The sequence below is a fragment of the Lepisma saccharinum genome, chromosome 17, assembly GCF_977018435.1.
Source record: "Lepisma saccharinum chromosome 17, izLepSacc3.1, whole genome shotgun sequence".
Lineage (NCBI taxonomy): Eukaryota > Metazoa > Arthropoda > Insecta > Zygentoma > Lepismatidae > Lepisma > Lepisma saccharinum.
Window position 1 is genome coordinate 24,090,560 of NC_139245.1, and position 247,092 is coordinate 24,337,651.

The window sequence follows — 247,092 nt, forward strand, 5'->3', positions numbered from 1 at the left end:
GACGTGACATTGCAGGCTTGGCGTGCTTTACTAGTTTTCGTCTGCAGTCGTGACCCGCTTACAGTGAATGACCCACGCCTGGACGAAGAACGTTTAACCTACAGATTGTTTTAGTCCAGAGTGTCTCAAGCGTAGGCGAGTGTAGTGGCGTGCCAAGTTCTTTTAAATAGGCGATATACTACTACTTTTTGTGACATTTTTCGAGAAAGAAATTACGTACAACTAGCAATGGTCTTCATTGAAGATTTAATGTTGGTTTCGATGTGGCTGCCTGGTACGATCGCGTTATTTTAAACAGAGGGCGATCACTATGTAAGCTTATGTGAATTAACTATTTTCTGTTAGTTTTACACGTTGTGGGTGGGGACAATATTAATAGAGATTTCACACCGCAGCGACAAACGACACGCGATTTCACGTATCGAACGCAGGCTTGTGTCATGCTGCTACGATGTGAAATGTTGCTGCTGATTGGTTCGTTCTCAAGCGACATGGGTCGCTTATCGCTTCTGTCTCACGTTTAGTGGAAAGCGCTTTACTTGAGATTTCAAGGAAATCCGATCGACCTTTTTTGCTTTTCTTGTTAATTATACATTTATTTTTATTTTTACATATCTCCGGGAGGGACGATCACCTTAATCCTCCCATGGTCACAATACATCATTGATAAAGAAATGGTGGTCAAAATCTTGTGTTTGGGTCGGTAAAGTACAGCACTGTTTTGAATCGTACGCGCTCGCGCTCGAACGTATGTAAGGATTGATTCTCCACTGCATCTATATTACATTCCAGAAGTCTGTGAAGCAACACCGTGCATAACGGTAAAGAAGGGGAGAAAGCGAGTGAGCGGAGCAAAGCATCACGCGCTGCTGCAAACGGCTGGTAGCTGCAGTCGTGTTGCCCCTCAACGTAATTCATTTCTCTCACGCCTTCATTGGCCGAGCCATCTCAAGTCACTGCTTGTGCAGAGGTCATGTTCGCTTGCTCCACAGATTCCTGGAACAGAATATATCCATGTTTCCTTCAAGGCTCGAGTAAAAACACAAGTGGCCACCTCTTTAAGCAATCCACCTTCACGATATCTCTGTGCACTCCAGACAAACCAATAAAAAAGAGTCGTCATGAAAGTAGAACAAACTATAAACTGTTAGGAAACGCAGATACCTACTTGCTGAATGCTATTTTTATTCTAAACGTGCATCACCAACAAAGTAAGTGACAACACTAAGGAACGACACGGCCTCTAGAGGATTGGATGCCCACCAGTTTTTTTTAGTACATATTTTATCAATAAAATCATCATTATGAGAAAAAAAAACTGTTCAATATTTTTTTCGTGTTTTGTCTTTGCTTGTAAACATAATACAAGTACGCCAGGGGTCCTGGATTCGAATCAAGGCCTGGGCATGCATGTTTGTGAGTGTTTATTTATCAATTTCAGCGTGTCATCAACAGGGCCCGGATTTTGATGACCTTTAAAATGACAACAAAAATCCTGTAAAATGACCTAAAATCTTTGAAAAATGACCCAAAAATTCGTACAAAACTCAATCTGCTTATTGAAAATAGTATATTCCAAGACAAGCAATTTAACAATTGCTTCTTCACCTTGGTGTGTTGTATGGACTGTGAATAAGAAACTCGACAATGTTTCATTTCGCGATTTTCAGACAGGCTTTGTTACGCTGGTAGTTAAATACAGAGTAAGTACCGCAAGATAACATTCAGACAAAACAGAAATTGTTGAACTTTTTATGTTTCAGCATGCAATGACCCAAATTTTTTTTTTAAAAAAAAATGACCTAAAAATGACGCAAAATTTTAAAAAATGACCTAAAAATGACGCAAAATTTTAAAAAATGACCTAAAATGACGCAAAATTTAAAAAAAAATGACCGAAAAATAAAAAAATGGTAAAAAAATGACCAAAAAATTACATTTCTTCAACCTGAGGAGGGTGTTCAGGATTTCTGTACTAGAGTGCGCGTCAAATCTCCTGCATATGGCGATAGCCAATAGCAGCGCACTGCAGCGGTGCCATGTCGAAATCTCACATGGAAAAGAGACAGCGTGGTTGAGAGAAACGCCTTGTCAAGGAGAGCACGGCAACGCCGCACGTCTGTGATTGGCTGGTGCTGTTCAGCCATTCAAGGCCATATGCAGGAGATTTGACGCGCACTCTAGTTAGCAATGTCTACGTTGCACCAGTTAAAAGATGAAATGTCATTAAAATCCGGTCCCTGGTCATCACTCATCCCCATCTTCGCAAAATTAGCCAAAAGTGACACAAAAAGGGAAGGTAAATAAAGCAAATCAATCGATCAATCTTAATGCAAGTATATTCTCTTCCCACCAACGACGATTGCAGATCTGCTCCCCTATCACAGAAAGCAAGTAAGCTTAGTAAAGTAATACCCCACCCCCATCCTGCCTTCCCACTATTTTATTTCCTAACATCAGGACTGCAGTCCGCAATTTATAATGAAAATCTATGTTATTAATTCTATCCTGGATACTCCTACTCCTACAAAAGGATTACCTATACATTAGCCTTGCTCGTACCACTCTTTACGATGTTAAAATTTTCCCAACGATATGAACGCCATCAGACGGCCAATTTTACACTTACATGATCTTTGACTTACATCAGAGAAGCTAGTCCAAGAATTTCCGGAATAGCATAATCCACGCCGGATATTTTACAAGTTTTGTTTTTATGTATATAATTAGAAACTCAATACAATGTAAGAAAAGCATTGGAACTTGCTTGCGTGTGATTTACCAGCGACGCGCTCAAAACGGAACTACTTTCATTGCGTTAGCTTATTAAGTAGCATGGGTCTGCCCGTTCGCACTTCATTTCTGCAACCTTGTGTTCTGATGTCAGACGAGGAATGCCTACGAGGTTAGGTTAGGTTCCATTAGCATAAATGCAATTAAACATTATTATTTAGGATAAGAGAACTAAACCTAGCTAGCTAGCGGACAACTTCCCCCACAATTCATTACGCTGAAAACATGCCGGGTAAGCATTGTGCGTATGGTCTTTGGCGAAGTGATTCAAGATACGATTATCGTGATCATGCTTTTTATCTTCCGAGACCCTACAGCAACCGTGAAAAGTGTGAAAGTGGTTAAATGTGTGTAGATAAACTTAACATACATCATGTGTGCAGAAAGCATTTTTTTCACCTAAAACTCCAGATCCTATACAAGTTTGGTATTCAAGTGAACAGGTAAGTGATTTTTATTCCTTTTATGTAATGTTATTTCATTTTACTGTCATAATATTTTAACATTCGGAATGTTGTTTTTAGGTTTCGGTACCTATTCGTTTCGCGGATGCAGGAAAAAGATAAGCAGCTAATGTTGAAATTATATTAAGCGATTTCTGCTTATTCTAATGATTACACATGCCTGTTGACGTCAAGTTGAATATCATCCATTGAAGTATGAACTATTGAAAGTTGGGAAGTTATTTATGCTAACGAATATCTTCCATTCTACAGATTGTCGGCTGAAAAAGTGTTCGCGATTTTTTGTGCAAGGGGAAGAAATGTTCTGAGAAACATTCAGTATGCACAGTAAGTGGTGAAATACTTCCAGAGCTAGCGTGTCCAGGTAGGGGTTGGTTTGAAACCTCCCTTCCCCTTTTGACCTAGTTTTCTTACAATGCACACAATGTCGGGTGCATGAAGAGATGCACATCGACATCTCCTCGGGGAGCCCTGAATTCAAGATTTAACTTTCTCAGTCTTAAACAATGGTGTCTCATATAATAAAATATTAATATTAAACAGAGAATGATATTTAATAAACAATTCATTTCCATATTAGCCTATCGACTTCTCTCCTGATTTGCCACCAATAATTAAATAAAACTGAAGGAATTAGCTACACATAATCCAATGAAAAAATGAAAGAAATTAGTTATTCGTTTCAATCAATATAATAAAGAAAACCAGTATCCCTGAAATTTTATTTGTGCAGCAGTGAAACGCATAATCGTTCGGACAAATTGACCTGGTAGTGTAGTGGCTAATATCGTCCAGTGTGCTTACAAAGGGTTAAGCGCCAAAATTGCAATAACTTGAACTGTTGTGTAAACTTTTCGGGTGTGTTGGGAGTGTGTAGTTAAAGCACTATTTCAATTAACAAAAATAAAGTAGAACATACCTCCTTAAGAAATTTTGCCTCAACCACTGAACCATTAAATCATACACTCTTGCTCAGTGTCTCGCGATATTTGCTCAGAAAAGAATAAAAAACGAGTCGAGAAGCAATCTATCAAAGCAATGTCCTTGTTATTTGTTATTTTTTGTGTAAGGTTTTTAGCCTACTAGCGTTGAGTTTGTTCCGGAGCTTGTGTCAATCTACGTGCAACTGCATATTCAATTACTTATAAAACAGGTTCCGTGGCACGGAAATAGCATCAATTGCAAAGAAGAAATGCTGATTCACTTCGCTTTTGAGGATCAGTTAAAGTAGCTGAAAGGAATCTTGTTAACACAAGATATAAAAAGATTTGGAACACTATCTTCCTTTCATGGCTGTTTTTCTTAGTTGTTGAGAAAATGAATTTGTCACATTATTAAGCTACCAACAAAGGGAACATATAGCAGATTCCGTCAGTAATCCCTAAACATGTACACCCCCACACGCGCGCGCGATAATATTTATATTGTAGAGTATGCGCCTTCAAGGCTGTTCGAAGAATACTTTCAAAGGATGCCCAAGCAAGCCATTTTTCAAAGATGTTCCAACGCCCGTTCAAAAACTACTTGAATGTAAATTTCCAGTATTCTTGTTATGAACCTTACTGGTAATTATGAGCCCCTTATAATTACTTACACAGTTTATTGTCAATGAAATATGTGTATAGTATGTAGCTGATCCCCTTGGCGGAGTGATAAGCACATCGCGCTGCGACGCCAGGGGTCCCGGGTTCGAATCATGGCTTGGGCATGGACGTTTGTGATGTCCATTCATCAATTTCATCATATCATCACTCATCCCCATCTTCGCAAATTAGCCAAAAGTGGCACAAGTAGGGAAGTAAAATAAATCAAAATATTCCTTCTTGTACCAATGACTTTTATGCTTCACCATTGTGAAAGGTTGGTAATTTTCTTCGGTACCTGAAGGAAACTTTGAGGAGTTGGTTTAAAGGCGGCCAGGGGCGTGGTGCTGACCACATCACCCCCACCTTCGGCTGTGATCAAGAAAATATGGGGCCCTAACTCCACACCCCCTACACGCCTTCATGGCGTGGTGCAAAGCACAGGGAAGCACTTTACTTTACTCGTACTTTTACTCTTTTTATCAACATAGAAAAAAATGACAATATTCAAGCAAAATATAACTTTCTTAAACTCTTCAGATTGTAGATGAATTTTCAGTCTTGTTTAGTTTTAATGGTAAGGACAGCCTTAAAGCCCGTTTTGCATGACAAACTCAGTAGCAGTAATCATGATAACGTTCGTTCTGGCTATACATAACAAAAGAATTACTTATACGTTTTTGCCTGTACCGTACAGTACTTGATCGTGTCATTTGTTTTTCTCCCTTTAAATTGCCGCTGTTGACCTGAGGAATTTCGAAGTCTATTCCGCCGAGCCAATTTGATTATTAGAGGACGCTCAACAATATGAATTCTTACGTAGTCTTTAAAATGAACTGCCTACCACCTGTCCCTAGTTAATGAAGTGTCCCGTTGTTGGGACAATGAAATAATCAGAAACACGGAACTCCTTACGGGAACAATCAACAACCACCACATTTTCATAACGTGAAATCGGGAAATTTGGGAGAGGGGCTAATTATCAACAAATACGATACATTGTACAGTCAACGTCAAAGATAATGGTAGGCAAATTGTCCACCGCTATATTAATTACTTTTTATTCTACATCCTGTGTTGTTTTAAGGAATGAAACTATGTTGGTTCGAAGCAGGCATTGTTCTCTGGTTATTGACGTTATTATTTCAATTCAATGTGTAATACAGACCCAATTAAACTGGTGGTGGACAATTTGTCTACTGTTTCTTTCGCCGTTGGGTGTACAATCTGTTTCATTCCTTAATCGCTATTTTACACCTCTTTTACAAGCATTCCTTCATCGTGGCAGTGGCGGATGCAGGAACGACACTTCCCGCGGAAGTCTATTCTAATCAATATTTACATAGTTTTATTTTTTAAATTAGTAGAGTAGTGCTACAAATAAACAATACATTTATAGCAGTACTCCGTGGACTATATGAATAAACGTGCACAGGGTGAAAAATATGGATACTGGGTACCAGCCAGTGATGTGCCGTAGACTATAAGTTTACGTCTACATGCGTGGTCTACGCGTAGATTACATTGGGTTGTAATTTACATAAACTACGTAGACAATCTAAAGTGCATTTTCAAGGGTTTCATGAAAGGAAAGTGACATTTGCAACTATATATAGGTTCCTAACAAAATGAAAAGAATCCTATTTACAACAAAATTTATCTTCTCTTCTATTATCAACTATAGAAGATAAACAGTATGCAAAAAGCAACAACAGATGGCAGCCGTGAGGCAAGAGTGGTCTTTTCCCCATAAAACACTAGAATATTTCCTATATTAGGTATCTTCCTAGGTGAGATATTTTTCGAATTTGGAGGAAAGAGTACGTAAAGTTCTCCTCACACATGAGCAACTGATACGCAGTATAATTTTGTTTTACTTTCACGGTGCCCTTTGATAAGTTAACACCTTTCACCATGTTGTTTACATAGATTACGTAATCTACGTGTATAAATAAGTCTACGTGTAGAATGTAGACTATGGTTGTAGACGCACATCACTGGTACCAGCGGCGCCGATTGGATTCCAAAACTAGGAGGGGAGCAAGGTTAAAAAAGTGGGGTGCAAGGACAGTTTGTTTAATCTCCCTTGGTACATAAGGTTAGCATGGTGCGTGGTGTGTGTGGCGGGGGGCAACTGCCTCGCCCTTCCTAATCGCCGCCACTGTAGAGTCCAAATCCTGGATAAGTAAAGTGTGCTTATTATCTTATTTCAGTATTTATATCTGTTCGTTGTCGTGATAAACCTCACCGTATAAAGATACGACAAGAAGTGAGGAAACATTACGAAGAGAGAAGGACCTTTTCTCTAGAATCATACCACCCGTGTTGAGCCAGGAAAATTTAAAAATATACATGAAGCATGAGGGTCGTCATTAATTAATTAATTCTTTATTTGAAATGTATAATATTACCAGACGACATCAATACAAAATTATCAACAAGTAATAATAATATTGACATTCGGTATTACAATATTTACAAAATAAGATACGGAGATATAATAAATTAAATATAATGCAAGCGAAAACTTAGTGCAGGCATTTTGAGGGGAGATCGAAGTCGACCACTTAACGCGAACAGGGCTGCCAGGTAAAACCAAGTCATTTAATGGAAGAATTGGAAAGAGTCCGAAGAATGAAAGAAAAGCAACGAAAGCGGGGAGAGTGCCGAGGAAAGCATAAAAAGGGAGATAAACGAGAGATTAAACGTATAGAAAGAGTGAAAGATAAACAGAAAAATGGCAAGAAACAGTGAAAAAGAGACAAGGATGAAGGAGGGAAGAATAAAAAAAAATAAAAAATACATTAAAATTTGCATCACCTCAAGCCAACGCAATTCTATAAGTTAATTTAAGTAGAAACAATCCGATTATTATGTATATAATGTTTTACGTACGTCTAATTACGGTCGAAACAAAACAATCACGCTGCACAAATAATAGCCTATCATGCTCCAGAAACGACGCCATTGCAGAAATCAGTCCATCGGAGCAAAACTGAAGAAGAAGAATTAATGGCCTGGAGGAGTTCCAACACGTCGTTTTTCCAGCACCTCAGGAGTCGTGACTGAGACGTTAATCCCTCTGGTGTACAAGACGTCGCACTACCTGGATTAATCTCTTCATAAACGCTTGCCTCGCGATGGTGGGATGGCACGTGTTCCCTCCTAATCGCTTTTCTTCCAACCTTTGCGCACAGCCACTTGTTGCCGTGCTATCTGGGCCGTAACAGTTCGGCCTATCAAATATTCTGAGATATAAATGTTTATTTCCACATTTGCAGATTCCCATGTGTGCTAATTTCTGGCTATTGAGATGACTTCAAGATGGCAAGTGTTTGCGTAAAGTGGAGATCAGAGTATCAGGTATAAGTCTTGTTTCAAGAGATGGTTTGATTGTTTGATATTTTCTTCGCTTTTCTGCCACGTTTGACACTTATCTAGAGAAAGAGAGAGAGAATTTAGAAAATGTATACGTTCCGTGCCACCGAACTCTGTAGTGGAGTGGTTAGTATGTCACGTCACGACGAGAGGGGTCCCGGGTTAGTATCCCGGCCTGGGCATGGATGTTCTTTGCGAGTGTCTTGGTGCCTTTATCAATTTCATCATATCATCTTCATCGTCGCAGCGAAAAGTGGCAGAAGAGCGACGCTAAATAACAGAAATCAAATCAAAATTAAAGGGTCTGGATCAGGAATGGCCACAAAATCCGAATAACGGATTTCAAATTATCCGATATCCTTTTCGGATGCAACTGATAATGCGAATATCCTCAAATATCCGAATAGCACAGATTTGGTGAAGGATTTGCAGAAAATCCGTACAAGAAATACGAACATGACAAATAAAAGAGCATGTGAATACCAGTAAAACGGATAAAACTGCACTCGGAGAACAAAATGCATCATATCGATTGATGCACCAGAATGCATCGATCGATGCACTAAAGTGTGTTTTATGGTTTCTTCAAAGGATCAGATTCACATTTGATGCATTTGGGTGCATTTTTGTATGTCGTGAAAGAAACATCAAAGTGCATTATTTGATTCAAGTGAGGATTTCTTTCAGTCGAGATGCGCTACAATGCACCAGTTGATGCGTTTTGATGCATCAGAATGCATCTTTTTGATTATGCACTTAAACGTCTCGTCTGAGCTACACAAACTCTGTAGCTCACACCAAACGTTTAAGGGCATCATCAAAAAAGATGCAGGAAGCTGCATCAAGGAACATCAACTGATGCATTGAAGTGAATCTCGACTGAAAGAAATCCTCACTTGAATCAAATGATGCACTTTAATCGATGCATTCCGGTGCATCAATCGATATAATGCATTTAGTTTTGTGTGCGTGGCCGAATAATGCACACATTCGGATATCCAGACATTTTGGATAGGCCTAATCCTAATATCGGACGCCAGAATAATCGTATATCCTATATAGAAAATTATCTGATATCCGGATAAAATTTTATCCGTATTTGGCCATCCCTAGTCTGGATATATGTCAGAGCCGGCCCAAGTAATTAGATTTAGCACGAGCATTTGTTTATGTCGGATGCATTAAATGGGGTAGCTCCTGCCGCCGTCTGCAAGAACGGAAAGCCGGATGTTACCGATCACGCACCGGCACGCTCCGACGACGTGCAGAAAGATGTGGAGGTCAAACACAGGTCTGCCATACATAATGACGGGTGCAGCGGAGAAATGGGCATTGCTCTGCCAAATGACATTGACCCAATAGGACGGCGTTTGTTATTCATTCACGTCTCTTCAGCACCTTACGCTCCTAAAGTTTCTTAAACGTATCCTGCTGATGGACCGCTTTCACTTTGATAGGTCCGTCTTTCAAAACACGTTTATGAATGGATCATTGTCGGAATGAACGGGCCAAGGTTCTACTGCCACAAACTGATATCCTAAGTTCCAGGATATTTCCTGGAGGGGAGGAGGGTTAGTTAAATTATATGCATTTGAGAACTTCTATGTAGAGAGATTTTTAATTGATTGATTGATTTGCTTTATCTTACATAGCTTTCCTGTCGCTCTTGGCTAATCGCGATGAGATGAAAAGTGATAAGATTAAATGGATGAAGAGACATATATGGACGACACAATACGAGCCCCACAGAGGATTATACTGGCTGTAAGTCCAGACGACAGAGCCTCGTTAGTCTACAAAATACAGTCCAGGGTACGTGGAAGAGGCTGACATTTGGATATGTATGCACAGGGAGATGCAAATAGAAATAAATAAATAGAGAACGGGATAAGAAATAGAGAGAAGACGAGATAGAAATAATAAGAGAGAGAGGAGACAGAGAATTAGAAAGATAAAAACTCGTGATTTCACCACCGAAAGTTCTGAGTTTGAGCCCCGGCCTGCAGATGGGTGTTCCTTTGAGTTTCCTTTGATGAATTTCATCTCATCACTCAACCTCATCGTCTTAACTAGCTGGAGTTGAAGAAAGGCGACTTTATGTAATAAATAAGTACAAATACGAAAGATAGACAGAAACAGAAGAAGAGCTGAAGAGACAATGAGAAAGAGACAGAAAAATGAAAGTTACAGAAAGAAAGAGAGAAAGAAAAATAAAAAAAAGAGGCAAAGAGAGAAACAGAGAAAAGAATAGAGAGAGAGAAAGAATCAAAGATAAGGAGATAGAAGCAAAGAAGAGAAAGAGAAAGAAAGACACATAAAAAATGAAATAAAGAAACAGAGAAAGAAGTAAAGAGAGAGAGAGCAGGAAAGAGAAATGAAGATAGAAGAGATATAAAAAGTAAGATGTAAAAGAGAGAGAGAGAGAAGGAAAGAAATGAAGATAGAAGAGATATAAAAAGGTAAGATGTAAAAGAGAGAGCGAGAAGGAAAGAGAAATGAAGATAGAAGAGATATAAAAAGGTAAGATGTAAAAGAGAGAGAGAGAAGGAAAGAGAAATGAAGATAGAAGATATATAAAATGGTAAGATGTAAAAGAGAGAGAGAGAGAGAGAAGGAAAGAGAAATGAAGATAGAAGAGATATAAAAAGGTAAGATGTAAAAGAGAGAGAGAGAAGGAAAGAGAAATGAAGATAGAAGAGATATAAAAAGTAAGATGTAAAAGAGAGAGAGAGAAGGAAAGAGAAATGAAGATAGAAGAGATATAAAAAAGTAAGATGTAAAAGAGAGAGAGAGAAGGAAAGAGAAATGAAGATAGAAGAGATATAAAAAGGTAAGATGTAAAAGAGAGAGAGAGAAGGAAAGAGAAATGAAGATAGAAGAGATATAAAAAAGTAAGATGTAAAAGAGAGAGAGAGAGAAGGAAAGAGAAATGAAGATAGAAGAGATATAAAAAGGTAAGATGTAAAAGAGAGAGAGAGAAGGAAAGAGAAATGAAGATAGAAGAGATATATAAAAGTAAGCTGTAAAAGAGAGAGAGAAAAGGAAAGAGAAATGAAGATAGAAGAGATATAAAAAGTAAGATGTAAAAGAGAGAGAGAGAGAAGGAAAGAGAAATGAAGATAGAAGAGATATAAAAAGTAAGATGTAAAAGAGAGAGAGAGAAGGAAAGAGAAATGAAGATAGAAGAGATATAAAAAGTAAGATGTAAAAGAGAGAGAGAGAGAAGGAAAGATAAATGAAGATAGAAGAGATATAAAAAGTAAGATGTAAAAGAGAGAGAGAGAAGGAAAGAGAAATGAAGATAGAAGAGATATAAAAAGTAAGATGTAAAAGAGAGAGAGAGAGAAGGAAAGAGAAATGAAGATAGAAGAGATATAAAAAGTAAGATGTAAAAGAGAGAGAGAGAAGGAAAGAGAAATGAAGATAGAAGGGATATAAAAAAGTAAGATGTAAAAGAGAGAGAGAGAAGGAAAGAGAAATGAAGATAGAAGAGATATAAAAAAGTAAGATGTGAGAGAGAGAGAAGGAAAGAGAAATGAAGATAGCAGAGATATAAAAAAGTAAGATGTAAAAGAGAGAGAGAGAACGAAAGAGAAATGAAGATAGAAGAGATATAAAAAGGTAAGATGTAAAAGAGAGAGAAGGAAAGAGAAATGAAGATAGAAGAGATATAAAAAAGTAAGATGTAAGAGAGAGAGAGAGAAGGAAAGAGAAATGAAGATAGCAGAGATATAAAAAAGTAAGATGTAAAAGAGAGAGAGAGAAGGAAAGAGAAATGAAGATAGCAGAGATATAAAAAAGTAAGATGTAAAAGAGAGAGAGAGAAGGAAAGAGAAATGAAGATAGCAGAGATATAAAAAGGTAAGATGTAAAAGAGAGAGAGAGAAGGAAAGAGAAATGAAGATAGAAGAGATATAAAAAGGTAAGATGTAAAAGAGAGAGAGAGAAGGAAAGAGAAATGAAGATAGAAGAGATATAAAAAAGTAAGATGTAAAAGAGAGAGAGAGAAGGAAAGAGAAATGAAGATAGAAGAGATATAAAAAGGTAAGATGTAAAAGAGAGAGAAGGAAAGAGAAATGAAGATAGAAGAGATATAAAAAAGTAAGATGTAAGAGAGAGAGAGAGAAGGAAAGAGAAATGAAGATAGCAGAGATATAAAAAAGTAAGATGTAAAAGAGAGAGAGAGAAGGAAAGAGAAATGAAGATAGAAGAGATATATAAAAGTAAGCTGTAAAAGAGAGAGAGAGAAGGAAAGAGAAATGAAGATAGCAGAGATATAAAAAAGTAAGATGTAAAAGAGAGAGAGAGAAGGAAAGAGAAATGAAGATAGAAGAGATATATAAAAGTAAGCTGTAAAAGAGAGAGAGAGAAGGAAAGTGAAATGAAGATAGAAGAGATAAAAAAGGTAAGATGTAAAAGATAGAGAGAAGGAAAGAGAAATAAAGATAGAAGAGATATAAAAAGTAAGATGTAAAAGAGAGAGAGAGAAAGAAAGAGAAATGAAAATAGAAAACATCGAAAGAAAGTAAGATGTAAAAAAAAGAGAGAGAGAGAGAAAGAGATTGAACATAATACAGGACTTGAAGTAATATATAACAGCTGGAACGTGTTCTGGTGTTCAAAGTAATGCAATACAATTAAATATTTTCTCATAAGAAATAAATAAGAAGCATCCAGTGCATACCTTTGCTTTCTACACACTACAACAGTACTATTACGGCCAGTAATGTCTCTTCTTGATGGTTTAGTTTAATTAGAACATGCTAATGAAAGGCTCTGATGAACTAATGCGTTACGTAAAGAATATCTACAGCGGTGATTTATCTTGCCAAAATAACCTCACGCACACGAGGAATATCTTTATCTGCGAAAGTTTGTTCGTCACACTGTTTTCCTTTGTGCTTTTAACCCAGAAAAGAACATACGCATGTGTTGTTTATTGTCTGCATGTGTGACGAGAAGGAGATCCATCCATATGTAAATCTCGCGCGCGGGGGGGGGGGCACAGAAAATAGCACGCGAGCGAGTTCATGGATTCTAAAACTTATGAGATGTGACGTAATAAAGACACATGTAGAAGAAATTCGAGCATATGTGGCAGAAGTTTTAATATCTTGTTTGAGGACGCTCTCGTCTGTTGACCGACATCTTCAAGGAAAGAATCATCTTCTGAGTTTTGTCTTTCTTTCTTGCGACACACCTCTTTTTAATAAAAAGACAACTGGAAAATGGCCTCGTCTTACTTTTTTGTATTTCTTTTTCTCGAAGGAGCAATTCATTCTTATTCAGGGGTAACCAGAGAGGGTGGGGGTCATAGTAAATTGTGTGTGTAATAATTGAACCTTGATAATATTACAAATCATAAAGAAGTTTATCTATTTTTCTTGCCTTGTAATCAATGGGTCCCGGGTTCGATACCCGGTGGAGGCACATAGTGGTTCGGATCCCACTTTAAACTGTAGGTCCAGTCCCGATTAGCCTTACTGTGGACTTAAAACACCAAATCAATTAATCAATTTATTTTTCTTCACACAAAAATGGGGAAATTGATTAATTTTTTAAAATTGATTTTTGGATGTTTAACGTCGTTTTCTACCTCTGTGTTAATCACAGTGACGTGAATGATTGGATGATTAACAAAACGACGGTGGAATTAAATAATCATGCATTTCCCGGGATTCGAAACTCGGCACCCCAGGCTTTGAAAGGGGCGCCAAATTCTTTTCCAGTCCCGGGCGTAGAAATCTCTTAACTATGGTTGTTCTTGTGTGATAACTTTTCTAATTCTCTCACACAGTGTGTCTGCTTAATTTTATTATAGCTACCATTCTTTAAAACTGACATTTTTCTCGCACAAAGCAAATGCAAGTATGGCGGGATTGCCTTAGCGAGAAAGAGAAAAAATCCTAGACATTTTACGAAAATAAGCAATGAAATTATGCTGTAAAGAGTTGGTGAATATGAGCGGTACTGAAAGTGTGCAATAAGAGAAATGTAATTTGTTGGCGTGGCACTGGCTAAGAAAAACTGCCTGATGCATGATGCCCTGACGGCGCTACAGGGGGACTAGGAGGGGATGAAGCCCCCCAAAACCGGCCTCAGCCCCCCTCTGTAGCCCCCCAAGATTTTTGTTAAAAAAATTAAGTTTCCATTTTCCATTATTAAAATTCCATTTAGGCAAGTACAATGTTCAAGTACATTTTCTAGTTCGCTTAGATCGCAAAGTTACTTTTTTATACGATGTGTTCTAAAATGAAGGTAGATGCAGATATGCCTGGATAGCAGTGGCTACCATATGACACTACGTAATGGGCCAATCATGAGTGCCAAACTTGCTACCAAATCTGTTATAGTCCATGCGTTTACTTCGTTAACGTCGAAGAACAGAGCCCGACCCTGTGGCCGAGTGGTTAGCACATCGCGCTGCGACGCCAAGAGTCCCGGGTTCGAATCCCGGTCGGGCTTGGTTGTTTGTGAATGTCCATTCATCAATTTCATCATTTCATCACTCATCCCCATCTTCGCAAATTAGCCAAGAGGCACAAAACGCGAAGTAAAATAAACTAACTCAATCAATCAATCAATCGAAGAACAGAGGAAACGGCCGCCACAAACGTGGATGGGGATAAATAGCGGGCGAATTGTTTTCGTGCAATGACACTCAACCTTCAGTCAATGGGCGCAGCTGTCATTGTGCTCGTCTACTCCACGTGGAGTCTCAGCCACATTGTTGGAGCTGGTGGGCGCGCTCCGTCGACTTCAAAGCCAGCCGGTCGTTAACGTAGCTAGCGCGTCGACTATACTTGCCTCGTAGGTGGACGAGGTATTCAGTGGCTGTGAAATTGTTCTTAATTGTTGGCATTTGCAGCTAAACGTGTACATTATTAGACTCCATAAATCGTATTGCTATATTTCTGAATAAATCTAACAGATGTGTAAAAATTATTTATTTTTAGTAGGACAACGTTCAACATCTAAAGAGCCGTCAATGTTCTTTTCTGTTTGTTAGTTCCTCATTCGAGTACCGACAATCGTATAAGTGTTATGGATGTTCTCTCATTGTTTTCATCGTTATATCTATCCTTATCGTTGCAAATATTCAAGAGGGAGAAATAGGACGTTAAGAAATCAAAGAGTACACAAAGTAACTAACTTAATTCTTAAATGTTAAGAATTGGAAATATTAAAATTGGACCTCTCCGTCCTGCTTATCTACATTTTTAAAGTACAAAATGAAATCAGATATGATTTTTATTGCCACAAATAGTTTTATTGGTTCATTGTTAATATTTAAGAAATGTGAACTGAAAAGACATGCCTAATATTCGGAATATTATATATATTGTAATTTTATAAAAAAAATACCTTTTGCCCTGTCTTGTCCCAATGCGGCAAACCTTAACTGTTTGCTCTACATACTACTAAATTGTAACATTATTAAGTTAGAATAATCATAGTGGACGTTTTAAACTTACTCAAACAATTAAGTTTCATACAAACTACAAACATGAACAGCGTTTACGTCTTCGCTTGACACACCTGCACAAGAATTATGCTCCCATCGTGCAGAAACACGACACCTGATCCAATCGTTATCAGAAAAATCCTGACAGTAGAGCCTTGTTTGTGTTTCCTGGCTTTGGAAAGACTAACTTGAGCTTGGATGCTGCTTTCATCATTTGATGAGTTTGTTCTGCTCTGTACGGTGATTTTGTTAAGAGAGATGCCTTTCCACGTCGTTTTGAAGATCTTTTGTTCTCTTGATCTACATTTGGAATAGACACAACTAATTGAGGATTTGTAACTTTAAAGGAGGATGACGCTGGTTCCTCAGCAGCAATGTCGAAGGCTGAACATAAAAGCGTTGAAGCTGTTTCTGCTGTGGCAGCATCGGGGGGAGCAGAAGGCAAGAAGTCTGCTTCACTAAACACATTACTGTCAATTGGGGCGTAGTACCCCGTTATGTCCCACCCCATCATGCCCCAAAAAAGTCACATTATCAGGTTACACGATCTTATCACAAAACGCGTGAATTGAAAATAACTACATAACCTGTTTTATGATATCCGACAAGCATAATATAATCATGCGTTCACAATACTGTAATAATCCCAGTGTGTAACTTACAGCAGGAAATAGTTTGCCGAATTATTGCAACAGAGGGTGAGAAATGTACGTACATTCCGTTCTTTCTGGAACACCGTCTCGAACTGAGACAGCGGCTGTCCAGACAAAGAGTACGATGTGCTGATGAAGTTCCAAAAACATCAGATGAATGGCACCATTTATTTGGCAAAAACACCCTGTACCCCGTCTTACCCCGCTTCCCTGCCTTGCCCCACCTTCCCCTAACATTCTTTTAAAATTCCTTCCTACTTGAGAACTTTTGCTCCACCGCATGCGAACTTTTACCCCACGCACCGGTGGGATAAAGGTACGTTTTCGCTATTTGTTACAAAAATATATATTGCAACAAATATATTCAAAATATTAACCTGAGACCTAGATGACTAAAAGAAGAATGTTTGAGGTTTGTTAGGTATAGATTATAAGATTCTGACTGCTTTGATAGCTTAGATATATGAAATCAAAAATTACGAGCTCACTCTTATCTAAGATCATAAAAACTAGATGCTCCAGTGAAAAACTTACAGATTGGACATATAACAATGAATGAATGAATGAAATAATGCAATGAAAGATTACACAGATTAAATTTTGAACTTCGTAGAAAATAAGTCACGAAAGAGATAAATAGAGAGAGAAGTGGGACAGAATTAAAGAGAAAGAAATCGAGACATATTACGGGGGGAGGGGCAGAAGTGAGTGAAAGAAAGTCTGCCCCCTGGCGAATGTGGCGTGCGAGTGGTCAGCGCAACGTAATAAGAAGCCAGATATCTCAGGTTCAAACCCTGGGAGTTTCATTGTGTTTTCCCCGTCATGTATTACATCAAATCACCATTCATCCTCAGTGTTGCGATTTACCCAAGATGGAAAAAAAGGAAAAAGAATCGAAATTGAAGGAAAGAGAGAAAAAAGAAAGAATAACAGGAAAACACAGCAATTGGGGAAGCAAGGGAGAGAGAAAGAGAAAAATGAATGGGGAGAGAGAGGGGGGTAAGGAAGAGAAGAGAAATAAAGATATAGAAAAAGGCATAATCGAGAGAGTGAGCAAAAGGGAGAGAAATAAAAGATAAATCTAAGAAATAGTAGAGAGATGAAGAGAACTAAAAAGATAGGAGAGGCAATTCGTTTATAATCGAATAACTTCTTACAATCGTGCATCAATTCCTTACTCCACAAAATCTGGGTCCGTTTGTTTTCGAAAATGTATCTTCACTTTTAAAATTGATTTGCTGAAGCTTCGCGATGGCGCAAAGGTAACGTCGTCGCCTGGTAATCAAGGGGTTCCGGGTTCATTATCCGGTGGAGCTACATATTAGTTCCCACTTTAAACCTTAGGTCCAGTCACAATTAGCCTTTCAGTGCACAAAGTGCACTTAAAAACTCAAATTGATTTCCACTTTAGACATTTAAAATTGTTCACTCCTCATTTTTAAAAATTAAATTAACCATGCTCTCTTGATATTTCAAGTCTTTTTTTTACAAATCCATCCCGATTTCAGGACCCGAAAGTCCTGTGGTGTGGTGACTACCTGGAAATTCGGGATAAGCAGAAACTCTATTTTGTTTTGGAGAAGTCCTAAGTTGCCAAGCTGATAACGCACTTCCATTATACCTGGAATATCAATTCACTATTCCATCAGATTGGTGACGTGAACTTGAAGAACCTCCGCTGTGCGTCGCTAGTGTCGGTGACCCCGAAAGCAGCGGCAAGGAAGAAGTGTCTGTAGCAGTCAGGTGTTGGTCACCAGCATGTGCGGTAGGAGAGCGTAGTGCGTGAAATTTTGTGAATGTTGTATGCCAGTGCGTTTCGTTGAACTCTGCGGAGGGAAAACATCAACAATCCAACGACGTGTAGTAAACACGAATGTGACTGTCTTAGATATTGTGAATCGGTACTCTGTTCGTTAATTAAACACCACCTGGCTACATTGAAAGGTAAGTTTATATAATGATTCCTTACGTGTGTTATGGACATATAAGTAGAGTTGCTGATCCTTAAATATCAGATGTTGGATAATGTAGTTCCAAAGAACTATAATATCTATGCTTCTTGTTTGCGAATCAATATTATGTGGTTCTATTCTAGTATGAACTCATAGTATTGTTACATTTAGAATATTTTTGCCGCCCTTTTCAACTTCTGTAGTTCAGTCGCGATAATGAGGATGGATGACAATGTTTTTCTTAATCTAGGGAACAAATACGAATCAATCTAACTTTCCAGACTTTAAACCTGGGATCACAAACTGAGTACCCTGCCTACTTTGATGATAACCACAATCATTTTCTTTATAAATGGGTGAAACTTGAGCATACATGTATACTTACTTTTGAATTACCGGGGTGATATACTGTGTAATACACATATATCATAATGTACAGTAGGGGTACATTTCTGTTATTAGAGACATATTGAAAAATGCACCGAATATTTTACAACTTGTACCTTATCCAGAAAAAAACAACTTTGAATCCTGTATTGCTTTTTCAGTTATATCATACCTGTCTTTTATACCCAAAGGGAGTACGTACAAGTATAGAAAGTTTGGGGTATATGCTGACCAAGACAGTTTATTAAGATATAAAAACACTTAACATGTAACGTTTCAACCCTGTATCAGGGTCTTCCTCAGACGAAGAACTAAACTAAAAAACAGTTCTTCGTCTGAGGAAGACCCTGATACAGGATTGAAATTTTACCTGTTAAGTGTTTTTATATCGTAATATACTGCCTTGGTCAGCATCTTAGTGTTTTTAATATGGAAACAAGGCTTAATTATATTACAAATGTAATCAAGACTGGATCTACAATCGAAAGTGGGTTCTGAACCAAACCATTATGTGGATATAACCCGGTATCTTGATTGCAAGGCGATAGCGTTACCACTACCCTATCGGGTGGGCCCAGGCACCAATTGCCAGTTCAACAGATAAGGCGTACCTGTGGTTATCGTATGAAACACAAATTGGACATCGGCGACGGCGTAGTGGTAGTGCTAACGGCTTTTAATCAAAGGGTCCCGGGTTCGATCATCTGTGGAGGCACATTGCATCAGTGGTTGGGATTACACTTTAAGCTGGAGGTTCAGACCTGAGCATAAAACAAACTTCCCATTTTTGATGAAATGCAGATAGACAATACAATTAAAAACTTGGCAATTTTACATTTATTTCCTGTCTCTCTAGATTGGTCGCGACGGTGAGGATAAACGATAATTAGATTAAAAATTTTCTTCCGGTCACACATCTCATGAATCGAACCCGGTCTCCCGCGGGGCAGTCATTACCAACTGGTCCAACGCGGCTTGCAGATAGAGTAGTTACTTTTGTTAAGTGGTAACAATTTGAAAGCCAATTAATTTCCTTTACCCACAGTGCACCGCGTTAATAGCAATAATTACGCGCTAATTAGAGACTTGCAAGTGGCCTAACAACCAGGATAATGAATCTGCACTGCTGTTTATCTGTCTATCTTGAGGTTCATCTAAAACCTCTACGAACTGCAGCCTCTGTTTGTAGAACTTGCCTGCTGCTTGCCCCTGCTTTATACCTTACCTATTTTTTTTGTTATTGTAATGTGTGAACTGTAAGAAGGTGACACGAGCCGCCTCGCCCATAGCCCATGGCACCTACAGCTCATTATCAAGGTCGTTCGGAAAACGGTCCTAACGGTTTGTACAGTGCAATTTGGCATAAATATGTCGAGATATTTTTTGTAGTTGCCCATCGTAATTGCTGATTCTAGAACAGAAATTAAGAAAATCATACAACTGTGTCAAATGTGAGTTTTCGCTCACCTCTGCACGGTCATTGCCTTCGAGTTCCTAAAATCGTGCTCGAGGAGAGTGGAAGGAGGGGAAGCACGAACAAGGAAGAATGTCACTACCTGCAGCTTCTGATGTTATTTAACGATGCTTTACTACATCTCTAGATAATGAAATAACGACGAGGGAGATGGTTAGATATAGCTGATGAAGTAACACCACAAATGAACACCCATGCTCAGTGGCTGCGATTGGGTTCCAAAGGTGGAGGGGGGGGGGAACCAGGGTGTCAAAAGTTAAAACTGGGTCGACCTTTGGCCGACGCCAGAGAAGCATTTTTCGAAACTTCCTGTTTGGAAAAATCGCTATGATATTCCAAAATCTGCTTAGAATTCCTTCTGGAACTTTCAATTCGCGTGAATCTTCATGTGGCTTGCTTATTTTGAAGTTGCATAAGCCGGCCTCCATGGCGGAGTGGTTATCACAGCGCTCTACAAAGCTAGGGGTCCTGGGTTCGAACGTCGGTTAAGGCATGGATGTTTGTGTTTGGCTGTCCTGAAGTCCTGAATGAAAAAGTAAAAAAAAATGAGTTAAATTGATATGATGTCATTTGTGAGTGTCCATCAGTTTCATGATATCACTCATGCTCTTCGTCGCATTAGCCGAAAGTGGAAGAAAAGCGATGCAAAATAACCGAATTCATCATCAATTCACCCTCATCGTCGCGATCGGCCTTGAAGAAAAGCAGCTTGTAGTAAGAAAAATTACACATACTGAATATTGACTTCGAAACTTTGAGGGACCCTGAATAGGCTCGCCAAATCTTCGGGAACTTTCCCATAATTCCACTCCGCGTGAAATCATCTCACCCTTGTTATCCGTTCTGCCATCGAAAGAATTTCGTGATCGTCGGTAAACAGTTTGCGTCTTCATTGTTTTCTCTTCTGCGCAATTAAGTCGGAGGGATACGTCACGCTCGAGGCAGATGCTTCCCCAAATGATGGTGTTTCCCACCCGAAACTCTCAACGGGGCTTCGATTGTTTCTGTTGGAAGTTCCCAATTTCAAACATAGAGGGCGTGAGGAACGACATCACGTCTTACTAATTGGGAGATTCAGAAACCATGGCCTTCCGCAGGAAACTTATGTAGTGGGACCATCAGTGGGGTATCGAGACGTTACAGTTATGAGGGGCGAATTTCAGTGCGGTACCTCACCTCACTGACAATAAATTCTAACGTACACTTGTATTGTTTTGCATAAACAATATAGTACCTGTAAACAGGAACAAAGCTGATGTACCAAAGATTAGCGTATTGTAAAAACAGGGTTGGAACAGATAGTAAAACACCGTGGTTCGGATACAAAGTTTGACTGTAGGGCCAATTCCGATCAGCCTATCTTGGCCATAAAATGAACTTCATCAAACTTTTGAACTTCTACGTAAGCCTATTTTGAAGTTGCATAAGCCGGCGACGAAGAGCATGAGTAATATAATGAAACTGATGGACACTCGCAAAGGACATCATATCAATTTAACTCATTTTTTTACTTTTTTATTCAGGACTTCAGGACAGAAAAACACACAAACTTCTCGAGCCTGTGAAACTTGGTAATAAAATACGGAACATTTGAATCTTGAACAATATAGGGTGATTCTTATAGAATAGGCCCTACAAAATGAATTGTAATGTGAAATATACCATACAGATATTAACATAATTTATACATGACGTACCTTGGATAGTGTACCGTTGATTGTGATCAGAGTATGTGTTGAAAGTGTCCGCCGTTTTCAAGAATGTACGCCTCCACCCACGTTTGTATATTCCCTGACTCTCCGCAGTGTTCCTCCAGGGATGTTCCTGATTTCAGCCGAAATGTTGTCCTTTAAAACGTACGCAATTTGTTTGCATACACCCTGTTTTTCAGTAAACCCCCACAAGCATAGGCGCCGACTCCATGGAGCTTGGGGGGGGGGCTCGAGCCCCCCTAATGTTAACGATGTGGGGGCAGAGCCCCCCCAATAATTTGCTTAAGAGGATCTAATGTATTACTTTGCTTCTCTTGTAAAGTTTACTCTGAATTGTGCCACATGAACTTAACTTTAAATACACATTTGAAATGTTCTAGACCATCAACGCTGGGGGGGCTGAGACCGCTGAACCATCAACTTTGGTGACGGGCTATGACCAGAGACAGCAAAACACATGAGGGAGGTTATCTAAGTGTCCCCCTCCGATTTCAATGAAACGTGGCAGGTGTATAGAGAGGTCCAAAGGAAGAAATACGTGTTTTTTTTTTGTTTCGACAAAAAAAACTGCTTTAGGGGGCAAAACCCCCCTTCAAATGTCAAGATGATGACAAATTGAAGTGGGGATCTGACCCCTGTGTCCCCCTCCGATTCCCATGAGACTTGGCAGGTGTATAGAGGGGCCCAAAGGAAGAAATACGGATTTTTTTTCGACTAAAAAACTGCTTTAGGGGGCAAATATCAAGATGAGGACAAATCAAAGTGGGGATCTGACCCCTGTGTCACCCCCCGATTTCCATGAAACTTGGCAGGTGTATAGAGGGGCCTAAAAGGAAAAAAATACGTGTTTTTAGTTTCTGCTAAAAAAAACTGGTTTAGGGGGCAAACCCCTCTCAAATACCAAGAAGAGGACAAATTGAAGTGGGGATCTGACCCCTGTGTCCCCCTCCGATTTCCATGAAACTTGGCAGCTATATAGAGGGGCCCAAAGGAAGAGATATGTGTTGTTTTTTTTTTGTTTTGGCTAACCACGCTCAGTTACCCTGCTCTGGTCAGTCTATTGTTATGCCCATGCCTATCCGGGAACAACGGAATTCAGCATCTCTCTACAGTTCTGTGCTGTGTGTGTTCCAATTATATGTGCGTGTTCTTCCTATGCCAGATTTACGTGTTTCGAGGTCAGATCCCCACTTCAATTTCTCCTCATCTTCACATTTGAGGGGGGGTTGCCCCTAAAAAAGTTTTTGAGCTAAAACAAAAAAACAACATATTTCTTCCTTTGGGGCTCCTCTATACACCTGCCAAGTTTCATGGAAATCGGAGGGGGACACTTAGATAACCTCCCTTGTATATAATTATGAGTATTGTTAACAATTAGCATTTTTACTAAAGAGTTTCAAAAGACGATGTGCATGAACTAGGGGAGTGGATGGGAGTTCGGGCTACAAATGGCTCTCACATGACATTCAGAACGAGATCGTTGATATGTTAGGGAGATCTGTTTTGCGCTCCGTGGTAGCAGATATAAAAAGTCGGGAATGTGAACAATTGACATTCTGCATTCGAACTGTGAATGAAAATTTGGATATTTTTGAGGAATTCATGGGCTTTTACTAGATTCCGAACACTGAGGCCAAAACTAAAAAAAAAAAAGGGAGGGAGTGAGTCATTCATTAATTTATTTCAGTGATCAGAGCCCCCCCAATAATTCTAAAAAGTCGGCGCCCCTGCCCACAAGATAAAATCCGGGTTGGTAAGGTTCTTGTGGGTCTGACGCCTGGACACTGCAACCACATTCGTGTGTACACAACTATGTGTCCTTTAACCTTGCAGCATAAGTGCTGCCACCTGTCAGATCATCTGCACACCATTCGATTCAGCACAACCCACAGATTATTTTGTCGTAATTGTGAGCAACATCACCTGCAGCATTATTAGCAAATTCATCAGGCCGGTTCTATAAGAATCACCCTGTGTTAGGCATAATGATATATTCAAATCGTGACAGTTGTCGCTCCTATATCGTCCTCCCCGTGGATCCGCCCCTCGTTGGAGTCAAGAACATCAAAACTTTAGAAACATAACTGCTAGAACTTCCTAACTTTGTTTATTGTTCATAAACGTGGCCTCTTACATGTTTGAATATCTCCACTTATACTTTGGGCTGTTTCTTGCAACTCATCCTGTGGCATTTCTGTCCGAGCTTTCTTCCGCATCTAAACAAGGACTTCTAACATTTGTGTTCTATAACAAGTGAATTTAATGTCTTCTTTCACACCGTGAACAGCGACGAACTCCAAAGTATCGAGAAAATGACAACGTTACGAAACCAACAATGGGACGTGTTATCATAGTCATATAATGGATCAATAGTTTCATGACTTGACCATTTATTGCAGACCAAGTCGTGTTTTCACTTGGAAGTCTTGTAATGCATTACGTCACATCCTGTGAAGGTCAACCGTGACCTACTCTGTTATATTGCTTACCAGGAATTTATAATATTGTATAACTATATATTTTCTTCACCACTTCCAGGTAGAATTTCTTTTGTCGTTACATATTTTGATTACAATAAACCCATTCATTTTGATTGTCTCGTACCGGAAATAGCATAAACGTTTTAGAATATAAAATACCAAGATACCTCTTATATGTGCAGTTACGCTTCTTCTTCCATGATCCTGCAGTCCGATATCGAGTCCTGACATTTTGTAGAAATTATTTGTACTCTTACATCATATTTTTTTGTTATTATTGGTGTATTGCTGGAGGAATTAGTTCTTCATTCAGAGTAAATTAAATTGTAGTCTTGTAGCTAGTCCGGGAGTCTGCTATGTTATCTTGCTGCTTATATAGATGTGCAGTAATTGTGATTTACTTTCTGCGCATCTGCTGAACCACGAATACGATTGCGCATCGGATATGAGGAAGGATATTCTGAAAATTGGCTCCATCTTCATATATCCAGTAATATCGAGATTTTCCAGCTGAAGTTAATTGTACCAACGGAAATATCCTGACCAGGAAGAAGGCCAGTAGGTGGGTGAGACGGCAACCAACTAAACTAAAGGAGATGGGATAATGTCACACACGTTTCCCATCCGTGCCCGAAGACGCTAATTGTTCTTTTCTGCAGAGCTAACAAGGTTTGATGACTGATGTTCACAAACGCAACCTCCTTTCATCATCTTGACAATACTTCTGTACAAAGTCAAATAAAATTGACGCAATTTGTGTCCTTTCCAGTATATCATTGTAGAGCTCTTTTGATTAAAATCGCAAAGTAGAATAATTTAGGTTCATTTCTTTCCGTATCTTTTCGGTATGTTCGGTCTTGCTGTTGCTTTTATTAGCAGACCATCTTGGTAATGACGTACTTACATTTTCATTTCATCGGGGATTCGATGCCTTGTCGTATTCACCTTGCAGTCAATCAAGGGGTTCTAGGTTCGATACCCGGTGGAGGTACATAATGGTTCGGATCCCACTTTAAACTGTAGGTCAAGTGGGCTTTACACCAAAATAAAAATAAAAAATCATTTCAGGCCGGGAGCAAATTTTCATTGCCTTCTCTTCGTCACAATTAACACAAACAGATAGAAAGGTGACGTTAAATAACCAACACAAACGTAGACTTGCTGGACTAAATGTACTTTAGTGAGTTACATTGCGAATTGGCACCTTTACTGGCTCCTTCCTTCAACAGCGCTGCTAGGTCCCACTTTAAACTGTAGGTCCAGTCCCGATTAGCCTTATTGTGCATAAAGTGAACTTAAAACACCAACTCAATCAATCAACAGCGCTGATAGATGTCTGGGCTTACTCGGTGTGGAACAACTTACTGACTGGAGGATCGAAGTCAGGAGAACGTAGCTAATCACCAACCACCGCTTGCCTAAGGAATGATTTTATGATGCCTTTAAGACACATTTGTCGCGAAACTAATCTCCCTGGAGCTCGCCTTTGATGTGGCGCGTCTAATTCACCCTCAATCAATGTAGACGCACAGAAAAGGTGCGGTCAAAGCGGCATCGCTTCGCCGGTTCGTATAGCAAACAGCGTGGAACCGACGCGCCCTTCCCACTTCGGAAATTCTTAAACGACTGTTTGATTCTTCTTGGGCTTAATGAGGCGTAAAGAAGCTGCCGTCTCTCTGTCTAGCAAGGGGAAAGTCAAGGAATTGTCGCAAGATGTAAAGCCGAGAGCAAAAGTTTCCGATGCTCTAAGATATGAATGAAATCTAGATGTTATCTTGGAGTGAGCTGTTGCTTCCAATGTTTTCAGTAAGGGGCTTGCTCCCATATTATGTGACGGACTCGATTAGAAATTACGCTACATGCCAAGATATAATTTGAAAATAAATTTTTGCAGTATCCGTGTTCGAAACGAGGCGGCGAGCATATTTTGTTAACATTTGTTCGTTCCTCAAAATCATCAACATCTGCGATTATTGACATCGCATGAGAGTCAAAACACGGTGGAGACTCATTTATTGGAAATCCTTTGCCTTGGTAAGTTCGTAAGTACTATAAATACTTTTTACAGCATCGCAAGTATTTATTATTATTTTGTATATTGCTCAGGTAAGACTGCCAAATGACGCTAGTGGCAACCCTGCAGCGCGTACCTGGAAGTTATGTCAGAGCGGTCGTTTGCTGTGTTTGGTTGCATACATACAGGATAGATTTTAAGCGCTTATAGCGCAGAAACTAAGCTCTTTCGAGGTAAAGTTTATAAGAAAAAGTTGCTTGTTTTTATGATATCTACCAGCACCCTGTATATATATATATATATATATATATAAAGGTGTATTATGTTCTGGTGGGAGGCAGTTTGCTCAAATTAAATCCCTCAGAGATAGATCAAAGGTGCAGTGGAATCTTGGAATCTTAACGCTTTCATAGATTTGAGTTGTGAAGCCAAATCTTTAAAATTAAGCCTGATACATACACTTTACAAATACAATTTTTCAACTTGACATGTTCCACCCAGTTTTGTTGGTTCTGAGATAACAAGCACTGACCTTCCATTCTCATGGCTTTCCAGTTCGATCCCCATCTGTTCCAAGTGAGCGTGGACCAAGTTAACTTTCTCTGGACGTCACAACTTTTCCCTCCACTCAATTTTTTTACATACATGATTTATGTGTAACGGTATTAGTCTGACGTTAACATCAAAGGGCACGGCCAACAATGTCCAGGCGACGAATCAGGGGAATTTCCTAACAAGAGGGCGAAGAAAAGATAAGGAACTTTCTCATTTTCAGAGCTTTCGGTTGCTTTTTCGTTCTTGTTTAGTGTTTCACATTCCGAGCACGCAGAACCCAGACAAATGGTTCGAACTTGCCCTGAAAGATGGGTGTGCATGCGTGTGAATAAAAAAAAAAAAAGAAAGTGGACGTCTGTTTCTTTTTATGTTTGGATGTGCGTTAACGTGCACCTCCCAATACACAGAAAATTTTCACCGTTGGTCAATCCTGCAGGCTGTATTTGTACATCGGCATCTGCTGTATTATTCATCATCGTGTTTTATAGTGTGGGCAGAACTTTTCATGGGCGTGTAAAGGTGGGGATCCTCTATGATTTCGACCTTTCTTGCTATTACCTCTCATTGCTTTCACCTCTTTCTTTTGTTTTTACCTGCCAGAACTCACTATAATGGCTATTTGATTGAGGACCGTGTTTTTGATTGCTCTGTATAAGCAGAAGCGGGAAGCACGTAGCAGACACGTTTGTGTACTCCATTTTTTATTAGGAAGAAAGTTGACGGTCAAATTGTACCAGGCTTCAACAGTAAGAAGTTAACTTGCAGGACGAGCTTATTTCTTTCTTAATACACTTACTATCTCCCTATGGCGTGCCCAAAGGGGGGGCCGGTGGTTCATCTCCCCCCGAAATAATAATTCTAATAACCTAAACACCGTGGTGCAACACCCCTTTGGCCAACCTCCGTGGTCAAGTTACTTTTACACCGTGCTACGACATCAGATACTAGCCGTGGTAGCTCAGTCGTAAGGGAGTCTGACTACCATGCGAGAGACCCGGGTTCGCATCCCGGCAAGGGAGAACCGGGATTTTTTCCACCTGTTCAAGCGGCTCCGACGCCTACCCAGCGTCATATAAAGTGGGTACCTAAAGGAAACTCTGCGGGGCCAGGGGCGTGGTGCTGATCACATCATCTCTAACTTCGGCCGTGATCAAGAAATTGTGGGGCCCTAACTCCACACCCCCTACACGCCTTCATGGATTCCGGATTCGAATACCTGTCTGGTCATGGATGTCCCTTCATCATCATCATTCATCCTCATCTTTGCGACTAGCAAAAAGTGGCAGAAGAGCTAAGGAAAAATAAACCGAATCAGAGTAGCAGCTCATTGAGGGTAAAAGCCTGCCAAGTTGCTTTCTACAGGGTGCGTGGGGGCAACATATCGAGTCCCACCCTATCAGTCTTTGCAGACCGGGATGCGCTAATTCTTTTCAAGTAGTTTACCAATTGTCTCCTTTGCAGCTCACACCAAAAGATAAGGGAGTTAACAATCCGTTACGAGTGATCTTAATAATAAAGCCTCTAAAATTAGCTTTCTGTGCCCACTTCCTTTACATTACAATATTTAAATCAAAATTCCCGGGTTCGATGCCCGGTGAAGGCACATAGAGGTACGGATCCCACTTTAAACTGTAGGCCCAGTTCCGATTAGCCGTACTGTGCATGAAGTGGACTTAAAACACCAACTCGATTCTCCAACTCGATTAAATCGAAATTTTAAGGAGGCTGAGAAGCTACAAAAACTTCCAGGATTGTGTGTATACACTATAGTGGCGTTACCATTGGTTTTCATAAAGGAAAGAGGATATGATACTAAGTGGTTGGGCTTTATTGTACAATCTCTTAAACACATATGACTTTTTTCAGCAAACTAGCTACCTACTTGTTGCATGTCTCCTCCAAACTATCTTTTTTTTTGTAAATCTCAAATTACAAGATCAGACAGTGAAAAACACAAGGAGGTACATTGCAAATATTGTTATATACTTCATCAATCGAAGTAAAGGTTGGATTTCTTTCTATACACACCTGCTACTTTACCAACATTGGACCATCACATTCAGTACGTAATCTTTTTTACCTTCCTGTATACCTATCGTTTTATCTACCTATATATTTAGAGCAAAATAGATCTAGAAAAGCTGTCTTTACAAGAACCCTTAAGTGTTAAGTATAATTAAGGGCATCGTATGCTCCAATGCCTCTATTTACAATCATGCATCCACTAGGCGTTAAAAACAGAGAAGGAAAGAATCCAGCACTTTTAAGTGCACTTTGGCACATCTGCAAATGCTTGTTCAACATCGGAAACTAATGCGGGTTGCGTTAAACAAGTAGGTTGTTCCTTCTTTATCGATCTTCTACTAAGTATCGAAAGTCTCCAACATACTAAGGGGTCAATGGAATTGAGAATTCGTTGAAAAGTCAGTTTCCAAAAAAGTAAAACTGTGTCAACGCACAAGAAGACTGTTGATAAACAGAAGTAGCTCAGATAACCAGCGTTGCCAAGTTATATTTGCAGAAAGTAACCAAGTCGCGTCTTAGCTGGAATCGCTTTCAAGGATTGTGATATACAGGGCATGTTTCAACTAGACTTTTCACAGCTTTGAAGGTGTTAACGCTTTTCTTATTGATTTCCTTTCATCGTCCATACACCTTGGTGTGGATAACCTAGGCTCTAATAGGAGTGTAAGGGAGGGCTGACACCTTCCGAAGATACCCAAATATCAACCTCCCTTGCACGTATAGTCCACATTGGACTGCATTTTGAAAACTAGCGACGCTCTGGCGTCTGGTCTCATAGACAGTGTAATCCTCTGTGGGGCTCTTGTTGTGACGTCCCTATATGCTTCTTCCTTCATCCATATCACCTTACCAAGATTCATCCTCATCTTCGCGATTAGCCAAAAGTGATACAAAAGCAAAGTAAAACATAACTGAATCAATCAATGTAGACCGAGATACTAACCACTACCTGCGTAGAGAATCAGTGTCTGAAACTAGCAATATATCGCCAATAAGCATAATATTAAATAGTTTGTTTTCGAGTTGCTGTTTTAAGTCCACTTGATGCTCATATAGGCTAATAGGGACTGGACCTACAGTTTGAATCGAATATGTGGAGATCCAACCCCGGAACCCCCCTTGATAGGGGGTTACTCCTATGCCATCGAAAAAAACCATTACAAGCGTTAGGGAGTTGCCACTTAGGCCCTTGACCATTCCAAGCAACAGTGCCTTGACTAATAATGCATCTTGAACAATTTCCGTGACTTGGGATGAGAAGTACCAGATTTGGATCTAGAAGATCAAAGTTGGCTACCTTGCTGTGCTGTCACTGTTGACAGAAAGTCCGATGTTATTGGGAACGTGAACGGTTCTCAGACTAGGAACGCGTTAATCGGAGAAGCACGCTACTTGTGAAATCGCACCAGGACCGTTATTTTTCTTCCTTTTCCTCTTCGCACAAACGATAAATGAGGTAAGGTATTTATGGAATTTTATTTCTCGATGATGCAAGCTAAATAGCCGAGGAATCAATAAAAATGTGGCTGATAAGGTGGAAAAAACAGGCTTTAATTTACGATGGAGTACATTGTGGTATTTGAAAAATTCCTGTGGTGCGAAATTCCAGTTACTTCTCTTCAAGTATTGTGATATATAGGGTTGTCCACGAAAAACCGGCCCGCCTCATATCACTTGGTCTGAAACAAAACTTTCCCCTAAATTAACGTGCTTCAAAATCAAGAACAGGCGCAAATACTGCGGGATGGGCGAATGTAGATGAAATAAGAGTTTGAGAATGTCTGACAAGATGTGGAGGGCCGGTTTTCTCGTGCCCAGCCCTGTATAATTGTATATGCAGTTCCTCGCTCCGTCCAGGTTCCAGAAATTATCAACCAGAGAGGGAGAATTACCCCTCATACACCTTTCAAATGCCACTCTGTGGAAACATCTAAAAAACTTGCTTTAAAAAGTTTGTGTTTGGGATTCGAACCAAGGACTTCCACATTCCGACCTTAGGTGTTAACCTTGCACCAGACATGCTGGCTTTCATAAGAATCATTAAATGCTCTCCAACTACACCTGTTGTCTTCCACTTTTTGCTAACAAAACCTCAAGGGCAAACTGAGAACATGGCATCCTTATCCCAACTGTATGTTTCAATATATGCTTGTGTATAGAGTGTTATTATTTTCATAACAGTTCTGGTTGTTCTGAATTAACGTTCTAAGTGCAAGCCACACCGCTCCAACGCGCCAATTACAAAGCATGTTCCCGGTGAAGCGCCGTCAATTTCGGAAGCCAGTCTCACGAAGTGGACAGATCTACCATGAATTCCCTGCCTAAGATTATAAACTTTATTATGGAGAGCATGGGCGTAACTTGTGGGGGATCGAACTTGAAGCCTAACTTTGGGGGACAGAATCAAAAAGTTTACACTTCATGAAAGATTACAAGATTATTTAGCTAAATAACTGTTACATTGCGAAATCATAAAAAATACTCTTTATTACATTGTTATTCAGGTCTCAGAAGATTAACAAAAAAAAACCTTCACTTGAAAATTCTAATAGACCTGAAAATTTGAGGGAGGGACAGAGCCCCCCCCCCCCTTTTTGCACCCTCAAGTATGCCTGTGACGGAAAGCAAGCTGTTGTTGAAGTAAGAATTTAACGGATTTGGACAGGTAATTTACACGATACGTATTTCATGTAAATTACTTTGGCGTAAAAACAGTTTTTTTTATGTCTGCATAAAACCCTTTTCTTCAATATTCAAAAGTATTTGACTTAAAACATTCAAATGAAAACAAATCCATAATTCAATGGCATTCCCATGCTGTATAAACGTACATTCTATTGTATGTTAAGTGCATTCGTTCATTGCATTACTTCCTGTTTTAAGTATCGAAGATATCCTTCTTGTTTATTTTTTTTTCAATTTGGAAAAATCAAGTGCTACATTCTGTTTTTCTGTTTTCTTTTTCGAAGTGAACTCACTATCCATCGACGAGGGGCAGTGGCGTGCCCAGGATTTTCGAAAGGGGGGGGGGGGGTTACGTGTACTTTTTCTGGTTGTCAGCTCTCATTTTGCAACCTTTTCCTACCTTGACGTTCTTTTTTTTAGGCGCGCCACTGACGAGGGGAAATATTAGATATGAGAGAGGGTCTGGTGCGAGGCACACCCAGCTTCTACCAAACGCGAAAGCTAAATGATACGAACTGTAAACCTGGCCCCCTTAACCTAACAATTCTTGACCTGCAATTCCGCTTAGGTCACCAGACCCATATGAGAAAATTTCTGACCGATAGAGTAGTGGTAACGTTGTCGCCTTATAATCAAGAGCTCCCGAGTTCGATACCCGGTGGAGGCACATAGTGGTTCGGGTCGTACTTCCTTAAAGTGTAGGTCCAGTCCTTATTAGCCGGCGTCCGTGGTGGAATGGTTAGTACAGCGCGCTACGACGCCAGGAGTTCCAGGATCGAATCCCGGCCTGGGCATGGGTGTTCTCTGTGAGTGCCCATTTATTAATTTCATCATATCATCACTCATCCTCATCTTCGCGATTAGCCAAAAGTGGCAGAAAAGAAACCAAATCAATCAATCAATAAAAACCAATCTCGATTAGCCTCTATGTGAATCAAAACTCAAAGTATGAAAACATTTCTACATATATGTTCAATTTAACCGCAGAAGTCTTCATACGCCATGAGTCATGCGTATATATTAACTCTTTATTGGAACTCCAGTTCGAGAGGAAGCCGATCGAAGGCGTATGTGGTTTCGAGCCAGTACCTGCTTTATCTGAAAAGCGTTGTTGTCATTTTTTCCTGAAGTGTTTTAGACATCCATTCATTGACTGCGACGTTATACTCCCAAGGTCTCCACATTGCATAAAAAATAGCACAACACAACCTAGCAAAGATAACGCAACCGCAACCTCAGAAATCTCTAAGGAAACTGAATTGGCAACATCTAAGTTACTCCACGTGGACTTGACAAATACTGTCAGTCCCTAAAACAGACGCTATTGGTGGGATGGGTTTGAGGGGAAGATATACTGGGTTCCACGTGAACTTGACATATGGTTGTCAGAGGGAAACTCATCTTTCGGAACTTTTTTGAAGTAAAGTGGCGTTCCGATGAGGACTGAAACTATAATTTAGCCCTGTATCAACGTACACGCGGGGCGCTATCAGGGTTGAGCACTTCCTAAAGCTGAACACAACAGAAGCAAGAGAATTTAGAAAATGAATCTGAGCTCTTCAACCGACCATTCTTAACTTATCACCTCAGTCAATCTCCCAACTGAAACCCGTTTCACTGTTCAATGGACATCGTATTTGTTTACAATAGTCTTAGACACAACTTTCTACTTGCCATGGGAATTGGACCAAAGGAAAAAGGGTAAGGCTAATATTGACCGTGATATACATGATACTACACGGAAGAAGCTAGCTATCAGATGCGCTGATACTTAGTCATGCTTTCTTCCAGTTGCCGTATGACATGCACGACACACTTACACCCTCAGACAGAACAATGCACATTCAAGCAAAATATTAAGAACACAAAATGTCAATGTCGTGAAAATATTATGTCACACGGAAATAATAATAAAAGAATGGTAATATTACATAACTGTTCCTTAAACGACTTTATGTATGAGCACACTTAATTGTCCAACTGTTCATTTATTGGATATTTCATTTGAATTGTTTGCACCTAAAGGCTAATCGGGACTGGACCTACAGTTTATAGTGAAATCCGAACCGCTGTGTCATGTGCCTCCACCGGACATCTTATTAGTGGCTGTCTGATGCAAAGAAGGGTATCCTCAAGAGACTCATACCGGCCTTCGTGGCGAAGTCGTTAGCGTAGATGCCACGAAGCCGTGGTCGAATTCTCGACTGGCATGGATATATCATTGTTTGTCCCCATTATCATTATTAGAAGTTCAACATTCATCTCATCAGTCACCACCATGATTAACTCAAGAGGCAGGAAAGCGACGAAAATATGAATATAATGTAAATAGAAATAGGCCATTGATGAGGGTGATCAGCACCACGATCCGGCCGTCTTTACCTCCTAGGGTTTCTCCTCGGACGACCAATCAATGGAGGTTGGGTGAACACCAGTGCCTCCTGGCAGGAACAATGCTGGAAAATTCTCACGAAATAATCGAAATTGGGTCTCTCCTAACTGATCAACCAAATTTTTCATTGATCCGATCAGCATTCCAAATTTGCACAATAAATAATAGCCTAATTACTTATTTAGCGACTGTTTTAGGAGCAAAACATCAGTTGCACAAAACATACATTAGCGAAAATATCTACAATTAAGAATTTTATTTAAGTTTTAAATACCTAAATATTACTAAATTTAGAAAGAGTAAGTAGAAATAAATTAAAAACGAATCACACATTGCTCACCTTAAGCATTAAAGCAAATGTATAATTTACAATATGTTCTTGTTTCTCTTCTGGTATTTTATGTTTTCTTGTACAAAAACAACGAAGACAATTTTACCTTTCAATGTAACTTATACATCGTATTGCCATCTAGTGTACATAGTAGAAACAATCCATCATCTTGATTTTCACTAAGGTTCTGGATCGAGTGCCGATCTAGATATTCATGTGTCATGGTCAGTGGCGGCGATTAGGAGAACGTGGGGGGCATTGCCTCTCACTTTTTGCCCCCGCACTATGGCCTCTTAATGCTAAGCCATGGAGAAGTAAACTGTCCTTATCCTACAAGTTTTGGCACCCAATACCCAATCCGATACTAACCATGGTTCTTGTTACTCCATTACTTTCATCTGTCATAACTGCAATTAACCTAAGAGACAGATAAGAGATGCAGAATACACCAAGTCAACAATGCCATTCGCATGCAGTGAAAATGTATTGAAGTGTTTTCTGGTGACCCACAAGGCAGACATGATTTCCTCAGGTCAACCAAGGTGCAAACATTTTAACTTGGGGAGGATTGTTACACCGCAACATGCAACAACGCGTGTTAGGTTGCTTTTTATACGTCACGACTTACAGATCCAAAGCTATGTTTCATCTACTCATCGGTAGCGACAAGATGGTCACTCGGTCAGCACGAAATCCCTGACCACACCGAGTGAGAAGAAGGAAACACGTGAAGTGTAAAAACTAGAACTTGTCAGAGCAGTTCATTTGCGTGAAGCCGGCACAAATATCTTGGAACTATTACAAACAGCCCATTAACAACGTTAGTGCGTGTTGACAGCACACACTCAACAGCTAACCACCATGTTCATTGAAAACATATTATAGGTCTATATATCGTATGTCTCGGGATGGAAAATCGACAAGAGAGGGGCAATCATCATGATTTCATTATTATTATTATTATGTTCATTTACGACCTCTTGGGGAGAAGGGGGCAATAAGCCTTTCTTACTTCACCCATGAACAAAACTATAACTTGCATTGGAGTAGCAATCAGGTCTTAAAAGTTTGATATTCAAGTCAGTTTTATGCCCAAAAAGCTAATTGGTACTGATACTACAGTTTTTACCAGGAGCTTACTGAACTATAGGATAAGTGGGTACTTAAGCCTCTTGAACCCTACGTATTTTGAGGTATATTGAAGTCGATACAGTACAACAAAAGAATACAAAATATATTACTGCATATTTTATTATCATTGTGAAATTTAGTAGAAAATGCAACATATGAGAACTATTAGCCAGAAATTCGTAACGAAACTTTACTATTAGTGAAACATGTTTTAAGATAACATTTTGAAAAGAGTAGAAAAGTATCGTACTACAGGGCGTCCCACGAACGGCGCAACTGGGAATTAAGAGTGGCGTTACTTTGTAACCGAAATCTGTACATACATAAGTCATACACCAAATGTTAGCCCTGTCCAAGTAGATATTTTTAAACATAGAAACAACAAACGGGGTGCAGTGTTGTTCATGCAGTGTTGCCAAATGTAAGTGAAAGTGTAAATTTATTTTTCCACAAAGCATGGAAAATTGCATATCAAACATTCGTACGGAAATTTGGACGTCAATTTCCACCTTGGGTAGGTGGACTATTTCGCCATCTATAGTTCAGAGAAGAAAACCGATCGTTTTCGCGTATAGCCAATCCTGAAATGCCTCGTAAAGGCGTACCGGTCCAAATGGGTGTTTTAAAAAAATTATGAGGTACAGTGGCAACACTGTTGATGTTTGAAGGCAACAAAAGGTGTGTTTAGTGATGGTCTATGACATGGAAATACTGGAAACAGGAAAAAAAGAAAATGAAAATTATGGTGAAAAAAGTGTTACTTACCTACTCCTGGCAACCATGCAATGCGCGTAACAGGCAGTGTAGCTTTACAAAAGATGTTGAAAATGACAACCATTTTCCCTGAGGCATTCATCAACACGTTTTATCATGTTGGAAGCAACTTTATGCAAGGTTGATTGGTTTATATTGTTAATGGCTGTGCAAATGTTTATTTTTAGATCATCAAGTGTTCTTGGGTTATTAATGTAAACTGTTTGTTTCAAATAACCCCACATAAAAAATCTGGAGACGTCAGATCCGGGGAGCGACTGGGCCATAAGTTTTTGCTTATAATGTGATCGCCAAAAAACTCTGCCAACATGTCTAAAGTTTCATTATATGTGTGACATGTTGCGTAGTCTTGTTGAAACCAACAATCACGTTCATCACGTTCCAACAGAGAAATAAACTGTGTGATAAGTTCACGATAAACTATTCCATCAACTGTTGTGTTGAAAAAGAATGGACCGATTATTTTTCTCCGCGAAATCGCGCACCACACACCGATCTTTTGTGGATGAATTGATTGTTCATGTAACAAATGGGGATTGTTACTTGACCAGTGTCGAGAATTTTGACTGTTGACATATCCATTTAAGTGGAACCATGCTTCATCCGTGAAAAAAAAACCTTATCCAAAATATTCACACCATTGTCTCTAATAAAATTTCTAAACCACTGGCAGTATCTTACACGTGCACCTTTATCTGCTTCCTTCAGTTCTTGCACAGCCTGTACCTTATATGCACGTAGGTGCAATTGTTTTAACGCTCGGTGAGTTGTTGTTTTTGATACACCTGACTGTGCAGCAAGTTTATGAACAGATTTCCTGGAAGATTGTGATATTCTCTGCTCCACATCCTGCAACACACCTTGTGTCAAAACTGGTGGTTGTCTGTGGTAGGGTTTGTCATTAACTGATCCTGTTTCACGAAATCTGGAAACAAGTCGATATATCTTCGAATTTTCTGGAACACTGTTATTCGGATATTTCTCACGAAACACAGTTTTTACACTAGCGTACGATTTTGAACAAAAATAATGTTCCACAATGAACACCCTCTCTTCCAAAGAGTACTTCATTTCACAGAACAATTCTAATCTTCCCCTACGAACAATGCGAAATGTACGGCTCAAACAGTTCTGAGTACACAACTAACTGATTCTTTTGTTCTCGTTCGGTGGGCGCTCTTATCGCATTGCATGGTTGCCAGGAGTAGGTAAGTAACACTTTTTTCACCATAATTTTCATTTTCTTTTTTTCCTGTTTCCAGTATTTCCATGTCATAGACCATCACTAAACACACCTTTTGTTGCCTTCAAACATCAACAGTGTTGCCACTGTACCTCATAATTTTTTTAGAACACCCATTTGGACCGGTACGCCTTTACGAGGCATTTCAGGATTGGCTATACGCGAAAACGATCGGTTTTCTTCTCTGAACTATAGATGGCGAAATAGTCCACCTACCCAAGGTGGAAATTGACGTCCAAATTTCCGTACGAATGTTTGACATGCAATTTTCCATGCTTTGTGGAAAAATAAATTTACACTTTCACTTACATTTGGCAACACTGCATGAACAACACTGCACCCCGTTTGTTGTTTCTATGTTTAAAAATATCTACTTGGACAGGGCTAACATTTGGTGTATGACTTATATATGTACAGGTTTCGGTTACAAAGTAACGCAACTCTTAATTCCCAGTTGCGCCGTTCGTGGGACACCCTGTACTACAGCAGATTAAATATGTAACAACATGAAATTAAAATTTCCAAAATTATATATTTTTTACAAATAAACACTAAGAAACATCGGCCCAATGAAGACACTAAACTGTGCATGAAAATGTATTTATGGTTGCTAATTCTTAATGTATAATTAATATAATTATAAATACATCATTAATTATTATGTTAATTAGCTCTCGAGCACCAATGCCTCTTCTGTGCCCTGGCTAAATCAGTACACCCCTGGACACGAATCAAAACTCGACTGCCTTAACAATGAGGCTATTGTTAAAGTTGTATGCCAGTACTTGTACATTATTAATGGATCCTGTACAAACTGATCAAGTAGATACCATCATCCACAGATTTAGTAAAATGCAATTGCTAAGACCACTGTTGACACATTGGTTCAGATACTCCCAACCACAAAATCTACGAACCAGACTGGAAAAAATTGATACGCTCGTAGAGAGAGGGGGGGGGGGATGTCCCCAAAACTCCAGCAGTGCAAATGCTGAAAGTATTCGCGAAGACCACAGACGACTGCTGGAAACCACAGTTCTCTAGATTGATATTTAGATTAGTGCGCTCTTCTGCCATGTTTGGGTTACCCAGTTTGAAATTTTCTAGTTTCAAGTTGACCGATGGCGTATCTGTGTTCTCAACCATAAGGTCCTTTGGTTGACAACATTTCCAACACCAATCCTGACCCATGACCTTGGAGGACGTGGTGTAAGGAAATTCTCTACCCTTTGTGGTCTACAGCGCGCGTTCATCTGAAAATGTGACACAAGGGCAGAGGAAGCCAGATGAGCAACTGAAGATTAACAAACACGGAAGAAGTACCAACTAAAGTGACATTTCCTTCAGCAACAAGCGTGTCGTCACAAGAAGCTTTTCTGTTCCAGAAGAAAGAAACATATCTGTCGTCTTGGCAGAGTAATATATCTACGATACAGGAAGCAGACGACTAAAGAACAACAATAATAATTTGAAACATAATCTTTCATTGTTGGCAACGTCCACTGAAAACAAGTTTATGCTTACCAGGATGAACAGTTTCAACTATAAATATGTTTTCACTGTCTGGTACTGAGTGCTTATGGATGTATGGACGCTCCAGACTACAGAACTTGATTCTGTATGGAAGGATGTAGCTGTACTACAACACTGACAAACGTTCACACCATATAGTAGGCACAAAGACGAACAACTTTTATTCACAAGATTTTTTTGTTTTTGTTTGTTTGTTTGAGGTCTTATATGGACGGTAAGTGTCGTCTATTACTCGCACTGACGCACGGTCATGTTTATTTGTAACACAATCGAAAACTTGGAATCCATATAACTCAGAGATCAGTGCATTTATCAACCTGTTTCATTAGGCCCTTTCTGTGCAGTTTGTATCCGTATTATTTGCAACCCTGGGTTCATTGTTGACATTACTTCACACTTGCTGCACTGTGAAAACGACTAAAAATATATTAACTTTTAAATAATTCCAGAATTCAAGATAGGCACATCGCGCTACGACGCTAGTGGTCCCGGGTTCGAATCCTGGCCCGGGCATGGATGTTTCTGACTGTCCATTCATCAATTTCATCATATCATCCCTCATTCCCACCTTCGCAAATTAGCCAAAAGTGGCACAAAAAGCGAAGTAAAATTAAGCAAATCAAATCAAATCAAAATAGCTCCGGCGCAATTTTCGTCAAATTAAGTCACATAGTCCTTAGTAATTGTATTTGACTGTGTTATTTAGACACTTTTTCGTGTAACGTTTAGTCAAAAGTGAACAAAATTTCTTGAATAGAATTTATGTAGCATTTTGTCCAAATTGAAGAACTATTTCTGTTATTTTTACGTATTATTTTCTTTCATCATTTCTACTTCAATCACACTGTGAAACGTAAAACATAAAAAAGTATTCAAAGATATGTCCCAATTGGCGCAATCAATCTTAACAATACAGTCAATGACTTTCTAACAACGTATCTAATCTGTGACGTATCTTCATTCTTGAAGAAAATCTGTAAGAATGTATAAATTTATTATTGACTAAACCGTTTTTAGTAATGCGATATTAAATTTAAGATCTTTCGTTAGAAAAATTATATTTATTTGTTACATTTTTAAAGATTTTATAGAAGAAGTCTATTGAGTTCTATCCATTCGTGGTTTTTCGAATGGTGGCACCATCTATTTTTAATTAGCCCAGCCTTGATTTGTTGGCAATCTGATAGACGGATCAAGTTCATTGCGAGTGTGTCGAACAAAGGAAACGGTACGTTTATTGAGTCATGGATCCGAAGAAAAAATTCGGATGTTGCATGCTTTCCCCAGTTCAAAATGCGAGAAGGAAATATCCATCCTGAACTTAAAATTCGTATTGGGCGGGGTCCACTTCCGGGAAGCTTAGCTGTGAAGCACCAAGGTTCTTGCGGAGGGAAAAGTGCATGTGTGGGCTCTTCCTTCCTTCCGACGGAAGCTGCGACGGAGGACCGGAAGCGCCTTCATTGCGACGAACTTAGCACCATCCTTGTTCGCAAGGAATTAAAACTGCCGGCAATTCAAAATTAAGTTTCTGAAAGTAAGTGTAAATTGTTACGAAAGACAACAGGAACCTCGCAAATTTCCTGAAAGGGCTGCAGTACCCCCTAAAAAAGGTACTGATAACTAATAACTGATAACTGTTTAAAATGAATTCCGGAGGAGCACGTTTTCAATAGCTGCAAAAATTGCCTTAAAAATAGCCATAACATTTTTTAAAAAATAATTATTTTGTGCATACTGATTTTTTTTATTATCAGTTCAAGGTGTTATTAAGATAAATACATTTATAATTAGCCACAATCCAATCAGTGGCGTACCCGGGTTCTTATTTTAAAAGGAGCCTAACATGTACCTCGTAGAAAAGGTTGGTAAAATTATCATGTACAAATTAATTCTCAATACACTGATTTCGTAAATAAGAATCAAAGATTTTATTAATTTTGTTGTTAATTTTTGTATTTTCCCACAAGATATTTATTTTACTACAAATTCCCTGTAAATGGCTTCCTTGTATTTTTTACACTTACGCATTCAGGGGAAGCAGCGGCCCATCCAGGATTAATTATGAAGGGTTGCTGAGGGGGTGCGGAATGAAATTTAAGGGGTGCGGTGTTGAAAATACAGAAAACTGAATCTTGTTACATAACTACATTAAATACCAATCAACTTTTAGAGGCTTCTTTGAAAATATGCCAAGGAAACTAAAAACTACTTACGACTTGCTTTATTCTTGCTTTGACGCCAACAACCAAATGTACAGGAAAGTAAATGCCACTAATCTTTCAGATTAGAATCAATGGCTTGGCTGTTGTGTACAATAATAGCGGTCTCACTTCAGTACTTAACATTCTACGCTCAATTTGACCTTTTTTAATGTCACAACGTAAGATGACACTACAAGAGATAATAGTGTTTTCGGATAAAAATAGTTTTTGAAAAGGGGGTGCGGAAGACAATCAATGGGTGCGCAATCACCCTTTCGCACCCGCCCTTGAGGGGAAGGCTGTAACCCCATCGGTCCTCTCCTTCGGTACACCCTTGGAAAAACACAACTTTTCAAATGTCCAGTTTTGACGTTTATTAGTCGGCGAATCGCACACCACTTACATGTTCTCAGGATGACCCAAAGCATTGTAATCTTGGAACCGTTGCTTTGAATTGCATGAGAAAATTCCAAGTTCTTTCTCCACGTCCGTTGATAAACGTTTGGCGAGTGGACAGAAAAGAAAGGAGATACATCATCATTATAATTGCAACGGGTCCGAACCCTGAATCCCTCCGGCGGCATCGAGAAAGTAATCAGGTGAAAAGGAAGCCTCAAATCGGCCAATTAATTGTCTGGTTCCTAATGCCAGTGAAAGGTGGTCCTGGAGGACCCTTTTCTACAAAAAAATATAAAAGTTCCCCATCCTGTCCAGTTTTTTCTTTCTCTTTCTGTAATCACCAAAGTTTTGTTAGTATGCATGAACTTTTACCTAAAGTGAAATATAATGAAAACTCGTTCATGAGAAAGCGCTCAAAAATAGTTCAACCAGCAAGTAAGAAGTTGATTTTTTAAAGATGTTAAATTGTATATATTTCTACGCGAAACCAAATTTCCATTATACAGTAATTATTTCTAACGCACGCAGGATTTTTCAGGGGGGACTGGAATTGTAAGGTTGAAATTATATTCCCCCATTCTATGGGACGGAGCCAGGATGCACAGAATTATTTATTTATCCTTTCCAACCTTCGTTTTAAGAGTTTCTCAAAGACAAAAATGGTAGTTGGAGTCCTTTTAAGGGAGTTTTTCAATCACCCCTCATTCCCCCCCCCTCCGAGTTCTTTACTGCTTTCATTTAAAAATTTTGATTTTCTCAAAAATCAGCCCCCATGCGTATGCTAGTCTGACTAGTAAAATAGCTATATTTGTATTTTTATTTTGTATCGCTTTTGGATAATCCCGACTATACAGATGAATGTTGGTTAGATGAAATTAAAAAGAAAGGTACCTAGGTATTCACAAATTATCTATATTTACATGTATCTGACGATATCAATACCCATGGAAAAATCGGTCAACGGATAAATAAAAATTATGATTATGATATTATGATAATATCTATACCTAGTAGGCCAAGACTTGAACCCGAAGTGTTCACTGACAAGCTCGAAAGTCGATCACTTAACGTGCTCAGTGTCAGAGCCAGAAAAAGAACTGATACTAAAGAATAATCCTAAAGTTAAATTAACAAATTTTAAAATTATATAATATACAACCTTTGTTTTATTTCGTTGCCTATACAAATTTCAGTTACAGTTGTCGTAGCGCTGGTTAAAATTTTAACCGTTATCACTGCACGTTTTTCAACAATTGAGTGAACACATATACACAAGCTACATCAGTCTGTCACACTTGAATATTAAGTTTATTGTTCCCCTGACCATGACTTAGCTTAATGTTCACAAAGGAGCTTCCCTGCATGTTCCACGACGTTGAGCTTTGTTCGTTCAACACCCCAGACCATCACGCCATTTTCATGTAGACAGTTTTTTGTCAGCGTAGAAGAAAGAAGAGCTCTTTGTGACAATACATGAAAATTAAGCACTTCCCTATTTTGATGTTCACAAGAAAATATGAGGAGCTTGTTATCATCTTCGTATCGAAAGAAAACGCTCATTTTCAGTTTTATAGAAATCGAAGAACAAAAATGTATCAATCACTGATTATTCCACCGAAGAAAACGTTCGTATGTGAGCTTAATTCTTTATTTATATGTGGAGCAGTTTTGTATAAATGCATACTTTCAACACATTAATTTGTTTCAAACAGTGTATGTGCTGAGGCACACACCGACATTTAAATATAAATCAGTCAGTTTATCTAACGCTACTATCCAAAAAAAAAGTTTTTAAGGACTCTTTTAACTGTGTATGCTTATGGATGCACAACAGTACTCTCGAATTTCTCCCATACCCGATAGAGTAGAGTAGTTGTGTAATGTACCTAACGTTATTTTTACTTTTGATTGATTTTTGTGAAAAGCGAAAAAGGCAAAGAAATTAGAACGAAACTTCTTTACTTCCCGTGCAACAATGAGAGTGAACATTTTGCCTCAATAATGTTTGCATGGCTATCAATTGTCGGCGGGATAAAAAAGTGGGCACCTTTCTTCCTTCGTAATTTCCATATCCTGCCATCGACAATATGAACTTTCCGTTGTGCTAAAGCTACGAAGAAAAAAAAATCATGAAATAACCGATTATGTGCGAGAGAATTACGAAATTATACAGAAATATGTCTTATTACAACAAAATTGAAGAAATATGTTGTAAAAACGCGAAATTGGTGAAATATGTCAAAATATGCTGTCAAGTTTATCAATTTCGGCTGATTTTCATCAGATATGGAAAGATCTCACCACAATAATAGATCGGAAGCCAATTGAAAAATATGTTATAACATAAAGTCCCGGACCCTAGTTCATAAGGTACGATTTGGCAGATAATTCCTACAACCTGGGATCGTGCTAGGTTTTGAGATACGTAAATTCAATGTAGCCTATCAACAATCACTAACAAGATTACTAATTAAAGTTAAAGTAAAATGTTCCTCAAGCTGGAACTTGCAAGAAACGGTACAGGTTCTATTCGCACTTCCTTCTTTCTCATAAACAAATAAAAGAGCATGTCACCTGTGCCTCGTGCCGTACCTTATCAGGAAACAGCATTCCCACACAACAGTTTTCAACTCAGGTCAAGACAATTGGAGGACACACCTTGCGCTCTACACAAGGGAAAGTAATAGTCAAATGAAACCCAAAATGGAGTGTGCCTCCTTCCAGCGTCGATGCCAATCGGCAATAACCCTTCGCAAGTGGTCTTTTGCATTATGAGGAAACGAATGTAAGTGGAGGAACGAAAGGTTGGATTGTCTGCGTGGGAGGGAGTGGTCTTCAAGAGACAAGCATTCCATTCACCGCCCTCTTCTGGGCATAGTTTACGATGTCTCGCCCATCTCCATCAAGTGTCCTTGTAGACTCTCCCCTACCTCAGTACTTAACTCCATATTATACCTAACATTTTCTTAACTAATTGAAAGCGTTATAAACTTTTTACGAAACACACACGTTGCCATTATAAATACAGCACAATAATTCAGTTCGGTGTCTTGATAGCGATACTATACCGGGACCAGACTTGGGACTCTCGTTTCGTGCCAGTCCCTGTCTCGTCTTGGCTTCGAAATGATACACAAAAATGAAAACTTATGAAAACAGACAAACATTGTTTTTTGCGCATTGCGTAGCTCATCAAACCTATCTCTAATAAATAATCAGTCACTCGTCTTATGTAGTATGACTAAATCACTACAACATTTTGTCTACTTGTAGTTGCACACTACACGAATTCTGCTTTACTTGAGAAATGTTAATATCATTTTTAAGTCTGTTTGGCAAGGTGGAAATTCGGGGAGGGGGAGTCTTTAAATGAGTTGAAAAGGATTTGTAGTCTGTAGGGAAGTGATCATTGTTCTAAGGATAGCCTTGGAGATTTAGTGTCAAGTAAGTTGTTACATTTGTTGTTGGTACGTGAGTTCCGGATATGATGAAGTGGCAAGAGCTCACTAGTGAAAAGTTGTCCATTGATGATTCTGAAAACAAATACCAAATCTGAAACTTGGTGGTGAAGAGTGGGTAGAATTCCATTTTCGGAAAAGTTTACAAGGGCTGGACACCTTACGCTGAAGAATGCCGCAACATTTTGGCAACACAGGGGCAGGATTATATGGCAAGCAGCTGATTGCATCACCCACACTGCCTTCTCTCGCTTACGGTTGAAGGGAGAAAGAGAAAACTACTGACAGATACTAGATATGCGTGTTCTATAAAACACAGTAGGTCTTTTACAGCCACTGACACTTCTGGGTTGTAATAACCCCCATTGATTTTCTGTAGAATTATTACAACCCAGAACTGTCCGTGACTGGACTCTAGTCTAAGAAATGAGACGTGGGTATTTATGTTCATTTGCCCCACCATCACCATCCATCTGTTTCAGCTACAGAAATAAGCTACGTGGAATAAACCAATAAATAAACAGCAAAGGGTTCACTGTCCAGCAACAGTTACCTAGAAGAATGTTGTGTATCGTTACGGTTAACTTGGAAAGTAGTTATTCGTGTTCCAAGAAAACTACATGCACATTCCTGCACGAGTACTCCTTCCCACGCACTTCTAGCACGCATCTCGCGCTGCTACCGTGTGCCAATGTCCAGTACGTATCCCTGCTGAAAACCACATGTGATTCATACCACCACACCTCACACTGATTCATCCAACAGGCAGGGCAGGTGACGAGCCTTTTTTTTTTTTACCTAAGTCAAGAAACAAAGTGGAAAGGAACGTTATGTTCGTGTATGCAACTCCACTAATTTCTGGGCCTCCCCCATGGCGCAGTGGTAGCGTCATTGCCTTGCAATCAAGGGGTCTCGGGTTCGATACCCGGTGGAGGCACATAGTGGTTCGGATCCCACTTTAAACTGTAGGTCCAGTCCCGATTAGCCTTACTGTGCACAAAGTGCACTTAAAACAGCAACTCAAACCAATCCACTAATTTCTTTGAAGATAATGTTGAAAAAGAGTAATTTGATCATTTAAACGAGTAAGTGGAGAGGCCGAGGGAATAGTCGTCTATACACGTATCCAGAACTATATTTCTGGCATGGTCCGAAACAAGTGTCCCACATGTAATAATAATAATAATAGTTGTTATTATATGAACAGGTAAAAATTATATAAGAACAGAGATATAACAGTATGCATGCTTACCAGTAGTGGCGATTAGAGGGGCGAGGGCGGCAGTTGCCCCCCTCCACTTTTTGCCACTTTCCCCCCGCACTATGCTAAACCTTGTCTACAAAGGGAAATACAGTGTCTTTGCCCCCCCCCCCAGCACATTGCCCCCCGGTTTTGTATCCCAATCGCCGCCACTGAACATTATCTAGCTTATGGCTAGTTAAGATCACTGATTTTTTTATACAAATAACTGTCCTATCAGAGATATTAATTGTTTTTTTTAATGGATTACTTATTGAATACCGAAAGTTGTTAGGCCGACAGTATGAAAAGCGTGTATTAGTTGCGTATTTTATGTGTATTATTATCACGATTATTATAATTTTTTGCGGGCATTGTATAATCACAATGTAACCTGTTACTTTCTGCTATGTAAGTTCTGCGGAAATGAATCAACTTAATATTGTACAGTCAACGGCAAAGATAATGGTAGGCAAATTGTCCACCACTATTTTCACCAGTCTTCTATTCTACATCCTGTGTTGTTTTAAGGAATGAAATTATGTTGGTTCGAAGCAGGCATTGTTCTCTGTTTATTGAAGTCATTATTTCAATTCATTATCATCACATTGTGTAATTCAGACCGAATGACAATGGTGATGGACAACTCGTCTACTGTTTCTTTCGCCCTTGGGTGTACTACAACAGTAAAAAAGTATTTTGCTTATATTTTGAATTTATTAAATCTTTCGGGAAGGTCCGGAGAACTCCTGGACCACCTGTAAGCACGTCCTTTTTGTATAACTGTATATTTGTAAATTGTAAAAGTTATGAATATAGTTGATAAATTTGTTGAATCATGTAAATTACATTCGTTGAGTTTTAAAGTTCAGTTTAGTTATATATAACTCAATTGGAACTTGACCTACAGTTTAAAGTGGGATCCGAACCACTGTGGATCCACTGGGTATTTAACCCGTGCCCCTCTGATTACAAGGCGACGACTTTACCGTAGGGGACACCCAAGAGACTACCACATTTTCAGAGCATGAAAAAATGGTTTGATTGATTGGTTTAGTTTATTTTACTTCGCGTTTTATGCCTCTTGGCTAATTTGCGAAGATGGAGATGAGTGATGATGAAATGATGAAATTGATGAATGGACATTTACAAACAACCAAGCCCAAGCGGGATTCGAACCCGAGACCCTTGGCGTCGCAGCGCGATGGGCTAACCAATCGGACACAGGGTCCGGCACCAAAAAAAATGGGAAAGAATATGAGGATACCTTGATATCTATTTTACTCCTCACTTGGAATCTCACCCGTTCTTCTTTTGTCCTTCACTGATGTAAATAACACGAACTATGGAACTAAGAAGCTTTGAACTAATAAACTGCATCGGCTATAATCTCAGACTCAAACTTTCAAATGTCATAAAAAACCTTTTTAATTTTAATAGAAGAGGAAGTTTTCACCATTTCTGTTAGTTCTAGAAACAAAAACAAATATGGAACGCGTGGAATTATTTTCACAATGTTGGAAAACAGTTTGTTCCTCTGTAATTTAGTGGTTGCTAACCAATTCGTCTCTGGTTCGACATTTCTCCTCACACGTTTGAACTAACTAAAATTAGAATCAATGATACGAATCAATATAATAATAATAATAATAATAATAACAATAATAATAACAATAATAATAATAAACATACTCAAGTGTGTGCTGAGAAAAAATAGTACATTTTCAAGTCCCGACTGCAGTCAAAAAAAGTCGAGACAAGAAATAAAAAGAAAGGACTATCCCGACTAAATTGGAAGGCATGGTATAGTGCAGGAGGTAGAAAGAGCGTTTCGCGGGCTAACAGCAGACGTCGCTCGCACACTATTGCCGATACTCTCGTGTCGTCTGCTCCTCAACCGAACAAACAGGCCGAGGTAGCAAGAGGCAGAGGTCACTCGCCCTTCCAGAAGGGTGCAGCGAGCTAGCTGTGGCAACCGGGCTCGCTCATTCGCGAGCTGATTGGTTCTCGCACACACACCCCCATATTGTCGTCTGCTGCAAGCCCGCGAAACGATCTTTCTAAGGCCTCCTGCACTATAGCCTCAACCTTCACAGAAAATGGGTTTGTAAGGGCGGCAATTTCACTCTAGCCTAGAAGCTCAACACTTTTAAATCCGGCCCCGAACACGGTTGTGAAGGAAGATAGAGTATGGCACAAGGACTTACTTCAATGGAAAACATTATGACAACGACAATGATGATAAATTACTGTTAAATCAGCCGCCATCTCACTCGCAGTGTAGGAGCAGGAGTGCAATGCTGCATAAAAAAAAAGGTCACGGACGAATTTCCGAAAACGCCCCAAATCACCCTTTTACTTTCTGCCACAGTAGATGACGCAAGCCTGGAAAGAATATGGCATTACTATCATTACGGTAAAGTAATACAAAAAAATTTTGCCCTGTCGTTCAGGTACCTCACAGAAAACAAGCTCGAGAAAAAATCTAATTTGTCAGCTTGGGAGAAGTGAAAGGAATTTGCTCTTGTGCATTGTCGTGTTGACCTTGCGGGCATTGTTGAAAGATTCAAACAATCCGTTATTTCAACAATCACCTGCTCATTCGTTCATGGCGTTAAGAACTATCATATCTATGAAAGGATTGATCTTGTCCACAGCTAGTTATGAAACCTTAACAAATACACATGGCTTATAAGATTTCTTATTGGCTATTCCAATGGGAACTGTGAGGAATATTGCGCGTACAAGTATAGTACATGTGGTAAAGCCAGTGGCGGTGTTTGGGAGGGGGGCGAAGGGACCAGTTGCCCCCACTTTTTTGCCACTTTTGTCCCTGCACTATGCTAAACCTTATGGACCAAGCGAAAGTAAACTGTCCTCCCCACTTTTTTTTTTGCAATTTGCCTCCTTAGTTTTGGAACCCAATCGCCGCCACTGGATTAAAGCCATATCACTCAACATAGCTACTACATTGAAGCTCTGGAACTTTTTGTTGAGCTGTATTTATGGACAACATAAGACCCGAACTATCAAATGAATGAATGAATTAAAATGTTAGGGTGGCTGGACACATGTGACCATTTTGCACCCTTGAATGAACTATCAAATAGGAAAGGAACTATTTCTCAGAAACTACGTCATTTGGTTCACATTATTTTTGTTTTTACAGTGGATGGAGAAGAGGGTTGATTGTTTAAGTCCACTTTATGCACAGTAAGGCTAATCGGGACTGGACCTACAGTTTAAAGTGGGATCCGAACCACTATGTGCCTCCACCGGTAATCGAATCCGAGACCCCTTGATTACAAGGCGACGACGCTACCACTGCGCCATCGGGGAGGCCCAATATGGAGAATAGGGGAACAATGTGCAATTCTATCGATGAAACATTTATGTATTTATTTAGTGATACAAGTCAGCTTTTTACTATACTGTGTGACGGTTTTTACATCTGGAAAATAATCTTATTAAATTACATTATTTAGCAGTTAAATAGTTGTGTTACGTAAAGGCTAATTGGGAATGAACCTACAGTTTGGACAAAAATCAGGTTCTCGGTTGTATCCCCGATGGAGACACATTACACGGTGTTTGGAATCCCAATTTAAACTGTCCAGTCCCGATTGACTTATAGAGCATAAAGTGACAGAAAAAGAACAAGAATAACGCGAAAACACAAAGTTACAAACCACTAGCTTATTTTGAAAAAAATAATTGGAATTACGAAAAACAGGTTCAAGACATGAAAAATATATGCGGCAAGGAATTGGTGCTTCACATGGCGATCATCGGTGTGTGTACTTACAGAACTCAAAGCAATAAGCCAAATATTCACTTTCGGTGTTTGTTGCTTTCTCGTCTGCCAAATGCGACAATTATGTCGATTAACCTTTCCACACGTATGCTTGGAAGGTCGCTTCATCACTGAACAGAATTTTGTTGATTAAATCGACACTTCTTCCACGTTCGTCAGTGATATGGTCTGAAATGGAAACTTTAACAATTACACAAAATTCGACACAAATCAATTAACGTTTTGTAAATCCATAAATTAGCATAAGAAAATCTAATGCCTCAGAAATAGATAGCCTGTATTGAGCAATGGAAAGCAGCACCCCATATAGGTTAAACCTGGTTCATTAAATCTGGACTCTTAGAGCCATTCACAGTTACTGCCATCGTTTACCATCACCAAATCGGCTAGCAACCTGCTTTCGTCACAGGTACTCAACTGGAACTTGGTGCAGACATTCAATCAGATGATTTCCACCTTGAAGATGAAAGGCACTCTCCATAATTCCTGGCACTCGGTGAGGAGTATAGAGGCTTGCCTTGGTAGATTATGAGAAAGGAACATCATTTATATAAATAAACATAAAAGCTGTTAGCAATGCCGCGTTGTATAATGCTTGTTGGAAACCACTTGGAGGATGAAACGTGTTTTTCCTGTTCGTTTGTATGCTCCTTTGATCCAAGGCTAACCGTGACGATGTAAAAGTGTGCGAAGGGTCAGAAAGAACCGTCCGTGAAGCTTTTACTTTTTTTGTCTTTTCTGCAACATAGGCTAGAGGATTTTAAGCATTAAGGCTTTGAGATCATGTTATTATATCTCTCAGTATACCTATATGAATATAATGGTAGAAGTGATTGATACGTGCATACATCTGTATGTGTCATACAGTGTATCGTAGTTGGGAGGTTGCAAGTTCAAATCTGTGTCGCCATCACGACTAGCCTCGCTGAGCATAAACTGACCAGATTTTTAAAACAACAAAACGGGACATTTTCATATTTGGACCGCAAAATGTACAGATGTTAATACTAAAACTGTTTTGCCATAAGTACTTATGTTTGAAAACTAATTAAATAAATAATAAAAAAATAAAATAATAATCAAATAACATTTTTTTAAAAGTTTAAACAAGTTCATTGTAATAGTAGAGAAGATGTATTATTGATTCTTAAAAAGAGTCATTTTGACATCCCGCTTTACGTTCAACAAAAAATTCGAGACAGAGACTCAAAAAACGGGACTGTCCCGGTTAATACAGGACGTCTGGCCACCGTTAAATAAACATTGCGTTTGATACAGTGCCAAATTTCCTATTGGTGCAAATGAGCGATAGTAAGTAAACAAACCAATTCTTTCCAGTATTACACATTAACAAAAGTTTTTTCGATAATCCTACTGGAAAAATGAATTTTTTAAGTAACTGCAAGTAGCCACTTGATGTTACTTTCATGTTGAATTCTGAAAATTGAACGAAATTTGCAGTTGGAATGTTTCGTTAGAATTTTGAAACGAACAAACGGGAACAAAAATTTTGGAAGTTTAGTTGTAACTTCTAACAGTGTCCCCTACACAGCGAATTAGCTACTTGATCTTTTTTTTTAATGAACAGAACTATGCTATTTATCCCCATGCCATTTCACCGCATTTCAAAGTTTCAGTTATTCAAGTTATGATGAATTAGCGAGTAAAACCCACATCTATCCAATCATTGTAATTCTTAAGTACGCTCATGACACTTGGTACTTTCTACCAGTGGGGCGTATCTAATGGACAACAATCAAAGCAAGCATCAATTTGGGAGCGGCTTCAAGGCCCTTGATGCGAAGCAACAATCCGCCCTCCGGAAAGAAGGAAGAAAGGCGGCCTCCTTCTAGCTTTCATGTGTCACTTGACGGACATGGCCAGTTGGAAGCCAGGAATGGAAAAATTCCTATCACTATATGAATCAGACAACTTTCCCCGTTTCATGTAAATTGGCAGTCGCAGTGAGGTAAATTGTCTTTAGGGCCAACATTGTCTTCCTTGGAGACGAAATTTAGGTCAGCAAGTTTTGAATGAGGCAGTTTATGTGGGGGAGAAGAAGGCACGGTTAAAGAATTATACCAACCAGACTTCTATGTCTATGTATTATTAAGTAGCCCTCATTGATGACTTAGAGATTATATTAAGACGTCGAAAATGGCCGCCTTACTCTCCGTCCACAGCGCGAACGAAATTGGTGTAAGCCAGGAGTTCCCAAACGTTTTCGTTTCACGACGCCCTTAGTGTGTCAAGATTTTCTCGCGGCGCCCAAGTCAGAATGTAGGCCCATCTAACACTTGCGACACTCGGTTAGTGTGGTTAGGTTGCTTGCCTTAAGTTAAAAAATAAACACATGTTTCAAATTCAGAAACTTTGTATAGGCCTATGTAAATTGTACGAAATAGGCTTCTTCTTCTTTATTTTATGGCTCACACCGCGTTTGCAGTTTCTAGCCAAAGTTGCTGAGTTCAGGTGCTATTGTTAATATCTATGTTCCAAACTGTTGTTGAATATCATTCACTTTCTTCGAAACACTAATCTCTTCCTGTTCTTATGGTATAACAGTTTTGCGAGGTTATTAAATTGTAGGTGGAATCATCGTGGTTGTTTAAATAGTAAACCTATGTTTTCTAGCGAAACTATAAAGTATCCAAATAACTGCAGTGCGAGGTTCAGATACTAGTGTAGATAAGGATATCGGAAATGTGCATGTTGTAAGTTTTTATATAGAAAGTCTCGGTATTGTTATCTTAAGGGACATTCAAAAAATAAATGATTAAGTGTTTGATTAGCTTCTCCGCATTGGCAGGAAGTTGATGGCACAATATTTAAACGAGCCAAATGTTGATTTACTAATACATGACCTGTTCGCATTCTTAATATAAAAACAATCACTGCCCGAGGTAGATTCATGTTTTGGTACCAAGGTCTAGGATTTCTGACTTAAGCATGCCACTTATAGGATGTGGTATTTTGTAGCTCTATTTTGCACCACTTCTCCTACTGTTTTTCTAACTTATATTTTACTCTGAGTAAGAGATCTGTATAAGGTAGTCGAAAAGGTGTTACACAATCCTGGGTTCTCGCTTTTTTTGCATTTGTATTTACTATGTCATGATATTTATTTTGATTATTATGAGCACGAAATAGGCACATATTTGAAATAAGAGTCATTTCAGTGAAAACATTGGAACATTTCGCGGAGCCCCTGTAAGCCAGTCACGGCACCCCAGGGCGTCGCGACGCACACTTCTGGTGTAAGCAAAGTCACATGACTTACTAGAAATCCTATTGGTTTATACGAAGGCAGCTGTTCAGAAGCATTGCGCGTAAGAATAGTATAATTCGTATGTTAAAGTCTGTATAGCTAAATTGTAGGGCCTTATTTTGTGAATTATATGTACGGTCAGTATATCTATGAACGACCTTGGTTGAGAATTAAATAGTAAGAAAGCTAAAAGTCGCGTGCATGTGAAAAATTGCTCAAATCGATCGCTTTGAGGGAGCAAGACCAAAGTTGCACTGCCTGAATGCAGTTCTGCTAACGATGAGACATATATGAACCATGTCTTAGATAATTGCCGGAATAATTTCCTTACGGGACTGTTATAGCATCCGCTTCAGTTAACGATCTCTTTGTTTTTATCAACCATCGCCACAAGCCAAGCTTGTGACCCAGTGCAGATACGTATCTCCGAGTCTAGCTAGAGCATGAAATCACTGCGGGACAAATTACAAAGTGCGAGTTTCCACTCCGCGTTGAATACCGGTTGAAGAGAAGTTGCAGAAGCTTCCCCCCCTCCATTCCTTCTACTGTTATCAAGAGATATTTCTTGTGGCACTTCGAATGTTATCCACACGTGGATGACTTTCGAAGTCCTGTAATAGGCCGTTGGAGTGCGCCTCATTTCTCTGGCCGAAGAGAAAGAGAGAAATTTCCAGAGGGGAGGGGGAGAAACAAACAAAAAAGAATAAACATCGGGAAAGACATGCAGACACGCATATGATGAGAGAGGGAGAGAAACCAAATATTTGATTTTTTTTTATTTAGCGTCACTTTCCTACCACTTTTGGCTAATCGTGAAGATGAGGATGAGTGGTGATTGAACTGTTGAAGGGACGCATACAAAGAACATCCATGCCCAGGTCTGGATTCGAACCCGGGACCGCTGTCCTCGTAGCGCGCTGTGGTACCACTTCGCCACAAGGAGAGAAGGCTAAGAGACAAACATTGGTAATTGAGTGAGAGAAAAGGAGATGGATTTGAGATTAACAAACGAAACCTATTCTTACATCGAGTCCCTTTGTTCAGCAATGTCACAGGCTTTTACAAGCGTTTTGGAAGGAAAGCAAAGATTTACAGTGGAATACAGAATATTTTATTTAGCCTTCTCGGTGGGCAAACCTATGAAGTGAGTCCCGAACTAACCATGTGTGTTCCTTTGTTGTCCTTTCATCAATTTTTGTACATTCGTTATTCATCTTTATCTTTATCATTGCAACTAGCCTACAGAGGTATAAAAGGGACATAAAAATAAGAAATACACATGAATGCATGCTTCACATTTTTCCTGTCATCTAGTGCTTCAGTCGTTGGATATGTCGTTTTGAACATATGTGAACACACTTGAAGAAGGTGCATGTTGAACTCTATTCATCATTCATCGCCAGGTCATTCATCGCATTCCGAAACGAGTGAACCTTGAAAAACTAACTATATTCAAGGTGCACTATAGTGATGAAAATAGAGAACATGTTGCTTATATTAGCTTTCCAATTGTTAAATACGTCTTGAATTTTTCCTGGATGAATAATTAAATTTTATTGAGCTGAGAGTGACGTTAGCTCTTGGAAAGCTAGTCGGAACTCATCTGTTCGATATACCCAGAAAGTACCTGGACAATTCCATAGTTACGGATGTAACATTTTCAAAGTTATGCTAAAACGAATCATAGGGAGTTTTTGATTTTACTTTACAAAGTTAAGTATTGACATGTATTTTACACGGTTATTTTGGGGACTTGGACTGCAATTATTCTTTATACATTCATAAGAAATTGTACTGTTACGGACGTAACTCACAAAACATAAGAAAACACACTTTCACCCAATAACTACCATATTTCTAGAAGATGAAGAGGTAAAGAAGCCAACTGATATGCAAACAATGAAATCAATTGGACGGTAAAAATTATAAGTTGTTCTCATTTCCTAATTACAGTTATGAACGTAACTCTTCTGATAACTTCACAGCAGTACGAAAAATGGATACAAGTGTACATATCACAAAGTATCATAGTCAACCGGAAGTCATTAAGTCTTTCATAACTATACCTCGGATTTTAGGATTTTAACCTATTTTTTCCTTTGAAGGTAAATAAGAAATAACAAGTTATGTCAGGGTCATTCCACGTCAATTCATCCAGGCAATGTCACCCACCATCCCCGATTTTGATGAAATTCGGTATGCTTATAGAACTTTTGATGCTGATTACAAAAATGACAACTTTTTTAAAATTGGTCAAGGGGTTCAGAAGTTACGAGCTTTTTAAGAACTCCCTGTACGCCACATGCAGCTCCACTTTGAATGACACGCATTAGGTTATAAACGATCGTATCTTCCCTCGGGTTTGCCGTAGAAACTTCAAGTTTGTTTTCTTTTGTTCACAATAGTATAAGCCTTCATTTAAATAATGTTTCAGATGAATGCATCAATAAACATGTATTTTTATATATAGTTTTATGTATTTTTTTAGAAGAAAAATTACTAACTTCAAGAGAAAATTTCGTGCAATGCCCCCCTTCAATTTCCCCACTATTTTATATGTAGCTAGCTCAGAGTGTGTACTAATGCCTGATGGAAAAATTGGGATGGGCGGTTCAGAGACAGGGTGATAAAAAAATAATTTGCATAAAATGACATTAAAAGTAAATCTTATTAAAAAATGCTTATGTATTTAGAACAAAGCCTGAAGTACATTATATTTCAAGCTACAATATTCAAAATTTATGTTCACTATGTGTGAATGTAAGCATAGGCGTAACTCTTCTGATAACTTCACAGCAGCATAAATACTATTTATGCACAGATGGACTAATCGGGACCTATAATGGCGGGACAAAACAATTGGCCTCATTTAACTACCTAGAAAATCGAACCCCGCAACCTCTTCATTACCAGGCGACAACAATAACCACTAACCCAAGGCCGCCATATTGATTTTATTCAAACACTATTTATGCACAGATGGACTAATCGGGGACCTATAATGGCGGGACTAAACAATTGGCCTAATTTAACTACCTAGAGAATCGAACCCGCGACCTCTTCATTGCCAGGTGACAACATTAACCACTAACCCAACTCGATTTTCGAACTCAACCATTTTGTTGCCTTTATTTACACACAGGCTAATCGAGACCATTCAATATTGACATCGTCGCCTTGTAATCAAAGGGTCCCAGGTTCGATACTCGGTGGAGGCACATAGTGGTCCGAATCACCACTTTTCAACTGTAGCTCCAATCCTGATTAGTTTTGCCGTGCATAAAACGGACTTAAAAAAACTAACTCAATCTATCAATCAATCAATATTGACTCTACCAGGAATCGAACCCTCGACGCCTCTTGTTTTACAGAGCAATAACCCTAGCCGCTAAGCTTTCGGGGGTACAGCACCTTCGGCGCCATCTTTAAATCATTTCTTCATGTCTTTCCATCATACACAATGGTTGCGCGCGCATTTCCTACACACACACACACACACACACACACACACACACACACACAAACAAACATATGCACGTGTTAGGTTAGCATACATCAAGAAACAACGTGACAAATCCATTGACCCCCTTCCCCCACCGCTTCCGATGTCTTCAACGTGATCAGACACGTTCTGCTGACTCAACAATAAAACCGCTCGTGGCCCGCTACGACCGGATGTAACATAACACCAGTCGCATCAAATTTTTGCTGACGCGTAGGAACGAAGTGCTGCCTCTCTACTCTCATGTTGTACCAAAATTCATGAGTAATTTCCAGAGCCAATAATTCACGCATATTTCCCGGAATTCAAGGAATTCCCAGTGAGTAGCCACCCTGATATTGTGCAGCAAATTATACAAACGTGATGCATTTTTTATATCAATAAGTAACTTTTGCTAACAGCACAAGTGTAGTATTATAATAATTTGTAGATAATTTTGAAAATGATATAATGAAATGAACATTTGTTTTGGATATTACGGTTCTTGTGAAATTTTGTTTTTAACGATTGTATCTAATCAGTGTTTTTCAGGAATTTTGTACAAATTTTCTCATGAAGAAAATATTAGTTATTTCATCAACCGACTTATTTCTTCGGTCATCCAAAAATAAGTTCCACTTCAATACTTTGCTCGACCATGAACACACGCACACACCTCATCAAGTATGTAAAGTTTGATGTAAGTTTTTTTGCAACCTAGTTCAGGATTTTTCGAGCCTAATTTAAGATTTCTAGAGCCTATTTTAGGATTTGTAGAACCTATTTGAGGATTTTTAGAGCCTATTTTAGGATTTGTAGAACCTATTTTAGGATTTTTAGAGCCTATTTTAGGATTTGTAGAACCTATTTTAGGATTTTTAGAGCCTATTTTAGGATTTGTAGAACCTATTTTAGGATTTTTAGAGCCTATTTTAGGATTTTTAGAACCTATTTTAGGATTTTAGAGCCTATTTTAGGATTTGTAGAACCTATTTTAGGATTTTTAGAGCCTATTTTAGGATTTGTAGAACCTATTTTAGGATTTTTAGAGCCTATGTTAGGATTTTTAGAGCCTATTTTAGGATTTTTAGAGCCTATATTAGGAACCTAAAAGCACACTTTTTAGAACCTAAATATCCGAGGGCTAGTCATAACATAATAGACTTAAATACATCCCAGAATTCGACACTTAAGTTTCACTTTTCATGGCATTGCCCATCTTCATTGCCAATTGTAATTTTCTCACATACCATCCAACATTTTTCCATTCAAAAGAATAGATGGAACTAGAAGTAAACATAATCCTCATACCCACTCTCGGGCACAACGTTGCTGCATAATAAATAACGATGGAGGTGGGGGATTCGAACACTTCGTACCTAAAAAGTGGGAGGAAAGGGAGCGGAATCCCCCAAGAGGGGACATAAAAAAATACGGCAGTGTGTTGCGAAAGAAAATACACGTATTTCCAGCAACACACTAAAACAACCAGTGTCTCGAAGCATGACAGCAAAACAACTCACAGTCCACTGACCCACTTCTTTATTTTCGGACACGCCTCGCCACAGTTGCGACGAGGAATCCGTGAAAATAGGAGCAAGCCATTAGGACACGCACGTGACCCTGTGTGCGTGTGCGTACATTTGGCAGTCAGAAGCTTTCATATTGACTGTTCTATGGGTGCTAAGAGGAAACATTTTTCTTTCTATTATGTTCATATTTAATAACAATTTAGTAACTTTTTTACATATTTAGGTTAATAGAGACCATTAGATTACCCAGACTAAACCATAACATGTAATTTTTAGGAATCGAACAGGGAACCTTTGACATTAAGCTTGCCAGTCCAAGACTCAATGTGCTTGGTAAATGAGGTATCTTGAAGACCCAATACTTATTCGAGCATTCAAATAAAAATAAATAAGTAAATAAAATAAACAAATGTGGTCATGTGGCGTGACTGTATAATATATATATATATATATGATTGATTTGCCTTATTTTACTTAGCTTTTTGTGCCACTTTTGGCTAATTTTCGAAGATGCGAATGGTTGGTGATACTATGAAATTGATGAATGGACACTCACAAACATCCATGCCCAGGCCGGGATTCGAACCCAGGCCCCTGGCCTCGTAGCGCGATGTGCTAACCACTCCGCTACAGAGGCCGGCGTATATATATAAACAAAAAAAAAAAAGGTTTATTGAAAAATACTATGGACTCGAAAAATATACATTTTAAAATAAATTCTCTGCAAGAATACCAACTTTGATTACTTACTTCTTGAGAAGAAATGATCTGTCTGTCTTCCGCAGACAGACAGATGCTGAGATTGAGGTTGATGCTAATTCCAAATAAGTTCTTATAACCTTTGAGATGAAATCCCGTTTAGACTGCTTTTAACGAATGTAAGCTTCTGAGAAAGAAAGCTTATAAACATTTTAAATATATATACGTCCACTTACAATTAAAATTGTTAACTGGGACTCGATTTGAGGGGGTTAAAAATGTACTTTGCGTCCCTACCGCCCCTCCATTACGTTTGTAGAGGCCAGAAAGCACCGGCGTACGCAGGATTTTTTTCCTGGAGGGGCTGGAATTGAACAGTACATAGTACATTGAATAGTACATAACTGCTTTCGTATTTTTAGAGTTTTAGAGTTGGATCTTCTCAAAATTTCGGAAGGTTTTTTTGCCCCATCAGCACCCCAATGCGTACGCCAGTGGACAGAGGGTTCTTGCATATGCGTTCTTGTGTACGATCTGAAGGCTCTGCCATCTCATCAAACCAAGCAGCTTTCCAAGAAAAAAAAATAGCTTCTAATTGCCTTGCTAATTAAAGAATTCCCTTATTTAACATTCTGCGAAGTAACGACCTTGTCCACCTGGTGAGAAACTTGAGAAACTGGAGCAGCCAGCACTTGCAGTTCAACATCGATGAATCTTACGTCAGATTAGTATTGCAACCTGCACGTCCAGTTCTCCAGTCGCTATGTTTGACATCACATACTACCACTGTTACATAAAATGGGCTTTAACAGAAACTAGTTTGGCAATAAATACAGCACGTTGATTCAGTACTACAATATGGTCTTTCCCCATAGCTGTACTCCATTTAATAAAGTGGCGGTAACTATATTGAGATCTTTGGACTCTGGTTCCAACCAATCTAGTGGCAATTCAATGCTCTTGTCTTTATATGCCTGCATACACGAAGTTGAGTATTGTCGCATAGCTCTATATTGGTTGTGGCCCACAGCTTAAAATTTCAATCTTTCGCTGCCTTTCACCATGTTGTAATATAACAATTTTATTGTAATCTCACGACGGGTGTATTGTATAGGTGTACTGTTCATTCTGACGTCATAAAATGTAAAATTACACATTCTTAGCTAAAGGAAATTGAAATCATTCAGCTTTGTTTGTGTGTGTGTGTGTGTGGGAAGAAATGTCCCCATACTCTTCAAGTTGGTGAGTAAGGGATCTTTCAGACAGAAGCAACATGGGCCCCATGTAGTCTGTAGGAAAGCATTCACTACGCATGCGCTAACATCTCGAGGCGACGCGATGGCCCAGTCCGAGTGACACGTGCATATTGTCATGTCGCTTCGGTACGGAAGGTTGCATTTATTTCTGAGGGTTCGGTTCCATTTGACACGTGTCGCTTGCAGCTTGTCGCCTGTTACTTTGGTCTAAAATATCCCTTATTGGGTTCATCGTAAGAACACAAAGTATGTTCATAAATAATCGTGCATATGTAATTACACACATTTCTTCCGTTAAATATATATAGTACCACAATTCTTAATGATGTCTGGCCTCCTCCACGCTCAGCCTGGAAACTTCTCTATCATCCTTATCTAGCTCGTAATCTTTATCATTAAATCTTCATTATCCATGCACCCATTTAAATCTCTTGGGAGAGTCAAGTGGGAACACTTACCTTTCCTCTAACAATATTGAGGCCTCCCTGATGGCGCAGTGCTAGCGCCTTGTATTAAAGGGGTCCCGGGTTCGATACTCGCTGGAGGCACAGACTGGTTCGGATTCCACTTTAAACTGTAGGTCCAGTCCACATTAGCCTCACTGTGCATAAAGTGGACTTAAAATATTCTTTTATTTCCCATTTCGTTTTTTCTGTATTTTTTCTAGATTTTCGCATTCATTCCTATTCTCTGGCAACCACTTTCTTCTTTCCTTACCCCTTCTCTCTTGTTGAATATTTATTTCACCAACTTTCTCTTTTCTCTGTCTTGTTTTCAGTTTATTCCTTCCTTGTCAAGCTGCTTCTCTCTTTTTTCAAGTCAGTGGTGTATTTCATTCTCCCTCCCTCTCTCTCTCTCTGTACTTAAAAAAAACAAAACATTTCTCTGACCGGTAAACACTTATCACGTTTTGTAATATGTACACATTAAATAAAATTGACCATGAATCACCCTTTTAAAATTGTAAATATGCATCCTTTATCTGGCATCGTGTGGAATATGCAAATAGAAAGCAAAGACCCTTCGTGAACAAATGACTACCTTCAGAAATTGATCTTGTTGTCATTGCCATGATAGTGTGCTGCTGTTATTAGGGTAAGGACGGTTCATGATTTAGTTAGTTAGTTAGCATGTGGTGTACTTTTCAGTTCGTTTATCGTTTGAAATAACTATGGGCGTTATATTCTAACTTTTGAAAACATTTCAGTCACAATTTCGATTATTTGGATCAACTCTGAGAAAACACATCAATTCGATCTACTTTATATTAGACCTAACAAACATGCCATTGAAATAAGGATTAGTATGTGAAATTCCTACGTGATACACTACATTTAAGAGGCAGGTTAACTTTTCTCAATGTTTTTTTTTTAATGGATTCATCCCTCTACCGTTCTCTGTGTATTATCATTACTTTTGTTTATCTGATTATGTTCTTCCCTTTATTTAATAAGTGCATCTAATTCCAGATAACCTGTCATTCTCTAAATACTGCCATCTGTATTTCTCCAATTAATATTATCTTTAATGAAGAGATTGTCTTGGGATATTGACTTGGTCAGTTCTGGATAGGTTTTCGAGACTTAACTTCGCTCTGATTTTCAGTGATGAGAAGATTGTGAAGAAATATTCACCGCCAGAAATACTTCCAGAAGTATTGAAATTAGAGCTGATGTCAGTGGCAGAGTGGTTATCACAGCACGCTACGACGACAGGGGTCCCCGGTTTCGATCCTGGCCTGGGCATGGCTATTATTTATAAGTGTGCCTTCATCAATTTCATCATATCAATCATTCATCTTCACGATTAGTCAAAAGTGGCAGAAAAGCGAAGTATACCAAATCGATCAATAATCCTATTATATCCTATTCTCTTTTGTTCTGAAGTAAACATCTTGAGTTTTTAAGTTCACTTTGTGTAGGATAGGTTACTCGGGACCGAACCACTAAGTGCCTCCACAGGGTATTGAACCCGGCACCTTAAACACACACAATCTTAGGCTCTCGCGCTTATAAATCTTAACCTCTTAAGAAAATAAGCATAAGATGTATTGTTTGGGACATTCTAGGTGAAGAAAAGTAGGCGTACATTGTTCTCACTGCGTTTCATAAGGCACCTCCCCCACTTGTTATCACTGCGAGAAAATGTCTCCGTGACTTCCTGCGACTCTCACGACCTCTGTCGCCGCTTCCACGAGTTACACGCGTCGCAGACAAACGCAGGAAGCGCGCCATCGGGGTTTCTGGAGCTCTTGCGTAACCGACTGGTGCAGTGTCACGATTGGAGCCCCGGGGGTTGCAGGATATCATTCTTGTGCGTAGGAGTCGTCTGCAGAAATTGATCGCCAACGGGGGAGTTACGGGGCAGGAAGTAACCCGTGGCACAAGACGATTTGCCCAGCAGAAGGAAGTGTTGAATTTTATGCTTCTTATGATACCAAGGAGGGAAAAATGAGGTATTGGAGATATTCCTTTAATTATACAATAGCAAACTGGATAATTCTCAGCGTCGTATCAATTCATTCCTACGAAATATGATGGGCTATGGTATGTGTAATATATGTATGTAATTTTTTGTATTTATGTAACTTTTGTATTTGTATAACTTTTTGAATTCGTATTTATCTAAGGTTTTGTGTAATACCTAGTCTTACCATAAATACTGTCCCAAAATTGTAAGTAAATAGACACAAAATGGTGAGAGATATTGTAATATCAGAATAACATGAGATGCATGGATGCATTATGAAACAAAATCACAAATAATTATTCGAAATGGCCACCTTTAGGACTGACACACTTCTGAAGTCTTCGTGGCCACTCATCAATGGAATTACGCAACACATCAAGTGGAAACTCCGCAGCTGCCTTCTGAAGAGACCGCTTTAAACTGTCAATATTGGGATGTCTCTTCTTGCAAGCCATCTCCTGAAGCTTGGACCACAATTTGTAGTCCAAAGGGTTTAAGTCTGGACTGGCAGAGGGCCAATCTGACGTGGAAATGAAGTCAGGAACATTTGCCTCCAACCACTGCTGGGTGGTGCGTTCTTTGTGTGCTGGGGCTGAGTCCTGCTGGAAGCTCCAGTTCTCTCCATGGAAGATGGTGTCGGTAAGATTCTTGCATAGTGTCTCAAGCACTGTCTGCTGGTACACTTTGGCTGATGTTTTTACCCCTTTTTCACAGAAATGGAGCGTGCCCTCATAGCAAATGTTCCAGACTTCATTTCCACTTCAGATTGGCCTTCTGCAAGTCCGAACCTATACCCTTTGGACTACAAATTGTGGTCCAAGCTTCAGGAGATGGCTTGCAAGAAGAGACATCCCAATATTCAAAGTTTAAAGCGGTCTCTTTTGAAGGCAGTTGCTCATTTTCCAGTCGATATGTTGCGTAATTCAATTGATGCGTGGCCACAAAGACTTCAGAAGTGTGTCAGTGCTAAAGGTGGCCATTTCGAATAATTATTTGTGATTTTGGTTCATAATGCATCCATGCATCTCATGTTATTCTAATATTACAATATCTCTCACCATTTTGTGTCTATTTACTTACAACTTTGGGACAGTATTTATGGTAAGACTAGGTAATTACTATGTGTTTGTATCACGTATTATATATTTATTTAAATTATATTGTATATAGCAAATTGTAATGCCTATTGTAATTGGAGCATTCGCTCTGTTATAGGCGACTGGTTAATAAATAAATAAATAAATAAATAACCGGCCTCCAATAGGAGCGGGGCGCGGGAAAGTTACAAGAACGTGTTGGTCCGATTGGCTGTTTCGAGCGCCTACTGTGACTCATTGGAAAGGCAACCCCGCAAGTGGCCAATCGCGTGGCCTGTTTTCCCCAGTGACGCAACGGCCTAGGTGAAAGAGCACGTCGGAAACTGCAACGGCTCTGGTGTAATTATAAAGCATTTCCCCTCTCTCCAAGGGGAATAGACAGGGCCGGATTAAGACTAAATTGGGCCTGATGCTGCATACCGTCGATTTTTTTGTATGTACAACTAACTTTCAAGGTGAAAATTTTACTACCTGTGTTTAGGCGTCTGAAATTGGGGCTCCAAATTTCATTCTAAGATTTATTTTCAGGTTAATATAGCAAAAGAAAACTGTTCAGCTTTCGGAAAATTCTCGTCTGTTTTCATCTGGACCAATTTCAGGAATGGGCCTATTTCAGGAATGGGCCTAATGCTGCAGCATCAATAGCACCCACCTTAATCCGGCCCTGGGAATAGACTTTTGTCTTTACTGGAGTTTCCAATAAACATTGTTGTCACTTTTTGTTTCATGCACATACAAAGACGACTTGTAAAATTAGAACAAACCTTACCAAAAACCACCGCAAATTCAATCATGAGTCACCGAAGTGCCTACAGTGCAACTTTGGTCAACCACTGTATTTCGTGTCAGTACCAGTGGCGGCGACTAAAGGGGGCGAGGGGGGTATTTGCCCCCGCAAATTTTCTCCACTTTGCCCCCGCACTATGCTAAAACTTACAGTACCTACAAAAGGAAATGTACTTTATTTGCCCCCCCACCCAGTTTTGCACTTTGCCCCCTGGTTTTGGAACCCAATCGCCGCCACTGGTCAGTACATTGATATGGCATATATTTTCCTGTTATAAATACATGCCAGGACGGTTTAGAACTCTCTCTCTCTCTCTGTGACTGAACACACCCCCTCCGTTTCCCTGGTCTTTCCACATGACCATTAAGGGGGAGGGGTGTAAGGGGTGTTCTTTCCATGTAGTGCACCCAATAGTCAACCTCACTTCCACGTAGTACACCCTGGACTGCAGACTAACGAGGCTCTGGCGACTGGCCCCATGGCTAGTATAATTTTGTTTGTGTTGTCCTGTGTTTTGTCCTTATTTCTGCTGAGTGCTCCTTTACAGCCTCAGCTTTTAACGAAAGTCAGAAGATTTTAATATTTTATGATTTTAGTTATACAACGTATAATGTGACGGGTGCAAAAAAGCCTTAGTGCTGACGCACCCAAAATTTTAAATTCAAATTCAAATCCATTAAGCGGGGAGATCGAAGAATCAGTTTGAAATTAGGAGTAACAATGCTAAATTTAACATTAATGTAAACCATTTAACTATGCATTTTATGTGTCTGCGTTCAAAAATATATTTTGAATACTTATTGTTCGTTAAATTGTGTGTATGTAACATTATATGTGTGTGAAACACAAAAAATCTAAATACTTCTATGTATATTCACATACACACAACCTTGTCTCATTTCTGTGCCTAGTCGAACTCCTAGATGGAGTGGTTAGCAGTGGTTACGACGCGTGGTTTCGGGTTCCAATCCTGGCCTGGGCGAGGGTTTTCTTTATGAGTGCACCCATGGACGTCCGCAGGATTTTTTCCAGAGAGGGGGAAGGAAGGTATTTTTTCCAGAGGGGCTAACAAGGCACATTTTCTCCAAAAATAGTGCTGTTCCCTAAAAACACATTGCTTAAATTTGAATTTATGGTGATCATGCAATAATTAACACATATTATTGTGTCTAAAATGAAATTATATGTGTGAAATACATAATGTTTCGTTGACATTCATTTTCAGGGGGGCCACGGCCCCCCTTGCCCCCCCCCCCCTTTCGGACGCCCATGAGTGCACCCTTACCTGTTTCTTCGTGTCATCTGTGCCAGTCTCCTCAATGGTGTATTGGTAACTTCATATCCTTGTAATCAAGGGATTCTGGGTTCAAAACCGGTGCAGGTTAGGATTCAATTTTAAACTGTAGGTCCAGTCCTGATTAGCCTTACTGTGCATAATGTGGACTTAAAAAAACTCAAACAACTGCGTTTCAGTGCCATCTATGCCATTACTACCAACACACCGAAAAGGCCTGTCACGTATATCAAAGAACGAATTCGTAAGGCAAAGACCACTTGGAGCCCAACCCTGAAGAAAGCATTCTTGCTCTGTTTACGATATGGGGAAATCGTAAACATTGAGCGTGCTACTCGGAAGGGGCAATTAAAATTAAATACATTGCCCCCTTGATGAAGTAACAATTAGCCAAGTGCCTGAAGCGTGACTGCTGCCACGGATAACCCAAGTCCGTGGAAACTCCAGCGAGTAGTCAGTCAGCCAATTGCTTACGTAACTGACTTCTAAGGCTTCAGTGTAACAATTGTGTGTACCTGAAAGGAAGCATTTTAAAGTTATTGTTATTGTTGAGACAATAACAATGCTTTCATCAGTCTAACAAACGGCGACATCTGATTCCAGCTTTCATTTTTTTTGTATCGGGGCCGTGGTTGTTAGGCTTGGTAGCGATACAAGCAGTAATTACGATACGGGAAAGGCCGTTTTATTTATCATTATGTCAATTAAGATTTTCTCACGTAAACTTGGGGATTATACTATTTCATAATGAAAGTACAAAATCGCTCTTAGCCGGTACAAAAACGTCGTCAATCTAAATTTTAATAACTTTTCACATCTGGCATTCTTTTTAATAGGAGATTCCGGCCAAAATGGGGGAATAAGCCCCATCAAACAATCGGGATACGCCTTTGATATTTGACAGTGATGGATTAAAGATTCAGCTTCTCCCACAATTTTGTTGATTCGATTATTGTCAAAGTTCAAAGTTTATTTGAAGTACACTTCATGTTCAGACAGGCTAAGCTGGACTGGATTATAATTTTCTAATATTTTTATTATTTTTATTTTATATTTATAATTAATAAATTATTATTAAATACATATATAGGAATTCATTTGTTACTTTTATATATCATATCTTTATAAACCAGCAAATTAATAAATTTATTATGTACATATTTTTGTTCATTGTTTGCTTTCTATTAATGACATGATCTAGATTTCATAGTTATATTTCTCTTGCATTCTGATTTCTTTTATTGTGCGCATATTGTTATTAGTGTAGATGTATTAATGATCTCTTGAGAGAGAGAGAGAGAGAGAGAGAGAGAGAGAGAGAGAGAGAGAGAGAGAGAGAGAGAGAGAGAGAGAGAGCGCACACATGCAACACTCACAACCACACTGCTTTTTGTGTGTTTTCGATATTATCCTTAGTAAAGAATATTTGAAGTGAAAACTATTTGCTCATCTTTCGTTGTTATGACAAAAACTCTCCCCCGCTCGGAAACATTTGGTCCGGGGAGTTTTGAGACCAACATTGTTGCTGGGGGAAATCCTCCCTGTCCCCCCTGCTCCAGAGAACATCCGCCCTTGTTCCTTTAGTGACATCGTCACTGCGTGCTGATTGATTGAGCACAGTAAGGCTAATAGGGACTGGACCTACAGTTTAAAGTGGGATCCGAACCACTATGTGTCTTCACAGGGTATCGTACAAGGTGACGACGCTACCACTGCGCCATCGGGGAGGCCTATCACTGCGTGTTCCTATGCGATGATAAGTGCACCAACATCGTAGGAACAACCAATGGAAATGTAGTGTACGGAAAGAGGGTTAATCTTATCCTTCATTTTCAATTCGCATAAAATAATTTCCACGACCACGTGACTGCTCTTGCCGACGAACAGTCGAGGGCGCGTGTAATCGTTAAGCGAGTCATCAACTCTTCGCAACTGGGGTAAAGCGAATATTACAATTCCTTCCGCTGCAGCATATATGTAGGTCGTTCGATAACTGGGACAAACAAAATCCAGCCATCAGTATTCATCAGGTTAGGTAATCCACACCTTTATTTTTTAAAAATTGGATGAACGTTCAAAACATACGTTCAAGTTTTAATTTGTGCGGACATTTTTTTACATGATGTATGTTTGTTGAGTCAGTCCAGAGGATGGCCTCCAAGGACAAACCTTACTTTTATCCTCCAGAAGTCACATGAGTGTGTCTTAGGGTGTAGGTCATCTATGTCGTCAGTGAATTCATTCCGGTGTGCATATGGGTGGACGAATGTTTTCATGCAGGCTGTGTGCCTCCCCGATGGCTCAGTGGTAGCGTCGTTGCTTGTAATAAAGGGGTCCCCGGTTCGATACCCGGTGGAGGCACATAGTGGTTCGGATCCCACTTTAAACTGTAGACCAGTCCCGATTAGTCTTACTGTGCATAAAGTGGACTTAAACACATAATCAGTCAATCATATAGGCTGTGTTTCTTTCGGTGGTCCTGGCTCTTAGGATTCTCTTGTTCTATTTTCTTTTCTGCCTTCCTATTTCTTTCTTTTCCCTCTTTTCTTTTATAGTTTTCTCTCTTTTTCTATTTTCCTTGCTTTATCGATTCTTTCTCCTTCATTTCTTTTTTCTTATTCTCTCTTTCTATCTTCCTTTTCTTTATATCTTTTTCTATTTTCCTTGCTTCCTATTTTCTTCTATTATCTTATTCTCTCGTTTTCTTCCTCTGTTCCTTTCTCTTTTTCTATTAGCTTTCTTTCTTGCTCTGTACTTTTATCTTATTCTCTTTCTTTCTGTCTCCTATGTTTTTGTCTCTGTTTCCCTTGCTTTCTATTTCTTTCTATCTCCCTCTTTCCTGCTATCTTTTCTCTCTTCCTTCTTCTGTTTCTTTCTCTCGTTTCAGTTTTCTGTTTTATTTTATCTTTCTATATTGCATTCCTCCTGTTTCTTTATCCTTTTTCCCCTCTCTCCTTTCTTGTAAGCAAAGACGTATTTAGAGGGCGTTCAGGTGGTCCAGATCCTTCAAAGCATTAATACGAACTAAAATTAAATAAGCTTTATTTACCTTATAAAATATGTGTTACAGCACTAAAATCAAAAGAAAAAATATTTGTATGTTGCTTATTGTATAACTTATGCGAAGATCGGATTCCATTGGGATAATCATTTTTGTATTGACAGTCTGTACAAAAATTAATGCACAATAATAATAATCAGCAGACTTCAGTTTTCACCAGCTGAAAATAATATGTTATAACATCCTTAATTTCTTTTCTAGAATAGAATTTCTTTTACAAATTGTAGTGGTCTCACTACAAAGAGGTTAGATTATGTATTTATGCCGTTATAATTATATTTTGACGCCGTGTTTTTTTATTTTTCATGAAATAATAATCATTACTCTTATTATAAAAACCGGCCCCGTGGCAGTGTGGTTAGCACATCGCGCTACGACGACAGGGGTCCTGGGTTCGAATCCTGGCCTGGGCATGAATGTTTGTGAGTGTCGATTCATCATATCATCACTCATCCTCATCTTCGCAAATTAGCCAAAAGTGGCACAAGAAGCGAAGTAAAATAGAGCAATTGAATCAATCGATCTTATTATAAAAGTTACAGGAACAATAATATGCCCATTTATTGATAGAGTTTATTATTGTTATTATCATGTACGAGACACTTGGTTAGAGTGTCGAAATATATTTCTAGATACATGCCTGTGTGAAGGTAAAATTTTCATCGAGATTATTATAAATGAAGGCTGCACAGAAGAATTTCGGGGATTTGAAGGAAATTACTAGGTGTTAAGGGGAGGTGTAGAAAAATCACTGAGCAGAAGAGTTGGCATGCTCTGAATGGCTTTTCAATGCTATACACTTTCCATCTTTCCCAGGAGGAAGGCATCCAAGCAGGAACCCGGATCGCTGGGCTCCACCATCGAGGCTCTGCGTGACCTCTGCCTGCAATGGGTACCGTTATCAACATGCCGAGAGCACCTGCGCAAGAACCAACTTACACTCAACGTTTATCTGAAAGCTTTTATGTGTGAGCATTGACACGTATGGTTGCCAAGGTAAAACGTGAGGGAGGTGACTCGTATCGTTGGCGACAGAAGTTTCTCTAGATTGTTTCGATTGCGACGTAGGGTGGAGACACTTTTAGAGGGTGTAATTTTACATTCTCATATTAACTTTTGTCAGCTTGCCGATACATCCCCAAGCGTGCTGATTTTGGTTCAAGTTGGCCATACACACACGCACGCACGCACGCACCAATTAATTTTGATTGATTAATTTTTATTTAGCGTTGCTTTTCTGCCACTTTTGACTAATTGCGACGATGAGGATGAGTGATGATATAAAAAATTCATGAAGGGACACTCACAAATAACACCCATGCACAGACAGAGATTCGAACCCGGGACCCCTGGCACTCTGCCACGGATGTAGCGTACAATAAAGACTAACAGCCTTTCCTATTGACGTTTTGCTGGTTTTGGTCTTGTTTCGACACTACGCTACTTCGAGGAAAGATAGAGTAGTGGTAACGTCGTCGCCTTGTACTGAAGAGGTCCCGGGGTCGATACCCAGTGAAGGCACATGCACATTTGGATCCTGCTTTAAACTGTACATCCAGTCACGCTTAACCTATCTGTGCTTAAAGAGAACTTAAAAAAGAACTCAAGGAAAGGTTAAATTTTATCCCGTATATATGCAGCCATGCATCACAGATTTGTGTGCCGTCGAATTGGACCATTCCAATGTTTGACGCCTACAAGGATCTTCCCGCCTTGAGGTCTAAAATTAAACGATCACCTCGCACAAAAGCGAGACAGTAAACTTAATTGAAAGTAATGAGCTAAAAAAAGGTCAGCTCCCACGTCAGTGACGTTAGTCCGCCACAAACATCTTCATTGTTAGTGTTTCTCATTGGCTGCAGTTTTAATTGCATTAGCAGGTTACTATACTGAACGACAAGAGACTAACTTTAGTTAGGACAGCTAACATCCGTTTCCTTAATGGTTTCAAATAAACAATTTGCTCGCCAAGTCGTATATGAACACTTGTTTGCAGGCAAGGACTTCGCAAGAAATGAACGGTCTGCTGGGTTTACGATTTCTTGTTTAATCCCTTGCGCTTTGAGCGAGCAACAAGAAATCAGCGATCTATGAGAACTCGTTAAAAAAAACCCAACTAAACGCCGACGGTACGAAAGATATTATGAGAAACTGCTCTGCCAATTTTCAGGAAATAGGAGGAACGTGCAAGCAAAAACGTATCTAGAGCGTTCCATTTTATATCTTTTTTGTCAAGATAAAATATATCTTTTTATGTTCTCGGCACAAACTCCATTTCGGGATTTTATGATATTTATCTGGTTCAGTCTTCTAATTAATTAGTTTTTATTGTTATTATTTCCTTTACACATGAAGTTAATGAAAGCCAACCATTTCCTGGTTTTTCTATTGAAGCTTGTACAATGCTTTTGTTTTTCTGACGATTTTTCCATTCATATTTAAACACATGGTTTCAGTGTTTTGATTTTTTTTAAATGCTCACCCAATTAAATTATATAGTGCAGTGTGTAAATATTACCTGCCGGTCTCCGTAGCGGAGTGATTACAGTAAACCCTCGTTAACACGAATCCCAAGGAACCGAAAAATCAAGAGTTCGTGTTAAAACAATTTGTGCTAACCGGGGACTCAAATTTTATTGTTGCCCAGTTCTTTCTACACATAACCATTTACAATACGTATTATGTATTTAAGTATTGTAGATAATGTAGATTTGGCAATTCCATACTGTTCAGCATTTGTCGTTTTGTTCAATGCACCAGGGTCTACTTCCTCTAGGATTCTGTCTTGTTTGCAGATCTATGCCTGTCAGCTTCCTCTTGGCCATGCCTTCCATCTTAATTCTTGCAACTTGATGTTTCTCGTACTGGCTACGTTTTTTAAAGAATAGAAAAACACATTTGAACACATTGTTGATCTGAATCTGTTGGTTGCAATACTGTATAAGTTGATTGTTGACAAGATGATAGAGATTATTGAGCAATATCTTACATACCTAGCAGAGGAACGGCAGAGGAACAACAGGAAAAAAAAAATGAAAAACTTTGAAAGTTCGTGTTAAATGAGATCTAATTACGCAACGGACTACAAAAACAGTTCGTAATTCGTAGTAACCGAAATTCGCGTTAACCGATAAAACTTTCTATAAAACGTAATACACCCCTGCCGGGACGCGTATTTCACATGTGCACATTGAAATAGAGATTGGGGGCGTGGTTTGTGTATGAATGCTTCCTATTGGCTAGCAGACTGCCTCATTAATATAGGATAGGACACTGGCATTTATTTCCTTGACTTGTGCGAACACTTTCTGTAAACCACAGACTACAAGCAGAACCATGTAGTGGAAAAAATACAAAGCAATCGGATAGTAATAATACTCGAAAAGCGAATAGACTTTCTTATTGGAAATAAAAGAGGCAATAATTTTTAAAATGTTGCTTTGGATGAAAATTCTTATACAATTATTTAATATATTGGGTCATTTTCCGCTTTTCGTCAGATGCAAACAAGGAGCATTTTTAATTCTTACTTTAAAAATCTGTCAAAACCTTGAGTACCGCCAATACCTTAATTTCGACTATATAAGCGCGCGGTTATTTGTTTTGTAAAAAGTTGTTACAAACCAGATATTACATACTGGAAACAATAACACAAGATGAAAAGAGAGGAGTTTCAAAAAATAAAAGTAGATGGCAGCACAAGGTGAAAGAATATAAATAAATCGCTGGAGGATAACTATGGATTTAGTGAAAGTGAACTACAATAGAAAGATGAAGAAAAGATCAAAGCAATGTATATAAAGTAGAAAATAGATGGAAAAGGAAAATAGAAGTGGTTTACATCATTCAACAAGTTCAAACCTGTAGTCAATTGTTAGGCAAGCCATAGAAGTACTCAATAAAGAAAAATTAGACCAGCCAACCAGAAAATTCTCCATTACAAGCCACGCCCCCAATCTGTATTTCAATGTGCATATGTGAAATACACTGCCGGTGTAACGGGGAATTTGGACTCCGTAGAAAAGTGACTGTACAGTCAATTTTCTACGCAGTCCAAATTCCCCGTTTTCGTGACGGGGAATTCGGACTCCGTAGAAAAATGACTGTACAGTCAATTTTCTACAGAGAAAAATGACTGCCCTTTTCAGTTCCCGTCAATTAAGCAGGGGGTAAAATATCCCCGTAGAAAAATGACTGCCTGTCAATTCCCACTTAAGAGAGGGGGTACAAATTCCCCGTAGAAAAGTGACTGCCCAATTAAATCCTGCTTATATTAGGAGGGGGTACAATTTCCCCGTAGAAAAGTGACTGCCCGTTAAAATCCTGCTTATATTAGGAGGGGGTATAATTTCCCCGTAGAAAAGTGACTGCCCTATTAAATCCTGCTAATATGAGAAGGGGGTACAATTTCCCCGTAGAAAAGTGACTGCCCCCTTATATCCAGCTTATATTAGGAGGGGGTACAAATTCCCCGTAGAAAAGTGACTGCCCCCTTAAACCCTGCTTATATTAGGAGGGGGTACAATTTCCCCGTAGAAAAGTGACTGCCCCTTTAAATCCTGCTTATATTAGAAGGGGGTATAATTTCCCCGTAGAAAAGTGACTGCCCTTTTAAATCCTGCTAATATGAGAAGGGGGTACAATTTCCCCGTAGAAAAGTGACTGCCCCTTTAAATCCTGCTAATATGAGAAGGGGGTACAATTTCCCCGTAGAAAAGTGACTGCCCTATTAAATCCTGCTAATATGAGAAGGGGGTACAATTTCCCCGTAGAAAAGTGACTGCCCCTTATATCCTGCTTATATTAGGAGGGGGTACAAATTCCCCGTAGAAAAGTGACTGCCCCTTTAAATCCTGCTTATATTAGGAGGGGGTATAATTTCCCCGTAGAAAAGTGACTGCCCGTTAAAATCCTGCTTATATTAGGAGGGGGTATAATTTCCCCGTAGAAAAGTGACTGCCCTATTAAATCCTGCTAATATGAGAAGGGGGTACAATTTCCCCGTAGAAAAGTGACTGCCCCCTTATATCCTGCTTATATTAAGAGGGGGTAAAAATTCCCCGTAGAAAAGTGACTGCCCCCTTAAATCCTGCTTATATTAGGAGGGGGTATAATTTCCCCGTATAAAAGTGACTGCCCTTTTAAATCCTGCTTATATTAGGAGGGGGTATAATTTCCCCGTAGAAAAGTGACTGCCCCTTTAAATCCTGCTTATATTAGGAGGGGGTATAATTTCCCCGTAGAAAAGTGACTGCCCCCTTAAATCATGCATATATTAGGAGGGGGTATAATTTCCCCATAGAAAATTGACTGCCCCTTTAAATCCTGCATATATTAGGAGGGGGTATAATTTCCCCGTAGAAAAGTGACTGCCCTATTAAATGCTGCTAATATGAGAAGAGGGTACAATTTCCCCGTAGAAAAGTGACTGCACCCTTATATCCAGCTTATATTAGGAGGGGGTACAAATTCCCCGTAGAAAAGTGACTGCCCCCTTAAACCCTGCTTATATTAGGAGGAGGTACAATTTCCCCGTAGAAAAGTGACTGCCCTTTTAAATCCTGCTTATATTAGGAGGGGGTATAATTTCCCCGTAGAAAAGTGACTGCCCTTTTAAATCCTGCTAATATGAGAAGGGGGTACAATTTCCCCGTAGAAAAGTGACTGCCCTATTAAATCCTGCTAATATGAGAAGGGGGTACAATTTCCCCGTAGAAAAGTGACTGCCCCCTTATATCCTGCTTATATTAGGAGGGGGTACAAATTCCCCGTAGAAAAGTGACTGTCCCCTTAAATCCTGCTTATATTAGGAGGGGGTATAATTTCCCCGTAGAAAAGTGACTACCCCTTTAAATCCTGCTTATATTAGGAGGGGGTATAATTTCCCCGTAGAAAAGTGACTGCCCTATTAAATCCTGCTAATATGAGAAGGGGGTACAATTTCCCCGTAGAAAAGTGACTGCCCCCTTATATCCTGCTTACATTAGGAGGGGGTACAAATTCCCCGTAGAAAAGTGACTGCCCCTTTAAATCCTGCTTATATTAGGAGGGGGTATAATTTCCCCGTAGAAAAGTGACTGCCCGTTAAAATCCTGCTTATATTAGGAGGGGGTATAATTTCCCCGTAGAAAAGTGACTGCCCTATTAAATCCTGCTAATATGAGAAGGGGGTACAATTTCCCCGTAGAAAAGTGACTGCGGTATTAAATCCTGCTAATATGAGAAGGGGGTACAATTTCCCCTTGAAAAGTGACTGCCCCCTTAAATCCTGCTTATATTAGGAGGGGGTATAATTTCCCCGTAGAAAAGTGACTGCCCCCTTAAATCCTGCGTATATTATCAAGGGGTACAATTTCCCCGTAGAAAAGTGACTGCCCCCTTAAATCCTGCTTATATTAGGAGGGGGTATAATTTCCCCGTAGAAAAGTGACTGCCTTATTAAATCCTGCTAATAAGAGAAGGGGGTATAATTTCCCCGTAGAAAAGTGACTGCCCTATTAAATCCTGATAATATGAGAAGGGGGTACAATTTCCCCGTAGAAAAGTGACTGCCCCCTTATATCCTGCTTATATTAGGAGGGGGTACAAATTCCCCGTAGAAAAGTGACTGCCCCCTTAAATCCTGCTTATATTAGGAGGGGGTATAATTTCCCCGTAGAAAAGTGACTGCCCCCTGAAATCCTGCTTATATTAGGAGGGGTATAATTTCCCCGTAGAAAAGTGACTGCCCCATTAAATCCTGCTAATATTAGAAGGGGGTAAAATTTCCCCGTAGAAATGTGACTGCCCCTTTTATCTTTAATATATATGGAGGGGGTACAAATTTCCCCCTAGAAAAGTTACTGTACTAATAATTAGTTCTTACATGAGAAATTGCATACAAAATGCTACGGAGTAAAGTTGCTGCTTACTTAATTTACTTCACAAAACAGTAGGGAAATTAGATGTACTATATTGTCGTATAAAGCCTTTATAACTCTGGTATCTGGCTCATCATTGACTTAATTATTACGTACAACTTTCTCATTTGAATGTTCATCAAAACATTTGAATGAGTCTACCATTTGAGAAGGGTGATAAAGGTGTCCTGGGTTCAATACCCGGTGGAGGCACATAGTAATTCGGATCCAACTTTAAACTGTGGGTCCATTCTTGATTAGACTTACTGTGCATAAATTAAAACGCTAACTCAATCAATCCATCAATCAAGACATTTGAATTGCATTTTCTTGAAACATTTTGGACAACAAATTTGTACACAATGTGTGTGTGTACTGTCACAAATAAATAGGTTTCTCATCATAAAAATACTTCTGATATAATCTATGCATAACTAACAAAAAGTAAAACACTTTGTCCCTTGTGGTAATTATATTTATTTGAAAGGCACGAGGAGAGCCCGTAGAAGCGAATGCAGATATTACATACTCTCTCAGCATTTTGTCGTACATTTCTTGGAACAAGCGAAGGAATGTCTTAAACTAACAGCATGTCCCGTACTCTTTGTTTTATCGGGTACTTATTGGCATCCGCTATTACGTCTCCATTTTGCTTTCTCTCTGTTCTATCGTGGGCGATTCATCTGCCTTTTCCTTGAAAGTGTGGATTTTTGTGTCAATGCTTCAGCTGGTCGGCTCAAGTTAATGGGACGTCTGCCTTAATTAATCACGTTTGACATAGATATTTACTAGCTTGAAAGGAAATATACTTGATATTTAGTTAATGTGATCAGAGGATTGTAGTAATCAATGTTTTATGCAGCATATAATCTTTCAACGGATAGTCACAAGCCACAGCGAACATAACCACAACTCTATTTCATAATTACACGTACAGAAGGATGAGTTCCACACTGAACTGCTAGCTGACGGGTGCCAGAAATTTCCACTATTACTATCAAAAAGATGTGACTCGTCACTTCCTTCATTATTGTCTCCAAAATCCATGTTTTCTAACGGTGCATGTACAGCCTACGTAGCGGGAAAGTGTGGCTTATGACTATATCACTACACAGATGACCACCTGGTTGGAGAGCCAAAAACTTCAGTGATGTATATATTATACTGCCATTCGAAAAGAAAAATGACAATGTCTCGCACTTTTTGGACAGTGGGTTGCTTATTGTGCATGATGGTATGTTCAACAACAACAACATAAAAATCAAACATGTGGCTTAAGAATATCATCCACTGACTCCTTCATGTGTTAAACATGGTGAATAATATGTAATAGGTTAGTTGCAAACCACAACGAAATTATAAATGTCTGTATTTGATAAAGTTTTTGTATAAATTGAAATACATCACATATTATATTAAAATGCACTACAGCATTATTGAAATACATATTTAGTGAAAAGTGATAAATCATAATTCTCATGCTATATGCATTGTATATTATTTTTTTGTTCAATTTTTTTGAAGTTAAAATAATTGTTTTATTTCACTTGTGTACTCCAGGTGTTTCTGAATCGTATTGATTCTGATCAAAATGTTACAATTAAAACTATAGTCTGTGTGTAGATGTATATTGTTATTTGTTCCTATGAAAATATGATTAGTGTGTACATAAATATGTTGGTGTGTGTAAGTATGTTTATATGTAATATATGTTTCTGTGTAACAAAATTATGATTTATCAACCTCATAACACGAATAACGTGTGTATTCGATTATTTTAAAAATTGATCAAAGGTTCTATCATAAAATGCATCAATGTAATTTTTAAATTCGAGAGTTACTACGGATATGTGGAAGCAACCACTTTCAATTATATTTTACAAGTTATAAAATATTTCCATGTTAAAATATCGCTTCTACGGGCTCTCCTCGTGCCTTTCAAATAAATATAATTACCACAAGGGACAAAGTGTTTTACTTTTTGTTAGTTATGCATAGATTATATCAGAAGTATTTTTATGATGAGAAACCTATTTATTTGTGACAGTACACACACACATTGTGTACAAATTTGTTGTCCAAAATGTTTCAAGAAAATGCAATTCAAATGTCTTGATTGATGGATTGATTGAGTTAGCGTTTTAATTTATGCACACTAAGTCTAATCAAGAATGGACCAACAGTTTAAAGTTGGATCCGAATTACTATGTGCCTCCACCGGGTATTGAACCCAGGACACCTTTATCACCCTACTCAAATGGTAGACTCATTCAAATGTTTTGATGAACATTCAAATGAGAAAGTTGTACGTAATAATTAAGTCAATGATGAGCCAGATACCAGAGTTATAAAGGCTTTATACGACAATATAGTACATCTAATTTCCCTACTGTTTTGTGAAGTAAATTAAGTAAGCAGCAACTTTTCTCCGTAGCATTTTGTATGCAATTTCTCATGTAAGAACTAATTATTAGTACAGTAACTTTTCTAGGGGGAAATTTGTACCCCCTCCATAAATATTAAAGATAAAAGGGGCAGTCACTTTTCTACGGGGAAATTGTACCCCTTCTAATATTAGCAGGATTTAATGGGGCAGTCAATTTTCTACGGTGAAATTATACCCCCTCCTAATATAAGCAGGATTTAAGGGGGCAGTCACTTTTCTACGGGAAATATGTACCCCCTAATAATATAAGCAGGGTTTAAGGGGGCAGTCACTTCTCTACGGGGAAATTGTACCCCCTTCTCATATTAGCAGGATTTAATAGGGCAGTCACTTTTCTACGGGGAAATTATACCCCCTCCTAATATAAGCAGGATTTAAAGGGGCAGTCACTTTTCTACGGGGAAATTGTACCCCCTCCTAATATAAGCTGGATTTAAGGGGGCAGTCACTTTTCTACGGGGAAATTTTACCCCCTCCTAATATAAGCAGGATTTAATAGGGCAGTCACTTTTCTACGGGGAAATTGTACCCCCTCCTAATATTAGCAGGATTTAAAGGGGCAGTCACTTTTCTACGGGGAAATTATACCCCCTCCTAATATAAGCAGGATTTAAGGGGGCAGTCACTTTTCTACGGGGAATTCGTACCCCCTCCTAATATAAGCAGGATTTAAGGGGGCAGTCACTTTTCTACGGGGAAATTGTACCCACTCCTAATATAAGCAGGATTTAAAGGGGCAGTCACTTTTCTACGGGGAAATTATACCCCCTCCTAATATAAGCAGGATTTAATAGGGCAGTCACTTTTCTACGGGGAAATTGTACCCCTTTCTCATATTATCAGGATTTAATAGGGCAGTCACTTTTCTACGGGGAAATTGTACCCCCTCCTAATATAAGCAGGATTTAAAGGAGCAGTCACTTTTCTACGGGGAAATTATACCCCCTCCTAATATAAGCAGGATTTAATAGGGCAGTCACTTTTCTACAGGGAATTCGTACCCCCTCCTAATATAAGCTGGATATAAGGGGGCAGTCACTTTTCTACGGGGAAATTGTACGCCCTTCTCATATTAGCAGGATTCAATAGGGCAGTCACTTTTCTACGGGGAAATTGTACCCCCTTATCATATTAGCAGGATTTAATAGGGCAGTCACTTTTCTACGGGGAAATTATACCCCCTCCTAATATAAGCAGGATTTAAGGGGGCAGTCACTTTTCTACGGGGAATATGTACCCCCTCCTAATATAAGCAGGATTTAAGGGGGCAGTCACTTTTCTACGGGGAAATTATACCCCCTCCTAATATAAGAAGGATTTAATAGGGCAGTCACTTTTCTACGGGAAATTGTACCCCCTTCTCATATTAGCAGGATTTAATAGGGCAGTCACTTTTCTACGGGGAAATTATACCCCCTCCTAATATAAGCAGGATTTAAAGGGGCAGTCACTTTTCTACGGGGAAATTATACCCCCTCCTAATATAAGCAGGATTTAAGGGGGCAGTCACTTTTCTACGGGGAAATTGTACCCCTTTCTCATATTATCAGGATTTAATAGGGCAGTCACTTTTCTACGGGGAAATTGTACCCCCTTCTCATATTAGCAGGATTTAATAGGGCAGTCACTTTTCTACGGGGAAATTATACCCCCTCCTAATATAAGCAGGATTTAAGGGGGCAGTCACTTTTCTACGGGGAATATGTACCCCCTCCTAATATAAGCAGGATATAAGGGGGCAGTCACTTTTCTACGGGGAAATTATACCCCCTCCTATTATAAGCAGGATTTAATGGGGCAGTCACTTTTCTACGGGGAAATTGTACCCCCTTCTCATATTAGCAGGATTTAATAGGGCAGTCACTTTTCTACGGGGAAATTATACCCCCTCCTAATATAAGCAGGATTTAAAGGGGCAGTCACTTTTCTACGGGGAAATTATACCCCCTCCTAATATAAGCAGGATTTAAGGGGGCAGTCACTTTTCTACGGGGAATTCGTACCCCCTCCTAATATAAGCAAGATATAAGGGGGCAGTCACTTTTCTACGGGGAAATTGTACCCCCTTCTCATATTAGCAGGATTTAATAGGGCAGTCACTTTTCTACGGGGAAATTATACCCCCTCCTAATATAAGCAGGATTTAAAGGGGCAGTCACTTTTCTACGGGGAAATTGTACCCCCTCCTAATATAAGCAGGGTTTAAGGGGGCAGTCACTTTTCTACGGGGATTTTGTACCCCCTCTTTTAAGTGGGAATTGACAGGCAGTCATTTTTCTACGGGGATATTTTACCCCCTGCTTAAGTGACGGGAACTGAAAAGGGCAGTCATTTTTCTCTGTAGAAAATTGACTGTACAGTCATTTTTCTACGGAGTCCGAATTCCCCGTCACGAAAACGGGGAATTTGGACTGCGTAGAAAATTGACTGTACAGTCACTTTTCTACGGAGTCCAAATTCCCCGTTACACCGGGACCAACATTTTGTTCATGTTAACCGAGTGTTCGTCTTAAGCGAGTTTGTTTGGTTTGGTTTGATTTGGTGTTTTAAGTCCACTTTATGCACAGTAAGGCTAATCGGGACTGGACCTACAGTTTAAAGTGGGATCCGAACCACTTGAGCCTCCACCGGGTAACGAACCCGGGACTCCTTGATTACAAGGCAATGACGCTACCACTACGCCATGGGGGAGGCCCTGTAAGCGACTTTGTGTTAACGAAGGTTTACTATAGTACATACAGCGCCAGGATTCGAATCCTGGTCTGGGCAAAGACGTTCTTTACGAGTGCCCCTTCATCAATCTGATCACATCATCACTCGTTCTCATCGTCACGATTAGCCAAAAGTGGCAGAAGAACGACGCTAAATAAAAAATCAAACGAAACCTTAGTAGCGGGTTCATCGTTTCAGAGACTGAGAGCATTACACCTTCAGTTTCTGTTTTTAAAGATTTGTGGAAGTTGAGGAAAAATCCTTTTTTTTCCTAGTGTCCGAAGACGAGGCCCAACATAATATATGTTCATTTTGGGTCATTGTAGGCCAGAAAAAGGTGGGTTTTATTTGTCCTTTTTCGCCTTTTTCGGCGTTTTTTGGCTTATTGGTCCTCTTTTAGCCTTTTTAAGGTCTTGACGGCTTTTTTTGGAACTTCACCTTCTTTCGACTACTTTTTTACTGCCCATTCTCAATTCCAATCATCATCAGTTCATCACCTCTTAAACATCCTTTCTGTAGTAAAGATATATATATATATATATATATATATATATATATATATATATATTTGAACCATCCCTGAAATGAGTGAAAAACTTTTTTGGACTGTGTTCCATACCACCAGAATTTCGTATTTTTTATTCATTAAATATGTAATTAAAACTGAAGTTATTAATTAATTTGGATCACATTTATACGTCCTTTTTTCCGTTTTTAGGTCCTTTTTTTGATATTTTTAGGTCTTTTTATAGGTCTTTTTTTGGCAATTTATAGGTCTTCAATTTCTGTGCCCAAGTTCTGACTATTCCATCTCAAGGGGATGAAGGGAGGGGGGCCACCAAAGAGCAGAGCATAGGACATCGGAGCTTCATTCAGACATGAAAAATTTCGGTTAGCGCCCTGGATGGTTCTACATCAAGAAATGATATGAATGAACTCAATTCACAATGCTGTTTGCAAGAAAACTAGCTGGCAGCAGCTTTAGTCTGAAATTCAATGCAAAACGTACGGAAGCATTTTGCACTAGCTCGATTCCATTCAGCTATTGCTCTAAACAGCAGTGGAACACATCTTCGCCTGGGAAGTTCTCCAGATGTGGACAAATTGTACCGGAAGTCTCATCCTGCATTGCGATTTAATTGGACGAGAAATGACCCAAGGGCATCGAACATGATCACGTGTTGGATGTACCGTTCCACTTTTCCTCCTCACACATGCGTCCACCTACGAACACACATTCCTCAGTGAAATGAGCCGACCGGCACAGGAAGGCATTCGTTAGTTCCTCAGGTTGGATGCTTTCGTTTGGTTCTCCATTAAGTCGAACAACTTTTGTCGATACCTACGGGCGCTCCACCCTCCGTGATTGATACCTTCAATTTTTTTTTGTCTCCTCAGCGGGCGACCCAGTTAGGTCCACCGGTTATTCCCGCCAAATGGAGCAGAAGATGATGATTATCATCATCATCTTGGACACGCGAACAGCACTTTCTTCCTTTTCTCCATGTCTTCAGCCGTTTTGCGTCTCCTGAAGCACTGGACATGACAGAAATGATAATGTTAGTGAAAGGTTGCCGGACATGCCATTCCCCAAACGATTATCACGCGTCCAAGACGTATCTGAGAGTCATTTTAATATCTTCGAGCGGATTGATAAGTAAAGAGCTCGTGATCGCATAGTTGGGAGCGGGTAAATTTTAGTCGAATATCTCATTTAGCTGTGAGCAAATTAAAGGCTACCCAGGGAAGCCTAAAGGTAACAGCAAAATGCTAATTAAGATAAGAGTGCCAGAATTAATTACTGAACCCTACATGTCTTAAATCTAGCAATGAATCTCTTCAGTGGATCTAGCAGGTGACTGCTTGAAAAGAAAATGCCATCCTTTCCCAACCCTGAATCGTCTTTCAAGATGAATGTCTTGCTTGCTCCTCTCTGTACAAAAATCCTGCGGATGCCTACGGTACTCATACCAACCTCCATGACGGTTAGCACAGCACGATACGACTCTAAGGGTCCCAGGTTCGAACCCTGGCCTGACCATGAGCGTTCTTTGGTACTGTCCCTTCATCAATTTCATCATATCATTCTTCCCCATTTTCGCGATTAGCCAAAAGTGTTAACATAAACCAAATCGATGAATCAACCTACGGTACTCAACTTTAAACAGAGACCTCTGTGATCTAGAGGTTGCCTTATAGGATTGCAAAGAAAGTGATCTGGATACAAATACTGGGTGATGTGTCGACATAATATACGACGTAAAGTTTAATTAAAAACGAAAAAGAAAACCTATTCTCTGGAATCATGTTGCATCCTTACCCACGCAAATCCTGGTTTAGCCAATTAGAAGGCGTGTATCATTCTCATCGCTGACCCTTTGAATTCGCACCTGGATGTGTGACTCATAGCCATGAATATTGTTAAAGGCGCGGAATGTTTGTTTACCTTACTGGTTTTCAAGGATGCTGCCGTAGATTCTTTGCTGTAAACACTAAAAGACAATTTATTCGTAAGGCGAGTATAAATAAGCAAATCAAAAGTCAAACAATGAGTACTTTGATTGGGTGATTTAGAATTATGCCGCCATTATATCACGTTTCGCAGAAGCACCATTGTCCACATGGTAATTATTCCTCCTAATTTACTTGTTTATGTGATCTAAATCTTACTGTTATTCCTTCAGCTATTCATATGTAAATGCGAGTGATTTAAGACTATCGAGATTTCCCGCCACAGCTTCCAAATGTTGTCCGAACTAGTTTCCTGTCCGCTCTGTAGCCTTGAATGCAAAGTTTGTATTTATTTGTTTTTTTCCTTGTGTGAGCTGCACGCAGTACGTAAATTTTACATTACACACAATTTCTCTTCCCTTAAGTTATGGATTAATATTGATTGATTGATTTAGATTATTATACTTCGCTTTTTGTGCTAATTTGCAAAGATGGGGATGAGTGATGATATGATGACATTGATGAATGGACACTCACAAACACCCATGCCCAGGACGGGATTCGAACCCGGGACCCCTGGCGTCATAGCGCGATGTGCTAACCACTCCGCCACAGAAGCCGGCTGCATTAATATTGTACCCTCTTTAAGTTAATATACAAATAACTCTTAGTAGTTGATCAGGTACAAGAAAATTAGACATAATAAGTATAGTTTAACATTCCAAATATTGCACATGCGAATAAAGTTGTGTGTCCGGTTCATTTGTCCTCCAGTCTCTATATACAGGGTGAACATAAAGTCCCAGCCCATTTTGCAGAAATAATGTATTCATGAATGTGATATTACAACATTAGTATACAGCATATCAGTGCTGTTCAACGTGATGTCCATCAATTTCAAAACACGTTTCCCAACGGGTCAGTGTTGCTCGAAACACTGTGTCCAACATCGCCCCGGTGATGAGTTCGCATGCGTGCCTTATGCGTTGTTTGAGAACTGCCACATTTGCAACCTTACTCTTGTAGACCTGTTCCTTGATAAAACCCCATGCAAAAAAATCCAATGGTGTAAGGTCGGGGGACCGCGATGGCTAAACACGTGTGGATCCTCTTCCTATCCATCTGTCTGGAAACATGTTGTTGAGGTATTCCCGCACAGTCAAGGCGAAGTGCGGTGGTGCGCCGTCTTGTTGGAAGATCACGGAATCAAGAATCCTATCATCCTGTAGCTGTGGCTGGAGGAACAGTTGCAACATTTCGAGATAGGTGTCTGCTGTGATGGTGTTTTCTGCAAATATGAATGGCCCATAGAGTTTTTGTTTCGTGAAACCAAGCCATTCGTTCACCTTGGGTGTATTCCGTTTCCATTCGATAGTAGCATTCGGGTGTTCAGAAGCCCAGATACGACAGTTATGACGGTTCACAGTTCCACAGGTGTGGAATGTCGCCTCATCACTGAAAAGGATGTTCTCCATTAATCCATCCTGTGCTGCAGCCGCGCAGAGTTCGTAGCACACGTCTTTCCGTACAGCGTAATCCTCCGGTTCCAGTTTGTGGACAACCTGGACGTGGTACACTTTCTTTTTTAGGTGTAGTGCAACACTTTCCACACCGATGATTGAGGTATCACCAGTTCTCGACTGAGGCGACGAGTTGATGCAGTGGGACTACGCTCAATGGCTTCACGGATACGTACTACTGTATCACCCGACATCGATGGTCGACCTGTACGTTGCTCATCGAGTACAGATCCGGTGCGCATAAATTTGTTCACCAGTTTTCTGATATTACCTCGTGTTGGAGCCTCTCGTCCACATTTTCTACGAAACGTCTCCCTGACCTCCTCGAATGTCTGACCACGCAAACGTGCCGTTACAATCACAATTCGTTCTTCAGTTGTTAGCATCTCCTCGGAGTATCATTCACGTGAAATATAAAAACCATGCATTAATTATTTTTGCAAAATGGGCTGGGACTTTATGTTCACCCTGTATATATACCTGTACTCTATTTCAATTTTTCACTTCCCACACAACCCCCTCCCCCCCCCTTTGCACTATTTCTATTTTATTTCTCGACCTGTCTTTCACACTTCCATTCTCCGCTCTTCGTTATGTGATAAGGGATGTTTACACTTTACACTATAAAGTTGGCTCGGTTGGAGCATGATCACTCATTTCGCTGCCTTCTCTAATACAATTTTCCCGCCGTTCTCTTACTTCCCACAGGCATTTCCCCACTTGTTGTCCCGCTTCTTTTGTCTTTATTCCATCGTCTACTACTCCTATCATCTCCCTCCCTGTTAAGTTTTTCAGCCACTTGTCCATTAGGTCACGTGTAGAAGGGCAGTTCAGGAGGATATGCTCGTCCCGTCTCCTCTCCATCGCACTAAGAACATATCGTTTCTCCTTCTTCGTTTTTCTTCCTTAATTGTTTCCATCCACCTACTCTGAACCATGCCAGCTCGCCTCTTTCCTTTTTTCCCACAACATTGATATATTTCGCTTTCCCCCATTCTCTTACTTTTAGCTGTTCTTTGATTGAGGTCTTCGTTTGGCAGTCTGCTGTTATTTCTTGTCTGTCTATGTCCAGTAATCTGTCTCTAATTTGGTTTCCTGTTGAAATGCCCCTCCCCCTTCCTCTCCCTTCCCATACCCAACCCATTCAACTTTGTATAAGAGATTTTTCACTTCCCAACCCCAGCTGTGAACGTTTTAAGAAAATTCTCAATAGATCAATTTTATGTTCTGGTGCTTTCTGGTATATCTCTGCTCTCTTTCGCTGACGCATTCGAAACCCGGTGAAGGCACAAGTGGTTCGGATCCCACTTTAAACTGTAGGTCCAGTCCCGATTAGCCTTACTGTGCGTAAAGTGGACTTAAAACACCAACTCAGTCAATCACTCAATCAATCTTTCCCTGGCGCCCGTTGGGTGTCCAGTGTAGCTCTTGCCTACCATAAGGTTGTTGGTTATCGTGCTAATGCAGGGTAATGTGATTATTCTTGCTTAGATACTTGGTAAATCCTTCCTGCTCCTGTCGCGAAAGGATGAATTGGTATTGAAACTTCAAGAATTAAAAGAGGGAGACGAATATATATACTGCTTCTTCTTTTCTTAAATACTAATTCAGATACAATAAGGAAATTACCTAAAGTAAAGAGTTGCAACTGTAAGGTCTTGACGCTCGTACATGGAGGTAAAGAGTGATGTTAATCATTGTGAATAATTTTTTGAGAATTAGCGTCATCTTGTATCAATTTTTCCGCAGGTACTTGAGTGCACAGTTCTAATGCAGAGCCGTTATTTCTAGTTCCGTTCAGTTGAAGTTTGGAAACTCTCAATTCCAGTTCAGTGTTGCGTAAATGTATACCACGGGAACGAACTGACCAGCTCCAAGGAATTTTACTTTCCAACGGCTTCTTCTATAGATCAGGCTGTTCAATGTTATTGTGTTATTGAGTGCTCATGTCTGTTTTTTATATAAAACAGCTGAAGTTCTAATATGAAATACACATACAATTATTACCAAAAAATATTCTATGGAGATATAAAGATGGCTATTGGAGCCTGTTCAATCTCTTCTTAGGTGATGCCATGTCCTCAAGATATCTGGTTTCCGTGGACTTCTCATGTCAAATGCTGCGGAACCAAAGTGGGTCTTGAAGGATGTCAGAATCGCCTTCCGGCTATCCCTGGCAAGGTAAATTTTCATCCTTGGCAGGAATACGGAAATATATCGTTTTCTTGGAATAACAAGAAAGGAGTGTATGAAACATCTTCATTTTGAGTTACATCTGTAGTTTATAGGATTACACCAATCGTTATAAAAATAACATGAACGACGGGGGCTTCAATGCACACACTAACGCGCGCGCACACATCACTGTTTGATTTACAGTGACACACACACATATATCGTCTTTGGAATAACCTTAATGCGCATCTTAAAAATTCGCAAATGAACTAGAGAATCATTGGATGATGAAAGTGACTAAAGAAACCGAGACAACAATGCTTAACCACCATAAGGGTAGCTGCTTCCTCCTGGAGTTGTAAAGCCCTTGTGCTTGCTACAGAAATGACGTATTGTCGTCTTTGGACCGAGAGCTGACCAGAATTGTTCCACGTTGCTGGAAAACAGTCGACGTTAGTATTCCGAGAAGGAGAAACGTGACTCGTGTTCCATCGCCATTTCTCTACAAATTCATCTTTTGTTGCGACTAACGCCGTAGGCCTCGTTACACAAACGTTCACGGAAGAAGTTCTCCTAAATGCAAAAAGAACAAAAGACTATTTTGCGAAGGATCATCAATCTGTTGCAGATGACCGCCGAGAGAAATAGGTCCTTGTGCGGAGGAAAGCAGCGTTTATTGGTGATTACGTGGGTGGGACCTTCTTTCGAATGCGTCATTAAGTTCCGCAAGACGTTCGCCAAAGCTTGCTCTTGTGATGAACAACAGAAACAATTCTTAAGTTTATCATCACATCAAGTCGAACTCAGGCCGTAGCACATAAATACGAATCTTAAGAAACAAATGCAGGCTTTCAAATCTAAGTGGCTAAAGTGTATGCCACACGACATTCCACATAGAACACTTATTTTTATGTGAAGCCTTCCCACATCCATGCTGATACTCTAACCTTGGAATTCTTCTAGAGAAATTAGCGATACGAAAGTATTAGAAATAACTAGACAATAGTGAGTGTGGTGTGAAAGGGAGCGACCTTCGTAGAAGGCACCAAATATTCAACTCACCTAAACAAAGTACACCCCTGCAACTGCAAGTTGCAGGCTAACGAAGCTCTGGCGTCTGAAACTACAGTCAGTATAATTCTGTACAGGGCTGTTTGTTGACCTGTTCTTATATGTGATGGCGGCCCTTTACAGCCTCAGCTTTTAACCCGTACAGAATATCAACAAGTACATGAAACTCAAACATTGATTTTACAATCATTCCAATTTAGCAGTACTGATTTAAATGCACCGGCGGTATTGTAATCTGTGTTCCTTGTTCTGTCTTGTTGCAGCCGCACGCAAGCATGGATGTAAATTCCAGGCCGCAATAAAGTTTATCGAAGCATCCACAGTTATGTTGTTGCTAATTAGCGTATAATTAGAACAAGGCCTGCAGTTTCGGGTGAATGCTCAGCCTATCAGCAGCGGCCCTTCGAGAACGGAACTAGGTGTCCGTTGATTGACATGCAGAAATTGCAACAGATCATCCGATAGTCTTTCACTGATAATTCTTCCAGTTCACTTACCGGAATTTTCTTACGAAGAAGTTGCTTTCGGTAGCCTTACAAATTATATTCTATTGTATATTAAGTATTATTGTTCTTCTGTGTCTTCTGTACGAGTGAAGTCAATATAAACATATACACGTGGCTTGTGATAAATCCTATTGGTTAGTCCAATGGCAGCTTGCGCATAGGAATATAGTGCGTGTGATAAACTTTAATTCAAGGTAGCTGCTATATTCAAGTTACAACCAGGATCAGTATATTCATGGGCAAAATAACACCAGAACCAACACATAGGGAAGGAACTGTTTCTCCGAATTCACGTGCTTTCGTGCACAATAACTTCATTTTCTCAATGGATGAAGAGTAGGCTATTTATTCCCTTCACACAATATGGAGACCAGCCTCATATGTCTGCCCGTTAAAATAAAATGTTCTCTTTTTCAAATTGTAGCTCCAGTCCCGATTAGCCTTCCTGTGCATAAAGTAGTATTTAAAACAACGACGCACAACCTCCCAGATCTTTGCCGTGGATTTTATTGATTGATTTCATTGACCCTTTCTAAAGATACACAAATGTCAACCTCTCTTCCACGTAATAAACCTTCGACTGCATTTTGCAGACTACCGAGGCTCTGGCATCTGGACTCAGTCAAATCCTTTGTGGGATTTGTGTTGTGAGTTGTCCATATTGTATTTTCATCTATTTCACCTTTTTACCATTCATTCTCATCTTTACTATCATCCAAAAGTAGCAGAAACCTAAAGTAAAGTAAATTAAAACAAAACAATAGATTCTATAATGATTTATAAAGTAATAACGTGCATTTTAAAGCTATGGGTTGGATATCTTGTGAGACTAATTATTCTCTTCTTTACCTTCTGGAAATAAATATTTGCCGGGAGCCAGTGCGAGTTAACTAAGAGGCGACTTCACTGACCAAATGCCCTCTTCAGACTCCAAGGTCAGCACGGCTTGCCTGTCTGACCCGAAGGCGTTGAAGGGTCACGGGTCTTCCCTCCCTTCAAGTTCTGATGTAATGCAAAGCCGAGGAACCTTTCTTTGTGGGTCACCTGTGACTCCATCAGGGTATCTTAATCAGCACCGGCGTAACCTCTGGAGGAATTTCCTCTGTCGTGTTGTTGATCCTCGGTCAGAATTCGTTTCGAAATGGAAGCTTCCTTCTTGTCTGAGATCATAGTCCGTACACGGCGTCATATAACTCAAGCAGGAAGTTAGTGGTTATTAGCTGAGGAATGCAGGGACCGGTTTCTTCTTCTCTGTGCAGCTTTTAGAAGGACCGAAACTGAGCAATTGTTGTACATTGTACCGGTCCAGGAATTTTAAATAATTCAATTCCGGTCCAGGAGACAAAATCAGCAAGCGTAAATAGTTTTGGACCGTAAAAAACATTTTTATCTGTAAAATATTTAAATACGGTCCAGGAACTTCTTTTCCAATGAAACAATACGCAACTTGTACCGAATTTAAATTGTGCGAGAAGAAAGGTTCCGGTCCTTCAGCGGGACCCTTAAGAATTTATGTGTTCCTGGACCTTAACAACCCTGCTTTGTACAGTCACGGACACTGCCGGCTTGTAACGATTCCATTGAAAGTCAATGTATTCATTACAAGCCGGCAGTGTCCAAGACTGTACCCTTGAAAGCACTGATCCTTAGGTGATATATTTTGTTTACACGGTTATTTACTGGTGCAACCTGAAAGTGGTGTCATCGAACAAGTTCAATTGTGCATTTAACTGTGTTCTGAGTGATGCATACCTTATGTCGTCAGAAACTGTGGCACTTTTGCATTAGAAACTACATCTGGGTCATTCCATGTCAAATCATCCAGAATTTTGTGAAAATGTCACCCACCATCTCCGATTTTGATGAAATTCAGTATACTTATAGAACTTTTCATGCTGATTACAAAAATGACAACTTTTTTGAGATTGGTCAAGGGGTTCAGAAATTACGCGATTTTAAAAATCTCCCTGTACGCCACATGCGGCTCCACTTTGAATGACACGCATTAGGCTATAAATTATAGTATCTTCTCTCAGGTTTGCCGTAGAAACTTTAAGTTTGATTTCTTTTGCTCAGGATAGTGTAAGCTTTCATTTAAATAAGGTTTCTGATCAGTGTATCAATAATCATGTATTTTATGTATAGTTTCATGTATTTTTTTAGAAAAATAAATGACTAACTTCAAGAGCGAATTTCGTGCAATGCCCCCCCTTCAATTTCACCCAAATTTTATATACAGGTAGCTGAGAGTGGGTACTAATGCTTGATGGAAAAATTGGGATGGGCGGTTCAGAGACAGGGTGATAAAAAAATCATTTGCATTAAAAGTTAATCTTATTAAAAATGCTTATGTATTTAGCACAAAGTCTGAAGTGCAATATGTTTTGAGGTATAATATTCACAATTTCTGTTCACTATGTGTGAAGGTAAGCATAGGCGTAACCTGGTGGGGGCAAAGGGAATCATTTTCCCTATCCACAATTTATAGATTAATTAAAACCTACAAGTTACATGTATTTTGTGACCCTCCTGGCACTTGGGGAACAAACAAAAAAAGAGTAATTATTGTGATTTTTCAAATGTATTTAGCAAATAATCTTTGACACTATTTTTATGGGACTGAAAACTTTGATTCTCTCAACCAAAGATAGTTCCCAAGTTCCCAAGTTACGCCCATGAAGATAGTACCTAAAAATACTTACTCGATTGTATTCAATGCATTGCCAAAATTTCATGTATGTACTATAAATTGTGCCGTTCACATTTTCTGTTCCCAACTGTAAAAAAAATATATCTGTACCTTCTCTGGATGCTACGTAAAAGGATTTTCTTGAAATTGCTGGCCTGTCAATTAAGCTATGCTTTGTTGCATGCTAACTTCATCCACGCTTTACTTCAATTCATATCTACTTGTATGTGGACTGTCGAGCTAGGAAACAGTCATCGTTGAAGGAGTGGATCTTTGGATTTTGTTGAACTTGGAATGGAGGAGAAAGAAATAGGTGCAAGTGGAATCAATGACACCATATTCAAAATACCGTGGTCAGCATTCAAATGATTTCTTAATTAAAATCGTTCAAGCAAAGTTGATTCTGTGTTTCATCATTTATTTGCAGTAGTAATGTAGGTTTATGAAGACATACGGATTATGTACTAGAAACACAATTTGTAATTTTTACACAAATCAATGATCATTAACTGTAAGTTTCTTTCACAGTAACTGTAAAGTAACTTCGTTACTTTCAAAGTACCAGTAACTGTAACAGAGTTACTTTTTAAATGAGTAACTGAAACTCGGTTACTTGTAAAAAGTAACTTACCGAACACTGTAAATAACCTGTAGCCTAAGTTCAAAACAGTGCATACTTAATCTTCCTGGTCCTGTTGATTGATTGATTGATTTAGTTTATTTTACATCGCATTTTGTGCCTCTTGGCTAATTTGCGAAGATGGGGATGAGTGATGAAATGATGAAATGGATAAAAATGGACATTCACAAACAACCATACCCGACCGGGATTCGAACCCGGGACCCTTGGCGTCGCAGCGCGATGTGCTAACCACTCGGCCACAGGGTCGGGCTCCTGGTCCTGTTGTATAGTAATTTGCAATCGCTGACACATTGTACTGAGGGTTGTTATCATTTCACCTTACGTGATTAATAAGAAATTTATGCCTCTAATACTATTTCTATGGAATTGGTACTTCATTGCTGAACTTGTTACTTCATACTGTTGATGTCTACACAAGTCTTCTAAGTGTTCATCACAAAGAGATTTTCTCTGGCATGTGGCAAGAAAAGCTCCATTTGGAAAACCTTCAATCAGCACAAATGTGTATTATTAATTCTTACTTCATATTACGTATCTCCGTGAAGAGTATAAAAAAAAATTCCATATTGAGATAAAATGCACAAAAAGAAGAATGTTCTCGAAGAAAATTTTCTAAGCTTGGGAATGCTAATGACTATGATAGATAATTTTTTAAAAAAATGAAGACAGTTGAAACTAACTTAGATAGAGTAGAACTTCGATTTTACGTTGTTCAGGGGACCAAGCTGAAGAAACTTAGAATGCGAGAAAATGTAAAACCGAGGAAAATTTGCTATGTTGGGACCACCAATATTGAATGTAAAATGCAGGAAAATGTAAAATCGAGGAACTTGAAATCGGGGTTCCACTGCAATTATTATTTGTAGGTTTTAATTAATCTATAAATTTTGGATAGGGAAAATGATTCCCTTTGTCCCCACCAGGTTACGCCTATGCTTACCTTCGCACATAGTGAACAGAAATTGTGAATATTATACCTCAAAACATATTGCACTTCAGACTTTGTGCTAAATACATAAGCATTTTTAATAAGATTAACTTTTAATGCAAATGATTTTTTTATCACCCTGTCTCTGAACCGCCCATCCCAATTTTTCCATCAAGCATTAGTACCCACTCTCAGCTACCTGTATATAAAATTTGGGTGAAATTGAAGGGGGGGCATTGCACGAAATTCGCTCTTGAAGTTAGTCATTTATTTTTCTAAAAAAATACATGAAACTATACATAAAATACATGATTATTGATACACTGATCAGAAACCTTATTTAAATGAAAGCTTACACTATCCTGAGCAAAAGAAATCAAACTTAAAGTTTCTACGGCAAACCTGAGAGAAGATACTATAATTTATAGCCTAATGCGTGTCATTCAAAGTGGAGCCGCATGTGGCGTACAGGGAGATTTTTAAAATCGCGTAATTTCTGAACCCCTTGACCAATCTCAAAAAAGTTGTCATTTTTGTAATCAGCATGAAAAGTTCTATAAGTATACTGAATTTCATCAAAATCGGAGATGGTGGGTGACATGGCCTGGATGATTTGACGTGGAATGACCCATCTTCCAAACATCAACAACACTAATTGAATATTTATTTAAACTTATTCTTTTATTTCTGCAATTTAGTTTTGAAGGAAATCACCTTTGTTCACAACACCATTTAAGGGTATTAACAACAAATACTGAGAAAAAGTACTTTGATGTATCTTGGATCCATGTTAACTAGAGAACTAACATTTGTTGATAAACTTATATTAGTTTATCAGAAGAAAACGTTCTCAAAGACGAAACACATACAAAATAATAGACTATTGCTTCATAAATTATCTTGACATACATCGACCATCCTGTCTATATATCAGAATTACTATTAATGTTAGGAATATGTTACATTTATTAATATCTTCCTTTTTAAATATCGAGCCTCCCTGCGGCGTATTTGTTGATTTGTTTATTGATTTGGTTTATTGTACTTCGCTCTTCGGCCACTTTTTGTTAATCACGAAGATGAGGATGAGTGATGATATGATGAAATTTATGAAGGAACACTCACAAAAATCCGAAACTCCTGGCGTCGTTGCGCGCTGGACCTTGTAATCAAGGTGTCCCGGGTTCGATGCCTGGTGGAGGCCCATAGTGGTTTGGATCTCACTTTAAACTGTTGGTCCAGTCCCGATTAGCCTATATGTGCATAAAATGGACTTCAAACACCAACTCATGTTACTTAAAGCGTTATATCCGCACACAATATTCTAACAGAGTCTCTAATCAAAACCAGTGTAGGGAGAGTTGTAACGATACAATATATACAGGGTTATTAAAAAAGAATGGTACAAAAGTAAAGTTAATGTATTTTTAAGTCGAAAGAGATAAAAAAGCAATTCTGGTGGGAAAGAAGAAAGGAAGGTTGTAAATTCGCCTGGGTAATTACAAATGTTGGATATGAGCGCCCTGGGTAAATCGGCAGATGTCAAAACTATAATCCATTTCTTGCCAGACGCGTTCCAACATCACTGGCTCCGGTCCACAGACATCCAGTTGATTCAAACTTCTGCACCCAGCGTGTAATGTAGTGTCTATGTGGTGGTCGTTTCTTGAATTTCGCACGAAAGTGTCTCTGAACTGTAACAACTGCCCCTGTTCGTGCATATTCCATTACGCAATATGCTTGCTCCGCCTTCGTTGTTGCCATTTTAGCTATCAACAACAAGTAGCGCCTCTAGCGGATTTTACGTCAACTACAACCACAGGCTATAAATTTACAACCTTCCTTTCTTCTTTCCCACCAGAATTGCTTTTGTATCTCTTTTCACTTAAAAATAAATTAACCTTACTTTTGTACCATTCTTTTTTAATAACGCTTATAATTTCTCCATGAAACATTTCGCAGTTGGATACCTATTACCATAAAACAGTTTTAACTAACAAAATCTTTAACTTACCTGCTTTTGTTGTAGTATATATGAGGTAATTGTATGTTTTCCCGTCGTTTAACTGCCACTTTAGCCCAGAGGATGAACATTCTTTAGATTAATTCGATGAAGGAACCTTCAGAAAGTATCACCCATCCCCAGTTCAGGACTTGAACCCGGACGAGTATAAGAAATTTTGTCTTGCTTTAAGATTCTCAAAAGTTACCGTTCCATACCCCAGTTGTTATCACTACTTCTTGAGAATAAAGAAAAACATTTGTATTGATGCTTTTCGTAATTTTAACTAGGAAGTCACGCAACAGGCCATCATAACACAAGCAGAATACAATTAATACATACCTTTATTGTATATACTACAGAGATTAGCATGAGAGGAGATAATCAGAAAGTAGGTGACTGAATTCCTCATGAGCTAACCAACCCGCTATGTCTCTCTTTACAATTCAAATACCGTTGCAGAACAGTTGCCTCGCGTTACCCATGATTTTTACAGCTGGCAAAATATAGACCAGGCATGCGTGAAATATCACAAGAATTATGCCATTTTTTAAATGAAGTAATGTAACTTAGTGATAACGTCTTCATGGTTTCCAGTGTTTTCCTGCTTTTTAATGGTAAAATCGCATCAGTGCATCGAGAGCGTGAAGACTTGTTGCACTCGTGTTCATTTGGCGACTAAAGCATTCAGCGTGAATGTACAGTCAAAGGCATAAAAAATGAGACACCTATCCTGAAATAATCGCTTCCCTCAAGGCGTTGCTTGTGTTGTATAACTCTACGGCGGTAGTAGTTGTTGCCACTGAAAATTTGCTATTAAAATTCACCTATCGCCGTAAAGTTAGGCAACACACATAACGGCTCTGAGGGAAGCGAGTATTTCAGAATCTAGGTGTCTCATTTCTTATTGCCGGTGAGCGTACGTATATGAAAACTGTTTTTTTTTTTTAAAAAAAAAAAAGTGTATATGAACTCATTGGGTTTATATTACAATCTGTGATCAATAAATACGGTGAAAGATTGAATGATCGATTTCATGATTTATTTGCAGGAATACAGCTCATTGTCCTTCAAGTAATCGCCTCCAATGGTAATGCACTTCTGAGAACGCGTGTAGAGGTCTCGCATACTTTGGACGAAGGCAGCCTGAGTGATGCGGTTGAGTTCACTGTTCACATTGCGTTGGATTAGATTTGATTAATGATGTCGGCAATGTCCGAAAACCGTTGTCCTTTTAAGTGTTTCTTCAAGCGAGGGAAAAGGAGTTAATCGGCAGGGGCGAGATCTGGTGAATAAGGGTGGTGATGGAGTACAAAACCCCCTTACGTGCCAGGAACTGTTGCACCGTTATGGCGGTATGGGGGCGTCCATAATCGTGCACCAGATCCCGATTTGAAGCAGAATTTCACGTTCGTACGTTGCTCCATTTTACCCATAACAGCGTCGCTGAACTGCACCTTATTTCCACAACGCGTACACACAAACTGCACGTCTGGACAACCACACGGCTTCGCGAACGTTGACTGACAGACCTAGGGGTTCACTGACCTGACCGTCAACCAGTAGTACCACCTACACCCCACCCCAGCAAATTCATTCACTGTATTTATTGATCAAAGGTTGCAACAAGAATGACTGAAACTCATATTTTAAGAAATTATTCCCTTTACACCCCCATTAAAGTTAAACTACCACAATTTTGCTCTAACGTCAGATGATGTGACGACTTCATAAGCACCAACCGCACTTCCCCGTATAACACCCCTTTAACTGCTTGTAGCAGGCCAACGACCCTCTGGCGCTTGCACCCACGACCAGATTATTCCTCTGTGGATTCGTGTTGTCCTGTGTATGTCCTTGTGCGTGCTGGGTGGTCCTTTGCAGCCTGTTTTCAATAGAGTATGGATATTTTATCCTTAGAGATGGTATAGTTTTAGTCCTTGATGACATTATTTACTTTAGTAATTGATTTAGCAAGTTTTTAACATACATTTTATTTTAGGGCCTAATGGTTAGGTAACGTCGTCTCCTTGTAATGAAGGGAGTCCAGGGTGCGAAATCATATAAGACTGTTGGGGGGGGGGAGGAAGAAAGATCTTAATCTAAAAACCCTCCTCCCCACAAACATACATATAAATTATACGATACATATTTATAATGTTATTAAAAGTAAACATAAATTACTAAATTAAAAATATATTATTATTATTAATTACCCAAAAATAAATAAATTTGTTACTTTTAAATATATCAGATATTATAAAGTAGCAAACTACGTCATTTACTAACTGGTTAAAACATGTTAATAAATTATGAAATACGTAGTTGAAGTGGTTTTATTATGTGTAAGTTTTTAGTAAGTTTTTGCTTTATGTTAATATAAAATAAATTAGATTTCATAGTAATTATTGTTTTGCATTCTTGTTTTACTTTAATTGTGCGTATTGATGTAGATATGGTAATGATCTCTTGAGAGAGAGAGAGAGAAAGCATTGAACACTCACAACTACACTATTGTGTATGTATTCGATATTATTTTTAGTACAGTATATTTGAAATTTAAAGTAATTGCTTATCTTTTGTTTGTTGTAACAAAAACTCCCCCCCGAAAAGTTTTGTTGGGGGGGATTTTTGAGGCCAAGATTGTTGGTGGGGAGGAAATCCTCCGTTCCCCCGCACTCTGCACCCCGTATTTGACACCCGGTTGAGGCACATAGTGGTTAGGATCCCACTTTAAACTGTAGGTCCAGTCCCAATTAGCTTTTCTGTGTATAAATGGACTTAAAAACAAACTATAAACATATTTTCATGTTTAGTCCCTGTCCGCAGTTTTGTTCCGGTTAACGGGCTTATCCCCCTTTGGTGTGATGGACAAAAATAGTCTGTGCTTTGTGCCCATGATATAAATATTAATCAATCAATTAAGCTTCACATGCACACATAAGCGCACCGAGAGAAGGGTTAATGGACCTCGTTGCCTTTTGTACTTAATTTTCTTGGAAAACTAGCCTCACTCAGCTCTATTTTTCTATCCGTAATGGATTTCATAATGCTTTTTCTGCAGTTGGACCCTCCCCTTTAAAGTATTCTGCGTGTCTTTATCCAAGCACACAATAGATAATTTGAGAGGGATGTGTTCAAGTACTGAAACAAAAAGCAATTGAACGTAATATGGTTTTGTTGTCACATCTGATACAACAAAAGATAATCCAAAGATGCAGGCAGCAGCCAACAATGCTGAATTCCCTCACAGTGGCTGCAAGCAGAGAGTTTGCTGCTTGCCAACGGGCTGCGGAGAGAGTTTGCGGCCGTAAAATTTCGCGAAATCGAGTGCGATAGAAAATAAATAATGCACTCAACGTTAAGTACATTAAATAATATTTTAATAGTGCAAGCAGTGCTTGCTTTGCTTGTACTATATCTTCGCCACTGGCGTAAGCATATAAAAAAGTGTATGTATTGCTGAGGTAATTTACGTCATCTTCGTCTTCTTTCTTTCCAGAAGGCCCACGCACCCACACACAGGTGAGGACCGTCAGGTAGACACAGAGATAATTTCTCAAGGTAGGTCTTTCGAGCGGCCCAGTGGAGCCATCTGCAGGAGGAATGATGTAATGCCGGTACCGTTACGGGTCAATGCTCCGCCGTTCCCCCTCCCCCATTGGACATTCCTTCTGTCGGTCGGCTCACTTCCTCAACCGCCAAGGACTTCGCAGCGTTGCCGCAGATCAAACATCAAAGTAGACCTAGAGAGAGAGAACCAGAACCAGCAGAATTTATTTTTTTTGGGCTACTTTAAAAATGAAAGGATTTTATTTTGTTTGTCTATAGAAAAAAATGTTATAGGTTATTTATGTGGGAATCATTTTCATAATACGACACGCACGGTCGAAGCCGTATACATTTCAGGGAGTGTTTCAAAACTGAAGGGTTAAAGAAGAGGTTGGAATAGAAACGGACAAGTAGGAATTTACACGAACAAGAAAACATAACCAGGCCTCCCCGATGGCGCAATGGTAGCGTCGTTGCCTTGTAATCAAGGGGTCCCGGGTTCGACTCCCGGTGGAGGCACATAGTGGTTCGGATCCCACTTTAAACTGTAGGTTCAGTCCCGATTAGCCTGAGTGTGCATACAGTGGACTTAAAACACCAGAAAACATTACCGACGTTCCAACAATCATATTTTGCCTCACGTACACTTAAGTGGCATAATTACTGGTAGCATACAACAAACAGCTCTTTAAGATGGGCAAGAAGTACCGTGATTCATACCATATAGTGATATGAGCTACTAATTTCTAGCTCTCTGAATAGCGGAAAAAGTTACACTATTTATAAAAAATAAGAGTAGATATTCTGTTAACTTTCCAATCTTCATGTCTCGATAGTATGTTACCAGTGTACGTATTATGATCCGGCTACCACTCTTACTGTTACAAAGTATCCGTTATGTTGTCTCGAGTTCGTTCTATCCAACATATCATGAATTGTTTCGTTGTTCTCGCCATAAATCAAACTGAAGGATTTCTTCTGGTGTACAACGGTGATATGAAAAGGATTCAGTATGTCTATTCTTTTCTTTCGTTCTCTCTCAGACTTGTCTTTCTCACTTTCTCTTCTGCTTCTCAGCCTCCTTGTTTATACTTTTCTTGTTCTGTCTCTTTAGTTTTCTTTCTGTTTATCTATCAATTTCTTCCCTTTCTATCTTTTTCTGTCTCTTGCTCTGTTTCACTGCAATCATTTCCCTCTGTGTCTGTTCTTTCGCTTCTGTCACACACTGTCGCTGCTTCCCTTCCTTTTGCCTGTTCTGTCTCATAGTTTCCTTCCCTCTCTTGACGTTATCAGTAAATGTTACATTTCTTGTATGTTTCTCTTTTCCCTCTCTTTCTTTTCCTATCGTCCTACTTTGCTTCACTTTTATTTCTTTCGTGCTTATTGCTTCAGTTTCTTTCTTTTCGCTATTACGTCATTTGTTCGCAATGCTAAATTTTGGTTTCCTGCTCCTTCCATTGCACAGTAATTTCCCTTTGTTCTTATTTATTGGCAGTTAACACTGTTCTCTAAGTGACAGGAAGGAGGATCGAACCTATTGGCAGTCTACCTGGAAATTGCCTTAGTTTATTTGAAGTTGGTAGAGAAACCCTTTTATTTTGATAGTTAATATTATAAATAAAGTTCAGTTAGAATTTGAACAGAATAACCAAGGCAGAAAAGTGTGTTAGATCGAAACATTAAGTGCATAATGCAGGAATATATTTGTTTTCTTATGATTCCACTAAAATTTCCCCTAACATTTAAAGCTTTATCTTGAACGAGGTGCGTAAAAGTTAATAACATAATACAATAACTGTTCATTTCAGTACACTAATTGTATAATGTGAGAAAATTGGAAAACAAATATACACGATAATCATTCACATGATGGTTGGAGTAGCATAGTGTTTCCGTGGATATAATAATAATTCGGAATAAAATTGGTTTATTTTCATTACTTTATAATATTATAATTATCATTATTTCTACTATAAAAGTTTCATCAGAGGCCTGACCCCCCTCCCTCTACAAAAATGTCTGGCTACGCCCATAGTTTTCTGGTGCACATCGTGAGTTCGAGCTTCAAAGTTCAGCTACATATCGGAAAGTTGATGCTCTTTTGTTTTGTTTTCGCTTTATTACTTTGCACACACTTGTCGTGACAAAGTACATGATGGCTCTAGTTAATTCTCCTTGACATCCCAATTCACTGCAGTCCTTAATGAAGTTGGCAGTTGTAGAATCTCGAACCGGTGAAACATAATTGAACAGGGTTTATGTAAAGAAGGCAGCTATAATTTTATACCAGCGTCAACGTCCTTAACCCTGCACATCGGCGCCGAAGGGGTTCATCTTTAGGTCATCGCAAAGAGAATCCGTCTGCAGTGACCCGCTTCGTCGTAGCATTCGACGAAACCTGTTGGAAATCAGGGTCAGTTGCGGGGAGAATCTCAATGAACGACGAACCACGCACAGGGAAAGAAAAAAAGTCCTTTCACGAATACATGCAGACACGACTTGCACGTTGGAGCAGTATGACACGATCTGGTGAAGTGCAAGGGCTCAAGCAACATGCACAGTAATGAAAGCCGTCTTGTCTCTGAGCTATCTTGCTACCTTGTACAGTTTCTGTGAGCGAAAAATCAAACAGTGCTTGATTATAATGCTCACTCCGAATCAGTTATGTACTGGAGCCATTGCATAAAAGAATCAGGCGTTAGTCTGTGCATGTGCGAATTACAACGATCCCAGTCGTTGATTTTAGCTACCCATATTTTTTAAATGCCATAAGATTATAATTGTTGCTGGAAGACTGGTGCGCAATTTCGGTGTTTATATTGTCAAAGTTACCGTGAAAGGCTTATACTCACTATTACACAAAATACGAATAACGAAGCAAAATAAAGAAGAGAAACTATGATCACAGGTCCAAAGACAATTTTTTACCAAGCTGACTTATTTGTATCTTGTAAGCAATTCTTCTTTCTTCCACTACACCAGGGGTTCCCACACTTTTCCGTTTCAACCCGTCCTAGGGTTTCAAAATTTTTCTGCGGTGCCCAAGTCAGAATGTAACTAGCCTATCTAACACTTGCAACGCTCTGTAAGTGTGGTTAGGTTGGTTGCCTTAGGTTAAAAAATAAACATATATTTTATATTTAGAAACATTTTACATGTAAAAAGTACTAAATAAGCCCATGTTTGGAACAATCATATCATTGATTTTCAGTGAAAATATTGGAACATTTCGCGGCCCCCCTGGAAGTCATTAACGGCACCCTAGGTCGCCGCGGCGCACATTTTGGGAACCACTACACTACACGCTTAAACTCTTTAAATTCTTTTGATTTAATTTATCTGCTAATATTAGAGAATTATTTTTTGATGTAGGTCTATAGGCTCTTCCCTTTTTTTTCTCTGATAATCTTTTAATTGCAAATGATACGTTTCAGGATAATTATTTATGTACGTACATTCTTATGACAAAGGATTAAGAACATGGTTAATAACAAAAGCAATGTCGATGGAAATTATGATTTACAATACATTAAATAAACAGTTGTGAGATATAAATGCACATCGAAACTACTTATTGCATGCCAAATATTAAGCATAGTATTACCCTTATCTGTGGTATTACCGAACCGTTGGCTTATAATGCATTTATAAGTTAGGTGTCAGTGTTAGGGCAGATCGAATTTACAAAAAAAAAAGAAGCTTGATTTCCAAAAATAACATTTTACATTATAACTGAAAAATTACAATATTTTTATCGCTTTAAATACATTTTCAAAACAAAAAAAATGTCTGAAACACCATAAGCATTTTTTGTCCTAATGGCCAACATGTTGAAATACTACCTTATTGCTATCTTATTAAGGGATAAATACAGAGACGTATAAAAGAACTTTAGAATGCCCATTACATAAACACGATAAAAAACTTCTGTTCATTTCTCATGTCTAACAGTATGCACGTGTTACTACTGCATACACAACGTTGCAGTTTTTACATAATATAGCTTAATTGTAGAATTGGTAGGATCTGCTTTGGTGTATTTGTAACGTGTATGTATTGTCCATGTTGTTTTGCAAATTAGCATGCAGCAAACGTTCTTCCCCAAAACCTGACTACTGTCACTGTGGCATGTAACCTAATTCCGTGATTATCTGAATGTCTTCTCTGCTATGAACAGTCACGAACGTGACAAGAATGCACACTGCATCCACAACAATGTTATTCGCACAGGTTGGCTATAAAATGGCATTTTGCGAGACCCTTCACGGAGGAAGGAATTTATATGGTCGTATTGTTAGGTAACCAGGCGGCATTCTCTCGTGAAGAACGGCCATTCCAAGAAAATGTTGGTGATCAACTAAAGACAGCGTGTTTATGAGCTGGCTTCTGAATGGAAGTGTAAAATATTTATCTTAGCAAAAGCATTGCTGCAGACAATTATATGGCTGCTGACTATTGAATCTGGATTTACAAAGAAATGTCAGATGATGACTTTAACAGTAAGTAAACTGTGAATGTCTTCCCCCCATTCTTTATACTAATCTACAACTACCATTCTATGGACGTGGGGTTGATTTTTCCAACCTATTTTTCAAGGGAAGAACGGAGTCGTAGTTATTTTGCCAATGTAAAGAATTTTCTTTTTCATTCAAGAAACAGGCTCGCCTTAGAATGTATGAATCCCAAGGAAAGGTTCGTGTGGGCAATGCTCTGGGATCCTTGTACCCTGAAAAAGTGCGTACATTCTATGCGTGAAAAGTTAAGTATTCATACACGATCTTCTCTCCGTAAAAAATTCCTGGACACGCCATATTGACTCCTAACTATTCTGATGTAAGTAGGAAGGTCAAGCTGATATATTAAGAAGGAAATCGATGATTTATTGTGACTAATGGGTCCAAGAAAAGTATGTGTAATATAAATCAGCTATTTGTGGTGACCAAAGTGTTTTGTAGTGGAACGTACGCACCCTATCATTCTGGTGAAGAGTAAACATTTTTGGACGAGCGAGCAAGATTCGATTTGAAAATGTTTGCGGAAGTGAATAAAAAAGCACACAGAAACTTGTTTTAATGGTCTCATTAATTTGATTACCTTTAAACATAGCATGACTTATACGGATTGTTGCGAGGTCATAAGGTACGATTTGGCAGATAATTCCTACAACCTGGGATCGGGCAGGTTTTAACGCACGTTCAATGTGACAACAATCACTAACAAGATTGCTAATTAAAGTTACGTAATGAAGATATAGATCTGGATATGAGTTTTTGTTATCATGTTGATGTATGTGAGATACATATTACGTTCATTTCCGTAATTCGACATTTTAAAGCTTTGGCATTTCTGGTATACTTTAGAACTGAACTAGTTGCTGCTGTCATTGTTCATACTGTGTGTGAACTTGTGACAATTGAGCTATCATTTTTACATAATTTATTTCATTTGAGTCATGTTTGTGACCATAAAGCATTTACTACTTATAATGAAAAATATTGCTTAACTGAGCTTTTTCGTCATTTAAATAACAGTGTATAATGTACTATATCGAGGACAAATAGAGAGTTTGTAATGTACTTCTAGAATTAAGAGATTCGATCAAGAGGTTCTCAGACTTGCATGTAACACAAATCATGACAATCATATTACACGTACTACCAAATCCAATAACGTTTTTTATTATTTTTTACAAAACTAGTGTTATCTTCTGGCAGACAATATACTGAAAAATATTTCCTGACAACAATAAATTCGTTATAACGTAAGTTCATGTAATAAAAAACCTGCTTGACAAGTAACTATTATTTTAACGACGTTCAGTGACAGAATACGAGTAATGAGGGCGAATGATATTATTTTACCTGCCATTCATATTCAGTGAGGTTCTATTGATAACTTTGGACATTTTTGGGCGGGGGTGATGAGATCGCTTAATATTTGACTCAATGTGACGATCGTTATATTATTTTGTGTTAAGTGAGGATTTATTGTTTGATTTTAGTATTGTGATCATTCCCTCCATTTCCGCCCTTATTGCAACTATAGAGTTTTACCAAGATCAGGTTGCAGTGGCTTACCAAGGGGAATTGATGTGAAGTATATCAGCACAAATTCCTTTAAAAAACATTAATATGCCAAAAACATAGTACTGGTAAGCTAGAAAATGGTGCACCTGGCATCCGCAACTCTTCATACACACTCGCTTTTGAAGACCCTCAGGTGTAATGGAAACACCAAGAATATGTTCACACCGCAATAGTCCTCTATTGGTGTTTCTTCAAAGCAGGCTCTGGGAAAAGGGGTAAAATCGCTGAGCTTGGTGATCTTTTTGATCTTTTCCAGAAGGTCTGCAGGTGGTCTGCGACTCGTCCGTGTACTAACACTTGAGGGACCTTGAATTTAAAAGCATTTTCCTCTCGAAAAGCAGGATTCACACCCCGAAGATTGTCTCAAGCTATACATCTGAAAAATTGCTGATTGTCGCGCGGCATTAGAGCGTTTGCACACGCATAGGTAAAATAAACGCCGTCTCCGAAACAGATATCGCCAGCACCAGAAATCGACGGAGGTTAATGGCACAGCTGCAGCCGTGGTCCGGCACGATACGTTTTCCGAAGAGACCACCGACGGGTCGGTATGCAACCGGAGTTCCTTTCGACAAATCGGCAGTTGGACCGGACCGACGACGACTCGCTATGAAGACACAGACCCCCAGTGTCAAGGAAGACGCTGTGTTGTTAGAATCCCCTTCTCCCCGGACAAAGCCAGTGATTCTTTCGAAGGTAGCATGGAAAAGCAAAATTGGCTGGAATTAAGATTTTGCTTTCTTGGAACCGACCTTTCAACAAATGGATAGAAAAGTTCAAGTTGGAAGGGTTTAAGAACTGCCTTCCAGAGATTTTGCTGCGATTATATGAAATATTTCGCATTTTGGGATGAACCCAGTAATATAGGCTATCGCGCTTGTATTTACGTCCAAGATGCAACAACCACAAAAGATAAAGCCATTTTTTTTTTAGGCAGGAGCGATTTCCGTTCTCAGAGTTTGTCCAGAACTTCTTGCGTCCCCACCAAGGTATCGGCGATAACTCCGATTTTATCGGTGCGTGTCGGTGTCTTGGCCGATAACAACTTCGAAAAAATATCGGTACGTCTGCAAATGCTCTTCTGGTCAACTGCATGGTTGACAAGAGGTTCGGTAACTCTCTGCGAAGAGATAAGAGATGGATCATCCTTCCTCCAAGGTAGGGAACGCCTACCTTGTCATGGAGGAAAATGTCCTAGAACAACCACGATTTTCCTTTCTTGCGGCGCTGCAACCATAACAATGATACGGCTGCTGTTACCGCCTTGGAACATGAGGACAAACACGCCACCAGTGGCGAAAGACCCGTTGACTTTCTCATGGCTCCGGCCAGGGAAATGTTCCCTGGTGGCGGCAGAAAGAACAAGCAAGCCATCCGCTAATGAATTGAAGCCAGTAACGCACGCGGAGTGACAGCTTGCCCCCACTCAAGATGGAGAAAGTTCGGCGAGGTTAACAATGGTTTGGCGGGCTCGTGAAATCAGCCTGGGAAAGTCGGTTATCTCAGTTATGTCACAATGTGCGAGGGAGGGGAGGGAGTGGCTTTCAAGAGCACCGGTCTTGTGGCAGGTTCGCTCCAAGAGGTGAAAGATCTGTAGCTGCGATATCGCGGAAACTAAAGCACTAATTCATTATTAGCAGCCCATGCATTATGTTTTTTCTTCAAAGCTTTGAGAAGACAAACTGCACAACAAGAAGTAGTGAAAAGCACGAAAGAGAATAAATACGGAAGCTACAAAAGGATTAAGGCCTCCCCGTTGGCATAGCAGTAACGTCGTCGAAGAGTAAACGAGGGGTCCTTGTTTCGATTGTATGTAATTTCAAACTTAATCCATTAGACACATTTGTGGACCTGTACGGAGTGGTTGCATACGTGCAGGATAATATAATATATTATCAGTTTTTCGAGGGTTCGTAGCGTCGAAAAAGGTGTAATAGAAACGTTAAGGAAAACTATTTGCCCCAATGAGCTTCATACGCTTTGAAAGTTTGTGAAGTGTCACGCTGTATGTAATGTGTATATACACTGAGAATCAAGACGAGATTCGAGTGAGAACGAGACTGTTTATCGAGACGAGACCGAAAGCGAGGCAGGCATTTTCAACTCAAGACGATGTCGAGAACGAAAGTTAGTTATCTTTAGGGGCTTAATTTTATACTTCAAGAAGGGTGACTACCATTTTAGACATAATAAACACCATCTATTTAATTTGATAACTCAAAAAGAATTATCACAGTTTTAGATATACAGGAGGACGATCTCTTAATTTTATACAAGAATAGTGATCATCTCTGGCCTCTCCGAAGGCGTAGTGCTAGCGTCGCTGCCTTTGTACTCAACTGGTCCCGGGTTCGATACCCGGTGAAGGGTCATAGTGGATCCCACTTTGAACTGTAGGTCCAGTCCCGACTAGCCTTACTGTGCATAAAGTGGACTAAAAACACCAAATCAACAACAACAACAACAACATTAAAGGGAGGAGATTATCCTTTTAGACAAGTATATTAGACAATTTTATTCGTCAAGAAGATCGATTTTTTAAATTAAATATGTCAAGAAGGGTGATCACCTTTTTAGATATAATAGAGGTGATAGCTGTCTACTCTCACATTAATTGGCGATTTATTGTGTTTTCGTCACCTTTAGGAAAACTTGCTTAACTTCTGAAGTCAAACTATCCATTTGCTCTTAAATTCCAATTTTTAATTTTACGATCGTCTGCTCTGTACCCAAGGAGTAGTGTGATCGATGTGAAGCATTATGCCACTCGAAGAAGAACTGGAATTAGGTGAGAATCGATGATGTTTGAGATAAGGACGCGATGCGTGAAATTCCCCAACAGAATCGACAATAATTATGCCATGTTGCGTGGGATGGGAAAGCATTGCGAAACATGATTTACATGGCTGAGTAGGAGTCTCACGGTTCGGCTTGTTGGAAGGAAGATGCAGGCCGTAACGGGTTTTGTGGCTTTCGTCCTTTGACAGGTGGTCGAATTCTACCTCGTGTCCTTGACTGAAGGTTCGACGAGTTAATACCCTTAAAAGAAAACACCAGTTACCACAGATGTCATCTAAGAATTTGTCAGATGCCTGGAACATATTGGTACTTCAGAATGTACAGGGTGATTCAATTTTTTTGAACACTATATGGGAAATAGAAAATTTGCTTAAAGGAGGAAACTTTGTTGCAATGACACTTGTTATGCAGGCTACATGGGACAGGTAAACACGTGGAGAGCATGTGAAAACACTGTCATGTCAATTTGTTCAATACAATTCAATCAAAGAAGTAAATGTAGACGGTGAGTAGTGCATTTTCTATTTCTCATATAGTGTTAATATTTTTTAATCACCCTGTACATTCGCTTCAGATGGCAATACCCAGATACGTAATAGTAATACAGGGTTACCACGAGGAGCATTGTCATTTTGAAAAAAGCTAAACATAGTTAATTTTTCAAACACAATTTTATTGAACGAATGTAACATGGTTGTGGGGATATGTCATTTACCTTACGTACCAAAAATCACGGCAGAATGGTGACGTCCGTCTTCCTGATGCAGTTTTCAATCCTGGCCTCGAAGCTCCTCCACACTCGTTCCAGTGTCTCCTCAGTGATCAATTCCACCTCTCTACGAATGGCCGCCTTCAAGTCATCCAAAGTGTGGGGTTTGTCTCGATAAATTCGATTCTTAAAAAAAAAGATCCACAAAAAGAAGTCACACATGTTGAGGTCAGGGGATCGAGGAGGCCAGGGCACATCTCCGAACCTGGAAACACGCGACCAGGAAACAAGTTCCGCAGCAGGTTCATGAAAACCCTGCCAGTGGGGGCGGTAGCCCATGTCCTGCTGAAACCATATGTCTTCTTGCAAGTTCCACTGAGTCACCGTTTCTAACATACGCGTCGTATGTGAACATGCGGTGTTCGACCGACCACTGTTCCATCCATTACAACTGAATACCAAGGTTAGACTGAAATGCCGATCACTGCGAAGGTGAATGACCGCACAACCACCTCTCCACCACCAGCGAGTACCATCCAATCAGAAATGACAATGCTCCTCGTGGTCATCCGTTATTACAATACAGCAATTTCTTGAGTGTTAGCTAGTGGTAGTGATTAGCAAATCTGGATACATTGATGGTCGCGTGCATGTTTGTCGAGGGGCGATGGGAAAAGGACCGATCAACCCCCCAGGGTGCTGACAACTTAAGGCCACAATTTGCTAAAGTTTTGAACTTTTGCATATTTAACATTTTCAATAAAGAAAATCACCACTTTCAGATTTATTATTAGCGTCAGGGCTATGTTAACATACTACTGGTTCCACAGGGCAGATAGTAATTTTGAGTTCTGTATTTCGTTGATTGTTTGGTACTTTACAGAAATTAATGGAATAAATGATATTAAATTAATTTCTAAGCCTATCCAGGCTCCATATCATGAGGTGGAAGAAATAGAAAGGAGGGTTCCTATTATGAGGGTCAAGAGGAATATTAATTTTTGGGGGTTGAAAGAAAAGGATTGATTATAAACCTTCGTATGTGGGATATGAGCCTTCTAGCTTGATTAGCTTCCCTTTTTACTATATTTTGGTGTATGATGCACTGTGGGGTTTGATATAATTTGTGTTCTGTATAATATGGGAATGTGAGAAAAATTATTTGGGGGGGAAATTTTCGTGATATTGTTTCTAATTATAATTTAATATAATTCATCTTATGTAATAAATTGTACCTCTATTTTTAATTTAAATTAAAGTTTTATTCTGGCTTAAATAATCTTAATTAAATTTCACATATGTATTTATTAAAGAGAGGCAAAATATTCCGCTAACTTCTGGGGATTTAGTGGTTGAGGGTTAGACTGGAGGTTCGCAATGCGTGGATTTGTTTAGTTTAATGTAATTTAATTACAGGATTTTAATTTTTAATAATGTTACCTGGCCAAATTCGTGCCAGAGTCTACGAACTATTCATGCTAACGGGGCCTCCATATTCTTCATTTGCATATACATGTATATGCATTAGCTTTGACTTGATTAAGTTCTTGTTTAGCATAACACCTTGCTTATTGAGATTATGCTGAGACTACCAAACTTAAAGAACAGTGGCGGCGATTGGGTTCCAAAACCGGGGGGGCAAGGAAACTTTAATTTTCTTTGGTAGATACGGTTTGGTATATTGCGGGAGCAAGAGTTGAAAAAGTGGGGGGCAACTACCCCCTAATCACCGCCACTGGTAAAGAGGCAAAATTTGCTGAATATAGAATACAAGCTTGCTGAAACAACTTACCTGTAATTGTCAGTCAAATGTCTTGTGAAGAGTCTATATATTTATCATAAGCCCTTGGAGAGAAATAAGTTAAATTTAGTAGAGAGCGACAGAGGTTAAATTTAGTAAAGGGAGACAGACAGAGACCACAGACAAATGTTCAATTTCCGGGGTGGGTCATCTCAGGTGTGATTTTTTTCCAACAACATCGCTCCATGAAATTGCTCTGAGATTTACCCAGCCTCGAATCTGAGGGTACTGGAGATTAATGCGGCTGGAGCGTAGTGACGACAACATCACATTCGCTATGGCAGAGAGTGTATCTGGCCCTTCCTTCGCACTCCTGTGCGCTTTGGTGACAGTGCAGGAAATTGGAAATAGCTTCACCTTACACACTCGCATGTGCATGTGTGTGTGTCCATGTGAGAAAGAAAACAAAATAAAATAGCGTTTGTGCAACTAAGAAAAAACCGACCCAGAAAACGCAGCTCGTCCGTTTTGCTGCCGATTCTTCTGAGCGTGTCTCTACCGAGCTCAACTGTAATATGATTTTCGTGCTTGGTAGCCCTGACGAAATCCACTGTTTGCCGCCGACCTATAAACCACAAAAATCATACAACGAAGCAGCAATTTTTTGTTTTGAGGCCGCCTACTGAATTGAATCACAAGGAAAGACTCCTAACTTTTTTTCTTTTTTGTAAGGCGCGCGAGATTCATGCTCCTGATATGAGTGAAAGCCTCACATAGTGGAAAAAAACGTCGACCTTAATGCTAAATCTTCATTAATGGCTGCTCGAGCGAAATGCTATTTCCTTTCGAGGCACGCCGGGCGATTTCTGATTGTTGGAGTGACATTGAGAACAAATGTTGAACTTTCCTGAAAGTTTGGGAAATGCACAATTTCTGAACGTTAGCCTTGAACTGTCGCTGTTCGGTACTGAAAGTTGGGAAGGAAATTACATAATAATCAAGGGAGTAGGTAACCACGGTACTTTTACGTATTGAATATTAGACGTTTGTTTTACGTTTATAATCAGATTTGGATTGGAGGAGTTGCAAATGTGCCCGTGCACTGTGGGTGCAGGCAGTGGCCGCCCCCGCGAGGTGTATGGACCCCACTCCTGAAATATTATATAATCGCAGTGTCGCTTATAAAAAAATCGATTTACGAAAAGAAACAGAAATTTGGTTCCCAGGAACACCATATGACGACGTCTGCGATAATAAGCAGTGGCGCATTGTCTCAGCCAGGGGGGCCCGGGTAACTTGTAACGTGGGTCCCCTCCGAAATGTAGAATTAACTTACTTGCTCCGCAGATAGTAATCGATAGGAAAGATCCCTCATCTCATACCTTTATAGCTACGCAGTTTGTCGTAAACGTGTAGTGAGTCAATTGTCTTACAGTCCCAGTAGAAAGATTCAGTTGCTCAACCAGTCGATGTCTTATTACTACACAATTAACACCAAACTTGGTAATTCATGACCTTTTACCGCTAATATTAGTTTTATACGTGATATTTAAAATGTAACTTGACACTAAATATTTTCAAGGGGGGGGGGTCAAGCCTTTTTATATTGAAATAAGAGCTGAAATGAATTTCCCATATTATCTGGACCTGTTACGTTTTACTTCAAAGGGGGCCACAAACTCAGGAGGAGGTGGAGCCCAGGGTCAATTACTCCTTTGCCCTAAGCGCTATTTCCTACTCTGCCACGCAGGGTATAAAGGTGGCCATTATTTAGTGGCCGCGGTGGCTCAGTCGGTAACGCGTCTGACTACCATGCTAAAGGTCCCGGGTTGGATCCCCGGCCGGTTCAAATCCTGGAACTTTTCTAACGTTGGAAGCAGCCCCGGCGCCCACCCAGCGTCGAATAACATGGGTACCTGGGGGGAAACCCTGGGGGGTAAAGGCGGTCAGGGGCGTGGTGCTGATCACATCACCCTCACTCACGACCGGATCAAGAAAGTGTGGGGCGTTACCACCACACCTCCTATACGACTTCATGGCGTGGTGCTAATCACAGGGGAGCACTTTACTTTACATTATTTTGTGTAATTTTGTAAGTTCATTTTTCTTACATATTGAAATTTTGTGGACTAGCTAACTATTGCACTAGAACGTCCGTCCCACTCTGGCATCATACTTTTGTCACTAAAGTGATCCCCAATATTTTACTTGCAGGGGGCCCCCAGAGAACTGCGCTACGCCACTGGGTGCAGGAAATATCGCTCTTTGCTCCTATTATACTCTGAGGTCTGGTGCAGGACACACCTACCTTGCAACGAACGGCAAAACTAAATGGTAAGAGCTCGTTAGTTGCCAGCTGAATGTGCCCCGCACCAGACCTCCATACTCCGTCCCAGGAGTTTGTGGAGCAACGCCGAGCATAACGGTAGAGAAGGCGTGACAGCGATTGGTCGGGGCAAAGCAGTGCAAACGGCTGGTGGCTGCAGTCGCGATTCCCCTTCCATTCAATCCCTTTCTCTCTCGGACATGTTAAAATTGTCTGTTGAACGGTGATAGGTCACCATTCTTTGTTGCGGGGCCATTTTGGGGCAATCAGTTCTCCTTTTCTTTCTGAGAAGTTTAAGGCTCGGCTGAACCTTTGACCGACACCAGCGAAACCGTTTTTGGATATTTCTTTCGATATTTCAAATTGTTAAAAATTACATCTGAGAATTCTTTCTAGAGGAAGCAAACTACTCGACCATTCACGTGAATGCCGCTTCTGGTTAATCGCGACGATGAGGATGAGTGATGTTAGATGGCATTGTTGAAAGGACACTCACAGAGAACACCCACCATACCCAGGCCTGAATTCGAACTCTACTCGGGAAGCCTGGCGTCGTAGCACGATTTGCTAACCACTCTGCCACGGATGTTGGCGCGCGAGAGAGAGAAAGCCTCGGACATTGTGAATAAAATGTAAAAACACAATTTAGTATACATACCAGGGGTAGAAAAATACAGGGAGCCCAGTCACTATGGCGCCTGAAAATTTTCACCGGGCGTCTGAATTTTAAAATTCAGTTCTATTTTTTTTATTTTTTATGTTTCGAGTTCGCTTTCGGAAATTTCCATTACCTTTTTTTTAAAAAAGAAATAAGGAGCACAGCATGTGAATTATAAAATCAGAAAATTAAACATTCCATTATAAATTTTTGCATTGTTGCTAGCCGAATTTTGAAGTCTGCAGCGATATGCATTCTTACCAGTTAAGTCTTATTTAGGGAGCCACTGTTGTGCATACTTTTAATCCAATCTTGTATTAATTAATAAATGAAATGTTTTCAGACCACATTTCATAGCTTATCTTAGATGGTTTCGTGGCTTTCTTTGCCGTATTTGAAAAAAAAAGAAAGCCTGTCTCCTGAGAATAAGTGCCTGGCGTCTAAATTATTTTGAGCTTTTAGCCATTAGCGATCTATCGGCTGACAGCTTTAACAATTTGACTGCATGACATGATTTTTTATTATCTTGGCCCCCCCCCCCCTTGAAACTTTCCGAGATCGTCACCGACGCGACTAACCCAAGGAAACTTGAATTGAGCTTAATATTGGACTAGGACTATCTGTCGTCATCACTGTTTTATGAATAATGATGCCATTTTTCGAAAGTTATAAGTTCCGGGACATTGTTGCCTCACACGCACTACGTACGCATCTATACAGCATAACGGTAAGGGAGAAGTTTTGTTCTACGTAACTTCATTTAACATCATCACTCGTTCGGTGATACATACGTACATAAAAAAATTAATGAAGTGTATTCACAAACTTCCTGAATATCTACAAACATAACGGAGTATTGGCCATCGTTGTCCATGGACACAGAAACACTTGAGGAACGGGAACCGCTCAATGAGCCCTGTTCAGAGGAGTTATTACGTGGTGTTTGCATTGCAAGGAATGCCTTCTTGTGCCCGAGGCGCTGAGTGGATTTTGACGCCGACATAATAAGCATTAATCAAACCATTCTCTGTGGTTTTGTACTTGAATCGCATAACATACCATCAAGTTTTTTGCAGATACTGATCAACATTGTTGTAAGAACCCTCTATGTCAGCATAAATGACACACATGTTTGTAGACACACAGACGGATTAAAACTAATAATAAATTATGAACTACCATAATAAATGACTGTAACTACATTCCTTAAAGTCCAAATTTAAGTCTCCCCTAATCACATCTCTCCTTTCCCCCACTGCTACTTATCTTTTTGCATTCGTGTGCTTGTAAACAATTTCTGTTTTCAATTCAAAGTGAAGATGTCCTGTCTACAATTTTTCTGTGACGATAGTAGTTAGAAAATCACTCTAAACCATCGGTATACTGTAAAATTTACATTATTATACCAACACTCTGCCTGTTAATTTGCAAAAAAGAAATGGGTGGGGGGCAATAGTTGTGTATAAATTTGAGTATTTTATCATATCTGAAGATTTTTGGAAACTGCTGTTAATTTTTTAAAAGCAGTTATGGTCAGTTTTTTCTGTAGTTGAATGACAGCGGAAAATGACGTTCCAGTCAACTTTTTCCAGTGCACACTCCTGATTATGATCAACCCATCTATGAATAAAAGTGACTTTCATAAGATAGGACTTTCTGTCTGCCAATCTCATACTTGTTTTGATTTCATTTTCACGATTCTAATCCATTTGCCATTTATATGGCTATTTGAACTTGATTCTTCTTGAGTCCTCAACCCCTGATGTAGTTTATTCCATCTGTCTTGTACACTCACCTCACATAGTACTCCGGCAGTTTGTTTCTTTATACAGCATATTTGCAGAAGATACAATTCAACCTACAATTGTATCAATATACGCTGTATGAAACACACTTTATTACTAACTTCTTTGACTGTACCTGTACCCCAATTATTCCCCACTCGTTTGCCTATTTCTTCCTATCTTCTGTTGATAGCGTCATTTCTCTGTAGTTTCAGCAATAACATCTTTAGCGATTCGTTTGATGATACTCAATTCTGGGCTTATAAATATAGTGTCTTCCTTTCTATTCATCCTTTAGTAATTGTATTCATTTTTTCTTCATCCTGCAACTTAGCTCGACTTTTGCTATGTAAGAAACATGTTTTCAGGTTTGTTACTCTGTCTGCCCATTTGATATTAAAACAGTCTCTACATTTTGAAGGTTTTCACTGTTTTGCTTTCAGTTTCTACCTCTATCCATGTTTCACATTCATACTAGTTTTGTTTATGCGAATGTTTTTATGAATCCATTCTTAGGAACGCTCTTCATTGACTGTGTCACCCAAATTGTTATATCTTTCCTCAATCTTCGATCATTCGTTATTGTTCTCCTAACAGAGTAGAATTCTTGCACTTCAACGAAACTATCCTTCCATAGGCGTAACTTGGCGGCGCAAAGGGGGGCATTTGCCCCCCACCAATTTTCAGGTTATTAAATTTAAAAATTAAGGAAACTTTTGTTAACCTCCTGGGACCTGGAAATGGAAATTACATAGTTCTGCACTTTTTACGGGATGGAAAACTTGTCGATTCTGCCTCCCGAAGATACAAGTTTGATTCTGTCCCAGAAATTTAAGTCTCAATATTGATTCTGCCCCCGAAAGTTAAGTCTCAAGATTGATTCTGCCCCCGAAAGATAAGTCTCAAGATTGATTATGTCCCCAAGTTAAGTCCCAAGTTTGATTCTGCCCCCTCCCCCAAAGTTAATTCCCAAGTTTGATTTTGGCCCCCCAAAGTTAGGCCCAAAGTTACGCCCATGTATCCTTCTGTTTGTTTTTACGGGGCCGAGATTTGCTGCTACCTGCGGGTTACTAGAAACAGCCTCTACATTGAGAGTCTTGGGTCTCCTCTACCATTTCTTTCGTTTTCTGATCCCTCTCCATGTTCCGAATCCATTCGCCACTTGAAGGGTTTAATTTGATACCTAAATAAAATTCCAGAACCCACATGAACCGTTCTTTTGAACGATTCCTATTAATGAAGTGGATAATCATGAACAACTCGGAAAGCAAATCTTCCCATGGGTACTGAAGAATTCCCGAGTGACGCCGCCCGTGCGTTTTCTGTGCCAAAAGGTCTCCCGCGTGCATTGGAGTGGAGTCGGTCCCAGCTCAGTCAGTGGCCAGATAGCCATGAGGCCTCCACGCCGGTCGCTTACCTGCGCGTGGACCAGTGGCCGAAGAGAGTGACGGCAATACAAGTAAGTGCTGTGCAGAAGTCGCCGTGGGTGCCGTATGGTGCAAAGTGTTGTTTCTCCCGTATGAATACGGTGAGAATGGTGCGTACAAAGTTCTGTTGCAAGTGAAAGAGTTGTGGAGAAGAGGAGTTTCGTGTCTAAACCTGTAAAGTTCTGTTTTACCAGTGGTTGTGTTCTGCTTGCAGAAATGCAGTTTTTCTAAATATGTAATTTGGCGAAGGGCATTGCCCCTTCCTATACATACCCGGTTTCGATTTGATGTAGTGTGCATACGAATTGTTGTGTATTATCTAGAGTTAAGTTGGGACGCTATCGTCTTTTATTCAAAGGGTCCTGTGGTCGATTCCCAGTGAAGGCACGTGTGCAGTGCTCCGTAAACTGTAGATCCATTCCTGATTATCCCTCTGACCATAAAGTGCATTTGAAACGACCTTTGTCAAATCTTTTGTGAAAACAATTTTCTTACTGTTACATACGCTGTTATGACAGTCTATTTGTAAGTAGGTTGTAAATGCTGACGGCGCAAACAGTTTGTGTATTGTACAATAGAATATGCAGTTATAGTAGAGGAGAACGTCTGTACACACACAAGCCAAAATGTGTCAATGGATACAAATACAGAATAGAATAGAATAGCATTTATTTCCAGTATGAGCCTTTACAGCTATACATACCATACAAGTGAAAAATTTTCGTGCACTTTCCCTACACCCTTCCTCCTTTTTAGTCTGCTTCCACCTTCACCACTGCTTGGGAGTTCACAAACACTATTTCATTTCAAATCTTTCCCTATACTTGCACTGTTACCTGAGTGATTCCTAAATTTTCTCACATTTATTTATTACTTTATTTCTTTAGTAATCCTCCCCCCTTTCACACCTGTTCGCTATCCCCACTGAGCTTCTTTGCTCTCTTTACCCAGGTGTGATGTAGGAAAGTTCCCAGATTCCTTATTTGCGCCTCCCCCCCTCTCGGTCTCTCCCTCCTAATAACGTTTGTCATTATATTCTCAATGTTATCTTCGTATATTTCCCTGATATATTTTTGTCTTACCTCCCCTGTTTCTTTGCACTGGAGAAGAATGTGAAATTTCGTCTCGTCTTCGCCGCATAACGGGCATTCTACGCTCCCGTCCTCTCGTTTAAGTTTAACTTGTGCCCATCCCCCCAGTCTGACCCAGGCCAATCCTGACCTTTCTTTTGCCCCACACAAATCTCCGTAGTTCCTCCTTCCCCATTCTCGATCCGTATCCATTTTCGCCGATGTTAACGATATTTTTGCGTCGCATTCTGCCAAAATTTTCTGTTTGGTAATATCTTCCAGTCTGGCACGTATGGCCCCTAGCATCTGCATATCAATTCTCCCCTCTATTCCCTCTTCCCACACCCATCCCAGCCCTATACTGTATAATTCCGTCTTTATTTTTGCTACCCATTGCCTCCCAATACTCCCCCTTATCTGTGATTGTACACAGAGTTTCTTCAAATTTCCCCCCTCCATGGTGATCAGTTTTGCCCAGTATTTAATGCTCCTCATTTTGGCATCCACTTCCTCTCTTAATTTTCCCATTTCCCTAAGTGCCCCACATGTTGCCGTACCCCTCCCTACTCCTAGCCCTTGTTTTAGGAATCTAGACTGTACGACGTTTACGGTTTCCCCTCCCTCCCAGACCCATAGTTCGATGCCATAGAATAGTGTTGCCTTAACTGTGGCCTCGTAGACCTCCTCCAGAATTTTGATTGGAATATTTGGTACTTTGTATTTTATTTTTCTTGTTTTTTCTAACGCAAAAATTGCTTTACATTTATTCCTGTGTACGTGCCTTGCCCACCTACCCGTCATTGTCATCACCATGCCTAAATAATCGTACTGTTTCACCCTATCGACACTTGTCTCTCCGTATTTCCATTGTTCATCCTTACCAAATACGTACCTGGATACAAATACTTTGGGGGGCCTCCGCGTTGTGTTAACGTCGTCGCCTTGTAATCAAGGGGTCCCGGTTTCGATACCCGGAAGAGGCACGTGCTGGTTCGGATCCCACTTTAAACTGTAGGTCAACTCCGGATAAGCTAATCTGTGAATAAAGTAGACTTACAATTTAAAGCAGATACAAATGTCTTGACTCCAGTGACACATTGGGGTGTAAGGGCTGGCATAGTCGCATGAAAATGCCACTTTCTCCACTTCTTGTTGTTATTGTCCGCGTAACTTTCATCGAGTTGCTAAATGCCTGCAAAACCCACTATTTCTCTCCATAATTATGCGTTATTGTATTATTATTTCGCTGAGGTAAAAAAACAGTAACGATATGAAAGAACCAGTTAGTAGTAGTAACACTTAATTGCCTCTTAGGCTTGACACGAACTGCAACAAAGTTTTTCCCGTGTGCTACATCATAAACTTCAGACAAATGCTTTGACAAAGATTACAGGAAATTCATCCCATGTTCGCCCGCTTTACTTATTCTAATTGTACAAATAAGATCAGTTAATTAAATCAAAATCAATAAATGCTCTGTGACAGAACCATATGTGGTAGAAGAAAATGAAATATAGTGAGACGTGATACTCAATTCAATCTATACTATGAAATAATTGCTTCCAAGTTATGACTTTCGGCAACATTGTTTCATTATATTTTGCTAGTTAATTGTAAACTATATACACTTGCACTTTATACGCATATGTTTCTAATAGTAATTTTCGTCGCGACATAGTATAAACTAAGAAGTTTGTAATGTATAAACATCGTTCTGTACGTCCATCTGTTGGCATGTAGCGTAACCTGAGAAACTATTATGTAGTAAATTATTCGAAATTTCTGTCCATTTTGATCGGAGTCATTTCTATCGAGTCTAGTCCACAAACAGGAGTAACTTCGACAAACTTGGAAGTGTTATATCTTGTCATGTGTGTTTCTCAGTATAATTCATATAGGTTGTAGCCAGTCTTTTAACTGAGACCGTTCACATAACATCAACAATCCGCATGTGGTTGCAGTGTTCAGGATGAAGGGGAGGGAGTTGAGTTAGTTTTCTGCTTGAGATGTTTTCTAATTAAATATAGTACTGTTAGTATAACTTAATTTAAAGGAAATACCCACGTACTGTTTCAACGGAAGTACTCCTCTTCACAACCATGCGAAAATTGATTGATTTGATTGGGTTTGGCTAATCGTGAGGATGCGTTTGATGAACTTGATGAAGGAACACTTTGCAAAGAACACACATGTCGAGGCCGGGATTCGAGCCGGGGACCCCTGGCGTCGTAGCTGTGCTAACCAATCGGCATAACCATGAGTGAAAACTCTGAAATTTGACCGTGTCCTAAAATTTCTGTTCATAGTAACCAAAATCCTCAAGGAAACGATTTTGTAGATTGAAACAAAACCTTTTTCTTTCTGTGAAAACTTTTCAGGATCTGAGATCATTGACAGTTAAAAGTTTTCGAAGATTCTAATATAATTGTCAACACAGGGCCTCCTCAGTGGTGTAGTAGTAATGCTGTAGCCTTGTTATCAAGGGATCCCAGATTCGAACTCCAGTGGAGTCGCATAGCGGTGCGAATTCCTTTTTAAAAACTGTATGTCCAATTCCACTGTGCATAAAGTGAACTTGAAAGAAACTTTGGCAAATATTTGGTTCATGTCAAATATATCTGTTTTAAAATATAGAGAGAGGGGTTATGTTGACTTACGTAAGGCCTTACAAGTACCTTGCAAAACTCGGTGAAAAAAATTGGCAACAATATCTTCCATCTACAAGCCTCGTTGCTCAATGCACCTAAACATGTTCACCATTTCGACAGAAAGCAAGGTGGCATACGCACTCGTGTTTTCTGGTAACACTGTCAGCGATGAAGACTGGGCGCTGCTCTCTTGTTTCCTGCTCACAGACGTGTACCAACTGCAAATGGATTTCGAGTTTCTTTTGTTTCTCGAAAACAAAGAAAGAAACTCTGGTGAAGGGAAATAGCTAATCACCTCTTCCTGTAACGTGAACAGAGAAAACCAATAGGTTAATTGAGAAGCAACTGGGCGAAAACGTTCAAGGGCATCAAGCGCCAAGCAGCAACATTCTTCAGCCAAGGATAAATTCTCGAGGAAATGGAGTGGGTTTGAATTATGTAAATTCATGCTTGCATACACTTAAGCACATATTGCTTGTCAAATTTTCGAGAAATAAGTAATTTATGGTATCTTATTTTAAATTCTTAGTTTATGACGTAACTCAGGACTCTTGAAGTATGATCATGGTATGCAACAGTAATTAGTTCGCGAAGTAATGCATATGAAGTAGTTGCTGTTATAATTTTAATCATTGTAACAGTAAATCTAATCCTTGCCAGTTGTTTTAATGCATTTGTTTGTGTGGTTTATGAATCACGATTACAGAATAATGATCTACAATGTGGATCGTGGATTTTAACTCATTTGTATAATGTTCAAATATCCTATTGCAGACTATCAGATCATCTAATTCGTAGCTCTTTTATTCCTCTCGGATGCGTTATGTGTGTTGCCTAACTCTACGGGGAAATTGCTACTGAGAATTTACTATTGAAGTTCGCATAAAACGCATAATGCAATGCAGGAGGGGTACTATTTCAGGATATAGGTGTCCCATTTTTTTTTTTTGCCAGCGACTACTTTATTTCGCTACTATCAAACAATATGCATATGCCATTTTCCGTCCTTGTTTGATAATTCTTACAGTTTTAGTCATGAAAGAGATAATGGGAGTCGCCCGAAATTTTCTAGTGAGGGGGTGGATCAGGCCCGTTGATGAAACTTCAACAATAACAATAATAATTACTATCATGGTATTGTTGATTATAAAATAACAACTATTGTAAAATCATAAAATGTACAAAATGTATTGTAAAAAATCATCATAATCTTCTTTAATTATTATTATTATCATCATCGTCATTATTATTATTATATAATTGGGCAGACTTTTCTACTCGATCCACCAAATGAGTGAATATAAAATGCAAATGCTTTTCATTACATTTTTACTTTTCATTCAGCTAGTGCACTGAAGTGCATAGTATTCTATTTCGTTATTTACTTGTAAACAACTCGTTCAAGTAAAAGCTTTAAAAGTTAAGGTGAAACTTTAGTTTATGTTGTGCGATCGCTCACAAAAAACTGTATTTGTTTGGGATTTTGAAAAGCGTGGAACTATTTACTCTTTGGATTAGATGGTAGAATATGTAAAAAAAAACAACTAGTTTCTCTATTTTACACTCATTTTTTCGATAACGCTGATTTTATGCGGGCATCCCCGAGGGTAGTAACATCGTCGCCTTGTTATCAAGGAATCTTCGATTCTACATCGTTCCACACCTACAACTGTAGATCCAGTGCAAATTAGGCTTTCTGTACATAAAGTAGACTAAAGAAGCTTTGCAGTGGCGGCTGGTGGTTCTGAATTAGGTGAAGAGGTAGTAGGAAAAGAATAAAGAAAATTAGATCAATAGATACACATGCTTATTAGAAAATTGGGTTTCTAAAAAAGCACTGACTAAAATTTAGTCTAATTTGATCTGATTTCTCCGTTGCCCCATTCGTTTCCTACTAAAAAAAAAACACCTAATTCAGTCACCAACCACCGCTGAAGCTTTATGCTTTTTTTGTAACTTCAAATGAACGATATCAATTTTCGGAGGACGAAGAACCAGTTCGACCTTCCACTTCCGACGTCCATGAAAGAGACAAGGAAACAAGCATAGAGGAACATCTCCATCGTACTGGATTCTAACCCAGAACCCTCTTTCCCGTAGCACTATACGTTAGGCTTGCAGGCTGATACGGACTTCGAGAAATTATGCTTGAATTTTATGAAACACACGGGCTCTTTCCCGTTATAGGAACAGGATCAACTTCATCAGCTCCCTTTTCCCATATTGCTTCCCGAGTACCTTGACGCTGGCCAAATCTAACGGTGCCGCGTGAAGGCAGCATTGTAACGTGGGAGGTGAACGAACTTCCAGTCGGGAATATGCGGTTAATCCGCACCTGACTACTCCACCTCCACGTCGGTGACCTTGAAGAAGTGTTGAATAGAAAATAAAGGGAGTCTTAGGAAGTGAGAGAGATCATACTTTCACAAAGGACAAGGTCAGAAAGCCGACCTCTGTGGCACAGTGCGCTACGATACCGGGTTTCCCGGTTCGAATCCCGGTATGGGCGTTCTTTGAGAGTGTCCCATCATCAATTTCATCTTATCATTCATCCTCATCGTCATCATTCATCGTGATGCGTCCCGTTTTTATACATTTTAACAGTAGAATGTCGTAATATCATTTTAAGATAATGATTTTCGAAAGAGGGGAGAGGTTGGTACATATATTTTTTTAGTAGTCGGCAGTCCTTCTGTCTGCCTTTGTCGTTCTTGTTTTAGACTGGAAACATGGGGAAGTTATGACCCTACCAACCCCCTTGGGTACGTCGGTGCTTCTAGTAGTGGGAATAGTGTTAGAATATATCGCGAGTCCATGGTAAGGAGCATTGAATATATGAATTAGGGATGGGACGATATGAAATTTTGGCCGATCCCGATAAAGTACCGATATAAAATTTACCGATACCGATAACCGATATTCTACCGATCCGATATAAAATTAGAAATGGTCCTTGAAGAACCTGAAAGGTTCATTGACCTACTTAATAAATGTGTGTTTCAAAGTGACTGCAGTGCAAGAGAAATTGCATATTTACACATTTACTTTTTAAAAAATTAGGGCATGGAGAATATCCATAAAAATTACAACAAAAATAGCAGAATTTTGCACAACTATCATATATTTTACGATATATCGGATCGGTAAAATAATCGGTAATTTTACCGATAAACCGATACACCGATATGCCTATATCGGCCGATACCGATAGAGTACCGATTAGTCGGCCCTATCCCTAATATGAATCAATTCTACACACGTGATTTTCAACGAAAGCGTTAGTTTTGATGTATATATTACATTACTATTACTCTCATTTACCAATAAATGGGCGCGGTGGCTCAGTCGGTAACGCGTCTGACTACCATGCTAAAGGTCCCGGGTTCGATCCCCGGCCGGTTCAAATCCGGGAACTTTTCTAACGATGGAAGCGGCCCCGGCGCCCATCCAGCGTCGAATAACATGGGTACCTGGGGGAAACCCTGGGGGGTAAAGGCGGTCAGGGGCTGATCACATCACCCCCACTCACGACCGGATCAAGAAAGTGTAGGGCGTTACCCCCACACGCCCTATACGCCTTCATGGTGCTATGCACAGGGGAGCACTCATTTACCAATAAACGCCTCTATCTGCCAATGATGTTATTTTCGACACTAAAAAGTTCTTTCAAGAAATAACAGTCTAAGAATGTCAATTTCCGCTGCCAGCTTCCGTTAAAAATGACCATGATTGTTATCTACTATATATATAAAATGTTTGTATGTGTGTGGGTGGGTGTGTACGTTTGTTTGTTCCGGCATAACTCTCGAACGCCTGGAACAATTTTTACCAAACTTGGTACACGTATCACTTGCAATGTGGAAAGAATAATTTGGGGGTAAGACTCCCCTGGCACCCCTAGGGGTGGAGTGGGAAGGGGTGACATGTAAAAATAATCGAAAACCACCGATATTAAATTCCGCACAAACAGACATCCGTGACTCTATGCAATCCGCACAACGATAGTGTTTCTCGGGTTGTCTAACATTCAGGCTGTTTTGCGAAAACGACCGATATTAGTGTGGAGTCCATAGTTCTCGTAACACTCCCAATGCGGTTCAACTTCAAGTTCATCACCGATCGGCATGGGGGAAGAGGGGGTGAAAAATAAAATGCCACAAATGACCTAGATTAGTGTCGAATCCATAGTTTTCATCCACGGATATAGTGCATTGACAATTTTAGACTAACTCTTCCCAATATAAGAAAACCAGGGAGGGGAAAAAGCGGCGAAACACTCGCTGAGCATGTAGATTTGTGTCACAGGTTTGAAAACGGTGACATCAACTGTATTTTCCTCGCAAGAAGAGTGCGACAGAATGTAGGAATTTCAGTTTCAGCCGATGTGGAGTGGGAAGAGTGTATCTGGACCGTCACGGCCTCCAAACTCTCCTCATCCATGACTGAAGACAGAGGCTGATGACCTGGTTTCGTTGCAACCCGAGAGCATCATCAAAAAACATAGGTGCTCGCCCTCGGGAGTGTGGGGAGGGGAGTTATCGAACACAACGATAGTGTCTCTGTAACGAACCCACGCATAGATCGCCTCACGTGAAAACAAGAAACGTATTACCTATGATTGTGGTGAAGGAAGGGTACTGAACTTGTACACACACACACACGATCTACCTCGTATCTGCTAAACACTGTGGATCAAGTGAGAACAAAGGAAGTCAAAGAGAACAAATTAAGTAGGTTGTGTCTTAAATGCGAACAGTCCCAATTGCGAACAATGCCTAAATCGCCCTAATTGCGAACACATAAAAGTGAGAACTACTCTTAGAGAGCCGCCGGAATTGTCGACTTCGGCCTGCAATACCAGGATATTAACTCTCGATACTAGCCCTTTAGGTATGCGTATCGTACAAAATTAGGATACATCGCGCCTTACTCACTAAAATTGCGTTTGCAGTGCTGCCTCTGAGACATAGATGCTAAATAGGATACACCATACACAATAATAATAGAAACATTGAGGAAGGGGTAGTATTATATCCATATTTCCATGTCTTGTAACATTTAAGATTGCCCGCTATCAATACTCTGGACTCTAACCCCGGCCTATACCTGATCCGTAGTCGTCACTATCACTCACCCCTTGTGAGCTCCCTCCAGAGTGCGTACGTGACTTCGCTCGCCAGAGCTTCGTTTGCCTCCAATTATTGTAGTTTATCTTCAGGTTCGCTCACGCTCCAGAAAGTTATTTAAGAAGTTATAATGCAATTGCAGTTTAATACATGACGTAACCGTTGGATTGATTGATTTGTTGTTTTAAGTCTACTTTATGCACAGTAAGGCTAATCGGGACTGGACCTACAGTTTAAAGTGGGATCCGAACCACTGTGCCATTTCCCTCCACCGGATATTAAACCCGGGTAACCGTTGGAGTAAGAAATGTCGACCTGTTAAGTCACCTCATACACCGTTAGATCTTCGAGCACCCAGTCTGCTTGTATCATAATTGCGGTGTTCGGTCGTTCACTACCAGTACTCTACGGCGAAGAAGAAATGGTTTGGCGAGAAACGGAAGGAAGGAATGCAGAGAAATGCAAAACAGCCTGCGGAAACAATGCATGCGGTTTCGCTTTCCGAGCTGCCATCACGCACCCGCGGTTCCCATCGTTGCGGTTAGATGGTTGGAATACGCGTGAACCGGTAGTTGCAAAAATCGTAACTGGAGTCCAAGGTCATTGACGTCTGCTTGTCAATAACCCTGCTCTCTGCGGTGAGACATTTGGTTTGGGCTTGGAGGGAAATCAATTTCCCAATTCCTTAACTTGAGATGTACTCAGGTAGGTATTTCTGATAGGAGGGGGAGACGTGTTTTTTTTTACAGCCATTCAGGGCTATATTATACAAGTTTTTGTATAGTGGGATACATGAGTGTTACCAGTGTTACCATTATTTGATTGATTTATTTTACTTCACTTCACTTTTGGCTAATCGCGAAGATGAGGATGAAGATGATATGATATGATATGATATGATGAAATTGATGAAGGGACACTCATAAAGAAACAGCCATGCCCAGGTCGGGATTCGAACCGGAGACTCTTGGCGCCATAGCGCTCTGTGCTCGTATTTTTTTATTTTTATAAATTTTGCTCACTTTTTTGTTCTTCAGGACTGTGGAATTACTGAATAGAAACGTAGAAAACAGCGGCGATGGGGCTCGATGGCCTAACTCCGCCTAACCCAACGAAAGACGTTTTTGCAGATACTGGGCATCAAAGGGCTGTTGTGCCATGGAGTTTTAACAGTAGTGGCGATGGGTGCCAAAACTTGGGAGGGGGTGGGGGGACAGGGACAGTTTAATTTCTTCATAAGCAAAACTTAGCATTAAGACCATAGTCCGGGGGGCAAAAAATAACCTTCTCTAATTTCCTCCACCGAGTGAAATGTGATTTTAAAAATGCATCAAAATTGTGGAAAAGTAAACTTGTCTTTAAATGAACCATTGCACTTTATTTTACGAAAAAATGCCAGAAATCTTCATTTGTAGATGTTTTCACGGACCTTTCTGTTGGAAATGACTTCCCTTCAGTTAAGGAAGACGGATGCAGGCTACATCTTCCACGAAAAGTTTGCGAAGAAAACTCACGGTGTGGAAAGATGCAGATATCGTTCCGCTAGGCTTGAGTGGTCTTTGGGGCATGGTGTGTCAGCCGGTGGAAAAGATCAAACGGAAGCTCTTGTTCTTTGGAGTGACTCGATGAGTGAAAGTGAAGGCAGGGCCATTTCCCTTTCGCGAATCAGTTTGTGACTGTTTAACTACGAGAGCAGGAAGCCTCTACAGATGACTGCACCTGCAATGGGAGTTCATGTTCGGAATGGGCAATCGGTTAACGTCTTCCAACACAGGAAACAAACGTTTTTGCATTTGTAGATCGAACACAAATATAGCATTCCACACCATCAGTTACAGGTCTTAAGAGAGCAAAGTCTTGAAATGGAGATTTTATACATGAGTCTTCAGTTCAAGATTTGATACTAGAATTTTTAATTCGGAATTCGATACCGGAGTCTTGAATCCAGAAATCATTACCCATTTGGATCATCAAGCCTAGAATCAAGGCTTGTATCAAGGATTCGACAATAAAGTCTTGAATAAAGGATTCGATATCTAAGTCTGGAAATAGGGATTCCGTATCCAGACCTGATTCAGGAATTCGTTGATCAAGTCTAGAATCAAGGATTCAGCATCTAAGTCACGTATTGAGGATTAGATATTCTAGTGTTGAATCGAGGATTCGATATTCATGTGTTGAATTTAGGATTCAATATTGAAGTCTTGAATCAGGAATTCGATATTGAAATCTTGGATCTTGAATTTAATAACCGAGCCTTATAGCCAGGATTCAGTGAATAGAGACTTTGTACCAGATTTTTAATACCGGAAACTTTCTTTCGGTCTCGTCATCGAAGCTCTCGGGTTCGAATCCCTGCCTAGGCATGGGTGTTCTTTGAGTATTCCTTCATTAATTTCATCCTCATCGTCGAGATTAGCCAAAAGTGACAGGAAAGCAACTAAAAATGCAAATACAGATATCGGATACTTTAAATCTGGATTTATGAGATACTAACTTGTCCCTGATGAGTGATGATATGATGAAATTGATGAAGGAACGCTCACTAAAAACACGCATGCTTAGGCCGGGATTTGAACCCAGAATCCCTAGCGCCGTAGTGGCCAGGTATGTGATGTGAGGCATGTGAAAAGTTGTTCAATTCTATCTTCCGTAATATGCTTTTAAAGTGTCTCCAAAGATCAGCTCAGCGGTGCATAGGCTATTTGAGGACATTTACGTAAATTTTGAAAAATAACTATTTCTCGTCCAAAATCAAATATATTATCATGAAAATTGGTACACATGAGAAACAAAAGCTTCTGGATAGATTTATTCTATAAAATCGCCTTCAGCCTCAATAACTTTCTCGAGACGGGACCGTAAGCGTTGACAGGCCTGAATCAAGTGGTCTTTGTTTATTTCCGACATCACCTTGACAATGGCTGCCTTCAATGATTCTTTGGTGTTGTGGGGATGTTTATTAGTCTCTCTTTCAACAACGCTCCACACATTATAGTCCAAGGGATTAAGATATGGAGAGTTAGGGGGCCACAAGTTGGGGGTGGCATGGTCATGGAGATTGTCTGACATCCATTCTTGGGTAATGTGAGCCTTATGAGAAGGAGCAGAGTCCTGTTGAAATACGTACGGTCTGCCATTGCGTACACTGTCTATCTAGGGCTTAACAACATTCTGCAGAACTTCAATGTAGGCTGTAGCATTAACTCGAAGACCCTGTGGAAAGAGGTTGGGTGGCATGACATGTCCTTTGTTACTCACAACTCCTAAGACCATCACAGTTGCTGGAAACTTGGTATGCATAACTCTGGGAACTTCACAAGGATCCTTACACAACCATCTGTCATTTTGGCGGCGATTGACCTTTTCGTCTTGATCAAAGTTTTTCTCATCAGAGAAAAACCACAGCATGCCATGTTCCTCAGGGTTTTTGACTGGTGAGTAACCGTTTTGCACGGATCCGACGATTCTCTTTTATTTTTGCAGACATGAATTGACCCTTCTTCATCGCATACGACTTGTATCGAATGTCTTCAACCAATGTTCGAATTGTGTCCTCTGACCCTCGAGTTCCTTTGCAATGGCCCTCATTGACTTTCATTGATAATTTCCTGAACCTTTCGGAGAAATTCTGGTCCTGATAATGTCAGAACGTCGAGAATGCCTTTTTCGCTTCGAAACTCTTGAGACATTCCAACCGGAGGCTTCCAACTCTTTCCGAACTTTATGAACAAATGATCTGGCAACATTCAGGAACCTAGGAATTTCTGTGTTTTGCATGTAAGGCCATTATCACAGCTCTTCTTTTAATTTCTTGAGTTAACATAGGTTCAGTCATCGTATATCTGCAACAAAAACGACACATTAATAAGGTATAAGGTTTTTATGCATTAAAAATGTGGTGTCCTTAAATAACCTATGCAGCCTGTATTGTAGTAGTGTTTATTTGTAAGATCTTGTGTTCCTTCTACCTTCCACGAACGGTAGAGACTGCACCTGTGGGTAGCTCGTAAATAAGAGGAGCCGACTGAAGGAGGTCGACACAGAGCTGGGAGCGTTTCCGCGTGCGGGCTGCACCAACCTCTCTCATGTGGGCCGTTCTGTTCACCTTGACCCCTCCAACTCCCGTTACATAAACCGAGAGCTGCTAGCAGATTCCAACCGCGCAGAATCTGTGCAAATAATTTGCCAAAAAATTTGGTGCTGCACCTTCGTCGACATAATGATATTTTAGCATAAGTCATCACCGGTGAATGGGCAAGTGCTTTGAGTGCTCTGCTCGTGATCTCCCCACCGACAATTCCTGGTTTGAGTCCCTGTCTGGATATCCATTGTGAGCCTCTCCTCTTCAGTTTCATCTAATCGTCATTTATCCACTTCGTCGCAATTAGATAAAAGTGACTGGTGCAAATCAAAATTACCAAAAACATTCCAAGATTTGTGAAAGTAATTAGCATGCAATGTTAATTGTACATGATCCATTGTATAGTGCTTTAAACTATACTTAAATTCTAACATTACGTTTCAACAGAGCACTCTTCTCTCGTCTTCAGGTGAAATTTCTTTTGCTGTTGATAGGAATCGAACCTACGAGAGATCTCTGATATTTACTACAAATCCGTTGCTCTAACCAACCAATTAGGGGGCACCGTGGAGTAGTTGGAGCAACGGATCTGTAGTAAAAATCAATTTGCGAAGATGGGGATGAGTGATAATATGATGAAATTAATGAATGCACACTCACAAATGCCAAGGTCGGGATTCGAACCCGGGACCCCTGAAGTGCTCTCTCGAAACGTAGTGTTGCAATAAGTATAGTTTTAAAAAAAGCAGTAGACAATGGATATGTCTAATTAACATTGAATGTGACAATGTTTCTGCATTAGCATGCAGAGAATTATTGTGAAAGTAGTTTCATCGTTCTAGCCATCGACATTGCTAGTTAGGATCATAGGTGTAACTTGGCGGGGTTACTTACCGCCCAAACTTTCTGGGACCCTATCGCCGTTGCGTGCTGTGTTAACCACTCCGCCCCGGGGGTTGGCAAATCAATATTTTAAACACTGAAGATTCCTTGTATTTGTATGGGTAAGAAATAATGGAATATGATTGTTTCGCTTTTGTTTTTTAATACTTATGTATCTATAAGTGAAAAGTGAACATGGAATTCAGAGTCGAGAGCAAAATTTCAAGAGCTCTGAGTAACAAATATCTTGCGGTACCATGTCTGGAATATACGTGGGATGTTGCAAGTAAATGTGTCTTTAGAGTAGCTCCAACATCTTTCTCACTCCCTATTTTGGTTAATTTTTGGTATTGTCTATTTATGCTCAAGCAATAATTCAGGTTGTACCAAACCTTTCACTGAGTTGGGAACTATAAATATTTCGTTGAGAATCAAACCTATGATTTATGGTTTCCTGAAATATCGATACATCGAAATATCTGACCAACATCTTAACAAAAATCGATAGATACAGACCAAAGCCACAAATGGGAATGTTTTCCCAAATGTTTGCACCTAAATCACTGGGTTACATGTGACGTTACCAACCTTCTCGACTTCCAAGAAATCTCACCCTCATACTTTGTCAGGTATGGTTGAGATCTATTTAGAGCAAATTACCTCGCTCATAGTCCACTATACACTGTTGGTAACAAGTAGGTCACAATACGAAACACGTAACTTGTTTTGCTGGAATACCGGTCCCTCTGTGTGCGGCAACAGATATGGAGGCTTATAGTTTGCGGCAAAACCGGGTTCTAGAAACATTTTTCTTTTCAAGTCGCGTTTAACAGTACAAATATATGGACACGCACTCCCAGTTTCCAAACGCAACACAGCTGGCCAGTTTCAAAGCAGTAAACTCCTCCTCACCTAACGCTAAGTTCTTGAAACTGCCACCGAAGGCGCTGCGCAGAGATAACGCGCAGAACAAAAAAAGAGAAGTGAACAGGCTGTAATAATTTGCTTTGGAAGCGCAGTGATACATGCTAAATCGTGAGTTATGAATTTCGGCCTCTGAAATTGGCGTATTTTTTAGTTCGTTGCATGTTTTGAAATGACTTAGATAAACAAGTAAAAGACCATACACAGTTTCGGTAGCACGATTTCTAAGTGGGCCGTTATGAACCCTTTTCAGGCGTAGCTAGTTAGGCATTTCACTTTCATATTCACTCCTGTTGTATCCCTAATATGTACAGTCACCGGCAATAGAAATGGGACTCCAAGATCCAAAAATATTCGTTTTCCTGAAAAGGCGTTATGCATGTTGCCTATTTTTACGGCGCTGACAGAACTTGTCATTGAAAATTTGCTACTAAAATCCATTCATCTCCGTATAGTTAGGCAACACACATAACGCGAGTATTTCAGGATCTAGGTGTCCCATTTTTATTGCCGGTGACTGTACAGTGAGATCCATGAGTATTACCGTGCAAATTGTCCATCACCATGTTCGTGCATCTTATTTGACCCAATAAGAGCTTCAAGAATTGAAAGAAAACTCAAAACAAGCTGTTGACAACTTGCTGTTGCACCAGTATACATAAAAATCCATCGCTTTAAAACCCATACATAGGATGTAAGAGAAAACTTAATCAAAATAGTAATTGACAATTTGCACAGTAATACTCATGGATCTCACTGTACATAGGAGCAGTTTATGCCCTAACATTTTAACTTAGGGATTTAGTGAAAGTGATCTTATCATCGTTATTAAACAGGATACCCTTTTGAAAAAAGATAAAGCATATTCTTCAAGCTCATGAAAGTTCCAAGCAACGAGGGAGGAGGGGTGTGTGTTTATTTTATGTGTAATTGTACTATTATTGTACACTCCTGTTCAGATAAAATGGGACACTTCATATGAACAGTAGAGGGCAGGGGTAAAATTGCATTTTGGGGTGTAAGGGGTAATCCGTTGTGAACACACCCAAATGTCAACGTACAATCACGGACACTTCTGGGTTATAACAATTCCATTAATCGTTACAACCCAGAAGTGTCCATGACTGTACCTTCCACGTAGTACACCCAGGACTGCATTTTGCACGCTAGCAAGGGCTTTGACGTCTGGACTCAGTAGTATCACCTTTCATCTTCATGATTTGCCAAAAGTGGCAGAAAGCGAAGTAAAATCAACAAAATCTATGAATCAATAATATAGCATTTCTACCGCAGCTACAAAGTAATTTCAGAACATAAAATAAGAACGAAATGATCTGTTTTTGCATAAATGCAATTTCTTTTGTTCTGAATTGACATTTGTTTCCTTTTCTTTCTCGGCAGATACCAGCAGGATGTCAATTCGGCTGTGGGCCCTCGTGGTGACGCTCGCGGCGTCAGTGGCGGGCCAGTGCCCCTGGCAGAGGGACGTCAAGGAGCTTCAGTCGGCCTGTATCTGCGCCTATAACCTCGGCCACGAACTCTCCGTGCAGTGCGACGTCGCAGACTTCTCCCTGCTGCTTGCGGCGCTTAACAAGCACGTGCGGGGAATCCCCCTGGACCTGCTCTACGTCAACAACAGCACCGTCGTGGAGCTCACCGACGGCATCTTCAAGAACTTCAAGATCAACAACATCCAGCTGTCCGGGTGTCGAATCAGAGGGATCTCCCCTGGAGCCTTCCGAGGCCAGGAAGACACGCTCAAGAATCTCAATTTGCAGGTAAGAATCTTCCAAGGTGCGTACATGCATGTGGGTCCGGATACAATTTTTGTGTTAGGGATTATTCATGTGACGTAGGTCGGAATAATAAACAAAATAACAGTTCTGCTGTTCAGTTTAGACTTTGTAAGAAACATTAAACCTACGTTAACTGTATAAAACTGTTAAAATTATTCAGAAAATCAGACTTCCACATGGTCAGTTAATTTGTCTGTCGAATATCCTGAATGGACATGTGTATAAATTGTATCTCGAATCTTCAGGATTATGTATTACTTCATCTTTCTAGTTGGTTTTCAAACATTTAAGGTTCTTAGGTTTTCGTTACTAAAGTTAAGTCTCTCAATATAATTTCTAGCCTATTCTTTCAACTCTATTAATGGTTCCAAGATATTTGATAAGATCAGAGAAAGTTACAACCATGCACCCCAAATCTGTTTGGGTAAAGAAATCAAAAGAGCAGAAATAACAGACCAGGATTAGATATGGGTGTTTTGAAGATTTGCTGTATGATATTCTGTTCCTGTTGCAGATGTGTGCCAACACATTGAAAAATGTTCCTCAAATTCCAATTCCTCTCAGAAGTACAATTTTCCCATAACTTTGAGGTTGTCCCGATGCGACCACAATAGCCAACAATCTGTGCACAAAGTAATACATATTATCCACATGGATAGCTGAAAATGAATTCTGAAACTTCAGAACATGACATCAACTATAGCTGATTAGTAATCTGCCAACAAGTATAGAATTTGACTTTGTGATGAGTTTAAACATTCTTAATTTCATTTTCAATTTCTCGCATTAGATTTTTAAGTCTGTAAAACAAGATATCACCACGTTTTTGAAATAGGATCGAATTGAACACAAAAAGTTACACAGGCGTAACAACCAGATTGCTTGTTCCTAACGTTGTTAAATTGATACATTAGCCTCGGAATATTGTTTCACACCAACAAAAACAAGGACATATCTGAATATTCAGATGTGAAGTGTTCGGGGTTATTACATTACAGGAAGTTCCATAACCTGAAATCAAAATGTCCTAAGCGATGCCATTAGATAGGCAGGTGAGATGTTATGAAATGGAATAATTGAAGGGGAGCCATCTGTGATTTACTTATGTAAACAATTACGCAAAACAAATCGAATCGGGAAACTAATGATGAGATGTTTTTGTTGCAGTTATGTTGCTGCCCTTGGGCTTAAAATAATAACAGCTTCGGCTGATTGCGAACTTTCCTGCAGATCGTTGTCCGCTGCTAATAAACGTTTATCGAAATTGCACATCTTTTATCTAGGGTACAGGTCCACACATTTCCAGTCTCTGTTAATGAGGCAGAAGGTAGGGTTTCAGGCAAAGCGTGTGTTTTTCTTTTGCTTCCAATCTGTGATTTTACTTTACAAATGGCTATTATATGCTAATGAACTCACCCGTTTTTCCAATTTTCTATGTGATGTGCATTTCTCTGTATTGTTTATATATGTTCGTTCGAAACTTTACTTTCCAATTTTCTTATTTTGTTTTTTATACTCACTAAATGCACACTTTTGTTTATATTTTTAATCTAAATTTCATTTTGTTGTAGGTTTTTTTTCCGAAAGTGTTTCGTTTCGAAGGATTGATTCAAAAAATGTTTTCTCTTGTGCCTGAATTAGGATTGTAGTGCCACGAAATTATTACAAATGATCTAGGAGGGATTGTAAACTGCTCTGACGTTTTAGATTTTAGAATATTTACATGGTTCTAAAATCTAAACGATGAATACTGTTGAAACAATTGTAGCCGAGACCTGTCTTAGGACCAAAGGAACTTGGTGTGTGTGTGTTATTTCTAATGATCAGTTAGCAGTTGGGGATGTTCAGTATTTTGTTTGTAGACGTGTTTAACTATTCCCTGTCTAGTGTTAGAATAAAGTCAATGTAAACAAAACTACGTGACATGAGACAAGTTTAGTTGGTTTCTATTGGCTAATATTGAATTTAGCTTGCTTCAAGCTATATTTGACAGTAAGTATCAAATTCTTACATAGCTTTTTTTTAAAGTGGTCTGTATTTATCAATGCACACACTATTTCTTTGAGTTAGATTTCTGAGCAACAGCGACCATTGGAATTAACCAATAGGATTTTTCACGAGGCATTTGTTTACTGCGGCTTTATCATTACAGTGGACAGAGTGTGGTATAATGTGAAACAGTTAAAGACATCTTACTAAGAACGGTCTTTATTTATTCTTTCAGGACAACGAGTTGTCGGAAGTCCCAGTGGAAAGCCTGAGGGACTTGGGAAAGCTGACGCTGTTGGATCTGTCCAGGAACCACATAACCAGCGTTCCCGACGACGCCTTCGCAACGCTGAAGCTGGCAACACTGAAGCTGGCCGACAACAACCTGACGATCTCGTCGGAAGCTTTCAGGGGGCTGGAGGGTACCCTGAAGAACCTTAACCTGAAAGGGACGCGGCAGAAGAAACTCCCGGAGTCGATCCGGGGACTCCACACCCTCGCATTCCTAGACCTTGCCCAGAACAGCGTCCGGGACCTGGGCAGCGGTGTCTTGTCCCAGATGCACTCCCTCACTGCGCTCAACCTGGAGAGGAACCTCGTCCAGGCGGTGGACAAGGACGTCTTCAAAGGGGTGAACGACACCCTCAGCTCTCTGAGTCTGCTCAACAACCTCATCACGGAGTTCCCCACGAAGGCCTTGAACACCCTCACGGAATTAAGGGTAAGTTCCTTTTATATTTTAATTGTAGCCCGGAGAACTTAAGATTGTAAACTAGACAACTGGATGGTGCTGATATCTAAACCCGTATTACCACTGTGCGAATTATGCATTTGCTTTGGGAGGGATGCCACTCAGTGGCACATTTGTGATTTCATTTTGGGGGGTAGTTTTTTTGTCTATGCACATTTGTATATGTTACCAGTCAGGAAACTAAACTATTTTCTTACTGATCTACGTACCTTAGAACATTGGTTCTAACCTAGATCACAAAATTCTAAGATAACATTTAGTACATTTACATTCTAAGAAAACTCAAACACAACAACAGCCATCGAATTAGTAACACGGAAAACTTGGCCAAACTTATATTGCCCAAGTTCAGACTTAATGTCCATCTAACTGACCTACAAGTTTCTTGTGAACACTTTAATACAACTCCTTCCGCGTTCAAAGAAAGCGGGCAAGATTGCCAACTCGTAAGAAATTAGTGTAACAACTTCTAAGAAATAAGTGTGCCAACTCCTGAAAAGCCAAAATCTTATTATTCAAATGAACAATTTCATGCACATTTTCCGATCGATAGTTCTGCTCTTCTGAGCCTGGGCTTTGCAGATAACGTAGATAGCCTAGAATATACGCCACTGATCAGCGCTATGCGATGAAAACTTCAGTGGAAAACGGCCTGGTTGTCTCATCTCGGTGACGTTGGTCAATTTCAGAATGGTGTCCTTTAATCCCCAAGGCTGCATACTTTTCGGCCGGTAAATCTTTGATAACTGGATCACTAATGGACACCAATGATTTTTCAATTGCGTTTGTTACATTCGACGTAGTAAAGAAATGGTATACTATATGTTATCAATTCCATCTTCTTTTAGGGGGATAAAAACATCCCTGGGAAGGATAAAAATAATTTTCTATTGCCGGGGATAACATTCTCCCCCTTAAATCGCGCACTGCGTATTACTAGTACTCGCATACCTTATAGAAAATTCATGAATATCTGGAACCTTCTGGTTCCTTCTCGTCAGAAATGGCAACGGACTGTTCCGGTTCGTTTAATCTTTTACATATTTCACTACTGAATTGTTAATACTCTCTATTAGTACATACCTATTATTATAGCATTCGTGTAAGCGTTGTTGCCGCGAGGGAGTTTAGCAGAGTATGATGGCGTTTACATTGCTTTCATCCTTTTGTGGTTATTGGTTTTCGTTTTAACTTTTTTATTTCGTAATGACAATTCTTTGTCGTGTCTTGTGGATTCGATTGTTCTGACAGATTAACCCAACAGTCAAATTTCAAGTCAGTCAAAGAATAAATCCAATCCCTGATCATACGTAAACAATATGGAAATATCTTTCACTTGCACAAATAGATTTAAGGAATATTAGGGTAATAAAATATTTTCTCGAGCAAGGCCTCATCTCTAGGAAGCTATCAACTCGGGGCAAGCCACGGCACCTAGCGACCTGTTGAGTGAGATGAGTCAAGGGAAAATGGATAATAAACCTTTTCCTGCTCCTACAAAAATAGGCAATAATTAGGCTGGAGAGTTCAATGAACTAACCGATCTCTAACTACGCACTGGTAATGATCAGGCTGGAAAGTTCATACGAACTAACCGATCACTGATCTTCTGATAATTCAGTTTTTTTTTGACAGAGTATTGAGTACTAGGGACGTTCAATATATAAGTTTCCCTGTGCTATAAAATATTGTATAAAGCAATGCTATTAAAAACAAGCACATGGTTGACAAGCGCCATCCTTCGTCTACAAGGAACAACAATCGATTCGTTATCAGGCGTGAAGGCACATGCGCTCAAGGGCGAAAAGTAAATACTTGTTCGGAAAACGTGGGCTCGCGTCATAAGGAGTTCAGAAGCATGGACTTTTTGGAACGAGGAAGAACAATTAATGCTGACCGTTATTGTCAAACATTGGATAAACTGAAAAACGCAATTCGACATAAGCGACCAGGTCTCCTGTCAGCTGGTGTCATTCTTCTTGACGATAATGCTCGCCCCCACTCAGCAGTGCAACACAACACAAAATTGAAGAATTGGGGTGGGAACGGTTGCCCCACCCTCCATACAGCCTCGATTTAGCGCCGAGTGATTTCCATCTTTTTCCGGTGTTAAGTCTGAATTGCAAGGTTACCGTTTCGAAACAGATGAAGAAGTGAAGCGTAATGTGAGAATAGTGCTCAATAGACAGAGCCCTGATTTTCTTGCAAAGGGTATGGACAAATTGGTGCAACGGTGGGACAAATGCCTGAATCTCTATGGGGATTATGTGGAGAAGTGAGGAAGGATCCTCCTACACATGCATGTATGGTTTTCTAATGTATCTTAAAAATAACCTTTTTTACAGCATACGGAAACTTATATATTGAACGACCCACGTATATGTACAGTCACCGGCAATAAAAATGGGACGCCTAGATCCTGAAATACTCTCTTCCCTGCAAGGCGTTATGTGTGTTGCATAATCTACGGCAGTAGTAATGGCAGCATTTTATTCCTACGCGTCAGCAAAATTTGATGCGACAGGTGTTATGTTACATCCGGTTGTAGCGGGCCACGAGCGGTGTTATTGTTGAGTCAGCAGAACGTGTTTGATCACCTTGAAGACATCGGAAGCGGTGGGGGGAAGGGGGGTCAATGGATTTGTCACGTTGTTTCTTGATGTATGCTAACCTAACACGTGCTTATGTTTGTGTGTGTGTGTGTGTGTGTGTGTGTGTGTGTGTGTGTGTGTGGAGGAAATGCGCGCGCAACTATTGCGTATGATTGAAAGAAATGAAGAAATGATTTAAAGATGGCGCCGAAGGTGCTTTACCCCGAAAGTTTAGCGGCTAAGGTTATTACTCTGTAAAACAAGAGGCGTCGAGGGTTCGATTCCTGGTAGAGTCAATATTGATTGATTGATAGATTGAGTTAGTTTTTTAAGTCCACTTTATGCACGGCAAGACTAATCAGGAGTGGACCTACAGTTGAAAAGTGGTGATTCGGACCACTATGTGCCTCCACCGAGTATCGAACCTGGGACCCCTTGATTACAAGTCGACGATGTCAATATTGAATGATTTCGATTAGCCTGTGTGTAAATAAAGCCAACAAAATGGTTGAGTTCGAAAATCGAGTTGGGTTAGTGGTTAATGTTGTCACCTGGCAATGAAGAGGTCGTGGGTTCGATTCTCTAGGTAGTTAAATTAGGCCAATTGTTTAATCCCGCCATTATAGGTTCCGATTAGTCCATCTGTGCATAAATAGTGATTGAATAAAATCAATATGGCGGCTTTGGGGTAGTGGTTAATGTTGTCGCCTGGTAATGAAGAGGTCGCGGGTTCGATTCTCTAGGTAGTTAAATGAGGCCAATTGTTTTGTCCCGCCATTATAGGTCCCGATTAGTCCATCTGTGCATAAATAGTATTTGAATAAAATCAATATGGCGGCCGCGTTTTGTGTTTAGCGGCGGCGGCGGCGGCGGCGATCGGGGCGCGGCGCGGCGCGGGGCGAAGCGGGGCGCGGCGCGGCGCGGGGCGGAGCGGCGCGGGTGCGGCGCGGTGTTTTTTATTCCGCGAGATGTTTTAACCAAGTGGTTGAGGGTTCGATTCCCAATGTTGGTGAAAATTGGATATTCAATTGTATTTGTTTAAAAGTTCCGATTAGCTTTTTGTGCACAAAGAGAAAATGAACTAATTGGAAATAGGATGTTTATGCTGTAATGAAAAGGTCCCGGGTTCGATTCACAATGTCAAATTGGCTGATAATGATGTTGTTTTTTTTTTTAAAAAAAAAGAAGTGTGGTGAGTCCCCATTAGTATTTAGGCAGGAACAGATATTAAAAATCAAAACAAAATGCCTTTTGATTACAACGCAAAGACTTTACCGCTAATGTATAAAGATAAATTAGAATCTGTTGTTTTGCCGTGTGGGGCCCCAGTACCGATTAGCTTAAATGCATAAAGAGTAGGTAAAATAAGCAAGATGGCCGTCACTATTGTTTTGTGATCAAAGAGGAGTCACAGGTTCGATTCAATCAAAGGAGGCAAGATTCTATGTTTCAATTCCATGTAAAAGTCTAAAGTTATGTTTCGATTAACCTCAATGCATAAAGAGGAATTAAACAAAAACAAGCAAAATGGCGACAGATGTGATAAAAGAAAAATTGAATTAGTTTTTTATAGTGACAAGAAAAAATAGCGAATCATTGTTAGAAATAGAATGAAAATAAAGATACTTGCCTTTGCGTGTCCAGCGCTGTGCAGAAAAGCTCTCATGCTTTATCTCCGACAAGTCCACAATACACATTTTTTTTTATTGTATAGTTAATTATTAATGTTGTTATTAACACAGATTCTTACCAGTGTGAAGAAAAGCTCTCATGCTTTATCTCCGACAAGTCCACAATACACACTTTTTCATTATATAGTTAATTATTAATGTTGTTATTAACACCGAGTTTTACCAGTGTGAAGAAAAGCTCTCATGCTTTATCTTCGACAAGTCCACAATACACACTTTTTCATTATATAGTTAATTATTAATGTTGTTATTAACAATTGTTACCAGTAAAAATATAAACCATGAGGATTTTTAAAGGGGGTGATAAGTGAAAAAAAGCCAAGACATATATTTTATCCCTGTTTATTACCAATATTTACAAAATTCAAAAGAGCCGCACACACACACACACACACACATACATATGTAAAATGTTTATATTGTGTCACCAGTTTATCAGCATGTTATTTAACAAGTTTTTATTCTTCAAATTTGTTCACTCACCCACATAAGGAATTGTGTCACTATCATATCCACTTTCTGCTGCAACCACTGAATTAAAATGTTTCACTATTTTTTCCACAAGCATGTTCTCGCAAAAAACAAACACTTCTTTGGAAAGTCTTTTTCCGTCGATGTTTTGTATAGACAAAGGCTCAGGTTTTGTACATCCATGTAGATGGGAAAGCACAAACTTCTCCTTATTACATGCATGGACAGGGGAAATATCTGTGCAACCGAAACATTGTTCGCGAAGGTCGAGAATGCAAGATTCCACACAGTTTCCAAAATATGATTTCAGATACGGCGACACTGTTTCACACATAACTTTCGCATGCTCGATGCACACAAATATTTTCATAAAGTTCCGCCACGAACTTTCTGCGATGAACACTATCTCCAGGGAACCGTAAGCTGGTTTCTTCCTTATAATGATCTGACGGCGATTGTACAGTGTGGTTATCAGCAATTCATGTTGCTCACTTAGTGGGTAGGAAACACGAGGCTGCTCACCTGGAATAGCGATGTAATTGTCGATTACTGGAAACAATTCCTGAAGAGCGTGCCACTCCTGCAACTGTAGTTCAACACCGGCCGCCCCGCTTCTGTGTAGCCTGACCACAGGTTGGAAATCCAGATGAGAGGAAAGTCCGATTGAGATAACTTTTGTTTTCGAAGCATTCAAATAGTAGACGTGATCAAATAATATCGACTGGCGTATAAGACTAGTTACTTGTTTTTGTTCTTCAGGTAAATGCTGATCGCTCTCTTTCTGAAGAACCCCCTTGAAATTAGTGTACGGTTGAAATCTTTTTTTCAGCGGCATCGAAATAGAGGATTCCATGACTAAGAACTGCGAGATACTGCATGTCGCAGCGTGCAGGTATACATTTGAAGAAATGCGTGGGTGTGTTTTTGAGACGCATGCGCGCGTAGCAAACCAAGCATGTGCTGGACAAAAAAGGTGGAGGGGGCGGGGCATTACAAAGATCAATGGTGAGAGAAAAATCAGCAGAATATCATAAACGTCATATTGAGGAAATATTGGATAACAAATATTAATTAATTTAATTAAAGCATCAACCGCATTGTCGATCTGAAATTAGGTTTATAGACAGGGGACAAAATGGAAAATATCGACGATGTTCTAGTATTGGATTGTTTCTGTATTTCCATCGGTATAATCCTCCACCACATTTGAAGCATACTGTTTTATCCTCTTTTTGAATGTAAAATAATCCTGCTTCGGACAGAGCTTCTACAAACGGGAATTCTTTTGATTGCCAGTTTCTGAAAGAGGACAATCTAGCATTGAACGATCCCATCTCTGGATATTGCGTCATTGTTCTGTAAAGACACAAAACAAGATAAATATTATAAGTAAACTGTTGTAAACTGTAACGCTACAAAATTATTAATATACTATTAGGACTATATGTAACTTGTATAAAATTTCAAACAGTATTTACTGTCAATATTTTCTAGTATACGTACCGAGTATTATAAATTTAATTTACGAGTCAGCAAATAAGTTGTTATAATATTGTCGTTTTTTATCGGTACTGGGAATAAAATTTGAAATTTATGCATGGGTTTACCAGAGGCTCTATGGAATAAATACAGAAAACAGTAATGCCCACAGTACACAGACCCGTAACTTTGTATCTGATGAGTGTTGTACGTATAGAATTTAGAGTTATTTTCCAAAAATCGCAAATGGTTATGCACATGTGGAGGTTTTCCGTAACTATCAAAAAATTCCCCCCGGGAGTTACTGTCTATGTAAATTGCTACCCAGTGCTTCCCGGGGCTATCTTTGGGATCTGTATTTACAATCGACGCTGCTGGTAGTTCCACATGTACAGGTAATTCATTAGCTGCGAAAACCCCAACATGATGATTGTCAAAGGCTCTATTTGATATTAACCCGTGAAGCAAATTTAAAGTCGACAGCATTGCTGGACACTAAATAGTAATATTGTGCAACTCACCTTTTTATACTTCAAAGTAGACGGTACACGTCACAGTAGATTCCAGAACCAATTTGATCTGGGCCACCAAGCTGTTTATCGTTGTTGAAACAATGGAGAGCTATCTAACACAACGCTGATGCTCGGAATATGTAGGCGGGGTTTACAAACGCGCATGCGTACAATGCTATCTGGCATTTGTTGTGCTGTTGTAAAATGAATTTTGTACTATAGGAAAATTGTCTGTATATGTGTGTGTGTGTATATATATATATATATATATACAGACACACACGCATATTTATTTATTGATGAAGTGTATATATATATATATATATATATATATAATACAATACAATATAATATATATATATGTAATTTGAAGATACAACATATCAGTAAAATCTAACAACTAGAAAAATATTCATAACATTCGACTTTTATATTATATGTAATTTAAAACATTCTTCACAGTTTGAGAAATGGAGTGCTTGTGGAAACACCCGTTCTCTGCAATATTGGCTGGTCCATCAGGATGTGGAAAGACATATTTTGTGAAGCATTTTCTCCAGTGTTTACCCCAAATGGTAAATGTAAAATTCAACAATATTTTGGTGTGCTACGGGGAATGGCAATCTGCATACAATGATTTTCCTGGTTTTGTACAATTTCGGGAAGGAATGCCTAATATTGACCAATTTGTGCCAAATTCTGGACCTCATCTTATTATTATCGATGATCAGATGAGGGAATGCGATCAAAGAGTCACAGATTTATTTACAAAAGGGTGTCATCATCGTGATATTAGTCTTTTCTTTATTACTCAAAATCTATTCCATCAGGGAAAAGGGAATAGGGATATATCTTTAAATAGTCATTATATTGTATGCTTCAAAAATCCAAGAGACAGAGCCCAAATTAATTATTTATCTAGACAAGTATACCCGGAGAATCCAAATTTTATAAAAGATGCATATTACAATGCCACCGCTGAACCCCATGGATATTTGCTGTTTGATCTGAAGCAGAACACTCCGGAAGAAGTACGTTTTCGGTCGCGGATATTTCCCGACGATGATATCAATTATGTATATATTCCTACAAGAAAAGCAAGCATAATCACTAGTCGTTTATTCTGTCATCATGGCTCCAAGAGTGAAACACGCTAAAGTGCTCCAAGTTTTGTCGGACGCTAAACCAGCTATTCGCACAGCGATATTACAAGCTGCTGATTCTTCCTTAGTTAATTCAATCTGTGAGTGTTGTCACAATGTTCTAAAAGGGAATGTTCCTCTTTCAAGACCTCAGAAAACAAGATTGAGCCGGTACAAGAAGGTGATACGTAATCTCTCTGCCAAAGGACACTCTACAAAGCAGAAGAAACAGATACTAGTGCAACACGGAGGATTTCTACCTGCGTTATTAGCCCCTTTAATAGGAGGTGTGTTATCAAGTTTATTTAAGTGAAAAAAAATATCTGAACATGGAGCATGCCAAAAAAAATGGTTATAATACCTCAAGAATTTATGGATAACATGAGACATCCTGTTATGTCTGCACCGTCTACATCCTTATCGCAATTGGATTAGGATATGCAAGTAATTTTGAATCTCAAAGGTCTTTCGGATGATGAAAAATGGAATCGTTACAGTATTGTGCTCCAAAAATTTCTGTCTATTACTCGAAAACAAAGAGAACCTGTGTCGCTACCGATTGCAGAATCTACTGAGAAGTTGACTGATATGAAAGAAGAAATTCTAGCTGCTACACCTAGCATGTATCGTAGAAAAGCCGAACTGTTGTATGAACGTCTTTTACATAATAGTAATATTGATTGGGATAAATATGGGGCAGTTTTTATTAACAATAATAAAATTGAAGGCTCAAATATTGTCGATCTAGTATCGGATATAATTCGACCACGAAAAACAAGCAATCCTGTTGGGTGGCAACTATTCAATAGAGCTCTGGCGTTATCTAATATTCCTCAAGAATATATTGGAAACCCCCGGAGACAGGAGTTTATTCAACAGATTGTTTTTGGCAACCCCGGACGCCATGTTCCGCTGTCCGGAGCTAACCAAGAAGAGGCACAAGAATTAACTGAAGCAGAAGAAGAAGAAGAAGAAAAGGAACCAATTTCTTTTGTATCATCATTTCCAGGGCACAAACGTAAACGTACTGTTCCAGTTTGGTCAAGATACAAACCATGAGCGAAAAAATATTAGAGAATATCTGGTACAATCCATCTCATCCAGCATCCTATTCTACAGCTTCAACACTATGGAAAGCTGTAAAAAAATCCATACCATTGTCAACAATCAAACATTGGTTGACAAAGCAAACTGCATACACTTTGCATAGACCTGTAAAGCGTCGATTTCCGAGAAACTTTTATTTTGTGCATAATATCGATGACCAATGGCAGGCTGACTTGAATGACATGCAGAGTTTGCGGAATCACAACAAAGGGTACAGATATATACTCACAGTTATCGATATTTTTAGCAGGCATGCTTGGGCTGTCCCTGTAAAAAATAAAACTGGTGTATGTATAAAAAAGGCTTTCCAGCAAATTTTCAAACAAAGCAAAAGAAAACCTTTGAAATTACAAACTGACAAAGGCCGTGAGTTTACCAACAGTATTGTGCAGGAATATCTCAAAAAACAAAATGTAATTTATTTTACAACAAAGAATCCTGATATTAAAGCTAGTATTGTTGAAAGATTCAACAGAACTTTAAAGGAACGCATGTGGAAGTATTTTACTAAGCAAAGAACCAGCTGTTATGTTAATGTACTCCCAAAGCTTTTGAAAGCTTATAATCATAAAATTCACTCGAGTATTAAAATGGCACCAGCAGATGTTACTCCTGAGAAGGTTTTGAAAGTATGGCACAATATGTATGACAAAAAACTCAAATCTGATTCATCTCCACTATTGTCATTGAAGATGCCATTCAAAATAGGAGATACAGTGAGAATAACAAAAACCAAAAAACGCTTTGACAAAGGTTACATGGAAAATTGGACAAGAGAAATATTTGTGGTGGAACGTATTTTGAAAAGAAATCCTCAAGTGTATGAATTAAAAGATCTACAAGGACATAAAATCGATGGAACATTTTATACGGAAGAGTTGCAATTGGTCCGCTTACCGGATATGCATGAAATTGATAAAATCCTTGCGACCAAAGGTAAAGGAGCCAGTAAAAAGTTGTTAGTTCATTGGAAAGGTTACTCCAGATTATTTGACAGTTGGATTAGCGCATCGTTTTTGGAGTCAAAAAAAGAGAGAGAGAGGCATAAATTTTTGTAGGTATTCTCATCAGTGGCACAAATAACCTTCATAACACATCATGAGAAAAGCAAACGCTTTCTACCTTACTTTGCCTAGTAACAGTTCCATGAAATATTTCCCAAGTAATACTCTAACTAATTACACCACAAAGCTTCAGAACCGTGTGGAGTTGGACACCAACAAATGGGAGATGGCATTGGTAGAAGTGCATTATCCTTATTCAATACTAAACATTACAAGATTTAACAACTATATTCAATATAAATCTATGGATGATGTCAAATGGAACGAACTTCGAATATCCGAAGGCTATTACGCATCTATAAACAGCATTGTTGCAGAAATCAATAAATATTCTGAAACATTAAATTTTAGTCTCCGAAATCATCCTGCGTACAAACATGTGACTGTTGATATATCTACCAAGCAGAGAAACATAAATGTACGATTGTCACCTCAACTGGCACGGATATTAGGTTTTAAACCGACCGATGATCTATCAGAAGTAAAAATTGGACGCTCGCCTCCAAATGTTGTGAGAGAAATTCCTTCCCAGATGTATATTTACACAGATATTGCGGAATCACATATGGTGGGAGATGCTGTCGCCCCTCTATTACGTATTATAAACATTAATCCTATGGAACATACTTTTGGAAGTGATGGTGTGCAAATTTTCGATTCACCACATTACATCCCAGTGCAGAAACATAATTTCGAACAAATAGAAATTGACTTAAGGGATAGCACTGGTGCACACATCCCATTCTCCTTCGGACTAGTGTGTTTGAAACTTCATTTTAGACGTTGTGGTGAAAAGCTCTGATTATGAATGACCCATATTTTCAATACTACCATCAACAAGCTGGATCTGGTGTGGGTAACATATATTACGGTGCTGCCTATCAAAAAGGACATGGCATTGGAAGTTTTCTTGGAGGACTTTTTCGGTCAGCTTTGCCTCTTATCAAAAAAGGAGCGAAAGCTGTAGGGAAAGAAATGTTAAAAACAGGGGTAAATGTGTTAGGTGATGTTGTAGACAAAACACCCCTAAAACAGTCACTACAATCCAGAATTTCGGATGCCAGATCAAATCTTAAAAGAAAAGCTGAAACAAATCTAAAGGAAATGATTGGTTCAGGTTATCAGGGGCATAAACATTTCAAAAGGAATCACTCTGCTTCGGGACAGCGTACTGGAAGGATCGCTCAGAGAAAGAAGAGATCCAGTGCCAATACAAACACCAAGAAAACAACCAAACGCAACCGTAAGAAAATTAAAATAACATCAGATATTTTTGATTAGATATGGCGCTAATTAGGGAGAAATCATGTGAGTGTTTTAAAAGTGAATTGGATATTTTCTCGGTAAAACCTACTCAGACAAGCATCTTAGAACACCACACCATCGGATACAAACCTGTTAGTTCTCTGGCAGATAATGCCCCCACCGAGTTTGTAATACCTGGACATGGTGATGATTATATGGATTTAGCACACACAATGTTGAATATAGATGCCAGAATTGTAAAAGCGAATGGTCAGTTATTGCTACCCACAGATAAAACAATTGGACCTGTCAATGATTTTCTCAATGCAATGTTCAGCGAAGTACAAATCTATTTAAATAACAAACTCATCTCGTTTCCATCTCACATGCACCCATACAGGTCTTATTTTGAAAAAGCACTGAACTATGACATATCTGCAAAATCATCTCATCTCCAAAGTGCATTGTGGTACAAAGATACAGCAGGCGCTTTTGATAACGTTTCGGAAGACAACAAAGGCTTTACAAAACGTAACCAACTAACAAAACAGAGTAAAACATTTGATATGTTTGGTTACTTGCATTCTGATATTTTCAATCAAGAGAAATTTTTGATCAATGGAGTGGAAATGCGAATAAAACTGATTCCTTCGAAAAACACTTTCTGTTTGATGGGATTAGATGACAGTGAAGGCAAAGTGGAAATTCTGGATGCTACACTATATGTGAGAAAAGTATCGGTCAGTTCATCCATCAAACTTAGTCACAATCGCATATTGCAAAAACATACAGCAAAATACCCTCTAACAAGAGTACAACTTAAAGCTGTAACTATTCCAAAAGATATTGTTTCAAAAACAATTGACAATGTGATACTTGGACGTCTTCCGAAACGATTAGTTGTGGGGTTTGTTACCAACGATGCATTCAACGGCACTCTGTCTACAAACCCATTCAATTTTCAACATTTCAATTACAACTTCTTTACTTTATATGTTGATGGAGTCCAAATTCCCGGCAAACCACTTCAACCAGACTTTGAAAACAACAAGTACATAACAGCATATCATACATTATTCTCTGGAACAGGGATACACTATATGGATGAAGGAAACAATATATCGCGTGAGGAATACCCCCAGGGATACGCATTACTTGTTTTCGATATAACACCAGACGCAGCTGCAAGTGCCATATCCCACTGCAGTCTTCAACGGCAAGGGGCTGTTAGCTTGGAAGTCCACTTCAAATCAGCTTTGGAATCTACTGTGACTTGTGTTATCTACTCTGAATTTGACGCTCTCATGGAAATTAATAATCAAAGAGATATTCATCTGGATTAATTGTATAACAAGGTGAGTTGCACAATATTACTATTTAGTGTCCAGCAATGCTGTCGACTTTAAATTTGCTTCACGGGTTAATATCAAATAGAGCCTTTGACAATCATCATGTTGGGGTTTTCGCAGCTAATGAATTACCTGTACATGTGGAACTACCAGCAGCGTTGATTGTAAATACAGATCCCAAAGATAGCCCCGGGAAGCACTGGGTAGCAATTTACATAGACAGTAACTCCCGGGGGGAATTTTTTGATAGTTACGGAAAACCTCCACATGTGCATAACCATTTGCGATTTTTGGAAAATAACTCTAAATTCTATACGTACAACACTCATCAGATACAAAGTTACGGGTCTGTGTACTGTGGGCATTACTGTTTTCTGTATTTATTCCATAGAGCCTCTGGTAAACCCATGCATAAATTTCAAATTTTATTCCCAGTACCGATAAAAAACGACAATATTATAACAACTTATTTGCTGACTCGTAAATTAAATTTATAATACTCGGTACGTATACTAGAAAATATTGACAGTAAATACTGTTTGAAATTTTATACAAGTTACATATAGTCCTAATAGTATATTAATAATTTTGTAGCGTTACAGTTTACAACAGTTTACTTATAATATTTATCTTGTTTTGTGTCTTTACAGAACAATGACGCAATATCCAGAGATGGGATCGTTCAATGCTAGATTGTCCTCTTTCAGAAACTGGCAATCAAAAGAATTCCCGTTTGTAGAAGCTCTGTCCGAAGCAGGATTATTTTACATTCAAAAAGAGGATAAAACAGTATGCTTCAAATGTGGTGGAGGATTATACCGATGGAAATACAGAAACAATCCAATACTAGAACATCGTCGATATTTTCCATTTTGTCCCCTGTCTATAAACCTAATTTCAGATCGACAATGCGGTTGATGCTTTAATTAAATTAATTAATATTTGTTATCCAATATTTCCTCAATATGACGTTTATGATATTCTGCTGATTTTTCTCTCACCATTGATCTTTGTAATGCCCCGCCCCCTCCACCTTTTTTGTCCAGCACATGCTTGGTTTGCTACGCGCGCATGCGTCTCAAAAACACACCCACGCATTTCTTCAAATGTATACCTGCACGCTGCGACATGCAGTATCTCGCAGTTCTTAGTCATGGAATCCTCTATTTCGATGCCGCTGAAAAAAAGATTTCAACCGTACACTAATTTCAAGGGGGTTCTTCAGAAAGAGAGCGATCAGCATTTACCTGAAGAACAAAAACAAGTAACTAGTCTTATACGCCAGTCGATATTATTTGATCACGTCTACTATTTGAATGCTTCGAAAACAAAAGTTATCTCAATCGGACTTTCCTCTCATCTGGATTTCCAACCTGTGGTCAGGCTACACAGAAGCGGGGCGGCCGGTGTTGAACTACAGTTGCAGGAGTGGCACGCTCTTCAGGAATTGTTTCCAGTAATCGACAATTACATCGCTATTCCAGGTGAGCAGCCTCGTGTTTCCTACCCACTAAGTGAGCAACATGAATTGCTGATAACCACACTGTACAATCGCCGTCAGATCATTATAAGGAAGAAACCAGCTTACGGTTCCCTGGAGATAGTGTTCATCGCAGAAAGTTCGTGGCGGAACTTTATGAAAATATTTGTGTGCATCGAGCATGCGAAAGTTATGTGTGAAACAGTGTCGCCGTATCTGAAATCATATTTTGGAAACTGTGTGGAATCTTGCATTCTCGACCTTCGCGAACAATGTTTCGGTTGCACAGATATTTCCCCTGTCCATGCATGTAATAAGGAGAAGTTTGTGCTTTCCCATCTACATGGATGTACAAAACCTGAGCCTTTGTCTATACAAAACATCGACGGAAAAAGACTTTCCAAAGAAGTGTTTGTTTTTTGCGAGAACATGCTTGTGGAAAAAATAGTGAAACATTTTAATTCAGTGGTTGCAGCAGAAAGTGGATATGATAGTGACACAATTCCTTATGTGGGTGAGTGAACAAATTTGAAGAATAAAAACTTGTTAAATAACATGCTGATAAACTGGTGACACAATATAAACATTTTACATATGTATGTGTGTGTGTGTGTGTGTGTGCGGCTCTTTTGAATTTTGTAAATATTGGTAATAAACAGGGATAAAATATATGTCTTGGCTTTTTTTCACTTATCACCCCCTTTAAAAATCCTCATGGTTTATATTTTTACTGGTAACAATTGTTAATAACAACATTAATAATTAACTATATAATGAAAAAGTGTGTATTGTGGACTTGTCGAAGATAAAGCATGAGAGCTTTTCTTCACACTGGTAAAACTCGGTGTTAATAACAACATTAATAATTAACTATATAATGAAAAAGTGTGTATTGTGGACTTGTCGGAGATAAAGCATGAGAGCTTTTCTTCACACTGGTAAGAATCTGTGTTAATAACAACATTAATAATTAACTATACAATAAAAAAAAAATGTGTATTGTGGACTTGTCGGAGATAAAGCATGAGAGCTTTTCTGCACAGCGCTGGACACGCAAAGGCAAGTATCTTTATTTTCATTCTATTTCTAACAATGATTCGCTATTTTTTCTTGTCACTATAAAAAACTAATTCAATTTTTCTTTTATCACATCTGTCGCCATTTTGCTTGTTTTTGTTTAATTCCTCTTTATGCATTGAGGTTAATCGAAACATAACTTTAGACTTTTACATGGAATTGAAACATAGAATCTTGCCTCCTTTGATTGAATCGAACCTGTGACTCCTCTTTGATCACAAAACAATAGTGACGGCCATCTTGCTTATTTTACCTACTCTTTATGCATTTAAGCTAATCGGTACTGGGGCCCCACACGGCAAAACAACAGATTCTAATTTATCTTTATACATTAGCGGTAAAGTCTTTGCGTTGTAATCAAAAGGCATTTTGTTTTGATTTTTAATATCTGTTCCTGCCTAAATACTAATGGGGACTCACCACACTTCTTTTTTTTTTTAAAAAAAAAAACAACATCATTATCAGCCAATTTGACATTGTGAATCGAACCCGGGACCTTTTCATTACAGCATAAACATCCTATTTCCAATTAGTTCATTTTCTCTTTGTGCACAAAAAGCTAATCGGAACTTTTAAACAAATACAATTGAATATCCAATTTTCACCAACATTGGGAATCGAACCCTCAACCACTTGGTTAAAACATCTCGCGGAATAAAAAACACCGCGCCGCACCCGCGCCGCTCCGCCCCGCGCCGCGCCGCGCCCCGCTTCGCCCCGCGCCGCGCCGCGCCCCGATCGCCGCCGCCGCCGCCGCCGCTAAACACAAAACGCGGCCGCCATATTGATTTTATTCAAATACTATTTATGCACAGATGGACTAATCGGGACCTATAATGGCGGGACAAAACAATTGGCCTCATTTAACTACCTAGAGAATCGAACCCGCGACCTCTTCATTACCAGGCGACAACATTAACCACTACCCCAAAGCCGCCATATTGATTTTATTCAATCACTATTTATGCACAGATGGACTAATCGGAACCTATAATGGCGGGATTAAACAATTGGCCTAATTTAACTACCTAGAGAATCGAACCCACGACCTCTTCATTGCCAGGTGACAACATTAACCACTAACCCAACTCGATTTTCGAACTCAACCATTTTGTTGGCTTTATTTACACACAGGCTAATCGAAATCATTCAATATTGACATCGTCGACTTGTAATCAAGGGGTCCCAGGTTCGATACTCGGTGGAGGCACATAGTGGTCCGAATCACCACTTTTCAACTGTAGGTCCACTCCTGATTAGTCTTGCCGTGCATAAAGTGGACTTAAAAAACTAACTCAATCTATCAATCAATCAATATTGACTCTACCAGGAATCGAACCCTCGACGCCTCTTGTTTTACAGAGTAATAACCTTAGCCGCTAAACTTTCGGGGTAAAGCACCTTCGGCGCCATCTTTAAATCATTTCTTCATTTCTTTCAATCATACGCAATAGTTGCGCGCGCATTTCCTCCACACACACACACACACACACACACACACACACACACACACACACACACACACAAACATAAGCACGTGTTAGGTTAGCATACATCAAGAAACAACGTGACAAATCCATTGACCCCCCTTCCCCCCACCGCTTCCGATGTCTTCAAGGTGATCAAACACGTTCTGCTGACTCAACAATAACACCGCTCGTGGCCCGCTACAACCGGATGTAACATAACACCTGTCGCATCAAATTTTGCTGACGCGTAGGAATAAAATGCTGCCATTACTACTTACGGCGATAAGTCGATTATAATAGAAAATTTTCAATGGCAAATTCTATCACCGCCGTATAGTTAGGCAACACACACAACGCCTTGCAGGGAAGAGAGTATTTCAGGATCTAGATACCCCATTTTTATTGCCGGGGAGTGTACATTTATTTATTTATTTATTTCCCCAGTTGGACGAGCTGACTACCATCCACGATTTCGGTCTGTTTAAATTTAAAAAGGCAGAAAACTCCAAAAGACTCGTGCCTAATATATGTTTATGTAAACATTTTAATATTAACTAATATTAATTGTAATACAGCACATCGTTTCACTAGTCGCTATCTCGTCGATCCATTTCGAGCCCTGGTATTACATACTGTGTATTGCAACAGGAGCATTACACATCGTTTGGTTTGGTTTTTTGGTTTGAGTTGGTGTTTTTTAAGTCCACTTTGTGCACATTAAGGCTAATCCGGACTGGACCTACAGTTTAAAATGGAATCCGAACCACTATGTGCTTCCACCGAATATCGAACCCGGGATCCCTTGATTACAAGGCGACGACGCTACTGCGCCATCGTGGAGTCCCTACACATCCTTTTGGAGTGGGGTCAAGATGACGTCAGCTTCTCGATTGTTGATTGGATCTTTCGGAGGTTGGATTGAGATTACGTCAGTTGTTCGCTTGTTGATTGGAGCTGTAAATGCATACAGCCAGAGATGTTACGGAAATGACCACACTCTACCATTCATCTTCTTCCATACGTTTTCCCCAGCAAGAACTCGTGACTACAGGGACTTGGAAGGGAACGAGGCAAATTGTTGAAGCGTTTGAGGTGAACCGTTATTCAAGGACCACCTACTTGGCTGCCCGCTTCGACTCGGAATGGAATGGTCATCAGCGCTTAGGGGTCAAGTTCCAGATGCAGGTAAATCGTGACTATAAAGAATTCGCCGAACCCGTAATGAACCGACCTATGGTTAAACAACCGCACGCGCCCGGCTTGTTTAATTGAAAGTACAGGGTGGACCGAACAAAAACGGCTTACATTAGTTTTCTTGCGACGCGGTTGAAAACTTTAAATCACAGGTGTTGCAACTTTTGTTTCTTTTGGAAGAGGCATAGTTCGTTGCTACCTAGTTTTTAATTTTAGAGGTGGAGTGGCTACCAGACTTCCACATTTAGTCGAGACGTCAGCCACGTATTTAGAAATATATTTAGGAAGGTGCCGAACATAATTATTATAGTAATCCTATAGCGCTACAGCCCAATATTGAGCCCTGGCTTACCTACCGAATGCTGGCCTCCCTCCCACGCAGGCCACCAAGAGGGCGTGGATATCTGCAGCCAGACTAGGGGGACGGGCGGTCGGTCCGACCAACCCCCAGCAGTTGTAGTAGGACTTCGCGACCGGATTACGCTCACTCACTCGGAGCTCCCAATTTCCTCACGATGGTGGGTTGCCACCGGCCCTATACACAGGCCGAAAATTCCTGGAGACTGAACCCGGGATCGAACCCATACCGTCCCGCAGTCGCCGTCCAAAGCAAGGTGCCTTTGACCACACGGCCACGGAGGAGGACAATAATTGTTATAATAATTGTAATTGATATATCCATTCATAATAATAATCATCAAAATAGGTACATTAATTAATATTGCAATTATTACATGAATAGAGAAAAAGGCAGCATAGAAACAAATATTTAACAGCACGTATTCATTATCTAGCTTATGCATAGTTAAGATTAAAAAAATGTATGAAACAGCTGTCCTGCCAAGAAAATAATGTTAAAAAAATCTAAGATTTATTGAATAACAAAAAAGGATATTATGTCTAGTTGATGAAAAGTGAAGTTCCTGATTAACATTTTAGGCATATTATTGTAAGTATGTGCATATACCATCTTGTGTACTGATCCCAATGTAATTCTTGTGTAAGTTTGGCGTAAATAAACAAATCTCGATTGTACAGCAGATGCTAAACAAGTATATTTTCATTTTCAATTTTAGTATTTGGTAAGTCTTTTGGCAGGGGTGGGGGCGGACCCCCTATAATCTACATCCTTGGAGGCAGTCCTTTCACTTTTAATTGCAATCCGAACATCTTTTAAAACTACAGTCGGGACTTGAAACTGTCCCGGTATTTTTTCATTAGCATACATCCAGACAACTTTCTTCGTGGTATCATTACATTAATTCTAATGATAATAAGCACAAACATGTGAGGGCAAAATCAAAATAAGTCCCGGACATGCAACCTTCTGGTAAGGCACCCAAAACTCAAACTCACTACCCCGGTAACAATGTTGCGGGCCAACGAGGCTCTGGCGTCTTGGCCTATGGCCAGTATAATCTGTAGGGCAGTGTGGAGGAGTCCTATGTTACTTCTTATATGTTCTGAGCGCCTCTTTTCAGCCTCAGCTTTTAACCTGGGTCAGGAGATTATAGTGCTCAGGGGCAAGTGTTGATTTTAGTAATGGTAAGGGGCTAGACCCCGTATAGTGTGACGGGTGCAAATATCCTGTACTGACGCACCCAAAAGTTTAAATTCAATTACTCAAATTAATTCCCGATTTCAGACTGAAAATGTGGCAGTTTTATCTTACAACTAGACGTTGAAAATATCGCGATTCACCTCCTGCCATTTAAGGGAAAGTAGAAGAGCGGGCTGAACCGGGTAATAAATAAAACGAACATTTCCTCCCAGTTTGTCAAAAATTAACAAGCATTTGAGTGATCACCGCGTGGAAGTTGTCCTTTGCTTGGAAACCACCGTTGCGGAACAGACTTCCGCCATGCCAAGGAAATTCTCCAACGAAAACTAGTTTTGCAGATTGTTTGCGAGCAGTGTGCGCCCGGAATGCATTTTTCTCCTCTCTTCTTTGAGGAATCTGCAAAATTCGACGACCCTTGTCGCTCTTCCGCCTCTGTTAACTTCCTGGATCGAACACAATAAACATTGTCTTTGTAAAATGCTCCATTATGGAAAACTGTTTACCATAACTCTCTCCCGTTGTTTTTTGAAACTTTCTCAACAATGCATACTCTTTTTTTTTTACCATCGCACCAATCCAACAATGCTGGAGATAAAAAAGAACGCTGAATTAGCGTTACTATACAAAAAATGCATATTCTGGCTAAGAGCAGTTTATTTGTGTAGTTTTACGAAGGTTCAGGGGAGGTATGATCGACCAAGGGGCGTTCACTCCCCCCGGAACTCATCTGTTGCCACCACCGCTAATGAACAAAGCTAGAATTGTCAATGGCCTTCAAAATTTCAGAAACTATCATAAGGCCCGGTTTAGACGAAAGCATTTTCCTTAACATTTATGACGTGACCAAAAAGCTACCGTGTAAGGTGAGAAATGTTATGGCATTTCAGATGCCATGGCATTTCTCAAGGATAGGCTCGGTCCGAAGCATTTTTCGTAGCGTAACCAATCAGAAGCGAGCTCTAGGTCACGAGTGCAGTTGTAATGGCGGCCGCGTGAGTAAACAACGTATCACTTCACGCTTTTAAACGACGATAACTATTCAACCGAGAGGAATATCGCTTCGTATGAAATGGTTTTAGGTAGAGAAGAATGGCGCTGATTAAATACATACTTTACAACGTTACTGTACACGTATGGAAGAATATTTTAGCTTTTTTAATTGTAAACACCATGCACACAGCATTGGCGGTGTAACTCGTTTTTGCCTTTCGTGCTGTACGTATTGTACATTGTAATTGAAACAGCCAACCAAATGTTCCATAAAATGCTTTCGTGTAAAGTACTAACTGTTATAAGATTTTTGGAAGCATTTACGTAGCATTTATGCTAGCAAAAATGTTAATGGAAATGCTTTCGTCTAAAGCCGGTTTAAGGAGCAAATGATAACCCTTAAAAATAATACCCGATTACGATTGTTTTAAACGGTTAAAAGTTGTAATTATGAAACATATTATTGAGTACTCACCTTCCCCCCCTATCCACAGACCTCCCCCCTTAAAAATGTTTTGCGTATGCTAGTGTTATTACCCTATTCTAATGTAAATTATGTTCATTGGTTTGTTGTAGTCAACAATCTGTAGCACGAATATTTTACTGCAAAATGGTAAATCCTTGTAACGTCAAAGGCCCGCATTAGCCTTTACTTGTCTGCGTAAGACAAGTCATTATAGGCACTTTAATGAATGTGGCACAAATATCTTAAGAAACTACTCACTCAAAATGCACTTATTGACAGATCGAATAACCATGAAAATTAGTGTTGCCCACGAGACGAGACTTTGGCCTGTCTCGTCTCGTGGAAATTCTGTCTCGTCTCGAAAATATTCGTTTGTCTCATGACACATGGTCAATCTCGTCTCGTCTCGAATTTTTAAACGCCTGTCCCGTCTCGTCCCGTGGGCAACACTAATGATAATACTGTCATTGCATCATAAATTATCACATGTCTCGTGATATTTGATACGATCAAAGTATTTACTAACCTAGTCAATGCCAGGCTATTGGACATTCTCAACTTGTTTTGTTTTTACAGTTCTACACCATAGTTCTGCAATTTATTTTTTCTTGATTGATTGATTGATTTAGTATATTTTACTTCGCGTTTTGTGCCTCTTGGCTAATTTGCGAAGATGGGGATGACTGATGAAATTGATGAATAGACGTTCACAAACAACCAAGCCCGAGAGGGATTCGAACCCGGGACCCTTGGCGTCGCAGTGCGATGTGCTAACCACTCGGCCACAGGGTCCGGCTTATTTTTTGTTTTTTTCTTAACGAATTATACATTTTTATACTTTGTTCCTAATTAAATGAGTGTGTGTACATAACCTCGTTTTTTAAACAAGTGGCGAGTCTATTTTTAAATTTTAGTACGTTTCCCCTATTCTCATTGTCTATTTATCCACTCTAAGTACAATTTTCCTACCTATTAAAGAGACTTCTACTAATTACACTATTAATCCATTTGTAATGATTGATACCGTTAGAAAAGTTCAGCGTCGAATAACATGGGTACCTGGGGGAAAACCTGGGGGGTAAAGGCGGTCAGGGGGGTGATGCTGATCACATCACCCCCACTCACGACCGGATCAAGAAAGTGCGGGGCGTTACCCCCACACCCCATATACACCTTCATGGCGTGGTGCTATGCACAGGGGAACACTTTACCTTTTTTACCTTTGTAATGATTGATACATGATAGAAGTAGAATAGCCTTGAGATCTACTAGATTAGACAGGGGTCCTGAGTTCTAATCCCGACCTGGGCATGGATGATCTTTGTGAATTTCATCATGTCATCATCATTCTCATCGTCGCGATTAGCCAAAAGTGGATGAAGACGCTAAATAACAACAAAACAGGATTATATTACAGATCATCTTTATTGAGAAGGCTTATTTCGGTCTGAAGTGCAACTTCTACAAAAAAAAAACTTGCCATGTTAAATATCGCAATATTACTAATTAAATATAATAACATGTATAAACAAATGTCTTATAAATAAATATAAATTTACAATAATCCAAATTAAGCAATATATCAAGAAAATGAATACGATGCCAGAAAAAATGAGTTGGGAGTGGATACGTAAATAACATATAATATTGCTTGTAAGGATCAAGGTGGAGAAAATGCAGTAGGTGGGGGGAATGCGGTGCGGGAATTTTCTTAACTTGGGGATAACACTCTCCTTGTCCCCCACTTTGAGCACTGCCTCCTCCACGTGAGATAAAAATTCTGCGACCGACCTTGCTTGGAGTTATATCGGCGACTGATCTGCCACCTATCGACTTAAACGCTCAACAAAATACGTGTAGAGGTTTACTGTGAATGCGATTGCATTACACATCACACCCATTGCAAGCGGGCGGCAGATAAAAGAGAATACTGACGAGCATTGAAGGGGTTAACGACTTAGAGTTCTCGACGGAATGGCTTCACACGGCCACACAATTACGCCATTCCACGCAAGAGCGCCAGCGATCTAAGTATCTCGCAGCTGATTTATTGCTTTCCTCCTCCCCCTAAAAATACTCCAGTTCTTCCGACCGTTACGAAGCATGAAAACAGTTACAGCAATGACACATAATTTCTAGGACTGCTCTTCTCCTCTGGACTTGAAAAGAGACAGTGGCGTATTTATGATAGCATTAATGGGAGATGTGGTTCAGAAGTGAAGATTCGCAATTCGGGTTTAACCCTAGCTTACCCGAGGGGGGCTGTCAGGCCCACCACTTCTATTTTTGTCGATTTTTCAACTGAATTTCTTTTACAAAAAAATGAAAATAAACTACATTGTTCATTCCCTAGAGTGTTCCCAATATTTATATATTACTTTTGTTCATAAAAACATGAAAGTGATGTAAATAGGAGGCCTATCAGGGGCCATTTTTAATGCGTGTTATTCGAGACACTCATACCAGTGAGAGTGTACAATTGGTTGGAAATGACAGTAATTTTGGTAGTTATTATAATTAATGAACATCTGCATCTCTGTAAACAAAGAAGCATTAATGAAAAATTATTATGGTTTTCGTGAGTTTTAATGAATGGTAAAATGTGTGTGACACTCATGCAATAATTGGTAATTATTTCTTATTAATGATAATATTTTTTTATAATTATTATAATTAATAAATAACTGCACATATATATTCAACAAAGGAAGCAGTGATTCAATAAAGAAATAGTTTCTTGAATTTTAAAGATAAAAAAAGGCGTGGCCCCTGTGAGCCCTCACTCAAGTAAGTACGATCCTCGTACGACACGGCACGTGTGAGCTAAGTTTAAAGTAAACCCTGCTATACTGCAGGAGGCCTTAGAAAGAACGCTTCGCGGGCTAACAGCAGACGTCGCTCGCACACTGTTGCCGATACTCTCGTGTTGTCTGCTCCTCAGCCGAACAAAAAAGGCCGAGGTAGCAACAGGCAGAGGCCAGAAGGGTGCAGCGAGCTAGCTGTGGCAACCGGGATCGCTCATTCGCGGATCTGATTGGTTCTCGCAGACACACCCCCGTATTGTCGTCTGCTGCAAGCCCGCGAAGCGATCTTTTTAAGGCCTCGTGGAGTATAATCACACGTTGGAATTGTATGACACGGCAATGTTGGAATTGTATGACACTGACAGTGCACAGGTAGTACTTTACACCATAGAATAGTCTACAAGTGATGATAAACACACGAAAAGTACAAATTCCCTCCTTTGGCGTCAAGGAACGCAGAAGCTCACCTTGACGTATAAAATTAAATGAACACTCCCTAGTTGTCTAAAACTAACACTAAATATTAAGATAGTGCCCAGGGGGAACAGGTAAAAATAGAAACTAAGTATCCAGATAGCTCCTCGTTTCCTGAGAAAACTAAAGAAATGCTGAGATGAGCGTGTTTTTTTTTGTTTTAGAAAAAAGAAAGCAAAGTGTGAGCTGAATTTCATTTTCAGTGAGAAATATGAAGAGAGCTTCATTGACAAAGAAGTTTTCTTTTGTCCCTTCTTCCATGTCCCCTTCTCTCTGCTTGTAGCTTTGTTTTTCCCCCTCTGTTCGTTTCTTTCTTTTTCTTCCTCTGTAGTTCGTCTTTTTTACTTTCATTCTTCTTCTTTCCCTTTCTATCTTCTCTTTTCCTGCTCTGCTTGCCCTTCACCCCCTTCGCTCTCTCTCCCTCACTCACTCTGATTCTTCTTTGACGAAATCAAAGAACACTGACCAGCAACACTGTTAAATGAAGGATGGCATGCACGGATTTATCATAAGATGACTAGGCAAACGAAATGCTTGAGAACACTTCTCATGAAGCCCAGGCGAAGGTAACAGGCGGTTTGCTCATTTTTTTTTTTAAGGTCTGGTGTTCGAAACAGCAAATAAACTGGCGTGCCCAAGGCGGGTTGGTGGAATTCCATAACCCCTCTCCTCTTGGGCCTCGCACTTCTTAAAGAAACGCCGGCCTCCGTTGCGTAGTGGTTAGCACACCGCGCTAGGACGCCAGATGTGCCAGGTTCGAATTCTGGCCTGAGCATGGGTGTTCTGTGTGTGTGTCCCTTCATCAATTTCATCATATCATATTCGCGATTAGCCAAAAGTGGCGGAAATGCTAAGTAAAATAAGACTAATCAATCAATCATTAAAGAAACAAAAGTCGCATTCAGGAAAAGGGCAAACTCTAGGCATAATTGAGGACTAAAAGTGGTAAACGTTGTATGTGCCAAAAGCGAAAGTGTTGGGAAATCGCATCGTTCAGCACATCAGCCTGTAAGAACGTTCACACCAGTGCCTCTTTACACGCCCTTTGAACTACTTAGAGGGCTACCAGCCACAGTTCACGTTTACCACATTATAAAGCATGGCACATTTCACAGTTTAACGTGGAAAACGGTGTTTGAATTATTGTGGCACTTACAGCGTTTACCAATTTTAGTTTTCAATTAATCAAAGAAGATAATACAGGCACATAGTGGTTCGGATCCCACTTTAAACTATAGGCCCAGTCTCGATTAGCCTTACTGTGCATGAACTGGACTTAAAACACCCAATCAATCATTTTTTTAAAAAGACACAATCCCCTTATGGTCATATCCTCTCATAGTTCCGGTCCTGGGCACGCCACTGTAAGTAATCAATTCACGAATCGTCACCGAAAGCCTCGTGTTCCAGTCCCGGCCTGGTCATAGTTTTTTCTTTCGTCCTTCATGAATTCCGCATCGATATGTGAGCCGAAATTGGTAGAAAAGCAGTAATTAATACGAAAAGAGTAAACAGAAATACTACAACCTCGGATCTCCCGAATGGCGTATGCTCAAGGGCTTCCAAGGTTTGATTCTTCGTGGCACCACATTATACAGTGGTTCGGATTCCACTATAAACCAGATGCGGTGCTGATTAGTTTACCAAGGCCGGCTCGGTGTCCGAGGCCGTTCGATCTCGCCACCAACGTTCCTGGGTTCGAGTCTCAGCCTGGGTAAGGAAGTTCTTCCATCAATATAATGATATCACAGATTCGTACCGTCGCCATTGGCCGAAAGTAGCAGAAAAGTAACGCAAATCACAAAAAACAAAACGATTAACCCATTTGAGCATTAAGTGTACTTAAAGTAGTACCTCTTTAAACCAGAAAACATCTATTTAAACGCGCATGTGTGTACCCTTCTCACTTCTCTTAACAGGAGAAGTATTCTTAATAGATGAACCTTCCCAAGTAGCACTCAAGTTGGAGGAACTACGTAACTAAGTAGGTTAGTAAGGTAGCTTTGCATGTTGGCTATAACACGCAACAAACGGGTTTCCAGAGCAACCAGCAGGTTCATCTTAACTTCTCATCTTTACAAACAAAAGAAATGAGCTTCTTTTTCAGGCCAAGCACTGCCTTTACATAGCAACTAACGGTGTGCTTTTGCAACATTTCATAAAGAAAACTGCAACAACATTATATTTACTGTTAATGTACATTAGGGTTTCGGACGTCAAATGCAAGTGGCAATCGAAATGTGTGTGACGTCACGACGCGTCTTCCAACATGCAAAGCTACCCCACAGCAATGGGACTGTTCACTGCCAAACTTTTCCGCTAGAGGCGCCACCCCTGTTGCGTCCCTAAATAATTTCGTTCGTCATCTGGTTGCCCTAAGCTTTACATTGGAGAGCGATAGGATGGCTATTAAAACGTTATTTTCAACAAAGGTAATAATTTTTCGTGTAAATCGATAACAAAAATGCGTTTATCAAATCTTTAAGATTATGCAGCAAGTCATAAGTTTCCGAAAATTACATTCTCCTGAATCTAAGAATTAATATGTTAAAGCGCAACGGAATGGTTGCGGAAACGAGCTAAATATAGTACGTTTATGCACAAAGAGCACTAAACTTGACGTCATTTGGGTCGTCCCTAGCTGCCGTGTGTCGATAATACAAAAAATAATAATTTTACACTACGCTTTGTTTTCTTTTATTGTTGCGAGTATGTGTAATTCAACAGCGGAAGTACGGTTCGGAAAAACTCTTCAAATTATAAAGAAAAATGTATTAAGTGCATAAGCGCATTATATATTCATTATAATACACTATGACACTATGCCCTATCCGTTAATTTAATATTAACGTAAGTTTTCTTTGTATTAAGCAGACATTTTCTCCTCGTATTGTTGTCCTTTCTTTCTTTGGTTACAATAATTTTAAAATTATAAATCCTTTAAATAAGAAAGCGGTAGAGATTGCGAGATATGAAACGTAATATATTTTTTTGGTAATAACTATTATTCTCGATAAATGTGTATGTATAAATCAGAGAACCGGATTTACTAGCCATGAGGAAAAAGTATGATATCACTTTTAAAAAAATGAGTCCGTTATTAATAACAACTATAAAAATAAAAGCACAGTCGCGTGGAATTATTATGAATTATTCACAAGAATAAAGCACTTAAATTGTGAGAGCTGCAAGTGACGTAAACAGGTGCTGTGCAAATTTTAAGGCCTTTTTTAAGTTTCCATATCTTGTCTGTTGTTGACGATCGTTTTATTAAAATTCTTAGTTTCACGGCACTGATTATTTATCTATCATGTTCGGACATAATTTCTGAGGTTAAGATTAAATAAAACTTGCAATTTAATGTAATAGTAGCAGATTCAGAATCAAATTCCCCATGTATTTAAATGGGAGAACCATTGCCTTTCAAAAGCGTTGGGACACAACGGGGGTGCTGCCACCTACAATAGTTTGCTTTGACCTCGCCCATTCAAAGCCGATGACACTTAGGTATTTAGTATTTTTAGGAATGTCAGAAGAACTGTAGATATATTGTTATTATGAGACCGTATTATAGGTTGTTGTAGTAATAGTAAATACAGATCAAACGTGTTTTAATAATATTAATAAACATGGTCTTGCCATCAGAATAATGTCGATTTGTTGCCCGAATGCATTTGACTTGAGTTCTGACCATAGAAGGTTTTGGGATTGAGTCTGGCCCGGGCGTGCCGTTTCATTCCCTTGTATCTATTTACTCTTTCATCTTCTGACCGTCAACATCTTCGTCGGTATTTACTTAATGTACAAGCGACGTCATACAACCAAACATAACCAAGCCAACAGGTTGTCGGATGTGATACAGTAGATATAAATTTCGGAACAGATTTGTGGAAAACTTTCGTTAAATAACCATACCGGAAAGACCATAGGGCTTTATAGTACCTATAACTAAATTTCTAGAGGAAACTATTAATATGTCCATTAATAATATTATTAAAAGCCTCACCGATGGCACAGTGGTTGCGTCGTCGCATAGTAATCAAGAGGTCCCAGGTTCGATACCCGGTGGAGACATATAGTGGTTCGGACCCCACTTTAAACTGTAGGTCCAGTCCCCATTAGCCTTACTGTGCATAAAGTGAACTTAAAACATCAACTCAATCAATAATATTAAAATAGGTTAATTAATATTTTTTGTTTTTTATTACATGAACCGGCAGAAAGATGGTATAATGGCATGCATTCAAGATCACTGAAATTTGTATAACAACAGCTGAACTGTCAAAACATTTTAAATGGGTTATTTATAGAAAATAATAAAAAGGTTGTTAGGTCCAACTGATCAATATTTTTATAGGTATTGTTAGTAGTATTGGTACGCATAAACTATCGCAGGTACTGTCAACGCAAAATGGTATAATCACGGAAATAAATCAACTTCATATTATAGCTACAACTGGAAACAAGTGTTGTGCATATTACATTTTGGACTTTATTTCGAGGGTAGGGTCCCGATTCTCTGGACACCCTCTCTAAATATATCCTTGCAGAACGGGACCTGATTGAAACTTGAACTGTATGTTTTGTGAATGTAATACAGTTTAACTGAGGAGTCGTCTGTTCACTTCTTGGCTCGACTCTAATTTCGGCTCAGTGTACCTAGGTATATTAGCTTCTGTTCATAAAGTGCTCTTCTTTACTTCAAATCCTTGAACCTTTTTCTAATCAGAGTTGGATACGGGTAGCGTAAATCAAATTTGCTAGAATTTAATGGTTTTAGTACCTCGTAAGTAGCTTTTTCCCATTTCTTTAGCTAATCGAGACTGTTATGATTAGGTCTCGGAAGTTGAGGAAAAATCCTTTTCTTTCCTAGTGTACGAAGACGAGGCCCAACATAATATACAGTATATTCATTTTGGGTCATTGTAGGCCAGAAAAAGGTGGGTTTTATTTGTCCTTTTTTGTCTTTTTCGGCGTTTTTTTACTTATTGGTCCTTTTTAAGCCCTTTTTAGGTCTTAACGGCTTTTTTTTTCCAAATTCACCTTCTTTCGACTACATTTTTACTGCCCATTATCAATTCGAATCATCATCAGTTCATCACCTCTTAAACGTCCTTTCTGTAGTAAAGAAATATAAATAAATTAATATATTTGAACCATCCCTGAAACGAGAGAAAAACATTTTTGGATGACTGAAATAGGATCCGAAGTCCTATTTCTGTAGCCAACCCTAGTGTGGTTAGGCCAAATATGATTCTTCAAATATGGTTTTTCAAGTTATGTTAATCTAAAAAATATATAATGTCTGGAAGAAGATGAATTTCATTCATATAGTTTTTTTCGCACTGTATGTTCCAGATTTTTATATTTTTTATTCATTAAATATGTAATTAAAACTGAAGCTATTAATAAATTTGGATCACATTTATACGTCCTTTTTTCAGTTTTTAGGTCCTTTTTTTATATTTTTAGGTCTTTTTATAGGTCCTTTTTTGGCAATTTATAGGTTTTCAACTTCCGAGCCCTAGTTATGATGAATGATGATTTCAAGAATTGATGACGAAACAGACACAAAGATGATTTAGGAACAATGTGGCAAGCAACGCTGGTACGAAAGCAGGGGTAGATTACAATACATGGGAAGAAGCGTAACTCCATATCTCGTTATCTGCATAAATATTGATGTAAGCGTGAGATTTTCTTCTTCTCTGGTGTCAGGTAGATTCCAAGTTCGTGGAAAGTAGTATGCTGACAATTCCCACGTTCACAGCATTGCATGCAATACAAGCATAATAAACCTTGATATTACAAGACAAGAACGCATTCAAAACTCTTTCTGTTGCAACATGACCGGTTACGCAACTATGTTTACTCTGTACCCAATTACAGGACAGTACCCAGTAACACATGCTGTCAAGGTACAAGGTATGAATTCAAAAGAGAATGGAAAACAAAGCAAACAATAACAAAATAAAATAGTTGTGTATATTTTGTGAAAATCTAAGGTAGCACTGTAAATGAGCTAAACTTAAGTGCTTATATCTAGAGTATCAGTGTCAGAAATATTTAGATTTGTAGGAGCTCATGTCTTTGTTATTCAAACAGAGTTGACACAAATCACAATTCTTTGAGACTCAAAGATTTCACTGATTCTTTTGCAATGTGCAACCACTTCTAACCTCAATTATTAATACACAAATATAAATTTAAACACATTTTTATCTGAGTCAAAGGTAAAATTAGTACCAAAGTAAGCATAAGTTTCGTTTCAATATCTATGGAGGGTGTATGAGATAGTGAATGTTACAGTGAATTGGTTAAACTACTTTCAAATTTTGAGTAGATAATACTGTGCTTATTTCATAACAACAGTTTCGGAACTCAAGAGTTGAGTTGAACTGACTAATGACTGCCAGGACAAGAAATAAAAGCACAAGATGCAAAAAATTGAATAAACATTAAAAAAAAAAATAAAACATTCAGGAGACGAGGAAGTGGAAAAACTAATAATTTCCTTGGTTTGGTTATGATACAAATTAGCGAAATCTCTTAACTTTCAAGTAATTTTGTATGTTTATCTTCGATTTGTCTGTGTGAACCTTCTATCATGTACATATTCATTGTTGCAGGTGTTGGACATAGGCTTCAACCTCATTACCGAACTTCCAAAGATCGCATTCTCCGGAACCCCATCGCTAACCCTTCTGGCTCTGGACGGGAACCCAATGGCCACCGTTCCTGCGGGTGCCTTCGCTCATCTCAACAACACCCTGCGCGGCCTGAGCTTGGGTGGCAGGTTCCTCAACTGCGACTGCAAGATGCGGTGGGTGGCGGAGTGGATCCACAACTTGGACCTGCAAGTGACCAGCCGGGAGAGGAACCCGCAGTTCTGTGGCAGCCCCAGCAAGCTAAGGGATAGGAGCTTCTATCAGATTCAACCAGAGGGTAAACTGTCTTTCTTCCTAGTTCGGAGAAGGTCAAAATATTAGGTGGCTTCTGCTTTAGTGGTCATGGTTACACACTCTTCTTCCCTCCCTCTCATTTTAGCTTTACTTTCCTTTCTATTTCTCTATCTTCTATTTGTTACTCTATTTTCTATACCTTTGTTTCCTCATATCCTTCTCTTCCTCTTTATTTCTCATTGTATTTCTATTTCTATCTTTCTTTCCCCGTTTTCTGCCTCTTTCTTCCTATCTTCCGTTTTCTCTTCTATGCCTTTTATCTTTTTGCCTTGTCTCCGTTTGTCACTTGTTTTTTCATTTATTTTCTTCCCCTCTAATTTATTCTCGTTCCATGTCTCTTTTATCACTCCATGTGATTTTTCTCTACTAAAATTAATAGTCAAAATTTCTCATGTAGGCTATTTGGGGTGACTAGGTTAGTGGGGGGGGGGATAAGCAGACCAGGGATTGGAATTCCTGAACACCCTTCATGGTGGGCAAGATCCCACCTTTGTCGACCCGGTTATGACGTCTCGGTTCTTACTTGTTTGTAATTTTGTCACTGCTAACAAACCATTTCCCTAAATGGTAGGGACTATACATCAGAAATTGCCTGGTAATTGTGTAATTTATAACGACTTGTTTCTTTTATAGTATTGTCATCTTTTCAAAACATTTTTAAAAAATCCTCCCTTAAAACTAAAATATAATACTGAAAATTCCTTGCCGAAATAATAATGAATGATATATTCTTTACAGGAAGATGGGAGGGGGATTATTGATTGGGAATTTGTTGAGTGGGGGATTGGAATTCTTGTTCACTCTTCAAATATTGTATGGAAGTAATTATATAATTAATAGGCCATATAAAATGAGTGTAGACTGGTCGACAAATGCTTGAATGGATTTATGGAATGGGTAACACAATTGATGCTGTGTTGTTGTTTCATGATTATGCATGTCCTCATATTCATACAACGAACAGTCTCTACTACTTTTCCCCCCTCTTCCTTCAACAGAGTTCGTCTGCTCTTCTGGAAATGAAGTTGACAGCTTTCCGCCCCCAAGCACGAAGAAGAACCCCTTCGAATATCCATCTACTGCTAGAGTACCTGAGACAACCGCAACGACTTCAGCAAGGCCTTTGACATCTCGAAGAACTACACCAACAACAACTACCACCACCACCAAAACAACTACAACCACGACCACAACTCCAAGACCAACAAGAACGACAACGTTCTCGACCACCTCCAGAAAGACAACGCCCTCTACCACCACTCCTCCTCCGACCACCACAACCACACAGACAAGTCAGCGAGCAAGTCCAAGCCCGTCCATTGTAGTTACTACGAGAGGTGGACGTCCCAAGCAAACTCATCAGTCTCCTCCATGGCGAAAGCGACCGTCTGTCTTGCTTGGTTATCCCGATGACCCAACATCTCGTCCTGAAGAGGTTATTGTGAAGAATGCCTATCGCCAAGACAGCTCTGTTATTATACAGTGGGACTCGGAAACATCCAACATACTGGGTTTTAGAGTCGTCTATCGGCTCTTCGGAGACAAAGTATTCAAGCAAGGACCACCGCTAGAAGCTAGTGAAAGGGAATTCAAGATCAAAAATGTACCATCACAGGCAAGTATTCAGTGTAATTTCTATGCACATGTGAAGAAATTGGCATTTGATTGTTATATTTCTGTGAAGTGAAATTGTTATAAGAAATTTGTATTCTTTCTAGATAATCTTTGAATTTTTTGAATTTGAATTTAAAATGTTGGGTGCGTCAGCACTTAGGCTATTTTGCACGGGGGCCAGCCCCTTACCATTACAAATAACAACTCTAACGTTGCGTAACTAAAATCTTAAAATATTCTGACTTAGGTTAAAAGCTGATACTGTAAAGAGGCACTCAGCACACACAAGGACAAAACACACAAAATTATACTGGCCATACTGCCAGTCGCCAGAGCCTCGTTCGTCTGCAAAATGCAATCCAGGGTGTACTACGTGGATGTGAGGTTGACTTTTTGGCGCCTACGTGGAAGGTACCCCTTACACCCCTCTAGATAATTTAATTTAATCTCTGAATGATCTTCTGTTTTAAGAATTTGCTTTTCAACTTCCTAAATAATTAAGTCCTGCTAAGAAGCTGTCTTGGGGATTGCGTGATCAGCACATCACTTTCCATAACTGTTGTCTTTCTTGGTCAGACTGATGTGCCTTGCTAGTATGTATTTATCATAAGTCATTGTGAGCATCGATTGCTCACATTACGATGATACTGATTACAACAAATACTTCACATTTGTTTTAAATTAATCTCATGTGATTGAGCCTCTGTTTCCTTATCCATAATGATTTTCACATCAAACTAGGCATGTTACGTGCAGAAGTAAATTTTAAGTCTTCATTCATTCTCATATATGGTAATCAGAAACCACTGCCTCCACTAAGAATGAAATTCAAGGCGCACCCCCCTCCTTTCCCAGCATTTTAAATTTCAAGGCATTATACCCATGTAACTATTGAGGAAGCCACATTGTTATATCTCACATTTTATATTCAACGCCATACTTCTGAAATTATTCCCAATATCTATCAACATACAAAACAATATTATAATATAAATAATAACAATAATATCTAGCATTAATGATGACACACAGGATTTTTATCCGGCCCACATAGCAGAGTGGTTAGAACATAGTGCTATGATGCCAGGTGTCCCAGGTTGGAATCCCTGCCTGGTCATGGATGTTTGTGAGTGTCCATTCATCAATTTCATCATATCATCACTTATCCCCATCTTCGCAGCAAAAATTGACACAAAAAGCGAAGTAAAATAAAGCAAATCAATCAATCAATCAACATAGCATTTTTACTATGTTACTATGACATTAACCCAAAACTTTAAGTCCTGCGCTCTTCTTTGACAAGATAATACTAATTCTTGTGAAATTGCTCTGAAAACCCTACATATTTACTTTATTCCAAATTGATAACACTCAGCACAGCATCAAACATCTTTACTATGTAAAGTGCCTCAACTAATAAATGTGTTTATAATTGTTTTCCAGGAATGTATTGTGGTATGTGTGATATCACTGGAAGATGTGAATGTATCACCTGACACGGTGCCATATCCACAATGCAGAGAAGTCCGGACCGTCACCCCATCAACAAACAACATGGACAAGATCACTATTGCTGCCAGTGCTGCCATCTGCGGCACTGTTGTGATAGCAGTCATAGTGTTCATTGCAACAAATCGCCGTCGATCCCGTAAGCTGCATACATTGCAGAAAAGCTCTGTTCTCCCACCAGCAAGTGTACCAACAACAGCAGCCCCATTATCTTCACTGGCAACACTGAGTGCCTTTACCACACATAAGGAATGGGACCAGGTGTCAATGTATAGCAATAGAAGCATCCCCAGGGCGAGGGTGTATCAAATGGATCGACCAGGTAGCTACGGCATGCATCACCATCAACATCATCACCATCGGCACGTAGACACTGGTGAGGGTTTTCGCTTTTTTCGCACATGCACGTTCCGTTGCACATTTGCTATTGTTATGATGCTTCAGCTTCCTTTCTAGGTACTGTCTGCATGGCCGTATTTAGAGGGGGGGTTTCTAGGGTTCAAACCCCCCCCCGAAACTTCTGACATGTTGGATTAATGGATGTTCAGAAACCAAAATCTGTAACAATTTTTCAATTTTTTTTTCGAAGTATCATAAAAGTACAAGGAGAAAATGTTGAAAGGATCGAGCCAGAATTTTCATACATTTGGAATTCTGAAAGTTGAGTGAAACAGGATTCATTTTCGGAATCGCAGCCCACCGGCGACCCCTCCATTATCACTTCTGTTGTCATCTTTCCAGTGTTGCTCCTGCGTCACAAGGAATATAGACTGAAGATTCCCTTATGATTGTCCCAAAATTCCCTTTACAGCTTTTAAATTCCCCGTCCGATAAAGTCGAAAATAAATCCCCCTTGATAGGAGTTCAAACCTAGTACCTCCAGTTTTGTAGCGCATTACGTTTGCGATTGAGGTTACAATACATGCACCAGGCTAAGCTTTTAAAGAGAATAACTGGTTCCACACTTTTCAAAATTCCAAAATTTTAATTTTAAAGTCAAACAACATAAACTTTAAGACTAAAATTTCCATCTAACTTTTAAAGTTTTTTCTTGAAGGTATCTAAAGTTTAATGACGAAGTAAAATAATTGTGCATTTCAGTACACACTGTATGAAACGTAAAAAAAAAAAGAAACTTATGCTGGATATTCACTCATCTGCTGGATTGAGTAAGCCCCCTCAAGGATATAACAATAATATAATAATAATAATAATAATAATTATTATTATTATGGAATAAAATTGTTTTATTATTATGAAATTTTAATTATTATTGTACAATTATTATTATTATTTCTATTATTCAAATTTCTGGAGACGCCCTGGGAACAATTACGAATGAACCCCCCCCCCCCCGAATATTTTTCCTGCCTACGGCCATGACTGTCTGCTTATGCTGGCAAAGTTCAATTTACATCAAGTGTGGAAAATATGTTCACTAGAAGACGTAAATATTCCCATCGGAAGTAATTTTGGAGTAACTGTATAATTAGTGGTGAATACCCCCATATACCCAGGGTAGCACATAGGGGGTTAGTGGTCAGCTGGTGAGTCAAGCACGTGCCACTAATGTGTCTATTCCTACAAATAGTAACAAATATTATGTAAAAGGTGTATAGTGTCGTTAACCCTCTCTGAAACTCAATGTTCCCAGGAATTGTATGGATAGTCAGGGTAATATTTGAAGGGGGATGAGGGAGAAACCCTCCCCCTTTCGTTGATAATTTTTGGCACAATTATATATATATGATCTTGCGATGCTAAAGCAGTTGCTGGAATTTTCCCACTGGAAATTTTTGGAATACCGCAATGGAGTATTACTCAGTGGCGTGCCCAAGGGTGACCCCCTCCCCTTCGGACCAGTATTCTTAAAAAAAAAAGTCAAGGACGAAAGGATGGCAAAATGAGGGTTGACTACTAAGAAAAAAGTATATGTAACCCCCTCCTTTCGAAAATCCTGGACACGCCACTGGTATTACTATGTGTGTTATTCAGTTGACTAAACATGTAGTACACATAAATTGTTCGTACAAGGTACACTAGTTTTATTTACCATGTTGGGATCATCAGATGAAGCTTAATACACTTGTAGACAGATTATATCCATTCGATGATTGTTGATTTGACTTCTGATATATAGGATATTTCTTTTAAACTAGGCTGATATAAACTTGAAGAATGATTATGACTCTTTAGAGTAGGACTCCAACTTCAAATGCATTCAACACCTTTTTGAAAGGGAGCTTTGTGGAAAGCATGGAGAATGGGGGACAAAATCACATCAACCCACATGACAAGTAACTATCATAGCCCATTGAATATATGATAGGAGAGAAGCATAACTTTCTCTGCCTTCTGGTGGTATTGTTTGTGTAGCAAGGGCAATCTTGGATTTTTAATGCTGTGCTGTTGCACATGGTAAGCACAGTACTTAGTTTCAAGGTATTTGCACATTATAGCATTACGCACTCCCAAGCAAGTTTGCACTATTTAGAAATGCATTTCTTAAACTAATTATTTTTGTACAGGTAGCTGGAATGTTGTGCAATGCATGATGAGGCACCACCGGAACATCACACAAACTGCATCATGTTCAATAGATTGTATTTCATCTGTATAATATCTAACACTTACAATGTATGGACTGTGATGCCTACTTTTGCATATGCAATCTGAAGATTTTATTCTTCAGAAACAGTTATCCTACCTTTGATTCATTTCAGTACATGACGCTCAATAACTAACTACCAATAGAACAACAATAGAAAAATTGCACAACACAAATCATGATTTTCCTGGAACATTTTCACATACACATCTAGATATTTTAGGACTGTCAATCAGTTCATGTTACGTCCAAATAATTTCTTTAATTATACGACTCATTTTATTCAGAAATAAAAAGCAATTAATATTATAAATATTTTTGTATGACAGCTACAGCGCAGCTCTTTAACAAACATCGCTTTTACCATTGTTGTTTTCATTGTTTATATAAAACTGCTGTAAACACAGCATATCACATGCCTATATTCTTGTTCCATAGAAAATCCAAGCAGTTAGAAATGCAGCCAAAAATATTACAGATTTGACCAATCAAATCTTTTTTCCATGTAATCCTAATTCATTAACTAAAATTCTTAGACTTTTCATTAAATTTTTGACATGAACACATTGCTTCGAAATTGGAACATAAAACACAGCCAATTATCTTCAACAGGTTCTGTTAATGCTGGTTATGTGGCTGATGACATGAGATCACATGCTTCCCAATTCAGCAGTAAGACAGGAAAACCACGCTCTCTGGCTGATGGCCAATCACAACGCAGCTACTCAGGTCTTTCTGGTAAATACCTTTCTGGGAACTCTTTCAACAGCGGTCACTCTCTTTCTCGACCAGGTAAGATTCAGTTGCATTCAATGTTTCTCGTTTGCTTGTTCATACTGTTGCATGCATGGTGCTTGGCTGTTGGTATCATGTTACTCACTTGTATTTTGCACAATATGTGGATTGGTAGTTTGTAGAATTTTTATTTTGTAAGGCAATGTCAGGTGATGGTTGATCTCTTTATTAGAAATGTGTTTCTAATGTATTAATTTAATCAACAATAAGTAACATTGTGAGCAATATGAGTGTCAATGATTACATCACATAACTTAATTCTTTTATAGTCAATCGTTTTGCGTTAATGGCAAGAAATTTTCCTATAGAATTCCAATTCCTAGAAATACCACACATATATCAAATGAATAAATTCATTGCATGTACACTATTAGGTATTGGATTTATTAATATTCTATGTTTGAAACCTGCATATTACAAATACTCTAAAGATGACAATGGAAGCACTTAAATTTGGCTTTCTTGCATATTAAAAACATATTGATCAAAAGTGTTTAGAGAAAACAATTAAATTTTTCATAATAAGTAACAGATGGAGTTATGAAAGTGTTTCTGTATAGGCCAAGGCCCAAAGAGTGAGTGGCTGTGGCTGCTAATTATTATATCACAGTTTTTACTTTATACATAAGGCTTTTGTTACATCTAATGCAACATTAACTTGCAACCATTTCAATTTTTTTCTCAAACTGACACACACTTTTAAGCTACCGTTTCCAGCAAGGATGATATACCCTACAATTCGGCACATACATGAGATGAAAAGTTAAAAAAAAAAAGTAAAGTGCTCCCCTGTGCTTTGCACCATGCCATGAAGGCGTATAAGAAGTGTGGAGTTAGGGCCCCACACTTTATTGATCACTGCCGAAGGTGGGGGTGATGTGATCAGCACCATGCCCCTGGCTGCCTTTACCCCCCCAGATACATGAGATGAACTATGTGGAGATTTCAGTCAGAATTACAGGCTTGACCTGGGTCACTGTACCATTACCGTACCATTGCTTGTTATAGCATATCTCAGAATTATAATCTTGCAACTGTTCTTTCATACTTATTTCTATATGTAACTCTGATCCTATTCATATAGGAATGTTGCTACAGAAGTAAAGCAATGAACTTGATAAATTGTGTATTGTTACAGCTTAGTAAAAGATGGTTACTTGTACAGTATTATAGAAAAAAGATATGGATAATAGTATAACTCATACTTATTATAACTCATACTTATTATTAAGATAATTATTTGCAATAGAACCAACATTCTTAGAAGGATCTAAATTGCATTGCTTGTTTTGTTGTGTATATTTTTTTGCTATGTACTTATGAGAAAACATATTACAGAACTCCGTCAGTCTCGCCAATCTTTGGCTGCTCCTTCAATGTCTGATCGTCTCTCCCGAGCAAGCTACACGAGCCAGACCAGCCAACGAAGTCCGAGACGACAGAGACCCAAGTCACGAACCAGGGACCAAATGAGATCCAGCAGCCGCTTCAGTGCTGCAGGCTCCACCCATTCTCTCACTGGATATGACACTTCAGACAACTGGACAGATCACGACATGGACATTTACATGGCTCGTAATGCAACACGGGGTGGACTAGTGCAACTTTAAGTTCAACAAACTGGAGTATTATGAAAGGTGGTGTGGAACTTCACCAATTGTGCCGCTGCAGGCAGCAGCCAACAATGCTGAAACAATAATATCCTTCTAAGAAGGCAGAATCAAAAACCCAAGTCAATCAACAATGATGCCTTAGCATCAGCATTAACATGGAGTTTCATAGTACTACTAGACAAGTGACTCTACATGAGTTAGAATGTGCTCAAAAAAAGGAGACTTTGCTTAGTCAAAGAAATTATTTGAAGTGCTTCTTTTTATATTAAACTTAAGTATGATTGTTTACTTTGTGTGGAACAAACAAATGGTGGAATGTGGATGAATAAGAGTTGTTTCATTTACCCATGCAAGCAATTCAAGTTATTCACACTCCATATTATATCAAACTATAGAGTGAAAGGTGAGTGCATTGTTGAGTGTTTATATATCATTGTGCACATATAAGTTGATACTATTTTTCTTGAAGGACTGTTCATTTTACATGGAGTTATGCCATTATAACAATTATCCAATTAATGTTATGGCGAGTAAAGTTAAGGCAGGTCTATGCAGTGATGTACAAGAGAATCTTGAAATATTTGTAAGGTTAAAACCAGGCTCTTAGCCAGAATTTGATTATGGGGAGGGTGCTCATCTCTTATCAGCAGCCGCCATCTAAAGATGAAAAAGTAGGGGGTTGTAGCCCTGACTACGTGCCCGATTAAAACAAATTATTAAGTTAATGCAAAAATCATCCTAGTGTCGCCAACTTGCTACTGACATTCATGTTGTTGTATTGGTACTCGCATACCATGGTTTATGACTTTAATTATATTAATTGAAATGTTGATTCCTTAGTGCAATTAAAGATTATTTTGTTTTGCAACATAGTAATAAATTTCCAAATGACATTTACGAAATGCAAATTTCATAAGAAAAGTGAAAATATTACCAAAACAACATCTTGCTAAAAATGTGATCAAAAGCATAAAAATACTAATATTCATATCAGTTTATGTATATTGAAATCTCATCTTCATAATGTGGAATGTAGGTTTCTTATGATGAATTTTCTCATACAATTTTTCTCTCTCAGAATGGAGAAAATTTAGTTGCACCTTCTCCATAATATATTTGGTTTTATTGAACTATAATCGGATTTTTAAGAAAGGTTTACGTTATTAATTATTTTAAACAAACAATTCTTATTTTACGGGTATAAACTGCAGTGAAAGTGGTAAAACTTTTGGAAGCAGGTATCTCTCTATCTTCACTTTGGCCAGTCATCGGTAATCAAAATTCTTTGAAGTTAAATAAAGTTTGCCTGTTGTAGTATACACAATCACAAGCAACATACAAAAAACTATTTTTCTTGTATATTTCATTTTAGTATGAAAATTATTAAGAAGTTAAAACCTGTAACAAAGTTTTGAATATTTTTAGAGTCAACTATTGTTTTTAGAAATATTTTTCCTAATTACAAAATGTACAGGAATCAGTATTGAGATTCATACACTTTTGGGGAGTACAAAGAATATGAGCATTAAGGTAAAACATTATATAACTCGAACAACTTTTCGTCTTGAAATAAATATAATGTAAACGTTTATGTTAACTCTTAATGAATGTGTTGCAACATACTTTAAAATGTAGGAAACAACTAATATCCAATTTCATCTTCAGAATGAAGTAAAATATTTAAATGCATATCATAAATGATTATTAACTTATGTACAATTTAAATTCATTCGTCATTTCCTGGTATATTTTGAATCTTGTGTGTAACATATTTTGAAGTTCTTTAAGATCTTGCAATTGTTTCATGTTTTAGTGTGAGTGAGTAAATAAAAGGCATGATTACTGCAGCAAATATTCAATAGTTTGTAATTTACTGAATTTTAAACAAATATGTAATAAAAATCTATAAAGAAGGGAAGATTAGATGATCAGTCAATGATTGTCATAATTTGCAACAGTGTATGTCTTCAAAGCACAAAAATAAAGACATTTATGCACAAGCAGAGTCTTTAATTTTGATACATATACATGCAAGACAAAATATTGTAGCCAGCTGGTAGGATGACCACTGTTTTGAGAGTTGACCCAGTTCCAGTATTTTTCCCATTTGGTAGTGTTTTCCTTGTCATGAATGGTGAGTAACATTATTATTAATAATAGTTTATTTGATACTTTTCCTTATTATTTAGATTTATATGCACACGTACACCCCAGATAGCAAGGCAGACTTACCTTAAATTCACATTAAGTTTGCCATGCAAGTCACATGAACTTGCATGAAATTTTCGGAGCAAGTCTGGAAATTTGCAGCAAATTAAAAGCAAAGGTACAAATTACCAACATTTGAAATTGCAGCAAATTGTAACTGTAACCTGCAGATAACTTGTATGACAAGTTTCAAAGCTTGCTGCAAGTTAACATGAAACTTGCAAGGCAGGTGTTAAAACTTGCAGCAAGTTGCAACAATCTTGATGGGCTAGTAATACAACTGACAACGATTGCTAGTGGGTACAAATCAGGTAAAGAGCTAGTAGGAAAAGAGAAGATGTATTATAAAACATGAAATAAATGAAGCTTTCCAGGCGACGAATGATGAAAATATGCTCTCAGGCTATCTACCAGGTGAGTTGTGGAAAATATTCCAAGCTTTCGAGAACTAACGTCACTCTCATCTTCAGGGTAGAATCTTTTCATTAAATCAATAGTACTTATTAGAAAACGGGGTTTCTATAAAGTATGTGCAACTATTGATCTAATTTTCTCTATTACACCATGTTTTCCTACTGTATTTTATTTTTTAAAATTTTCTATCTGTTTCCTTTCTCTTTAGGCTAATTGTGACGATGAGGAAGAATAGTGATTAGATTAAATTGGTGAAGGAACTCGCACAAAGAAACATCCAACACCAGGACTCAAACCTTGAACCTTTGGCGAAGATATCGTGAGTCGACCACTGAATGCGTTCGGCTACCGAAAGACTCACATTCAAGCACATCAAAATAACTTGCATAAAGACAATTTAGTGACATCTATGAAAATGTAGCCAGAAATAACTTTGAACAAATATTTCATTGTAATTTTGCAGAGTCTATCTGGTAAAAAGCTTGCTAGACCAGTGGTGTACGCAAGGGAGGTTACCGGGTTTAACCCCCCCTTGAGCTTTTGAAATATTATGGAAAATGCTGTAGAAAAAAATAAAAATGGCTAATTTATCACAGTCAAAGATCTGCAACAGTAATAAAAATAAAAATAATAATATTAACAATACTAATAATAATTTGAATTATTATTCCCATGCAGCATGGAGAAAAGCACAACATTTCAAACACACGCATCTTTAATAGTGAATGCCTTGAAAATAAACACAAATTCTTGAAAATTAAATATGAGGGCAACTATGATTTAAAAGAAAAAAGTTGTTTTGTACATGCATTTTTTTTTCTGTGAACAATGAGCTTTAACTAAATAAAGTTCTTGGTTCGTTGTAAGTTGCTAATGTAGACAAATGCTAGGCCTACAAGAACACACGATCACTAGTCCACCTTCCCATTGTTTGCGCGGTACATTTGAATTTTCTGAATTCGAACTACAATAAGCTTAACTATTATGAAATGTTTTGTTGGTAAGAACAACGAGATGGTGGAGGCACAAGTGGTTCGGATCCCACTTGAAACTGTAGGTCCAGTCCCGATTAGCCTTAATGTGCATAAAGTGGACTTAAAACACCAACTCAACTCAACAAGAACAACGAGACAACCAGGTGTGAATTATAGTGCCCGTGCATAGTAGATTTTGAGAGCGGTATTGGCGTGTTTCTCATAAATCTTTACAGTGTAGTTTGGGATCCGTCGATATGTCTAAACAATCTAAGCGGCCGCAAAGTCCAATAATGTTGAAGAAGTGCTTTGGAAATCACCTAGAAGTAATAAATGTGTTGGAATGTCTATAAACTTACTTTTGAACAAAAACATACACTCAGTGGAGTGGAATTTAGCAACATGTATTCTCCTGCCTCATCATCATCCTGGATGAGTTCCCGTAGGTAAAGGTAATGTAAATTCCCCTATGCATATAGCACCGTGTCATGAAAGCACGTGTAGTGGTGTGGTGGGGCACATTCTCAATCTCGGCCATTTTGCGGGTGATGTGATCAGCACCATGCTCCGGCAGCATTTATCCCCCCCAGGGTTGCTCTCAGGTACCCATTGATATGATGCTGGGTGCGGGGACAAGGCTGGATAAATTCCAACCAATTCCGGGGATCTCCCGCGAGGTTGTCAGACTTGACTAGCGCGGCTCCATGCTGCGGATCCTTGGCTGAGTTTCATATTTTGATTATTTCAATTAATTTAATATATTTGATTGTTTTTATGGACTATCATAAATAAATAACCACTGACTAGACAATTATTTCGTAACAAAGAAACAAAAAAAAAAAAACTCCAAGAATTTGTTAACAATCGAATGACTAGAAAATAATTTTGTCCTATTGCTTTCATAAATATATTTACGTAGAACTCTACTACTTAATAATAGTAGTGATATTAGTAGTAACAGCAGCTGCATTAGTAGTATTATTAGTAGTAATTAAACTAATTAATTAATTATCAGTATTATTAATTAATTAAGAATATTATTAATTAATTAAAGTATTCCCCGGCGCCCACCCAGCGTCGAATAACATGGGTACCTGGGGGAAACCCTGGGGGGTAAAGGCGGTCAGGGGCGTGATGCTGATCACATCACCCCCACTCACGACCGGATCAAGAAAGTATGGGGCGTTACCCCCACACCCCCTATACGCCTTCGTGGCGTGGTGCTATGCACAGGGGAACACTTTACCTTTTTTTATAATAAAACAATGGTAATGTGAATTTGGAAAATGTTTTAAATATAACCCCCCCTGATGAAATCCTGTGTACGCTACTGTGCTAGACTATCACATTTAATATTAAATAATCTACACTACCACTATACCACTACTACAAGTATTTTGTATTTTCTTATTTTAGTATTTATTCTGACAGTTTGGCTAATCATAACGATGAGGATGAAATTGTGATTATATTACATGATTTGATGTAGGGACTCGAACCCGGAACTATCGGTTGCAAGATTGTGAGCTGACCAATTAACGCACTTAGCGGCTGTGCACTACTACGCGTATGTCCAGGAAAGTCAACCAAGCAATTCACGTTATAATATGTGCCTTTATTATTGTGGAAGATGGTATCATTAATGATGTAGGAAAAATATTTACATTGTCATCTTCCTGAAACAGAAACTTCAGAAACTATGGCAGATACCGAAACGACAAATGACAGGAGATTGGAAACGAGCCAATCAACAGCAACGTTTCACACCGTAGCGGCATGACAGGTCGCACAAGCCTTCGTTCAATTGATGAAATCTTCAAGCAACACGTATCGCATGTCGCTTCGGTGTAAAATCTCCTTATGGTTTTTCCTTTTACTAGCTGTTGCACGTTCATATCTGCAGGCAATCCCTTACCCACTCTAGCGTACGCAGGATTTTTGTTCGGGGGAGTTGGAAGTTTAAAGGTGGATGCTACATAGCTCCTTTCTTGGGAGACGACATACACGATAAAATATCCCGTATATTTAGAACTTTCCACTATCAAATATCGTTGTCTGGGATTATTTAATGCGAGTTTGCGTTTACCACTCTGGTTTTTCCCGAGTTCTTCACGGCTTTTATTTGAAAATGTTGATTTTATTAAAATTTCGGAGGGGGCTGTAGCCCCATCAATCCCCCTCTGCGCTCGCCAACGCCCTTCCTGGTGTCTCTCTTGTCGCACACTTCTCAAACACATTTTGGCCAATTCCCGCCCTTCCTCTCTTGACGCAAGGTGTTAGGTTTACGGCTCTTAGCATAAATACAAATTCGCAAAATTTAATAAAAAGAACTCTCCTCTGTCTTATAAATACAGATAGACGTTGGCTTATCTACACAATGAGTGTTATTTTCAATGTCTACGTTGGCGTGAATTGTAAGATAATTACAGTTACAACGTTGGTTTCTCTTGTTTGGCTGTGGGAATCCCTGGATGCTTCCATTATAGTGGATTTTATTATCAAATGTTTCACTGACTGGCTACACTGATTCAAGAAGACACTTGTTTTTCTTCGTTCTGTCCATTGGTTGTGTCATATCTACCCAGTTTCCAACAGTCCGCTTACATTTGAATTAAGTGAGTGTTCAGTGTTGTGAAGTGAACTGGTGCTAGAAAACAAATACATGTATTTATCCATAATGTAATTAAGTGTTAAGTAGGATATTCTGTAAGCACTTTCAAAGAGAAGTTAAAAATCGGACGTAATTGTAGAGACATGCTCCTATAATTAAACAAATTCCTATACGCAGCAGCTAACTATAAACGGTAAGCTTCTTATAGTAGTTAATATTCTCTAACGTATCCTAGCCGTTTCGACGGCAGAGAGACGTTGAGTGCTCGGCTCATGATCTCGCCACCAAACAGGTATTTTTATGCATGGCAACCTTTTCATTCTGTCTATTTTCCACAATGTGATGACCATGAATTGCGGAGGGCAACATCTGCATTGCGTCAACAGAAATTCGTTCCTAAAAACAATAGTTTTTGCAGAATACAAGGGGAAAATGCACATGGCGATGGTAATCTGCCTACTATTATATTTGCCTTTGGCTGTGTCGGGTACCAGCCCAACTTGAACACGAGTGTTCCATTTCATCTAACCATAATTTATACTAATCATTGCGATTAACCTAAATATGTAAAGAAGCAACATAAAACAATAAAGGCAAAACAAGATTGAGAAAGGGAGGATGGATAAAATATATAAAGAAAGGGAGAAACATTCAAGGGAATAAGAAGAAACAGAACAAAAAATAAAGGTGTGGAAAACAGGGAAAGAATTAAAGGGATGGAGGAACAGAGGGAAAAGGAAGAGAGAGTAGGAGAGAGAGAGAGAGAGAGAGAGAGAGAGAGAAGAAGAGAAAGAAACAGTCAGGAGACAGAGAGAATAGTGGAATAGAAAAACGGAGAAAGAAAAAGAGAGAGACAATTTTATCGCAGCACGATTTAGCCAAGATTCAAACCCGTGACACGTTCTTTTAGTCAAAAGAACATGATTTAACTAAGAGACTAAGAAAAAAATAATAAGTTCACATATAGACTCGAAAGCATTCACGTGATGCCCCTCAGGGTATTGGGTAATATGTATCTGTTAGTTCGTCAAATAAAAATCAAAGTTAAGTTTGCACTAAGAAAAAGGAAGTATATTTTACTTCCTTGCAAACTAAATACTTATATGCCTAACATATAATCCATTTCACTCAAAGAAATTAAACTTCTTATAATTCTACTTGATCACTCTATTAAAACTCCAAGCCTCAACTTCCAAGTCAAGACAAAACACACTCGTAATTGCCATGGCAACAGCTCTTAACAAGATAAGTATATACAGGTTAGTCACTATCCTGACATTATCAGTGATAGGTAAATTACAGAAATTAAGATTTAAGAACAATAAACATTTGTACAAGAGAAAAGGTAATTAATAACAATAAATATTAGTGGAATGGGAAAGGACGTGTCACCCGGTAACGCTGTCTTCGCTAGACGCTACGCTCACCACTCATAGGCGTCGCGATTCCTTCCGATATTTCTTTTCCAGGGGGGGGAGGTGTAGTAGTATGGAGCTAAGAAGAAACACGCTTGAGAAAAACATCTGAAAAATTGTTATTACAATTAACTAGCTCTGAAAACACAAATGGGATCACGGTACATCGAACTTTATGAACTGGACAAAAAAAATATATTTTGATTAATAATTACAATATAATACAATACAATACAATACAATATAATACTTTGTGTAACTTTGGATTGAGAATTTCATTATCACGTTTTGTTTATAATGCTTGCTCTCACTATCCTTTATTGGAGTTTAATATCTTCACAAATGCTCGCTCACATACACGCGAACGCACGTATTTTTTTGAACATTGGTTATGCATCGTTTAAATATATAACACTTCAACTTCCATCCACAGCAAAGTGGTATCAAGTAGTACAAACATGTTTATAGGTATACACAAAAAAATACTAATTCTGATTAAATAAAACTGTGGCATATATCAAAACAGAACATTCTCAACTTCTATTTGACTTCTATCATAATGAAATCTTTCATGATCTCTTTAGGGTCTGTTAATATTATCCAGTTTATCCTTGTGTACTTCATACAGTTCCACAGAGTCAAGACACATTGTCATTGTACCTGGTAAATAGTTCTTGAGGAGACGCAAGGCCCGAAACTAAGTTCATCCTCTCAAGAAAAAGCAGGTAGGCCTAGAGTCAAAAGCAAGCGCACTAGACTCTCTACTACTCTAAATAGTTAAAGACAATAATAATAATGTAGGGCTACCATACGTCCTGGTTTTCCCGGACATGTCCTCTTTTCGGACCATGAAATTTGCGTCCGGGTGGGTTTTTACTTTTATCCAAGCATCATAGTTCAGAGATCACGAAGTTACAACTTTTCGAATCTTTAAGCGTCTGATGTTGGCAGTACTGGACGATGCGCTAAGCGTTAGTCGTTTGTTGTTACAGTTTCAAGTTCCGGTGATTTCCGCGTCATTCGTTTGTTCGTGTTTCGAAGTGGAAGTTAGAGTTTGCGAACACGGTGTAAGCTATTAATATACCTAAAAGAAAGTGCAATTTTACTAATGAGTTACAAGAAAAGTATTCATGGTAGAGACGAATTTGAAGGCGAGTGTATGGTTTGTAAACCTGGTACAGTGGGATCCATGAGTATTACCGTGCAAATTGTCCATGACTATCAGGGGCGGCGCCAGAAATTTTCGACCGGGTGGGCAGAAGCGCCACATTGATAGATTAGGGTGGGCAGTATAAATGTACGACCATATATAGTATATATGTGTATGTAAGACGTATGTATCTCCCTCTCTCTTACACTCCCGGTTCTCCTCTTACTTCTTTTCCCTTTCCTTTTCCTGTTTTCCTCTTTATTCTTTTCTAATCTATTCTCGCATCTTGTTCCATTTCCTTTCGCTTTGTCTCTGATTGACCATACATTCTAATCACATTCTTTCATGCATGTTAATGAAATAAATGTGAATTAGGTTTAAGCTTGTGTTGCAAATACAAGGCACATACTTGATTTTATGTATTCGGCGACAGTGATAGATTGATTTAATTGATTGATTGATTTGCTTTATTTTACTTCGCTTTTTGTGCCACTTTCGGCTAATTTGCGAAGATGGGGATGAGTGATGACATGATGAAATTGATGAATGGACACTTACAAACATACATGCCCAGGCCGGAATTCGAACCCCTGGCGTCGTAGCGCGATGTGCTAACCACTCCGCCAATGGAGCCGACGCGACAGTGATAGAAAGTGCGATGGTAGACAATTGTGAAGTTCATGACATGTTTCTGAGCTTAGTATTTTCATCGTATGAGTTTTTGACTGAAAGAGTTTTCTTACTCTTTGGGGGTCACTTTTCTTAGCTTACAAGGTTTGTACAACTGACAAATCTATCTGAATATTTGTAGTAGCGGCGATGGGGTGCCAACATTTGAGGGGCAAGGACAATATACTTTTTCTTGGTAGAAAAGGCCTAGCATAAAGAGGCCATGGTGCGGGGGCAAAAAGTGGCAAAATGTGGAGGGGGAACTACATCTCCCACTTCCCGCTCCTTCTAATCGCTGCCACAGATGTTTGGATTAAAATGAACGTCTTATTAGGAATGATTTAAAACACACACGGAAAACCAATTCTTTGTTCATTGTCCATGAAGTATTCCTAGGCTAATGAAAGGCTATTTTGACAAGATATCACTCGTAAGTAATAAACAAGTAAGATTGAAAAATCTGTTCAGAATTGAAGAGATTATTAGCTAAGTTGCTATTCGTTTTCTGAACTGTCATGTTACTAATGCGGGAGAAGCCACACACGTATGATTACATGAACATAATTTTTGAGGTAACAAAATGATTTAGGACACAAGGAATTCATCGAAGTTGATCATCGTACCAGTAATAATTCATCTATTTTTTATAGATGACTTGGGTTGTATGGCGTGACCATTTCGAATATATTAGAATGTCAACCTGTGCAGCATACCCTGGAAACTTCTTTCAGGGCAACAAGTCCCTGGCGCCTGGAACCACTGTCAAAGTAATAATTTATGAGGGTTTGTATTTTGAGTGTCAGCATGTGTTTGTTTTAGCACCTTCGTTACTTTCATCTAATCACAATTAAACCTTATCGTCGTCATTATCAAAATTAGCAGAAAAATGACAAAATAAAACAAATCAACCACGACTTACTCTTCCAAAAATGGAGTTTCATTAGCTCGTACCTCTTAGAAAGTTGAGGTGGTAGTTTCAATTGAACAGCGTTTCATTAGTGGATCAAGGCAGCTAATTCCGTGAACATTGACGTTGCTTTCCGAAAGTCTCAATTTTTCTCAGGCAATCACCCTCTTAAAATGGACGCATTTTCTGTGGTGATAAAATGACACGTTTGGTGCGAGTTCTTTCTGTAGGGTAAGGACGGGGCAAACGGACACCGGGGCAAACGGACAGTCCCTAAGAAAAATACGAATAATTTGGCTTTGAAGTTTGCAACAGTGCATCGGTTGGCGTTGTGATTTGAAGCAGAACGTTGGCGAGAAGGTGTGTTGAACATCGGTTGAAATCTTGAAGAAGAACGCCAAACCAGCCGTAAAACCTGACCAGGTAAGGATATTTGTACTAGCGAAAACCTAAACAGTAAAAATCTGTGTGCCGAACATAAGGATTGCTTGGATTATGATGGTCCCGCCAAAGTTGCGCTTTGTAGTGTGGATATGTCATTGCCTCCTCGACATATACAGCCTGTGGCAACATGCTGCTGCCATCTGGTGGGCTTTTTCGAAAATGTAAAGCCCAAGGCTACAGGCGGGGCGAACGGACAGGCTTGTGTTGGGGCAAACGGACATGGATAAAGTGCATATCATTTAAATACTATAAGGTATCATGTAATTCAGCAACTAATCTACATTTAACTCAAAGTCGATAGGGCATGTGTGAATTGTATGTAATACATGTTTTACCCTTCAGATGTATGCCTTTCTAAAATAATGTGTCCTTGTTACAGGATAGTGCGACATCGTGAACGATCCACAGACCGCTGTTCCTGGACAGATGACAATATGCAGAGGGCTGTTAATGCAGTTCAAGATGACATGCCTCTAGCTACAGCCGAAAGAACATTGTCTGTTCCGCGGATCACTTTACAGAGACGGGTGAGTAGCAACGTGCAAATTCCGAAATTTGGCCAGCACACTACGCTTTCAAATGCAGTGGAGGTATACCTTCTGTGTTTACCTTCACACAGCACACACAAACTTCAGCCGCTCGACGTATCGTTCTTTGGGCCACTTAAAACATTTTACAACGACGGCTGTAGAGTTTATTTGCGAAGAAATCCGGGGAAAGGTATCAATAAAGTGGCCTTTGGTGGCATTTTTGCAGAGGCTTGGAATCGTGCGGCCACAGTGGGGAATGCAGTAAATGGGTTTCATGCGTGTGGGATTCATCCATTTAATCCACAACGCCTGCCTGAGCACGCATTTATTCCTGGAACTGTCCATGAAGTGAATGGTCAAGATCAGCGATCACCAGAACCTTTAGCGACAGACGATGATGCCTCATCCCAAGGAAGTTTTCAAGAACTCAACCACTTGCCATCAACTTCTGGGACCTCGAGCAGGAAACGAAAAACGGGGGAATCGCACTTATTAACGGATCCATCCTTCTTTCATCGCTCGCCTCAAAGAGAAAAACTGACTGCAGCTAATCAAACAACAAGACTGGGAAAGCATGTTAAACGCACCGCAAAAGATGTGTGCCGTGTATGCAACATTGTGTGCAAGCATGGTCAACATTGGGTGCAGTGCTTAGTGTGTTCTGTCTGGTTCCACGTAAAGTGCGTTGCAAATGGAAATGACCCATACTTTGTGTGTTCTTCTTCTCAGAGACATGACAGTCCATAAATGAGCTAGTGTCCATTTGCCCCTCTCACATGTCCGTTTGCCCCGCCATGGCGGGGCAAACGGACACTGCTACACACACTGATTCATTTAACAATTTGGACGACAACGTTCATTATTTTGAATTATACATTGTACTATTTGTTAGCTCAATGTTCACACTTTCTATATCGACCATAAATGTAATTTTTCAATAAACAGTTTGATAGTTATTTTGCAATATAGCCTTAGGGTGTCCGTTTGCCCCGTCCTTACCCTATATTTTTTCCCCAATGGCATAACGCTGTCGCATTATAATGAAGAGGTCATGTGTTGGACTCCCTCCCTTCTCTGGTGGAAGCACAATCCACACTGGTTCGTACTACACGTTAAACTGTAGGTTTAGTCCCGAATAGCCCATCTGACCATAAAAGTGGGCTTAGAAACAAACTAACAAAATCGTATTTTGGATACTTCGTGACATAACTTTTTTCTTTACTTCAGCTGCATCTACAGATTCTGTCGACATTTTCGGCTGATTCGTGTGGCAAAATTTATGTGTCGAACGAGGATTTCTAAATATGATAAGACAGTCATTAGCAATTGAATAATTCTGTAGCTTTTTCCATACATAACTGGTTTATTAAAATTTATTAACTTCGATATTGTAGTGATTATTGTGATTCGTTCTTATTAGTAGAACGAATATAAACTTGATATTTCGCATACCATATTGATATTTGAAGATGGCAGGTATTTAAAAATTGTAATGAAATAAAAAGGACACTTCTGGAATTTCAATGCAGAGCTAGTTAAAACTATACTGTAGCATACTTAAACCCGAAGGTGTATGGCTGCAGCAACACAAGCCTTCCATCTGTTTCTATCCGGGGCAATATCAATCCAATCTTTCCCATCCTTACCGATTTCGTTTAGGTCCATCTCAAAGTTATCCCTCCATCTTCGTCTGGTCTCTTACCATCAGGTTTCCCAACAAGAATCCTGTAAACTATTCTTTCCTCTGCCATTCGTGTCACATGGTCTGCACATCTAAGTCTTCTTGATCAAATTATTCTAATAATAATTAAAATGTCGAAATAATTTATTGTGCTGCTGGAGGAAGTAACGCTAAGATGTTTTTATTTGTTTATTTTGAGATTATTTTAACCATACCCAGGCCGGGATTTATATACGTATGTGGAGGCCCGGAGCTTACAGCACCAAGACCTCGCTCCAATCCCCTCTACACAGTTTCTGTTAACTTCTCGCCAAGTTATATGGTGTGGTTTGTTATTATATTTTTTTACCACATCCGAAGTACCTAATATTTTAATTATGTGGTACTTTTCAAAGCAGTCTTTCCCAGTGAAGGCCTGGAGCTGCAGTCCTCAAGTTCACTCTAAAGTCTGATCTAATCTTGATTATAATAATAATAATAATCCGTTGCGCAACAGCCCATGAAGGGCCTAGGCATACTTACCGACTGCCGGTCTTCTTCCCACGCTTTTCTTCGTCACCTCTAAGCGTGGAGATCTTCAACCAGTATTGGAATAGTCGGGGGGTCAGCCCGACGTATCCCCAGCCGTTATAGTAGGTCTCCGTAATCGGATTACGCTCACTCATTCGGAGCTTCCCAATTTCCTCACGATGGTGGGTTGCCACCGGCCCTATACGTAGGCCGAATAAATTCCGACCAGAGCTGGATTCGAACCTACGCCGTCTCGCAGCGAACGATCTCAAGACGAGTGAACGCCTTAACCCGCTCGGCTACGGAGGAGGACGATCTTGATTATACCCTGCACAATTTTATCCTCCTAAGCGTACTAGCTGCTTTTCATCATAGAAGTATTAATTTGACAGTTTTTTTTTGTTGTTTCAATACCTCTATTAATTACTTTCACTTTCTAATGAAAAAAATTAGCTTTTTATGGGTTGATAATATGTGAACATTTCTAAAGTCGTTTTCACGTTCAGAAGACACAACGGCGCTTATGGAGAAACCGCACAGTGTTGCCAATACAGCGCTAGCTCATGTCGCCGGGAAATGATGACCTTCCTTCACAATGAAGGTGTTACGTATTTTGTATATATAATGATAATTATATGTAAATATTAATATTATACTGTGAACGTTACAGTTACCCTTTTTACTATGATCCATTGCGATCACTACACACGCGAGTGTAATGCACGAATATGACACTTCAGAAATCACTTAAAAAAGTAAAAATCACTGAGCGCTCACACAACTGAAAACACTTTTTCGAGAGAGGAAAAAAGTCTAAACAGACCAAAGCAGATCTCTCACTCAAGTAAGGGGAACCTGGCACATGGGTTAGATTCAAGTTGCAACCCAAACAAACAAATGAGTTATGGCCCACGTGAACTGATAAGACGTGAATGACTCAAGCAAGGCATGTCATATTTCTATCTTAAAGCTCCATATTTTGTCACGTGTTGGAAAGCCTTTCAAAGGTTAATATGGTGTCTATGAATTTATGTGTACGTTGGAAACTGAAAGGTGATCTTCATTTCAGTATTAATGTCGACAGTAATGTAAACAAAAACAACGTGTATTTGCGACAGCACTAATGTTGCTCACAACAGCAGCATTGGAAATAATTGTCAATTATTAAATTTAAGTAATTTCAATTCTATTATAACAAACTCCATGAAGTTAATATTTTTACTGAATGGAAATAAAATAACAACTCGAAAACTTGGTGGTGATTAGCCGGAATGCTGCGGTGAGCCAGCTCAAGATGGCCAGACAACGTCTCCTTACTTAGCGCGCGGTTCGGGTTAAAAAGAAACTCCAAATGCATGGAAGTAATATTTCTGGGAACCTTTGAGTGGTTATAAAAAATAATTTCATTATTTTCTCCACAACTTTGTCGCTGGAAGTTTTTACTTGGAATTACAGAACAAAAAATGGCCAGCGACGACATTTTCTACTGCACGAATATAAAAAATCTCCACATACTTTATTTGAATATTTTTTAATGCAAATATGCTTTAAAGTATTGATAAATTCTGAGTACCACCGTCACCTATAACAATTAAAAAACAGTGTCAATTTTTTAAATAATGAATGCTTCAATTTTACGGAATGTTTCAACGTTAGGAATAAAAACAATGTAAAAATTGTGTTTTCACAGAAAATTTGCGTTTTTAATTTATCTAAAATTATGTAAGCAAGTTACCAGTTTTTTGTGTTCACCATCGAATTCTCTACAAAATTTCCTGCAAAACTGCAGGTACCGATTTTACTTAAGCTAAATTTGTAAATCCAGAAATTTCACAAAAACGCGCTCGTATTTCCCATAAGAAAAGCATTGCCCATAAGAGCCCATTGTGTCTTCTGAACGTGAAAACGACTTTAGCATAGATAATATTCACAAGTAAAATATACATGTTATGAACACCAGAATACACTTATTTATTGAGTGATTTACATATCCCTAAGCATATGTACTTATTGAATTTGATTGGGTGGGCAATCGGGTGGGCACAGAAATTTTTGGGTGGGCGCTTGCCCACCCGTGCCCACCCCTGTCGCCGTCCCTGATGACTATTTTCATTAAAATTTCTCTTACATCCTATATGTTTTTAAGCTATGGATTTTTATGTATGCTGGTGCAGAAGTTGCCAACAGCTTGTTTTGAGTTTCCTTTTAATTCTTGAAGCTATTATTAGGTCCAATAAAGTGCGTGAACATGGTGATGGACAATTTGCAGGGTAATACTCATGGATCCCACTGTACATATGTGTCTGTGGTAAACAAAGGAGGGCTAGACTTGCAAGCACACGTGGAGTGCGAAAAGCACAAAAGAGCCGTCAGAGGCGAAGCTTCATCTACAAAACTGACTCAGTTTTTCACGAAACCTGGCAGTGAACATGAAGATAAAGTAAGGGCTGCAGAGTAAAGTTAGTGGCAGTATAATATCATGAAGAATAATATTTTATTTAATGGTGATAAATTGTGTGATTTATGTAATGTTTTCGTGTTTGTGAAAAAATTGATGTGTGTGGCTTTCGAAGAAAATGTCCTCTTTTTAGCATTTCAAAATATGGTAGCCCTAAATAATGCAAACAATAAACTTTAAAATGATTATGTATAAAGATGGAAATGAAGAAACTTATACACTTCCGGGGATACTGGAATCCATAGAGACTATAGGCGACGAGAATTTTATTGGAAGCTCCAGTAAAAAGAAAACTACATTGCAGGTGAAATAATATATTCAAACCAATAGCTACAAAATACATTTATAAATATTATATGGAGGGATTATCTTGACTTAGAGTAAAATATGTAGATGATTAATGCTATTTGCTAATATTTCAATTGTTACACTTTGCATGTGAAATAGTGGACAAATTACTTAAATCTTTCTACTTTACATACGGAAATATAGATTTTCTTTGAAGAGAAAATGAGAAAATGAAAGTAAATGACTTTATACTAGCGTGACCATAATATTTTGACCTCTCAAGGAGGTCAGTTTACCTTTCTCCTGAAAATCGGTTAGGCCTAATTATAAAATTAGTATGCTTAACATAAAATGATACATAATAAGCAATAAATATGTATACACTTTTTAGACATGCTTATTCATTGCTCTACAAATAACGGAATACGCACACAAAGCCATACAACTCGGGAGGAGAGCTAACTTTAAACAGTAAACTGCTCTCTGCTCCAGGGGCGGCGCCAGAAATTTTCGACCGGGTGGGCAGAAGCTCCATAGTGATAGATTAGGGTGGGCAGTATAAATGTAAGACCATATATAGTATATATGTGTATGTAAGACGTATGTATCCCCCTCTCTCTTACACTCCCGATTTTCCTCTTACTTCTTTTCCATTTCCTTTTCTTGTTTTCCTCTTTATTCTTTTCTAATCTATTCTCGCATCCTGTTCCATTTCCTTTAGTTTTGTCTCTGATGGACACAATTATTTCAAGGGAGTGTTTACCCATGTGCAGCCATACCTCAGCCATACATTCTAATCACATTCTTTCATGCATGTTAATACAGTGAAAAAAATGTGAATTAGCTTTAAGCTTGTGCTGCAAATACAAGGCACATACTTGATTTTATGTATTCGGCTTCAATGATAGAAAGTGCGATGGTAGACAATCGTGAAGTTTCTCGTAATTTAAATGCATGTTCCTGAGCATAGTATTTTCATCTTATGAGTTTTTGACTGAAAGAGTTTTCTTACTCTTTGGGGGTTACTCTTCTTAGCTTACAAGGTTTGTACAACTTACAAATCTAACTGAATGTTTGTAGTAGCAGCGATTGGATGCCAACATTTGAGGGGCAAGGACAATATACGCAGGGGTGCCCATCTCCCCCAAGGCCAATGGCGCATCCCCAAAAAATCATGTCCATGTCATCCGCCCCCCCCCAAATCATATCATTTGCGCCCTGAAACTATATCGTAATCCCTACACCGAAAGTAACTTTTTCTTAGCTTTTTGTTCCAAATGATGCACCTGCTTTAAAATAAGCAGTATACCAACACTAAGCACTATATTTTAAGAAGTGATGTTACTCATGAATAAGGAGAATATCGCTCATGTCTTGTAATGCAGCTATAGCATAAAAATTCACATCCACCTCAGTAAAGCGCCAAACACGCATTGTTGTAACAAACATATTATTGCGAGTGAAGCAAGCAAGAACATTTTTACATCCATTTCTTTGCAGGATTTCAAGAATATTAATTTAACGGGGTGTCAATACTTTCTTAGGATCCCGGGATATTTAGTATTTTCCAACTTTTTGTTTTGGAACGTTCGAGGTCGAAAACGTGTTGATATCATATCGCTAAATACAGTCTCCAAATTTTAATATTCAAACTCTCTCTTCACTACAGAAATCCCCTGACAATCTAAGATTTAACACTTTATCAACAGCTTCCTATCTCCCCCTTTAAATATCATACTCAATCCTACCTCAAAAATGTCCATGCCAATTTTAGACTTACTGTTGATATTGAAGACTGGATATTATCCTCCAAAAAATTAATTCTCAGTCTCCACACCAGAATTTCTGCAACATTCTAAGACAATAGTAATACACAAGAATTGGATATCTTAATGCTCAATGCCCCTCTAACTAAAATACCCGCCATAATCTAAGACTTAGAGTTGAATACTGTCCCCGCCAACGTTTAATTCGGAATTCCCCCCAGAACCCACGTGTCAATTAAGGCCTAATATATAAGAGTTGGATATTTATCCCCCCCGCCCCGTACCTTCAATAATGACCTTAAACGCTTTCTTTTCTTCATCTAATGGATTAAATATGGTGAATTTAAGGTGTAAAATTTTCACCTGTATTTTGGAAAAATATATAAATGTTCAATTTTACCTTATTTGAAGGGAAAAAATCCCCAAAGAATCTCGATGGCGCAACCTGCGCCATAATCCCCCCTGTGGGCCCCCCTGAATATACGTTTTCTTGGTAGAAAAGGCTTAGCATAAAGAGATCATAGTGCGGGGGCAAGAAGTGGCAAAAAGTGGCAAAATGTGGCTGGGGAACTGCATCCCTCACTTCCCGCTCCTCCTAATCGCCGCCACTGAATGTTTGGATTAAAATGAACGTCTTATTAGGAATGATTTAAAACACACACGGAAAACAAATTATTTGTTCATTGTCCATTAAGTATCCCTAGGCTAATGAAAGGCTATTTTGACAAAATGTCACTCGTCATAAGTAATAAACAAGTAAAATTGAGAAATCTGTTCAGAATTGAAGAGATTTTTAGCTAAGTTGCTCTTCATTTTCTGAAGAACTGCCATATTACTAATGCGGGAGAACCAATACACGTATGGTTGGTTACATGAACATATTTTTTTAGGTAACAAAATTATTTAGGACACAAGGAATTCAATGAAGTTGATCATCGTACCAGTAATACTTCATCTATTTTTCATTGGGTTGTATGGCGTGACCATTTCGAACACACTAGAATGTCAACCTCTATCCTGTGCAGCATACCCTGGAAACTTTATTCTTTCAGGGCAACGAGTCCCTGGTGCCTGGAACCACTGTCAATGTAATAATTTATGAGGGTTTGTATTTTGAGTGTCAGCGTGTGTTTGTTTTCGCCCCTTCGTTACTTTCATCTAATCACCATTGAACCTTATAACCTCGTCATTATTAAAATTAGCAGAAAAATGACTTACAATAAAACAAGACAACCAGAACTTACTCTTCCAAAAATGGAGTTTCATTAGTTTATACCTCTTAGAAAGTTGAGGTGGTAATTTCAATCGCACAGCGTTTCATTAGTGGATCAAGGCAGCTAATTCCGTGAACAATGACGTTGTTTTCCGAAAGTCTCAAAATGCCACGTTTGGTGCGAGTTCTTTCTGTATATCTTTCCCCCAATGGTATAACGCTGTCGCATTATAATGAAGAGGTCCTGTGTTCGACTCACACGGGTTCGGACTACACGTTAAACTGTAGGTTTAGTCCCGATTAGCATATCTGAGCATAAAAGTGGGCTTAGAAACAAACTAACAAAATCGTCTACTATATACTTCGTGACATAACTTTAACTTTTTTCTTTACTTCAGCTACATCTACAGATTCTGTTGACATTTTTGGCTGATTCATGTGACAAAATTTATGTGTGGAACGAGGATTTCTAAATAGGATAAGCCACTCATTAGCAATTGAATAATTCTGTAGCTTTTTCCATATATAACTGATTTATTAAAATTTATTCACTTCGGTATTGTAGTGATTGTTGTTATTCCTTCTTATTAGTAGAACGAATATAAAGTTGATATTTCGTATACCATATTGATATTTGAAGATGACAGGTATATAAAAATTGTAATGAAAAAAAGGGACACTTCAGGAATTTCAATGCAGAGCTAATTAAAATTATATTATACTCTATAGCAGGCATGTCCAACTTCAATGAAGCAGTGATCTACTATTTATTGTCACAACAGGCAGTGAGCTACTATTAATCGTTAATCTTTGCAAAAATTTGTACCTACTCAGCCATTATACATTATAGAAGTTGAATTCAAACAACGTATATTCGTATAATTACAATAGATAACTGCGATCGACCAACAAACGCCCCGTGATCGACCGGTCAATCGCGATAGACGCGTTGGACATGCTTGCTCTATAGCATACTTAAACCCGAAGGTTTATGGCTGCAGCAACACAAGCCTTCCATCTCTCCCTATCCTGGACAAGATCAATCCAATCTTTCCCATCCTTAACGATTTATTTTAGGTCCATCTCAACGTTATCCCTCCATCCTCGTCTTGGCCTTCCTACTGGTTCCTTACCATCAGGTTTCCCAACAAGAATCCTGTAAACTATTCTTTCCTCTGCCATTCGTGTCACATGGCCTGCCCATCTAACTAAGTCTTCTTGATTATATTATTCTAATATTAATTAAAAAGTCGAAATAATTTATTGTGTTGCTGGTGGAAGTAACGCTAAGATGATGTTTACCTGTAGATTTATTTATTTGGAGATTATTTTAATCATAGCCAGGCTGGAATATATATATACGTAGTGGAGGTCCGGAGCTGCAGCCCTCAAGTTCACCATCAATTCTGATTTAATCTTGATTATACCCTGCATAATTTTGAGCGTCCTAAGCTTTTAAACATGGAAGTATTAATTTGATCACAGTTCTTGTTTCAACAATGACAAAAGTGGCTTTTTATGGGTTGATAATATGTGAACATTTCCAGCATAGATAATATTCACAAGTAAAATATACATGTTATGTACACCAGGTTACATTTAAATATTTAATCATTCATATATCCCCGAGTATATGTACTTATTGAATTTGATTGGGTGGGCAATCGGGTGGGCACAGGAAGTTTTGGGTGGGCGCTTGCCCACGCTTGCCCACCCGTGCCCACCCCTGAATGTTCGAGCAGAGCAGGGACGGCGACAGGCTGTCGCCGTCCCTGCTCTGCTCGAACATTCTCGGCTACAATGGAACATTTTGATTGTTATAAAGTGCTTTAGATTTGGTTTCCAAGATAACTCATAGAATTTTATAACATGGGACAAATGGTGCTTTTCTAAATTATATCGACGGGACGACCGAGACACGCCTCTGAAACGGCGTTTGTCCCGGTCAAAATGGGACGTATGGTCACCCTACTTTACACACTTGTTTATTAATAAATTACATTACAAGAAGTGATGAAATACTAAATAAACTGAAAACTGCCATTAAACTCAAAATATTTAGAATATAAAATTGTAATATTGAAATTTGTTCTATAAAAATTATGATGTAATATGATCGTTAGCATGGGGAATCCCCCCCCAAGGGGGACCTCACCCCCAGGATTTCGCTCCCTGATTTATGTCTAGTCCGCAACTCTACCATTCCGTTCCAGTTACTCTGTCCCAGTATATCCATAATTTACATGCATGGACGTTCGCAGGATTTTTTCCACGGAGGGGCAAGGAATGTATTTTTTTTCCAGAGGGTTGGGAAAACAAAGCACATTTTCCGCAATAATAGTATTGTTCCCTCAAAACTTTGCTTAAATTTGAATGTATCATGTTCGTGAATAATTAACACATATCATTGTAGCTGAAATGAAATCATGTGTGTGAAATATATAATTTTTAGTTGACTTTCATTTTCCAGGGGTGGCCCATGGCCCCCCCCCCTTCCGGACGCCCATGTTTATATGTATAATTTTACAAGATAAGTTCAGATGGGGCTAAGTATGAGGATAGAAATCAGCCGCGTTGAAGTAGAAGAAATCGACCAAAAATGAGCAATTTCTGATTATTTTTAACACTCGAAATTGTTAGCTTCCGCGCAAAGTAAGGCACTTTGGAGATTCTCTTTGTTGTTCGGTTCCAAAGAAAAAAAAAGTATGTAAGGTCCCACCGAGATTTGAACTCGGATCGCTGGATTCAGAGTCCAGAGTGCTAACCATTACACCATGGAACCGTCGTGAAAGTTTATTGACCTGTCGCGGTATTTATCAGGTTCCACGGTCAAGATACTTGGCGGCACTACTAAGCAGAGCATGCGGAAAATGCACAGTTCTGCGATGACGAGTCTACAAGATCAGTCCACCGTGAATTAATATTACATTTCTTGCACAAAATGTTACCAATGTTCTTACATGACGTCACAACAATGTTTCGTGATATCCCCATGAATTTATCTTTAGGATTTGTTTTTAAACTTGTAGAGATAAAGGTTCAACAGTAACTCCCTGCAATTTTGCGAGATATTTCACGAACAATATTTTAATAATTTTCAGTGTGTTTATAAATTTGACCACCGAAATATATCGAAGTTTCGAATTTGGGCAAATATTTACTGTGTTTATTTCATCAATTCACATCATCTTCATCGTCACGTAACTTTTTCGTCCTCTACAACGATGTCAATTAAAGCAATGGTACTATATTGACATTCTGCATATTCACGCATATTTACATGTAAAAAAACATTGATTTAACTGGCTCACTCTCATCTGAATATTCAAACAATTTGCACTTTTTTTCTGCTATGGCAAAAGTAGTTCAACATGGAGGTTAGTTACGAAATATTTATAACTTCCTGCTAATATTCAATAGTGCTATGTCACAGTTACGACCTAAAGCCAGCATTGTAATATTAGTACCACAAGGACTGCAAAAACTTACGACCCAGCCAGGATTCGAACCTGGAATCTTCTGATCCGTAGTCAGACGCGTTATCCGTTGCGCCACTTTTTTTTTTTTTTTTCTTTTTTAATATTCTTTATTTTATGAATTATTGACTACTTACATGATCCTATGATAACATTACACATATATCAGATCGAGATTACATAATTAGGTGTACTTACAAGAAAAGTGCCTGCAAAAAATTTGCATAGAGTGTTTTGCGGTTTGCTAAGTCCATTTGGTAATAATTCTCACTGTAGTGATATTGCAGCGAAATTTGCATTGGCACTGAATTATGTCCTAAAATATAATAAATATATTGAGCTATTAAAAACTGGACCGCTCTTACTTTAGTAAGAGGGAAGAACACAAAATCTGGTAACAATAAATGATCTACAGTAAATGTGTCGGGCGATGTTCTACATATAGTACCAAGACATTTACACAAATACGTCCATTGATCTACCGTGGCAGGACATGTTACAAGGCGATGTCGTAAAGTGTCTTCAGCTTGATGACAATTGGAACATACGGCACTGTCAGTCATTTGGTATCGCCACTTTCGAGCACCGGTCGCAATGGCATCGTGAACTACTAGGTACCACAAAGATCGAACGCGGTTAGAAAGATGAGATGCAGATATATTTCTCCATACATTTGACCACACTACATTAGTTCGAAGAAGCACAATTCGTGGCTGGTGGTGTAACCTGCAAGTCAATTGGTTATAGAAAAATTTCACTGTCATGCCCTCGACATCCATGTGAGGTGAACCGATTAGGAGATAGCAAAACTCGACAAGAGTTGTCCTCAAATAGTTGTAGTGGGAAGGGATCTTCCCTGGATAAATGGGTGTTCGCAGTTCCACTTCATCTATCAGAGTATGTAGTAATCTTGCTGTTAAACTATCAGGGTAGTGCAGAAGCAACTCAATGTTCCGTTGTAGAAACAAGGCTGAGGCTTGTCTCTCCACTTGGCGCAAGTTCAGTCCTCCTTTACTTGCTGGGAGGCATAGCGTTTCATGTGCGACATGAAACAAATGTGCATGCCATATGAAGCGCGTTATCATCTTTCGTACTTGCGCCGCGACTTTCGCAGAGACAGGCAAAACTTGCGCTGCATACCACAACTTCGATAATGCAAACATGTTCACATACTGTATTCTTGAGCTTAAGGATAATTGTCTATAACGGTTCATGTTCAACACTGCCTGGATTTTTGGGAGAATAGTTGTAAAAGTTCTGGAGACAGTCTCTGCGATGGTCGTAGTGAAGTTTATTCCCAAAATTGTCACTTTATCTACAATGGGTATAGTTACAGGTTCAGTCCACAGAGTAGGGTTACGCCCTAGGGGTAGTATTTTAGATTTCTTCTGGTTCAAACTGAGTCCCGTCTGCCTTCGTAACGTTTCAAGTACTGCCTCCATACGAGCCAAGTCGAGCCGATCTTTCACGATTACGGTCACATCATCTGCGTACGCACATATTTTGTGGTCTCTCCCAAGAAGCCTGATTCCCTGAAGTTTTTCATGCATCATTCGTAAAAATGGAGCCAGAGCTGCGCAGAATGCAAATAAGGAAAATGGACATCCTTGACGGACAGAACGCTGAATGGAAAAGGATTGCAACAGAAAACCGTCGATAGATAACTGAACTCGCGCTTCTCTGTATAAGCTCTGTATAGATTGTACAAAGAAATCGCCACATCCCACTTTTCCAAAGTATTGGAAAAGATAGTCATGTCTGAGGGAGTCAAAGGCACTTTTGAAATCTAACGCCACTAAAGCAGCTTGAGAACCTTCAATATCTTGCATAGAAGTGATGATGTCACGTACACTAGTTAGAATGTGAAATATTTTACCACTTGTACCATAGACATATTGATACGGCCCTAATAAAGTATCCGCAAAATGTTGCAACCTTCGGGTGATCAAACGTGCAAGGATTTTATAATCAGCACATAGTAATGTGATTGGCCTGAAGTCTTCTGGCTTTCTGGGCTGAGATATTTTGGGAATCAAAACCATAACACCCGTAAGACTCGTTCGTCCAATACGTTTCTTCGTAAACACAGCATTGAGCCAGCGTGTGAACAGTGGAGCCACCGTTGTCCAAAAGGTTTGGAACAATTCTATCGGGACACCATCGATTCCCGGAGCTTTACCTCTTTTTCCACTGTGAACAGACTCGTACACTTCTTTCTGTGAGAATGGCTGTTCTAAATAGCGACGGTCATCTTCCGTTAACATGGGAAGGTCCATCCCTTGCAGTGGATTGCGATGGGAGCGTTGATCTTCCTTCTCTTTAAACTGATCTGCATAAAAGTCCCGTAAGTAATTTCGTATTAACTTGGGTTCGGTTAGTCTCCCCGTGGCTGTATGGAGACACGTTATCCTCTTTCGCTGTGCACTGCGTCTCTCTGCTAACACCTGTACCAACGAGGCTTCTTCTTGTGCGTCAAACATCGGAAGACGACTCCTAACATTGTAACCTTGCATACGCTCTCTGTGCATGCTCAGCAGCACTGCTTGCACTCGTTTCACTTCTTGGCGCACTGGCTTCCCTTGTATTACCTGTGTTGTTAGTTCGTGAAGCACTCTGTAGTAAAAGTTATATTTCTTATTGAAATCTGAGTATTTTTCACGACTATATGCTAAACAGAAATATTTAATGGAAGGTTTTAGAAAAGTGTCCCACCACATAATAATGTCAGTTTGACGTACGCTCATTTCGTCCCACTTCTTCCATTTTTGTTTAAATTCGGTACGAAATTGTTCATCTTCCAATAACCGTACATTGAACTTCCAAAATCCCCGCCCTCGTCCAACTGAAGGTACATCCAAAGTCATGTCGAGTTGGACACTTAAATGATCACTGAAGCACGTTGGGAAAATTCTGATCGCAGATATTTTGCTAATCATGTGTGCACTAACGTAAAAACGATCAAGCCGACTCGCTGTGTCGGCACGTATGTATGTGTAGCCATCTATATTCGGACCTTTAGCCACCCACACATCGTGTAGTTTAAACCCTTCAACCAGCGTCTGCAAGCTAGGTGATGTATGGAATCCTGGATATTGGTCCTGTCTTCTTAGAGTACAATTAAAATCACCCACCAGCACAATGTTTTGACGGGAACCACCTAATGCCGTCGCCACGTCTGTAGCGTAAAATATGTTCCGAGTATTTCTAGCGTTGGTACCTGATGGGGCATAAACATTACAAAACCATATGTTTCCTATTTGGATACACGTGATACGACCAGACGGGTGATGGTAAACTTCCGATACATGTAGGCCTTCTTTTACAACTATGGCGGTTCCTAGGGAATTGTGAGTTAAATTGTTGTACACGGTATACGCACTGCCCAGACAGAAATCATCGGTCCCGACTTCTTGCAGGAAAATTACATCCAGGTAACTTTGCTTAATATAATCTAAGAATGCATGATGCTTGACACTAGATTTCATCTTGTTAATGTTTATTGTTGCAAAATGATATATGGGGGTCGTCATGTGGGATTCTGGGCTATTGTATCCGGTGGGAATGTTATGTGCGGTTACTAACGTTAAACTATTTACCTTTTTCAATTTCACTACTACATGAGACAAACAGAACCCTAATAACATGATAACGCGGACAACACACTTCATACCTAGGATATGGTAGACATATATCACACATTGACCTCAAGCGACCAATCCGAGCCGCCGCCAGATTTCGCACTCTGTTCTCTTGTTGCACTCATCGTTCTACGCAGTCGCCGAGACACTGGAGACACCGAACGATGAGGGCCATCTTGCCGCCGTGTCGACGCCGTATCGTTCTTAGGGAGACTGCGTTTCTTCTTCTTGTTTGGTTCCTTCGTTGTTTTCGGCAGAGCGCCTGATGCGGGGGACGCCGTCTCGGAGTTCCCACCTTCACCTGCATGATTATCATCTGCCTGCTGCATCGGACTATGGGGCACCTCTAGGTTAACGTCCATTGTTTCTTCCCCATTATTCTCTGCTACGTGGGCTGCCTCCATAAATTCGGCAGTACTTCCATCATTTGATGCGAGTTGCTCTTTGCTGGTCGGCATTTCTGGAACACCCTGTATTGTCTCTTCACTGCCACGTGCAGGTGGGTCGTTTTGTAGCTTGGTCGTGACACCTGTGAGTATGGTAGGCTCACTGGTTATCACTTCTTCTGTACGGTTCAAATTATACAGGGTGGTTCGGGCTCTTCCTGCATACGAGTTGTCACCCACTCTTGCTGATGATCGCTGTCGATTGGGGCATTGATTGAAGAAGTGTTCCTGGGAGTCGCACGCTGCACAAGTCTTAGCTTGACCATTATATGTGACCCAATACCTCCCTCCACTTATAGACACATAAGAAGGTATTGAACGGGTCAAGGTCATCTTTACAATTTTTCTTCCCGTACGTACTGGATATATATGATCTTCATTATACTTCTCATCTACTAATGTATGTATGGTTCCATATTGGTTCAAAACTACTCGTATCGGGTTATCGTCTAATTCACTTGGAATCACATGAAGTCGCACTATTACTGTTGCACTGTCTGCCCATGTCATTAAAACCTCATGGGCACCTTCCGAATCATTATACACATAAGATCCATTCGATTGATTCAACAACCGTTCACACAGAAGCTTCGAAACTAGCTTCAGATACAAACATTTTCGAAAGTAATCTAACTCGATACTCACGACCTGATCCGGTGTTAGTTTCAATGTGTCGTTTATCCATTGGTGTAATCCCGACGACGTGGGTTTGTCTCTGATGTTGCTGAAATTTATTTTCAGTGTGTTGACCCTTTTAATCGCCATTTGACGTCTATGTATTAACTTCCACAAGACACTTACGTAAAGCACTGGCTACGCGTACGCGTGATCGGGAGTTGTACGAGCGCGCGATCGCACAACTTCCTTGTATCGCAGCTCTCGCCAGACTGGGGCACTGGGCCGATGTTTTCTGTCTGCGAATGAGTCATAAAGTCCCGTTCATGGCAAGTAGATGCTCCTTCACGTTCACATTAGTTTTCAAAAAGAGACTATAGACCTATGCTATGCAGTATAATAGAACAGTTATTCTTTATTATATGAATATCGGAATCTTCATAATATTTGAATTCACTGATTTTGTCTATGTGGCAGTTACGAAAAGAAGTTTTTGTATGATGTGTATTTAGAACAGGGTGGTGTACTTCATATTTCTGAAAGCAAATACGTAAAATAGAAAACTCTTAAGAAATATATTTAGACCTAAAAGAGGTTAAACAACATGTTAGTGAAGAAGGTTGTATAACACTGAAATGCATAACATATATTTATCTCCTGATATTGTTAGAACAATTAAATAAAGAAGATTTCTGTTGGAAGACCAGGTAGCACCAGGGGTGCCCATTCCCCCCAAGGCCAATAGCGCATCCCCTCCCCCCCAAATCATGTCATGCTTCCCTTCCAAAAAAAATCATATCATTCGCTCCCTCAAACCATATCGTAATCCATACAAAGTATTTAATTACGACAGCATGTTTACCGAAAGTAACTTTTTGTTGGCTTTACTGAACACTATACTTGTTCTGCTCCTCCTCCCTAAACAGGGAGCCTATCACTCAAGACCATCCCTAAAATCGTTGATCACAATCGAGAATATCGCTTGTCTTGCAATCCAGCTATAGTATAAAAACTTCACATTCACCTCATTAAAGCACCAAGCACACATCCTAGGAATGCACACGATTGCGAGCGAAACGAGCAAGAAAAAAATTACATCCATTTCTTTGCAGGCTTTCAAGAACATTAATTTAATAGGATGTCAATGCTTTCTTAGTCTTTTCCAGCTTCTCCTTTGGCACGTTCGGGGTCGAAAACGTGTGGACACCATATCGCTAAATACAGTTTCCAAAATTTAATTTTCTAACTCTCCACTACAGAAATCCCTTGACAATAAGATTTGACACTTTATCAAGAGCTTTCTATCTCCCCCTTTAAATTTAATACTCAATCAATTTTACACTTAATGTTGATATTGAAGAGTGAACATTGCCTCCTCCAAAAAATTAATTCTCAGTCTCCACACCAGAATTTCTGCAACAGTCTAAGATAATAGCAATACACAAGAATTGGATACCCCCTTCAATTTAATGCTCAATCCCCCTCTAACTAAAACACCCAACATAATCTAAGACCTGGAGTTGGATACTGTCCCCCCCCCAAATTTCATTCAGAATCCCCCCAGAACACACATGTCAATTAAGGCCTAATATGTAAAAGTTTGATATCTTCCTCCCCCCCCCCACCTTCGATAATAACTTTAAACACTTTCTTTTCTCCATCTAATGTGTTAAATATGGTGCATTTAAGGTTTAAAATCTTTACATATATTTTCGAAAAAGATATAGGTGTTGAATTTTATATAATTAGAAGGGAAAAAATCCCCACCCACCTCCAAAATTTCGGTGGCGCAGCCTGCGCCATAATACCCCCCTGTGGGCACCCCTGGGTAGGCACTTGTGAAACCCAGTGGTAAGAGGCCTGTAGGAATTCCAAAACGAAGATTAAATGGCAATGTTAAGATGGACCTGAAGGAAATAATTAAGAAAAGCAAAGATATATTAATTTTTGGAGGAGAGGGACATATGGAAGGCTTATGCAGAAGGGACATCAAAACTTCGGGTTTAGGAAAAACAGAAGAGTTAGTTACAGGAAAAATTATTTAAAATCCGTGGAAGAAAATAAAAATTGAAAGAATGTATAAAATAAAACATACCAGAAAACAAATTATGAGAAACGATGTTAATGTTATCAAATTATAAAATATTGAAACGGATAAAGGTTATCTGTGTGAAGGTATTTTTATCGTTACAATTTAAATTGCAATTATCTACTTGTGAATTTATTACAATAATAACTTTTTTCATGTCTAGTTAGACTTTAGAGACAAATACAATTTTACTCTAAATTTTATTAATGTACACTTCATATAATTTGGCGACCGAGTTATGATGCAATTATATAATAATTTTTAATATATTATGTGCCTGTTCATTAGATGTCATTATGTATTTTGACGTCTTCGGTGTAATAATATGCTGAACTTAGAGCTTTGTGATTAGTAACAAAATGTTATTTGTTAATATTGTTTCCGTTTTCAATTTCAAAGTAAGGAAATACAACACTCTCAGTTGCAAGCGCAATATAAATAAACTTTTCTTGCAACAAAGAAAAATTGTTGGACCTTTGCGTCTCTTCTATTGTCACCGCCGCGCCACGTGAGGTTTTGATTTGAAAGCATTTGTGACATCTACCGCGGCTCTTGGTGAGCAGCAATTTTCTGACAATAGGTAAGAATATGCAATTCGCCGCGGCTTACTTTGATTTGAGTTTCATGGCAGAATTCAGAAACGAACAGTATTTTTTAACTGCCGTACTCTTAGTTGTTACATGGCAGTGAAGTTCTGTCGATCAGAGATCTGAACCATGCCAAAATGCAAATGTGTGTTTAGTGACGACTTACAAAAACTGTTTCCTGACTTTAGGACTGGAAGAAAAAACTCCGAGGCAGAATGTCAATTCATGTTATTATTTTAAAGTAAGAGACCAAGCTTCACAACCATATAATATTAGGAGCATAGTGAATAATTATTAGAATATTCAGACATTTGCCTGCAATGAGGGTTATTATTAGTTATACGAAAACGGTGTAAAATTAAAGTTTGTCATCTGGTAACCCTAAAGTCGTTGCCGTATATTCTTTTAAAATTCTTTGAAATACAGTCTAAATAATGCACAGGATAAGCAATACAAAAGTATTCTGGACACTGAAAGAAAAGCAGCAAACTGTTGCTGCGGACACACGCTCTGCGTGATTGACGCAAATCAACTCCCACGCACTTCGAAAAGCCACAGCGGAAGGCTTTCTGCTACCCCTAAAATCTGCAAATGGACCGGTCCTTCCCTTCACACCCGCTCCCCGTCGACCCTCGTTTGGGGATCTTCTCGTGTGCGGTGAGCTGTACATGTCACCTTACTTTACGGCGGTGGTAGAAGTTGCCAATGAAAATTTGCTATTGAAATCCAGTTACCGCCGTAGGGTTAGGCAACACACATAACACCTTGCAGTAAAGCGTGTATTTCAGGATATAGGTGTCCCAGTTTTATTTCCGGTGACTGTACATATCCATACTCACGGTCGACTAAATTCATTATATTTCTATACTAGTAATGGCAGCTATTGAAATTACAATACGCATCCACCAGTTAAGTCTTTTATTTCAGCCGCGGCACGAAAATATACAGAAATAAATTTCATACTTTGCTCTCTTCAATCCATTGGCCTTTGATGACGCAGAGGGCAACTTCACAATTGTAAGCAAGACCAGAAATTTCAATGTTCCCGCAAGATACTTCACGACGTGGACCAGAGATTTAATGCTTGAGAACCCTCAGCATGCTCAAGGGCATGGGCATGGGCGCGGACAAGGGGAAGGGCAAGGGCAAGGACAAGGGCTAGGGTAAGGGCAAGGGCAAGGGCAAGGGCAAGGACAGTCGCCCGAAGGTGCGCATCTATTTAAGGGCCAGGGTTGATGAGTTGTGGTGTCCGGCCAGCAGGTGGTGCTTGGTGTTATCTTGATGCAAGTGGACGAGTAATGTTCTGGCGCTACTGTTGGGAAGGCCTTCGCGTTCGGCTGCAAGAAGTAGAAGAAAGATTTTTAAGACTGTGGAATGCCATTTCAAAGAACAAAGTCTAAAGGGAAAGAAAACGCAACCATAGAAAGTGTATGCCGAAGAAGGGCGTTTTGATATTGTGTGCAATAGTGGTGAGGTTTTTTGGTTAGACATGTTCGTGGAACTTAAGAAGAGATCCTCAGTAGCAGAGTGACAAGATTAACGCACTAGAAAGTTACGTTCGAGCCACAGGTATGTTGCTAATCTTCTATTCATGATCTATCCTCATTGTCGAGAAAGGTAGAAAAGCTATGTAAAATATGTAAATAGAGATAGAAACTGAAAGAAGATGTAAAACTGTATTCAGGGTAGCAAACGTTTTTACACACATGAAGCCTGACGATCAACAATGAAGAAGAGAGGAAGGTGTTGAATGAAGTTAAACATTAATGCGAGAAATGACGTGTTTTTCAATTGCTCAGGCTATTAGATGCAAGTATTTTATTACATTTAATAAACTGAAAACCTAAGCACTCATATTTCATTTCAAACATTAATAATAGCTGCCACTACAATGGTTGCGTCTTTTTTATCCTAAGACCATGTTCAATCATTTTACACGTTAAAAGTAAATTTACATTTCATGACACATTCCTTACATTTCCTCTTATCTGTTAGCCTACTTACCTCTGTAAAAACTAGACAATTTTATCGACAGGAATGGTGTCGGTTTTTAACAATTCTTTATTAAAAACAGTTGTGCCAACAATATATTCTGATACTCAATTTGTACAATTTGATATAATTTTTCAAATCTAGTTGCAACCAAAGCTTCTCTATTTTACTGTTGATATGTATAGCAATGTCTGTGAATATTCCTAAAAGCTTGCCATCTATTAACAGAAATATTGTACGCTCTTGCACCACTGCATACTCAAAATGTGTAAATGTAATAGATGAAGTCATCGTTGTTCCTTCTCTAGCATGTTGGGCAGGGAGTTGAAGAGGGACACGGACCACCATTCGGATTAGAATATGGACGGGGGGATTGATTGCAAGGGCCTTGGGTTATAATTGGCCGACACGGGTCGAAGACGAAACATTCGATTGGTGTCGTTTCTGGACAGGTTGTAGTGGTTTCTATCTTGATGCAAGAGCACGTGTAGTCTTCTGGTGCAATGATCGGAGCGGCAGTCGCCATTAGCTGAAAGACGAAATGATGCTTTAAGAGCTCTTTTATTGTCACCTTCACCGTCTTATCATTTAAGAAACCGCAGAATAATTAACATTGACTGTTTTAATGATTTCTACAACAACGCTGCAGCGAGGTGTTCAAAATCAAGAAAATGCCAGGCTTTAAGGGGAGCAGCCTTGGGGGCTGCAACCCCTGGCCTCCATCTGCAAAGAGGCCTTTATAGGAGAAAAATTGCTTTGAAAAGGGTCATAAAATGAAAAAAAAAATATATTTGAAATGTGATGAAACTATTAAAAATATAACTAGCCATGTGACATTACTTGGCCTAAAAGTTATAATTGAAATTGTATGTAGGCCTCATGATATTGTTAGCCCCGAGCCTCCACATACATAATGTTGATATGAAACTTCAGATAGAAGACAATTCGAATTGTTTTAATGCAATAACAATAGGAACAAAGTGTAATGGGTTAAAGTATAATTATTAGAAACCACATCAATTTTTTAAATATACGATCTTGCATACTATAACTTACAGTTCAAAGATCTGAGGTTTACACAAAACATTTACAGCGTATAGTACAATATATCTTTTCCATTACTTAATATTAAATTATCATGTTACAAATCCTTGATGAATACTAAGGAAATTACGGTTGTAGAACTTACATTCTGAGAGACAGTGCTACGTGCAGAAATTTCATAAAGCGAACGTAAGTGTAGAGTGCTATATTTTCCCAATTTCAATCTATTATATTTACTTTTAGAAAATATATTTCATATAGAGGTTCTAATCCCTACTCCCCTCCTAGGTAACAAGAGAGTATTTCTGTGTAAATGTGAAAGACTAGTTTTAACTTCATTGCATTTTATATTGCCATTCTGTTTATATTGCAAATGGTTGCGTCAATACTTGTGCATCCCACTGTACAACGTACAATTCCATCAAATTTCTGAAATTATAATATTATTATTCTTCAGCAATTTATTTTCGTAAAACAATCATACGCTATTTGCTTGTTGGCACATTGTCATTCGAGTTATGAAGTAAAACTGGATGTTTTTATTCCGAATTGGAACACTATCAGTTCTAGATATTTATAAAATGCATAGCAATATACTCGTATGTATATGTATATAGTAACACTTGTGTGAAAATGTTTAATCGAAGAATCAGTAGGAGTGTGCTGTTTTATTTTCTTCGTGCACGTTAAAGTGTCAACGTACAGCTCCCATGTCTAACCGATATTAAACCTATCATATTTCTAGTCTATGATCCTATGTTGCACTAACCTGATTGAAAGTAATGACAAGAAGAATGCACAGAATGAGTTTTCCATCCATAGCTTGCAAAAGGATTTCGCCTTCTGGAAAGAAAATAACGTTAACAGTGTCATTAATTGAATATAGTACAATTTCTTCGGCTCCTAGATTTTAAATCTATTGATGCTATAGTACAGTGTTTCTCTACCATCGGCCCGCGACCGAATTTGTCATTCTGGTCACTCAGTATTTGTAATTTTTGCGTGTTTTGGATGTTCAAAATGCAATATGCCAGTGAAAATTAGCCCTTGCTAAATTAATTAATGATGGCCTGAGGAAAGTATAAGATTTCATTAGATCTTGCAGTTCACGACTAATTTAATATTTGGTCAACGAGCGTAGACAAAATCGAACTATTACTCTTTATGATCATGCCATAATTTTATTAATTATTATTTAATTTCAGGGGTACATATTAATTAAAAAGCGAGGAAGATATTTATGAGTAAAGTTGCTGGGATGGACATATTTTATATAAAACAGTGGCGTGTCAGAGAAGTTTATTGCACATCCATAGACCCAGTGCAAACATCCATATACAAATGATTTGTTCTACGCTGCTTGATATTCTAACAACATATGGATTTTTCTGGAACAATAATCGTTTGATTTACGTTAGATTTTGTTTTCAAAATCGTGACGTTTTAATCATATGCCAGCTTATTAATATCCTGATACGAGTTTAAGCAACATTTCGCGAAACAACATGTCCTTTAATGTTACATCAGTAGCACTCCTTCCTCCCTGTTTCATACATTCTGTGTTAGTAATACAATCGTAATTCGGTAAATGAGAACGATTCGATAAAAGTACTCATAGTTCCGTTTAGGCAGGTTAGTTTCATTACGTTAAGTAATGGAAGATATACTTACAGTGGCGTGCCCAAGAGGGGGCAAAATCCCCCCTTTAGCCCAGTATTACTAAAAGAAGAACGTCAAAAGCAGGAAAAGATGGCCAAATGAAGTCTAATTACTGAAAAAAGTACACGTAACCCCTCCCTTTCGAAAATCCTGTGCACGCCACTGAAGATGTACACATTTAGTTCGTCCATTTATTATATTAACATTAATAAAGTTGTAATCGTGATATATATAGTTATTTTTAAAAGGCGCGTTTGGAACACACACACATATAGTTTCTTTGTTACACATACGGCACAGGAATAAGGTGTCCCGCGTTCGAATACCGACCTGGTCGTGGGTGTTCTTTGTGAGTGTCCCATCGTCAATTTCATCATATCATCACTCATCCTGTTTGTCGATATTAGCCAAAAGTGGAAGAAAGTGACGAAAAATAACCAAATCAATCAATAATGTACTTTTCTATTTTCTAAAAAAATCTTCCGAACTCACCAACTTATGTAGAGGGAAAACATACGGCTTATCTCAAAGTTTTTGGAGTTGCCAAACGATTTCTCCCTCAGGTTCCGTAGAAGGCTTTAGCAGAGCGTATCATAGCAGGGAGTCTTATTGTTGTCGCATTTCACAAGAATTGAAAGTATGCTTGCTGTATTTCTCATTTTTGTGTTAACGCAAGCAAAACGTGTGAAGCAATTTTTCCCCTTCAAATAATATAAAATTCAACATTTATATATTTTTCCAAAATATATGTAAAAATTTTACACCTTAAATGCACCATATGTAATCCATTAGATGAAGAAAAGAAAGTGAAAAAATAAATATGAACGTGGAAGGTGGCAACACCGTACTTACTGACTATAGCAGTGATAGCCCGCAGTTTCCACACTTCAACGGACATCGCTGTGTCATAGGCGTGCGCAGACCCTCTGTTTAGAGGGAGCTAAGCCTTGATGAAAGTTCAGTCGGGAAAGAAAAACCTCATATTATCTCACTGTTTCAGTTTCATTGCATCAATGGGTATATGTATATATAATGCAGCAACATGGAGGCACCATACGGAATAAATAAATTGTCTCTGAAATGTGATGTCCCTTTCCTCCAAACAATTGTGTTCATGCACTTAAGACAAAACTGTTTAGCAGCAAGAGTCTGAAATATTTAGTAGTTATAACTTATCTTTCTGGTAATTTGCAATGCATCACAGAAAACAACAAAATTGCGAGCAAGAAAAGTTTTAGATAAAAAATTTGGCAAATTGAAAACAATATTGATTAAAATGACAAAAATTCAACTTCATGGGCCGCTATGGCATTCTTTTACAACTTTTTTCATCATTTCGGCGCCCAGGGCCAACTCCCGCCGCCCCCTAGCTACGGCTTTTAACTTGACTGTAATAAAAGCAGATATTGCGAGCGAAGCGAGTAAGAACATTTTACGAAATGTATTTTTATTTGTATAAAACTTGATATCGAAGGGGCCAAATTGCCCCTATGTACCCCCTGCAGGTGCTCTTGGCCGTCTGGAAGAAATAATGCAAGATATTCCATCTTGAGTATGTCTTTGTCCTGCTACTCTTAGATTCTACTAGTCTTGCTTTCTTTTACCCTAATGTTTGCCCTCCTTGTCCCCCTAGAATTGATTTCCGTCCAAGGTTGGGGAGAGTGCAATACGAGTATAATATCGTTTAATAACGGCGATAAAGTTCCTCTACACTAAATTTCTAGCTGAAAGTGTAATAATGAAGGGACATAGACTTCTGGAAGGGGGGTAAGGATGGCCACACCCCCCCCCCTTAGAAATCGAATGTCAACTTAAAAGTATATATTTCACACATATAATTTGAATTCAGTCATAGTAATTTACATTAATACAATAATTTCAAATTCAAGTTGCGTTTCTTAGGGTGCAACACTATTATGTATCGGGATAATATGCCCCATGGAGAAATACCTTGCTTGTTCCTCCTTGGAAAAAAAACTGCGGACGTCTATGATTATGGGGGAGGCAAGTGCCCCCTTGCCCCTCCGTGCGCACGCCTATGCGCTGTGTACGGCGTTGCCACGTTTCGCGTACATATTTACTCCGTTGAATGAAAATCTGTACGCAATCAGTTTCGCAATATGAATTGACAATGATAATGGATTTTAGAAACAGATACAAGAGAGCTTCAAAGCAAGACCAATATTGTATTTGTAGGACCACCAAAATCTAAGAAAAAATTGTTTCACAAAATTAATAATTACGCTTTTTTGGCAATTTTTTTAAAAAAAGTGAAGATTAAGAATTGTGTTTCTAACCTTTCTGCCTGCACCGTACTAAAATTTCAAAGAGGGAGATCATTTGCAAAACTAAGAAAACGGCACTTTTTTGTTTTCACGACGATAAAAAGTAGAAGGCATAATCCCAAAAAATAACCCTTTTTGATGTAGGTCTACTGGTTAATTTTTAATTGGAGTCCAAACTCGAGGATCTATATTTTTTAATCCCGCAGTAAATTGAATAAGTACATTAAAAATGGAAATAAGTGAGATGTAAACTGAAATATCTAGGGGCCTTCAGCTTAAGTTGCCTGAAGCGACATGTTTATATTGGAGAAAGATACAAAATTATTAAAACACGGCAATTGCACAAAAAACTGGCGATATTATTGTTCTTACAAAGCATTCTAGTTTATCAGTACCTATTGGTAGTGCATGGAGAGTTGCATGTGTAATCTCATTTTATTGAATTTGATGTCCCTTGAATTGTGGTATTTTCTTAATTTAATCACCAGTGGTATTTCTATGTTCACTTGTGAGTGATTTTTGTCAGGTCGTCGGTTCCTGAATTATTTACAGGTTACGAAAAAGACCCAGTAACATCGCTCCCCTCAGTGGGAAAATGAAAAAAGTATGGATATTTAAAATTTATAATATATCACTTTTTTTTTAAAAAAAATAATGAAATATAACACTGCTATATATAGTCTCATCAGTGAAAGATGCAAATAACTTGTATTGCCAATATAATTAGTATCATTAAGCAATGCCAAAACAGATGTGAGTAATTGGGCGCGAGGCTGAGCTGCACATTCATATCACCAGCCGCAACTGCTGCGGATAATTTGTCATTCCCTCAATCGGACTTACTGAGCTTATTCGAGCGAATTTTGTTCGGCAGAAGCTTATTTTCCATTATTGCAAGTCAGGCAGTAGGCTGAAAGGAATTGAATTCACTGCCGAATTCACAGTAAGGCATATAAGGGCGCCTTTCGTAGGGTAGTGGGCGCTCGCAATAAGGGTCAAGGGGATTAATCTCTCTTGAACAAAGAGATAGTACAGCTCATTTATTCTTCCCTTTTTGTTTTATTTGTGTCATTTTTACTTTGCTGTTTTGTTTTCTTCTGTCTTCTTCCATTTCTTCTTGAGATTTCTTCGTACTTGCTCCCTCTCTTGTTGTTTCAATCTGATTATTATGTCACTCTTTCTCACTCCCTCTCAAAACACTCGTTTTTACAATGACGTCATCCAGGGCCATCTTTAATAGAGGCCGGAGCCTTCAATTTGGCAACCCTGTAAACCGTGACATGAGGCGGCCGATGTTTCTCGGAACCAAAAGTAAAAAAAAGTAATAATTTTATGTAGCCTATTCATCCCGTAATAACTTAATTCGCTCAAATTGTATTCGCTAGGTATTGAACGTTATTTTTCCTAAGTAAAGCACCATGTTATCAAGTTGTTAAAAATATACATTACATGTTTTGAGCAGCATATCAGCATTTCACGGAGCATTCCGTACGTTTCACATGTGGTGAATCATCGAATATAATAAATATCCCATATTGATGTCATTAATATTCTTAATTAACCTACCATGTGCAAAATATATTAGCGTGGTCGAACAGCTATAACCATGACATAGAGGCTTAAAACATGTTTACGCAAAAAGCAAATTCCACGCTGACGCAGAGAAAAGTTGTGTGCATGAGGCATCACACGCTAAGCTTTTACTTGTGTTAAGTACAAGGGTACAACACTCAAACAAGAATTTGGGAAACAATACAAACAAACCTCTAAGAGCATAAAATTGCCTAACCTAACAAAAACTGTAGTACACAAAATCACTAATTCCTTCACTGCAACATATCTCCGCAAGAGAAAAACAATGAAAATGTAACACCTTCTAATTTCTAAACCATGCAAAATTATCCACTTTCTTGCAAGGACTAGATAGTCACCAGCAGTCGGCATTATTTTAACCTTGTACATACATGGGCTATATGCAAACCAAACAAATATTTGTACATATGCACATCGTAATTACAATGTACTGTCTGTTGACCAAAATCTTGGTAATCATGTCATAGACTGCTAAAATGAAGACGTTGTACATAAGATTTATTTAAACTTTGAATGTAACACTCGTTCATGCTAGTTTATCACATCCACAACTACTTTGTACGTCTTACTTTTAGAACTTTAAGTCCATTGTGTTAGATCTTCCTTCATTTAAATATTTAGTTGTTAGATTCGAATGTCATTCCGAAATGCTAGCAAATAAAATAAGGGCAAGCTACACATTATTGGAAAGTTCCATACTTGATACTGCGTATGAAATGCAAAGTTGGCATTGTACCAGGTATCCAAAAAAGTTCATGCCGTATATTGCAGTGAGAAATAAAGACTCTGTGATTTCTAACAAATGTGTTTTATTCAGCAAAATAAGCTCCTTCAGCTTCAATTTCATGTTTCCAACGAGATACAAGCTTATAAATCCCGCGTTTGTAAAAGTTCTGGTCCCTAGAAGCAAAAAAATGTCCTATGACCTGCGTGACATCATCTCGGTTTCGGAACTGTTGCTCACGCAAATGGTTATCCATGGCCAAAAACAACTGAAAGTCGGATTGGGCAATGTCCTGGGAGTAAGGAGGATGAGGTAAAATTTCCCAACCAAGTGTGTTGATTACCTCCTTGGTCGCTTTCGCCGTATGAGATCTAGCGTTGTCTTGAAGAAGGATCACTCCTTTCCTGTTGACTAGTGCTGGCTGCTTCGGACGCAGTGCAGCTGCAACCCATTGCAACTGGGACGAGTACACCTCGGATATGATGGTTTTGCCATGCTCTAGCAATTCCAAGTGCACAACGCCAGTGCTGGTCCACCAAACACAGAGCAGTACCTTCTGTTGATGAATGTTTTCTTTGGGAGTCAATGCAACAGAACCAGGTGACGACCAATGATGTTTTCTTTTGCGGTTACTGTATAACACCCATTTCTCGTCACATGTCAATATCTGGTCCAGGAATGGGGCTTTCTTGTGGTGTGACAGCAATGATGCGCAAATGGTGAGCCGCTGGCGTTTGTTTTCCTCGGACAAAACATGAGGAACCCACTTACTGAGCTTCCAAGTCTTCCCGAGGTTGTGCAGATGCAATCGAATGGTGTCCTCCGACACTCCAAACCCTTGTGCAAGTTCTTTGCACGTTTGCTGTGGATCGCGCTCGATGATCTCCTTCAGCAGGGCTTCGTCGATAGTGGCGGGGCGTCCAGCTCGAGGCTTGTCCTAGAGGCTCTCATCGCCCGATGCAAAGCGACTGAACAACTTTCGCGCTGTGCGCTCACTCACTGATGAATCTCCAAACGCGGAGCATATCTTTCGAGCAGCGGCTGCAGCATTGAGCCCAATTTGACTCATACAGTAAACACGGCCGTAAAACGTCCTTTGGCACTGACATGTTCCCTTCAGGATTGTAGTTCCTACACACCTGCTGTCTATGCGACCGACACGCCTCCCAACTCTCCACTGACTGACGGTTGCCGGGAATGTAAATTTTTGACGTCATCCAGACAGGGTTGCCGACACATGCCGTTTGACTTTCACTTTTCGTTCGAGCGGCACGAACTTTCTTGGATACCTGGTATTTTCTGCTTATTTCAAGTTATTTAACGGCAAATTTATATTTCAATTGTTAATGTATGTTTTCCACTTACAACGTAATGTCAGTCTTCTGTCCAGATTTGGAAAAAAGGAAAACATTTTACATATATTGCCGTGTTTCTTTAAGAGTCAACATCAATTTTGCGATTCGCGCCCATGCTATGTAGCTGGATGTTTAGGCCGGCGAGACAGCGTTGCCACATTTCAGAATTCCGGCCTTTATAAAGCAGGCCGTGCGTCATCGTAAACATAATATTGTGACGCTGTCCTAAGAAAAATGTCGGTGTTTGTGGTAACACGTCATCGAATTATATCTCTACTCTCTAGAACAAAGGGTGGCATTGCTAATATAATACGAGTTTTCTTTTAAGAGCAATATTAGTCCACGGTGGGAATGAAATAAGGATATAACCTGTCTCTTGGTCGTCTCTAACATCTTCGAGAGAGGTATAAGAAGCGATATAAACCAATAACAATCCCAGATATTTACCTTCTTTTGGGAGGGAGTAAGGGTAAGTAAACTCCCTTGTTTCATTTCCTCATCGAACGGGTTGCCACGTGTCTGAGCTTGTGAGTCACGCTCAAGGAATGAGTAAAGCGGATAAGTATCCCGAGTTTGATTCACGACGGAGCTACATTTTAGTGCTTCAAATTCCACTTTAAAATGCGGATCCTTTCAAAATTAGCCTATCTGATCAGATGAGAACCCCTATTTTTTAATGACACTCCTTTCTCAAAGAACCTAATTTGTGGCCCATTTTGGCTGTAAATTTGCCTTTTGGCCTCAAATTGAAAATTTTGGATTTGCTCAAACGAACAAAACACAAAGTCAATAAAGAGTAAGTAAAATTATAACTGCTATACTGCAGCAGTTTCCGGCAAAAGAAGAGAGATGAGAAATAACTAGGACTACAAACATTCATACACTCTTCAAAATTTATTGTCGCAATTGCTTTATTACTGATTTTGCCTCTACAATACAAAAGTCGACATATTTACACGATTGTCACACCTGTAAGGCCCCTATACACAAATTTCCAGATTTTGGATCCACAACGAAGAGGCAATGCTACTGGAGCTCTTTGGTCAGGCACCGGCTAAGGGGTCTGTCTTCAGGAGGCCTAAGTATCGAAGGCGCTCCCTATTTGCCTGAGAGGAGGCTTCGGGATGAGGTGGGTGCTCTCGCAGGCAGAGGCCGTGGACGTCTCCGACCCACAGGGGTAGCAGCAATTTCCACATTTGGACGACCCTGTGGGGTAGGCCAGTGACATCCGCTGCAAGAGAAAGGGCATAAGGCATTGCAACTTTGAGATTACATTTGGAGTCACTCACACACACGCAAAGGACCCATTGCTTCTTGAATTTTGAGAAATGAGTCTCTTGCAGTCGACGGGAATGTTTTTCCGGAAAAAATCGAATTTACTTTACTCTTCGTTATAACACCAAAAAGCATATTTGCTGTTTAATTATCAACTTAGTTTGTGGGAACAGGTAGTGGGCAACTGTCCCCCTTCTGCTTTATTGACCTCACATTTTAAGATGTTGTTTTCATTATCTTCTTCCAATGAATATCTATAGAACAACAGGGTCTAAATGTAAAAACCAAAGTGGAAAGGAAGGAAAATATAAGAAGTTAAAAAGTGAACGAATGAATTGAAATTTTTGGGTGTGTCGGCAATTATGGCCAGCTTGCACCCTTCATGTATACGGGGAAGTATCACCTTATCTAATATCCTTACCTGAGACTTAAAAAGGGGGTAAAAAAAAAACCTTGAGAAAAGTTAAAACTGTATGATTGGAAAGAGACCTGCACGCAACATAAACAACACATTAAACCGGTAAGGAAAGATTAGACATTTCCTCAGAAACAGTATAAGAGGCCCGCTCTTCAGAAAAAGGATTAAAAACGTTTCTTAGAACAGTGTCATTTATTCCCATTATGGGCGATAAACAGTTAAAAAGGTAGAAAAAGGGAAAATGAGTTTAAAAGAAGAAACGAGGAAGTGGGAGGGAAAATGAAAGGAAATGAAGACAGAGAATAGGAGTGGAGTAAAAGGTGGGGATGAAGTAGGAATGAAAGAACTCAAGTTACTGAGAAGAAAATTAAAATAAAGGAAAGACAAGTATAAAGAAATGAATATGAACAATGCATAAAGATATGAATATGAACAAAGTATAAAAAATAAATAAATGAACGCATTCACATTGAAATTTCAGCATTGTACACAATCTCGCACGTTAATAATAACGTACTGCAGAAATACGAACCTGAAATAAGCAAGGGATGAGGAGAAAATACAGCACCAAACACTTAACCATGTCACTTGATTCTAGAACACTGAAACGGCAAGGGAAGCAGTTAATGCACCTTAACCTGAAATTAACAAACAAATAAATAAAGTTCAGTTAGTTATTTGAACAGAATAACCAAAGTGAAAACTGCTTTAGATCGAAAATTCAGTGTAAAATGCAGGAAACAGGTTATATTTTCATATTCTTCCATTTAATGCAAAGAATAAATAGTTTCAAAATTGAAACAATTCCAGAAAATAAATAAATTAAAGTTTTATGTCAGACATGAAAATATCATAAACTTTAGGAATTTTCTTTTTCCCTAACTTTGAAAGTTTTTTCTTAGACGAGTTGTGTAAAAGTTAATAAAAAATAGAATAACCATGAATTTTGGCACACGAACTGTATGAAAGGTAAACAAAATAATGAAAAAATTATACTAGATATTCACTTATCTGGTGGATCGATTAGAAATCTCCTCTCAAGGATATAATAATAGTAATAACATTGTTATAAAAATGTATATTATTATTAGTTTGTGATGTTAATTATTGTATAATAACAATCATAACCATGATAAGAATACTAATTATTATTATTAATAAAATTATTATTATTAGTACAGTATTATTCCTACTTTCAAGTTTTATCAAATATCCCCCTACAATAATTTCTGGCGACGCCCATGATCTAAACTAAAACTACAACCTTAGTACACTTTAGTCTGTAAATAGGTCACAAAATGGACGTCGGAACCGGAAATTACCATTCTTCATTTGAAATCAGAAAGAGAGCAGAATAACTAAAGAAAAAAATATTTGGTAGAAAATGGAGTAACTAGTCCTGAGCTTTAAGTTTTCTCATTCCATTACTTAATCCAAAAGCATGAAACTTTCCAAGAATTTCCAAAATTCCAAAAATGAGATTTTATGTGAGATGTCAACCAACGTAAACTTCGTGACTCAAACTTCCCCATAATTTCAAAAGATTTTTCTTGAAAGATGTGTGCAAAAAATTAAAAACAAAATAGAAAAACTATGCATTTTAGTATACTAATGACATGAAAAATAAAGAAAAGTCTGTCTGTGGACAAGTAATCACTTTTGACAATCACTTGAACTCAAAGAGAAGATGTGAAATACACTTACCTGGATTGCAGAAAACGAGCTGTTATATCGGTGCTAAATTTATTATAAAAGTTCACAGACAGTGAGTCTGTTATGGACATCAGCCATTAACAGTGAATTGAAACCATGGCTACGCAATAATAACAGCAATTGTTTCACTACACACGGATCCAAGAGTTCAATAACTTCCATCTACAATTCACTCATCCATGCACACTTCATAACATTTCATTCCCATAATTAATTTCAGTATTCATCTATTAATTTTAACCGGGTACAGTGCATTGATCTGCAGTTAGATACAAGGTTTGATTTATGTGATTTGTGTATTCTGTTCTAGGAATTGTTTGTAAATGTTTATATTTACATACACTATGTGAAAAATCCAAGATATATTGTACAGTTGAAAACGATGCTACAATAAATTAAAATTAAAATCAATCACAACTCTTGGTGAAATTATTGCAGTATAAAAAAAAGTCGACGCGCTAGCTACGTTAACGACCGGCTGGCTTTGAAGTCCACGGAGCGCGCCCACCAGCTGCAACAATCACATTCAACGCACAGTGTTGCCACACATTTACTCTACGCCACCTTGTCCCTCCGCGCACAAGCACCTTCCCACGGTCTCCACATTGAAGTTGCAAAGTACGGCAACAGCGTATCCGCAGTCATGTGACTGAAACTTCACGTGGAGTAGACGAGCAGAATGTCAGCTGCGCCCATTGGCTGAAGGCTGAGTGTGATTGGACGAAAAGAACTCGCCCGCTATTTATCCCCACCCACATTATTGGCGGCTGCTTTCTTCAGTTCTTCGACGTTAACGGAGTAAACGCATGGACTATACTCTTCCACTAGCCAAAATGTTTGTATGCTTTTGTGCACACTGTAGGTAATGACAAAAAAACCTTCAAATTCCTGTTTCTAAAATTACGATTATAATTTTATTTCATGTCCCACTGTCATCCTCTTTCGTCACACTTTTGTACTGTACTGTGGTAATACTAATAATGTTTGGAGCTCAAATTTTTCCACCTAAATTTGACATTTGCAACAAATTACGTTTGACAGAATTCCGTTATTATGAACACAAGGTAAAATAGAGGAAAATAACAGAAGGGAGAGAGAAAAAGCAGGTATACGGGCAGCGAAAAAAGAGTACATAGAAGATGTATGAGGAATGAGGAGGAAACAACACAGGTAAAGACGAGGAAAGCGAGAAATGGAAAGAGGCACAAAGGTAGTGAAACTCACATGGAAAAGATGCACGGCAACATAAAAAGAGAGGAGGGGTTGTAAACACCCTCCCTTGCCCGGGAAAACAAAAACTACCACTAAATAGATAGAGGCGGCAAAATCTCCCTCGCATAAGTGAAAGTGCTTAACGGTCCAGGTTGAGTTCGTGTATAGGGACGGTGACCAACAGTGCATAGCGATTAGCCATATCAGAAAAACACATATACGTTCAATTACCAGACTTTTACCTGTAGCCGGGAAGCAGCTAGCTGCATACCTGAAAATCACGGGTAGAGACATACGTATGAAATGATATTGCCCAAATTAACATAAAAAATAAAAAGTATATTCTATTCATAACAAAAAAATCAATTCAATACAGCTCCCCCTCTTGCATTCTCTCATTCACTCACACATCCAGATTCACGGGGCACATCAACAAAAATAATACATAAAATGAACAGGTTTTTGACGACGAGCCCTAATTATTGGATTCACATTCACTTTTACATTGACTTTTGTTTAATCAGGTCATTTATGAATTGCTCCAGTGCTACTTCAAATCACTAGCCAGCCCTTACTTAAGTTTACCTTTAAAAATAGGTCGGTGCGGTGACAATACATTATTTGTCCAGAATAAACAAAGCGTCTCAACAGCAATTACTCGACCTCACGTGGTGCTAAACATAACAATAACCTCCGTTGAGTGACGCAAACATATACTCTCAAGCGGGCAGGACTTCAACACTTCGCCACGACGAGCAATTAATATTACCAGGCAAATACTTTAACAATAATCACCTACGCGACCTGACGTAGCTAGCAGCGACACAGCGCTGACACATACTAAAATGAACAAACCTCAAATTGATTAAACAATTAAGCGGGCGGCGCTTTACTCTAGCAGTACGCACTTCAATAAATACAAAAGGAGCACAAACAACAGTGAACTTAAGAACATCAATAATCACAAGAAATGAGTAAAATTGATCTGAGACAATTAAATACAAATATTAAGTGCAACGGGAGTCTGATACGGAGTTTCGAGTTGTGTGGTCGTTTGCAAAACATCGACGAATTTGTAGGGCATTCTCTAAATATCAATCGAGCCGGTACGTGTTGACATTCATACAGATGAATACGTTACCATCTCTCTGGTTCCACGGCGCATCCTGGCGTCTTCGCGGGCGATTGAAATCACTTAGTATGCACACGAAAGGTTTTCCTATTCTTCCACGATCGCAACGACGAGAAGGTGAAGAGCTTTCATGCATCTGGTTCCTCGGCGGATCAGTGACAATGGGTCGTCGGCGTCGCTCGGGAAATGTCAGGGGCCTCGGCATCTCTTCCTCTCGGGGTCGGTGAGCATCTCTGTGGTCAGACGTCATTCGGACGTCGCATCTGGGCGGTGGGGGGTCGTTCATGTGCGTCGTCGGCGATTTCTCCAGCACCGTCGTACGATCTCAAGCGTCGGGACGTCGATATGGCAGCGTTCAGCATCTCTCTCTCCCTCTGTGGCATCTGGTAGGCGTCAGGCGGCGTAGCTCGGGGTTTCAGCATGATGTGGGCATTCGTCGGGCGTCTCGTCTGGCATCGGGGCGGACCGATGGTGGCCCTCCTCCTCTCTTCTACGGTCAGCCGGCCATCCTTATGCGCGTTTCACTTCACAAAAAAAAGACAAAATCTTGCCTACAGCCACTTCTCACAAACTCGCTCTGAAGACTACAGTAGGCTGGCGAACTTCCGCTCGTCCTCACACCAAAAAGGTAACAACACACGACGAGTCGGCACAATGGTAGTCTCAACGTTCGGAACGCGTGGATGTGTTCTCCTTGGAACTCGCGGTAAAACTGTGTGTCGAAATGGCAGGTCCTTTCATTTTATGCGGATTTCGAAACAGAACGCTTGACAGTCGTTGAGGGTACGCTTCCCACGAGGTTATTCCTCTACGCTCTATTGTCTCCCAGCCTGGACAGAGCGTGCCTCTGCTAGGGTACGTTAGGATTAGGTGGGGTCAGTCTGGCGCCGACGACTCAACTGCAATCTGTGTCCATAAACTGATCGATTATAACCAATTCGATCTGGCATCCGTAATTCTTGCTTGATTGCGACGAATCTCCACACATCCGTCCTTGCATACATTTCGCTGCGCTGGTAAAAATTTCATTTCAGTCCGGCTGCTGGAACCCGAGATATTTGAATGGCTGTCGTTAAGGTCGAATTTCCTAAGTTTCAGATGCAAACCGTGACCTTTCTGGTGCTCACCCGTCAGACTCGCGACTTCCTCCCTTACTCCCGTTGGCTTGGCAGATCAAATATATATACATACAAATAAAAACACTCAACGCCTTGATAAAACACATTTTGCACGGCTAAGGATTAGAATAATAATAATGAGGCAGGTCGACGATAAATCTGACTGTGACAGGGTGTGTTCCGGTGTGTCTGGGTGGTCGAAGCCGGGAATACTACCGTATAGTTGGCAGACAGCCACGTTGCTACGTATTAGAGCATTATTTATGACCCTTACTCAAAAATCTGTTTTTTGTTTCACCATTGCTACATGTTGTCTAAATTTTGCCCTTGCACAAATTTATCCTTAGACCTTGCCAGTGGAGTCGGCCCCTGTGGCGGGGTGGTTAGCACATCGCGCTACGACGCCAGGGATCCCGGGTTCGAATCCCGGCTCGGACATGGATGTTTGTGATTGTCTGTCCTGAAAAGTCCTGAAATAGAAATTTGAGTGAAATGATATGAGTGAATGAAGAAAAGTGGAGCAGTGGTAGCCACGTCGCCTTGTTATCAAGGGGTCCCGGGTTCGATACCTGGTGGAGCACACAGTGGTTCAGATTCCCATTTTAAACTCTAGGTCCAGTCCCAATTAGCCTTTATGTGCATAAGGTGTACTTACAACACAACTCAAAGCGAGAGAGAGAGATTTATGTTTTAAATATGCTGGTTTTCAGCAAATCGATAGAAATTAATATGATCGAAGAATATCATTTTTCCTTCGAAACAATGCTGTATTTATTTTTATGTTTACATTGTCTGCGTTGACAATATACTATATATTGCAGTGTAAAATACCCTAATAGATTTATGCTCGACATATATATGTAATAAAACATAAATATATTACTAAATATATTTTTATTTTAAGAATTTTTGAATCTTTATACAGTACATTCGCAAAAACGAAAAAAATCTACAAACTTGGATATATAGCTACTGAGGACTTGTTTAATTTAAGAATAGAATCTTTACAAGAACGTGCCCCCCCCCCCCCTTCCGAACACTGAAGAAAAAAATCACGGAAAGTGCAAGTGGAGCTTGAAATCGTCTCTTCCTCGTCAGATGTTGCTCAAGGGGGGTCTCGGCACGAGGTGGGTCGACTCCAGATACCCCTCCGTCGGTCCCCGAAGGCAAACGGGGTTCTCTGAAGCTCGCTTGTCATTCGACTGCTGGTCCTCGCTTTCCGTATCGAGAAGCGGGAGAGCAAAGGACACTGTCATCAGCTACAAAGAAACAAAAAATGTATATTTCTTAGTATTTATTTATTTATGTCCTTGCACCTCAGTAGAGTGCATATGAGGTATGTCAGGTTTCACTTAATACACTAATGCTTTATTTGATTAAATACGAAGAGGTCTAATGACAATGTCATTAGTAATGACTCATTACGAATGGAAGTACTAGAACCAAAGGATTTCTGAAAAACTTTTATTTGAGATGCGCAATAATCTAATCCTAATTTTGTTTATAGCTGATGTGTGGTACAGTGGGATCAGTAGTAATGGCAGCATTATATTCCTACGCGTCAGCAAAAATTTGATGCGGCTGGTGTTATGTTACATCCGGTCGTAGCGGGCCACGAGTGGTTTTATTGTTGAGTCAGCAGAACGTGTCTGATCACCTTGAAGACATCGGAAGCGGTGGGGGGAGGGGGTCAATGGATTTGTCACGTTGTTTTTTGATGTATGCTAACCTAACACGTGTGTGTGTGTGTGTCTTTGGAGGAAATGCGCGCGCAACCATTGCGTATGATTCAAAGACATGAAGAAATGATTTAAAGATGGCGCCGAAGGTGTTGTACCCCGAAAGTTTAGCGGCTAAGGTTATTGCTCTGTAAAACAAGAGGCGTCGAGGGTTCGATTCCTGGTAGAGTCAATATTGATTGATTGATAGATTGAGTTAGTTTTTTAAGTCCGTTTTATGCACGGCAAAACTAATCAGGAGTGGACCTACAGTTGAAAAGTGGTGATTCGGACCACTATGTGCCTCCACCGAGTATCGAACCTGGGACCCCTTGATTACAAGGTGACGATGTCAATATTGAATGGTCTCGATTAGCCTGTGTGTAAATAAAGGCAACAAAATGGTTGAGTTCGAAAATCGAGTTGGGTTAGTGGTTAATGTTGTCACCTGGCAATGAAGAGGTCGCGGGTTCGATTCTCTAGGTAGTTAAATTAGGCCAATTGTTTAATCCCGCCATTATAGGTTCCGATTAGTCCATCTGTGCATAAATAGTGTTTGAATAAAATCAATATGGCGGCTTTGGGGTAGTGGTTATTGTTGTCGCCTGGTAATGAAGAGGTCGCGGGTTCGATTCTCTAGGTAGTTAAATGAGGCCAATTGTTTTGTCCCGCCATTATAGGTCCCGATTAGTCCATCTGTGCATAAATAGTATTTGAATAAAATCAATATGGCGGCCGCGTTTTGTGTTTAGCGGCGGCGGCGGCGGCGACCGGGGCGCGGCGCGGGGCGGAGCGGCGCGGGCGCGGGGCGGGGCGGCGCGGCGCGGGTGTTTTTTATTCCGCGAGATGTTTCAACCAAGTGGTTGAGGGTTCGATTCCCAATGTTGGTGAAAATTGGATATTCAATTGTATTTGTTTAAAAGTTCCGATTAGCTTTTTTGTGCACAAAGAGAAAATGAACTAATTGGAAATAGGATGTTTATGCTGTAATGAAAAGGTCCCGGGTTCGATTCACAATGTCAAATTGGCTGATAATGATGTTGTTTGTTTTTTTTTTAAAAAAAAAAAAAGAAGTGTGTTGAGTCCCCATTAGTATTTAGGCAGGAACAGATATTAAAAATCAAAACAAAATGCCTTTTGATTACAACGCAAAGACTTTACCGCTAATGTATAAAGATAAATTAGAATCTGTTGTTTTGCCGTGTGGGGCCCCCAGTACCGATTAGCTTAAATGCATAAAGAGTAGGTAAAATAAGCAAGATGGCCGTCACTATTGTTTTGTGATCAAAGAGGAGTCACAGGTTCGATTCAATCAAAGGAGGCAAGATTCTATGTTTCAATTCCATGTAAAAGTCTAAAGTTATGTTTCGATTAACCTCAATGCATAAAGAGGAATTAAACAAAATCAAGCAAAATGGCGACAGATGTGATAAAAGAAAAATTGAATTAGTTTTTTATAGTGACAAGAAAAAATAGCGAATCATTGTTAGAAATAGAATGAAAATAAAGATACTTGCCTTTGCGTGTCCAGCGCTGTGCAGAAAAGCTCTCATGCTTTATCTCCGACAAGTCCACAATACACATTTTTTTATTGTATAGTTAATTATTAATGTTGTTATTAACACAGATTCTTACCAGTGTGAAGAAAAGCTCTCATGCTTTATCTCCGACAAATTCACAATACACACTTTTTCATTATATAGTTAATTATTAATGTTGTTATTAACACCGAGTTTTACCAGTGTGAAGAAAAGCTCTCATGCTTTATCTTCGACAAGTCCACAATACACACTTTTTCATTATATAGTTAATTATTAATGTTGTTATTAACGATTGTTACCAGTAAAAATATAAACCATGAGGATTTTTAAAAGGGTGATAAGTGAAAAAAGCCAAGACATATATTTTATCCCTGTTTATTACCAATATTTACAAAATTCAAAAGAGCCGCACACACACACACACACACACACATACATATGTAAAATGTTTATATTGTGTCACCAGTTTATCAGCATGTTATTTAACAAGTTTTTATTCTTCAAGTTTGTTCACTCACCCACATAAGGAATTGTGTCACTATCATATCCATTTTCTGCTGCAACCACTGAATTAAAATGTTTCACTATTTTTTCCACAAACATGTTCTCGCAAAAAACAAACACTTCTTTGGAAAGTCTTTTTCCGTCGATGTTTTGTATAGACAAAGGCTCAGGTTTTGTACATCCATGTAGATGGGAAAGCACAAACTTCTCCTTATTACATGCATGGACAGGGGAAATATCTGTGCAACCGAAACATTGTTCGCGAAGGTCGAGAATGCAAGATTCCACACAGTTTCCAAAATATGATTTCAGATACGGCGACACTGTTTCACACATAACTTTCGCATGCTCGATGCATACAAATATCTTCATAAAGTTCCGCCACGAACTTTCTGCGATGAACACTATCTCCAGGGAACCGTAAGCTGGTTTCTTCCTTATAATGATCTGACGGCGATTGTACAGTGTGGTTATCAGCAATTCATGTTGCTCACTTAGTGGGTAGGAAACACGAGGCTGCTCACCTGGAATAGCGATGTAATTGTCGATTACTGGAAACAATTCCTGAAGAGCGTGCCACTCCTGCAACTGTAGTTCAACACCGGCCGCCCCGCTTCTGTGTAGCCTGACCACAGGTTGGAAATCCAGATGAGAGGAAAGTCCGATTGAGATAACTTTTGTTTTCGAAGCATTCAAATAGTAGACGTGATCAAATAATATCGACTGGCGTATAAGACTAGTTACTTGTTTTTGTTCTTCATGTAAATGCTGATCGCTCTCTTTCTGAAGAACCCCCTTGAAATTAGTGTACGGTTGAAATCTTTTTTTCAGCGGCATCGAAATAGAGGATTCCATGACTAAGAACTGCGAGATACTGCATGTCGCAGCGTGCAGGTATACATTTGAAGAAATGCGTGGGTGTGTTTTTGAGACGCATGCGCGCGTAGCAAACCAAGCATGTGCTGGACAAAAAAGGTGGAGGGGGCGGGGCATTACAAAGATCAATGGTGAGAGAAAAATCAGCAGAATATCATAAACGTCATATTGAGGAAATATTGGATAGCAAATATTAATTAATTTAATTAAAGTATCAACCGCATTGTCGATCTGAAATTAGGTTTATAGACAGAGGGCAAAATGGAAAATATCGACGATGTTCTAGTATTGGATTGTTTCTGTATTTCCATCGGTATAATCCTCCACCACATTTGAAGCATACTGTTTTATCCTCTTTTTGAATGTAAAATAATCCTGCTTCGGACAGAGCTTCTACAAACGGGAATTCTTTTGATTGCCAGTTTCTGAAAGAGGACAATCTAGCATTGAAAGATCCCATCTCTGGATATTGCGTCATTGTTCTGTAAAGACACAAAACAAGATAAATATTATAAGTAAGCTGTTGTAAACTGTAACGCTACAAAATTATTAATATACTATTAGGACTATATGTAACTTGTATAAAATTTCAAACAGTATTTACTGTCAATATTTTCTAGTATACGTACCGAGTATTATAAATTTAATTTACGAGTCAGCAAATAAGTTGTTATAATATTGTCGTTTTTTATCGGTACTGGGAATAAAATTTGAAATTTATGCATGGGTTTACCAGAGGCTCTATGGAATAAATACAGAAAACAGTAATGCCCACAGTACACAGACCCGTAACTTTGTATCTGATGAGTGTTGTACGTATAGAATTTAGAGTTATTTTCCAAAAATCGCAAATGGTTATGCACATGTGGAGGTTTTCCGTAACTATCAAAAAATTCCCCCCGGGAGTTACTGTCTATGTAAATTGCTACCCAGTGCTTCCCGGGGCTATCTTTGGGATCTGTATTTACAATCAACGCTGCTGGTAGTTCCACATGTACAGGTAATTCATTAGCTGCGAAAACCCCAACATGATGATTGTCAAAGGCTCTATTTGATATTAACCCGTGAAGCAAATTTAAAGTCGACAGCATTGCTGGACACTAAATAGTAATATTGTGCAACTCACCTTTTTATACTTCAAAGTAGACGGTACACGTCACAGTAGATTCCAGAACCAATTTGATCTGGGCCACCAAGCTGTTTATCGTTGTTGAAACAATGGAGAGCTATCTAACACAACGCTGATGCTCGGAATATGTAGGCGGGGTTTACAAACGCGCATGCGTACAATGCTATCTGGCATTTGTTGTGCTGTTGTAAAATGAATTTTGTACTATAAGAAAATTGTCTGTATGTGTGTGTGTGTATATATATATATATATATATATATATATATATATATATATATATACAGACACACACGCATATTTATTTATTGATGAAGTGTATATATATATATATAATACAATACAATATAATATATATATATATATATATGTAATTTGAAGATACAACATATCAGTAAAATCTAACAACTAGAAAAATATTCATAACATTCGACTTTTATATTATATGTAATTTAAAACATTCTTCACAGTTTGAGAAATGGAGTGCTTGTGGAAACACCCGTTCTCTGCAATATTGGCTGGTCCATCAGGATGTGGAAAGACATATTTTGTGAAGCATTTTCTCCAGTGTTTACCCCAAATGGTAAATGTAAAATTCAACAATATTTTGGTGTGCTACGGGGAATGGCAATCTGCATACAATGATTTCCCTGGTTTTGTACAATTTCGGGAAGGAATGCCTAATATTGACCAATTTGTGCCAAATTCTGGACCTCATCTTATTATTATCGATGATCAGATGAGGGAATGCGATCAAAGAGTCACAGATTTATTTACAAAAGGGTGTCATCATCGTGATATTAGTCTTTTCTTTATCACTCAAAATCTATTCCATCAGGGAAAAGGGAATAGGGATATATCTTTAAATAGTCATTATATTGTATGCTTCAAAAATCCAAGAGACAGAGCCCAAATTAATTATTTATCTAGACAACTATACCCGGAGAATCCAAATTTTATAAAAGATGCATATTACAATGCCACCGCTGAACCCCATGGATATTTGCTGTTTGATCTGAAGCAGAACACTCCGGAAGAAGTACGTTTTCGGTCGCGGATATTTCCCGACGATGATATCAATTATGTATATATTCCTACAAAAAAGCAAGCATAATCACTAGTCGTTTATTCTGTCATCATGGCTCCAAGAGTGAAACACGCTAAAGTGCTCCAAGTTTTGTCGGATGCTAAACCAGCTCTTCGCACAGCGATATTACAAGCTGCTGATTCTTCCTTAGTTAATTCAATCTGTGAGTGTTGTTACAATGTTCTAAAAGGGAATGTTCCTCTTTCAACACCTCAGAAAACAAGATTGAGCCTGTACAAGAAGGTGATACGTAATCTCTCTGCCAAAGGACACTCTACAAAGCAGAAGAAACAGATACTAGTGCAACACGGAGGATTTTTACCTGCGTTATTAGCCCCTTTAATAGGAGGTGTGTTATCAAGTTTATTTAAGTGAAAAAAAAATCTGAACATGGAGCATGCCAAAAAAATGGTTATAATACCTCAAGAATTTATGGATAACATGAGACATCCTGTTATGTCTGCACCGTCTACATCCTTATCGCAATTGGATCAGGATATGCAAGTAATTTTGAATCTCAAAGGTCTTTCGGATGATGAAAAATGGAATCGTTACAGTATTGTGCTCCAAAAATTTCTGTCTATTACTCGAAAACAAAGAGAACCTGTGTCGCTACCGATTACAGAATCTACTGAGAAGTTGACTGATATGAAAGAAGAAATTCTAGCTGCTACACCTAGCATGTATCGTAGAAAAGCCGAACTGTTGTATGAACGTCTTTTACATAATAGTAATATTGATTGGGATAAATATGGGGCAGTTTTTATTAACAATAATAAAATTGAAGGCTCAAATATTGTCGATCTAGTATCGGATATAATTCGACCACGAAAAACAAGCAATCCTGTTGGGTGGCAACTATTCAATAGAGCTCTGGCCTTATCTAATATTCCTCAAGAATATATAGGTAACCCCCGGAGACAGGAGTTTATTCAACAGATTGTTTTTGGCAACCCCGGACGCCATGTTCCACTGTCCGGAGCTAACCAAGAAGAGGCACAAGAATTAACAGAAGCAGAAGAAGAAGAAGAAGAAAAGGAACCAATTTCTTTTGTATCATCATTTCCAGGGCACAAACGTAAACGTACTGTTCCAGTTTGGTCAAGATACAAACCATGAGCGAAAAAATATTGGAGAATATCTGGTACAATCCATCTCATCCAGCATCCTATTCTACAGCTTCAACACTATGGAAAGCTGTAAAAAAATCCATACCATTGTCAACAATCAAACATTGGTTGACAAAGCAAACTGCATACACTTTGCATAGACCTGTAAAGCGTCGATTTCCGAGAAACTTTTATTTTGTGCATAATATCGATGACCAATGGCAGGCTGACTTGAATGACATGCAGAGTTTGCGGAATCACAACAAAGGGTACAGATATATACTCACAGTTATCGATATTTTTAGCAGGCATGCTTGGGCTGTCCCTGTAAAAAATAAAACTGGTGTATGTATAAAAAAGGCTTTCCAGCAAATTTTCAAACAAAGCAAAAGAAAACCTTTGAAATTACAAACTGACAAAGGCCGTGAGTTTACCAACAGTATTGTGCAGGAATATCTCAAAAAACAAAATGTAATTTATTTTACAACAAAGAATCCTGATATTAAAGCTAGTATTGTTGAAAGATTCAACAGAACTTTAAAGGAACGCATGTGGAAGTATTTTACTAAGCAAAGAACCAGCTGTTATGTTAATGTACTCCCAAAGCTTTTGAAAGCTTATAATCATAAAATTCACTCGAGTATTAAAATGGCACCAGCAGATGTTACTCCTGAGAAGGTTTTGAAAGTATGGCACAATATGTATGACAAAAAACTCAAATCTGATTCATCTCCACTATTGTCATTGAAGATGCCTTTCAAAATAGGAGATACAGTGAGAATAACAAAAACCAAAAAACGCTTTGACAAAGGTTACATGGAAAATTGGACAAGAGAAATATTTGTGGTGGAACGTATTTTGAAAAGAAATCCTCAAGTGTATGAATTAAAAGATCTACAAGGACATAAAATCGATGGAACATTTTATACGGAAGAGTTGCAATTGGTCCGCTTACCGGATATGCATGAAATTGATAAAATCCTTGCGACCAAAGGTAAAGGAGCCAGTAAAAAGTTGTTAGTTCATTGGAAAGGTTACTCCAGATTATTTGACAGTTGGATTAGCGCATCGTTTTTGGAGTCAAAAAAAGAGAGAGAGAGGCATACATTTTTGTAGGTATTCTCATCAGTGGTACAAATAACCTTCATAACACATCATGAGAAAAGCAAACGCTTTCTACCTTACTTTGCCTAGTAACAGTTCCATGAAATATTTCCCAAGTAATACTCTAACTAATTACACCACAAAGCTTCAGAACCGTGTGGAGTTGGACACCAACAAATGGGAGATGGCATTGGTAGAAGTGCATTATCCTTATTCAATACTAAACATTACAAGATTTAACAACTATATTCAATATAAATCTATGGATGATGTCAAATGGAACGAACTTCGAATATCCGAAGGCTATTACGCATCTATAAACAGCATTGTTGCAGAAATCAATAAATATTCTGAAACATTAAATTTTAGTCTCCGAAATCATCCTGCGTACAAACATGTGACTGTTGATATATCTACCAAGCAGAGAAACATAAATGTACGATTGTCACCTCAACTGGCACGGATATTAGGTTTTAAACCGACCGATGATCTATCAGAAGTAAAAATTGGACGCTCGCCTCCAAATGTTGTGAGAGAAATTCCTTCCCAGATGTATATTTACACAGATATTGCGGAATCACATATGGTGGGAGATGCTGTCGCCCCTCTATTACGTATTATAAACATTAATCCTATGGAACATACTTTTGGAAGTGATGGTGTGCAAATTTTCGATTCACCACATTACATCCCAGTGCAGAAACATAATTTCGAACAAATAGAAATTGACTTAAGGGATAGCACTGGTGCACACATCCCATTCTCCTTCGGACTAGTGTGTTTGAAACTTCATTTTAGACGTTGTGGTGAAAAGCTCTGATTATGAATGACCCATATTTTCAATACTACCATCAACAAGCTGGATCTGGTGTAGGTAACATATATTACGGTGCTGCCTATCAAAAAGGACAAGGCATTGGAAGTTTTCTTGGAGGACTTTTTCGGTCAGCTTTGCCTCTTATCAAAAAAGGAGCGAAAGCTGTAGGGAAAGAAATGTTAAAAACAGGGGTAAATGTGTTAGGTGATGTTGTAGACAAAACACCCCTAAAACAGTCACTACAATCCAGAATTTCGGATGCCAGATCAAATCTTAAAAGAAAAGCTGAAACAAAGCTCAAGGAAATGATTGGTTCAGGTTATCAGGGGCATAAACATTTCAAAAGGAATCACTCTGCTTCGGGACAGCGAACTGGAAGGATCGCTCAGAGAAAGAAGAGATCCAGTGCCAATACAAACACCAAGAAAACAACCAAACGCAACCGTAAGAAAATTCAAATAACATCAGATATTTTTGATTAGATATGGCGCTAATTAGGGAGAAATCATGTGAGTGTTTTAAAAGTGAATTGGATATTTTCTCGGTAAAACCTACTCAGACAAGCATCTTAGAACACCACACCATCGGATACAAACCTGTTAGTTCTCTGGCAGATAATGCCCCCACCGAGTTTGTAATACCTGGACATGGTGATGATTATATGGATTTAGCACACACAATGTTGAATATAGATGCCAGAATTGTAAAAGCGAATGGTCAGTTATTGCTACCCACAGATAAAACAATTGGACCTGTCAATGATTTTCTCAATGCAATGTTCAGCGAAGTACAAATCTACTTAAATAACAAACTCATCTCGTTTCCATCTCACATGCACCCATACAGGTCTTATTTTGAAAAAGCACTGAACTATGACATATCTGCAAAATCATCTCATCTCCAAAGTGCATTGTGGTACAAGGATACAGCAGGCGCTTTTGATAACGTTTCGGAAGACAACAAAGGCTTTACAAAACGTAACCAACTAACAAAACAGAGTAAAACATTTGATATGTTTGGTTACTTGCATTCTGATATTTTCAATCAAGAGAAATTTTTGATCAATGGAGTGGAAATGCGAATAAAACTGATTCCTTCGAAAAACACTTTCTGCTTGATGGGATTAGATGACAGTGAAGGCAAAGTGGAAATTCTGGATGCTACACTATATGTGAGAAAAGTATCGGTCAGTTCATCCATCAAACTTAGTCACAATCGCATATTGCAAAAACATACAGCAAAATACCCTCTAACAAGAGTACAACTTAAAGCTGTAACTATTCCAAAAGATATTGTTTCAAAAACAATTGACAATGTGATACTTGGACGTCTTCCGAAACGATTAGTTGTGGGGTTTGTTACCAACGATGCATTCAACGGCACACTGTCTACAAACCCATTCAATTTTCAACATTTCAATTACAACTTCTTTACTTTATATGTTGATGGAGTCCAAATTCCCGGCAAACCACTTCAACCAGACTTTGAAAACAACAAGTACATAACAGCATATCACACATTATTCTCTGGAACAGGGATACACTATATGGATGAAGGAAACAATATATCGCGTGAGGAATACCCCCAGGGATACGCATTACTTGTTTTCGATATAACACCAGACGCAGCTGCAAGTGCCATATCCCACTGCAGTCTTCAACGGCAAGGGGCTGTTAGCTTGGAAGTCCACTTCAAATCGGCTTTGGAATCTACTGTGACTTGTGTTATCTACTCTGAATTTGACGCTCTCATGGAAATTAATAATCAAAGAGATATTCATCTGGATTAATTGTATAACAAGGTGAGTTGCACAATATTACTATTTAGTGTCCAGCAATGCTGTCGACTTTAAATTTGCTTCACGGGTTAATATCAAATAGAGCCTTTGACAATCATCATGTTGGGGTTTTCGCAGCTAATGAATTACCTGTACATGTGGAACTACCAGCAGCGTTGATTGTAAATACAGATCCCAAAGATAGCCCCGGGAAGCACTGGGTAGCAATTTACATAGACAGTAACTCCCGGGGGGAATTTTTTGATAGTTACGGAAAACCTCCACATGTGCATAACCATTTGCGATTTTTGGAAAATAACTCTAAATTCTATACGTACAACACTCATCAGATACAAAGTTACGGGTCTGTGTACTGTGGGCATTACTGTTTTCTGTATTTATTCCATAGAGCCTCTGGTAAACCCATGCATAAATTTCAAATTTTATTCCCAGTACCGATAAAAAACGACAATATTATAACAACTTATTTGCTGACTCGTAAATTAAATTTATAATACTCGGTACGTATACTAGAAAATATTGACAGTAAATACTGTTTGAAATTTTATACAAGTTACATATAGTCCTAATAGTATATTAATAATTTTGTAGCGTTACAGTTTACAACAGCTTACTTATAATATTTATCTTGTTTTGTGTCTTTACAGAACAATGACGCAATATCCAGAGATGGGATCTTTCAATGCTAGATTGTCCTCTTTCAGAAACTGGCAATCAAAAGAATTCCCGTTTGTAGAAGCTCTGTCCGAAGCAGGATTATTTTACATTCAAAAAGAGGATAAAACAGTATGCTTCAAATGTGGTGGAGGATTATACCGATGGAAATACAGAAACAATCCAATACTAGAACATCGTCGATATTTTCCATTTTGCCCTCTGTCTATAAACCTAATTTCAGATCGACAATGCGGTTGATACTTTAATTAAATTAATTAATATTTGCTATCCAATATTTCCTCAATATGACGTTTATGATATTCTGCTGATTTTTCTCTCACCATTGATCTTTGTAATGCCCCGCCCCCTCCACCTTTTTTGTCCAGCACATGCTTGGTTTGCTACGCGCGCATGCGTCTCAAAAACACACCCACGCATTTCTTCAAATGTATACCTGCACGCTGCGACATGCAGTATCTCGCAGTTCTTAGTCATGGAATCCTCTATTTCGATGCCGCTGAAAAAAAGATTTCAACCGTACACTAATTTCAAGGGGGTTCTTCAGAAAGAGAGCGATCAGCATTTACATGAAGAACAAAAACAAGTAACTAGTCTTATACGCCAGTCGATATTATTTGATCACGTCTACTATTTGAATGCTTCGAAAACAAAAGTTATCTCAATCGGACTTTCCTCTCATCTGGATTTCCAACCTGTGGTCAGGCTACACAGAAGCGGGGCGGCCGGTGTTGAACTACAGTTGCAGGAGTGGCACGCTCTTCAGGAATTGTTTCCAGTAATCGACAATTACATCGCTATTCCAGGTGAGCAGCCTCGTGTTTCCTACCCACTAAGTGAGCAACATGAATTGCTGATAACCACACTGTACAATCGCCGTCAGATCATTATAAGGAAGAAACCAGCTTACGGTTCCCTGGAGATAGTGTTCATCGCAGAAAGTTCGTGGCGGAACTTTATGAAGATATTTGTATGCATCGAGCATGCGAAAGTTATGTGTGAAACAGTGTCGCCGTATCTGAAATCATATTTTGGAAACTGTGTGGAATCTTGCATTCTCGACCTTCGCGAACAATGTTTCGGTTGCACAGATATTTCCCCTGTCCATGCATGTAATAAGGAGAAGTTTGTGCTTTCCCATCTACATGGATGTACAAAACCTGAGCCTTTGTCTATACAAAACATCGACGGAAAAAGACTTTCCAAAGAAGTGTTTGTTTTTTGCGAGAACATGTTTGTGGAAAAAATAGTGAAACATTTTAATTCAGTGGTTGCAGCAGAAAATGGATATGATAGTGACACAATTCCTTATGTGGGTGAGTGAACAAACTTGAAGAATAAAAACTTGTTAAATAACATGCTGATAAACTGGTGACACAATATAAACATTTTACATATGTATGTGTGTGTGTGTGTGTGTGTGTGCGGCTCTTTTGAATTTTGTAAATATTGGTAATAAACAGGGATAAAATATATGTCTTGGCTTTTTTCACTTATCACCCTTTTAAAAATCCTCATGGTTTATATTTTTACTGGTAACAATCGTTAATAACAACATTAATAATTAACTATATAATGAAAAAGTGTGTATTGTGGACTTGTCGAAGATAAAGCATGAGAGCTTTTCTTCACACTGGTAAAACTCGGTGTTAATAACAACATTAATAATTAACTATATAATGAAAAAGTGTGTATTGTGAATTTGTCGGAGATAAAGCATGAGAGCTTTTCTTCACACTGGTAAGAATCTGTGTTAATAACAACATTAATAATTAACTATACAATAAAAAAATGTGTATTGTGGACTTGTCGGAGATAAAGCATGAGAGCTTTTCTGCACAGCGCTGGACACGCAAAGGCAAGTATCTTTATTTTCATTCTATTTCTAACAATGATTCGCTATTTTTTCTTGTCACTATAAAAAACTAATTCAATTTTTCTTTTATCACATCTGTCGCCATTTTGCTTGATTTTGTTTAATTCCTCTTTATGCATTGAGGTTAATCGAAACATAACTTTAGACTTTTACATGGAATTGAAACATAGAATCTTGCCTCCTTTGATTGAATCGAACCTGTGACTCCTCTTTGATCACAAAACAATAGTGACGGCCATCTTGCTTATTTTACCTACTCTTTATGCATTTAAGCTAATCGGTACTGGGGGCCCCACACGGCAAAACAACAGATTCTAATTTATCTTTATACATTAGCGGTAAAGTCTTTGCGTTGTAATCAAAAGGCATTTTGTTTTGATTTTTAATATCTGTTCCTGCCTAAATACTAATGGGGACTCAACACACTTCTTTTTTTTTTTTTAAAAAAAACAAACAACATCATTATCAGCCAATTTGACATTGTGAATCGAACCCGGGACCTTTTCATTACAGCATAAACATCCTATTTCCAATTAGTTCATTTTCTCTTTGTGCACAAAAAAGCTAATCGGAACTTTTAAACAAATACAATTGAATATCCAATTTTCACCAACATTGGGAATCGAACCCTCAACCACTTGGTTGAAACATCTCGCGGAATAAAAAACACCCGCGCCGCGCCGCCCCGCCCCGCGCCCGCGCCGCTCCGCCCCGCGCCCGCGCCGCTCCGCCCCGCGCCGCGCCCCGGTCGCCGCCGCCGCCGCCGCTAAACACAAAACGCGGCCGCCATATTGATTTTATTCAAATACTATTTATGCACAGATGGACTAATCGGGACCTATAATGGCGGGACAAAACAATTGGCCTCATTTAACTACCTAGAGAATCGAACCCGCGACCTCTTCATTACCAGGCGACAACAATAACCACTACCCCAAAGCCGCCATATTGATTTTATTCAAACACTATTTATGCACAGATGGACTAATCGGAACCTATAATGGCGGGATTAAACAATTGGCCTAATTTAACTACCTAGAGAATCGAACCCGCGACCTCTTCATTGCCAGGTGACAACATTAACCACTAACCCAACTCGATTTTCGAACTCAACCATTTTGTTGCCTTTATTTACACACAGGCTAATCGAGACCATTCAATATTGACATCGTCACCTTGTAATCAAGGGGTCCCAGGTTCGATACTCGGTGGAGGCACATAGTGGTCCGAATCACCACTTTTCAACTGTAGGTCCACTCCTGATTAGTTTTGCCGTGCATAAAACGGACTTAAAAAACTAACTCAATCTATCAATCAATCAATATTGACTCTACCAGGAATCGAACCCTCGACGCCTCTTGTTTTACAGAGCAATAACCTTAGCCGCTAAACTTTCGGGGTACAACACCTTCGGCGCCATCTTTAAATCATTTCTTCATGTCTTTGAATCATACGCAATGGTTGCGCGCGCATTTCCTCCAAAGACACACACACACACACGTGTTAGGTTAGCATACATCAAAAAACAACGTGACAAATCCATTGACCCCCTCCCCCCACCGCTTCCGATGTCTTCAAGGTGATCAGACACGTTCTGCTGACTCAACAATAAAACCACTCGTGGCCCGCTACGACCGGATGTAACATAACACCAGCCGCATCAAATTTTTGCTGACGCGTAGGAATATAATGCTGCCATTACTACTGGATCCATTAGTATTACCGTGCAAATGGTCCATCACCATGTTCGTGCACTTTATTTGACCCCATAAGAGCTTCAAGAATTAAATGAAAACTCAAAACAAGCTGTTGACAACTTCTGCACCAGTATACATAAAAATCCATTGCTTTAAAACACCCAGGATGTAAGAGAAAAAGTAATGAAAATAATCATGGACAATTTGCACGTACTAATGATGAATAATATTCAGCGAAAACTTCCCCCACAATTCATTGCGCGAAATCGTGCAATGTGTACTGCTCAAGCAACGGGATATACGAGGTCAGACAATAAAGTAACGACAATGATTTTATATTGTGAAAAGGAAACAAAATAATTGAACATTGCTTGTTTATTACTAAAAGTACATCCTTCCTGCATCAATACAGCAATTGGCACGGTTGGCCAACGATCGATACGACATCTACAAGTCTTCATGTGGTATGACTTGAAGATTGGACGTCACAACCTGTTGACTGGTCCTGTGCTCATCAAAAGTGCGTAATTTCAGCATCAGCTTCACTTTCGGGAACGGGAAATAATCACAGGGGGATAAATCTGGGGAGTAAAGACGATGATTCAACACATTCACTTGTTTTTGGACTAGGAATGTATAGACAACCACTACTCTGTGGGACCGTGCATTATCGTGGAGCAGGAACCAACTGCCTGGTTCAGGATACTGAGGTCTGATACGGTCAGTTCTCTTCCATAATCAATCCGAGCACTACGATAGTAACAACCAATTACACTTTCACCCTCTGGAACAATTTGATGATGAATAATGTCTTTGCTATCATTAAAAAAACACAACATTGTCTTCACCCTTGGCTTTTCGAGCTGCATTTTCTTGCCTCTTCGTATATTTAGTGACTTCCACACAGCGATTTGTTAGTTCATACAAGGACCGTAGTAAAATGCTCTGTTTTATCCTCCACAACAATTGAATTCAAGAAATGTTTATTCCAGCAAGCAGTTTTCAGAATGTCCTTCATGAAACTTGATGTTCACTCGCTGCTCCATAGCTATTACGTGACGACACCCTTGCACCTCCTTCACGACATGGCGTCATAATTCCCAGCATGCCTATCGCAAGTTCATGAGGTGTTGCCAGGTTGTGGATTATGGACCACACTATAGATCGACCACAAGGAAAAAAACTTTGGGACGAAAAGTCCCCGCGCAGCTTCCCCTTCTTCCCTCCACCTCCGGCCATAAGGAAGAATGCTCCACTCTCCCCCGCCCCTCCTCGCGGGAGTACGGTGCACAGGAATCGCATGTCTGCGCAGTCTTTTTTGCTTGTGGTTCCACTATACATCAGGAACGCGTTACTTCAGAGATAGAATGCACATGTGGGACAATATAAAATCATTCTCATTACTTAATTGTCGGTCCTCGTATGCGACAAGATGGCAGAGAAAAGTTTAAAAGCCTTCAACAATTCTACTGTTACGCTGTATCGACTGTTCGCTTACCTGATTCGAGCAATATACAAGGAAGAAACATAGAATCAATCCGGCCTTCATTTTGATCTGAAACAAAAAAGTAATTTATTGCCATTTCTCGCTTATTAATGCAATTCGTTTGTGTTTATAGCTCATGAAGTTATAACACAAATTTCTTCAAAAGGCTGTAAATGAAACAAGCAAGTTTATTGTGTACGTGTGTGTTCTAATTTTTGGCAATTTTTGTCATATTCAAAACTTTTACTTGGGCTGCAATTTTGCAATAAAACTTGTACAATACAGTGCAAGTTTATAATGGTAGTAGGGCTAAGTCTCAAACATTATGTTTATAATTACTACTGTAAATTTGGAGTTTTTGATCTCTTTTGATACCCAAATGCCTCCGATGACTGTCTGGTATTGCATTTGGGCGGAATAGATTAATCTGTTTCAATATTGCGAACTAAGATACCGTAACAAAATTTTGGAAATTGCACATTGCGCAGTTGATGCGAGGAAGAGGAATTTTTCACTTGACTGTCATTGCTGGGAAGTCTTTCTTCTTATTTCTGTTATTTTACTCCGCTTTTTCTGCCTGCTGGGCATCCTATTGGGTTAATTGCGCTATGAGAATGTATGATGACTTGATGAAAATGAATGATGAGACAAACAGAATAAAGATCCATGCCTTAATCTGGTTTTGAACCTAAGGCCTCTGGCTCTGTAGGAGTGATGATATCAGAAGGGGGGCAAGGCGGGCGGACACCCCCAGCAACCGCACCAAGCAAACAAGAAAAAGCTCAATTATAGCATAGGAATAAAGATACTTTATAACTAGAGGCACATATTTTTGGTAAATGAAAAAGCAAAATTTCGGTACAAAAACGGAGGTTCAAAAGCTGTAAATAAAATAAAATATCGGTGTTATAGCGGTGAAACATTGGATGAAAATTGGTATATAAAAATACATTTTGGTTTTAAAATTGTGAATATAATCCTAAATTTGATTTAAAAACTACACTTATTCCACTGAATTAACATTTCACTTCTAGTAGCACATTTATGTAGTTATCAGAGTATTAAGTTTATTTCTGTGTAAAGGAGTCCCTTTTTGCTTCTCTAATTTTAACAGCAGAATTAATAAATTTTCCGGGAATTGCATAACTCTCAGGATAATTCAGACCTCAGAAGGTGTCGCGTCGGTGAATAAACCCTAAATTTCGTGTTTAATTATTAATTTCGCTTTTTGCAGTTCATTTCGCATTATTTCGTGACAAAACATGATCACAAAATGCATCTCACACCTTTCAAAAACATGAAAAATTAACACTACAATGTGTTTTTTCAAATTTAGTTTTTTCGTCAAAAACGAAATATGCATGCCCCTATTTATAACTAATTGGCAACTCTGCCTCCTCATTTATTTTTACTATTATTTTGGAATGTGCACTGCCCCTATCCAAAAACATTACGCTGAGCAGTCCGCCACGGAGGCGGGAGAGACGTCTGACGTGTTATTACTAGTAGTTGCTGTTACTAACTTTCCGCAGTGATCCTTTATGACATTGATGATGAACTTATTTTTCAGATTTCGTTCTTCAGAGACCGAAGAAAGGAAACTGAACGTACCTGTGGATCTATTTAGGCCTGTATCAATTTTCACCCATGGATGATATAACAATTTTTGTGAGAGATCGTTATTTTGAACTTTGCCTAGCATTGCTGCTGTTGTTGTCGCAACTATTAAATACAACAATCGGCGCTTTAGTTGCAACACAGGTCGGTAGATTAAGTTAGTTTCCAAATGGGCTTATTTAAAGAAAATTGTCAGAAATTTCACAGTAAAATATAAAATAAATCGTGTTTGTACATAAACATACGCGAATTCCCACCGCCCTTACGCAATAATTGAACGAAATATGTTTTTTTCCGCAAAATTAATATTGTAATTAGTTTCTCATGCTAGCACTCCCCATATCACCTCCCAACTCATCAACATTCACTTTTACTCAACATTTAGAATAAAATTAGATTGTTCCGTAAAATAGTATTATCCACTTTTATGTATTTTACAAATGACCATTTTTCCCAATATTTTGAAAAAAAAAAAAGAATTGTCTCGGGAGAAACAATCGAAACCTTCCCGTTCCCGCATCGGTCTCTTTCCCGCCCTTCATTAAAATTCAACTCAAGTTCAGGTAATTAGCAAATAGCGTATGTTGCACTTCATTTTATCTTCTGGCAAGCAAATGAAGGTACGTATTATGGAGCAAGAGTCTGTAGTATGAATATCCAAAGTGGTAGTGTCCTAACAGTTGCAAAACTGTTAATAAGTGTGACGTAATGCATCGAAGGACAGGACAGTGGTGCCGGGTTCGAATCCCGCTCTGGGCAAGGGTGTTCTTTGTGAGTGTTACTTCATCAATTTCATTGTATCATCACTAATCCTCAATTTAGCGATTGGCCAAGAGTGGTATCCTCTGTAGTTTAGAGGTTTTAAATCCTGCATAGGCAAGAGCATTTGTCTGATTTGTTTGTTTCAGTGTGTGATTGATCTTTGATTGCGTTTGCTGCCCGGTAGGACCCTGATTGTCTCCCTGGAATGGATTGTATCACCATAGAGCTGAGTTCACCGCGATCTTCTTAAGGTGTAAAGAAAATGAAGGCACTTACTAAAACTATAACGTTATATTAATAATAAATATGTACACATGACACGTAATTACACTTTCCTGCACTCCTGCCTCAGTAAACTGTTTATATGAAATTGGAAGCCGGTTTTACAATAACACGTCACTAGTTCTTCACTGAATGATATCAGCACTGTAATGTTCCTGTGAAACTGAACTAAATATCACTGCACTTCACTGATATGACGAATGAAACGTAGCCACGTTAGGCTTACGTTTTTGATGAATATCCGCAACGCGGTGACTTTCGGCTGTTGCCGGAGTGACTTCTGCACGAACACTGGCGGAAGTAAGCTACCGCGCAAAGATGGCGGCAACTAGGCACCGCACCCGATATGAACTGACCAATGGGAGTGCAGGTTTCTTAAAGCACTGGATATACATAAAATAAGCAATTGGTTATATAGAAACAAATGCTTAGCAAAATGAGCAAGAGAAAAGTTCTGTTATTTGCGAATATAAGAAGGTGCGGGAATGGCGCTCAGCGGGCAATGGCGCTCACCCCTCTGTAGTCGTTACGGAGGGTGTTATTGAAGAATAACCCGTGCTAACATCTAGAACCCAGTACTACGAGGCACCAAACAAAAGGCGGCACATGTAGAGTTGACTTTTAAGAAGCAGGCTGCGAAAAACGAATTCGTCATATTTTCTTATAAAATTGGGAAGGAAAAAAGTGCAAGGTAAGTAGACGGAACGTTTAAGCTAGAGTCTTGAAAATTTTACAGATATAATAATAGTATCTCCTGTTAATTTCTTAATTATTATAAAGTAAACATTTGAGTTTCTTCATGAGACGAAAAGCAAATAACATAATATGGCGCCTATCGGGTAATGACGCTCACGCTGTTTGTGATGGGAACATGAAGGGTGCAAACACGTTTCTCATAATAAGCGTCCCATGTGTGCATTTTTGTGCCAAATTGTGCTCAATTTAATTTGTATCTGCATATTAATAAATATAAGTACTTAAAGATATATTTTCTGTATAGTACAAAAATGGTATTGATTTACTGTTAGGATGATTACTGAGTGCCATTACCCTACCAATAGGGCAATTGCGCTCACACGCACATTGTTACTTCTTGACGTTTACAGATATAACTATTAACGACAGGGAGCAAAGTGATACGTAGAGATGTACTACAAACATTGCTTTTTCAGGACCACATTTTCTTTTTGTTTCACTGCGTACAGTTTTTGAGATTTTTAAAATCTCCCTTAGGTGGTCGCAATTCCCCCACTTTCCCCTATATAAAAATCTATATCGTGGTTAGTTTCTAGAGATAATTCTCCAACAATCTTCTTTGTTGTATATATATATATATATATATATATATATATATATATATATATATATATATATATATATATATATATATATATAAGGATAAGTGTCTCTCAGATCAAACAAATAACAAAATGAGCTCAAAACTTGGCGGGGACATCGAATCTTCAGAGTAGATCCTGGTTTATATTGGTCGAGTAGACGGGAGAGTAGCTGGAGCGAGTAGGGTAAAGAGAGCTACTCTCCCCGTGTAAACAACTGAGGAGAACACTGGAGCCATTACTCGCTCCAGTAGTCAGGACAGTCGAGTGGCTGTCCACGGAGGACGGCGACTCGACCGAGTAAACGCTTTCTGAGGACAGTAAAGAGTCTGTGTTGTGTTGTGTCTGTGAGTGTCCATGGAATTTGTGTCGATTATGGACGCTATTCCCGGATGTTTACATTTCTGTGCTTCCTTGGCGATGGCGGGGACTGCTCTTCCGGTTTTGAAAATAATAACATTGAATTCAATGGTGTAAAGGCAGTGTCTTCGGAAAAGGCGACAATATTTGTGTGGCTTTTGGTTTCAACATGAGACAGGAAACAAACAATTGTTCCCAGGTATCTATGCATCGTTTTCAGACAGACCCGATATTGAAAGATCAGTGGATTTAGGCAGTAAAGTAAAAATATTTGACACAAACACGAGGGAGTAAGCTCTGCAGTCGGCACTTCATCAAATCAAATGAAAATATTTTACGTGTTTCGAAAATTATAATTGTCTAACGCACATGTGTTGATTATATTTAAAAGTTGGAACAATTTATAATATTATAATGCATATTCCTTTTGGGTGTTGATAAGCGCTCTCTCCATGGGCATCAGTAGGTCAGTCGACCCTCCCCCCTCCTGGAAATTGACATCCTTCATTTCAAGTTACAAAAAAGCAGGAAGTTTCTTATTATAATAACAGAAATAAAATTAACTTGGTTAGTATTCAAACAGAGCAATCAATGTAAAATATGCATTAGATCGAAAATATGAGTGAAAATGACAGAAACCAGGATATTTTTTCATATTCTATCATTTAATTCAAAGAATAAATGGTTCCACAGTTTTCAGAATTCGAAAAATTATAATTTTAGATTAGGTCACACAGTATAAACATTGTGAGTATTTTTTCTAACTTCTAAAGTCCTTTCTTGAACGACACTTGCAAAAGTTAGTAACAAAATACAACAACTGTGTATTTCAGTATAGTAACTATGAAATGTAAAAGTATTAATGGAAAATAGTTGTGCTGGATGTTCACTCGGCTTGTGGATCGAAGAGCATGATAATAATAAACAACAACAATAATAATTAAATTCGAAAAAATGTATTTAATTAGGTATTATTAGTGTATAACAATAATTTTAATCGTAGTAATTATTATTATTTCTTTTACTGTTGTGATCGAGGTATTTCAATGTTTATAATTAATGTAAGCTTCATTTCAACCTGGAGAAGTCTATAGACCGTATTAAAAATGTAAACATAAACATTGGTGAGGTCTAGCCCGGTCCCACCGGAACTTCCGGTTTAGGCCAGTTCCCGTTGTTGCCAGTGCAGATTCACCGGCATACAAAGTAAGAAATGAGCGCTTGTTTTCATCAGTTGTGCGACGATAGTGAAGAAAGGTATTTCTTGCAGTTCTATTATGAAGGAGTGGAAGTATAGAATCCGTCGGATGATAAACTGCAGAGCAGATTATTAAAATATGGCGTGTCTTTGTGGCCGCCAGTTGTGTATCTCATGTACACGCACGACGAACTCAAAACGTACGAAAGTTTAGATATATTCAATTATTTTGTAAATGGAAAAGTGAGGGAAAGATAATTCTATAAAACTAGTGATATTATTACATTATAAAGTATGCTTAAGTTAATCTTTGCCAACAAATCTGCAGAATGATGAAATGACACATAACAAATGCTAGTAAATATATGTGCTTTCAACGCCGCCTTTCCGTCTGAGGGATTTAGGAAAAAGCTATGATATGGCATGCCACTTTTACGTTCACGAATTTACTTCAAACAACAAGGCAGTTTTCAGACTGAAGCGACAAGCGAAATCGTGATTTCGCACAGAAGCATTCGATCTAAAGCAAACCATTCACCAGTCACGCTTGCGCAAATAACAGGCCGGGGCAACACAATGCACGGTATTGATAAAACGGCCCATTCTGAGCGACAAGCGACACCTGCAGTTTGTCGTGTCGCTTTAATTTGGAAGGTGTTGTTTATTTTTGAATGTTGGTTTTCAAGAGACACGTATCGCTGCAGTCTGAAAGCTTCCTTTCGAACCAATTCACCACGAGAAAATGCACGTGTCGCTTGGACTGGACTATTGCTTTCTCAGTATCATGCATCGTGTCGCCTCAGTCTGTTGTACTCATGTGCAAGATGAATTGTTTCCTTTAGAGTTAAGGGGCTGTTGCTTGTCGCTTCGGTGTGTAATCTCCGTGCCACTTAAAAGTTAATCCTCAGTGATCAATGAAATTTCTCGAACCGAAGCGACACGTCAAGCTGCACGTGTCGCTCAGATTTCCAATGGCGTGTATTGTGCCGCCTGAGACTTGATTTCCTATGAGCGGTAAATGCTTATTTATAGACTAAATGTGTCGCTTGTCACTTCGGTACGAACCACTGCTGTCGCGTGTCGCTTCGGTTTGAAACCTCACTAAGAGGCGTGCTTTTCACCACAACACAATACGCAGATAAACGATCAACATATTTGTAACAAAATGCAAGTCGTACAAATCCTTTCCGGGTACAAATCCTTTCTTTGTTCTGCTTGTATCAACAGGTATCGTCTCTCTACGTCCTTCGGAAACCTACGAAGTGATACTTGACTCAATAAATTTGTTCCCGATCGAACTGTACAACCATATGCTACACAGCTGACACCCTATTTCCTTGTAAAAGAATCTCCACTTTGCCCTTTCATATTAACGTCCATAGCACCGTAAGCGTAACCGGATGTTCGAGGGGGGGCCAGACGAGTGCGTATGCTCCGCAGTAGCTCCGCCTTTAACACCGTCTATTCAAAAACGAAACTGATGGTAGAAGATCAACATTACCTTCGAAAATATTAGTATTGTCCCTTATATCTGCATCCAAACGATCCGGGAAATTGCCAATCTTTTCTAGGTACCTTTGTTTCTCTACATCACTCAAAAATTTCAAGTGATCCAATTTGTTTCCAATCTTCTATAAGAAAATAAGCTCGGTGACGATCTGTATTCGACTTGTTTACATAGGAAAATTCGCCAAACCGGAAGTTCTTTCCCCGCCATCAATAATCGAATTGTCTGATCGATCATTTTTTGTTTACTCAGGAATAACCCTCA

General features: G+C 39.1%; 2 protein-coding genes, 2 long non-coding RNA genes and 1 other non-coding gene across 12 annotated transcripts; 1 reads left to right on the forward strand and 4 right to left on the reverse strand.

Annotated features, from left to right (window-relative positions):
- The first annotated feature begins 2,893 nt into the window (after window positions 1-2,893).
- haf (leucine-rich repeat and fibronectin type-III domain-containing protein hattifattener) lies at window positions 2,894-176,733 on the forward strand. Of its 8 annotated transcripts, XM_083139159.1 has the most exons (10): window positions 18,086-18,280; window positions 87,176-87,289; window positions 98,625-98,647; window positions 132,340-132,716; window positions 134,959-135,444; window positions 166,270-166,585; window positions 167,601-168,217; window positions 169,660-170,101; window positions 172,946-173,125; window positions 174,467-176,733. In XM_083139159.1, exons 2-10 carry the CDS (start codon window positions 87,219-87,221, stop codon window positions 174,736-174,738), a joined length of 2,784 nt encoding a protein of 927 aa, XP_082995285.1. In that variant the 5' UTR covers window positions 18,086-18,280; window positions 87,176-87,218; the 3' UTR covers window positions 174,739-176,733. The 8 variants fall into 8 exon arrangements, with proteins under 8 accessions (XP_082995292.1, XP_082995286.1, XP_082995284.1 ...); XM_083139160.1 differs by lacking the exons at window positions 18,086-18,280; window positions 87,176-87,289 and adding an exon at window positions 2,895-3,236 and having other exon boundaries at window positions 169,660-170,047; XM_083139158.1 differs by lacking the exons at window positions 18,086-18,280; window positions 87,176-87,289 and adding an exon at window positions 2,896-3,236.
- Window positions 176,734-196,689: 19,956 nt separating this feature from the next.
- Window positions 196,690-196,761, reverse strand: TRNAQ-CUG (transfer RNA glutamine (anticodon CUG)). The gene has a single exon. It is a non-coding gene; the product is annotated as a tRNA-Gln (tRNA).
- An 8,972-nt stretch (window positions 196,762-205,733) lies between these two features.
- Window positions 205,734-210,122, reverse strand: LOC146001231 (uncharacterized). The gene is made up of 3 exons (XR_014443549.1): window positions 210,018-210,122; window positions 208,636-208,709; window positions 205,734-206,167 (listed from the first exon to the last, which is right to left on the reverse strand). It is a non-coding gene; the product is annotated as an uncharacterized LOC146001231 (long non-coding RNA).
- A 6,253-nt stretch (window positions 210,123-216,375) lies between these two features.
- LOC146001232 (uncharacterized) lies at window positions 216,376-218,977 on the reverse strand. The gene is made up of 3 exons (XM_083138534.1): window positions 218,880-218,977; window positions 217,708-217,777; window positions 216,376-216,713 (listed from the first exon to the last, which is right to left on the reverse strand). The coding sequence occupies exons 1-3, from the start codon at window positions 218,957-218,959 to the stop codon at window positions 216,561-216,563; spliced, it is 303 nt and encodes a 100-aa protein (XP_082994660.1). The 5' UTR covers window positions 218,960-218,977; the 3' UTR covers window positions 216,376-216,560.
- Window positions 218,978-223,409: 4,432 nt separating this feature from the next.
- Window positions 223,410-241,465, reverse strand: LOC146001622 (uncharacterized). The gene is made up of 3 exons (XR_014443591.1): window positions 241,377-241,465; window positions 239,778-239,834; window positions 223,410-223,609 (listed from the first exon to the last, which is right to left on the reverse strand). It is a non-coding gene; the product is annotated as an uncharacterized LOC146001622 (long non-coding RNA).
- Window positions 241,466-247,092: the final 5,627 nt, after the last annotated feature.

Coding starts and splice junctions, on each gene's coding strand:
- haf (XM_083139158.1), top strand. CDS start 3,139: ATGTGTGTAGATAAACTTAACATACATCATGTGTGCAGAAAGCATTTT. Junction 3,237..98,624: donor TTTGGTATTCAAGTGAACAG/GTAAGTGATTTT, acceptor CTTTCTTTCCAG/AAGGCCCACGCACCCACACA. Junction 135,445..166,269: donor ACACCCTCACGGAATTAAGG/GTAAGTTCCTTT, acceptor TCATTGTTGCAG/GTGTTGGACATAGGCTTCAA.
- LOC146001232 (XM_083138534.1), bottom strand. CDS start 218,959: ATGTCCATAACAGACTCACTGTCTGTGAACTTTTATAATAAATTTAGC. Junction 217,778..218,879: donor GCTCGTTTTCTGCAATCCAG/GTAAGTGTATTT, acceptor TTGCCGTTTCAG/TGTTCTAGAATCAAGTGACA. Junction 216,714..217,707: donor TCATCCCTTGCTTATTTCAG/GTTCGTATTTCT, acceptor TTTCTCTTGCAG/CGGATGTCACTGGCCTACCC.